This window comes from Alligator mississippiensis, chromosome 1, assembly GCF_030867095.1.
Source record: "Alligator mississippiensis isolate rAllMis1 chromosome 1, rAllMis1, whole genome shotgun sequence".
Lineage (NCBI taxonomy): Eukaryota > Metazoa > Chordata > Crocodylia > Alligatoridae > Alligator > Alligator mississippiensis.
The window spans coordinates 91,529,356-91,817,713 of NC_081824.1; the positions used below are offsets into that span (position 1 = coordinate 91,529,356).

The 288,358-nt window shown below is 44.7% G+C and overlaps 1 protein-coding gene across 1 annotated transcript; it reads right to left on the reverse strand.

The window, feature by feature from the left end:
- Positions 1–23,262: 23,262 nt before the first annotated feature.
- Positions 23,263–222,204, reverse strand: PREP (prolyl endopeptidase). The gene is made up of 15 exons (XM_006270251.4): positions 222,082–222,204; positions 218,643–218,717; positions 217,114–217,247; positions 213,685–213,815; positions 210,483–210,692; positions 208,950–209,071; positions 182,438–182,543; positions 123,583–123,774; positions 109,890–110,087; positions 96,556–96,659; positions 62,225–62,361; positions 48,032–48,126; positions 43,058–43,189; positions 30,505–30,661; positions 23,263–23,909 (listed from the first exon to the last, which is right to left on the reverse strand). Exons 1-15 carry the CDS (start codon positions 222,124–222,126, stop codon positions 23,615–23,617), a joined length of 2,133 nt encoding a protein of 710 aa, XP_006270313.1. The 5' UTR covers positions 222,127–222,204; the 3' UTR covers positions 23,263–23,614.
- Positions 222,205–288,358: the final 66,154 nt, after the last annotated feature.

Here is a 288,358-nt window from a genome sequence, read left to right on the forward strand (position 1 = left end):
AACAGAAAGCCTTGCACTGATTTCAACAGACTGTGGACTCAGCATTAAAAGTTTCGTTGGCCTGTCATTCAACTTCCAACATCAAAACCTTTACTAAAACAATAATACAAGTTTCTAGGAGTGTTTCAGTCAACTGGATTGTGTTCAACTTAAGCCATATTTGCTCTTTATACTTGAAATGAGAAAAGGGAATTGGAAAGTCAAAAAAATGTATTATCCTTGCCTTTGCAAAGGATGTAATAGTGATAAGGTGCATCTACATGTGTAATCAGCACATAGCAATAAAGTCTGATGTGGTTTGTGCCAGAGTTTATTGCTCCTGGGTGCAGCACTTACACATGCACCCAGGATTGCAGCACATTGAGCCAGGGTGGAACAGCCCCAGCTTGCAGAGGACCTGGGGGATCAGCCTGCCAACCCAGAGCTGCTCTGCCTCAGCTCAATGTGCTGTGGAGGGGCCGGCTGGGGAACAAGGGTGCTAGAGTGGGGCTAGCCAGCACGGATAGCACCTGTGCGCTCCACCCAGCCCGTTATTGTCTACACTCGCTTTTCAGCACACTAAATAACTCTGCCAGAGGGTAGTACTTGTCCGGGACAGTTCTATCCTACAGTGGAGTTAATGATTTTACTGTGCCCTAATAGGGTGTGTAGACTGTGATGCTTTACTGTGCTAATTAGTCATCTCTACAGTAAAGCATGCATGTAGATGCACCAATACCAACACAAGGTTTATAGGAGGGGAGATCAAAACAGATTCCTGGGACGATTTGAAACAATTATAACAAAAGACTATATACTCCTTAAGACATGACAGTAGCATGTATTGTGAAGCTACCATCTGCAGCTGCCCTAGAGAAGGTAAAACAATATATCCGTGGTGTGTGCCTTGGGAAGGTGCAGTGAAAGGACAGGGATTTCCTGGCAGATGGAAAAGATTTTGAGAACAATGTGTTGTTGTCCTTTTGCTGCAGCTGCGGGTTTCCTTAATGCCTTATTTTCAGACTGTTTCCCAGATTCTGTTGTAGGTATGCATACCTTGTTAACAGCTCCATCTGTCCTTCAGGGTACTTGTGTAGGGAGTGGTGATAAGGGCAACAGTGAGGTGATGACGAAGTGTCAGGCAGCAAGTTTCTCTTATGGAGGCTAAATTGCCTCAAGTAACATTATAGATGCTAATCTGCTGTTAGTTCCCAAATTTTATTAGCTATATATGCTTTAAGTGTGAAAAGAAAAGTTATGCAAAATAATTTTTCTGCCAGCTGCAAGGAATAAGATAATGAAGGAGTATACACATGAGATGACAGTAAAGTAATCTGTAGGGACAGCCTGCCCTGATGAAATAATGAAAAATCAGTAATGGAAGCTAAATCACTGCTAGTTCCAATTAGAGGAGCTAATTAAATGGGCCAGGATGAAGTTCAAACAAGCAAAATGTGGTGGGTGTCTGTCTGGTTATGCTGAATGCTAACCATGAGCATGAACATCTGAAGAGTAGACCTGTCAGATTTGTGACAGTCCTTAGCTGGGAAAGTGTTTGCTTAAGAAGATGACTGATGGAGTTTGTAGCTAAGAGATGAAAATATGATAAAAGTAGAGTTAAGAACAGATGGTGAAACAGGAGTTGTTACAGAAGAACCAAACATACCAATGGACAAAATTCATCCTTCTGCAAGGGACCAGCACAAGGTCTATGCATCTCTTGAGTCTCAGAAATAGGACTCAAGTGGAATATAGTCCTTTTATGTAGCAATGACTGACATCCAGTGAGGTGCTTTCCTTGCACAAGTTGACACTATGGATGTATGAATTATGAATTGCTGTGGAACAAAACAAAGGAAAAAATTGAGCAAAGCTCTAAGGAGAGAATGGGTGTGCAACAGGTTCCTTTCACTTGAGTATATATAATAAACCCTGTATGCTAAAGCTCTAGATAATTTAAAGTGTTGGCAAGGTTAAAACAACAACAAAGCCAAGGAATGACAAATGAGCAGAAGTAACTTAATAGGAAAAATGAGGGCAATTTGTGGACTAAAATAACTTAAAAATGGAACACAATTGCTTCTCTTAATATAGAGGAAAGACAACTGGGGTGCAGAATGAGCAATGGAACAAGGCTAATGAGAGAGGGAGTCTCAAAATGAGACTAGGAAAATCCATGTGACCTGCCAGCATAGATGGAAAAAAAAAGGCTGTAAGTAATGCTTTTGGGAAGAAAATTTGGTTGAAAAGACCTACATTAAGTGAGGATACACAGATCATAACCTCTTTGGTGTTTTGGATTAGATAGATCTGTAATGCAGACTTACATCCTGCATTTTATGATCCCAGAAATTCACAAAGTTTTGCTACTCGTTGCTGGGTACATGAGAAGGAGAAATCTCTGGAAAGGGATCAGTCCTCCTCTGTCTTTTGATATTACCATGGGCAGAAAAAAAGAAAATGTAACTCTTTAAATTATCAGTGCTGCTCACACAAAAGTCAAGCAATGAAACAGCACTACAAAGTGGTTTCTACAGATCCACTGATAAGATTTTTTCCCCTTCGATTGGTGTTTGTGTCACAGTAACGGTGTTTTTTTTGGCTTCTCCCCCTCCCTCTGCCCCATATAAAGAAGATTTATAACAGATTTCCTGCTAGAAATGAAGGGAATGTGACCTCAAAAACACACACACACACACACACAAAACCTTGCACATACACCTAAGACTAGTGAATAAGAATAATTACACCTAAGTGAGAGAGATGTCTGGTTGATTTCCACTTGATACCTATTTTCATTTTGCATAATGGAGAAAACCCACAATTCTCAAAAACACACTAGTGAATTCAGAGAATAAAATAGCCCTTATTGCAGGATATGTTTGTAGGCACCAAACCAGAGGGCACTACATGTGTGAATAAAGGAGGAGCAAGATTACTACTGAACTTTGACAGAATGCAGCATGACAGAATGCAGCTTTCAGCTGAAGACAGATGGGTGGAATCCTATTTCTCATGTTTAAAATATGTGGCCTGGGCTCCAAAGCCGTCTATTTTATTCAGCAGTAAAGGCCCGTGTCAAAAATAAGCTTTGCTTTGGCATTTGTACAGATAAAACAATCCTTTTGTGATTTAAGGTGTGAGTCACTACAGGAGCTGGAAGATAACAGAAGTATTAACTATATTAGTATTATATCTGCCAGCTGCAAGTGGGTTTCTTGATTTGGCAACTCAGGCTAGTGCCAAAAGCTGTTCTCCAAACAATTGTCTTTTTGTCAAAAATTGGAACCATGTAGCCAAAATCTTGGGGGTTTCTTAAGCAACCATACCTGGCCTCTCAAGAGTTTGCATCACACTTGTGGGTACTTGAATAGATTTACTTGGTTTTTCCTGGATTGCAGAGGTGCCTGAAGAAAAAAGACATATCATATGTCTGCATGAATACATAGATGTGCATGCCTGTGAGGTACATACACCTTCACCCTCGCCTTCATGCAAAACTGATTATAGCCAGAGCTGGGCTTTAACATCAGTCACATTTGGAGAGGTGGCGGGATTTCACATATGGAGATACAGGAGAGGAAGAGGAAATGTTTCTTTAGCAAGTCAATTTATCACTAGGACTAGGGACAGACACTCAAAAAGTCTGAGCCTGAATTGATTCAATCTTTGCAGGTTAGTCTAACCTGGCTAGGCTGAACCAGTCTGTAACTACACAGACATCCCTTCTGGACTGAAAAAATGCAGGCACATGCCTGCAGTGGCTTAGGCTAGAAGCCGGGGGGTGCTAGAGCAGCCCTCCCTCCCTTCCATAGTGCTGAGCTGAGGCGGGGGGTGGCCAGGCCCTGGCAGGATGCTGATTAGGGAGAGGTTTCCCTCCCTAACCAGAGAGGGAGCCAGCAGGAAGTTGATAACAGAGTATTTAATTACACAGCAAGGAATTACACAGGGAGCTGCTAGCATTTATCAGCCCATCAACAAAACAAAGCCTCTCTCATTAGTTCAAGCTCTTCTTAAACTACTTTTTCCAAGGAAGGAATGGAGGGACATTACCAACTACCTGTTGATTAGCTCCAAAAAGCCCTAAGCCGACACTATCCTGTCTGCTTTTGTCTCGTCTCCCACAGCACAGACCATTGCCAGCATGTGGTCTGCTAGCTAATGCTGAGAGGTATCTGTGAAAGCAGAGGGGAGTGGGGAATCCTTGGTTGAGCAGGGAGTGATGGGATAGGGAGAGCAGGAAGAAACCAGGCACACGCTGTTGTACCTGCAGTCTCTGCTGGAGCTGCAGCCAAGGAGCAGAGGGGAGGGGCCAGCCCTGCTGGGCAAGAGCAGAAAGCAGAGCCCCACCCAGGGCTACAAAGCACCTGGGATGCTGGGGGATTCTGATTTAACTTAAACCAGGAAGGTGTCTGGGACAGACATTGCATAAACCAATTTAACTCAAATCAGTTAAGTCTGATATTACATTCATCCAGGTTTATCTCAAACTGGTTTCAGTCATTTTCAAATTGGTTTATGTGCAGTGAATGTCTGTTATGTTAAAGGTTTAAACCAGTTTCTGATCACTTAAACTGTCCCTAGTCTTGCTGGGTGAATCTGATTAGATGTCTGGAATGTTGGAAGGAGTCCCGAGGAAACTGGTTTTATTTTAGAGGCTCTCAAACTTTTCAGTGGGCTAAATACAGTAGCAGTCTGAGATGCCTACACAGCAATGCCTAACTTAGGTGTCTTCCTCCAGCAGTGGAATCTAGAGCTGTAGGTTAGGGACCCACTCTCTCTTGGCAGTGCGTAGGGAGAGTGAGGTACTTCATAAAGGGCCAAGCAAGGAACTATCCAGAGCCAGTCAATAAAAAATACACAGGTGTGCATCTGAATGCCCACTCTTCTCCAGAGTTTAGGCATGTGAATTGGTTGCAGGCTGGTTCCTCCATCCATATGGGATCCAGAGGTGTCTATAACTATTTCACTGCTTTCTTTTTAAAATGCAGCTGGGAAGAAGGAGGAAAGCAGCATCCCATCTTTATTTAATAGCCTAGCAGTTAGAGTACCTGTTGAGGAAGTGGAAAACTGTGGCTTTGGGGAAAAGAAGGGTTTGAAGGATCCTGATCCAGAAGGAAATTAAACCTAGGAATGTCCTAACCACCAGGTGATAGGTCAAGTTGCTGATGTTGTCCTGTTGTCCACCAAATAACTGGCTTTGGTCCATACTCACAAGACTATGACTGTATTTTGTCCAAGTCTTGTTGAATGTAAAATACCAAAACAGTCTTGGGAGCAGGGACCAGAACCCAAGACAACAGAATTGTCACTTGCAAATCAAGAGAACTGAGTCTACCATTTTCTGGTACTGGAGAGGTCTCACCTGGAGTGCTGAGTCTAGTTTTGCAACCCACGCTACAAGAAAGATATAGATAGAATGTAAAGGGTCCAGCACAGAGCAACAACAGTGATTGTTGCTATGCCTGGGACACAAGATTTATGAGGAAAGGCAGAAAGAAATAGACTTATTTAATCTGAAGAAGAGAAGATTAAGAGGGAATTTGATGATCACGTGAAGGGTGATTATGAAAAGGTTAAGAGATAGTCTTTTCTCTGTGGCTGTAGGGGACAGGACTAGGAGCGATGGCATCAAACTGCAGCAGAGGAAATTTAGTTTGTCACAACCCAAGGGTGTGATTTTTGTTTGTGTGTGCTTCGGCACTGCTAAATTATTTCCCGCCACTCGTAGCTTTCTTTGCAGGGTGCATTTCTTAGTTGCAAAAAGAGAAATGCACGGTGCAAGGAGTTCCCGCCATTGGTATGTGGATTTGTGTCCCACTATTGGCCAGTTCTAAATTATTCCCATGTGGTGGCTAGTGATTGGCTTGCTAGCCGTATAAGAGGCTTGAGCGGTTTCCGCCCAAGTTGGAAGACTCCACGACTATCAGGAGGAAGAGAACTTCACGTCTCGTGAAGATCTCTAAGCGCTGCGGAGCCTATCGGACCCAACGTGTATCTCAAGAAGGCTATAGGGGTCTGATCAACCTCTCGCCTCTCCCCGTTGCCGCCTGATCCCTCGACATACCCTTCCCTGCGTGCAAGTTCCACGGAGCCTAGCAAACTTCGTGTGAGTCTATTCAGAGCTCTTTGCTTCGAGTTACTTTCTTCAGTTGACACGACGGGCTTGCGGTTTAGAGCTCTCAACCAGATTGGGCTAGAAGGTTCACGGGAAGGAACTCTAGTCCGCCTCTCTTCTTTTCTGTCTGTAACTGCAACTCAAGCAAGTTTTCCTGCCTGCACCACGACCATCTTCAGTGTAAGTAAACTAATCTTATCAACCACTAAGCTTCCGTGCCTAATTCTAGCGTGCCGCCTGTCTGCCCCGACCCGGCGTGTCCGGGCTGCTGGCCACAGCCCGCCGCGCGAAAAAAGGGCCTCGGACCGCTCCCGGCCCGCACATAGTTTAGAGTTTAGCAGGGCCTTTTTGACTACGAGGATAGTCAAACATTGGGACAGGCTATGTAGAAATGGTGGAAAACTTCCGAGGATAGAGATTCTAGAACAAGTTAGGCAGACACAGGGCTCGGATGGTTTAGTCAGGGATGATCCTGCCTTGAGCAGGGGATTGGACTAACTTCATATGTTCCCTTCCAGCCCTACTTTCTTATGATCCTAAGAACTTAGACACCACAACACCTAATTTACAGGTGCCTGGCCCTAGAGTATCCTAAATTGAAAGCAAGGCACCTAAAACTGTGCATAAATCAGTAGCTAGGTGCCTCATGATTTCAACAGGTATTAGTTAAGCAGCAATGCTAGCATGGGCAACTGGTGCCTCCTGTGTCTGGGGCGGGGGGTGGGCACCAGCGGCTGATTGCTGATGGGGGGGCGGGGAGTCTAGTGACTGATCACTGACCCCAGAGGTGCCGATGACAAAACCAGAAGTGCTACTGGCGTTTCCCTCAGCACCCATACTTCCCAGCCAGTGCCAATCTCAAGCGGGGCACTGGCTGGTGCTTATCTTGGTGCCCCCACTCCCTGGCCAGTGAGGGCCAATCTCAGGGCGTGTCGCCTATGCTTCTAAGGCTGTGATTCTCAACCAGGTGCTATGCAGCCTTTTGAAGGATGCTACAGGAACTGTGAGGAGATAAGTGAGGTGTGAGAAGGAAAGTAGATAAGGTCAGGCTTAGACTCTCCCTGCCTGGCTGCTCCCTTGCCCACATGGCCTGGCCCCTCTGCAAGCAGGTAAGCACTGTAATAAATATTGTTGTATTTGAAACGGGGTGCCACTTAATTCACAAAAGTTATGGAGGGTACGTTGAGTCTAAAAAGGTTGAGAACTGTTTGAAGGTTTTGTCCATTGGGAGGAACAGTACATTGCTAGACAGAAAGGAGAGTAAGAGGCAGGATGGTTAAGACAACTTCTGTTCTACCCTGCCCTGGTGTAACACTTGTTCCTCCAGTTCTCAGCTGTTCCCTTAAACAGGAATATTAGGTGGGAGATGCATTTTTCTGTTCAGTAAGAAACCAAGTGCAGAACCAGGAGTTACTGAAATCAGCAGAATTTCTGTATACAATTCATTCTCCCTTCCCATTGGTTAATATTTTCTCTCTCTCTCTCTCTGTATATCAGGGCTGTTCTGTGTTGCCTTGTTCATTCAGATACTAGTCCTGCAATGAACAATGCATTGGCAGACTTCTAAGTCTACATAGAGCCCATATTACTAGCAGTGGGGTTCTGCATAGACACAGCTGTCTACCTCCACATTGCAAGGATTAGAGGCAGAGACTATAACTTGCTGGGATCTCAGCCATCTGTAGGAATGTAATCTAATGACCATAAAACAGTGCATGGCAGTGGCAGCTGTAGCAGTAATAAACACTACTCGTGGTGATGAATAGCTATCCTTATCTACAAGGAAACTTTACATTTTATCACCTGGAAAGAAGTTGATAAAAGCTTTTTAAAATTTCCCAGTAAATAGCAAAATTATACTAAATAGCAAATTTAATCTTGCTTGTGTATGTGTGTACACAATTTACAAAGCGTGGTTTGGTTATTTTTTTTTCAAATTGATTGCCATATAAGTTAAAATAACCTATAGACTAATTTAGTGTATTCTGAAGAATTGTCCTTTCCCAGTGCTGTTACTGAAGGAAAGTAAAACTGTCCTAAAATCATTCAACTCTGATGCAGTGTTTGTGTGCTTTTCAGCAGGCCAGACCATTAAGCCCTTTTTATCCTGCTTTGGGCATACAGTAGTAAATCAGGCAAATGAAGGAAGCAATCAGAACAATCTGTTTAAAACAAAATTGCTTGATATCCTTGATACTTTATAATCATGCATCAGCTAGCACAATAGCTCTTTTGGGAGTTTGGGATAAGCTACAACCAGTAGGCTATAATTAACAATAGTGCCTGACCTTTAAGGTATTGTAGTTTTGGCTTTTCCTTTTCTTGGTTTTAGAAGTATGAGGTCAGTGTGTGTCTGGTGAAAAAGGCGGCGAAGTTCTAATTCTCCTATCCCCTTTTGCTGTGACATAATGTTTGTGTCAGTGATTTGTGTTTTATGTGCATCTATGGCCACATCCTTTTGCAAATGCCTTATTCAAATGTCAAACTTTCCCAGGCATGCCCATCCATTCTGATGGACCAAACAGGATTATGCTTCTCTCTCTGCAGTCAAATCTATGACACAAACTTTAATTTGATAACTAAGATAAACCTCAATGTATCTTGCTATTAAAATCAAGTTAGTCTACAGTATATTTTTTAAATGCCTCATGTGATGTGCGCCACAGAACAATGACATAATTGCTCTGTTCTTTCTCTGTCTCAGCAAAACTGACCCTACTTGGCAAAAAGATAGGCTGCCTGTCCTCCTTGAAAGGAATAAGCATCAACATGAACAAATAATACCAATGAGATGTACTCAAAAGAATTTCTAAATCATTAGCCAAAGCAACCTTGCTAACCTTACAAGCGTCCCCCAACCTACTCTTTTTAGCAAATGCTGTCAAGGCTTAGGGAAGCTCGAAGGCTCTAGTATACAGGAAGACTGGGCAGCTGGCCTAGGGCAACAAACTGTTTAATTACTAGGTTGTTGTGTGAGTGACTGTCATCTGTGAAAAGAGGATGTTTTTCAGTTTGTCCTTGGCAGCCAAAGCTCTAGAAGACAGTGCTAGAAGCTAATCGCATTACAAATTAACCCCCCACCAAACAATCCCTCCACCCCCAAAAAACCACAACAATTCTCAAAGTTGTGGTTAGAAATGTAAAGAAACAGAAGGGATTATGAAGTTTGGATATGGATCTGAACATCTTCAAAGGTCAAGGTTTGTCTCGCCAATTATTAAAGCTTATATAACGTATACCTTACTTGAATAACCCCTAAAATCAAAAGGAAGTCTGTATCTGTAGAAAGTCTATATCTTTGCTTTCTGTATATCTGCGATTTATGAATGCTTATTTGTGATAATGGTAAAGTTCTTCAAGTTTGCGGTTCCCAGTTCCCTAGAGACGAGACATTTTATTAAACAGGGTGAACAAGATTAACTTTTTACATCAGGTGAAGTTAGGCCCACAGCACCAGCTATAAAGCCACAATTTTGTGCCATCTGTATTGTTGAGCTCATAATCATTACCTTCTTTAAAAGATTTAGCAAAAAAATGTGTCTATATGAAATATATTTAAAAATTGTGAGACTATTTGATTTCAGTATAATTCAGCAAAATGATACGTATCAACATTAAACATATAAGATGTGTAGTCAAAATATTAGGTACATTAACTTATTGTTAAAACAGATTAACCTGGCCTTTATATCTGAGTATATGTATATAGATTTAAATGTGTCCAGTACCAAAGCAGATTTTTTTCGCTGAGGAGGCAGCTATCTGCTACATAACAGCACTTGAAAAAACATTGTATTCTGCTAAAAGAATTACATTCTTAAAATGGAAATATTCTGAAAATGTTCTCTGTACTGCTCATCTTCTTGTCACAACTCCAAAAGCTTCTGGATAGCAAAATAACTGAACTTTATTCAGTTTCTTCACCAGGAAGGAAAAAGAAAACCAGCCCACACAACTGCACTTTGTCATTTGCTGTCAAAATGACATGTTGATGCCTCTTGCCAGGAAGTAGCCTAGCAGCATAATGAAGCAGACAAAGCAGTTCATCTGTTCAGTATTCCCATTAGAAGTTCTGAAAAATTGCATCAATTTGTATTAAACAGAAAGATAAATTCCTAAGTTACTTAACATGCTCAGAGTTGTTTAATGACCACAGGGTGCCAAAGCCATCAATACATTTTTGGGTACTTACTAAAGTCCTGTGACACTTTAATTCACAGGACTTATGGGCATATTGGATTTTAGAAGGCTACATAAAAGTAGCTTGGTACCGTTAAAATGCAGTATGTTACGATAAAGCCATTCACCTGTTTTGTACTGAGAAGACAGGGTAGGCATACTTTTTTATAGAGTAAGAAAAGCAGGCATACATTCATGGAAACAGTCACATCAGTAAATAGAACAAACTACAACCCTACACCTTATTGCCTTTGTGTTGGGTTTAGAAAACATTTTATGGAACTCAGAACGTGACTGATTGTAGCATTACTGTAAGCAGTCTCCCTCTTATAGTATAATTGCATCTGATAGAAATCAGGAATGCCTTTTAGGGATCTTGGAGAGGGAAAGGGATGATTATTTTAGCATCTTTATGGTGAAGAGCAATTTTGCAATCTCTTATTGAAGGTTAAATAATAATTGTTAGACCCTGACTCCATGCAGCACCCAATGACTAGGGAGGCAACGATTCACTCACTCATGGGTCCTGTTACTCATTAGCCAGAGCAAGCAGGGAGCAAATGCTACTTACACACATTGCACGCAACAGCTTTATTCAGAATGGAGACAGCTTCGAGCAAAGGTCCTATAAAAACCAACAAACCAGGACCTGCACTAAACAATAGTTTTTCCCACATTTATACACTTTGGTTCATGCTTATTAATATTTATTCCACCTACATCCCTCCTTGTTCCACCCACTTCTGCTCCCATCTCAAGCTCCACCCCTGTTTACTGTTTGCTTCATCAGCATGGGATTGCCTATGCATTTTATTCATTTACATGTCTTTTTGCTATAAGCGCATGTCCAAGACCTTGACTTTACTTCTTCGGTCAATGGGCAGACTTTGACTAAAACCTGGAAGCTTCTGGAGGCTTCTTCACCAATCACCATTCACCTTTTTGCATATGTTCATTTTGGATTCTGTTACCAGTTATGTGTTGTTTTTCACATTCCAGTCTGTTTTTCTGTCCCAATTTCTACCATCTTCCACATTCCTAAAGCTTTACCTGATTCACAGCGCACAGACTCACTTGAAAATGGTTGACACAGTTAAGATGGTTACTTAGCATAAGCAAATGGCTGGCTTAGATATCATTCTGCCTTGTGGTCAACAGCTTTTGTTAGCCACAGGTTAAAGCCTTCATTCAGCTGCAAATCCAGTGCTCCCCAAGATCCAAATACAGTCATCCTAACAATAATATGTATTCAAGATAGCTTTCCATCACGTGCCTTCTAATGCGTTTTCCCTCCTACATATTGTGACAATAATGCAGAGATGGAGCATTGTCCACTTCAGATCTTATTTTGCTTTTCAAATCACTAAAACATTTCTGTTCAGATTATACAATGATCCTAGGCAAGGGTAGCATTAAGGCACGCAGAATGTATAATCGAACCAGTTGAGCCGGTGAGAGTCCAGAACGACATTAGTAAATGTGCAGCTGCTAAATTTTGTCAATTTTCGTGCTGCCATTAGTATAGTTTAGTGAAGAGTCAAGTTCCAAAATGCAAAACCCACCTCTGACCCTAGAGGTTTTAGTATTTCAGTTAGAACTTTTGGGAGGCTACAGAACTGGAAAGATTTAAAGGATCTTTCCATTTGTATCCCTTATTTAAAAAATTGCACCCCAGATGGTCTTGTTTTTGCTGAGCACACAGCTCTATCTTCTTGGTCATGGAAAACCCAAGAGGCAGTTAAAATGGTACAAACAGGCAGGAGGTAGAGTACCCATGCAGAATGGGGACAGGGCCTGATTGTTCCCAACCAATGTTTGAGTCAGTTTCTCAATGGAGCAGCACCTGTGGAAGGCTGTAAGAAAGGTAATAAATTGCTATTTTGTAATTCAGCAGCTTCAGCATTGTTCCTGTTTGCAGATGAAGGGGCAGAAGAAGGTGGGCTTCTGTAAGCAAGTTATTCTATATTGAAAGGCTTGTTATTCTTCCTCAGCCTGACAAAGGGTTTTTAAACCCAAAAGCTTGCTTAAAATATTTTCCCCCAACTATTTAAGTTGGTCTAATAAAAGATGTCAGATTTACCCAAAGAACCTTGTCTGCTTATGCCTGAACCTAACAATTGTAAGAATTTGGGCTATCCCAATAACCAGAAAACAAAAGAGGAGGAAATTGTGCTTAAGTAACAGTGTCTGCTGTCTGTTAAATGATTTCAAAGCAGAAGAGCTCGGCAGGGGTTGGGGCAGTTGTTTGTCAGGTTGGTTTTCAGCTTCAAATAAAAAAACCCACCTGAACAGCTCAGAGAAGCCTGTCAGGCAGTCTAAAAGCAGTGCTTGTGCAATGAGCTGGGGCTGCCCTGTGCCTAAAAATAAAGAAATGACCTAACAGAATGAACATTTCAAAGCTGCAGCTTGCACTAGCCAATCAAGAGGCATCGCTGCTCTGATTTACACTTTCTTGCAGATAGGAGGTAAGGTGGATTCAAGTCCAAAACTATCACAGGATAAATGCCAGTTGTTGGTCATGTCCTTGCTTTCAGATTCTACTTTATATGGAATTTCCTTTATCCTTGCCTATTCACAAGCTACCTTCACTTTTAGTTCTTGCATCTTCCTATTTTTATTGTTGGGAAAAGAGAAACAATTGTTTGAAATTAATGTTGCTGTTTTTTTGTTGCAATTAAAAAGTTTTTTAAATAGCCCAATTTAGAATGTTTTAAGCCTAATTTTCTGTAATTTAGTCCTGCAGCTTTTAAAATATTTTTGACTTGTCTTACACAGAAACCACTTCTAGTAATAATATGTTCTCATACAGAAAATGGCAATTTTAGGATGTCTGTGCAATCAGTTATTAAGAATATTAAAAAGATTTAAAGTACAGAAAGGGACTGTTTCAAAAAAGATTTTTTTTTGCATAAGTTTACCAAAGAAATACACAAAACAATGGTTTATGTCTGTGCTCATTAAACTAACTTCAATTTTAGCAAACATCATTTTGGTAGTATTTGAGTACAGTGTCAGGTAATTTCCTCAATGCAACAGATTTAATTTTACCATCTTGAAGGCAACACATTTAAAAACCTATTCATATGGAAATTCACCTTTAAACAAATGAAGTTAACCTTGAAAAGAGACAAGTTAACATTGTTTAGGCTCTATATAGCCAGCAATGGTTTGGTTTCAGGTCTGTTTAACATTCAAGTTTAAATGCTTCTGAATTGTATGTGAATTATCACTGTTAATCCTAGAGAATAAAACTGTATTCCCAATTAGTTCAACAGAACAAATGTGTCTGATCCACATGTCCACATTTTTGTTTACCCTGGTTTGTGTGGCTGAATAGATTATTTATCTAAGGAAAAAACAAATCCCATCACTTCCCAAAGGCTCTAATCCTAATATAGTTTACCTGGAAATTTGGCACTTCCTCCATAAAGAAATTAGAGAGTTGCTTAGCCATATTATCCTTGTGTTAGGTAGAAGGTAGGGCAGGATTGTACCTCAGGGCACTTATACACATGCTCCAGGGTGGGGGTGGACAGGTGTTTTAATTAAAGCAGCTTCCAGGAGCCACTCTAATTAAAATGCATGCAGGGTCTTGTGCATTCAGTGTCCTATGGTTCAAAATGGTGGTAGGGACACTTGAAGTAAACCTTGTGCCACAAGATTTAAAGCGCCCTGCTGCCATTTTGAAGCATGGGATACTGAATACACGCTGGAGCGTTCTGATTGGAATGCTCCATCAGACTCGATTAATCAGAATATGTCACAGCACATGTAAAAGTGTCTTAAGGTGCCACACAGCTGTACTGCATAGAAATTAGCGACTTGAGAGATAAGGGAGCTGTCTAAGGGCATATGTAGATGAGACAGGGGCCCTAAATTGCAGCAATGGGTTTTTAAGAACACTGCTTCAATGTACGGCCCTTTAAACCCCTGTGTTGTGCACACACCCAAACTTACCTGCCTCTCTGGCAGTGGGAAGGGGAGGGCAAGCTGCCAGTGGGCAAAGCAGTTCCTGGGCGACAGGGGTGGCTGATGCTTCCAATGGCAGTGGCAGCCCCCGCCCTCAGGCATCCGGCTCGGGCAGTCCTGGGGGGCGCTGCAGCCACAGAGAGAAGCACTGGGCCGCCATGCAGCTCAGGCAGGCAGGTTCCACGGAAAAAAAAGATAAGGCTCACTGCTTTTCTTGGGCAGAGCCTGCCTTCCTGGGCTGCTGCCAGGCTGCCTGCACGGGCTTCCTGCGGAGCCCCTGAGCTGCATGGGGCTTGGTGCTCTGCTGTGTGGCTGTAGGGCAGCAAATGAAAACTTGGAGGAAGAGTTTTAGTTTGCTGCACCCCAAGTCATTTAAGGTGCATTACTTCATTGAATGTGCTACAGTGGCTGGAATTACTGTGCAATGTGCTGCTGACATGTGCAAACACCAGCACCATTAAAGCGCTGCAAAAGCATTTAACTCGCTTTTAATTGTTATGTATACATGCCCCTCGTTTCATCTACATACAGCCCAAAACCATAACTTTTGGTGGTTCAAACACTAATGGGCAAGTGTGATTAAATAGGACTGATTAAGAATCAAACTAAAGGCTTTGCTGCAGAAAGGGGTCAATTTTCAACAATGTGGCTGTTGTCCAGGAATGCTACATTTGTGAACAGTCATTTCACTGTCAGCAGGTGTTTTTGTGAAGTAAAGCAAGCATCTCATGCTATGTAAGGTCAGAAACTGACTCCCCCTTTTGGGCTTTTCCCTTAATAATAAAGTAAAAAGGAAAAAAAAAAGGAAACCCTTCTAGGTTGGATTTGTTGCAGTTCCCACCAAGACTATGAAACCTAGATCCATTCCTGTGACTCCTGTTTGCCTTGGAGGAAGAAATTAGTGAACCTGTCTGCTTCGGTGAGTCAGCAGAACCTACCTAATAGGGCTGTGCAACGCTTCAGTCGCTGATTCAATTTGGTGGAAATTTGGCTTGATTCGGCGGCCGAATCTCCGAATTGAAGCAGGAGACCCTTTAATTTCTCCGAATCAAATTGGAACCCTCTGAACCAATTCGGAGAGATTCAATGATTCAGACATAGACACGGGTTTAAATGTTTTTTCTACATACCTCAAGGTACCAGGTGGCTCATGAATGCTGAGATGCTGGGGTGGATGGAGCGTCCCATGGGAATGCAGGGGGCTCCCAGCACACTCAGCAGCAGACCCAGAAGTGGACCAGAAGCACTTCTGGTCTACTTCTGGGTCCGTTGCAAAGGACCTCCCCCCGCCCCCCCACCCAGGTTGACGACTGGCGCCTCCTGGTTCTGGGGGGGCACCCACGATCCCCTTCTGGGTCCACCACCCAGGACGTGGGTCCCCCTGCACTCTTGTGGGATGCTTCATCTGCCCCACCATCTCAGCATTCATGAGCCGCGCCTGGTACCTCAAGTTATGTAGAAAAATCATTTAAAGCTGTATCTATGGCTGAATCGCTGATTCTCTGAATCAGCACTGAATCTTCAGATTTGGATTTGGCCAAATCGAATTGGGACGGTTATCCAAATCAATGAATTGAATCACTGTCCCCTGAATCAGGCTGAATTTGAATCCGAATCGAATATGGCCCACTTTGCATACCCCTACTACCTAACTCTTCCCTGCTGGGATCAACAAGTGACATGTTTCAGCAAGCAACAGCCTGTTACACTGAATGTAGGCAAACATCATCTACATCATTGAAAAATTCCTCTGAGCTGTTTTAAAATACCCCTGATGCAAATGCATTAAAAACTATAATACTTTGAAACCATTCAAGATAAAACAACATTTCTGGTTGCCATTTAAAACTGAGAGAGAACCCTCAAGGAGAAAAATCAAAGACTCACAGAAAAATAAAGCCGGAAGGAGGAACCTCAGGATATCATCTAGCTCAACAGGCCTGCTCAAGCAGGATTATCCCTGTGTAAAACATCCCAGACAAGAATTTGTCTCACCATAATTTTAAACCCCCACTGACAGCGATTTGACAACCTCTCTAAATATATATTTATATTTTAGAAACCCCAACCTAGAGTTTTATTCCCTGTTTTAATTATTTATGGAATGGCCAGTAGGCCTTGCTAGGAGCTCAATTTCAAGAGCATAGGGCTTTAGAGGAGGCCAATTTTTGATACTATGATAATAGATTTTTATTCCTAAAAATGAACTGTTATTGGATTAAGTACAAAACTCTCAAAATCAGGGCAAAACTGAAACCACAAACAGGGGGGCCCTGAATTTGATTAGTTCAAAACTTCTGAATATTATCTTGTGTGCTCTGCCTTGCATCTCTGATATGGATCCTCTACAACAGGGGTGGCTAATCTGTGGGTCCTGCAAGTGGCATAGGCTTCCCCTGTGTGTGGCATGCAGTAGGCTGAGGAGAGGACATGGAGCACAGTGGCAGATAGGGCAGGGAGCAGAAAGCAGAGCATCAGATCAAGGAAGGAACACAGGGGAGGGAGCAGAAAGCTAAGCAGCAGAACAGGTAAGGGAAAGGAATCAGAGTGCCACTTAGGGAGGGTGCAGGGCTAATTTGTTGCATGCCCACCAAAAAGGTTGGCCTCCACTGCTGTACAAAAGAGGAGAGGCTCATATGGCTGGGTGGTGGACTAGGAAAGGAGGGAACATTGCCTTGCCTTTGCTTTCTGCCTTCTCTTTCAGTCATCAGAATCCCACTTACAGATGTTTGCATTTCAAGTCCTATGGATCTGTAGGTTGCTGGATAGGGACATAGCCATCCTTGTTGACTTCATCATGATACTGTCATGAATCCCTGATTACTCTCACTTCAGACTGATTAATGGTTCATGTCATTACTTTGGATAGGCCTCTTGTCTAGGATGTGGAATCTCCCTTTTTCCTTGGCAGATGAGCCTTCCATATACAGGATTTAGTAGCTTGGATGTCCCTACCAGCCACTGAAGGACTCATAGAAAATGAGGGCTGGAAGAGACCTCAGGAGGTCATCTAGTCCAACCCTCTGCTCAAAGCAGAACTGTCCTAAACCATAACATCCCAGCCAAGGCTTTGTCTAACCAGGTCTTAAAAATCTCCAAGGATGGAGCTTCCACAACCTCTCTGGGTAACCTGTTCCAGTGCTTTACTACCCTCCTAGTGAGAACATGTTTCCTAATATGTAACGTAAGCTTCCCTTGCTGCAACTTGAGACCATTGCTCCTTGTTCTGTCATCTGTATTCACTGGGAAGAATTTAGAGCACAGGCCTGATTCAGTGCTCAGTGAAGTTAATAGTTGTTTCATTGATTTCAACAAACTTGAAGAAATCTCTATAGCTACAGAAATGCACCCATCATATTTTTCAGGAGAAAAGTCTTATAGACCCAGCACCAAAACATTAGAATTTCCCTCCTCTTACTCCCTCTTCAGCTTTCTTAAAATTAGTTTTTAATTGGCTTTTAATATCTGATAGCTACAATTACAACGTGAGAGTTGGCAACAGTTATTTAATCTCATTCATTGTGCTAATGTGCAAAATTTATGAATCTGGCTGCCTTAAGCATACTTCAGAATTGAACTATATGCAAACCTGTTATTTTTAATCATTTTAACTGAGTTTGTGACTTAACTTTAGATATTCAGCAATAAAAATCATGCTATTATGTGGTCCTGGTGGGATACCCTTCTCAAAAAGGGGTGAGCTTCACTTTGTCTCAGCTTCACTTTTTTGGTAGATCTAAGGAGTACCTCTATGTATAGTATATTGCAGCAGTTTAATCTGCAGGTGATCAACACATGGATAAAGGGAGCAAGAGTCCATTTTGAAGGAAAAATCAAAGACTTCTCACCAAACAATGTAAGAAAAAACCCTACTTTTCCTGTTCATTCTGTATCTGGAACACCTAATGGTAGGCTGAGAAATCCAGGCAGACTTAGACTGGGGCACTGATACATCTCCTTTCTTGAAGAGCAGATATAGCCTTCCAATACTCCTGGGCACAACTATCCTCTGAAACATTTACTTCTAATATATCTGTAATTCAGGGTTGTCCAAGTGTAGCTTGTAAGCCCTTGCACCTCTTTCATTGCCATTTGAGGGGAAGGGCTGTCTGTCATTGGTGCTGCCTGCTTGGCAAGGGGTGAAGGGTCACATGCATTGTGGGGCAGATGGGGGCTGTATGCTGTTCATGCAGCCAGTGTGGCAGGGGACTTTGCACTGCTGGCACTACCCACTGAGCAGTGAGGGGGGGGTGCAGATTTTGGTGGGCACTGCATGCTGTTGGCACTGCTCACAGTGGAAAAATCCTGGGGGCCTGACCCCACAGTGTATGGCTGGTGCAGCGTGCAGCCCAGGGACCATGCCAGTGCTACATGTGGCCCCCGGCTCAGGGGAAGTTGGACACAGTTGCTGTAACTTAATGGTAGTGAAACTTATAGTTTTCAGTAGAAATCTGTAGAAAATTCTATGACGTTTTCTATGAATCTTCAGAACCATGTAGAACATTTTAACAAGCATTTCACACTTTATTTTGTATGCCAAACCTGCAACCAGGTCTTCTGTTATTTTTATAAATAAATGTGAGGGAACAGTGGCAAACACAAGAACAATGCCACACTATCTCTTTACTTAAACTAGGGGTGCACCCATAGAGATTTTTGGGGCCAATACCGATAGCCGATATTTAAGCAGACATACTGGCCAATACCGATCCAATTTCCAGTGCAGCTGCCTCCAGCTGGTAAGTCCAGTGTGGTGGAAAGGGAGGGGAGGGGAGAGGGAAGGGTTGTGTGGGGGGAGCAGATCAATGCCCCTCATGTTGAGAGAGGAGGCAGGGGCAGGCACTGCCCAGGGGAGGCAGGGGGGTGGAGGACCCGCAGCTTGGGTGGGGTGGCTCCCGCTGCTGCCTGCACCCCAGGAGGGGGTGGGGGGACATATGCCCCCTGGATCTGTATAGGTTGGGCTGCAGCCAGGGCTGCACACCACTCTTCTCGGTGGTGCTGGACTCACAGCAGGCACTAGCAGCACTGGGAGGATGCTGCATCCAACCCAAAGTTCACCTCTGCTCCCAGCACCGCTGTTGCCAACCACCTGGTGCAGCCCTGGCTCAATGCCCCACCCCTACCCACACACAGGGAAGAGCCAGGGCTACACTGAGCAGCTGGCGGTAGCAGCACTGGGAGCGGAGTGGTGGAGAAATTTGGGGTGGATGCAGCATCTTTCCAGCACCACCGGTGCCTGCTCCAAGCCCAGCCCCTGTTGAGAAGAGCCCTGTACAGCCCTGGCTGCAGTGCAGCCTGCCCAACCCCATGCAGATCCAGGGGTGCACATGCCCTCCCATGCCCTCCCAGGGTGCAAGCAGCAGTGGGAGCTGCCTCCCCGCAACCACAAAATGCAGCTCTGGCTCCTCTCCCCCACCCTTGGCAGCACCTGCCCTTGCCCCCTCCCTCACCACGGGAGGTGTTGATCTGCCCCCTCCATACCTCTTCCCTCCCCACTCCCCTTCCACCACACAGGACTTACCAGCTGGAAGCAGCTTTCCATGCTGCTGGCTGTGCCCCTCGCTATCTGAGTGCTACACTGTGGCTGCATGCTGCATGGGCATTTATCTGCCAAATTATTGGCCCCATCAGGCCGATATCTGATCCAGCCACTTTTCTTTATACCAGTACCGATCCGATATTGGACCAAAGAATCGGTGCACCTCTAACTTAAACTATTCTACATAACTCTACAAACGTACCTAAAGTTTACTCAGAGCTAGTATGTGGCCTAGGCTACAATACAGGTTCAGTACAGGAACCTGTACCTACAATACAGGTTCAATAGATTAGGTTCAATCCAGGATTTAGGTGTTTCTTCACCTAATGTTTGGATGCCTGGCACCCAGAATACAGTGAAATCCAGAAATCTGAATAGTCTAATGTTCCCTATGTAGAGCATGGTAGGGGAGTTGAGCACCTCAGAATGGGATCTCAGAGATAGCACATGTGCATGTGTGCACACATACACGTGGTGCAGCTACACGTGCTATTAATGCTATAAAGGAAGCCTTTATAGCATTAATAGCACAAAGGTTTACTGTGCAGGAAGCCTTCCCTGGGACCACATCTACCTGTGCTCCCTGTTGGGATCAAATCTGTTACCAGTGGAAACAGCCCAGTACAGGGCTACTCCTATACTGCTCTAGACCCCTGCAACATCTAGGGGGATCTCCAGGCTCCCCCAGGATGCTAGTCCAGGGGATGCCAGGGAGCACAGGGGCCAACAGAGCTCTGCTGGCTGCAGTGGTAGCTGTCGCCTGGCCCCCTGCACATCAGGGCTAGGGACAGAAGTTACATGTAAAACAGTTTAAGTTATCAGAAATTGGTTTAAACCTGTAACAGAATAGAAGTTCTGTGCACATAAACCAGTTTCATATAACGTTCCCCCCCCTCCTCCACCCCCATCAAACCCCTGCTGGGCCCAGGGAGAAGGGTTAAACTTCTCTTCCCCCAAGTATGGAGCTGCCCTCCCTGCTTACTTAGTGTTGGCTGTGACTGTGGGCTACAAATCCCAGAGGCACCTGGAAGCAGGAAGAGGAAGTGATGAGCAACCCTGCAGAGTCCTGCTCCTGTGATTTTGGAGTGCAAATCCCAGAGACCTCAGGGGCAGCAGGAAGAGAAAGTAAACACACAGCCCATGCTCGCTGTGTGCCCAAGCGCCATGCTCTAGTGCCCTGGCTTCTGGCCTGAGCCACTGCAGGCATGTGACTGCATTTCCTTAATCAAAAGTGAATGTCTGTTTATTTGCTTATTGGTTCAATTTTTGTAGCTTAGACTAGCCTGCAAAGACTGAATCAATTCAGCCTCGGGCTTTCTGACTGTTTGTACCTGGCCCAGGAAGAGTCCTGATGTGTACGGGGCTGTTGCTGCAGAGCTCTCCCAGCCCTGTGCATATAGGGCTTCCCCGTGCAGCTGGGGACTGGCCTGCTTCTGGGGAGCTGGCCGGAAGCTGTCCTGCGTCGGTGTCTACACATGCACTACTGCACAGTATCTACTGCCCAGTTAATAAATACAGGTAGTAGCTAACTCCACAGAAAACTGATTTACTGCACAGTAAATGGTGTGCACGTGTGGACAGTGATGTTTTACTGGGCAGATTAGTCTACTGTGCAGTAAAGTGTCTCATGTAGATATGCCGACAAAGTGGATAGCATCTAGGTGGCTATTCAGTTTGCAGCCACCTAGAGCTATCAAATGGGAAGCAGTGAAGGCAGGGGTGCATCTTAAATCATATTCCAATTTGAGATCCACAGCCTGAAACCTGCCTTTTCTTTCAGAGCTAGTTCTTTCTGGAAGAAGAGAAGGAGAGTATGGTGCCATGCTCTTATGTAATAGTGGTTAAAATGCTCAGCAAGAAAGTGGGAGTCCTGGGTTGTAGGCCTTTGTAGTTTGTTGGCACTCAAACCCATAGTTTCAGTCATCCCAGAGAGTGCCTTAACCACCACACTATCACATAAGTTTGGTGGAGGCATTCTGACTGTGCAGAAAGGAATACATGAGTTACAGGACCAGAATAAGAAAGCATATTATTTGCATATTACTTTAAGGCACTCATGGGGAAGGGGGGGAAGTCCTGGGTTCTTATCTCTGCTGCCAGGATTCTGCTTGTGTTTTATGTAAAATATTAATTGGACATACTGGTAATACAGGAATGGTCCTGGGAGAAGGGAACAGAACCCAGGTGGGTGCTCGTCACTGGGCTACAAGGTCTTGCTTCCTTTTTGTTGCTTGGTGAATCTTGAATTTTTTTTAACAGCTTTAACAGGAGGGTAGAGAACATGCCTACCCAGCCTAAAGCCAGGTAGCTTTGCCACTCACCTGGGAAAATGGAAATGTGGGTTTTATTTTCTCAGCCTGAGGAGGAAATTGAACTTGGGTCTCTCACTTTTTGGGTGACTGCTATAGCCAGTAGGTTATTATGCAGGAAAAGGTGAACCACCCCTTTATTTCCTATGTGTTAGACATAAGTAGCAGCACCACTGCATTCAGTCAATGTGTGTGACTTATGCTCCAAAAACACCTACTGTATCAAGCCGATCAGAGTACTTAGGTGGAAGAACATCTAATTTGAAAACTAGGCACTTTATCAAGACTAGGGTACTTCTGGGTCTAGATATCATGGAAACGTTAAAGTCAAAGCACGTAATAATGGAGTTCAGATATCTCTCAGGTACATGCACACGTGCAAATGTGTGTGCACACGCACGTATAGGTGGATGGGGGAGGAGGGAGGTTTAGTATTGTAATTTTGATTTAGCTATCTAAAATCTTCTGGATCTAGCACTAAGGACCTACGCAAAGGTACTTGCATGCTTATATAGGCTACCAGAGCCTTGGGTCCAAGCATCAAGGAATTAGCACCTGCCCTAGTTACTTCCTTCTTAGAGTAGGTGGATTCTGGGAAAAGAATGAATGGAGCTTTCACTGGCTTTTGCAGCTCAGCTGACAAAGTGTGTGTGTATGTGTGTGTGTACATGTGCACACATGTCAAAGACGCAACTGAACTTAGTTATCCTATCCCTTATTGTTTACCTGTTGGTTCTGTTCAGGCATCCATTAGTTAAAGAACACTCTGCCAAGGTCATTAGGACAAGGTGAATCCAGTCAAACTGGGAAAACCTATTTTCTACTGGTATCTGGTTGATTAACTGCTACTGAACAAAGACTAGACAGCAGTGAGATACCATTATTAAGATTATTTGTGCAACCTGAAGAGATTCTAGCATTTCTCCATGTGGAAATATATTAGCAGGTAGTAAATTGGTGATGCTCTATACATTTGAAGAGAGGAACAACAGAATATTAGACTGTAATACACTGTTAAGGACAACATGAAGTGTAAGCTTCTTAGCAGCAATATTTCACTGGAAATGACTTGGAATACTTGCACTTCAGGGTATTAATTGAAAAGAATTGGTAGTAACCCTAAACATTCTGAAAAACAGGTATTTTGTTAAGAAAATATGCTCAGAGTATTTAGACTGGAACAGTACTTACATTTAATTACAGGTGAACAGGATATGTTTAAAGGTGCAAAATACATTAAAATTGTTTACATGAGGTAAGCACAACTATGACTAACTCTGGCATCTAAATGTACACAAGACTGACAGCAAATCAGCTATTATTTGAACATGCTATTTAAAACGTAGGTCTGGATCTATTAGAAAAGAAATCCAAAAAAAGGAAGCTTAAAAAGTCATAGCAGAGTGGATCAAAATATTAAACCCCAGTTCTTAAATGTAAGTACTACACCAAGTGATTGGTTGGTTCCTTTTAAACGGTGTTAAAGCCCTTGATTTCTAATTGAAGCAGTAAGTATTCTACCTATTCAATCCAATCAAGATTCAGGCATCGTGCTATAAAGGCAAACATATCAGATACTTCTTCAATAACTTTAGCTGTTGGTTTTCCTGCTCCGTGCCCAGCCTTGGTGTCGACATGAATGAGAAGTGGGTTGGTTTGTTTACGGCTTTGGCCCACAGCATACTGCAGAGTAGCAATGAATTTTAGTGAGTGCAGAGGGACCACACGATCATCATGGTCTGCTGTGAGAAGTAACGTGGCTGGATATTGGATTCCATCCTCTTCTGGTAGTTTGATATTATGAAGTGGAGAGTACCTGAAAAGATGAGACAAACTTTCACGTATCTGCTCCTCAAGGCCCACCTGGAAGGCCATGTCATATTGAAGACATCACGGCATGGTGTGATGCACTCAGGATTTCAGTCTCTCAGTTGTCTAATTTAAAATTACACTATCTAGATATACTTCTTTATCATTTAGGGACATTTAAAATAGGACAACGTTTTTTTCTGGCTCCCAATCCTGCAGAAGCGCTTATTTACTCCCTCCTTTTCAGAGGTACATATATTCTTACACAGACATCAAACTATCAGTAACTGGCAACAATGCTCATATGTTCCCAGAAATTTAAAGCGCAGGCTGAACAGTTCATTCCACAGACATTATGGCTGCTGTAAAATGGGGGTTGGGATGACTCAGAGCTGTAATACATGTTGGGGCAAATCAGCCAATTAACAAAGGTAGTTGGGCAGTTGAGTTTTCCATGTGGACAGTTCCTACTTTGAAGGTCATGGGGTGAGGAAGTTTGGCCCCTTTAGACTCCTTCCAAACTCACGTTGGCCTTGAGGAAACACTGTGCATGAAACCCCATGGGGAAAACTTCAAGGTTTTCCCACCAATGTGACGAATCCCTTCATTTTGGTGAGAATGAATATGTAGCTCCCAGTAAGAGAATGCGTGGTTTCTGGTAATTTGTTTTATTTGCACTAGACACCAGAAATATTTTTTTAATAAAAAAAATACCATTATTTCTTCATGTTACAACGTTACAATGTTATGCATGATACTAAGAAACATGACTATAACGTAAACCATTTTTTTAAATATGCATTTATTAAGCAAAATCTATAGAAGAGTTACACTCCTTATTTTAAAACATGTGACTACAATACTAATTCCCCTGTTTTTAATGTTGGCAAATACAGAGGAAGACAACAGGGAGCATGAGGTATTTGTGCTTTATTTTTAATTTCACACTTGAAAGCATATCAATTAAGTTGAAATTTGCTTATTTTAGGAGTGATTGACAATACTTGAATACATAATCTCATGACCTCTTAAAATCCTTTATTTTCAATTGGTCTTGTGGCGCTTAAGGGTGTTTATAGACATGCTCCAGGGTGGGGGGCCGGGGATGGGAGGGGAGTGTCAAATAAGCTTTAGTTAAAGTGCCTCTGCCATCATTTTTCAGCATGGGGACACTGATACATGTGATGCTGGAGTCTGCTGGAGCGCAGTAATTGCCACACTCCAGCTGACTCAATTAATTACAACGTGCCAGAGCAGCCTCATTGCACACGTATAGGCACCCTCTGAGATTATCTGAAGGAACTACATTCCACAAGTCACAGGACTAAATATTGTCTTGGACTATACTGGACAATAAAGGGCTGTATGTTTATCTAAAGTGTATCATGCCCACAGTGATAATGTACAATCACTATTAACATAGTATAATCTAATAATATCTTCTTGTGTTTTGTTAGGGATTGCCAACTGCCTGATAGATTACAGCTACAAATACCAAATAATGATACCACAGCTAAAGCTACCATGTCAGATGAAAAAGTTATTAATTAACATTTCACAGTAATATAGATAAGATGACTTCTCACACATGTATTAGCGTTTTGTTAGGTCTACAGTGGGCACATATATAACAGCTTACCCTTTTATAACAATATGCCCCTTGCAAAACAAAGTGAAATAAGGATTTGCCTTCTGCTTCCTTTCTTCCTTCCTTTTCTTCTCTTTATTCCTGTCTATCAGCTCAGCAGCAAAGAAGATCAAACAGTCTTGAGACTCATTTGATTTCAGTGATCTAGTTTTCATCACGAATTTTTGGCTTGTTTTTGTTTCTTAGCTGTATCTGAATTTACAAATGTACAAGCAAGTGCTTGCACATACACCTTGCATGTATTTATATCATACTGATAACAGTTAGCTTTCTGGGGAAAAACCATCTCAGCAAAATTCAAAGATAAACTTTAAAATGTTATTTGTCTTGCCTGCTAAGTTACTGTAAAATGCCTTGGAATAAATAAGATCAATGCATAAAAGCCTAAACTACCTAGGGTAGGGACACATTGCTTACAAAAGGACATTCCTATCAGAGAATATTTGCACTATGGATCATTATTATTACCACTACTACCAACAGAGCCCTATCTTCTCCAGCAATCCCTTGCAGTCAAGGACGACTGTCTTATCTGTTTATCCGAAGATGGCTGATGAGGCCTATCTGGGATCGACAGACTCTATGCCAGCTTGGACATGTGTTTCTGTGTTGGGTGGGTTGCACTGGATTTTTCATTTGGTCTGCGTCATGCTGTTTCTGCCGCTCCCACTTTTTCATCTATTGTGAGGTTTCAAAGTACTGAGATACTTGCAGCAGACTCTTCCTCCATCTGGGGCAGTCCTGAGGGATACTCTCCCGTGAGCTGGCATCTATGTTGCACTGCCTCAATACTTGTGGTGTTTGCTTGCTAACGTTGGTGTCTCTCTCTTCCCACTGGATTTGGAAAATCTTCTGCAGGCAGCGTTGACGGTACTTCTCCAACAACTTTAGACATCTCCTGTACATGGTTCACGACTCAGCTCTGTGCAGCAAGGTGAAGATCACAACTGCTTGATAAACCATGAGCTTGGTTTCAGATCTGATGTCATGATCTTTAAACACCTATTCCAAATACTGCACTTGCACATTTAAGGCAATGTTGGATTTCTTTGTTGATGTCATCCCTCCGCAAGAGATGGCTTCTGAGGTACAGGAAATACTCAACATTCTCCAGAGTCTCACTGTGGATCTGGATTACTGGAGCTGGGGACTGTTTTAGATTCATAGATTATAAGGCTGGAAGGGACCTCAGAAAATTATTGGGTCTGGCCCATTGCACCAGGCAGGAAAGACTGGTGGGGTCAGGTGACCCCAGCAAGGTAACTATCCAGTCTCTTCCTGAAGATTTCCAGGGTAGGTGATTGCACTACCTCTGGAGGGAGCTTATTCCACAGTCTGGACACCCTAGCTGTGAAGAAGTTTTTCCTAGCGGTAAGTCTGAAATGGTCTTCCAAGAGTTTGTGGCCATTACTCCTTGTTCTCCCCAAGGGCGTCCCAGTGAACAGTTGTTCACCGATCCCCTGCTGTACTCCTCTGACATAGCAGTAAACTGCTACCAAGTCCCCTCTCAGCTTTCGCCTTTTCAGGCTGAAGAATCCCAGGCCCCTCAGCCTTTCCTCGTATGGCTTGCCATGCAAGCCTCTAATCATACGGGTGGCCCTTCTCTGGACTCTCTCAAGTTGTACCACGTCCTCGTTAAAGTGCAGCACCCAGAACTGGATGCAGTACTCTAGTTGGGGTCTCACCAGCGCCAAGTAGAGTAGAAGAATCACCTCCTTGGTCTTGCTGGAGATACACTGATTGATGCATGCCAGAGTATTATTTGCCCTGCTGGCAACAGAACTGCACTGTTAGCTCATATTCATGCTGTGGTCTATTAATACTCCCAGGTCTCTTTTATTTGTAGTGCTGGTTAGGTTGGTGTTGCTACACCTCTAGGTGTACAGGGGATTGTTTGTCCCCAGGTGGAGCACTTTACATTTTGCGATGTTGAACTTCATATGGTTCTGACTTGCCCAACTTGCTAGCCTGTCTAGATCTGCCTGTATCTGTAACCTATCTTCAAGCGTGACCACGCTTCCTCATAACTTGGTGTCATCTGCAAACTTGGTCAGTGACTCTTCGCCCCATCATCCAAATCACTGATGAAGATGCTGAAAAGTACAGGACCAAGCACCGATCTCTGTGGGACACCGCTGCTCACTTCTCACCAAGACGACACAGATTCGTTCATTAGGAGTCTCTGGGTCCTACCCCACATCCAGCTTTGTACCCACCTAACCATATCGCAGTTAAGCCCACTATCTTCCAATTTTCTCCTAAGAACATTGTGGGATACCAGATCAAAGACTTTTTGGAAGTCAAGGTATACAATATTCACCACTTCTCCCTTATCCAGGTGGTGAGTCCCCTGATTGTAAAAGGAGATGACATTGGTTAGAAAAGACCTTCCTGTGACAAAGCCATGCTGGCTGTCATTTAGAATCCTACCTTCTGCAAGTCTATTGCATATAGACTCCTTAATTAATTTTCTCAGGATTTTCCCTGGGACAGAAGTTAGATTAATTGGCCTATAGTTGCCCAGATCCTCCCTCCTCTCTTCCTTGAAGATGGGCTCAACATTGGCCCTCTTCCAGTCCCCAGAGACCTCTCCGGAGCAGTTCATTAAGAGCTAGTTGGTGGACACCTTAGGTGTCCAAATGTTAAGCGTGAGTCCCATTTTCTTGTATGCATCAAAAAGATGTTGAAGATTGCCTGAAGGTCTGTTTCTGAGTGAGTGTGTAACAGGGGGCTTTCTTGGGGCCAGTCTGTCATTGGCCCGCCCATCTGTTTCTGGGCCAACTGCCTGCCTCCTCACCTGTCATGCCTTGATGACACATAATTATGGTGTTAATTAGGCGGGAGGCTGCCCATTCTTGCCCTGCTGCCACGGGGTGCTATCTGTAGCTCCATTCCTCCCCTACACCGCAGCCCAAGCCTTGCAGATGGCATTCAGATGACACATGCTCCCGGCTTAGAGCCGGGTGAAGCCTAGCCCTTGTTGTCAGGCCTCAGACACACACACACATTCATACTGCCCTCCTCTCACTAGGGCGTCTCACACTCCACCCCCTCTCACAGGGTCTCTTTCACGCATCGACAACTTATACTGCTTTGCTCCCTCCTGGAGCGGGCCCCTTTAGCCATAGGCTTTATCTAGCTCATACCTTGGGTGGCAGATGTACTGTCTTTTCAGCCTCTCCTGTGACCCTCACTGGGGTAGCAGCCAGCCAATTACCTGACTGGGTTCAAGCTTGCCCTGGCCCCTCCCAGGACAACTCTATCCACTCGTGCACACATACTGGGCTCCCACCCCTCGTTTCCCTCTTACTGGGGCTCCTTGTCTCCATCCCCTCACCGGGGCCACCCCCTCACTGGGGCTCCACATCTCTGCCCCCTCACTGGGGCCACGGAGCTTCCCTCCTCAATGGGGGCTCAAGTGGCCGTAGCCGTGCCTAGCCCAATATGGGTCTTACACCCACCTTGGGCTTGGGTGGCTGTAGCCGTGTCTGGCCCCCTTGTACCCACAGTATTGTGGGGGCTAGGGGTTAAGGTGCCCCGACCCACCTTTCACCCGGGTGGTAACTGGCCTGGTATTTGCTGGGGGCTCCTACACCACTGGGAACCCCACCAGGCCACCACTCCCAGCAGGGTGCAGTTTTAGGTCATGCCCAGGACCAGGAGCCTTCAAACCATCCCGTTAAGCTCCTGCCCTTACCTCCAGGATGTTGCATACAGCCCTGCCTGGCCTGCCAGCAGCAAACTGCTCTGTTTATATAGGCAGCCAGAATTCTAAAATGGCTGCTGCAATCAAGCACTTGCTGGCTGTTTGGCTCAGCCCTTAAAGTGGCAGGCACCAACAGTGCCCTGCCACAGAGCACAAACTACAGCATCGTCAGCGTAGCGGAGCTCATCAGAACCCTATAATACTCTAAATAAACACTTGAGCTCAGGAATGCAATTTAGATTACCTACCTTCAGAATCTGCAGGACAGATTATTAGCACCTAGATACCTTAATGTTAAATCTTATAATTGCCTAATGAGGAATTGTCTTTTAATGTTAATGTTCATTGTTAAAGAGAAAAAAAATAGAATTAGCAAAGTACCACAGAGAGAGTGATACCATATACTCTAACAGGCTCACTATTATCCCTTAGCCATTTGCAGCACGTGGAGGGGAGGGGGGGAGCAGCTCTTTGAATATACAGAATCTTTCCAAACAATTCAGCAAGAAGTTAATACCTGAATTAATGTCCTGTTGTTGCCTAGTCCCATTCAATTTATGTAACTAAACCCCATTTATAGGCAAGAATACAATTTAGAAAAGCAATCATCTCTCCTGTTTCATTAAAAACACGATTTGTTTAGCTGTTCACTTGAGAGTATTATGCTCTGACAGTCTACCAAAAAAGTATTCATTATTAAAACACACACCTCCTGGGGTATGCAGCTGTTAATCGAAAACTGTCATTGAAAATATAGCCTATTGCTTCTACAGGAGTTTTTCCAAAGAGTGGGAAGACATAAATCTGTTAATAAGACTACACATTTGGAATTTCACTTTCTGTGGTGTTCTTTTAATGAAATAACTCTGCCATACAGCAGTAGCCAGCCTACAAAGGAGAGGGTAAAATAATTTGTGTAATACCGAGTGACTGATATTTTAAAGATTTGGCTCACTAATCAGCTTCAGAACAATTAGTTCAGGGGTGTCAAACTTCTGGCCTGCAGGCAGATCCACCCCATGAAGCAATGCTGTATGGCTCATGGGGCTTGTAGAGGGGCAGAGAATTCAGGGGCAGGAGGAGAGCTCAGTTGGCAATGTGTGAAAGACAACAGCATTAACCCCCACAGCAGCTGTCACCAGTGCTCAGATTCAGCCCACATGGAACCTCTAGGTCTGATTCCAGCCTGGGAAGTGTGGGGTACATTTGACACCCCTGAGAGTTTATTAAAAACACAAAAATACTTACTTGTACAGCCATTCAAACTGTTCTTTACAGTCAGAACAGCCATAATCAGTTGTCCAGGCATGACCAATGGTGTATTTGTGGAACTTAAGCATATCCATTACTCCAACTTGAGCAATAATGCAGCTGAACAGGTCAGGGCGTTGATTAGCACAAGCAGCTTCAAAACAACAAGGAAAATAAGTTACTAATATATAACACAGAAAACAAGTAAAGGCATATCATCCATGGACATCTGACTCAATACTGTATTTTGTAAAGAAGTCCAGTTAAAACAGTTCTTTTTAAAAGAAATAAATATTCCTCTGCAGTGTCTGAAATCCAAACTTTGAGTATAATACACTCCCTGAAGTCAAAGAAAGGCAATGTACAGAAAGTCAAGCTGACTTAAAAACAGCTTTGAAAGGGAATGAACTGATTCTTTTGTTTAAGGCAAAGCAACTAGAAGCTTTAAACAGACAACAGGATTTTAAAAGAAGTGTAAAGGAGACAGGTGCTCACTGAAATGACTGTCTTTGGAAAATCCCAGCCCAGGAGTATAATTAGAATGCACTTGGCAGATCAAAGACAAGAGGCACCTACTACATGGCCATATTGCAGCTCCCAGGAGATTAAAATCATGGAAAAATTTCCTTTCTACAACATAGCCACTAGCTGGAACACCAACAGCCACACGAATAAAAATGTAGCAATCATGACTAAAGAGAACCCAGGAGGGAGTTGGGATGAATATCAAAGGTGCCGAACATCTCCCTGCAGGAGCAGAGCTTGATTGGCCAACTAAAAGAAGCTTAAACTGCCTCTTGAAAAGGGGTGGTAAGACTAAAGTTAACATGCAACTGTGAGGATACTCTAATGAAGCAAAAACTATATGTGAACGTGGAGGAAACTTTCAGACTACAGAACATCTACTGCCCTGAGTACATATATGAGAATCATGCACCAACAAGGACTTTGCTAAGGCTACAGACTGAGGAGTAGGAAGGAGAAGAGTACTTAAGTGACAAGCAATTGGATTTAATAAATAAATTTACTGTTTAGTAACCTACAGTGTTATTGGCACATGATACTGGGGTGCTGAATTAAAGTGTGGCATTCTCCAAGCTTCTGATACCATTGGCAGCAAGAATAAATTAACATTAAGTATAAAAATTGGCATTTATTGCTCTTCATAACTGAAACTTTTCCATTAAGATCCTTTAGTTACTACATGAAGCTAATTATTTTTTGTTTTTCAGACATAGTGCAAAGAGTTCTGATAAATCTTCATTCCAGATTTACTGCTATAATCACAAAAGGAAAAGCCCAGTTTTACAAATAGAGACAATAGAATGGTTGTATTTTGCTTCTATAATTATACTTTCAATCTTCCTTTTACTATAGGAGCTTTATTAAAAAGATAACAGTTGTCCCACTTGTACTAGTAAACCTAACTAAGTCCTGGGGCTAACTGGTATTAGATACAACTTCTTCGATAGGTTTTACCTCTCGCTGCAGAATCTTACTTCTTTCCTAACAGATTCTAGAATTATCAGGCAGAAATCAAAGATTTCAACATCCTGTAAACCAACACAACTGTAGGATTCTTTTTTGTGCAAAGGAGGACTTTTCAACCGATAGCTGTGTTGCTCAGCTAAGCCTTTACTTTATGCGCTGCAGGACAGAGGAATCGTGTTTTGCAGTTTAATGAGCCAGTAACTATAGCTCTGCCTTATTTTGAATCATCAAGAAATTCAACTAAAAGGAAATAATGTTCTGGTGGAATGCTAACTGTCTTCTTATCTTGTTTTCTCTTCAATGAATGTAAACTGAGGAAATGTGGCACCGGGCCCTTACACCTTAAATATTAGTTGCAAATTGTAGCTGTTTTATGTCATGAATATCTATTTTGAAACCCCGTAGGTAGCAAGATGTCTGCTCTAAAGAAAGATTATAAATTTCAAAATAAAGGAATAAGGAAAGCAGAGCAGTTTGATTCTACCCAAATGAAAGACAAACCCTAGTTGTTCTTTATGAAGAAAAAAAAATCGAAGTAAAATAGCTTTGATTTGTGGCCTTCCAAGTTAAATGTTTATAGAATTATAGTTAATTAACTAGTTGTTCATTAAGGTTCAGTTAAACAAACTAATATTGAAAACCAGAAATTTTGCATTGCGCTTCAATGTATAACTGAGTTCTTAAATAGGTGCTCAATGCACATCTCAAATGAACTTTTCTGTGTTTGCAACCACCCAGTGATCACGCTTATTAATAGCTCTTTATAACACACATCCCTTTCTTTTTGTATGTAAATCGCAACTTGTCTGCAGAAACAAAGAGAATATTTTGAAAACAACAATCCAACTTTACTAATGTGGCATAGGTTATCTGTAAAATATTTTTTTCTTTAAATACAACTTTGCTTTCTCATTCATGTAATTATGTTTCACTAGGTTGTTAAACTTTAACATGCTCTGCTTAATGTTAAAAACTCCTATTCTTTCCCTCCCCCCCTCTCATTTTAGAATGGAATAAAATGTATTTTTTCTTTTGCCCTTCCAATAAAAGCATGTGAGAGGGCTGGAATTTATTTAGGGACAGATTCATCGTATCTTAAAAGTTTACTTGAATGAGATGGCCTTTTGCTGAGATGGACCTTCTCCACTTAACAATATGCTGTTATTTATTATCTAAATGTAGATGGGTTAATGCATGAAAACAACATACCAGTAATACTGTGTACCATTTACATTGCTCCTAAGACTGTCATGCTTTTTCCATTAGTTTTACTTTTTCTTTCATGTATTTTTGTCAGAGATGTTTGTATTTTGTGGTTATCTGTAAGGCTCTTGTTATCTGTAAGGCTGGAAACAGATGTCACATTTATCCAAGGATAAACCATTTTATCCTGGGACAAAGTGCGATTGTTGTCTGGGGATAAATCCTAAATGGTTTTCTGGATAAGAAGTAGCTACAGTTTATCTTGGGATACAACAAAATACATCTCTCATGAATCTAAGGGGTTCATAAGGTATCTTGCATGGTTTCTTAAGTTTTTTTTTTTATCAGTATGGCACTGTAGTTTAAGATGTGTTCAGCCTTGTCATCCTTATGTCTGCAGGAACTGTGGTATTTGATATACGATATACTTTGATTCTAAGATGAGGTTCCGCCACATTTAACATGGGAGAAGAAAACTCTCATCTTCAGACAGCAAGGTTCTTTGGGTAGATGTGATATCTTTTATTTGACCAACTGAGTAGTTGTAGTTGGAAACAAGTTCTTAGCAGGCTTTTGAACAAAATCAATCAATCAATCAATCAATCTAGATGGCCGCCGACAGGTGAAGCCCTTCTGAGCTCCTGCAGCTCGAGTGCCTTTTGTGCGTTCCCTGCACTCCGTGCCCCGCTTTTCCTGTCCCCACCCACCCAAAAACCTTGCCTCTACCCACCCTGTCCCTGGGGACCCCCTTCCCCCCAATTTATGAGCGTTTTTCCCCTGGGCTCTGGCAGCCTCGTTTGCCTCTGCCCCTCCCCACCCCCGCCTGATTTCTCCCTGTGATTCCTGCTGCCTCCCTCCCCCAGGGCCCCTTACCTTGGTCCCTGCCATCTCCCCCTGCCTTGGCGCTTGCCCTGAGCCCCTGCAGGGTTGCTCTGCCCCCCCTCAGGCCGATTTTGGGGCGTTTTGAGCCCCCTCCCAGTCCCTGGCATCAGCCTGAGGCTTCCCCCCCCCAGGGAGAGAGTTAACCCTCTCCTGCTGGGATGCCTGCCAGCAGCCAAGGCACTTGGCATGGGGATGTCTCTGCAGACCTTCCCCTCAGCCATGGCATGCGGGTGCACGCCCCTCTCCATGTCAGGGTGGAGGACTGCGCTGGAGCTCTGGTGGACCTGCTGGGACGCTGGAGCGTCCGGTATGCCTCCCGGGTCAATTTGGTGCCCATCATCTATTTGAGCTCTCCCAACCTGGTGAGGCAGGTGTGTGCAGCAGGGCTGGAAGTCTCGAAGGTCCACCACTTGGTCACGCCCCTGGAGACCCTGGCAGTGTGGGTGGTGGCCTCCAATGTGCCCCCGCACCTGTCAGACTGGGACCTTACCAACGCGGTCGAGCGCTACGGTGTCCTCACCAGCCCCTGGCGCAGGCTGACCATAGGGAGTAGGAAACCCAAGCTGAGGCAGATCCTGTCCTTCCGGAGGCAGGTGTTCATGCTCCTCAAGGGGGACACTCAGAAACTGCCTCCCTCCTTGAATTTTGCCTTGCAAGGGAGGTCCTACGTGGTGTATTTCTCCCTGGGCGGGAATTCCTTCTGCCGCTGCGGCGGCAGCTCCCACCTAACTGCCCAGTGCCCGTTAGGGCAGTCAGCCTAGGCACTGGCTGCTGCGCCCGCCCAGGAGGATGGTGCATCCACCTCGGGTGCAGGACCCTCATCAAAGGGTGGGGTTGGGAGACCTGCCAAGCCCCCCTCTGCCCCTGCTCCATCCGAGGGGCTCGACCCCTCTGGCAGTGGCATGCCACCCAGGGGGGGGCCTGGGACATCCTCCCAGGTTTCTCCCGCCCCTGTCATAGTGGATGCCCCTTCCAGTGGAGGGGCTGGGGAGTCCTCCCAGTCCCTTCCTGTCCCAGTTCTCCCCAGGGTGGCTACAGTCTCAGGTGCTGGGGCCCCGTCAGGTGGAGCACCCGAGACCCCCCAGCAGCCTGGCCCACCCCCTACGGGGGAGGTGCCAACTACTTCCCAAAAAGCGAAGAACAAGAAGAAGAAAAAAGGAGCGTCTAAAGGAACTCCTGCCCCTTCGGGGCCTGTCTCGGACAGCACCGGGGAAAAGGCAGCCAGGGAACCTGAGCCCGCTCTGTCTGCCCCGCCGGAAACCCTGCCACCTCCGGCCACGACTGAGGGTGTCCTGGAGAGGTCTGGCAACCCCTTGCCCCCATCCCAGCCAGTGGGACCTGTGAGCGGCAAGGCAGGGGGAGAGCGCCTGCCTCCTGAGCAGCAGCAGGCAGGAGAGACAGCAGAGGGTCTTGCCACCCCACCGCCCGCTCCCCTGCCTGCCGAGGCCGATAAGGAGGAGGAGGAGATGGAATGCCTTCCCTCTGAGCGCCGCAAGTGACCCTGGGAGCGGGATGACATCTGCCCCCCAAAACGGATGGGGATCGATCTCCCCGAGACGGTCCTTGACCCAGATAGAGAGGGGGGCCTGCTAGGGAGCCTGGCCATTGAGGGCACTTTCACTGGTCTCACTGGGAAGCCCCCTTCCAGGGTACAGCCCCGCCGGTTCTCGGTCGGCAATATCCACCTCCTGCTGGAGAAACCCCCCTGGGTGGACCCCAGCTATGGAGGTCTCCTCAACCTCTTGGACCAGACCAAGGGCCACAGGAACGTGGCCGAGAGTATCCAGCAATGGTGCCCGGACCCCACGCAGTTTGTCCACACTGCTAGCGACGCAGCGAGGCTTATGCGCCGGGACCCGGGCACATGCCAGCATGCCTTCCAGCTCAACAAGCTGGTGACCCGGGTGAGGGAGGTGTGGGGCTGAGGTGGGCCCAAGGAATAGGGTAGGGCAACGCTAGGCCTTTCCCGTCTCCACGGTTTTTCTGCCCAGTGTCCGTCACCTTCTCTCCCACCAGTACCCTGCCTACCCTTCCTCCCTCTTCTCCTGTTCATGGCAGTTACCACAATTGCCTCGCTCACCACCAAGGGCTGCAGAGACCCGGTGAAGCGGACGGCCGTCCTGGAGGGCCTGCAGCAGAAGCGCCTGGCGATCGCCTTCCTCCAGGAGACACAGCGACACGTACGTTCAAGCCGACTGGCACGCCGCCTGGAGAGGCCACTTGTTCCTGAGCCACGGCACCAACCTCAGCACAGGAGTGGTGACCCTGATCTCGCCGCAGCTGTGGTACGACTCGGTGGTGGCATGAGAGGTTGTCCCTGGCCGGCTGCTGACTGTCCACGTCACCCTGGCACACCAGAGCCTGCTCCTCATCAACGTCTACGCGCCCACCGATGGGAGAGAGGGTCGCCTTCCTAGAGACCCTGGGTGACCTCCTGCGTGACGCCAGCGAGAAAGATGACCTGCTCCTCGTGGGTGGGGACTTCAACTGTACCGCTGACGCGCTGCTAGACCGGACGGGGCCGGAACCGCACCTGCCTTCGGCCCACAAGCTGCGGACCATGCTGGAGGCGGCGGACCTCGTCGACGCCTGGCGGGTCCTCCACGCTGACGCACGACAGTACACCTGGGCAAAGATGAGCGCCAGCGGGCTCGCCATGGCCCGCCTTGACCACCTCTACATCGGCCAGCACCACCTGACGTTACTGCGTGGCAGCCGCATCGTTCTGTCGGGCCTCTCGGACCATGCCTTGGTCTGCTGCGAGCTGAGCCTGCCTGACAGAGCACGCACGCGGGCCCCTTACTGGTGCCTCAACGTCAGCCTGCTGCTGGACACCCGCTTCAGGGACTGCTTCGCCCACCTCTGGAGCTGGGAGGTGGCGCGAGCAGACTACCCCCCCTAGCGCCTGTGGTGGGACGTGGGGAAGGTCCAGATCCGGGCGTTCTGCCAGCAGTATAGCCAGCTGGCGGCAAGCGAGCTCCGCCGCCGCACCCAGGAGCTGGAGGAGGATGTGGCGGAGCTCAAGGCGGCCCTGCTCTGTGCAGACAATGACGCGGCGCTCCTCGAGAGCCTCCGCTCCCGCAAGAAATGCCTGCGAGAGCTGTCGGAGGGCGCAGCCCGCGGCTCGTGGGTCCGGGCCCGCTGCCAGGAGCTGGCAGAGGCCGATGCCCCGACCGGCTTCTTCTTTGGCCTGGAGAGGCGGCGGGCCGCGGCGAAGACGCTGGACCACCTCAAGACCCCGGAGGGCTGGCTGCTCACGGACCCGGGCGAAGTGCGGGAGCATGCTGTCACCTTCTACCGGGACTTGTTTGCGGCTGAGTCCATCTGTCCGTGGGCCGCCCAAGAGCTGCATCGGGACCTGCCGTGCCTGGGTGCTTCGCAGGCCGAGGCCCTGGAGCGCAAACTCTCCCTGGTGGAGCTGGAGGCCGCGGTGGGGGGGCTCGCCTCGGGCAGGGCCCTGGGCCTGGATGGCCTGCCCGTGGAATTTTACAGAGCCTTCTGGCCCCTCCTTGGGCCCAGCCTCCTCTGCGTCTTCCGCGAGAGCCTCGCCGACGGGACCCTGCCGACCAGCTGCCGCCGGGTTGTGCTCACCCTGCTGCCCAAGAAGGGGGACCTTGGCTGCCTGAAGAACTGGCGGTCCGTCTCCCTCCTGTGCGCTGACTACAAGATCCTGGCCAAAGCGCTGACAAACCGTCTCTGCACCATCATGGCCTCCATCATCGGGCCCAAGCAGAGCTACTGCGTGCCGGGCAGGACCATCCAGGACAACTTGTTCCTGCTGCGTGACCTGCTCACGTCCACGGAGCTTTTTGGCCTGGACATCGGCGTGCTCTCCCTGGACCAGGAGAAGGCCTTCGACCGCATCGACCGCCGGTACCTGCTCGGCACCCTCGAGGCCTTTGGCTTTGGGCCACTCTTCACCACGGCGCTCTGGGTCCTGTACCACGACGCCTCCGGCCTGCTCAAGGTGAATGGCGCGCTGTGCTCCCCGTTCCCCGTGCATCGCGGCTTACACCAGGGCAGCCCCCTGTCGGGCATGCTGTACGCCCTGGCCATCGAACCACTGCTGCATGCTGTGCGACGTCGCCTGACCGGCCTCGCCCTGCCACTGGCACCGGGCCCCGCCACCAGCCCCCCGCTCCGGCTGACAGCATATGCTGATGACGTGACCATCTTCCTGGGCAGCCAGGAGGATGTGCGGGCCCTGGTGGATTGCCAACGCGCCTACGAGCTCGCCGCCTCGGCCAGCATCAACTGGGGCAAGAGCGACGCCTTCCTGCTGGGGATGTGGGCTGGCACACCGCCTCTGGACCTGCCAGGAGGCCTCGCCTGGTGCCGGGAAGGCCTCAAAGCCCTGGGCGTGTTCCTGGGGCCGCCGGCCTTTGCGGCCCACAACTGGGAGGACCTGGCGGAGGGAGTGGAAGCCCGCCTGCAGCGCTGGCGCCTGCCCGCCCTCTCTTACCGCAGCTGGGTCCTCATCGCCAACAACCTGGCAGCGGCCACCCTGTGGCACCGCTACGCAGTGCTGGACCCTCCGCCGGAGCTCTTGGAGAGAGTGCAACGGCTCCTGGTCGACTTCCTGTGGGACGGACGCCACTGGCTCCCCCGAGCTGCCCTCTACCTGCCCACCGGGGAAGGGGGCCAAGGCCTGATCGACCTGGCCAGCCGGGTGGCCGCCTACCGGTTGCAAGCCCTCCAGCAGCTCCTGGATGCCAAAGGCCACCTCCCGTGGCGGCAGCTGGTGTACCGGTTCCTGCGGCGAGTGGGGGGCCTCAGCTTTGACCGGGAGCTGTTTCTGCTGGACCTCACTTTCCTGAACGGGGCGGTTCTTCCCCCGTTCTACCGTAGCATGGTGCGGGCCTGGCGGGCGGCCTTCCATCTCTGCCCCTAGGCCAGGCGCCTGCGGTTCCCGCACCTGCTTCGGCAGCCCCTGGTCTACAACCCGGCCCTGCAGCATGTCGCGCCGAGCCTGGCCTCCACCAGCCTCGTGGCAGCTCTCATCAAGGCGCGCACCACCCGCCTGGAGCACCTCCTGGACCCTGCTCGGTTGGCGTGGCTGTCCCCCGAAGCCCTGGCTGCCCGGCTGGCGCTGCGCTCCGTCCTCACCGTGGGCCGGCTTCTGCGGACCATCAGGGGTGCCCTCGCGGCAGAAGCAGCGACTGCCCTGGAAGTCCATCTCCAGGCTCGCTGGACCCTCCCCGCCGCGGACGCTGCACACAATGCCTTCCCACCACTGCCCGTCATCCCAGCGGTACCCGGAGAGCTGGCCGAGCGGCCCAACATGCTGCTCAGGCTCCCAGTGCCCCCCAGCAGCAATACGGGTTGCCCTTTTGGCACCCTGCCCCGCAAGGGCCTCTACATGTGGGTGGTGTGCACCCGGCACGGCCAGGTGCTGGCCAGCCGCCCAGACACCGCGTGGCGGCGGCGCCTGGCGCGGCCCGGGACCCCGGCGTGGCGCACGCTGTATAAGGCGCCCACCGCCAAGAAGACCGGCGACCTGCAGTGGCGGCTTGTGCACGGCATCCTGGCCACCGGCACCTTTGTTCACCACCTGGACCCAGCGGCCTCCCCCTTCTGCCCGGGGGTGCCGGACAAGGACATTTTTCACGCGTTCCTAGACTGCCCCTGGCTGCAGCCGCTCTTTGCCACCCTGGGTGCGCTGCTTTGGGCGCTGAGCCGGGACTTCTCCGAGGACATCTACGTCCACTCCTTCCTCTACCGGGCAGCGGAGCAAGCCGTGGTCAGCCTGGCCAACTTCCTGCTGGGCCAGGCCAAGATGGCCACCCTGAAGACCCGGCGAAACCGGCTCCCCGGGACCGGGATGGTCGACGCCCTGCAGCTCTTCCGCCTGCTGGTGCGGGCCCGCCTCTCACTCGAGTTTGAGCACGTCCTGCGGCGGACAGTGCCCACTTTCGAGGAACGCTGGGCCCTCGAGGGGATGCTCTGCTGAGTCGAGGCGGGGCACCTGCTCCTCACCCTGTAACACGTCCGGCTGCTCAAGCTGCGGACACGCGTCCAGCGGGCTGAGGTCTTGGACTTTGCTTCACGCGGGTCGACCCCTGAGGCCCCCCATAGGTGTCCCCGCTGGCAGAAATGTAAATATGTAAATAGTCCTTTGGCTCGCTATGGTTTTCTAATCTAGAGTGTACGGGCAGGCCTTGCAGGCCGTGAGCCCAGGACCATGTCCATGAGGCCCAGGTGTTCGGGCCAACCTGTACATACTTTTTACTGGCCCCGATTTGTCACCCTCCCTGGAATAAACACCTCTTAAAAGTCAAAAAAAGTCTGTCTGTCTGTCTGTCTGTCTATCTATCCCACCCCACCTTTGCTTTGCTGCCAGGATCCATCCACATGTTGCAGCCTTGCAAGCAGCCCCCATGTGTGTGGGGGCTGAGCAGGGGACATGCACAGTGCCCCAGGGTGCAGCTGTGGATGGAGCTTGCCAATGCAGAGCAAGGGTAAGGGGGAGGGGGTAGCAGGAGGAGAGGGAGGGATGGAAGTGGGGTAAAGGGAGAAGGGAAGCAGGGGGTGGGGGAGGGAAGGAGCAGGGGGGATAAAGGGGGACCCAAGGCTGTGGAGGGGAGAGGGAGGGGAGCAGGCAGAGGCAGAGAACATGCTGCTTGACCTCTCTACAGCACCTGCTGCCCCTACTGCCTGGCCCCCTGCAGCAGTGGGGAGGACGAATCAAAGACAGCTCTTCAATCATTAGATTTTATACATGGAAAATTATAACAAATTTATAAACATTCCATGTATAGTATCTAATTATTGGGGAGGGAGGGGGTCATAATTTCAAATAAATATGGTAAATGTATTTTTGATACATCTTTATATTTTAGCCAAGTGGGGCAGTGTTTTCCTCACCTATCCACACTCAGAAAAAGTAATCACTGAGAATTAACATCTCACATAGTCCCTTTACTCACTTCCCTTGTACATATGCTCTGAGGCACAGGAACCCAGCCCTCCCAGACAATGATGAATGCACATTTTAAAAGAAGGGGCCAAACACCTGCCTATTCAAACAACTGAGGGAAGAGGGACAGCACATAGCATTAGTATTTCTCATGTCTGAAAAGACGCACATTCTCCTGGTCTTAATTAGGTTAGGAAAGATTTCTGCACTATATACCTGCACCTCTGGGGGGCAGGAAGGGGGACAGGAAGTGATATATATTGTTTGGGATCCTAAAGAATCCAAGAGGCGGCACATGTGAATAGCCAGATAAGCAATTGTACTTAAACCTGCCTCAAAAGCTTGGTTTTGTCCTTAGTTTTTCTGGGTACAGAGGTGATTGGAGTCCCTCAGCCACACAGCCTAAGTAAAGCAAGTGAGCAGGACAAATTGCAGGAGGCCTTGGCAGAGTAGTCAGTGGAAGAAGCTGCTTTCCATCCACTGTCCTGGGCAGGAACTGCATCCCTGGATTTAAGGTGTAGGGTAAGAACTGGTTATTCTGATATCTTCTTTTGTTTATTCTTATATCTCTGTCTGTATCTCAATATATGGTTACTGATTTTTTATGTTTGCTCTAGTTTTTATAATAAATCCTTTGTTGTCTTTTTAACTCTTTACTTTCAGTGTTAAGGGTGATTCCAGAGCATTTGGCCACAAAGACAGGCCTTCTCTACAGAGAAGGGGATCCATATTTTCTGAGTGCATGACTAGATGAGGGTATGATCCATCTAGTTGGCAAAATCCCCTCTGCTAAGAGCTGGCAAGGCCTGAGTGAGAGAGGTCAGGCTGAGATGTCACAGGCCAAGGAGCTGCTGCCTGGCATATCCCAGCTGGTTCCCAGTGGTCAAGTGGCAGAGGGCAGAGAGGGATTTGGGGTAGATGGGCAATCTTGAAAGTGTGAGAACACCCTGGGAGTGTCTCAGAGGTGCACCCAGACTGCACCCAAGGTCAGGGTATACAGATACACCAGGATTGCACCATTGAATCAATGGCAGAAAGGCAGCAGTGCATTCAGCCACTCACTAAAACCTGATTAGAAATGTGATATGTGCACACACCAATCCCAAGGTGTGTTTGTTCCAGGACAGACACAGGTAAAACTTATCCAGGGACAAATGCAACAACATCTGTTCTTAGCCAAAAAGGCCAGCTGCTGCAGTTATTCATCCATACACAAAAGCCTTAAATGCAGATCAGCCTAATTGCTTCTACTTTGTGTGTGTCTGTGTGTAGAAAGAAACTGTATTTATTTATTTATTCGATTTATCAAGGCACAATGGGAAGGTTGAGGCAATTCTTTCCATGGGCTTGTAGAATGTGGGTTTATGGACATGGTTAACTCTGAGGGTTTGGAAATGAATTATGCAGATCTTGTGGCCAGATGCCCCAAGTGTTTTGGAACATACTTCAGATCATGATTGCTAGTAAAGGTCAGAATTTCTAATCAGTAGTGTAACAATGTGGCACGGTGCCCAGGGTGGCTGCTGCACACACAGGCAGCAGCAACTTCTGGCTGTCACTTCTGCCATGATTACAATTGCGTGGCTGCAGCAAATGCCATTTTTTTTCACCTCCCAACCCTGTTGGTGCTTGGGGTGGTTGCCTCTGTTGCCCTGCCTAATAATGCTGTTATTCCTGGCAGAGTTGGCTGAATGTTCTCATTTTTCAATGTTTTTTTTCAATAATCAGATTTAACATGAAGAAGCTGGAAGAAAAAAAATTTTTGGAAAGTTTCCTGCTATTTTTCACCAAACTTCATACTGTTTATGCATGGAGGTCAAACACATAGGAAGAATGATCTGTGTGGCTCTCAAACATGGATGTTTGCCAAAGTCCAAAGAATCCAAATATTCCATAAAAGCAGACACTGATGTCTGATGTAGAATGTAATTACTCGTTCTACATTTATGCTGTGACAGGCTGCCAATTTCTAACAGCACAACAATTTCCTGTGTTCATTTTACACGCAGATACATGTTGCAACAGCAACATAATAGTTAATACACAAGCAGTTCTTACCTACTAAAAGACCCCCATTTGAACCTCCATTAATAGTCAGCTTCTTTGGAGATGTATAGCCTTCTTTGATAAGATATTCTGCCGCACACTGAAAATCATCAAAGCAATTTTGCTTGTTGGCCAGGATACCGCCTAATGTGCAAGGAAAAACAAATCAGTTAATTTTATAAAACACACTTGACATTGCTTATTCAGAAACACGTGTATGCAGAAATATTTAGGATGAATTCCAGTTTCATGAATAATTTAATAACTGATACAGCTGAGAAAGAGAGAGAAAAGGAAGAACTCTTTCAACACAGAAATCATAAGATGGTTTTGCCAATAATTCTAATGCTTTCAGAAACTCTGAAAAATACATACCTATGCTGTAGATCAATCAACAGGTAATGCTCCTAACCAGCATGATTCCAGCTAAAAGTTTTCCACTGCAGATTTTATACAAGACCATATACATCTACACTTGAGGTTTGTCTTAATGGAACTTTAACAGCATTAAGTTCAGTGATTTTTTTTAAAACAATACAGCTTCAAAGTAGCTTATTGTTGACAGAAGTACACATTAATATTTACTGGACACCAAACACATTGGTAATTCATTTGTTCTCAAATATGATGACTTATGGCTCTAGCAGAAATGTAACTTCAGATCCAGACCTCAGTTTGGCATTATTATTAATAGTTCTAATTTTGAAACTGAAATGTTCAATTGGATGTGCTACAGTTGTTAGATAAAATTTTAAGAATGGGAAATTCATCTTAAAAAAAAGGAAGAGGGAATATAGCGTGCAAGAGAGATTCTAGTTCTCAAGCCAAAAAACCCTTGGTAGGTAATCTGGCTCTGCAAATTTCTTAAAAAAACTGAAATAGAAGGTTATTAATTCCCAAACTATGAACTACATACATGAAACACACTGGTGTAAATCTATGTCATTTTAGTAAATTTATGAAGATAACATTGCTGTCTTGAGCAGATTATTCTTTGGTAACTCATACTATATCTTGTCACTAAATGGTAGGGGAGCCAGTAGTAGCTTGTTTGAATTAGGCAGACATAGCAGCCTACCACAGAGCAAGTTGCAGACACACAACACGTTCACCAATGTAGTGTTACTCAGCACTGGTTAACACCAGTGGGTTGTTACTGTTTCTGGACTAATTCAACATAAGATTGGGCGATATAAACCCCTTGTTTATATGGCTGTAAATGTATTGTGTGTCCCTCAGGCCTTATGACATTAATGCTAGAATTCAGAGCTGAAAGTGAAATTACATTTGATACGAGATTATAAATAGACTAGCCAATTGCCCGTCAAGAATGATGGGGGGCGGGGAGGAGGGGGCTGGGATGGAGTGCTGCCATCCAATGCCCCATGCTGCCTTTGTTCTGCCTCTTGCAGGGAGTGAGGTGGGGGAGCAGCACTGCTGGTCTCAGCTCCCCCACCCTCTGTGAGGTCCTCGGTGTGGCTTCAGAATCATGGTGGTGCTCCCCCATGCTTGGAGCACTCTGATTGGCTGTTTCCACCAGCCAATCAGAGTGCGAATAAAGCCTTACGGACAGACAGACAGACTTTTATAAGATTAGAATTCTGAACAAAGGTTGTATAAAAATTTCAGAAATCTATCCTATACATAACATGATACATTCTTTGGTAAATAAGCACTAATTCAGAATTGTATTGAGGTGGGAATTGGGAATCAAATGTTGTCCTTATAGCAAAGCTATGCCCTAGTCTTGTAAAGTTACTCATACAGCTCTACAATAGTAAAGGTCAGGGATTTGTTAAAATGTATGTTTTTTATGACTATATCATTCAGACCATGGAAAAGACCACCAAACAAGACTCCTGCATATGGAGACATCTCATGTCTTTCCTCAAAGTGCTGCATAATTCCTGTCTGACACAAGGTTTGGATCTTACCCATGCAGTTAAACCTAAGCAAACAGCCTTCTCCAATAGCTGTCTCTGAAATTAACAAAGACCAGATATGCCTCTAACTATGTAACTAAGATAACAGACTTGAGCTGAAATGAAATTAAACAGGAAATAGAAGGCTAGAGAAGTATTTTTATATTAAGAGAAATTTTATTAAAACCCCATTAAAAAACAAATCACCAAATTTAAATTACTGAAGGATACTCTGTCTTTTGTAATAATATCACAAACAGATGAGCACATGTGGTTTCTTGTTATGAAAATATTACATCTTTAACTGGACACCAAGACATGAGACAAGACAGTTACAACAGAAAAAGATGCAAGAGAAATACTGAACTGTGATGATTTGGCAAATCCATTTAGGCTAATATGAAGTTATTATTTAGTAGTCCCAATGAAATCTATAGTAACTTATATATTCACTTTGCTGACAAAGACTTTAGCATGTCACTGAACAACAGAAAGTATGGTACTGAACTTCAAGAACTGCTTAGATTAACAATAGATATCCTGAGAGGGTGACTGAGAGTGAAAAAGCCAGGTCTTTCCTATATTCTAAAAGAGGCAGGAGAATTACCACAAGACAAAGGACAGAGGTGACCCCAGATTAATTTAGAAAGGACTAAAAAGGGAAAAGCTTTGCAGAGAGAGACAGGAAACACTGGCAGGAAGTACAAGATGAGAACATTTTTGTAGTGTTGCGTGCTGCAGCACACAACGAAGTTGGAGAAGAAAAGGTCATAAAGAGTCGGGGCTCTTAAAGTGCAAGGTAGATCAAGGCCCACTGTATTCTGGGAATCTGACATATTCTAGTGATCTGCAGTCTCTTGTAGTTTGTCTTAAAAATAAACAACATGGCGTATTTAGGAATATTATGCACAGCCAAACTATACATGTCTTTCTGCTTGCATCTATCTGAAGAGTTATATAGCAGGGGCTGGCAACCTTTTTGAGTCACAGACTAAAACAACCCAGCTCTAGTCCAGTGTATGCTGAGTGGCTTTGGCAGGGTCAGTAGTGAGGGGGTGCTGCCTGCATCCATGCCAGGGCTGGGCAGCTGCGACCCACATCAGCACCTCTTTTCCCAGCTCCCCATTCCCTGGCTGGGGAGTTAGTGCAGATTTCAGTTGGAGGAGAGCTGCGCCAGGGCTGGGCAACTGGAAACTGCATCTGAACTGCTGCCACTTCTCCCTGCCCCAACTACCCAGTCCCGGTTCATTTCCCCACTGGTTGGAAGCTGCACCCATAGGTGAGGAGTGGGAAACATGGAGAATCACACACAATACAGGCACAACTCCTTGCATCTGTCCCACAGGTGTAGGCAGACGAAAAGCCTTCTGGTGTGGTTGTAGGCCAGATCCAGTGGCTCGAGGAGCTGGATGTTGTTGACTCCTGTTATACAGAAATGCTCTCATCTTGGATGTGATTCTTGGAAAGAGTGCATTTCAGGGTGACTCCAAAGAGTAAGTACAGGAACCCGGGACACAGGCAATAAAATGATGGGTTCCAGCTCTCAGAAGGGTTTGCTTGACAGAGGATCTGCAGCCCAGAAATGTGCTTAGATACCCAAAGGCAGAGGCAGTATCTGGATGCTGTTTAGGATGCTCAAAACATTGAAGGGGGGTCAAGACAACAACTATAGTTGGAACAATAAGATACTGCATGAAATCCAGAAAATTGACCTTATTTTGTAAAAATGGCAATTATTTTCTTGGAAATATTGTAAAATTGTATGTGTAGTGGGATGTGACAATGAAAGCACTCTAACTGCAAGAGTCAGAAGCTCAAGGGGATATGGGAGTAATAAATATATTTGATTTCATTTAATTTATAACCCGGGTGGTACTCCATGAGGTGACCCCTCTCCAGTTGAAGGCATCAAAGCAGGTGCACAAGCGCTGTGGGAGGTATAGGGACTTTCCTCCCCCTATACAGCAGAGCCAGACCACCAATGGGGACTTAACCATATACCTTTTAATGAGAGAACAATACTGGGAACATAACCAGTATAAACCAGGGGGTATAGGGGACATTACAATGCCCCAAGGGGGCAGGATTCAACAAAGGTTAGACACTTACAATCATAGACATATTCATCCAGTTGACAACAGACAGGGTTAACCAAAATGTAAAACAAACAGCAGAACAATATTGGTTGGTGAAATATAAAAGGCACAAAATGTCAAATGACAAGGAATATAGGGCCTAGGTACCTGGAGGTGGAGAAAGGGGGAAAACACAAGGGCCCCTTTCTACTGCAAGAAGATTTTCTCCCTTGTTAGCTCACTCACCCCAAGTTATCCCACCTGGGATTTGAACTCAGATCTCCCATATAGTAGCCAGAAACTCTGCCACACAGCTACCAGTGCTGGTATTACCCCAGGCTGCTAGGGGTCTTGACCTTCCTGGAGCCCCGACCTCACATCAAGCTGCCTGGCCTCTTATTGGAAGAGCTGGAAGCAGAGCTGGGAACCTCTCAGGTCACTGCTCAGATCTTTGCTGAAGCGGGAAGCCTCTCCTGCCAGCCACAGCCTCTTGTAGGCGATCCTGGAGTCCAGAGGGGAGCCTCTCCTGCCGGCCGCACGCTGCGCTGCTGAGGGTCCAACTGCTGCCTGCAGGTCCCACTCCTTCAGGCTCTTCTGGGAAAACTGCTCCCGCCCTGCTGGCTCAGCTCTTGCTAGCTCTTTGAACCTCCTTCCTTGTGGTCCCTCGCTGGTCTCTCTCGAGTCAGCCGGGCTGCCCCTTTTATCCCCCTCCAGGTGACCCAAGGGGCCAATCGGGGGACATGGAGGGTGAGTCTCTGGGGCCTGATTGATGAGGAAAGGGAATCCCAAATCCTCCAATCATCTTTTGCCCTTTCAAAACCCTTGGGCTAAGTCACTGCCAGCTAGCCCGTCACACATTTCATTTGACACAGGTTTCAACTTTCAGATCTCAATAACATAAAAGCAGTAACAGGGAGTGGTGAAGAGAGGGAGAGGGGAGCAGGGAAAGTACAAGCTACAATCCTGCTCCTTTAGTTAAAATAATTTACCTTTGTGCCAGGTCTCTCCATATTCACCACCACCTCTGATGTTGGCCACAGCAAGAACACCACCCAAATGTCTCACAAAAATAAGCCTTGAAACACTGAAAAACACAACAAGGTAGTAGAAGATTATCTTATCCTACCACTAATGTCCCCATCCCAACAAATGGATGCTCAGTGAACCTGGTGTATAAGAAGGAATGTATGTGACAACATGACAGGTTAAATCCTTCATTTTTGCAAACCTGACTAGGAAGGTTCATCCCAATGGTGTTACACTCCCATCAATGTATGGAAAGGAAGCAAAGCTGCTCTCTGGGGGACTATGGTGTGTGGATCTGTAAGTGTAGGTCCAACAGTAAGATGTCTGCTCCTTGATTGTTTGCCAGCTCTTCAGCTTGTGAAGTGAGGCTATGAGGTATAAAGGGACCTGCCCGTCCATGCCAATCTTTTAAAATACCTCCTTCATTATGTCTGATTCTTCAGGGAAGAGGTCAAGGATAAAGTTTATCCTAGGGATTCAATTAATGAACAAGAGCAAAAAAAAAAAAAAAAAAAAAAAAAAAAAAAAAAAAAAAAATTAAGGCCTTTACTGAGGAATTGTAGAAGTCTTCAAGCAGGTGCTACATTTGTATATAATATAATTTGCCACTGACAATTACAAGACTGTTTGCAAAGAGATACCGTACTTAAATCATACCTTTGTACTAGTATTATGCATTAGAATTCTTGCCAAGGCATTTTTGTTTGCTTGCTGGTTACACTGTTAACAATAATAAAACTATAAAAGAGATCACTATAACTTCAATTTCAGTGTCTGATCTCTTATTACCTTTTTGAACTTGGATGACAGCTAATGTAAAATATACAAAGATCTTGATATCTAATTATAAAAGCACCCAAGTCCTTAATTTCTTTTTTCAAAACAAGATTAATTAAAGTCACTTAAATTATGTTTAACAATTAAGGAGGAAAGAAGGTTTCTGATCAATTCAGGTAGTAGCTTAATGTAGCAGGGACTTCAGATAGAAAATCACAGATTAAACAATGAGAACAATAAAATGCGGAAATTTATCTCCACTCAGATTTCCCTCCTCAATTAGCTTAATTTTTAAAATTTACTTTAAAGCCTGTCTCCTGTGAATAATTTTTACGTAAATGAGTTAGCCCTATTGACTGACATAAGTAAGGATTGGGTCTTTATGCCACGTATAGCTAGGTCTAGAAATGATGCTGAAACATCATTTCTTGTGTGTTTGATGCCAAATGCTTCCTAATGAAGCACAATTGTTCTTATGAAGTTGCCTACCCAATAATTTTGTCAATTTCTAGGAAAACTGTGGTGCTACAGGGTGTCCATATATCCATAATAACCAAGTGGGTAAAACTTCCATCATTCTCAAAACATTTATCAGCTGTCGATAACTTCTCTCATAGAGTCCATACTAGGGATAAGCTTTTTAGCAAAACATTCAAAGATGGGGAACTGATAAAAGAGGATCCTGTAGTTGTATAATCCACCACAGAAAAAATCCTCCATATAGGTTAGTTATCTATAGCAATATGCTTGCTCAAGGCAGCATGAATTTGCTTCTGGAAAATCAATTTTCAAACCCTTCACTGAGGAAGATATCTCTCTACAGGCCTTTGAGATGTACCAGTCTAGATTTATATTCCAGACACACACAGAATAATGGATCAGAGAGCATAATTTTCCTAAACTGCAGGAAGTTTAATTTTTTGCAGGCTGATACATGGTTGAAGTAGAGTATCCTGATGGTAGGTTAATCACATTTTGGTTAATTGTCTTCACAAAAAGTTTCCAGACTTACTGCATTACTTTTCATTCCTTCTACTTAACAGTAGTCAAAGGAGAGACCTGAGTACCGAAACATACCTGCCTGGCTATTTTTGAATTTTAAAGAGACCAATCATTGGACAGAACACAATGAGCATGGAATCACCACCTAAGTAGCATATTTAGAAACAAAAACAATAAAGCCCAAGAAAGACCTCTGCTACCCAAAGAATTGTATATACTTAACTACTGGTGTATTTGTGTATAATGCAAATACATACTGGGAGTTCATCCCTTCTCAAAAGTATATAAACAATGGAATCCTGTAACAGACCAGTCATGTTGAATTACATTTTCAAAAGTGATACAGTGATTTAAGAGTCTGAGAGCTTGTGCATCTTGGGCCACTGATTGGAATACTTACTGTACAATAAGTCTGGAATAACCATACACATAGGAACTTATTTTAGTTGGCTTGTCTGTGTAAACAAGCCTATTGAGGAGTGGGAAGAAAAGCAAGAAGCCATAGATTTGGCTCCTCATTACTCCTCCATGGGAAAAAAGGGGAGGAGTGGGGCTCTGGAGCAGTAGAGAAATGAAGCAACTGCTACTTTCTCTGACCTTTATATAGGTCATGCAAGGGGGTGTACTTCTTTACATCCTTCCTCCACTTCCTGTTGTATAAAGGCCTAGTAGAATCGGGCCCTGTAGAAGGAACTGGAATGTGAGTGTGAAGTAGCTTGTACAAACAAATTATGTGTTACTATCCATTAGAAACTGCTTTGATGGTATCTAGGAAGGCACATACAGAGCAATCAAGTAAAACATGTTGGATCCTGCAGTGTGGTTTGCAGACTCTGAGGCAATACTGATGGGTTTCCAATAATATTTCCCCAGAAGCGTGGTCAAACCAATAGTGTGAATTCCATCAATTTTACTGCACCTTTTAGCTAGTGGTATTGCACTTACTGTGTGTGCACTGTATAATTAATGATAGATCTGTAGTGTGTATTAGACTAGAATTAGTATTAAATCCAGCTGCTCAGTCCAGGGACGCATAAAAAATTCATGATTGTACTGAAAAATAAAGAACTATTGTAAGTAGCCAAATAATTTGGTCTGCAGCTATGATTTTCCTTGTATTTATTTCTGGATCTACTTTTCTGAACTCTTCCTTTGCAACTGCAGCTCCTCTTAAATGTAGTGAGCAGCAGTCCCAACTTACAGCTATAGTTCCCTTTTTACAAAATTCTGGGGAAAGAATTGCCCATAAGGAGGCTGCAGTACCAAAGAACATTAAAACAGACGGAAGGTTTCCACTGTATGTGAGGTGGGGAACAGATTCTTGGGGGAAATAACCACCTCAACCAAGTGGCAGAGCTGGCTATGTTCTACACTGGTTGGAAAAAAAATAGGTGTGTGGGTGCTGCTGATGTACCCCCCTCCCCCCCCCCCCCACACATCTAGAAGCCTCTAAAGATACAATATCCAATAATCTGTAAGTCCCATTTTAAAAAATGGCTCAGACACAAGTTTCATAGAAAGTCAGTAGGATTTAGGACAGGTCTACACCGCAACTTCTGTAGCTAGTGGAGACTCTCTGGGCTAGCTTTACATTAGTTAGCTCGTGTACTGTTGGCAATATAGCCATGGCAACACTGAGCTCTGACTTGGCAAACTATCTGAATATTTATCCAGATGCTCAGGTGGGTTTTGCAGCTCAGTCAGCCCTGGGCTGTCACAGATATGCTGTTGGCAGAACACAAGATGACAAATTTAAAGCAGTGACTGCAGGTCTGAGCAGTTAGGCTCCTAAGTGCCAAATCTCTTTTTTAAAGGTACAGACAAGGCCACAGAAATCTGCAATGTAAGAACTATGGTATAAAGCATTCTATTAAAAAAAAAATCCCAATCGAAAACAAAAACAAAGGCAGGACCATACTCTAAGCTTTGGCCAGCATTGGTCAGGTACAATGTCTGACACACACAGCTGTGCCAGCAGCAGCTTCTTGTGTAACTGCAGTTCTGCTGGCAAAACTGTGCCCTTGGTGGCATAGCTTATTCTTCTCATAGGAACTGGAATAATCTATGTCAGTAAAAATGCAGTTAATGATACACCTCCATCAGCTGCACTTTGTCAGCAGAATACCCAGTTAAGCGACGTAATGCTAATGTAAATCTGGCCTCATGCAAGTAGTTGAAAAATGTAGAGATTCAAGGAACAAACAGAAAAAAATCAGCTTAGAGAAAGAAGGCTGTTATGCAGAAAGATGCTCATGGATCCAGAGTTAATCACAAACCTCATCAACTGGGCTCAGCGGAAGGTGTGATCAAGGACCTTTATGTAATAAAAAGAGCTGCAGAAAAGGGAGACTGCTAACAGGGCAAGTGGCCACAGCACTGCTAAATCATGGAATAATGGAATAATCCCTGGTGACAAACATACTGCCTGAGATATCAATTGCACCCCATGACTTGGAGGAACTGAATCAGCCAAAACTGAAAGAAAGCACAGACACGGAGCTGTTTGGGTGCAAATCTGCTGAAGTAGCACACCTGGGAATTTTCTCAGTAGGAAAACTGGTTGCTCCTGTTTGTCTCTATTGCAATCAAGGAAAAAAGACTCTGCATGCATATTTTTGTATACATACATAATAAAACATGATTACATTATGAACTTAACTGACCTACATCACAAATTTCCCATCCAAATGGAAAGAAACCTACAAGACCTCAGATTTGGCCAACTGCTTAGGCTAACAAAACATAAGGTTGGGGACATTTTACTTAATTGAACACAGGAAAAAGAGAGACTAAAATCACTAGACTGAAAAGAAATGAAACTGAAATGCCTTGGATTTGCGACAGTTTACAGGAGCACCAAGTTCACATAAAATGAGGTGTTTTTACCTTAACTACCTTGCCCATCCTGATTCTAAGCAAATGCGCTATTATTACACTAGAAATAATAAACTAGCTGAGCTGTGATGAAGTTTTTCAGCAATTCAGTTTCAATTTAGTATGTGCTTTAGACTATGAAGTGCTAGAATTTAAAGTTGCTGCAGGGAAGCAGTAAACTGAGAGTTCTACTTTTTTTGCTAATTTTTTTTTAAATTGCAATTTTACCCCCAAGCCCTGCTTATGTCTTATCTTGCTATTGCACTCTGATTATTTTCTTTGTTAGTTATTGTATAATGCTTACTCTGCAAGGACTTTCTTTGATGGGAGTTCCTAGGGATTACTGAATTTAAATAAATAGTAATTAACATTAGAAAGTCTTTGGAACTGGGTTCTGAATGACCCATTCAAAGCTATGACACATGTACCATATTCAGGTTTCCCTTGCTTTATGCGGGTTCTATATGTGCGAATTTGCTCTTATGAGATGACCCTTTTTATACCAAAAATTCATTATATGCGGGGTAAATTCACTGTCATGCGATCAGTGTGGTGGAAACCCGCAGTCAGCTGCTTTGTGCAGTGCATTGTGGGAATGATATCCTCCAAAATATAGTCTCCTGTGTGGATCTGTACTTGTTGCCTGAGACATGTTTCTGTAGTTGGCATCCCCATTATGGTAACATTTACCACCACCCTGTGCTTGTGTGCACTGTCTGCTGTTCGTGAGTACCAAAACTGTCTTGTAAAAGTGGTAGAAATGGGTCTGGGGGTCAGTTCAGTCGAGATCTTGGAACATATCCCTATTTGTTACATTGTAAAGTGGGTTCCCTTTATGCAAACTCAAGTTATGTGCCGTTTTCCAGGAATGCATGTACAGCATGAAGTGAGGGAAACCTGTATTACCACATAGGAAATAAAAGGCAGGGCAGAGATGCACCTTATTAACGAACTGAATCAGAGATGCATAAGCTTACATAGCCTATATTGAAGCTGAACTGACTTGTGTTTTTAGTAAGGGGAGGAGACAGGTAGATATCACCTCCTTAAATGTTAAGTTCCTAGTATCCCTGCCCAGTTCTCTTTATCTGTTTTCATTCTCTCTCCGTAAACAAAAAACATAAATAAGTGGGAGTCTACAAGTCTCTTTCTGTGTAACAAGTAGCTGGAGCAGGAGTTAGCAAATGTATCTGCACTGATTTGCCATGGCTGGAGGAAGAGCGTTCTCAGTGGTCTTTGGAACACATTTTTCCTCCAGTCTGTAACTGCCTCCGTTTATTCAGAATACAGCACCTGACTTCTCTTTTTGTCCTGGCCGGTAAGACCACAAGGGTGGGAAGAGATGGTAGGTATATTGTGAGACTCTGTTGATTATTATAAGTCAGTTAAATTCCATTATACTTGTATTGTCACCAACCATTTAATTTGATTGGAGAAATTGATGGGTCTCTCTGTATACTTAGTAGGCTTTTAAAATAACTGTCAAGACTGTATAGCCGGGGTGGGCAATTATTTTGGGTGGAGGGCCACTTACCGAGTTTTGGCAAGCTGTCGAGGGCTGCATGGGTAGTCCTGCCCCTTGACAGATGTCCCACCCCCTGGCCGCCATTTTGTGACAGGAGGTCCCACCCCCTAACTCCTGATCTTTGCTACCAGAAGTCTCTCTCCTTGCTCTTGGTAGTACTCCTTTCAGCAAGGGGTTTTGCCATCTCGGAACCAGAAAAATACCAAATTATATTTGAAAAAGCAAACATTTACAGCATTCATTAATCTGGTTTCAAAATATATTTTTGTCTTGATTTACATGTGTTTGTGTAGTGCACACAGAGGTGATCGCACAATAGCTTGAAATGAAGTCTTATTCTTGTATATTGTGGGGGGTGGGTATAGGATTGTGGGGGGCTGTGGGTGTGTGGGTGTGTGGAATGAGGGAGCATTGAGTATGTGTTGGTATGTGGGGTGTGGGTGGGTATGGGGTCTGCGGGGGGCTGTGTGTGAGGGGAGGGTGGCTGGGGTTTGTTTATGGCAGTGCGAGGGGCGTGTGTGGATAGATGTGTATGGTGGGGTGTGCATGTGGGACTCGCCCTATGAAGATGCACACATACACACACTCTGCCCCTGTACACACACATGCGCACGCGCACACAATGCCCCCAAGTCTGCATACACACACACTGTCCCTGAGCCTGTATTTACACACACACTGCCCTCGAGCCTGCACACACACACGCTGCTCCTGAGCCTGCACACACAAACACCACCCCCTCTCCCCTGTACCAGTGCAGTCCCGTGCTCCATGATGCATCCAGGAGTCACCAGAGTCCTGTGCTCCGTGATGCATCCAAGAGTCATCCAGGAGTCACCGGTCTGGTGATGCATCCAGGAGTCACAGCCACATGGTGCTGGAGCAGGGCAGGGGCAGAAAAGCAGGAGACTGGGAGGGGGTGGGCAGGGCTGATTTGCTTAACCCTGCAAGCCTGCTGAGGGCTCCCTCTGGGTCCTACTGCTCCCGGGTCCTGTCAGCTTTGATAGACAGCTGGGAGCGAATAAATATTAATTTAGTAAATTTTTTAGTGGCCCTGCAGGCTGGATAGAATGGCCTAGTAGGCTGGATCTAGCCCATGGGCTGTATTTTGCCTGCCCCTGCTGTATAGAGAACTGAATGTGTGTTCTTGTTCTACTTTAGGAGAATCTAAATGCATAGATGTAAACTTTTCTTTTTTAAAGTCTAATATGGGACAGTGGGCCTTCAACACTTGTGCAACTTTCTCCTCTTCATCCTACTATGAACTGTGATAAATTAGTGGTTAAACCTCATCTGAATGGATAACTTCTTCAAGTACTTAGGTTGTATTACTGCCTTATACAATGCACAGGGAATTAAAAACATAGCTTTGGAACGGCTGTAAAAAGCATTCAGATAATCTCATGATGCATACAGAGAGGTCCGTCATTCTTTAACGTATTTTGTATGAAGATGAGAAATTGTAAATGTTATCTGGGTATATAATCACAGTAACCCATGGAAGAAGGCCGGTAAAGGATTTTATGAGATGTGTTGACTTTAATGCAAGAATAGTAGCATAAAGCTAGTTACTGTAACTCTTAAGAGTGTATGCAAGTTTAAGGGGGCAGTTTAATAATAGATTATTTTTGTGCTGGTAAGTTGCACATTTACTGTCTGCAGAGCTTCCTTTCATTCTGTACATCCCATTTGCTTTCTTTTTCCTCAGAGAATTTGTGTCTAACACTATTTGCTCTGTACTGAAAGCTGTAAGACAATCACAATGTCATTTATATGCCTGTAAAAGTTCAGGTTCTGGTGAAGTACACATTGGCTCAATTTTAAAAGATTACTGAATGGGTCAAGTGCTTTGCTGTTTGTGGTTCAAAAACTACGAAATGGATTAGAATTCATGTTCTGAAATCACGGCTCCTGATTTACGGTGCATTAATTTGCATAAAATAAACATGCACTTCCCCTCTTAGGGTTAAAATCTACCTTGTCCACTAGACATCTAGGACCAGATTCTATTCCACCAGGTAAGTGGGTTTAAGTGCCTAAGTGTGATTCTACTCCATCTTGCTCAAGTCCCTTAATAACTGTTAATATAACCCTCACTGAAGGATAATAATCCTCATTGAAGGAGGGCAGACTTCAATGAGGTAAGGAGAATAGTTGGGGAGGTACTGAGGTCCCGGAGGGGTGGGGTGTCAGGTGTACAAGAAAAGTGGTTGTTCCTTAAGGAGATGATCCTCCAAGCCCAAAGGGAGGTAATCCCAACAAGGATCAAAGGGGGCAAGAGGGTGCAAAAGCCCCCATGGCTCACCAAAAGCATACAGGAACATCTCCTAGCTAAAAGGGAGGGGTACACCCAATGGAAGGCAGGGGCCATCACCAGGGAGGACTATACCTCGGTTGCTTGGGGCTGCAGGGGGGCGGTCAGGCAGGCCAAGGCAGAGATGGAACTGGGACTAGCTACCCAGATCAAGGACAAGAAGTCCTTTTTTAAATACACAGGGAGCAAAAAGAAGGTACCGGGTAATGTGGGGCCTCTGCAAGACACGTTAGGAAATCTGGCCGTCACACCAGATGACAAAGCTAACCTATTTAACAATTTCTTTCCATCCATTTTCCTGAGCAGGGATTGGATCAGCCCGTCCACCGGGACCCCCTCAGGCCCCAGGGGAGGCGCATCCAGGCCTAGGGTCAGTGAGGATGTAGTCAGGGAACTTCTGGAGGGACTGGACCTATTTAAATCAGCTGGTCCTGATGATCTCCACCCCAGAGTGCTGAGGGAATTGGCAGAGGTCATTGCAGGACCCCTTGCATGGCTTTATGAGCACCCATGGTGCTCTGGTGTGGTGCCAGATGACTGGAAAAGGGCCAATGTGGTCCCCATTTTCAAAAAAGGGAGGAAGGAGGACTTAGGAAACTATAGGCCAGTTAGTCTTACCTCGATCCTGGGTAAGCTTTTTGAGAGAATTATCCTGGCGCATGTCCACGACGGGACAGCAGGGGAGGTTATGCTTAGGGGCAACCAACATAGGTTCATTAGAGGCAGTTCCTGTCAGACCAACCTGGTGGCCTTCTATGACCAGGTCACAAAATCCTTAGACGCAGGGGTAGCAGTGGATGTAGTCTTTCTGGACTTCAGGAAGGCCTTTGACACTGTCTCTCAACCCCATTCTCATTAAAAAACTAGGGGACTGTGGCATCGACACCTACACAGTCAAATGGGTCGCTAACTGGCTGGAGGGCCGCACCCAGAGAGTGGTGGTGGATGGGTCATTTTTGATCTGGAGGGATGTGGGCAGTGGGGTCCCCCAGGGCTCGGTCCTCGGACCCATGCTCTTCAACATCTTCATCAGTGACTTGGACAAGGGGGTAAAAAGCACCCTGTCACATATGCTGATGACACTAAGATGTGGGGGGATGTGGGCATGCTAGAAGGGAGGAATAGGCTGCAATTGGACCTAGACAGGTTACAGGGGTGGGCAGATGAGAACAGGATGGGTTTCAACACTGACAAGTGCAAGGTGCTGCACCTGGGGAGGAAGAACCAGCAGCATACCTACAGGCTGGGGAACTGGGTGCCCCACTTCAGGACGGATGCGGACAACTTGGAGCGGGTCCAGAGGAAGGCCATTCGCATGATCAGGGGGCAGCAGGGCAGGCCCTATGAGGAGAGGCTAAGGGACCTGAACCTGTTCAGCCTCCACAAGAGAAGGTTGAGGGGGGATCTAGTGGCCTGTTACAAACTAGTCGGAGGGGACCAGCAGGCACTGGGGGAGTCCCTATTCCCCTGAGCACTACCAGGAGTGACTAGAAATAACGGTCACAAGCTGGCAGAGGGTAGATTCAGACTAGACATCAGGAGGCGCTACTTCACAGTCAGGGTGGCTAGGATCTGGAACCAACTTCTAAGCAAAGTGGTGCTGGCTCCTACCCTGGGGGTCTTTAAGAGGAGGTTAGATGAACACCTTGCTGGGGTCGTTTGACCCCAGTACTTTCTCTTGCCAAGGCAGGGGGTCGGACTTGATGATCTGCTCAGGTCTCTTCCGACCCTACCAACTATGAAATATAAAAGGTGGGTGGATTCTCCTACTCCTTGCTTCTTTTTTTCTTAACCTAACCTAGCCACTAGGTCACTAGCAAAATGGTGGGCACAACCCTCCCCACTAAGTTCAGTGTCAAACTTGTGGTCTCTAATTATCTAATTTTTCGGGGGGTTGCCACACATCTATATGTCCATGGCAATGCTGAATCACAGCATTAATGGAGGTAGACACTTGGGTTGTGCCCAGATGAACGTGGGCACTTGGTTCCCTGGGGACAAGCAGCAGCAGCATACTTTGCACCACAGCTACTTGTCCCCGGGGAACACCTGTGCCACGTGTACTTTGTAGGGGAGGCTGTGCTGGCCTCAGTAGCATTGGCTGGGGTCCTGGGGGCCTCCCGGGGCTGCAGCAGCTGAGATCCTCCTAGACAGAGCCTGGCAGGCAGCCACAATGCAGCTCCAGGTGGCTCGGCTCAGCTTTTCAGCGGTGCGTGCTGCCCGTGCATGCGCTGCTCCATTTTTTTCCTACACGGGTTTTTTTGACTCCTGGATATTTCATAGATTTCATAGACATTAGGGCTGGAAGGGACCTTGGAAGATCATCGAGTCCAGCCCCCCGCCCAAAGGGCAGGAAGTCAGCTGGGGTCATAGGATCCCAGCAAGATAAGCATCCAGTTTGCTCTTGAAGGTGTTCAATGAAGGCGCTTGAACAACCTCCGGTGGCAGGCTGTTCCAGACCTTGGGGGCTCGGACAGTAAAGAAATTCTTCCTTATGTCCAGCCTGAAACGATCTTGTAGTAGTTTGTGACCATTCGACCTCGTCATCCCTTGGGGCGCTCTGGTGAACAAACGTTCCCCCAGATACTAGTGGTCACCCCTGATAAACTTGTAGGTGGCCATCAGATCACCCCTGAGCCTGCGCTTTTCCAGGCTAAAGAGCCCCAGGGCTCTCAGCCTGTCATCGTAGGGTCTGCTTCCCTGACCTCTGATCATGCGCGTGGCTCTTCTCTGGACTCTCTCAAGCTTCTCCACATCCTTTTTGAATTGTGGAGCCCAAAACTGGACGCAGTACTCCAGCTGCGGCCTCACTAAGGCCGAGTACAGGGGGAGAATCACGTCCCGGGATTTGCTTGAGAAGCATCTATGGATGCAAGCCAGCGTTTTGGTCGCTTTATTAGCCGCAGCATCGCATTGCAGGCTCATGTTCATCTTGTGGTCAATGATGACCCCCAAGTCTCTTTCTTCCATAGTGCTAGCCAACACAGCACTGCCGAGCCTATAAGGATGCTGCGGGTTTTTTTTCCCCAAGGTGGAGAACCTTGCATTTATCGGCGTTGAACACCATCAGATTCTCGTCCGCCCACTTGCTGAGCCTGTCCAGGTCAGCCTGGATCACCCGCCTGTCTTCTGGTGTGGATGCTTTGCCCCAAAGTTTGGTGTCATCTGTGAACTTGGCCAGTCCGCTTCTGACTCCAGTGTCCACATCATTAATGAAGATGTTGAACAGTATGGGTCCAAGGACAGAGCCCTGGGGGACCCCACTGGTCACAGGACACCACGATGAGTGACTTCCATCAATTACTACCCTCTGGGTCCGACCCCGGAGCCAATTTTCCAGCCAGTGGATCGTGGAGGACCCAAGGCGACAATTGGCCAGTTTCTCCAAGAGACGATCATGGGACACCAGATCGAAGGCTTTTTTGAAGTCAAGATATATGACATCAATCTCATCTCCCTTGTCCAGGTGATAGGTCACCTGGTCGTAGAAGGAAATGAGATTGGTCAAGCAAGACCTACCCGCAACAAACCCATGCTGGCTATCCTTTAAGATGTTGGCGTCAGCCAGTCCATTAAGGATGGCCTCCTTAATAAACTTTTCCAAGATCTTCCCCGGGATAGAAGTCAGGCTGATGGGCCTATAGTTAGCCGGATCCACTTTCCTCCCTTTCTTGAAGATAGGCACCACATTGGCCTTCTTCCAGTCTTCAGGCACTTCACCAGAGCGCCAAGAGTTTTCAAAGATCCACGCTAGAGGCTGGGCTATGATGCTCGTCAGCTCCTTGAGTACCCTGGGGTGAAGATTGTCAGGGCCGGCTGACTTGAAGGTATCCAGCTTCTCAAGATGTTCCTTCACGAAGTCAGCATTAATGGAGGGCAGGGTATCACCCTCACCCGGACTTCCCGGCCCTGTAGCGGGCACGGGTGTCCCATGGGGCTGATGAAAGACTGACGCAAAGTACCTATTTAATAGGTTGGCTTTTTCCTGGGCGTCAGTTGTCAGTTGCCCCATCTGGTTCAGCAGGGGTCCAACATTGCCCCTGCTTTTCCTCCGGCTCCCCACATATCTGAAAAAGGACTTTTTATTGTCCTTGATGCTCAAAGCTAGCTGGAGTTCAGTTGCAGCCTTGGCTTTCCTGGTCTGCTCCCTTTCCAGGGGTCTGAAGCAAAATGGATATCCAAGGGTAAAAAAAAATGGAAAAAAACCCTGGAGTAGTGCATGCATGGGCAGCACACCCTTACACCGTGGCGAACACCTGACCATGTGGTATGTGGTGCTGTAGACACATTTGCGTTGCCACATACCGAATGGCCATGCTTATCTGGATGTGTTCTTGTGTAGCAATGCTGGGAAAATATAGTCACACTGGGCAAAAATGTAGCTGTGCAAGGAATTTAGATGCAAAGAATTAATGAAAGGTGAAGTAGAATGTCATGTGACTTACGTACTTGGTTATCTTGACAGTGAGGTAGAATTCTGCCTTTACTCTCTATTCTCTGTACCCAGAGATTTGTATGACTGAGCAGGAAAGATACTTTTTAGAACCCTAGTTTACCAGTGGCCTTAGACGTATGGTAGACTTAAACTTAAATCTCAAGTTTTTCTTTCAAGGACTCAAAGTATGTTAGTGCTTGTTTCTGTTCCACCTATTAGGCATGTACATGGCACTTAAATATCGAAATGTGATCCCATTCCACCTTGCTTAAGTCCCTGAAAAACCACTAACATGACTACTTTTGTAACTTGATTTCATATTAGCCTCAAGACTAACTCAAAAAAAGAAGTGCTGAGAAGAAGCAGGGTTCACACATATTTTGTGTTAATGTATTTTTAGGGTCTGAAGCAGGATGGAATACGATCACACTTAGATCTTTGGAGACAGATTAAAAACAGATATTCACTGAGTAAAAGAGTGGATTATAATGCTGTACCCCAAGGACTAAGGGACAGGTAGCAGGGTTCTGATCCTGCTCCAAGGATTGTGCATTTTATGCTAAATAGTCATCAGAGTCAGAGACCCAGAAGGCTCTTTATAAGCCTGAAAGGGACATTTCTTGGATGTTTCTGAAGATTCAGCCAAAACTGATGTACCCAGAATTGTCCAAGGAGATTAGGGATAGTATTACTGATGGAGAATTTATAACCTGAGCTATATGTGCAATTCTTATCTTCCTGTCACAGAAAAACCTGTTATACTTTATTGGTAGTTTGTATTTTTATTGTGTTACAGTGCACACCATATTTGATTTTACTTTTCAATTATAAAATGTTTTTCCCATTGTCAAATCTCTGGGACATCTCTCATCAGAGTCCCATCTCTCATACATCCCTCTATGCACTTAGGAAATGCTTTTTCTGTTAGAAGATAAAACAAAAAGTACATAGTTATTGGTGTAAAGGACCCATATGGCTGAACATGTTTGAAAGAGGACACAAACCAGATATGTTCTGTATCTCTTTCAGTATGACTAGCTAATTAGTTATGTGTAAAGGCATGGAAAAAATATGTGACCTGCCATGCTGGATTAGAATATGTGATCAGCCAGTCCACTATCTTTCCTTTCATATAGTGGATCAGCCAGTCCACTATCTTTCCTGGCAAGTACCAAATAGTTTAGAAGAACATATTAAGAATAGATGTTTGTCAAAAATAGGCTGCTTACCTATAGCTTGGTGTAATAGATATGTTGAAGCCACCATAGCCATACAAGAAAGCAGGATGAGAACCATCCAATTTAATTCCCTTCTTGTGGATAATAAACATTGGGATCTTGGTACCATCTCTGCTAGGGTAGAACACCTATGATAATAAAGAAGAAAGATGCTGTGATTATTTGTGAACTTGGAAATCACGCATAATTTCTAGGCTTTTGCTGTATATGGAAAAAAATCTGGGCATAGTCACAGACTGGAGCATCTCTGCTAAAATTTAATACTTTAATTCTGCAAAAATAAAAAATGGCTATCATGATCCATGGGGATGTGAAATGGTCCGTTACTTGATTAATAATTCTAGTAACAATATAACACTTAGGATGAAAAACCTTATAATACTGAAACCAAATATCTTATTAAGGATGAAATCCTGCCATTTCTGCTTACCCTGACTACTGCTTCCACACAGGTATCATGAAAATATTATAAAGGAATATGATAAACTACACAGACAACTGGAAAAGACTGTAGTTTGCATTATGAAAATATGGGGAAATACAAGAAGGCAACAAGGGAACTGTTTCAGTAATCTTGCAAAAGAATACACAGGCAGAAGCTATCAGAAGCTGACAAATGATTCTTTTAAGGAGTACATTCCAAAACTTGAGATCATGCAGCTTCAGCATGAAAAAGAAATAAGCTTACATCAAATAGATAGGGATAGCCTGCCAAAGACAAGGTTACTACTCAATAATTTGTGGCTTTATGACACTGTACAAGTATTTAAGCAAGGATCAACAAAATACACCTCTGTAAAGGATTTATTTTGCAGCCAAGTCAATGAGAGTTTTCCCATCAAATTTACTAGGAGGCTTAAAAGCATTATTTTAGCAGTGAGTGACAGACTTTATTCTTAAATCTCTGGTAGCGTATTTATGAATGAAAATAATTATTTTTATCATCAGTAACCGTGGGTTGGACGAGGGTTATTCCAACATTAGTTTCACCACTGTTGCTACATTTGTATGAACAGCATTCGTCCCCAACCAAAAAAAGAGTCACTTTCACACACAATGAATGGCTTAAGATGTTCTTAATGCAAATTCTTAATGAATTCAATGACAAGGATAAAGACTATTAAACAGCCTTATACATATAATTTAGTAATGGTCAGTTAACGCAGAGTCATAAAAGGAAGATCAATGTACCTGATAAAGTTTAGTAAATTTATTGAGTACAAAATTGCTTCCTCTTTCACACTCCCCAAAGTCAATATTCATAGTTTATCTGGACTTCAAGAACAGGGTTTATACCTGGCCATAGATAGGACTTATTTGACTTGCCAAAAGGTTAGAAAAGAAAGAGGAAACTATCTTAACTATTTTAATGCATTAAAAGTGACTTTGGGGATAGGTGTTTCAAAATGGATTCCTTGAGGACCTGTTCAGGCTGAGGTCAGGCTGACTGGTCTGTAGTTCCCCTGATAGTCTTTCTTCTCTTTCTTAAAGATGAGCACTGTGTTTGCCCTTTGCCAGTCATCCAGGTCCTCACCTGACCTTCATCAATTCTTAAAAAGGATAGTCAATAACTCTGAAATTACCTCAGGCAGTTCCTTCAGTACCCTCAACTGCATCCCATTTGGCCCTGGCAACGTGAAAGCATTTAACTTCTCTAACCATAACCTGGTCTGCTATTACTCTAGGCTGTTAGTCTTCTTCCTATTTCTGCTGCCAACTTCACTCATCAGCTGGTAGCTGCCCCTATTTGTGAAAACTTGAAGTAAAACAGACATTATATTCTTCAACCTTGTAAACTAATACCATTTAATACAAGTCCATGAACTACTACTATTAAATCTGTCTGTCAGAATTATTCTACCGAGATTTTTTTTAAGGTGTCTAAAACTCGAGTAAGTTAATCATCAGGGATCTGAGTTTTCCGTTTGCCATGGAAAAGTGAGGATTTTCTCTTTTGAAGGAGAGAAATATAGGAAATGGCAGGTTTCTCTTTACAGGCTAGCAGAGTTCCAGCCTACAAGGCACTCCTTGGGGCTGGGAGGAGCAGGATGCAGGAGAAGCCACATGCACATATGCACATGGCCAGTAATATAGCCAGGAAGTGGTGGACAGCAGCTGTCTGCAGGTAAGTGTATGGTGAATGGGGTGCGGGGGAGGCACAGGCAATGTAGGGGGCCAGACTGAGGCAGCCATGGTGAGGGAGGGAGTGGCTGGTGGCTGGGCTGGGGGTGCTGTCCAGCTGGTGCAGTGTCTAGGACCTGGCTGGGAATACGCAGTGATGGGGCCCAGCTGGGGGAGTGGGATGGAGCCACAGGCAGCTCACCCAGGGGACAGCTGAGGGGCTGGGTCCCTGTTGCTGTGTGCATTCCCAAGGAGAGGTTGAGCAGCAGAGGTGATGCACCGGGTGGGGGGAGGAAAGCACGTGCTTCCCCAGATTTTTGTGTGGGGCTAGGGAGGATGTATGCTGCCTGCTGCAAGGCTTGGGGCTTCCTACCTTGCTGCCCTTCCCCCAAGGGCCTCCACAGAACCAATGGATGGGAGCTGGTATGGGAGGGCAAAGAGGGGCGGGAAGGCTTGGAGTTACCACCACCACTGGGAGCCCCGCACCAGCCACCCTGCCAAGGTGAGGCACTCCCTGTCCACCCAGCAGTAGTGGGGGGCACAACTCTGCACCACTGTCCCTGCTGGGACCCTTGTGGGGAGGGCAGCAGGGCGGGGAGCCCCAATCCCTGCAGCAGGCAGCCTGCATCCTCCCCTGCCCTGCTGGGGTCCCCCCTGGCGCTCCCGTGGGACACTCCATTTGCCCCACCATCTCAGCATTCACAAGCCACCTGGTCCCTTGAGGTATGTAGAAAACACATATAAAGCTGTGTCTGTGTCCAAATCATCAAATCTCTCTAAATCGAATTACAGGCTTCCGACTCATTTTGGAGAGATTAATGGGTCACCTGATTCAATTCGGATTAGGAGATTTGGCCTATGAATCGGGCCGAATCTCCTCCGAAAGGAATCAGCGACTGAAGCGTCACACAGCCTGCCTGCCTGCCTATCGTGGTGTTTCATGGAAAAATGCAGATTTGGTGGGGTTTTAATCAGAAAATTTTGGATTTTATCAGAGAATTCGGGATTTTTAAACAGAGAAAAAGCAAGATCCCGGTCAATCATTATTAAAGAAAGTATATTTTAATGTAAGCAAAATATACTATGTTCAAATATGTTAAGAACCACCAAGTTATGTCAAAATCAAACAAAAATCTTCAAAATTCTCAGCATCTTCAAGGAGTGTACAGCATCAATGTAGAGTGCTGACTGATGAGGATTATGTGGCTCCTGGGAGACTGATAATTGTGAGGCTGAATGTGTCTTATTTTTAAATGGTATCTTACTGTAAGCAATAAGCCAAGTCTGTTTGTTCCTATATTTTAAGGCTCTGAAGGGCATATCTAACTTTCTTCATGCTGTATGCATCTTCACCTTTCCCAGCTACTTCAGACTGGCTGTAAGTACACATTTCTACACGTTTGACCTACTTGTTTTGAGATGATAAATGCTTCAACAGTGACCAAGGGTATATCTACACAGTAGTCACTTTAAAGTAGCTCCTTTGGAAAGTGCCAACAGCTGCAATATCATCAAGCTCAGCAGTACCCACCTGAAAAGCTGGGTTAATACTCAAGTTGTTAGTCAGTGCTAAGCTCAGCATTGCTGCAGCTAGAAAGCTGCTACTGGACCCCAACCACCTAGTTTTAAACTAACAGAAAGATGTCTGCATATGCTACAGTAACTGCAGTGTGGACACCGTCCATCTATAAAGGTAAGCTGACATCTGAAAGTGAATGACAGACTACAGTACAGACCTACCCAGAGAAGATCTGTGGAGCTCCATACATAACATTTTATGACAATTATTTAAGCAGTCAATCAACATAATAACCATATATTACAGCCAATAATCAATGCCCTGCCTGGCCAAGGTAGAGCGGGGAGTATATAAACTGGCAGTTAAAGATAGGCTTGTTGGGAGGTGTCAGATAGATTTGAGATTTCTGGGAGTTGAAAGGCTAATGTCTGGGTGAGTTTGGGTGCTATATGGCTGGCAGGTTGAATTGTCTAAAAACTCCCTGGGAAAATAAGTTGGTAAGATCTTTCTGAAGTAGGTAAGTCAGGGCCAGAATTGAGCTCCATTATGTTTTGTCCCAGCTTGCCCTTGCTGTTGTAGCTACTTTCACTAAAGCCGCCTACTCTTTTCATCTGCTCCCTCCCTTGCTGGGATCCAGCAGGGGAGTGAAGCAGCATGAAGGAAACTGGAGGAGTTGCCTGTTCAGACACTACAGCAAATCCGAAGTGGCAGAAATGCAGTAGAGCAACAACATGCATGCTGCCTCCCTACAGTTCAGCTGCATTCACGAAGCTTCTGTAGCGATGTGGGAATACTGGACAGGGCCGTATGATGTGCAAGTGTCATGTAAGATATGTGTTACTTGTCAACCCTAGCTACTATGCTCTCCACTATAGCAGAAGCTGTGCACTGAGTGCCATCACAAAGCTTAGAAATTTCTAATTCTCATCAAGTCAAATCAAAGTGAAGAAGAAAAGTGTCAGGTTAACATTTACTGAAAAAACTGGTGAGCAAAAGGGTGGATGGGCTGGTAAAGACAGGCTGAGCCCATCATACCCTTGGTAACAGATTCAAATCTAGCCTCAGATTAGGAGAGAGTGAAAGCTGTTACTTTGGAATTGATGTTTAGTCGGTGATATAAGGGGTTCTCAAAGATTTTCATTGGATGGATTAAATATTAACTGGCCGTCTCAGGTAAAGACTACCTGACCTTCCATTTCTGATTTCTTAGTGTTCCAGGGCAACTGCATAAGTCACAGCCTTGAAAAAAGTAATGAGGAAAGTATTTTAATGTATTTTCAGCCACGTTTCAAAGGAAGTAGGTAACTGGCAACAAGAAGTGCTACCACCATACAACAAGCTAGACCTCCATAAAACCACCCAAGAGCTCTTAAGTACAAGTTAAGAACTGCTGGTCTATATGAACTGAGTATAAGGATATCTGCTCCAAGAAAATCAGTGTTCATTTAGTTAAAAAAATACCTTAACACTGCACACAGACATCACATTTATCCAAGGACAAAGTGCAATGGTACAGATATCCATGTCAGTTATCCCGGGACAAATTTTGGGAAGGTTCCTGTCTAAGAGGTAGTAACAGCTTATCCCAGGATATTGCAAAGTATGCCTGAACAGTTATCCTGGGATTGCATTGGTGAATCAATGGCAGAAAAACGGTACTACATTTTACTGCTCGTTACACCCTGATTAGAAGGAAGACATGTACGTGCCAATTCCAGGATATTTTTATTCTGGGACAAACAGAGGCACAACTTATCCAGGAACAAATGCAAGGTCTGTTCCTAACCTAAATTTTATTTTGAGCTTGCTGAATTCTGAACTCCGTGGAGTCTTACTGCTAGGGCATGTCTATACATACTTACACTGAAATAATTTAATTCATTTTAATTTGTACCTTTTGCTATTTTGACACAAATCTACCAGTGGACACTTGTTTAGGATTAAGAGAATGCTATTCTGATTTAGCTAAAACCAAGTGAAGACAAATCAATGCAAGGCACTTATTTCAAGCAAAGAAGAAGTTGAACACACATGCACCAAAATAACAAAAACATGAACTAAAGCCAGTTATTTTGATATATTTAAATTCTGAGAAATGATCCCACGAGACTGGTTTTGAGGCAGTGTTGTGGCACTTTGCACAGCTCTATTTGTTATTCAAGTAAAGAGATTTCAGCCATCAAGAATTCAGCTTCATTGTTTCATTTTAACAAGCACAAAGATTTTGCAAGGTGGGTAGAAGGATATTTTATTTCTGCTACTGGTGATTTTGCTCGACAAATTCAAATTTCTAAAAAATATTTTTAATGATCCGTATCAAGAATACCCCACTCCAAAAATTAAAAAAAACCAAACAAATTTGTTTAGAGTATGTGCCTAAACAACAAATGCCTGTGTTAAAACTTTTAGTTTTTATTAACTCAAGAAATTATATCTTGGGGCTGAACTTTTTTTTTGTCATTATTTACAGCTTCTATTTTAATTAGAACTCAAAAGAAATAAAAGCATAACACAATTTTTGGCATACTGCTACATGTTTTCAATCATTCTGTTTCCAAAGGAAAGCAAGACACTATCATGTTTTATGAACCACGCTGAATACTCAACATGATCTATTTTTATAACTATCTGATGAGCCTCAACAGAAATATGATCCTCTATAACACATGGTATTTAGTAAGTACCTTTAATGTGAGCACTGGCTCTAAAGTGAAACACAGAAACCTATGACGGCATCTCACTTAAAAAAAATCAATTTTAATTTTTGTTTAATTGTGGCTAAACAAATGCAAAAAAAGTTCACCAATGAAACGAAGTATGCCTTTGGGAACCTTTACAGAAAACTTATATAAATGTTCTAGATGTCATTTTTATTCCAATTATCAGCAGATGCAACTGTGAAATTTAGGAATAATTCACCTAGGATTTTGCATATCTTAAAACATCACATTTCAAGTTACTGACACAACCACAACCTGTCACTAGTGAAATCAGCACTTGAACTCATAAGTTATAAATCTAACGTTTCTTTTGGGGGTAGGGGGATCATAGTGGTAAACTGCTTTGTTGAGGTATTTCTGAAGAGATTAAGTTGTTTGGAAAGGAAGTATTCAGGGGGAAGTCTAAATTTTTGCTGACTCCAATGGAGTTTTTTACACTGGCTAAGGAGCTGACCCTCTAGTGTTTCCCATAAATGACTGGCGTTGGCAGATAGCTCATTTCCCTCGGACTACAGACTGCCAGTAATTTCCCTCCCCCTTTCTAACCAAGAGCTTTTTAAACAACTGGCTGAAGACTGATTTTAAAGGGCTTTTCTGCTGTCATCAGTGAAGATTAAACAACAGTTCTTTAAATGAAAAGACATCAAAGAAAAATAGTACGTCAAGGTGACATTGCATTCAAAATTTAGAAGTGTTCCACTTCAACTATCTTTTCTAAAATAGTGATTACTTTTCCCCAAGATGAACAAATGGGAGGGGGAAAAAATCAATTCAGTGAGATACTGAGATATGTGAAGCTATTTAAGCTTCCTCGAATAGACTGTTTTCAACAACCGATTCACCTTAAATTCTGTATTATCTCTGAAGTAAACCCAGTGGTTTATTCATAGGACCAATAATGGGAAGTGCTTCTATCTGAAAGATTAAGGTAAGCTTGACAAGGCAAGCCCTAAAAAGAAGAGTTTCCAGTGATGGTATGGCATTGCTAATTTTAGGCACTGACTGCTTTCATAATAATGTTCACAATAGGGTTCTACTATTTTTTACTTTATCGGGGGGGGGGGGAAGGGAATCCAATTGTGCTAGTTATAGTACAGTAACCACTGCAAATATGCTGTAAGAATAAGAGTGTAAATCTACACTATAGTACATGGATGATAACAACATAGCAAATAAATAAATGGACTTTAGGGAAAACATTGATAACAACACCACCATCAAATCTCCTTACATTTTATAACAAGATTCCACATGCTATATTTGGGAAAAGGGCAAGACTAAAGAGAACTATTTTCAGTATTATAGGAGTGCAACAGCAGTGCTATACTCGAGAAGGCACATCTGGTGATATGTACCACACTCTTGAAGTGGTTGTAAACATAATTTCATCTCATTTTAAGAGTTTGTTATGCTGTCAGAGCTGTGCAAAGGGGCTGTCATTGACCATCAGGACCCTTATATTCGAGCATTTATAACCTTAAAACCACAAAAAGAACACACTTCTGGTTGAAGAATGGCATTTTATGAAGACCTGATATAACTTAATTCACCTCTCAGGCTCATTTCTAAAGAAATCTGCATGCTCATATTTCAGACCAGCATCGGTGATGCGTAAGGGGTGCATGGGGGTGCATATGCACCCCTTGAAAGCGCCGGTACACCCCCTCACAGCCCACACTTGCCACTTAGAAGACGGGTGGGGAGGGCATGCGGGAGCACCGGTGCCCCCCCTGCGAGTGCTGGCCAGAGAGTGGGAGTGCTGTGGCTGGTTTGCAATCGGTCATGGGGGCCCCCACCCCACCGTCGGTGAGATTGGCCATGGGGGGACTACCCCCAGTCGGCGAGATTGGCCGTGGGGGGAACGCCCCCGGTTGCTGTGGGGGGCACATGCTCCCCCTGACTAAGGTGGCACCAGTCGCCCATGCAGAGCGGGCTTTTTTTCAAAACTTAAAGTCTTGCACATTTACCACCCTCAGTGAAAAAGGCAATTTTACTACATCTGTTTATTGACCAAATTGTTTTCACTTTCTAAACCGGTTCTTCTGACTTTTCCCTTTATTCCCTTACACTTTACTTTGTGCGTTTTCTCCCATTTCCCTGTGGCCCTGAATTTTTCCCTAAGCAAAGCATGTCAAAAATTTTACCCACTGCAGGAAAAAATCTGGCTCTAAATAGGCTCTATGTTATTTCATAGACATTACGGCTGGAAGGGACCTTGGAAGATCTTCGAGTCCAGCCCCCTGCCCCAGGGGCAGGAAGTCAGCAGGGGTCATAGGATCCCAGCAAGATAAACACCCAAATGTCTCTTGAAGGTGTTCAAAGTAGGTGCTTGAAACACCTCTAGCATCAGTCTATTCCAAACCTTGGGGGTTCGGACAGTAAAGAAGTTCTTCCTTATGTCCAGCCTGAAACGGTCAAGGAGGATTTTGTGACCGTTTGATCTTGTCATCCCTTGGGGTGCTCTGGTGCACCAGATCCTGTTTAGCACCCCTGATAAACTTATAGGTGGCCACCAGATCACCCCTGAGTTTGTGCTTTTCCAGGCTGAAGAGTCCCATAGCTCTCAGCCTCTCGTCATAAAGTCTGTTTTCCTGACCTCTGATCATGTCTGTGGCTCTCTGGACTCTCTCAAGCTTCTCCACACCCTTTTTGAATTGTGGAGCCCAAAACTGGACGCTGTACTACAGCTGTGGCCTCACCAAGGCCGAATACAACGGGAGAACAACATCTTGGGATTTGCTTGAGAAGCATCCATGGATGCAAGCCAGCGTTTTGCTCACTTTACTAAGGCAACCTGAAGTCTTAAGTATAGCATCTCCTGGAGGAACCTGTGGTTCTGTCATCCCTTGCAGTCACAGGCCAAACCCATTCCTCTTCAAAAAGGGCAGAAGTATGAGGCACCCTTTCACTCCAACACAACAGTGGCAATCACCAGAGCAGTGGCAGGTTTCTTCTCCTTACCATAGCTCAAGACACCCCTCAAAGAAGCACAGTGGTAGCAGCATGCACAGCTCCACAGTACTAGCAGCTGGATGTGTAGGACCATATAGTTTTATTTTCCTGCCACACATACCATCTTCTAACGAGTCCATGTTGGAGGAACCTTCAAAAGGAATAGGCTATTATGAGTTCTACTGAGAGATATGGGGCTCTTTACTACACTTCTCTGAATTATTGTTTAAGGCTGTCTGCAGGCATCACTGCATTATTTTTATTTTTTATTTTCAAGCTTTTTTACACAACCACAAGAACTAACAAAAATGTTGGTTCTGACAAAGTAGCATGACTCTAGGAAACAAAACCCTAGGCCCATTTTCCCTATACCTTAACCTAAACCTGGGAGAAATATTTTTTGTCTGGCACAACTGCCTATTCCATAAACAGTGCATCAATCTGTCCAGAGTCCAGAGAAGAGCCATGTGCATGATCAGAGGCCAGGGAAGCAGACCCTACGATGACAGGCTGAGAGCCCTGGGGCTCTTTAGCCTGGAAAAGCGCAGGCTCAGGGGTGATCTGATGGCCACCTATAAGTTTATCAGGGGTGACCACCAGTATCTGGGGGAACGTTTGTTCACCAGAGCGCCCCAAGGGATGACGACTAGGTCGAATGGTAATAAACTACTACAAGACCGTTTCAGGCTGGACATAAGGAAGAATTTCTTTACTGTCCGAGCCCCCAAGGTCTGGAACAGCCTGCCACCGGAGGTTGTTCAAGCGCCTTCATTGAACACCTTCAAGAGCAAACTGGATGCTTATCTTGCTGGGATCCTATGACCCCAGCTGACTTCCTGCCCTTTGGGCAGGGGGCTGGAGTCGATGATCTTCCGAGGTCCCTTCCAGCCCTAATGTCTATGAAATCTATGAAAATCTGTTCTATGAATGACAAGCAATAGAGCATCATCCTTACATTACAGATAGCTAGATAGATAGATTGCATGGGGTCAAAAATATTCACTCCCCACAAAACAAGTACGAAGAATACTGTATAGGTAACTTCTGGGTATAGTTACTGGGTAAAGCTCTGTAAATGAACATGGGAAAATGCTTGTGTAAGATGACTGGTAAATTCCCTCGTAGAGGCTCAACTAGACTAACCCCCCGTTTCCCTATTCCTTTACAAGTCTTTTTCTTTTGCCTAATATATTTTTTAAATATAAGGAATGAGTATAAAACATTGTTTTGTTAAAATAAAGGTTCATTTATAGCATAGGAGACCTGTCACTCAGTTGTTTATGAAACATAGATAGTCCTTGAGAAAGAAAGGTTTTAGTTATCCATCTTATCCTTTGAGGTGACAGTGTCCTTTGCTACAGTCCTCAGTAACTGGGCAGGAGCAGAGACTGCTTAAGTATTTTAGCTTTTTGTGTAGTATAAAAAGGATGCCAGTGAGGGTGGTTGAAGACAGAAATGCTTTATTATTCACAAATATCTAGCTACATGGAATGGTGCAGATATTGATAATGACATATGGAATGAAAAATCACAGCTATCATATGTGTAGTTATAAAAGCTATAAGGTAAGTTAACCAGGCATTTTCCTTTTGTGTGTGAAAATATTAAAAAAGTAGGGATATGTGATAATGGAACTACAAAAAGTAGTAGGAGAAATGTTGAACTCATTAAAAATTTGATTCTATTTAAAATTAGTGGCATAGAAAGGTACAGAACTTTTATAGCAAAGTATGTCTAATACTACTATAGACAAAATAACCACTACTAAACCCATTTTCAAAACTATGAACAATATTTGCTTATCTAGAAACCTTTAAATAATTTTGCTAACTCTCTCATCCATGACAATGAGAATTACAATTAAAATCCAATTTAAATATGATAAGTTTGGCTTTTTCAGATGAAATAATTTCCTTCAGATAATATATAGACTTTATAGTTGTAAAGAAAGAGTAATTAATTCCTGGTACTTGAAAACACTTCATAAGTCACACTAAGCTAATTATTCTTAGAAAGACTCTAGTGATTTAAAACATGTCTTTCACAACCCGTCTCAAGATCACTTACTACATTCCTCCCGTTGTCCTTGTGTGCTTGGACCAGAAACATGTAATAGCTAAACTAGTCATTAGACTGTCACCTATTGTTACAGTAAAAATGAAAAAGAACTTCCAATAAATTGAAATTAAACTTTTCAACCTTATTTTACAAACCCTTGTCCCTATTACCCATGAAATAAAGATTAATTCTTAGTTTTTATTTAACGTATATTTTGAAGTTTGTGAAGGAGGAATACTTGAAATTTGCTGCAGCTGTTATAGCCCATCTAAATTACCATTCACAACACCCAGATGGTTAAAAACCACACTACAATATTTGGAAGAATCTAATACAGTTGTTGCAGTTTAATACATCCTAGAACAGAGGTCAGTAACCCCTGGCACACATGGCCATTTTCCTTGGCGTAGCACAGTTGGCCCAGACCAGGGACCTCGGGCTGCTTGCAGCAGGCAGTGGGGAGACTGCAAGCCCTACTGTGAGTAGCTTGGGATCTGTGGCAGGCAACAGCTGCCCAGAGCCTGGGCTAGATGTGGCAGGAAGCTGGGATGCTGCAACCAGTGCACTGGGGTCCAGAGCCCAGGACCTGCTCTGTGGTTGGTGGTGGCTGATGCATGCCCTGAGGCATGCACAGCCAGGAAGGGGCCTGGGGCAGTGCAACTCCAGTCCTTCCCCCACTGCCTGCTCCAAGGCAGGTATGCAGCTGCTGCCAGCCACGGAGCCAGGCCAGGGCTCTAGATCCTGTCCAGAGCCCAGTGCAGCTGGTTGCAGCTTCCCAGCTGCCTGCCATAGCTGGTCTGGGCTTTGGGCAGCTGCAGCACACAGCAAGGAGGCTGCAAAAAACTGGACCAGGCTCTGGAGCCCTGACCAGGTTCCATGGCAGTGGTGGCTGCACTCGCACCTCAGGGCACATGGCCCAGAAGGGGCCGGGGCAATGCAGCACCAGCCCCATCCCCTGTCATTGGCCTGGAGGCGCATATGTACCCACCTCCAGTAAAGAAGTTTGAGCCCTCACAGCTCTCATAGATTTCATAGACATTAGGGCTGGAAGGGACCTCGGAAGATCATCGAGTCCAGCCCCCCGCCCAAAGGGCAGGAAGTCAGCTGGGGTCATAGGATCCCAGCAAGATAAGCATCCAGTTTGCTCTTGAAGGTGTTCAATGAAGGCGCTTGAACAACCTCCGGTGGCAGGCTGTTCCAGACCTTGGGGGCTCGGACAGTAAAGAAATTCTTCCTTATGTCCAGCCTGAAACGATCTTGTAGTAGTTTGTGACCATTCGACCTCGTCATCCCTTGGGGTGCTCTGGTGAACAAACGTTCCCCCAGATACTGGCGGTCACCCCTGATAAACTTGTAGGTGGCCATCAGATCACCCCTGAGCCTGCGCTTTTCCAGGCTAAAGAGCCCCAGGGCTCTCAGCCTGTCATTGTAGGGTCTGCTTCCCTGACCTCTGATCATGCGCGTGGCTCTTCTCTGGACTCTCTCAAGCTTCTCCACATCCTTTTTGAATTGTGGAGCCCAAAACTGGACGCAGTACTCCAGCTGCGGCCTCACTAAGGCCGAGTACAGGGGGAGAATCACGTCCCGGGATTTGCTTGAGAAGCATCTATGGATGCAAGCCAGCGTTTTGGTCGCTTTACTAGCTGCAGCATCGCATTGCAGGCTCATGTTCATCTTGTGGTCAATGATGACCCCCAAGTCTCTTTCTTCCATAGTGCTAGCCAACACAGCACTGCCGAGCCTATAAGGATGCTGTGGGTTTTTTTTCCCAAGGTGGAGAACCTTGCATTTATCGGCGTTGAACACCATCAGATTCTCATCCGCCCACTTGCTGAGCCTGTCCAGGTCAGCCTGGATCATCTGCCTGTCTTTTGGTGTGGATGCTTTGCCCCAAAGTTTGGTGTCATCTGCGAACTTGGCCAGTCCGCTTCTGACTCCAGTGTCCACATCATTAATGAAGATGTTGAACAGTATGGGTCCAAGGACAGAGCCTTGGGGGACCCCACTGGTCACAGGACACCACGAAGAGTGACTTCCATCAATTACTACTCTCTGGGTCCGACCCCAGAGCCAATTTTCCAGCCAGTGGATCGTGGCGGACCCAAGGCGACAAATTGGCCAGTTTCTCCAAGAGACGATCATGGGACACCAGATCGAAGGCTTTTTTGAAGTCAAGATATATGACATCAATCTCATCTCCCTTGTCCAGGTGATAGGTCACTTGGTCGTAGAAGGAAATGAGATTGGTCAAGCAAGACCTACCCGCAACAAACCCGTGCTGGCTATCCCTTAAGATGTTGGTGTCGGCCAGTCCATTAAGGATGGCCTTAATAAACTTTTCCAAGATCTTCCCTGGGATAGAAGTCAGGCTGATGGGCCTATAGTTAGCCGGATCCACTTTCCTCCCTTTCTTGAAGATAGGCACCACATTGGCCTTCTTCCAGTCTTCGGGCACTACACCAGAGCGCCAAGAGTTTTCAAAGATCCGCGCTAGAGGCTGGGCTATGATGCTCGTCAGCTCTTTGAGTACCCTGGGGTGAAGATTGTCAGGGCCTGCCATTTGCCTCAAGCACACCAAGTTGAGGCATTGGGCAAGGTTGTGGTGTTTTTGGCACTCTAGACAAAAATGTTGCTGACCCCTGTCCTAGAAAAAAAAATTAATATCTAGGTGTTTCTGAAAAATAAATCATGCAAATCCTTACTTATATAAATAAAAGGGACCTGATTTTCAGTGGGGCTGAGTACTGACAACGTCCAGTGACTTTAACAGGAATTACCAGTACTCAGCCCTTCCTTAAAACAATCCCTAAAAACCTAACTTCATACATCCAGAGCTCAAAAACTTTGACTTTATCTCCTTGAAACATGGGATGAAATCCTAGCTGCACTGAAGTCAATGGCAAAACTTTTGTTGACTTCTGTAGGACACAGATGTTACTCCTGAGTGCCAAGGTGCCTAAACCAAGAGTTAACAATGGGACAATCATTCCTTACTGCAATCTAGTTCTCAGATTACCCTACACATGAAGACCTAAAGCATGGGCTTTCTGCCTGAAAAGTATACAGCATATGACAGGAAGCATTTCTCATCTAATAGTGGGGCAGTTCCAGCATTGTCTTGGTCTCAAATATAACTCTATACTAATAACCAATGTTTCTCAGGGCAATTCTGCCAGCCAAACAATGACAAAGTAAAACAGAAGCCTGGTCACCTACCCCTCTTACTTCGCACACATATGGGATGTACCAGAAGCCTGGAAGAGTGAAAGGGAGAGCTGTTACAGTATCTCTATGTTATTCAAGGCTTATCCCTATGCAGGAAAACTCTTATGTTAGTAATCTTGCATTTGCATTATGGCTATTTTGTGTTACCTGCAAAGCAGAGCTGAAGTAGCTTGGTAAAGTAAAAAATCACACTGGTGAACGCCACAAAGCACACCAGCTACGGATAATTGAAAAATCATGATAAAAATAATCAAGAAATCCTTTAGAAGAGATAATTTCAGCACCCACCCATTGGGACAAGAAACAGCCTCATGCTGATGGAAGCTAAGTGCCAAACAATAGTGCTTTATAAAAATCCCTTGTTAGAGAGCCTAGAAATCTAGCAGCAAATGGCTGCTGGGAAGCAGCTCACCAGGTGGCAGAAGAAAGGGGAGAAAAGGAGATGGAATTCCTGCCAGGAAAGCATAGCAAAAATTCTTTTTGAATTACATTATTTACTTGCTTAAGTGAAAGGTCTTCTTCCCTCCACAGAAATATCAAATGCCAAACATACAAAAGGCAAAATAGACCATATCAGTCCCATCTAACCACCATTAAAGGACACATGCTTTCAACAATCTGATAGATACATTTCCCTCTACAAGTTCTTACACTACTATCTTCATAATGGGAGGCCTGTCTACCAAGTACAATTCACGTCACATATTTTTAATTTGTCTCACTTCCTCCTCAGAAAGAAACCTGTGTGCAGCATGGTGTTTTGTTGCCCTTTTGTTCCGATCACAATAATACATTAAATGACTGCTGGGTAAAGGATTTATGTTAGTGAAGGTGAAGCTAAAGAAACATGTATGGAGATCATCTTTTCTTTCTTGCATGATTTCAGTGTTTATTTGTACAAAAAAAATATACCAACTTGCAAACATACCACTAGAAAAAAACTTGCAAATTAACAGCCGGTAGTAAATTTTCCTTAATTAAAACAGGGCTTACCTTAGTGAGAAGATTACTTTGAAAGTTGAAGATATAGTGTAACAGTGTCAAAGGGTCTAACCAAGTCTAGGAGACCTCAGGACTAATATGTTTAAAGCATGCCAGTTTCTGTAGCCAACAGCTGGGAAGGAGTTATGTAGCTAGAACCAAAGCTACTCGCATCTGACTCCTCAGCCTGAGTGATTCATTCATTCATAGCTGAGTTGATGATGGGTGGCTTCAGACTCAGGACTCAAAGAACAGGGCTTGTACTCGGGTCTCTGGAGCCATAATGAGACCCTTTAATTGCTCTGCCACTGCACTTCACTGTTATAAAACAGGCTCAGATAAAAAGCAAAACCTATTATACTCCCATCATGTTGCAAATCAATTCAGCTTGCAGTAAGGAGTTACCCCAGGGCAAGCCTTGGTCTGTTCCCTGGGACAAGTGTCAGGATGGCAGGGAGAAACTTAGTGGTCTGGGGGTACCCTGTGGATGGGTTTGTGACACCCTCTCCAAGAAGGTAGATGTGTTTATACATCTACATCTATCCATCTAGCTGAATGAGGGAAAGGAGCTGTTTATTAGCAGTTTCTAACCAAGAAAATGGCATGTTCCCAGCAATTTTAGCTAGTACAAATTGGCACAAGGAATGACTTGGCTGTTATTGTACTGGATCTACCATAGGAGAGGGGTGATTATTTGGGCTGGAGGGTCACTTAAGGGGTTTTGCTGAGTTGTTGAGGGTGGGACTGCGGAGGAAGGGGGAAGTGCTGACCCAGCTTTGGCCCCTCATCAGGGCTGTTTATACCATCTGGTGTGGTGATGGGTGGGGGAGCTTCCAATTGATCCTATCCAGCCCTGGGCTTGTTCACCCTTCACCCACCACTGGGAGCCCCAGACAGCGAGGGGAGGCAGGTGAGTAGATGGGACAGGTCTCCATGGAGACTGGCCCGGGACCCCCTGCCCCCAGACAGGGCATGCTTGGCTAGGGAGATAGGATGAGGCTGCGGGCAGGCAGGGAGTGGTATCCAGCAGCAGGATGGGCAGACAGAACCGGGATCGCAGGTCCCTGCTTACAGAACCAGCGCCCACTGCAGGGAGGTGCAGGAAGTGGATCGTGGCTCTGCCCTGGATACCAGCCTCACACTACCACCGCCTTGCAATCCCAATGCTGAATCTAGCCCCATTCCATCTGCCCGGCTGAGCATGCCCTGCCCGCGGGGGACCTGAGTCAGTCTCCATAGAGACCCCACCCACTCACTCCATCTGGCACCCCCAGTGGTGGGTGTGAGGCAGATGGGTCTGGGTGCCGAGGCAATGGGGCCGGGTCTGGCAGCAACATCAAAGGCACTAGCAGCGGCAGCTGGAAGTGAGGACAGAATGAACTGCCACTGCTGGGATGCTGAGTCTGGCCACCACGCAGCCCCCGTTCTGCCCAGCCCCGTGAACTACAGCACTCAGCGAGTCCAAGAGCTGTGCACGGGGATAGGGTGAGCTGTGCTCCATGCCAGGCAACACCTCCACACCGAGTGGGGTCGGCCTCATGTGCCCCCCGTGCCTGGGCTAGGTGGGGCTGAGGGAGACCAGAAGGAATCACTTGGCAGGTTGGATCTGGCCTGCAGGTCCTATTTTGCCCACCCTGATCTATCACAACTATACCACACTCTGAAAGAGAACACTCTTTGGAGGAGTGCATCTTTATCTGCGTTTAGAAAGGGCCTTCTAGTTTTGAAACTGATACTCAGAAACCCAACCAACACGTTTTTTGATACTGATCCAATAGCTGATTTACAGGAATGAAACCAGGCAGCCTGGAGAGAGCAGCATCCTGCCGGTAAGTCTTGGGGGGCGGGGCAGGGAGTGGAGGAAAGGGGCATGGGGGGAGGGAGAAGCAGTGTGGGAGAATCAGATCGAGGCCCCCATGATGAGTGAGGGAATGGGGTAGGGGCAAGCACTGCCCAGCCAGGGTGATAAATGGGACCCCAGGGTTAGGAGTGGGGTGGAGCCGTGGGTGGGTTGTCCAGAGGGTACCAGGGGGGTGGGGAAGGGGGTGGCTCCCCATTGTGCTGCACATACCCACAGGTGAGGCATAGGGGGCATACAGATCCCTGGACCTGTGTGACAGGCAGGGGTGGGCTGCCTGCTGTGAGCTTGGGGCCAGGGGCTCCACCAGCCTCTTTCTGGTGGGGGGGCTGGGCTTCGAGCAGGCAGAAGTGGGGTGGGCTCAGCTGCATGGGATGGGCGGCGGCAGCAGCGCTGGGAGTGGTAGCTACAGGGGCATGCTACGGGGAATTTTGGGGTGGCTATAACCCCCCAAACCCACCACAGCTGCCCCTGCTCAGGGCATTCCACTCTACTGCTTTTCCCTTGGGAGCCCTGCTCTGGCCATGTGTCCTCTGCCTGCTCCACAGCATGGGGATCCCAAGGGAAAGGCAGCAGAGTGCCTGAGCAGGGGCAGTGCTGTTGGGGGGGCTACCTGTCCCAGCGCCACCCCTGCCTTGCACAGCTGAGTCCATCCTGCTCCCACCCACTCTGAGCCCAGCCCCCGCACTGGGAAAAGGCTGGTGTAGCCCCTGGCGCCGAGCCTGCAGTGGGAAGCCTGCCTCCACCCTGTCCAGAAATCCATGGGACACATGCCTCCCATGTCTCCCTTCGGGGTGTGCGCAAGAGCAGGGAGCTGCCCCCCCTCCTCATTCCCATCCTGTGTCCCCTGAATGAGCTGCTCGTGGCTCCTCTCTGCTTCCGGCCCTGGGGTCCCATTGACCAGCCTGGCTGGGCAGCACCTGCCCCTGCCCCAATCCCTCCCTCCCTCATCATAAAGGCCTTGATCTGTCCCCCAGCTCCTTCCCTCCCCCGCACCTCTTCCCCCCCCCCCACAGACTTACCAGCAGGGCACTGCTCTCCAAGCTGCCCAGCTGCATTCCCAGGCATGTGCATGCACACGGCTGTGCGCATACACACGTCATTTATCGGTGACATTATCAGCTACACTGGCTAAAGAAAGCTGATAACCGATAATGTTAATTTTCTGTTTATTGTTGCCAATCCAATATACAATTGACATATCGGTGCACCTTTACAAAATATATGACATAACTTTGTGTTTGGTTCTTATCCCACCTTTCAATTGAATGTATGGCCATGCTCCCAGCCTTGGGAGTACACCAGACCCCTTCAAGACTCCCATCTGCTCCAGAGGCTGGGAACCTTGATCAGCTGATAGGCACTCCCAAGAGAAGTACATCGGAGTCAAAGGGGAAATATATCAGAGTCAAAGCATTCATGCATGCACTTCTCCTGGTTGGGAGGGCCAATCAGATGATCAGCACTCCCAGCCTGGAGAGCACAGGGTGAGCTCTGATTAGGTGATGAGGAGCTTTTGTCTCCAATAAGCTGCCCCAGCTGGGCAGCCCAATCAGCTGACTAGAGTTTTAGCTACGGGAGCACAAGGAACCCTTAGCTCTATTACTAATATATATCCCATTAACAATACCAGCGTATAGTTTTTTTTTCCTTTTTTGTGTCCTTGTGACAAGGTACTTAGCATAATTCACAGATCTGTTGGAATTTGACAGGCCATGCTGTGGGTGCTTCTGACATGGCCTTGAACTTGTGACCTCTTGGCTATCAACCACATGCCTTAGCACCTGTGCCATCCCACCCTATTATCTAATTCCCAGAAAGGCAACTTTTCAGGAATTCTAGCTCTATAGTCTTTGATAACAGAAAAGCCACAAAGTACAGTGTTTCCCAAGTGTCTCAACAGCTGTAACATTCTTTGGGTAGCACGGTTTCCAGCAAATTGCTATGAGTTCTACTGGAGTCAAAAAACATTAACACATTAAAAAGAAACCTTGAGAATGTTTAAGAAGAAAAATTCTTTGATTTCAGGTATCTTGTTTTTTTAGCTTCAGCGCTTTCCTGTACTTAATGATCTTCTCAAATGAGGGATGACTTGCTGAATACTATCTACTTTCAACAGTTACAACGGATTACCACACATTGTTGCCTGTGACGGTGGGTGATAAATTGTCTGAAAAATGAAGTGTGCTTGTCAGGGACAATTAATTTACTATAATTTTTTCTATCTGTAAGAACAGAAGTCCAGGACTATGGAAACCAGCTATTTCTTGTTATCATTCATCTTAGCCATTGAAACACTGGTTGTTTCAATGAATGTTAATGATACTTCTAGCAGGTTTCCCCTGCCTCATATTTCCTGGGGGATGTCTCAAGGACAGAGCAAAAATAATTAATCTAAGGAAAGATGATATATTTTAAATACCTAAGGGGCTTGCATTTATATGTTGAAAGAATTAAGTCAACATGCAAATTACGATGATAACTAGATTACTCTTAATAACTGAGTCCATATTTTGTAAAACATAGGAAAGCAACTGAATGGAATTGTTTGGGTTGGTAGTACAAAGGGGGAAGAAGAATGGGAAAAATAGTGCTGAAATGTTCAGATGCTTTTCCTTTTTACTGATGATTTTTCCCATGACTGGAAGCAGACTTGATAGACATTTCATAAGAAAAATCTATTTGCACAAGATTCCCAGCCCAGGTTTTCCATGAATTCAAGTTGCTTGCATATGCTTGAATTTCTGGACATTGTGCCAGCTCCAAAGCCCAGACCTTTTTTAGTTTCATGCATTGCATCTTTTGACCAGTGAATGACTATATATAATTTTGTTTTTGTCCTTTCAAGAGGAAGACTTTAGTTTGATAACTTGCTACTAAATTAAAGTTGGTTTAGCTCTTCCTTTTCTAAAATCAACAGAAACTGTGATTTATATTTTTATATGAACGGAGATGATTACAGCAGAAACATCAACAAGCTATTGAGGAAAGGTTTACACATTGCTTCATTTTGATACACCCCCCAAATAACTGATCATTGAAACTGCAAGAGGTGTCCACTGTCAGAACTGTTCTATCACAGCATGAACTCATCTGCCTGTAAGACTGACATATATCATCTTACATATCTCTTTCCTCATGTAAATATAGTAACAAGGATCATAGTTCACGTTTTACCATTAAACTGCCTTTATCCAGTTATTAGCCCCCATTTTGGCTCCCTTCTTCCTTTAATTCCCCCTCTTAATCTACAGTTATAAAATCTCATTGAATTTCATATGGGCTCTGTAAATATGTTTAGTTTAGCACTCCCCCCCAGTTATGTTTAATGGATTCTATTTAGGGTTTTGGCAGCATTGTAGGTACTACCACTTCCCACAAACATGCATCAGTTCAAAATCAGCTTACTTTCTCTTTCCATCACGGAAATGAATTATGATAAAAATACTAATGCCTTGCCTACCCCCTCTAAAAAAAAAAAAAAATCTGGTCTTGAGCAAGTTGGTGAGTAGAACTTCACTAGGCTACTGTAATATATATTAACAGCTTACCAGCATGTTATAGGGATATTTTTGTAAGTACACAGTTTATAAACTTCAATAATTAAACTATCATTTTGATTCATTTACTGTAATCTCTGTATAACTGTTAATATTAGTGTTTCAAATCCATTACACCTTTACCTGACATGTGTCCTCCTAAAGTCTGTGACTGTAACACCAAGCATATTGAGGTCCTGGTCCATGAGGTATCATTCAATATCAGAGATTCAGTACATTACACAGTCAGTTAAATTGGGAACAGAACTATAAGAAATCTTACAATCTCTCTTGACCCTTAATTACTGTATTTTCTTGCATACAGCATACCCCCAAGTAAAACACACATCTTGTTTTTGGAAGGCACAATGTAGAAAAAAAGATTTGACCAGAATCAGAGTAATTCCAGACCGAGTGACACAGAGACTCCTGGAAATAGTGTCCAGGAAGCGTGGATCACAGGAGACAGTCTGGGTGAGACAGCAGGAACTTCCTAGTGCCAGCTGCTTCACCCATACTGCTTCCTGGGATACCACACTTCCCTGAAGTACTTGCTCTATGAAACATAAGGTTAGGACTCAGATCCTTACAAGGGCAGTAACAAAACTGTTAGTATTTTACTGTAAGAAGTTACTTAAATATGTTCATGTAAATCAAGTACTGTTTCCAAATCACAAGCCTCATCAAGATACTACCAACAACTCACTTGCTGCCTCAAACACAAGCTGCCACGCTCTGTAAACAGCTACAGTTGTGAAAGAGTTGTGAACTCTGCCACTTTAGCTGGGCACAAGTAGCAGCCTTGTTGGCAGCTGCATGGCATCCACAGTCTACAAGCACTCCTTTTCCACAAAAGAAAATACGTCCCCATTTAAGACACGCACCCCAATTTTGAGGATCTGATTTTAGGAAAAAAGGTACATGCTGTATGAGGAAAATTAATAGTGGGAGACAACCAGCATCAGATCTATATATGGCTTCAGCATTCTGAATCAGCAAGGGGAGTGAAGGTGGAAAGGGTATCTCCCTTTTGGAAGGGGAGATACCAAAAGAAGATGGAGGAGACTTCAAAAAGGTGAAGAGATGCAGACAAAAGGATAGAAAGAGAACAAATGTCTTACCTTTTATCCCTTTTCCTACTTTGCATAAAACCACTATGTAGTAAAACAACAGGTACAAAATGGGAGTAATACAAAATTGGGACTAAGCCAAGGAATGTGATTTTGATTTCTCAATATAATTATTGTTGCTCTGCAAATCGGATCTAATTTCAAAGCTGTTACCTTTCTCAGCGTGCTGCTAGAAGAGACATAAGACCTATGTTTATCACTCTTCCCTAATTAAGAAAGTATTGTTCTTTGAAAATCTAACGTTCTGTCACTTTACTCATAGCACTATTAGTGGAGCACTGAAAAAGTCACTAAACTCAGCATTTTTACATGCTTCCTAAAATCCACAAAACAAGGGAACCCAGGCAGACCTATCATATCTAACTATGGAACCCTAACTGAGAAACTATCAGGTTTCATTGAATCCACCCTAAAACATTTTGTCACCCAAAGACTGAGTTTTGCCCAAGACGCAACAGACTTTCTAAGAAAAACATAGATCACCTTTCCAGCAACACCCTCCTAGCCACCATGGATGTTACTAGTTTATATACCAACATCCCACAAGGCATCCAAGCCTGTCTGACACATCTATAAGAGCAAGATTAAAACTCAGAATATAGACCTAAAGATATTACTGAACTTCTACGCTTCATCCTCACCTACAACAACTTCACTTTCATAAACCAACACTTTCTCCAGACCGTGGGCATAACTATGGACACCAAAATGGCCCCACAACATGCCAACCTTTTTACGGCCTACCTGGAATAAGAATTCCTCAGTAACTGCACTATCAAACCTATGCTATACCTAAGAAATGTAGATGACATCTTCATCATTTGGACTGAAAACCTGCAAGTCTCTGATTGATTTCTGTCACAAATTCAATAACCATCACCCCTCCATCAGACTCTCTCTTGAATACTCCAGCATCAACATTTCCTTTTTAGATACTACAATCACTATCCAGAATGGTAAAATACAAACCACCATACATAAGAAACCCATGGACCAACACACTTATCTACACAGAATCAGCAATCAGCCTAAACACACCAAGAAAACTAATATACATCCAAGCCCTCCGATACCACTAAATTTCCACTGAGAATACCTGCGATTATCACCTTGCAAATCTCAAAAGGGCTTTCGCTCAACAAGGACACTCCTCCAGAAAGATAGATTACACTTTTGAAAGAGCCATCTGGATACCACGTGATGAACTGCTGCAGTACAAAAAGAAAATCCCGATGAATTGCACACCTTAGTTATGAAACACCATCCTTCTCCTGGAACCTATATGGAAAATCCTCAGACAGTAGCAACCCATACTAGAAGCAGACCCAATTCTTAAAAGGGATCTTTCCAGAACCATTAATCCTAGCCTTCAAATAAGCACCAAACCTTGCCAACCTCATCACCAGAAGCAAACGTCCTGTGGTCCAAAGCGCACTAAATGGATCCAGACCATACTGGGACAAGAAATATAAAACCTGCCAACACATCTCCAACACTCCCACAATAACTACACCCCACAACAGAACCACCACCATTCCTGGATCTTACACCTGCATCTCCAGAATGTAGTACATCTCATCCAGTGCATTAAATGCTGTGATGGAAAATACATAGGAGAGGCCAAACAACAACTGTGCACCAGAATGAATGCACACCAAAAATCTATCAAAAACAAAAATACCTGATTACCTGTGGGTGCACGCTTCTCACAAGACAACCACTCTCTCTTCAATTTCTCAGTTTTAATCCTCAAAGGGAATTTACAAAAAACCTTTCATAGACAAGCCTATGAACTTCACTTCATAAATCTACTGGATATAAAAAATCATGCGCTAAATATAGACATTGGATTTATGACATACTATAACCTGCTTAACATTCAATAACCCCAGGTAACCTGTCTGCATTTTACCAGCTTCATTCTATTACCAAGTCAACATTATACCACTTCTGCCCCCACTACCTGTCTATCTATCACCTGTTGTCTCTAATCCCCTCTGATCCTCTCTGCCACATATTTGCAGAACTGCATTTTGCCTTATATTCTAGCATGGAGAACGCATAACACCAGCAGACTCTTCCTATGCCTGAAGAAGGGTGTTTGTGCTTGAAAGCTTGCAAAGAACAATTTTTCCAACTATTTAGTTGGTCTAATAAAAGCTATTACATTTACTCAAAGAACCTTGTCCACCTAAACTCAGCATCAGCATTCTAGAGAGGCAGGACATCTCAGAGGACTGGTAACAGAATGCAGTGCTGCCTTCTTTCTAGGTTAACAGTTTGAATTTGGGCTGCGCAAGTGATGACCAACAACTGCAACTTTCTAAAGTCTTTTTGTCAGCTGTGCAAAACAGGAGTTGTGAGCTCACTCTTTGAGAAAAAAGATGTGATCATCATAAAATGATTGTGACAATTTAACACCCATGTCAGTAGACTCCCTGAGGCAGAGTAAGGAATAGGCCCTGGGGAGTGAATCATTCCCACATCCAGACAAGAGGTCCCTTATCGAACTAGGCAGGGAGGTAAGCAGTGGAAAGTTTCATATATAGATCTGTCTACAGACCCAAATAAAATACTAAATAGGGAAAGTAAATGTGACATATTTTTCTAGTTATCACTTATCTTTCTCCTTACAGGTCTGTTCTTGCAATCCGTACTCCGGTAAAACTGTCCAATTTCAATAGCATTTTTGCCTGGACAAGGACTGAAGAAACAGTTCAGGGAAAATGCTGTGTTACTTCTGCATGCCATGTGCTTTTATTGAAAAATCTTATGGGCTTGATCTGAACCACTAAAATCAATGTGAACTTTACCATTACTGGAATTGGAAAACTCTGTTTCCTACATTAATAGAAAGGAGAGCAACATTTTGGAATTCCTACTTATAACTAAGGAAGTTAATTAAAATAATAATGTATTCATGGATGTGAGATCAATATTAGAGCTGAGTGTTCATAAACACGGGGAAAAGTATGAAAAAAGGAAAAACGAATTATTATAATTCCATTATAATTTTTTTAAGATCTGGTTCCTAGAAATACCTGTATGCAGTAAGTCAGGACTGTCCAACTATGGAGATGCCACTGCCTCTCCACCCCTGCCGTGTGAGTGCTCTTCCCTTCACTGCACCACATGGCTGCTCTCCCACTGTTTGCCCCCCTCCAGTCCCATGCTCTCTGGGCCCTGCAGGCTGTCACTGTCCTGTCACAAGGGGCAGGGAAAAGAAGCGAAAGCCAGAGGGACAGGGAGACTGGAGACCCAAGTGGCAGTAGCAGCCAGGGCTGTGGAGGGAGCAGCACCTATGTAGCATCCAACAAACCACAAATCAAACACTTGTGAGCTGTCTGCAGCTGGAGGCCTGCAAGTTGGACAACCCTGCAGTAAATGAGTCACATATACAAGAATCAGTGGTTCTAGAACTACTCCAATCTTTATCATTTTGGCATTATGTTTTGGTAAGTTCTAAGTGAAAGAGGAACTGACTGCAGCATGGGACCAAAATCACCACCTTAATATTTCTTTTCATTATAAGTGGGACTAACAGGCTCAGAGCAGTTGAAAATGAAGCATCTTAAAAGGCAAGTCACAAGAAAAGTATACTGTTCTTGTTTTATGCTAGACTACTAAAAAGGCTTATAGCATCACTCCTTTGATGAACAGCGAATGCTTAATATGAAATCTTGGGCCTGAATCTTCTATAAATTGCCTAACACTGTATAACCTCTTCATCTTCCTGCACATTTAACAGAAAGAAAATATTACACTAATTAGAAGGCTGGGACTGTTGAATCACACAGGTTATGTGCCAGCCAAGGTGAAAGTATTAGTATTTTAATACTTCTGTAAGTCACAGTGGAATTACAGCACATCAGAGCAGCCTCTGTGCTCATGTATATCTCTAAGATATCTCCCACTTACCTTTATGGATGCTCTTATGGAAGTTTTTCTAGTTTTTATTACTTCCCAGTACTGAAGGAGCCTTTCTTTCAAAGGAATGATAGGTGCAAAAATATGCAGGTTTTACTATTTTTCTAGGGCTCAAAAATATAGAATCATTGCATTGTGAGTTGCATCTTCTCACAGAATTGCAATAAGAGCAGGCATTGTCAGTTTAAAATGGCAAATGAAGCTACTACCTACACTGAATTCACAAGACCTGCAGCCAATAATGCCAGAGTTGTCAACATGATTTTGTTGATGTCCTCCAGAACAGGACTGCTGTCTTGATGCCAGCAATATAGTCATTGCCAAACTACTGGAAAAGATAAGAGCTGAAACATTTGGTGCTCTTCTTAAGAGTTCCGCTGAAAGCTGAAGCGACTTAACAGCAATATTCCCTCCGTTTATAAATGAAAGGGGTACAAGGCTGCCACACTGTGGCAGGCATTAAAAACTATCAATTTCACCTAAAAAAAAAAAAAAAAGGGGGGGGGGATGGCCATATTTTTTACCCCCTGAAACACCAAGCCACAAGGAACTAAATGCAGCAAATTTGAAGCAGTCAATGACAGATACCCAGTTTTACCCTTTCTCATATAAATATTTTTTCTTTTTCAGTGAGATGAAGACAGGAATTGAGATACTCTGGCCACTCAGAACCAACCTGGTAAGGATTCTTCAAAATCAGTCGATTAACCACTCTTCAAAAATCTACAGGTAAGCATTTTGCATTAAACAAACAAAAGAAGAAAGGATGAAGAAGACTGAAATCAGTACAGAACCATTTCTTTACTTATAAAAGGAAGTGAAGAGTATTTTAAATTTTGCATGGTAACAGGACACTCATCTGAAGTATATGACTTCTTTAAGGTTGTTGTAGCTTAATACATATGACAGAATTATTGAAAATCATCTCTATACTTGAGGAAATTACTCATCTATGACAAAAGGAAAAGAAACCCTTCGTATCCACTTTTAAAAACATTGTAACGAAGCTCCTATTTTGCTAGGCAGCGCTAAATGAGACAACTTCCTTGGGACACAACTTCCCTACACTGTTCTCTTTCATTTTAATTCTCTCTTTAATTTTAATCCTTGTTAAATGATGTACTAATAGCAATGGCAAGATCCAGTAATAGCGTGGGCAGGTGTTGTGCACAAGTTTCTCCCACAACTCTGCCACTCATTTTTAATCCTGACTCATCTTCTCTTAGTTTTATGCTTCCCTGAAGCACAGATTACCGATTGTAACAAACTGTATGTGGTAGATCAGTATCTATTAGGGACTAGAATGACAGCACCCTTGTTTTCCTTTGAAAACAATTCACTATTTGAACTCTGGTCTTGATTGGCGGAAGGGTGGGAACTGAACAATATGATAATCAATTCCCTGTGCTACTCAGTCCTCACATAAGCAAGTCTGACAGAAATTGTGAATTCTGATCCTGAGAAAGTATATGACTTCGTAAAACTTTCTTCCTTTCCCTGTTTCCTTGTATTACTACAATGTATAAAATGTCAACTACTTCTAAATGTCACAGTCATAAATACCTATGTTTATTTCTGACCTATGGGGACTTTTTACCATCTTGTACCATCTACACTTTTCCCAGAGCCTGACGAAGGGACTTTGATTCCTGAAAGCTTGCAGAAAAGGACAACTTTCTTGCCATTTTCCAGTTGGTCTAATAAAAGGTATCATTTTGGAACCAAGAGTTCTAGTTTTTTGTACAGTCATAAATATACCATCTGAAAGGGACATATATTCTTCTGTAATCTTAAACTATTTTAAATACAAGACTGGAAGATATTTGAAGAATGGCCAAAGAATCCAAACAACTCATTCAGTGATTACTGTTTCAACACCTACAATCTTGCATGCTATCATAAAAGTAGGTGAATTCTGAGCCAGGACAGCAGTCTGTTTATCCAGGATTAGGTGTTACTCTGAAGTGTAAATATTAAGAAGCACATGAAAGCTCAGTTGGCAAGTTCATAATGATAAAATGGAGACCTCTACTTAAAGTGGTACTCATGATATTTACACAGTAACAGCTTCTTATAAACATTATGTATTCACTGCTAAGCAAAACACAACTGTGAAAAATTTTCCTGTAAAGGTCTATGACCTTTTATTACCACCTGAAAAGTATTATAATAATATGCAGCAAAAAATACACAGAGAATCAAAACTTTCCATATAAGAAGCACTAAGTCAGTGGTCACCAACCAGTCGATTTCAATCGACTGGTTGATCGTGGAATTGTGACAGTCAATCCCAGCCTGTCAGAGGCTCCACGATTGGGAGCGGCAGGATGCACGTGGGTGGGCTAAGCCATGCTGCCTGTCACCTGGGCCAGGCTGGGTGAGTGGGTTCAGGGCCTGGACAGCTTCTCTGGGAGGGAAGGGGGGAAGGGACTGGGGACTGAGGTGGGGTGCATGGCAGGGGGTGAGACGGGGGCAGTAGATCCTGAGGTGTCCTTTACTTACAAAAAGTGATGTTCATCGTAAAAAGATTGGAGACCACTGCACTAGATAGATAAAGATTATAAGCACCATTTAATACAAAATGTAACCAAAGAACCTACAGTGAATGTTTGATTTACTACTGGGGTTATAATAGTCTAACTTCTGCAAATCACAGGGAGGGTTTTGCTGCTAGCTATCAATTCAACTCTTTGAGAATAGGCCCAAAAGAACATAATTTGACAGTTTTCATTTTTATCATAGGGCACATCCACACAAGTGTGCACATGCAGTTGGTAGTGTCGCACACCTGTTGGTGGCACTGCAAACCACACATGCCGCACATGCAGGCATTCGCTGCACTGATAATTTGCAGTGTGGCAGGGTTTTTTTTACACCAGGAGATCCCCACGTCAAAAAAGCCTGTGCCAGAAAAAAGCAGAGTGGCACATGTGGCGGCAGCATGCACTGCCTGAAACCAGAGCCTGGCCAACCAGAGGCACGCTCCAGCTGCTGACCAGGTTCAGCGTGCCCAGATTGCCATTGCCACACCCCCAGGAGACCCCCAGGACCCCAGATAAATCTTCTGGGGCCAGCTCAGGAGCAGGGGCATTTCCTAGGTACAACTAGCAGTGGCACAAATTTGTGCCACTGGTTACTGTCCCTGGGGAACGCACATTTACACTCATGGGGATGTGCCCATATAGGTTAACATGTACACACACAGAGCATGCCTTCCATCAGTTTTAACACAGTTAAGTGCAGAAGCTACTAGAGAAAAACTCATTAAAAGTTTCATATATGATACACAAGGAAATCTAGGAAGAATGCCAGGAGTGTGGAGGAGAATAAACATAGAAAACTTTGTGGGGGAGCATTCTTTCAATTGTACTACTTTTTCATAGATTTCACAGACATTAGGGCTGGAAGGGACCTCATAAGATCACTGGGTCCAGCCCCCTGCCCAAGGGCAGGAAGTCAGCTAGGGTCAAAGGATCACAGCAAGATAAGTGTCCAAATGTTTCTTGAAAGTGTCCAGAGTAGGTGCTTGCACCACCTCTGGGGCGAGTCTGTTCCAGGCCTTAGGGGCTCAGACAGTAAAGGAATTTTTCCTTATGTCCAGCCTACAACGGTCTTGCAGGAGTTTGTGACCGTCGGACCTTGTCATCCCCTGGGACGGTCTGGTGAACAGGTGTTCCCCCAGGTCCTGATGCACACCCCTTATGTACTTACAGGCTGCCACCACGTCACCCCTGAGCCTGTGCCTCTCCATACTGAATAGTCCCATAGCCCACAGCCTCTTTTCATAAGGCCTGTTCTCTTGCCCTCTGATCATGCGTGTGGCTCTCGTCTGGACTCTTTCAAACTTCTTCACGTTCTTCCAAAATTGTGGAGCCCAGAATTGGATGCAGTACTTCAGCTGAGGCCTTATCAAGCAGGAGGATGACATATTGGGTCTTGCTCAAGATGCACTGTTAGATGCAAGCCAGAGTTTTGTTAGCTTTGCCAGCTGTGGTATCACATTGGTGGCTCATATTCATCTTGTGGTCAATCATGACCCCCAAGTCTCTTTCAGTCACGGTGCTAGCGAGTGTAGTATTGCCGAGCCTATAAGTGTGATGCGTGTTTTTATTTCCAAGGTGGAGCACCTTGCATTTTTCCATATTGAAATAGAAGACATTTGCAGACTCAGATTTTCTTTGGTCTAATCAAAACTTTCTTTTCATATTTATCAGTTCTGATGTGAATTACAAATGATAAAACAGAGGTTGTTATACAATGTTACGTATTCTATAGTAGTTATCATCAGTGTATGATTTTCTGCATAGTTTGTCTAGTGTCCATCCTTTTGAGCTTCACACTTCCCTGATGTGGCTGCTGGAGCCTCTCACAAGAGCCGGGGGATCTCAGAGCCTGCCCCAGCAACCCCAAGCATGGACAGGGGACCCCAGGGCAGATAGGGAACTTACCGAAAGGTAGGTTGGAGCAGGAGCAGCATGCAACTCCACTGTGCCGGCTTTTCAATTGGCTGTCAATTAAGATCGGCAGTGTCCAGCTGATGACATCAGCCTCAGGCGCCGCTGTGGGGAGTTTAAAAACCACAGCAAATGCTGGGCAAGGGGGGGGAGTGAGTGGGGACTGAGCCGAGGGCAGCTTTGGGATGCCCAGGTTGCGGGTTGTTCCCCAGCGCGCTGAGCCTGTGGGATCAGACATAGGGCAGAAAGCCGGAAAAGTTCCCCAGCTGGAGGGAGCCCCGAGTGGATGCTGGAGTGGTTGTTTATTTTCCTGTTATCCTTCATTGTTTTGTTCTGTTCTAATGCAGTTGCTGCTCAGAGGACCAAAGCAGAGGCAACCACAGGGGAGCTGGGTGGGATGAAGTCTCAAGACTGACCTTCCGGAGACGACAATTGATAGTGAGCCCCGACAGGGAAGATCCGGGGGCTGGAACCAGTAGCTGTGGACCACAGTGTCCTGACTTGCACGGTGGGTGAGTGGACTGGAGTGTGGGGGAGGCGGAGTCCCAGGACCAGCCATGCTGACAACATGAGTACTACTGGCAACAGGTATGAGATAACACCACTGAATCCCTCTTTATCACATTTCCATCAAGATGTGGCAGACAAGTGAGAAGTGAGGAAGCCTGACCCTGGGTGCAGAGAAGTACTCATAGGAGCTGCAGGGACCTTTTTCACACCTGAATTGTAGCTGGAGCTCAAGGGTGACAGAACTACAAAGAGGTTTAAGGCTACTGTCCAGATTAATTTACACATGAAGATTCCATGTGGAAGAGACATAAAGCCTGTAGATTCCTTTCCTCCCCACACAAAATTGGGTAGGAAATAACCAACGAATAGTGTCACCTTGATTCCTCTCTACAATATACCTACTGGCACTATTTAGCCGGCTTTGTTGTTCTGGGTCTGACTGCAATACAGTACACTCCATCTCTAGAGTGGTTGGCAGGGGAATATACAGGACTGGTAATTTAAGAAGTCACTCCTCTTGTAGGGTCAGTACAGCAATGTATTGCCCCTAAGACGGATCTCATGCCAAAGCCATGATCTGGCTCTCTGCAATTAGAGCATGCAGTGGCTTTTTCAATAAAGTAATTTTAAATGAATTTGATGGTTGTGTACAATAAAGCAGCTAACTCAAAGGTGGCAACTTTTTCCTCCGTTTGGAGGTCTTTCTAAATTTACAGCCTTCTGGATGTGAAGAGCTCTGTTAACTTAACAAATTATTTTTATTAGTATTTTACTTTGCCTAACTATAACGTGAAATTGATTCATATGTAGAAGTGGCATTTGGATTCCACCTGAAGCACTCAAATTGCTAGAAAAATACAGCACTCTTAATGTATAAGAATTCTTTCTAAATCTTTTTTAATTACATGGATATTTTAATTCCATTATCATCTCACTCAACTTGACAGTAGTGTTACAATCACATAACCATTTTCTTTCACATCAAGAAGATCGTTTCCTTCCTTTCAACTCAATATCCTCTGAAGGCATCCAAAGGAAGTCTCCCTTATGAATTCAAGCCAATAAGTAACAACGCATTCTCTACTAGTACATCTTTGGCCTCTACAAATGTCATCATGCAACACTGCATAAACTCACATCCTTTAGAAAAATATCTCATTTCCTTCCAAAGACTCTAGCAATGGTAAATCTACCACCTCCCCTAGAAAGTTGTTGTAATCTTACTTATCCTTTCTGCTACAAAACTTATTTCAAGGTTGAACTCCTACAGAACGGAACTTACGATATGCTTTGCAAAACTAACACTCACTCCTTCTCCCCACTGTGATATCTCTTTTTCATCTGTCTATTCCTAAATATAGTGATCAAGTCACCTCTCAACTTTCTCTTCAATAAGCTGAATAAACAGAACTCCATACACCCTGTACATCTTGTTTTTCAGCTCCTGGGATCATTTTTTGATTCTCCTTTGAACTTCTTTACAGTATTTCTCTGGACCTGGACACAGTACTTTAGCTGTGGTCTTACCAAAGCTGTGTACAGGGCACAAGATCACTTCCCTCCTTTGACTTGATATTCTACTTTTTAATCATATCAGACCAGCATGCTGCATGGAGAGCTCATACTGAATGCACCCATCTAGGATGACTCCCAATTCTTTTTCTAAGACAGCCTTCCATCTCATGGGTACAGACTTTATTTATATTCATTTGTCTATGCCAAAATGCATATTTTTGGACTGTGACCATTTAATAAAGTGTTTCTGATTACTGTGGGAAAGTATTCTTTTCTTCTCATTACTTACTATCCCATTTATCTTTGTACCATACGTGGAATATTACATCATCATGTAGATTATTGAGAAAAATATAAATAGTACTGGATTTCACTAACAAAGGTCTTGCTTATTGATTTCTCCCCATTAACAGCTACATTTTAAGTTCTGTACGTTTTTAAGGATTCTGTGTACCCTGTTAAGTCCATATAATGTAATGTAATTTTTAATCAAGCTGCCAGGCAGTATAAAGACAAATGCCACAGAGAAATCCAAACATGATGCATCAACACAATTGCTTTTATCAGCAGGATCTATAATCTGGTCAAAACAATAATATACCTGCTTTCCATTAATCGTATTGGCTGGCATTCACTATATTTTAGCCTCTACTTCTGTGTCAACAGAATCCTGAATGAACCATTACAGCATGTCAGAACTTAGCTGTTCTATAGCTCATCATGAATCAGATCCCATTGGCCACTGTACAACACAGAACAAAAGGATGATCCTTGACAAGAAAAACTTTGAATCTAACATCAAAGGCTTGTAGGCAGACTTGCACAGGGAAGCTGTTTCCCCCTATGAGGTTTTACATTAGAAATATTAATTATATTTGTATGCTTTTTAAAAGCATTATGATCCTTTGCTCCTTGTTTTATCTTAGCAGGCAGCAGTGCAAATATAGAGAGCAAAGTACTAGGGTAAATACAAAGCCAAGTACCCACTGACTTCTACAGGAGCAGCAACAGTTTCACAGTATGTAATCACGATGCTGCTGGAGTAAGTTTAATACACTATGGCACTTCTCAGAAAAACATACACCGTGGCACTTCTCTCTCTCACACACCCTATAAGAGAATGATTTTCCTGTTCACGTCAGTGAATAGTCTCTTGCCTTCTTTCTAAATGAGATGGTTAGTAATATTAATGAGACCATTCTCAAGCTATGCTCTTGCATTTGATGTTACCTACTTGCTAATCCATACATTAATTTATATGCTCTATATGTTCTGTAGTGAGCCTTAAAGACATCAGAACTCCATTGGTTTTTCAGTGATAGTGATGGAAGCAAAGCAGGTGCTGCATTATCTGTCCTTGCTGCTTCCTGGGACAGGTTCCAGTGTATTACATTTGTAGTAGGGAAGATAGGAAATGACTGGTAAGAGCTTGGTGTACAAGAAAATCTGTCCCTCTGTTGTCACTGCTGCCCTGTGCCACCTCACTCTATGGGTCAGGGTCTGGATGTAGGCTGTCAAGGAGGGAGAAATTCAGCCTCATACAGAAAGGTTGTTACAAAGGATGACTACATTAAAAAAAAGAGGAAAGCAATCACGGAAGAGACCGAGACAAAATGTTACCACACTTTAAGCCTCATGACCCAGGAAGATGCAGGTTTAGGACTGCTATTTACTGCTTCAAAGCCCTGAACTTTTGAAATAGAATCCAAACACAGGAGTCAATTCAAAGCAATTTTACCTTCACCTAACTATGAACCCCTGCACAGGGGATTATTACGCAATAAGATAGGAAGAATCATATTTTCTTTATTACCTGAATTGTCTGGTAAATTGAAGGATCAAATCCTTTCACAGTCACCTCCCGGAAAACGCTTGGCTCCAGTTCCTCTTTGGTCAGATCACAGTGATATATAATACCTAAAACAGAGTGCAAGTTTATAAATTTAGTGCACATTCATCATTAAAAGGACAATTATTAAAAGTCATGTCAACTAATGTCAACTCAGTTGGGTAAAAAAGCAACCTTGGTACATTAAAAAAAAAATGCAACAATTAACATACACTGCCTAATTGAAGAGTGAATTTTTTCACATAAAGAACAATCATCACTGGTAATACTAAGCTTGTAAAATTAGACTATCACAATGAGCTAAACAGAATGAAAAAGATTTTTCATTGCAAAGAAAGAATGACTAAAAACTGCGGGCAATTCTTGTTGCCCAAATTCAAGAAAGAAACTCAGGTTATAGGTGTTAGGTCCCTATAATCCAATGGATTGCTTAAAACCAGGTCTTACACTACAACATTGCATAAAGAAGGGTTTTGCTTTTGTCTTTCAGGTAGTATACTTCTTTGCTCATTATATTTCTTCTGCTTCCAGCAGGGATGAAGGGAACAACTTAGGACTCTGGCTTCTGATTAGGAACCCTAAGCAGTCCTGGCTACATAGAGGGGGAGACTGCCCTGGCCTCATACAACCATGGAATCTACAGAACAGGAGAAAAAAAAAGGTTACTAGGGGCCTGTTGTACAAAAGGAGACTAAAAAAGCCTGAGAGCGGGGCATGATTGCTGTCTATAAACCCACTAGGAACAAAAACCAGGGAGGGAAAAGAGCTGTGAAAGATAAAGAACAATGTTTGGTACAAGAACAAAGGGGTATTAAGTAGAATCCGAAGTAGATTCCCAACCATTAGAGCAATGAGATTCTGGAACAGCCTTACAATAGGAATGGGGCAAGAACCTAACTACTTTTAAAATGGAGACTGACATGTTTATGAATGAGATTGCATAAGTTCCCTACAATAGCAGGAGACTGGATCCTGACCTACAAGGCTCTTTCCAATCCTAGATCAAAAGCTCCCTGCCATCAGCGGTGTTGGCACTTGTTTCTCCCTTGCTCGTGGGTTTACCAGTTGCACACCCCATGAGCAAGGAAGTATTCAGCTCAGGGAAGCAAAATGCCTTCACTAACATCCATCAAATATTAACAACATACCTGCTGCAACACATTGCAGGGTGCAGTTTACTACACTGCATTATGTATGGAGTGAGCAGAGCCATGTATCCCTTTCCCTTTTATTTAGACCTACCATTAAAGGATTAGGGATACAGATAGCAAAGTGTCATATTGAATGAAATAGTTTGAATGTTTGTAATAGTTGCCCATTAGCCAGTTTAGGAAGAAGACAAGATTCATCTTTTTATCTAGGCCATTGTTTTGGCCTATGTGCGGAAGGTCCTGACTTTGCTCAAAGTCTTAACTCCTGAATTTTATCTTTAGAGGCCTTTAACAACATAAAAATGACCCTTAAGCAAACATCCCACATTCCGAGAGATCAAACCCTAGGGCCTTTGACAAGATTGGAAATAAAAGTCAATTCAGTGATATGGAAATTCCCCAAAGTAATTAAAATGGTCAAGAAAAGAAACTGATTACCAAGCAAAAGAACCTGTTAAGTAAGATCTGAGCCCAAATTTGGGAGTAGTGACAGGTTTGGGTAGGAGGGGCCCGAGACGGCAACTCACTCAATAAAAACTGTAACCTACTGTCCCAATTTGGAGGTAACCTCACTTGCAGAACAACAAAGAAAGAATCGCAAGTGTAGGCCAGATCAGACTGATCACCTGAACCACCCTCTCCGTGAACACGAATCTCTTAGTTCACGCTGAAGCTGCGGAGTGCCCGAAAGGGACTGAAGGAAGGGGACTTAGTCCTATCAGTATCGAGGCCAGACCACTGAAACATATTGCTGAGGCCAGCCCATTGAACCGTACTACTGAGGCCAACCCATTAAATTGTACTACTGAGGAATGAAACCATATTTAGGTGTTTGGCTTCTCGGAATTCTCGGATTGTAAGTATATTATGAAAAATAACAGTATTGATTCAAATTTAACTTTTAGTTGTAATTGTAGTTGTTTTTGTAATACTAATTCTTATAGCATTGTTTGGGAAGGAAGTGCATTTGGAGCATTGTTTCTGATATATGTAGTTATTGTGTTCTTAATGTTTGTGGTATTTCTTAAAGCTAAGCAGTGTTATATGCGTAGCAAAGAATTTTAAAATAAAATTGTGTTGTATGAATTAAGTGTGCAATCATTGTGAAATCATGCAATCAACTAAATACTCCCCCAGCCAGTGCATCAAACGAATCAGTAAGTTGTGTGGGATCTTCTCTATTCCATAACCCACTAGAGACACAAAGGTTAGGCAAAATTTGCCTTTCGGATTGTAACCTCCCTCCTTTAGGACCCAGTTCTGAAAATAAGGACACAATGAAGATTTTGCAGAATTGGGTCCTTAGTTTGTCTGATCCTAAGGATAGAGTTGCGTATAATGATTTCCATGACAGGCCCTTGATCCTAGTCAATACAACATGACTGTAAATTACATATAATATTAGCATCTAATTTTAATGATTCATAATTGTGTTGCTTTTAAGACAGCAGACCCGTAAGCAGTTTTAAATATTTACTGAGGAAAAAGAACACTAAACTTACACAGCAATAAAGCACTCAGAGAAAATATTGCTGCAATTAAACTAAATATGCAATCGCCAATATTAAACTATTACTATGGCTGGAACAATTTAGATTTAAAAATTTAAAAAAAAAATTGAAAAAGGAAGTATGTACCTCAGAAGCTTTGAGTGACTGTGTGTAGTTAAGAAAGCAAAATCTCTGATAAAAATGAGCCTTACTAATCAGTTTTAGAGAGCTTAGAAAACTGAAACTCCATACTGGCAAACAAAAGCAAACTCTTTTAAGGACAGCTGATGAAAGCCAATGTTTATCATAGCATCTAATACTTTAAAACTCTTCTTTCATGGCAAATTATGAAAAATACAGGACTACTGATTTTCAATTAAATTCTTTTCTTCTCTATATTTGTAATGTACAAGGTCAAAATAACACTAATGCAAAAAAAACAGTATTTCCCATAGAGTGTGGAGAGCACCCTCCAAGAGGAAGAAACACAAAGGGAAATGGAGGAAGTAGGGTTTGAGATACGGAAGTGATCTAAACATATAATTTTCCTTGGCTTTCCAAGGCTTGGCCATTATTGCAGACAATCACTAGGGCTAGGGACAAAAGTTACACATAAACTGGATTAAGTGATCAGGAACTGGTTTAAACTTGTAACAGAACAGAAGTTCAGTGCACATAAACCAGGCTGAAAATGTCAAAAATGGTTTAAGATAAACCTGGTTGAATGTAGCATAAGACTTAATTGATTTAGGTCAAATCAGTTTATGGAAATTCTGTCCCACACCCCTTTCTGATTTAAGTTAAATCAGAGTCCCCCAGCATCCCAGCATGCTCTGCAGCCGAGCTGGGCTGTGTTGTCTGCTCCAGAGAGCAGGGCTGGTCCTGCCCCTTTGCTCTATCTGGAGCAGGGGTGGGGGCATGGCAGGGGAGCACAGTTTTCCCCCCCTACCCCACAGTGGCTGGTTTCTCCCTCCTGCCCCACAGTGCTGTGCCCCTTCAGCCTTGAGCCCTGAGGCAGTGCAATACAGAGACCCCCTAGCCCAGCAGCAGGGGAGGAGGGGGACAGCCCTCCATGACAGCCCAGCCAGCCACTGAGGCAGTGTTGCACAGAGCTCCCTCCACCCACTCCCCTATAGCCAAACTGCAATGCCATTGTTCTAATCTGTCTGGGTAGTAATCTGCTTTCCTAGGCCAGGGTTTGAGAAGGCACCTCTCTTTACTTCCAGCTTAGACAGCACCATGTCTGTTCCCCCAGCAGGCTATGCAGCATGCAGATGGGCTGCTGGGGATATGATTAGAAGACGGGAACAGTCCTGCTTGTGGGGGAGGGTCTGGCCATACCCCCTGCTCTTACTGCTTACACTCCCTTCCCCTCACCTCCAAAAAGCCTGGCAAGGGCTGCTTCTCCCCTCCTCCTCCAGGCACACTGGGTGGAGGTTTAAACCCCTCCTTAATCATACTTAGGCTTGGCCACAGCCCCCTCTCCCACCCCACCCCTGTCAGCTTCTCTTAGTCACTGTAGAAGGGAAGGGGCGGGGCTTGCTCTAGTGGGCCCTGGCTTCTGGTCTGAGCCACTGCAGGCATGTGCCTGCATTTCTGGAATCAAAAGTGAATGTCTATTCACTTACAAATTGGTTCAATCCACGCAGGTTAGACTAGCCTGAAAATATTGAATCAATTCAGTCTCAGGCTTTTTAAATGTCTGTACTTAGCCTAGGGCATATTTAGATTGAGAAATTGCATATTAGGACACACAAAAGGACAGGCATATACTGCAGCTTATAAGGTTATTGGCCCAACATTTCAGTAACGTGAATGTACCACTTGTATTTTATTCCTATAGCATTTACAGTTGCATGGCAGTAATGCCCCAAAAAGCTGGACCTAATTATGTTATGAATCATGAAAACATAATAAATTATAGTCTCTTTCCTCCAAATACTTATGGAGACAAGATATAACAAGTAAATCTTGTTATATCACCCAGGCTAAGGTGAAATAAGAAAATGAGGCAATTAACAGGATGTACAAATTCTTATCCAGGCCAGAGGTCTGCATTTGAATAAAGGACTGGAAATAAAAGTTCTTTTGTTTAAGCCTTTGTAAGCAGTGAGATGGTAAACTGGAGTTTACCTGTCAGTTCCTACTATCCAGTTTAAGAATACCAGATTTTGATAGTTCAACAATTTTCCAGCCACAGTAGCAAACCTGTCAAAAGTAGTATAGGGTGGTTTTATAAACTGGGGTGTTTTCTAATTGAAATAAACCAAAGACCATCTATCACATGCTATCAGGGCATTTCTGACCACCTGATGATTTGTGGACAGTGAATGAAATGGAAGTGGTGATAGATTCTAAGGACTACCTTCTTCCATCTGTAAATCCTGCACTATATTAGCTATCCTTGAAATTCAACATTTACTGATTTATTGTTTCAGGACATAAAGCAATAAAATGTAACAATATAAGGAATACACCTAAACAGACGCTATATTTTATTGTCAAACTGCTAGGTTTTACACTTCCGTAGAATACAATTTGCTACTCAAAACCCAGAAATACGTATATCCGTCATCAGTAGATGTGTAGTGTAGTACTTTGGACAAAAACTAATCAGAGTCTAAGAGGAATCAAATATCATAATACACTATTAATATAGTAAGGAAGCTCCAAGTAGGTCACATATAAGCAAATCATTAAATTTCAAAGTGAATAAACGTCTACATTCTGTACCATTGGGACTAAGCAAAAAGTATTTGTTCAGTTCAACACTGCATTTTGTTCATAGAGATTTGATGCATTTCTTAGTTACTCAAATGATCGAGTATTTAAAAACATTGACAGAGGTTCTATTTTAAACAATTTAGGTCCTATCCCACTACTGACATTCAATTTCCCCCCCTTTTTTTTTTTAATTTGCAAGGAAAAGTTATAAGGCTTTCTTCTCTTTCTTCTCTTGAAATGGACTAGAACAGGGGGAAAATAAAGCTCTTAAGAATACCGATAAAATACAGAACTCCTCAGCGGATTAAAGACAATTGCTTTTGTTCAAAACACTTCAGAGGCAACATTCATAACTGTTTTGGTGTCTTAATTAGACATGAAGTGATTTATATGTTACTATCTTGGGTAATAGATTCCCTCATTCAACCAATTCCACTACGCACTTTTCCTCTAAATGTGAATGTTAAGATTAATGTCTGAAGTAACCACATGATACACTCTCCTCGTCTCACTCTTACCCCAAACTTTGTGTGGTGCCATGTTACATTTATTTGATAGTAATGAAGCTGAACTTCAAGATTTTTTTTCTGTAATAAAAGAGCTGCACGTTCTTCAGGAAGTTTTCCTACATGTTCTATCTGACCACTGCCATTCGGGGTGTGTTTTAAATTCAAAATAAAGGTAAAGCATAAGAACAATCTACCATGGAATAGAGAGAGGCAGGGCTGTACTCCATAATAAACTGCCTGTATGAGAGCACCTACCCAGGATGAGTGGAAGGTAAACAGCAATAGCTTAACAAAAAGGCAAGCTACTAGGGCTGTGCGAAGCTTTGGTCCTTGATTCAATTCAGTGCAGATTTGGTCCTATTTAGTGGCTGAATCTCCGAATATGAATCAAATCAGAGGACCCTTTAATCTCTCCAAATAGAATTGAAACCCTTTGAGAATTGATTTGGAAAGATTTGGAGATTCAGACACAGACACTGCTTTAAATGTTTTTTCTACGTACCTCTATGTAGTAGGTGGCTCGTGAACACCGTGATGCTGGGGCACACAGAGTGTCCTACAGGAGTGTGGGGGGTTCCCCAACACACTTGGCAGCAGACTCAGAAGTAGACCAGAAGTACTTCCGGTCCACTTCCAGGTCTGCTGGGGAGCATGTGGGGGGCCCTACCATGACCCTTCCCCCATCCCCCCAGGCTCAGCAACTGGTGCCTCCTGGGTCAGGGGAGAGGGGGCACCTGGGGTTCCCCTACAGCTAAGCCAGAGGGGGTGGGTGGGGCTCCCTGCATGCTCGTAGACCTGGAAGTGGAGCGGAATTACTTCCGGTCTGCTTCTGGGTTTGCTGCTGAGCACATGGAGGCTCCTCCCGCACTCCTGTGGGATGCTCTATCTGCCTCAGCATCGCAGTGCTCACAAGCTACACTGGTACCTCAAAGTAAGTAGAAAAAACATTTAAAGCTGTGTGTATGTCTGAATCACTGACTCTCCAAATCAGCATCAAATCTTCAGATTTGGATTCAGCTGAATCGAATCAGAGACAATGATCCGAATCAATGAATCAAATCACTGTCCCTGAATCAGGCCAAATTCAAATCCAAATTGAATAGGGCCCACTTCACACACCCCTACAAGCTACTGCAGGTTATTTCCTTTTCCTTTGGGACAAGAGTTTCTATCTCCATATCTTTGCACATCAAATGAAAAATACAGTCAAATTCCTAAATAACTTTTAAGCTGGTGTAGAAGGATTTAGCTATGCATCTCCAGCTAATGTAGGGATACTGCTATTTGACTACCATTAACATTAGAGAGATTTGCAAGACTAAATCCCCGGATACTTGTCCTGAAGATGAACTTGTTGAGTTCAAAGTAAGGCAAAGGTCATCTCAGCTTCTTATTCCTCCATCTTGAGTCATTTGTAACTGACTATGGTAACACAAAGTATTGGCTTCTGAAAATAAACTTCAACGAAGTTCACAGCTTCCTTGATACACAGATATAATGACTGTTCATTTCAAGATAGCATTATTTGGACTAATAGAGAAAAAGACTAAATACAGAAAGAAGCTTCTACTTCCAACTAGGATCTTTTCACAGTTTACCAGTTTTCCTCTTCAATTATCATAAAACATGCCAAAATTCAACATGCTGATTGGAATTTCTGGTTTGGATAAACAAAGTGGATTCTTACAATACGAAGAGATGTCCTTATCAGGACTAACATGTGGACTAGTATTTTGAGGATTTTCTTCTTCTGAAAAATCCCTATAAATGTTAAGCCTCTGTACATTCATGCACAGAGAGGATGCATATCTGTAAATTTTTCCATAGATATGACAAGTGGTGCCTTGCAGGGGGTACAACTGTTGGCCAGGATTTTGTGTGCTTTCCTTCTTCCTCTGCCATTTCTTGGCTTCCTGAGCAAGACAGTTCTCTCTGAAGTGGACTGTAGCTTGATGTATGGTGCAATGCTATTGAGATGTTACCAACCAACACATCCCAATTTGTAGAGTTGATGCCACCCTTAAGGTATGCTTTCAGGGTGTTCTTGTAGCACTTCTGTACTCTGCAGGTCCTCTTACCATGACTAAGTTGATAGAAAAGGACTTACTTTGGGAGACGAGTGACAGCCATCCGTACGTAGTAGCCAGCTCAGTGGAGCTGATGTTTCATGATCTTTGCCTCTATACTGGTTATCTTAGCTGCACAGAGGATGCTGGCATTGGTGCAATGGTCTTCCCGTCTAATGCGAAGAATCTTCCTGAAGCAATGCTGATGGAACCACTGCAGACACTTAAGGTGGCTTCAATATGTCACCCACATCTCACATCTGTAGAGGAGTGTGGGGATAACCACTGCATTGTAGACCAGGATCTTAGTTTTCATTAGCAGATCTCTGTCAGCAAAGACACAACAAAGTAGCTTTCCAAAAGATACACTGGCACAGAGAATCCTAAACTTGATTTCACATCAAGACTGACTGACTGGGATAGATAACTGCCAAGGTATGGGGAATGCTCTATGTTTCCCAGGGGTCCTCCACCAATAGTAATTTGTGGGGGTAGGGGGCAGCTTGTGCTGGGGCAGGCTGAGGGAGCACCTTGGTCTTCCCAATGTTAAAGGGGAGACCCAGACTGTGACAGGCACCAGCGAAAAGGTCAAGGGTGGACTGCAGATTAGTCTCAGTGTGCATAAGGATAACACAGTTGCCAGCCTACTGAAGGTTGGTGATACCAGTCGTGGTAACTTTTTTTTTGCTGTGAAGGCACTGCAAGTTGAAAAACTGACTGTTCATTTGATACTCAACCCCAATTTCAGGAGGACAGTGGTTACAGATGACAACCAAATCACAAGAAAGGTAGAAAAAATGGTTGGGGCAATAACATAGCCCTGCTTGACACTAGTATGGATGGTAAATGGGTCTGTCTCTGATCTACTGCAAAGGACTATGGTGGTCAGCCCATCATGGAGTAGCCTAAGGACACTGATGAACTTCAGTGGACAACCAAATCTAGCCAGCACCTTGTATAAGGCTTCACAATTGATGGAGTTGAAGACCTTGGTTAGGTCAATGAATGCCATGAACAGCTCCTGGTTTTGCTCACTATGGTTCTCCTGGATGGTCTAAAGCCACAACGGGATTCTGAAAGAACATCTTAGGCAAGGTTGAGAAGGCAATGCCTTACTCAGATACAAGTAAGAACCCTTCCGGCAGTGCCTCGGTAGTTCCCACACACTGACTAGTCCCCTTTTTTGAAGATAGTCACAACGTTGGCATTCATAAGTCAGGGGGAACTTCCTCATTAATTCATGTTTTGATTAGAAGTTGGTGATATCTTTGCACTAGTGCTGTCTCACCAGCTTTGAAGACCACTGCATGGTTGCCATCTGGGCCAGCCACCTTATTGTTCTTGGTCTGAGTGATGGCATGCCAGGCATGCCAGAGTTCCTTGAAGGATGGGAGATCAGCAAGAGGTTCTATTACTGGGTGTTGAGGAATGGACTCGATGGTGGCAGCTGAGACCTCAGATTCATGGTTAAGTAGAGTCTTGAAATGCTCCTTCCAGCATTGCTTGATGGAGGCTTATATTTTACAGACAACTGATGTTCCATCCCAGGTTGTTTTTCCTGTTATTTTAAAATGCAAAAGACCAATGTACGTATGCATGTATTATCATCCATGTGAAAACAATGCTTTTATTATTAAAGTTTGATATACAGCATAGACCATTTACAGAAAGATTTACAACTTCATTTTGAAAGCTAAAAGAACCCTATGCTTGGCGCATCTGTCAAATCAGGGCAGTTTTTAGCCAAAAAGCTTGTCTTTGGAATCCACTGATCTTTTGCTTTTCACTTAAGATTTATTTCCTTCATCTTTCTCTTTGCTTCCGGGACTAACTTTTAGGCAATAAAGCAACCTCAGGGAGAACGAAACATATCTGGCTGCCCAGTGTTCACATTGCTTTGGGACCCTTTAAATTTTAAAGTTGTTTTTAAGTTGTTTTGTCTGCTTTGATTTTCAAACATCCTGGGCACTCAGTTCCCTCTGTGAAAAATGGATGTACTTGGTACCGCTGAAAATGAAGACCTAAGACTGCAGTGAGAAGTGGGTGTAAGGGATGTCCTACACAAGCTATCTTTAGAATGAGTTCCTTCTGGTCAACTTTAACTGCCATTAATAAGATATTACTCAGACTGCCACCATGAGTTCTTAATTACTGGTTATTACTTCAATAATTGTACAGGAAAAAGTTGAGATCCATACAATGTTATGACACTTGCAAATTTCTTCAGATCCAACTAAAAGTAGTTGCTTGTTTTTTTGTTTTTCCAAAGAGAGGAAAGCGAATTCCAGATTGGGACAGCAACAAGTTAAGATCCATCCATACAGGATAAGTACCGCTTGATCTTTTATAACTTCTTGGAAGGTACATATACAATATCACACTATTTCTGTACACTCTCTGAACTGCATTAATGATCTAATTTTTAAGGAGATGAGTACTTTGGTGAAAGTTGAGTTCTTGCCATAATTAGAAGAAAAAATTCAGGCCACAAATTTTTACTTGGGGCCTTTTATGTTTTCTCTTCAAAGAAACACTGTGCTCTGCCTTTACATTTAACTACACTTACTATGATTATCTTTAAAGTATTTAATTAAATGATTGTTGGCTGCATACGTCATCAGCTAAGGAGAAAACTAGAGTTTGCAGTATGGCACTTTGCTTCTTTTACAATAAAAAAGTCCTCTCTTAGAAGGACAGCAACACTGAAAGGTGGAATTATCAGTGAGATTCTTAGTTTTTCAAACACGTCTTCATTCTGGGCTCCCATTAATCCGTCTTTATTTCTCTTTTATACTAGATGACAGCGGTCAGAAGAGACTGAAGAGCGGCATTATAGGAAGAAAAATGCTTGAAGGGAATGAAACAAAGATGAAAGAAGGGACTGAAACAAATGGATCAAAATATAAAATGGATGGAAAGGGGAAGGGAAGCTAGAGTAAATGGGAAGACAGAAGAATGGAAGTGAGAGAAAAATGGAGAGCATTATAAAGAGTTCAAATGGAAGAGGAACAGCAGTGGTGCAGTCATGTTCCTCTCTAGTGATTCTTTTAAACTTGTCATTCCTTGCAGTGGCAATCTGATTTATAGAATACCCCTGAAGAACTTTATTTTTTATTTGGCATGCAAGACTGCGAGTATTTTCAAATGGTGTTGCTTTTGGATGATCCCTCTTGCTCCTATGTTTTTGCTTTCTTCAAAAGACTTTCTCTTTCCTCTAGCTCACAAGATATATATACACAAGTGGGTGATTAAAAGGTACTAGCTGGCTCATGTTCAACAATTTCTTTGCCTCCGTATTTCTGAGGAGGGACCCGGATATTTCCCCCACTGCCCCCCCCCCCCCCCCCCCCCCCCCGAGGGCCCTGTGGGTGGCACATCCAGGCCTAGGGATAATGAGGACCTTGTCAGGGAACTTCTGGAGGGACTAGATGTATTTAAATCCACGGGTCCTGATGATCTCCACCCCAGAGTGCTGAAGGAACTAGCAGGGGTCATTACAGGACCTCTGGCACAGCTCTATGAGCACTCATGGAGCTTGGGCGATGTGCCAGAGGACTGGAAAAGGGCCAATGTGGTTCTTATCTTCAAAAAAGGGAGGAAGGAGGACCCAGGAAACAATAGGCCTGTGAGTCTTACCTCAGTCCTGGGGAAGCTTTTTGAAAGAATTATCCTGGCACATGTCCAGGAAGGGCCAGCAGGGGAGGTTATGCTCAGGAGCAACCAGCATGGGTTCGTTAGGGGCAGGTCTTGTCAAACCAACCTGGTGGCCTTCTATGACCAGGTCACCAACTCCTTGGATGTAGGTGTTGCAGTGGATATAGCCTCTCTGGACTTCAGGAAGGCCTTCGACACTGTCTCTCACCCCATTCTCAGTAAGAAACTAGGAGACAGTGGTGTTGATACCTACATGGTCAGATGGGTCACTAACTGGCTGGAGGGCCGCACCCAGAGGGTGGTGGTGGACGGGTCTTATTCGACCTGGAGGGATGTGGGCAGTGGGGTTCCCCAGGTCTCGGTCCTCAGGCTCGCACTATTCAACATCTTCATCAGTGACTTGGGCGAGTGGGTAGAAAGCACCCTGTTCAAATTCACAGATGACACTAAGATGTGGGGTGAAGTGGGTATGCTAGTAGGAAGGAACAGGCTGCAAGCGGATCTGGACAGGTTACAGGAGTGGGCAGATGAGAACAGGATGGCGTTCAACACTGACAAGTGCAGGGTAATGCACCTGGGGAGGAAGAACCAGCAGCACACCTACAGGCTGGGGAACTCCCTTCTCGCCAGTGTTGAGACAGAAAAGGATCTTGGAGTCATCATTGATGCCACAATGAACATGGGCCAACAAAGTGGGAGCGCGGTTAGGAAGGCCAACCATACCTTGTCGTGCATCCACAGATGCATCTCAAGCAGGTCCAAGGAGGTGATCCTCCCCCTCTATGCAGCACTGGTCAGGTCGCAGCTGGAGTACTGCGTCCAGTTCTGGGCACCGCACTTCAGGAGGGATGTGGCCAATATGGAGAGGGTCCAAAGAAGGGCCACCCGCATGATCAGGGGTCAGCAGGGCAGGCCCTACGAGGCGAGGCTGAGGGACCTGAAACTGTTCAGCCTCCAAAAGAGAAGGCTGAGGGGGGATCTAGTGGCAGTCTACAAACTAGTCAAGGGGGACCAGCAGGCATTGGGAGAGTCCCTGTTCCCCTGAGCAATCCCGGGAGTTACAAGAAACAACGGACACAAGCTAGCAGAGGGTAGTTTCAGGCTAGACATTAGGAGGCACTATTTCACTGTCAGGGCGGCTAGGACCTGGAACCAACTTCCAAAAGAAGTGGTGCTGGCTCCTACCCTGGGGGTCTTTAAAAAAAGGCTGGACGAACATCTGGCCAGGGTCATTTGACCCCAGTACTCTTTCCTGCCACGGCAGGGGGTCAGACTAGATGATCTCCTCAGGTCCCTTCCGACCCTACCAACTATGAAACTGTGTACATGACAGTGCAGCTGTGCACCAAACAGAGCCTCTGAAAGTGCTACAGCATCAGTAATATTATCTGATTTGCCTCAAAGTAGGAAAAGAACAAGCAACTTTTGAGAGAACTCTTTGCAATCCTAAGTAATTTCTGAGCTCAGGCCTCCCAAGTGTTAGCTCACCAAAAATATACAAAGGCCAATAATTTTCTTCAGTAATCTGTTTTAAGTGCCCAACCCAAATGACCACTTATTATTTAAGAGGAAAACCTTTCCCCATGTTTCAAAAGATCTAACAATTAAGTTTCATGAAGAATAGCAAAGTGCCCACTAAACAAAGGAGGTACTGTGTAGTTTCCCTGTAAAAGGAGTAGTACCTGAGGAAATGAACAATCTTACCTGGAGATAAAAAGGATGTAAACTGATAAAATATTTCAGTGTCCTTCTTTTGTCCGCTATATCCCACAATACTGCCGACTTCCAAAGGGAGAGTCTTGAGATGTGCACCAGTTGCTAAATCATGAAGTTGCAGAATATTCTTCACGTCATGGAGATAACACAAAACCAGAAAGTTGGACCTAACACAAGCAACCCATTCTGTTGAGAAGAAAGGCAAAAAACCCAAAAAGTTGAAGTGCATTGAAATGTAAGAAAATAAAAAAGGAATCCTATAGGAAAAGAAACAATCAACTATAAACCAATCTTAACAATTGTTTTAAACACACAAAGTCCCCTTACAGCATATGTCTGATTAAAACTCATACAACTCTAAAGGTTCTTTATGGTTTTGGAAAAACATAATGTGAAAAATTCAGATACCAGGAAAATGTTATAATATCTGTAAAACTCAGATTCTTAGAGCATAAATTCAAACCAAATAATTTGTAATTAATTTACATAAGCTCACTAAGAAAGAACTTTTAACTGAAGATTCTTCTGTCCTCTGAGTGTTTACCATTCAAACCACAACTGTATGCCAAATGTTTCAAAGCCAAGTCTGACACAAGTAGTGCAACATGGTACAGCTTTTTTCCCTAAAGGTCAATCTTTTTTCTGAGTATATATCAATTAATCCATTCATGGAAGCAAATGAAATGAAAAAATTGACCATGGCTTTTGGAGAAATAAAAATGGTAGGAATGAAAAAATATGGCTTAGTATATTACCACTAATTAAGTAGACTGATTCCTATCTGCCTTTTTTTATCTTCTCTGCATTCAGTATACTATTCTTTCAAGAGCTACTCAGTGGGAGTAAGCTAGAGAATGGAGTCCTTAGTTAGCATTCTTAACTATTGTGAGGAAGCCAGGACAAACATCATTTTGTTTTTTTTCCCAGGTGATTGTTTCAATGCTATGTGTGATAAGCTGTTTTCAAATGTGATGATTGAAAGACAAAAGTTATTAACTTTCAGTTAACATTGCTACTTAATATTCAGGCAAAATGTATTTGTGCTGGATAATGTTATATGTAAAGAGAAAAATAAACATTTCAGAGTTAAAAGATGATCACGGAAATGTAAACATGTAAATGTCTTCACATTTCAAATAATTTCTTTAAGCCTAATATGTGATATTATGCCACACATTCAAAAGCACTTAATTTTATCTGTGTTCCTAATAGTCCTGTACTAGAAATCATCTGATGTCCATTAATCTCAAGTAAGATGCCCTGGGGTACCTTGAAATCCTTTCAAGGGTGCCACAAGGTGCCATGCAATACTAACACTAAGGGGTGCAACACAAGATGAACCTGGAAATTATAATTAGGAAGGCATAGTGTTAAAAACATTCTGACCTGTTGTAGTCTTTGAGTTATTTGCAAATAAACACTTCTCTGCTATTTTTTCATAGTTAAAAAACTAGTGAAAACTAAGAACTACTTTTCCCAAAACATGCCTTGAGACTAAAATGATTGAGAACCACTATCTTATACCATCAAATGTAGATCTTAAATAATTCCAACATAGCTGTAAACCCATACAACCTCATCCCTAACTGTAACAAATACTGCATTACTTTGAGACTGTAAGCTATTAGTGGAAGTACAATGCACAGCATTAATGATATCTGAGCTGACAGAGGCTCCACAAATGATCACAATATTTTTCTCTCTTCCTTTCTTTCATCTAATAGTGAAATTGTTATTCTAGTTGCACAAAAAAATTCCCATTTGGGGGGAGGAGAGAGGGGTGAGAAGAGTTCATCCTTAATTGAAATAAACGTCAGAAAATGTGAAATTTTCTATTTTGGAAGAATCTAAACAATTATTTTTCTAAAAAATTTCTGGCCTGTCAATCCCACATAATTTCATTATGTCAAATTAGTGTTTGCCTATGAAAAATGCCTCCTGAAAGGTTTTCATCCCACTCTAAGATACTACTTTATCTCTTTAGAAAGCTGAATACCAACATTTTGCAGTACTTATCATTGTTTCATACTCACTTCTGATATACCAATAAAGTTTGACATTATTTTAAAGGTTTTAGTAATATTTATACCTTACATCCAACTTACAAAAAACCCCCCAAATGCTAATTCTTCAGACGTTTAAAAAAATATTGTCTTTCAGCATAAGCCTGGCAGCTTCAGACCAACTCACACACATTATATTGCAACATTTATTGGAGTTTTAGCCATGGAGCCAGGCAGCACAGGACAGTGAATCAGTGTTTATAAATTAGTCACAGCTCTTGCATGATATAAATTTCATAAGTGAAGATGGAATGTGAAATGTTCTTTGAAAGCTGCATTTGGTATATTCAATTAAATGTACTGAGTTACAGGATCATCTTTGCCTTATTTAGCGGAAAAAATATTAAACTACCAAATTTTCTCACATACAACACACACTTTCCTCCAAAATCAGCCCCCTAAAATTGAAGTGTATGTTTTAAGTAGGGAAGCTGGGTTTTTTTTCCACTGGAAAAGAAGCAAGCCTGGAAATGCTGCATGCCATGCAACTGCCAAGATGGTGGTTTCTTGTGTTTGCTCAGAAAGCTGAAGGGGTAGAGTCCTGTATTACCCCTCTTCATAGCCATAGTTATTGGCTAAGCACTGTAACTTGTGCTTGAAGCAGCAAGTGAATTGTTGGTAGTACAGTATTTGATGAGGTTTGTGGTGTGGAAATAACACTTTATTTATATAAAGTTGTATAAAGAACTACTTGAAGTAAAGAAGTAACAGTCCTGCTGGGATCCCCCTCCCTTCTCTGGTCTCTGCTTCCTGCCTCTGCCCCTTCCCGTAGAGATGCAGTGGGGCAGGGTGGCCTGCAGGGCCCAGGGGAAGATTGAGGAGGGAGGAGCTGTGGCCTTGCGTAGATGAAACGATGGGCATGTGCACACAAAACTTTAAAGCGGGTTTAATGTTTTTACACCACTTTAATGGTGTTGGTGTTTGCATGTGTTTGCAGTGTATTCCGCAGTAATTCCAGCCGCTGTAGCAAATTCGGCGGCGTAATGTGCTTTAAATGACTTGGGGTGCAGCAAACTAAAATTCTTCCTCCAAGTTTTAGTTTGCTGCCCTAGTGGAGCAAAGCACTGGGCTCTGTTCAGCTCAGGGGCTCTGCAGGAAGTCCGTGCAGGCAGCCTGGCAGCAGCCTGGGAAGGCAGGCTCTGCCCAAGAAAAAAATAAAGCGGAGAGCCTGATCTTTTTTTCCCCCCCTGGAGCCTGCCTGCCTGCTTCACCTGTGCAGGAGTGCTTCCCTCCACGGTTGCGGTGCCCCCCAGAACCGCCCAAGCCAAGTGCCTGAGGGTGGATGCTACCCGGGGGGGGGGGGGGGGGGGAGTGGCCGCCGCTGCTGCAGAGGAAAGCACCAGCTCCACTCCCACAGCTCAGGGACCACTCCACCCACTGGCAACTCGCCCTCTCCTCCCCACCGCCAGAGGTAAACTTGGGCGTGTGCACAACACGAGGGTTTAAAGGGCCCTACATTGAAGCGGTGTTTTTAAAAACCCACCACTTCAATTTAGGGCCCCTGTTTCATCTACACATGCCCTGTTGTGTTGCCACAATACATCCTTCTTGTACATTACATTTTGTGCGTGGATTTGGCACATGTAATCTATATGCAGTTACAATGCCAGCACAAAGTTTTGTTGGGGGGAGGGGGAGAGGCTGCTTTATGCATAGATCTGGGGAAGACTTTTACCTGTTAAAAATGCTGAGAAACTGTGCTCAGAAATATTCAACTGTACTTACTAAGGAGAGGGAGCCCAGTTCAGAATGTTGGATGCGTGTGTTGCTGATTTTAAAAAAAGAGAGGATTTCTGGTGCAATAGATTTCACTGCAGTAAAAGAGGTTCCTTACTTCATCACTAAAATGTCTCTACTAATAACATTTAAGACAATTCTAAGTACAGCATATTGAATTCCTTCATGTTAAATATCCATCCTTCTTTTAGGGATGAAATTACTGCTGATCTTTTCTTTTTCCAATGCTAGATACAGAAAGCCAAGTAACCTGATTGTACAGATGTTGACGCTGCTTCGGCTAAACTGCTGATGGAGAAGAAAAACAGGCCAAACTGAATGTAAGACCCAGGCAAAATTAATCATTAAGAAGAAACATCAGATTTTTTTCCTGGGCAAGCACACATTCCTCATCAGTAAAGGATGCATTTGGGTGGCATATCAAAGCTTGAGTTACAAGAAAGATCCCACACACAGGGTTATTTGGCAGGATGGTTCCAGCATGGGGTTGGTGTGTGGGGACGGTCTGCAGGTGTAATCTGACACGCTGGTCTAACCCTGCATGCTGGATTTGGCTACAGTGGCCTGACCCCACACATGACCCTTTCCCCAATGCTAGATCCATCCATGGAGTGACTCTGCATACCAGCTCCATTGTACAATGGTGTGATCCAGAACTCAGGGCCAAGTCATCCAGCCCATGGGGCTCCCCACACATCCAGAAATTTGACAGCAGGGGATCACCAACGAACACTGCCACCATTCCCCGACTGCCAAATTTCTGTACTCGTGGGGAGCCCCATGGAACAGATGACATGGTCTTATAGACCTCATCTGGCCTGCAGGCCAGGGGTTCACCGCCACTGATATAGAGGGCAATTTTTTTTCTCCTGCCATTGCAGGAAACTTCCTTAAAACTCAGTCCAGATTTTAGAATAGCAAGCTTATGAAAAATGATATTTTCCACCACTATAATAACCTAGAGTTATGAATGTGTAAGAACTGTGAGAACAGTAGCAATATACAGATTAAAGAATTACTCATTCTATACCTGTGAAAATGAAAAACACAAAAAAGGAGGCAAAGTAACAGCTTGAATGAAATCTTGCCACATTCAAGTCAAAGACAAACTCCCACTGACTTAAAAAAGATAAGGACGTTGTCCCTAGTCTCAAACAACCCCATATTCATACATGTGAGTGATGTGACACAGGAACCTATTCTGAAGCTGCAAATATTTGAGACTAAGCTTCTTAAGAAACCTAGGGAGCAGGTGTGACTGGTTTAGATTTACCATAGTAAGCAGAAAAATTAGACCCATAATAGCTCTGGTTATAAAAAGAAATACAACACTTCCAGTCAAGAACATGATTTTAGACCACCATACCTCTCCCCAGTCTGTGGCTGATGAACCATGTTTCAGAGGAAGGGCCAAGCTGTTACTAGGCAACTCCTGGGCTCAGCCAAAACTCCATCTATTATGTTTTCCACTACCAGGTCCCCAGTCTGGTTCTTTGTTTTGCTGCCAGTTCTCTGCTCTCTACCAGCCTTCTCTGCTTTTGACAAGGGACTTTCTTAAGCTTCTGAAAAAAAGTTTACCCAATTGGTTCTCAGAATATTTATGCACCCATTCACTCACCCACTTACCCATTTGAATGCAAAACTCCCAAGGGTATGATCCCATGGAGTTTTTTCAAAACACCGCAAGAAGAATGGAATGCACAGAGCTCTTCAGCGTTACGATAAATCAATAGTGGTGTTTAAACTAACACAGCTGCCTGTTATTCAAAATCATACATTCTGAGACCCTGATTCCAAAATTTGAACTGGCTCTCTCCTATCTGGTTTTACTACAGTGCAAAAGACAAACCAACTTGTGCTGGAATATATTTTTTTTATGGATTTTTATTTTTAGATCTTGCCTCTGCATTGCACGCTCCCATTTTTAAAGTGCATATGTTGAAAATAATTAAACAAGTGAATGCTGCAAGAATGCACCAGACCTCTTCATTGCTTACTCTTAGTTTTTTTCAGTTTGGGCAAAGGTCTGCATATGAATTTTTAAATACTATTAACAATAACAGCAGCTGTTAGAAATCAGTGTTATACTAGCATCAAAATAAGGGCATCGTGGTTATTTTTTTAAGGTGTCTACCATGCAAGACATCAATCCCAACACTACCAAGTTGTGTACAGGCACTTAAAAGTTAGTAGGCTCTGAATTTAACCTTAACATTGATAAACAAATAATAATACATTTCATTTGGATGTCACTTTGTACCTGAGGGAATGAAAACCTATGCTTCAATCTAAGCTAAGAGCTCCTTGTGAGGGAAGTAAGTGGTGTTATCTGATATTGGAGACATGGTATTTGAGGTGCAAAGAGGTTAAAGGAGTTTGTGAAGGTCACTTCTGTCATCTGTTTCACACGTAAGAACATGATTCATCTTTAAGCCCCAGTCTAAAATATCAATAGGCCCATTCCATGTTTCTATGTTGGGAAGCATGACTTACAAGTAGGGACCTATTGAAATTGTGATTTGTGACTTTCGCAGAAATCACAAAAAAGCACAGGCTACTCAAGAAGTGTAGGCTCGCTGCAAAACAATAAAATAACTTTACCGGCAAGGACAGAATTGCATGTGAAACCTTACAGTCTTCGAGCATGGGTGGGAAAAGCAGAGGGGAGGGGGCAAAGAGGAGGGGGTGTGGGGCAGTCTCTACAGGGTGCAGGATTATGTAAATATTGGACTGAAGGTGGGGGGAGACAGGGAGGGAGGGACAGAAAAAGGAGAGAGGGCGGGAGGCATAGTGATTCCCGAAGAGAGAGGACGGGGGGTGGAACGCAGATGGGGTTGTTACGTAAATGATGGCGTGAGAGGTGGGGAAAGGAATGGGAGGGTGGGATTGGAGGCAGGGTTATGCAAAATGATAGGGGAAGGAATGGAGGCGAGGGGTGGGGCAGGGTGGAGCTGTCTCCACCTTCCCCCCATGATCCCAGATGGTAGGGCTTCCTGCATGCTTTCCTTCGTGCCAGTACGTTTATTTATTTATTTTGCAGCAAGCCCACCAAAAGCACAAAGCTTGCCACTTGGGGATGGCTCAAAAACCATAGTTTAATTACCCTAATTAAGTCTGGGGAAGCCATTAATCCATGGTTAATAACACATGGCTACCAAGTCTCTGTTCTCTACCAGCCTTCTGTGCTATTGACAAAATACTTTCTTATGCCTCTGAAAAAAGTTTGCCCAACTGGTTTTCAGAATATTTATGCGCTCATTCACTCACCCACTTACTTATTTGAATGCAAAACTCCCAAGGGTATGATCCCATAGAGTTTTTTCAAAACACCCTGATTCCAAACACATGGTTTCCCCAGGCTTAATCATGGTAATTAAGCTGCAGTTTTGGGTCATGTGGCAATATGTGGGGAGAGTTGGGACTGCTAGAGCCCCTTGGCTAATCAGAGACATGGGAGGGCCTGCTGTGCTTGGCCCATCAAAATGGCTGCCAGCCCCAGGATCTACCCGTGAAATTGGCCAGCTGCTGCCTTGAGTTTGGTAGACCCACCTATTATGAGGAAAGATTGAAAGAATTAGGGTTATTTAGTATGGAGAAGAGAAAACAAGTGGGGGGGGGAGTGGAGTTTGATAACAGTTTTCTAATACGTGAAAGGAGATTACAGAGAGAATGGAAATAGCCCTTTCTCTGTGGCTGCAGGGGAAAGGACGTGCATCAATGGCCTCAAATTTCAGCAGAGGAAATTTAGGTTGAAGATTAGGAAGAACTTTCTGATTTTCAGGGTAGTCAAACATTGGGACAGGCTATGTAGAGAAGTTGGGGAATCTCCATCCCTAAAAAATTTCAAAAGCATTATAGACACGTGACTGGGATGGTGTAGTCAGGGATGAGTCTACTCTGAGCAGGTAGGTGGCCTCACGAGGTTGTTTCCAGCCCTACTATTATCCTATCGTCCTCTGTCAGAACTACAGCACTAGCTGCACTTCCCCAACTCTTGTCTCCCTGAAAGCACTGGATACAGATACCAGGTCTTGTACCTTCACCTCACTTTAGGTTGGAATCCCATAATTTTTCTCTTGCTCTCTGGCTCTGGGGCTACATCACTCTGTGTATGGACTTGTTTTACTCATTCAGAACCTGCAGTTTTTCTCTTTAGACCTCTTTGCCAAGTGGATTCCAGTGATCATCTTTCTTAAAACAAAGGTCCCAAGGGTCACATGAGGCAATGTGTTAAATGGTTCTTCCATTACCTCTTAAGTGTTGGAAGAAAAAAGCGCATCAGCATCCATCACTTTCCTGAGTGTATTTCCAGACCACTGTTTTATTGAATTAATTTAATATATGTATACAGTAAATAGCGTAAGAATCAGATCAGGATATTGTATTTATAAATTACTACAGGCAATTTCAAAGCAGTTAGAGTCATATCTGTTTGCTTCAGTGACTAAAGGACTGTGTTTTATTCCTGTGAGCCCTGCAAAGCCAATATGTGTACAACTGAGTGAACAAAAGAGTCTATTTTTGCTTGTGCATTACCAAAACAACAAATTTAACTGGGTGTGTAAAGACATAACAACTAAAACATTTCCAAGTGAACATACTTGGAAACATTTCATAAAGGAGACATTTCAACTGGGGAACGCATGCAGAGCCCCTTGTTGGCTGGAACATTTCAAAATGCTGTAGACTCATCTAGGGCCAGTCATATATATAGGATGAAGAAAAACTCCTTTGCTCTCAATTTGCCCACTAAATTGTGTCTGGGTGGAAGATAAATCTTCTCTCTATTATGAATTAATCAACTCATCAAGCTCAGGGGTATGCAAAAGCTTACACTGTCCCAAAATCCTTCTGATGAAAGATCTCTGCACAGACAACTTTAAAATAGATGTTTCAAAAGCCAAGAAAACCAGTATCAATTCATAATAAGCTTATTCTAAAGCCACTTCATACTGCAATTTTTCTGAAAATTAAATTTACTAAATGAACTGTAGGTGTTCCAGAGCCCATCCTTGAACACCTTCATTTTAAAATTGCCATTTTTTCTCTTCAGCTAACAGGTTAAAGTTCTAAATTTATCAGAACCCTGTGTGATATCTCTGCTGAAAACTAAGTAAAGCTTGACTGTGTTTGCTGTCTGAGAGAAGCCTGATTCGAAGTAAGAATTCAAATAAAAGTGTTTTATGCTCTGTGCTTTTAAACATCTGGTATACTTATAAACAAGCTATAGGAGTATATATTTTTTCCCAAAAATGTTGTGTTATTAAGAATGACATTTTTTTTTTGTCAGCACAGGTTACAGTCTTCAGGCAACACCTTGAAGACTGTGTTGGTGAAGCCAAATTAAATTTACATTGGTCTCTGGGTATGTATGCTTTTTGTTAGTTAGGTTTTGTTAGCTGCACTACTGTATACTCACCAAGAGTAAAGAGTGATGTTGCCTTACTCTGTGAAAAATTTTGGCCACTGGAGGACACTGACAAAGTTTTACACTTATTAATCTTGACTCATAAATATAAACTGTTTTTATTATTGTGTGTGAAGTAGATGCTTTTATGAAATTTTAGCCCAGTTCATACACAGAACTTGGATAAAAGGAAGAGATATGGCCAACAGATAGGTCATGAAAAGCAGAGGCATTTTGAGTAAAGGTTTTTATACTTTATTCTAATAATGCAAAAACATCTGTGACTTTCAGCATCAGTGACTAAATTGTTTATAAAGTGATTCCAAACGCAACTAATTACACCTGGATAATAATCACTTCTTCATGCATCCAACTGGACAAGAAGCTATACTCATTTAACCTTTCAGTTCTTACAGTCATAGCTTTTTCAGGTGTTTCATTACCCTGTCATCTTTGTATCAAATAAAAACAAATTCATTTGACTGCAAGGCTTTCAAGGCAATGAATTATTAACTGCTTTCTGTTATAATTATGTCTTTCCAAACTGAATCTTGGAAAGGATTAAAGCAATATGACATAATGGCAGGCTGGCCTTTCTTCACTGTGACAGTCTGTTCTTTAGGAATGAAGCATTCTGATTTCATTAACTGTGATCCAATGCTACTTTCATTTATTCAGAGCTATGAACTCAAGAATATTACCAGTACAGATCCTTTGGTAGAGAGGGATACAGCCCTTCAATTTACAAAAGGCATCATATATAATCATTTGGGAACTGCTCTAGATTATGATTTTAGCATTGACCCTTAAAAGTTATTTAATTTATTTCAGATGAAGCTATTCTTATTCACTTACCCACAATTCCATTAGATTTTCATCTAAATACACGGCTAAATATAGAGAATGGGTTTGGTACTGCATGTTAATTTTGTATTCACATACAGTGAAAATTTGATTATCCAAAACACAGTTACGTCAAACTATTTGTTGCACAAGTTCTGATATGCTCTCTGATGTTTGACTGAAAATACCGAAGAACTAAAAATCTTTTGTGATTTAACACTAGTGCCTCGATATTCCCATTTTTCTGAACTTTCGATTATTGAAATTAAATCCCTGTTCCATATGGATTCATCCATAATCAAATAAAAATATTTTCAATATATAGTACAGGTATATAAATGTGTACTCAGTTTGACTTTATCTTTGAATGGAACTTAAATGAAATAAAACTAAATATTACTAAAATAGCTTGATTCTGCCAAGATTCATAGTATTAGAGCTCTATCAGTCTTTTAAGCTATAAATGAATTCAATTCAAACCCACCTCTAACATTTTTACAAATATGACCTAAATACAGCTTCACAGATGGTCAGGAAATTTCTGAACATTTAACAGATGAACAGAGCCAAAGGTAATTTGTCACTTCTGTTATTTATTACAATGTCCTCTGCTCTGTGCATATAAAAAGATGGTTGCTGTCTCAAAGAACTTATTATCTAAAATACAGATACGGAGGTCCTGATATTGAGTATGACCATGTCAGCTTTGCCATCCCATCCCCTAAGCCCACCACCCACACCCAGCCCCCCAAACTGGAATGCTCATGGGTCATAGTTTCATAGTAGTAGTAGCTAGGGTCAGGAGGGACCGGAACAGATCATCTAGCCTGACCCCCTGCCACAGGCAGGAATGAATGCTGGGTTCACAAGACCCCAGACAGGTGATCATCTAACCTCTTTTTGAATTTACCCAAGGTAGGGGCGAGGACCACTTCCCTGGGAAGTTGGTTCCAAATTCTGGCCGTCCTAACTGTAAAATATTGCCTTCTGATCTCTAACCTAAACCTATTCTCCATCAGCTTATTACCACTGTTCCTCGTCACCAAATGGATCCATTTGGTTTCTGGCCAAACTTGAAATGAGGTACTCTGATCCTGCCCCCTTTCAGCCACAACAATCCTTGCTACGGATTGAGTAAGAAAAGGGCGGTGTAGATATGGCTATGCTGGCTGTACACCAACTGAAGTATTTCTTTGAAAACAAATTAAAGCACCTTAACTATTTCTTTGTAGTGCCCAGTGGCCATAGCCTGGGCTGGAACATAGATTCATAAATTGTAGAGTCGAAAGGGACCACAATGGATCATCATGTCCGACCCCCTGCCCCTGGCAGGAAAGAGGACCGAGGTCAGATGACCCCAGCCAGGTGACTATCTAGCCTCCTCTTGAAGACCTCCAAGCTAGGTGATAGCACCACCTATCTTGGAAGCCCATTCCAGATCCTGGCCACCCTTACTGTGAAAAATGTCTTTCTAATATCTAACCTAAATCCACTCTCAGCTAGTTTACACCCATTATTCCTAGTCACTCCCTGGGCTGCCTTAGTAAACAGCGCTTCCCCTATTCCCCGTTGACCTCCCCTAATAAATTTATAGGCGGCTACAAGATCTCCCCTCAGCCGTCTCTTGTGAAGGCTAAAGAGATTCAGCTCTCTCAACCTCCCCCTGTAGGGTCTATCACGAAAGCCACTAATCATGTGAGTGGCCCTCCTCTGGACCCTCTCGAGATTCCCCGCATCCCTCTTGAAGTGTGGCACCCAAAACTGGGCAAAGTACTCCAACTGTGGCCTGACCAGTGCCGCATAGGGGGGAAGCATCACCTCCTTTATTCTATTAGTCATGCACCCACTAATGCACGACAAGGTGCGATTGGCCTTGTTGATGGCCTCGTTACACTGTTGGCTCATGTTCATCTTGGAGTCAATTATGACTCCAAGATCCCTCTCTGCCTCTGAGCTGCTGAGAAGGACACTCCCCAACCTATAGGTGTGCTGAGGGTTCCTCCTTCCCAGGTGGAGTACCTTACATTTATCTTTATTAAATTGCATCCTATTTCTCTCTGCCCATTGATCCAACCTGTCCAGGTCAGCCTGAATCTGCTCCCTGCCCTCCAGTGTACTAACTTTGTCCCATAACTTGGTATCATCAGCGAACTTGGAGAGGGTGCTCTCCACGCCCTGGTCCAAATAGCTAATGAAGATATTAAATAATATCGGTCCGAGGACCAAACCCTGCAGGACCCCACTTCCCACCTCGCTCCAGGCCGAGAAGGAACCATCCACCACCAGTCTCTGGGTGTGGTCCCTAACCCAGTTGGCCACCCACCTGACCGTGTAGGCGTCCACTCCACAGTCTGTTAGCTTCCCAATGAGGATAGGGTGCGAAACTGTGTTGAAGGCCTTCCTAAAGTCCAGGAAGATGACATCAGCCTCGGCTCCTGCATCCAGGCAGCATGTGACCTGGTCACAGAAGGCTACAAGGTTTGTCAGGCAGGATCTACCTGTGACAAACCTGTGCTGGTTTCCCCTCAGCATCGTTTCCCCTGCTAGGCCTGCACAAATGTGTTCTTTGATTATTTTCACTAGCATTTTCCCAGGAAGAGAGGTAAGACTGACTGGTCTAAAGTTACCCAGCTCATCCCTTCTCCCTTTTTTGAAAACGGGCACCACACTGGCCCTTCTCCAGTCCTCAGGGACCTGGCCGGAGCACCACGAGTGCTCGAACAGCTATGCCAGCGACTCAGCTATTACACTGGCCAGAGAATACTGAACATGCTGGAAAATCCTAAGGAGGGACTCATTGCACAGTTGTAAAAAAAATATTTTCTTCATTCTTTTGGGTATCGTGAAAGTACTAATGTTCTAGGAGAAATCTGAAAGAGGGGAGTGTTGGCTTGCTAAACAGAAGCAGTTTCATTGCATCTGTGAAGAGTATTTTCATATTTCTACATAAATGTAGAACCTCAGAATTTGAACAAAACCCAGTAAATACAAGAGAATTGTTCAGTCTTTTCAAACAGTCATTATTATGCTAGTCAGATCTGTCATAATTACACAATGAAGTGTGTGCAGAATGAAGCACATAAATGTACATGATGCATCTGTCAAACACCTGGATAAAAACATCTCAAGGGAAGCTTTTCTACATTATCTGAAATGAATCCAGGTACAAGACACTCATTTTTAATAGACTTTCTCCACATGTATTTTAACACATATTTCTTTTAGGTAATTAAAAATATCAAAGAATTATGCTTTGAATTTTCTTTTAAAAATCAAATATTTCATCACCCCATATCTTCTGTCTCTTTATAGTAAATGAAGATATTTCAAACTCTGATCACCAGAGTAGCTCTTGTCCTTCTTTCTGTTTAAAAGTCCTTGACTGCTGTAGTAGTATCTGAGTGCCAGTCAAATGGCAAGTCAACCTTTGCAATGAAGTAGGAGAATATTTGCTCTACTCTACATATGGGAAAGCCATCCTTTGTCAAATGAGATCTTTGATGAAAAGAAAAATTGAGAGGGTGGTAAAGACTAGTCCAAGTACATTTTGAAAACCAGCAGCCTGACTTCTACTGGAAAAACAAAACAACCCTCCCCAACCCCAAATATTTCACTTGTTTCAAATTCTTACCTAGAACGTCTCTTTCATGCTCAGGGACAAGTACCTTCCATTTGGATTCATGGGGGTCATTGAAGTCAATGTTGATTAATCGATAATTAGGAGAATGGCGGTTTGTCTTGAAAGTGAACACTGTTCCTTCATTGGTGACATATTCATACTCAGCCTCAAAGTTGTCTATCAGCTTCACCCACTGAAGAATTCCTGTTACATGAAACAAATCATTATTGTGGTCATTATGCATTAAAGAAGGAATGTTTTATTTTAATATTTGACAGTGAAGTTCCTTTGTATGCTAGCTTCCTTCTGCTACAGCAGTAGAACTTGAAGTAGTTATGCCACAATCATGCCAAATGTTGAATAAAATGTCTCAAAACTATTAGAGTTGGGAGGGAAGTAGTGTTTTGCTGGAAATGCCAATTCATCAACACTGACACGTATCACTTGCTAGGAACTTACAACAAAACACAAACTGGAACCATGCCTGGTCTCTTGCCAGATCACGTAGTAGGCTAAATGGGATTTAGGCCTTCCAGTGTCCATACCTCTGGGTGACCCTACCACACAGATTTCCACTTCTATTTGAAGGGAATCAGAGACTCTCAGGCTGCCAGGTTTTCAACCATGGAGCCGCAGGCTCTCAAGCTCCCAATCAATCTACTGTAGTAGGAAGCCATAAGTGAGCTTCTGGACCTGGCTCAATTTTACTTTGAAAGTTTTGAAAGGATACATTTTGATTACTTATAAATGAAATTATTTAGCTATTCTCTTCTATATTTTCTTTTCCTTTTTCCAAAATGGAGTTATTTCCCTCCCCAGAATTCCAGAATGTCCCACAGAATGGAAATTCTGATATTTAACACATTATAATAAGTATCAATATTAGCAGTGGTCTTTCCAATTCAGAAATGAAATTCCAGTATAATATTACTTTACAGCAGCTTGTAGCTATCAACAAAAGGATCAAATGTACCAGTATTAGTGTAAAAAGCTACTGTACTTTACATTTTGTGATGCAGGAAAATGATACCCCTAGGAACTTTTTAAAATGGTTCATTGGATTAAATGAGAATATATTCCTTTTCAAAGAGAATTGGCTAGATGCAGCTGCTCTGTATCACAACTCTGGCATTTAATAAGTTTCAGACGAGAAAGGGACTATGTATACCAGATTACATTCTTATTCTTATTTAACTGCTTGTCATAGATATATAGGATGCTAGAAAGAAATGGAGGTAAGATTAAACCAAATATATATTAACCTAAACCAATCAACTAAACTTACTATTGTACAAATTTACCATAAGCACAGTTTCTGCCATGCTGAAAATAAGACTCTACTTTAGGGGATGCAATAACATTAAAAATCTCATATATGGGGACAAAATAAACATGGATTTTAGTCTATACAATCAAATGCACCTTTATACATAATGTAATCCAACACATATTTTTAAATCATCCCCCAATTAATAATGTTATAAGCTAAAACAGAATAACCGGAGTAAATAATAGCTAAGCTTTAATTGCTGAGAGTCAAAAAAAGAAGAAAATAACTAAAGAAGTTGGATGAGTAAGGAATTTTAGACCCATTAAATGTAATCTGTTAGTCTAGTACAGTAATAAAGTTCAGTTCTCTCAATTAATTTTGGTTTGAGAAAACTTCTTGTCTCTTCACGAACTGTGATATATAAGCCAATTAAATTCTACTCTTTATACCACTGTAATACAAGTTTCAGACAATCTGGGCAACCTCAATATCCCGTTTCTGACACAGGGAATTTTACATGAAGCCAGGATATTAACTGATGTACCAATTATCAAATTCATTTGTATGCCTTGTGCTAGAAGCATATAAAAGTTTCTGTTCCCCATAAAGTTCCTCAGTTATTCAAGGTTCCCAGTTTCTAACATCTTAGGGTTTTGGTTTTGCTTTATTTGTAATACTATGGGACTGATAAGTACATCAGACATATGCAGATCAGGATGGAAAATATTTTACTGACACTGCATAAATTAATTGTACAGCCTCATCTATAATTACATGTGCAGCACGCGCATGGAGCTGATGTTGGAGCTGTGGAGCCTGGCACAGCTGTTTGCAGCCTCCCTGCTGCTTGCTGCAGCTACCCAGAGCCCAGGCTGGATACAAACAGCTGCACCAGGCTCTGGAGCCCAGTCACCAGCTCTATGCCGGGAGCTGGCAACAGACCGGGATTGCACTGTCTCAGGCCCCTCCCCCACTGCCTGCTCCCATGCACGGGTGCACGCTCCAGTACAGAGCTGATGCCGGGGCTCTGGAGCCCAGCACAGCTGTTTGCAGCCTGTCAGCTACAGCCGGCCCCAGCTATGGGTAGCTGCTGCCAGCCGGGAGCCTGGGCTGGGGAGCAACGACCAGCAGGGCTGGGGGGGCAGGGGCAGCAGGGCTGGGGGGAAGGTGCTTTGGGTGGGGGGCAAAGGGCAGCAGGGCTGGGGGGCAGGGGCATCCTGCCATGTACTCCCTGCCCTCATTTTGTTTTTCTGGCATGCCAGCACTTCAGCACCTTCCAAGGTAGGCACTGTGGAGGTTTTCAACACTCCGGCCAAAGAACGTTGCCTACCCCTGGTCTAGCTCCATCCTCTTTGGAACCACCCTTCAAGTAGTTCAGTTACTGATCAGTTATTAATGTTCACTTGGGAGTTTTCCTTCTGATGTTCTGAAACAACTTTTATGGACAATGTAAATACCTGTCAATTACCTTCTTAGATACTAAAGAAAATATTATTTTGTAAGGATACAGATTTTAATCTCAGTAAAATTATGATCAATCTCAATTTTTGTCAGTCATGTTGTAAAAGACTGATAATCTTTCCTGCACAAATACAGTCCTCAAACCATGAACTAGAATGCTTATCATGAGCCAGAATAAGCATTCATTGCTTATAGTTCAACTACTATTAGATAGTTTCAAACTCTAAACATCTCTACATACCTACAATGGGCAAAACTGCACAAAAAGAACCAAAATTAGAAATAAAAGTTCGTACCTCAATTCATTCCATTTAAATTCTCAGTTTTTAATACAGTTTGATATTATAGCTTCAAGAGTCATTAGAAGTTATAAATGCAATTTATTACTTTCCAAATTAGTGAAACTTTCCTGTGCCAAGTGATGCCCAATGTTAACTACAGTAGAGCTGTCATTCTGCTATATGATGATTTTAGAAGCTGTACTTTGAGAACTGCTAGTTGATTAACTAGAATTTGGTATGCACTTTGTTTTTTTCTTGTTCTGTCTCCTCGTAGAGACTTTACAGAGGCTATCAAAACTCAGTAAAGATAAACCTAATCTGCTCTAAAAAAAAAGCCTTAAACACTTGTATAATTTGGTTTTGGCGGCTCTAGGTACTTATTACACCTATGACTATAGTACTGAAGTATAGAACCTATTGCCTGTGATAATGTCAGTTTAAATGAGAGACGTGATGTATCAACTTTTTAAAAGTGAGTAATCAAGACACTTAATACTATGATAGAAGGAAGGAAAAGGAAGGAAAAATGTATTCTTTCAGATATGTACTTTGCCACTGACAGATTAATCAATGTAATATAATTTACATGTCAGTTGTTACAAAAACATCATTCTTTATGATGTAACATAATAGGTACCGGTCCTCACTCCTTTCCCCACCCTAGAACTGAATACTGCAAAGTTTTATACTCTGGAGACCTTTAGGGCACATGTATTATTTCTTTCCTTTATTGTGTTAAAATTTTGGGGGGGTTAGGAAATTTCTATCTGGAATATATAACTCAGTCTAATATATACTGGATTGATAAACATCTACATTAAAGGTCATTGGGCATGGAGACTATGCCGTAGAGTATGACTACATTTAACTATGTTGTTTACCTATGCAAGCTTTTGTACATTGGGAGCAGATATATTGCTGTGGGTTACTTTCTGGTCACAGTGTTGTCTCCTTTATTTGAAGAGTGAAAATCATGCGTTAATTAAAATTATTAATTACATTGATTCCTTTCACTTTTTTTTATAAAGAAAACTGTGTATTACTTCTTCTAACTATTCTCCTTTGAGCTCTAGATATTTTTTTCTGCATCTTTGTTTTCTTACAGAAAACAGCTGCAATTGATACTCACATTGTTTCTGTCTTTCCTCCTTCCCACTTAGGTTCATTTACTATTTTTGACATTTAGAGTATTATCTACACAGTACAATCCAGTGCTGTTTAAACATATGCAACCAGAAAACAGTATATCCATATTAGGTCTCTCAACAGGTTAAATTAGCTTAGATGAAATGCCACAATAATTCAACTAGACTGCTTGTGGTACCTGAGCTGGGCTTTTTAAAGGTAACTTTGATGTCTTTGTATTGCACCATGCAAAAAAGATCTTGGAGAACTCTAATTCTGAGAACTTTATTTTACTGATGTATCTTTCAGATTCTTAGGATTTATTTTTCTAAGATGAACTATCTACATAGTCTTGAATATGTTTTACATGGCTTAAAATATGTTTAAGTTAAATTTAAAACGCATTTAATATAACATAAACACCTCTTTTGCCCTTGGGGTGCCAACGTCAGCTACTAAAAATTAGATCTAACTGGCTAGACGTTTCTGACAACCCCTTTTTTTCCTTTCCTCTAATCTTCAATCATAGGATACATAAAGCTTTCTATTAACACCCTGTGCTCCCCAACTCTCATGCTGCAACTGAATTTTTATCTAGCCTTAACCACTTGGATTTCAGTTTTCTTCCATTCAGAATTTTTCTCTTTCCCTTCCTTTGGCTAATCCCATCAGCAATAATAGAAATTGCTTTACTACAGCAAGTTAAGTGCTTGCAGGTCTTTTTGGACTTCCACTAGCTGTATTTTTCCTTTAATTTTCACCATGCTGTTCTTTGCAAGATATATGGCTATATGAAAGAATCCAGGAATTGGCTGCAGTAGCTTCCTTCAGCATGCTAAGGAGTTTAGATTTTCCTTTGGCTTATGCTAGAAGCCATAGTGCTCTCTGCTTTCAGATACTTCATTATAGATGCAAGATTGCAATCTCCCATTTCATTTTTTGATTCCAGCATGAGTAAGTCTTTTTGACAGGCCAGGCTGATTGGATTGGTAATCTCAGAGCTATTCCTCTATCCTGAAAAAGTAGGACCTTGACTAAGAGTCCCCCTTATCCTGGAGTGGTTTACCTAGGATATGGCCTGTCAGAATTTTGGATGGTTTTTTATTAGTAGCAAAAGTGTGAGAAGAGAGTTTAGCATTCACATTCTGTTTTCTGCAGACCAATCAATAGTAGGTCTCCACAGCTGGAAGAAGAAATACTAAACAGGAGACGGAGTATGATCCAAATTCATCTGCAGGCTGCTAGATCACCTTTTTCTAAATTTACTTTTGGTTTAACCTATCAGGAAATATAGCCTAGTGAATGAGTGTTTGTGTGACTAGGGCTACAATTCTGAGATACCAATGAGGGAAGCACAGTAAGAACATCATCATATTTGGGTGGCTACACACTTCCACACCTTCTTCCATCCTTTGGGAGTCAGACACCAAGGCTAGCTGTAGATTTCTAATGGCTAGTGAATACTAGGGAGGGACAAAAGATTTGCCAGGATTTGGAATTTGGAAGTGGGAGCCGGGAAGGAGACAATTACTGGCCTTTGAACTGGTAAAAAAACAAAAAAAAAAAACCCAACTTTTTAAAAATGGTTCAGTAGTTCTGGTAAACCCAACCCCTGAGAGCCAGTAATGTCGGCAGCCCAAGTTATTTGGCAGTGCTCTGTACTGAAGTCTGTTTATTGGGTATTTTATAGTTATGTCTTTAAGCTTCCAAATGCTAAAGTAATCCCTTAATGACAAACAGTAGAAATTAATGTTTTTAACTGGTTTTATTTTAAGAGCCCCATCTACCAATCATAAACAACCCCATAAAACCTTTTTCCAGTCAAATTTCATAGTTCAAACTCAAGTCACTTTGGTTCAAAAAAAAGGGCAGAGGAATTGTATCTATTTCACAAATGGGAAAGAAGCATTTCTTTCTCTTCACTCTCCTTCCCCCATGGCTTTGCCCTGAGAATAAACTATAGCATTTCAAAGGCACACTTGCCTAAATATTAATTTAAAACACCAATTCATCTTGAGAAATAAAGAGTCAGAAAGTGAGGAGCAGGTGAAAAAGATAGGTTGTCTTGAAAATGATTACACCAGCTTAACTACAGAATGTCACAACCAGTGTCCAAGACAGGGTAGCATGAAGCATGTATTAATGTAGCTTTCTAATGCTCCTCCATGGAAAGATGTTATTATGTAGGTTGTCAGGGGTGTACTTGGTAGCCGTGTTGGTATGAGACAAGAAGACATACAAAAAACTAAAACTCTTGGTTCCAAAATGATACCTAAAAGGTACTCCCTAAAAGGTATCATTTTAGAACCAAAAGTTCTAGTTTTTTGTATATCATTATGTAGGTTGCAAATTTATCTAAACAGCAAGCGTAAGTGTTTCATCTCTTCACTTCTATACCACTGGAAGTGAAGCTAAATTGCTGAAACTTAAAAAATGAATAAAACAGTCTTAAAATTACAGCAGTTTAACACTTGTACCAGTATAGGAATGGACAGACAAAACCACTATTGAGGGTCATATTGAACCAGTGTAAACCAGGATAATTTAAATGTAGTATAATTGTTAATCTCTTCACACCGTTAGATCTAGCTCCCACATAATTGCAATCACCAATTTATTACAGTACTATTTAGCCAATACTCTGTCTCCCCTTTTTGTTGGAACAATTTTTGCAAGCAATACAATTGTTAGTGACGTACAATACTTAAGAGTCTGTAAAAACTTGTACAAGGGCTGTTGACATCTGCCAAACATCAGGTCATTAGGCATGCTATTTAAAATCAGCTGGTTAATTACTCAGAACAATCCAGAGTATAAAAGTACAGTGAAAATGAAAATGGTGACTGTGTGCACATAACCAGCTACAGTTCATTAATCCTCATTCTCAGAATTTGATATCTAGCTGAAAACACCTAACAGCCAAGTATGTACTGCAACTCAGTAATACACCAAAAATTGTTTTGAAGTGGGGAGAGTGGATGGGGAGGGGGTAGGAATTAAAGCCTTCTGGTTTTTAAAATGGCAAATACATTCTTGATATCACAGTATTTCAAAGTTTTTTGTGGAAGCTCTAGGACTTTAGATGAGCTGATTTTATTTATTTTTTTAATAAATCAAAGTTGTACCTGTACTAGAACACTTCACGTCAACTTTCAGCAGAGACATTTTTTTATGGGCCAAATACAAGCATCATAATATCAGAGTGGTAGTGTTGTCAGCACTTCAGTCCTACCTAAATATCATTCCTTACTCTTATTTCCATGCAATTTTTAAAAAAAACTACAGAATATGCTGATTATTAGCAATACATACTTATCACCTGCAAAAAACCTAATAATTAACCTTCAGCTGTCAATCAACACAATCATTTCATTTTCAGTGTTACTTATGACAGCAAATTGCTTAATTACATGAAGTTGTTAAGATTTAGCATATAGTCACCATTTTAAGAGCTGTGGTTATCATGTTGGAACATTTTCCCAACCCTAGAGTATTAGCTCATTGAAATAAATCACCTCCAGAAAAGTAGCAATTACGAACACCACCTGAAATGTGACACTTAAATTTATACCTAAACTAATCTTAAAAATGTAAGCATTCTTTTTAGAGAAAAATGCTAAGCTAATTGGGACAGAAGTGCAAGAACTGTTTTTTTACATTTATAACACTAACAGACACATGCCATTAAATTTCCATGGATATTAAAACAAGGTGTTTACAATATCCAGCTTTTTCTTATTTGTTTGTTTATATTTTTGAGGGAACAGCCTCTGTTAGAAAAACAGGCCTGTATTAAGAAACAAGAATGGAATTTCTTATACAGAATTTTTTCTTGCACAACTTCACCTCATTCCAATATAGTATAACTCTGGGTGTGGACACAAGTAACAACTGAACCTTCCCAAATGTCATCAGTTAGGAACTAGCTCATAACTGTCACAGGTTAGAGATGTCCACCTGGACACTTCCCTAGCAATCCAGGTAAAACGCTCACCTTTTAGGTGTTGAAGTACTGTGGCCCCAGCACTAGAGACAGGGAGAAAGCACTGAGCCCAGCAAGCCTCATAGTGGGCAGCTTTAAACCTGTTTAATGGGCTTGGATGTCTGTTTGTTTCAAGTTTAAACTGATTTAAACTGGTCTATGTGTTAGATGTGTACCCATATTCTTGGATTTCCAAGAGTAAGACTATGGTCTAAACTGAAGTACTGTGGGTGCATCTACATCAGACATTTACTGCAGAGTTACCTAATAAGCTCTGCAGTAAACGACTCAGCATCTCCATGTGCAATGCTATTAGGAAGAAGTAAACTAATTAACTCTTCTGAGGTAGTTATTTACTCCACAGCAATACACGTGTAGATGCCAACCCAGCTGGCTGGGGTACAAAGGGTGCTTCAGTGTGAGGGCTGCCTACTGGGCCTGCCAGCCCCTTTGCAGCCCACTGAACTAGCTAGGAGCAGCCTGGGGCTGGCAGGCTGACCCCCAGGGTCTCCTGCCAGCTGAGGTTGCTCCCCCCCCCCAGCTCAACATGCTGTGGTCCTGGGTGCACATTCAAATGGCTCACACGGGAGCAATAAACTGTGGTGCAAACTGCACTGGAATTTATTGCTTCATATTAATTGCATGAGTAGACATGTCCTGTGTAGCCTTTACAGTACTTATTTATGCAGAACAAGGAACAGCTGAAAACTGCCACAATTTTCCTCCTGATATTCCTTTACTTGATGGAGAAAGGAAGAGCAGAGCTAGAAAGAAAATGGATACACCTTCCTACCACCCTAGAGCTACCATATCATACACCCTCCGCCCCCCTCCCAAACATGCTGGGTTATTGTGCTAACAGATGGCAGGGTTAACCAAATCTTCAAGAAAAAGAGCAACCCTTTGTATAGACATATTTCTTCTCCCTGCTGAGATGCTGTTAATCATTTCATTACTTCCTACTATGATTCTTGGTTCAGGACACAATATGGCCCTATGTAATCTATTTATAAAACAACTAGAAAATATAAGCATGATACCAGCACAGTAGGCTTGGATGCCCATTCGTTTGTAGATAATGTGTACTACAATACAGGACAAGTTCCTCAGTTTAAAAGTTTAAAAGATTGTTGCTTTATAATTCAAGAGATTTTACAGATATCATCAGCTGAACATTGGAGACACATTTATGGATGCACACAGCTGTGAGCTGGGCTCAGCCTCTGCTCCGTGTCTCCACACCTCGCTGCTGCTGCTTTGAAAGCAGCGGGCACTGCCATGTGCAACCCACTGCTGGGCAGGCCAGGCAGTGAGGCACGTGGCACAGCCCTCCGCTTTCAAATCGGCAGTGGCAAGGCACGGAGACACAGAGCAGAGACTGAGTCTAGCTCACAGCTGCTGCCCGCCCTCACCCATGCAATGATAGGGAGGGCCATGTGTCCTTCCCCACCTTGGCTGCCCAGCACCTTGCCTCTGGGGGAGCTGCCAGGCTCTAATTGTCCCATGACCTGGATGGGCCAGGGTCCCAGTCATGGTGGTGGGGGCCAGGCTGGGTCATGGGACAATCCCCACAGTGCAGGAGGGAATAGGCCAGGGGCAGGGGTGAATGATTTGCCCTTTCCCTACCCCACTCTCTCCTGCACTTTGGCGGGTCGCGATCTGCCCTCCCCACAAGACCATGGAAATAAAAAAAAACATTAAAAGAAACTTACCTGCCTGTGGCTGGGCCAGCTAAGATCCTGGCTGTGAGTGTGCAGGGTAGCTCAGCATGCCTGCCCCTCCCCCCTGCTATAGGACCCTGTGGCTGGGCTGCCCTAAGGCCATGCCTGCTGCTGCCCTGTGTTTGGGGGGGGGGGCTGAGCCCCATTAGCCCACCACTTTCGTTGCCTATGTGTATTGGGCACCTTACCTGTGAGGCCCCCTATGGCTGCAGGTTTTGGAGTAGATGACAGGCCAGCCTTGCTGCCCCTGGATCCAGCTCGCAGCAGCAGCCTGACCTTACCCCATGCACAGATTTGGGGACACACGCTTCCCATAGCTCCCCTGGGGGTGCATGTAGCAGGGGGATCCACTCCCTCCTCCTTGCACCCCCCAGATTCACCTCTCACAGCTCCATCCTGCACTCTGCCCTGGCTGTGAGGCACTGCCCCAGCCCAAGCCCCGCTCTCTCCCTCATCAGTGGCCCCAATCTGCCCCCCACATGCTCCTTCCCTCCCCCCACAACAACAGACTTACCAGCCAGACACTGCTCTCCAAGCTGTCGGGCTGGTTGCATGCCTGCTGCGGCTGTGCGCATCCACGTGGCATTTATCAGCGAGATTATCAGCCACATCAGCCAAAAAGGCCAATTGCTGATAATATCAATTTTCCTTTTATCGGTGCCAATATGATATGGACAGACGTATCAGGACACTTCTAGTTATGACCATAGACTATCTGACTACTAAAGCATTATACTGACATTACCACGGCTGACATATAATTTTCTCAGCCAAACCTTTAAGAACTTTGGGGGAAAAAGATACTTTATAATTTTTTTAAAAAGTGTGCTAGTTAAATCTACAAGGGATATTTATCCTGGTAATAAGAAGGATAAGCAACCAGTAAATTAAAGCAGATTTAAAAAACAACTTTAACTTCATTTAAAGAAGTTGTTTGTGCAGTTACTAAAAGTGATTCCTCTATATTCATGTGCTGAAAAGGGAGATGGAAGAAAATAGTGATAATTCTGTACTTCACCTTTCTCAAGAGGAGAGGTGCTGATGATAGCAACACTTGCAGCATTTTCATCCCTTAGTCTCAGAGGGACTTAGATGGGAGTTAGAAGGTAAGCTTCACTATCCTTGTCTTACAAATGATAGAACTACAACATTAACTGACCCACCAAAGGTCACACGAATGGTAGAAAGAGCACCACAGTCAATAAAACAAACATCTATATGACCAAGCAGCCTAGAATTGTTAATATGTGACTAGATGAGCATCACAATTGGCAGCAAGAACATGAAAAAGTGGTCCAGCACCCTCTACTTCCAATATATCAACAAGGAATATATCAGCAGTTTTAAAATTCAGTTTCCAACCATCCAGAATAATTTTTTTCAAGTTTAGAAATATTCTATCTAACAAAGAAAACTGTAAAGATCCTGTCATCTATTGGAAAGTCTTTCTAAATGCCCTCTAGCTTTTCAAGATCCTCTTTCAGACAGGATGAGTTAAACGGAACCACCAGTTTCTATTGTGGTGTGTCAACAAGCCCCATTTTGTTCTGAACCCCACTTCTTACTCATCCAAGCATCTTTTTTTTCTTTTGTGATAGCTGCATATTGAACAGATCCTCACTGAGTAGAGATCTTCACTTAATAATGATCACACCAACCAGTTCTTCTTTCTTTAGCCATTATTTTGACTAAGTTTCAAGGAATTCCAAAAGATTAGTGACACAAGATTTGCAGTTTATGGAAATAGTGCTAGTTAAGACTATGTCATGACCCTTAGATATTATTCTACTTTTAATAACTACTTTTAATGCACTCATATACAATTAAGCAACCCTATACTGACTAGCTACAAAAACCTAAAAATTCAATATCACAAGTTCAAATAAATCAAGTGTTACAATGTTTTGCATTTTCAAGTTTTTTAGCAGGATAAGATGTTAAGCTGAAAACTGAGCATTTATATCTTAGCTTTTTGTCTCTGCGAGTTACTAATCCACAACAGTGCTTCAAGCTTACCCTATGACAGATACTCTTGTAACACCAAACAGCACTGAAGTCTGATCCTTAAAAGTAAGATTTGAAACTTAAAAAAAAAAAAAAAAGTAACAGCCTCTTGGTCATTTGAAATCTAATTGATTTTTTAATATATGAGATAAAGGATCCTATACTGAGATCAACCTTCCCCTGAAGGTAACTCAGTTTTGTTGTATTCTTAATAAGAGTCCTTTCACTGAACTGCATCCATGATTCAGATGATGATTACTTACTAACCAGGAAACATGAATACGGTCAGAATTTTAAAAATACATTTAAAAAGGAAGAAATTCTTTCTTTGAATTAAAAAGTTCAGAAAAGCTAAAATGCATTAAATAAACCCTAAGAAAAAAATAAAGCAACTTTATAAGCAGAGCTGTCTATTTAAGGTTTAGGATTTCAGTTTTATGTCCACTGAAACATTGAGTAAATATATATTTTTTAAAGTGACGCGAAGGATCACCATACAGCAGATCAATAAAGAAAAACAGCTGTGCAGGTACTGAGGATGATCGTACTAGTGCAGAAAACTGAACGATTTTGAAAAATGTAAGAAGTCTAGCTAGAAATGAGCTACCTTAATATCTCTTTGTTCAAGTTTAATTTGATATTGATAAGGTGTTTATATTAGTGGCAAAGTGCAGAAAATGTATATTTCAATAATAGAATGCATGAGTATAAACTCTTAAATCTCTTTGGAACTGCCACACATCATGAAAACTTTTTCCTCAGATTAAATGTCTTCCCCCTTCTTATGTTGTTTAAAATCAAACTCTCAGGTACCTGAGTCCTCTGCATGTTTCCCAAGGCTTAAATTGTTTTCTCAATCCTAGCTCAAAAAACCAGGCTATATCAGCCTTATTACAATACTAATTATAGAAAGATTCACTTTGAACTGATGCAGTAAAAATCAATTTTAATTACATTATTTTTAAATACCTTCCCAACAGCTCAACTTTCTTGATGCCTGGTGATCTTGTAACTTCTGTCACCTATTTATCTACCCCACATTGTACTCATTCCAAATGTTCTGAAGCACTTTAAGTATCATCACTGACTCATCCCTTTGATGTTGCTTTTTAAGTGCTGCTTGTTTATTTTTTAACAGAAGTCTACAAAGTTGTCTGCCTAACCTCCAAATTCAAATGACAGATAAAGCCTGCACTCATATGCTTGCTTAGAAAGCTGTACCATATTTACTCAAATCTAAGACAAGGTTCCCCCCACCACCATTCAACATGGGGTGGGGGAAGACCCTCATCTTATATTTCAGATAGGTGGGTGGGCTGCAGTTACAGCCCCAACTCCAAACCCAGGGTTGGACTTGGAACTGTAGCTATGGCCCCCATCACCTACCCTCCCACCTCCTGGCTGCTGCCTCTGCTTCCTCCCCCTACCTTTGCTCCTCAGGGTCTTGAGCTGAAGCAGCTGATGCTACTGCATGGCCAAGATGGGGCCGAAGGCAGCATGTGCTCTGTGCTTCCTACCACTGACTGGAGAAGGGCCCCAGCTAGACCTACAAGGGGAAAATAAGCAGCAGTGTGGAGGCAGGAAGGGGCAGGGGGACAGCAGTGGTGGGAGGGGGCAAGCAGGCAGGTGTCAGGGGATGCAAGCACCATAGGGAATGGCAGGGGGGAACAGGGGCAAGTGCAGGGGAAGGCAAGCAGGGGTACAGATGCCATGGGGGAGTCAGGAGGAGTTCAAGTATCAGGGGGCAGGAGGCAGGTTACAAGCACTATGGAGGCAGGCATGGGACATGCACGTACCAGGAAGGTACAATTGGCAAGGGGCAGGGGTCAGGTCACTTGACTCCCCTGCTGCCTACCCCCCCACCACATATGACCCTTGCTGTTTCTTGCCTCACTGCGGAGGGAGGAGGGGGTGAAGTTAAGATAACCTCCAATAATTAGATCTTAGACATGAAAAATTATAACAAATTTATACATTTATCATGTCTAGAATAGAATTATTGGGGGTCATCTTAAATTCAGAATCATCTTGGATTTGTGTAAATGTGGTAAATTGAGATCTCTCTACTTTGGGGACTGTTATTTGTTACTTGCCTCTACATAGCCTACTACAACAGGCCCAACCCCTTGTTCTTTAATTCAGTTTCTCAGGCGGTACACTAATAAAATAGTGCAAAGGATGGCTTAACAAGGTAGTTTAGCCACAGTATATCAGAAGTGTCTGAGGGAAATTGTACCTTAAGTTTTTAGGTAAAGCTGATTTTTTCCCCCGATTATTTGCTGTTTTGAGTGCACTGCTTTATTTCTTTCTGCAACTGAAGCTTTTTTGTTTAAATTGTGAATACATGATCAAAACACCACATACTGCTGACAACTTAATAGAAGGGAACACACTTATTTCTAGTGAAAAGGAAACAACAAAATTATTGCCAGACACAGAAACATGAATAGGCATGGTAAGAAAAAGGAAGACAATAAAGTGCATCAAAAGAAGTACATTAGCAAACCTTCCAGTACAAATGCCCAATTGTTGTGCTTTCAGGTTTGCAGAGAATAGCAGTCAATACAACGTGATTAATAGGAGAGATTTTATTGTTCTGCTGGCATAATAAGCAAGCAAATTCCACAGTGTGTTTTCAGTGTTCTCAGAGTAAGTTTGATATAATAGCCACTGAAAAAATGACGTATAATGCTAAGCTAATTAGGAACTGGTCTTTCCTTTAATCACACATTTGGAAAAAAAGTCTTCTAAAGCACTTGTTTGCAAATCAGGGAATGAGAAATCCACTTGACAGTGTCAACAGCAATTTGAAACTTTAAAATGAGGGCTCTTAAATCTTCAATTTCTTCAAAATATATATTTTTGCTTAAATACGCTTTAGCAGTTATGTTTATGAAGACAGGCTTCTTAACCAGAACACAGACTGGAAATCAAACCACACTACTGCCTTCATGACTACTGTTTCAGTGGGGTACCACTGCTGTTTAGGTTTCCTATGTACCAATAAGTAGGGGGTCTACCCAACTCAAGGAGGCAGCCAGCTGATTCCATGGGCAGATCAAGGGGTTGGCTGCCATTTTAAGGGCTTATTGTGGCCAGAGCCCCCCATGTGTCTGACTGGCTGTGAGGACTATCTGTTGTATGCCCCCACACCTCACCACAGTTTGGTTGGAAGGGCTGTATGTCAAGTGGCTCTGCCCCTCACAACCAACTGGTGGAGTGGGGCAGAGCTGCACAACAGGTGCCCTCTTAGCCAATCAGTGGTGAGGGCTCTCATCTTGGGCTCCCCCGTGTGTCGGCAGCCCCCCTTCTCCCTCGGTGGGCTACGCAGCCAAGCTGCTGTGCCATGAGAACTGCTGGCTCCCTTTGAGGAGCCAGCATTTTATTTTAAGTCAATTTTCTTTTTTTTCCTTTGTTTTGTAGCTATTTCCTGCTTTCATGGATAATGCTGAATTTCAAGTTTTCTGTGAAATCGCAATTTCAGTAGGTCCCTACCAATAAGATCAGATTAACAATATTAATTAGGTCCATCACTGGTAAACAGTGGGTGTGAAACTGCCAAGAATCTTGGTTTTTTTTATTTTTTCCACCTTACTGAAAGGTATGAGCAACAGAGGAAGCAGGTACTTGAAGAGAAGCCCCACCAAAAAAGATCAGGGGGAGAGAATCAAAAAGTCTCCTACATGGTTTATTTCTTAAATTACAGCAGTTATCTTTCCACAGTGATTACTTAGCCGTTGTAAAGCCACTGTGAACTGTGTAGACACTAAGCATCCAGCCCTGAGGAACATGGAGCCTCTGCAAATGGCACTAAAAGCAAGCTCTCAAATTCATCACAAAAGATGATACAGGACTCTTGTTAGGGCCCAGCTGGTTCAACCTAGTTGTAACCATGCGATAGCAATCAAAAAATTCAGAGACATCAAATCATATGCAGTCTTAGGGTGCTACAACCAGAACCAGGAGTGGAACTGGACTAAGGTGATGATCAGGGATCTGGGTTTTCGGTTTCCCACAGAAAAAAAACATGCGTTTTCCCTTTTACTCGAGAAAAATGCAGATTTTTCGTTTTAACAGAGAAACATGTGGATTTTGCTCTTTTGCAAAGAACTCTTTGCAGGCTGGCAGACTTCCAGCTTTCAAGGGCTCCATAGGGAAGGACGGACAGAGGGAGTGTGTTGGACGGGGCTGGGGCTGCTGCCGAGCCAGGTGGTGCATGGAGCTTGGAGCCTCAATGCATGGCTGCAGGGCCTAGGCAAAGAGCGGGACAGGGATGCAGGTGGCTTGTCTGAGGGGCGGGGGGGGAGTGGAGCCAGCTCCTCGCTGCTGCACGTGATCTGTGGGGGCAGGAGGGCCACATGTCCCTGAGATCTGTGCACGGGACAGAGGCAGGTAAAGGCTGCCCACTGCGGGCTTGAAATCTCTGTCCTGCTGCCCTCCCCCCAAGGTCTCTGCAGCTCGGTGGGCATGGCAGGGCACAGCAGGGTCAGGCAGGGAAATTAATTGCCACTGCAAGCACCACGTTGCCCTGGCGATGCATCCCCTGCCTGCCCCAGAGCACAACCCTGTGCTGCTGCCCCTCTGCTCTGGGACAAGCAGGGGGCACTTTGCCAAGGCAGTGTGGGGCTCACAGCAGCTGCAATAAGCTTCCCTGCCTGGCCCCGCTCTGCCCTGCTGTGCTGGGTCCTGTCCGCTGGGCTTCACAGGCCCCCGGGAAGGGCAGGGAGCCCTAGCCCACAGCGGGCAGCCTACACCCCACCCCACGAACAAATCAAGGGGGCGCATGCCCTCCCCCCAAATCCACGGAGGTGCACAAAGTGCTCGGGAGACGGTCCCTACCACTTGAGCCCACAGTGGGCAGCCCGCACTCACCCCTGCAAGGGCTCCATTCCATCCGTGTGTCACAACCCAAGGGTGTGATTTTTGTTTGTGTGCGCTTTGGCACTGCTGAATTATTTTCCCGCCGTTTGAAGCTTTCTTTGCAGGGTGCATTTCTTCTTTGCAGCATAGAAATGCACGTTGCAAGGAGTTCCCGCCATTTGTATTTAAATTCGACCCCCCACTATAGGTTATTTCTAAATTATTCCCATGTGGCGGCTAGCGATTGGCTTGCTGGCCGTATAAGAGGCTTGGGTGGTTTCCGCCCAAGTTGGAGAACTTCAAGCACGCTGCAGAGTGCCTCTACGGAGATTTGACCTGCGGCTGGCTGATCGATAGACTGATCACCTATCGATTCTTCTCCCCATCGCCGAATGATCCCTCGACGTACCCTTCCCTGCGCGCAAAAGTTCCACGGAGCCTCGACAACTTCGTGCGAATGAATTGTGAGTTCTGTCCGAGTCCTAAAACTAGGATTTAAGCGAAGTATTCCTGGAAACGTTCCAACCTACACCACAACCATCTTCGGTGTAAGTGAATAATCTTAAACAACCATTAAGCGTCCGTGCCTACTTCTAGCGCGCCGCCTGCCTTCCCCGACCAGGCGTGTCCGGGCTGCTGGCCACAGCCCGCAGCGTGCAAAAGGGCCTCGGATCGCTCCCGGCCCGCACATGGCGACAAGGATGGGATCAGGAGAAAGCACGCTGGAGTTAGAATTAGTTAAGAACTGCCCTTGGCGCGGTGAAAAACGCCAAGTGAAAAGTTTTATGGAACTGGAGGAACATATCGCTTACCACCAGGCGGGCGGAACGGGTGAGAGATTTATCAGCAGACGTCTTTCGCTGAAGGGAGAAGAGGGAGCTTCTGAAGACGGAGCCCCAAGAGAGAGGGAAGTGTATTTGCACCCCGCGGCATTCAGGTGTACGATGAGCGACGAGCGGGTCCTGTTCAGGCCCCTCGATACTGTGTCCCTCGCCAGAGTCAACCTGGCGGGCGCAGTGAACCCGACTCTCACCCGGGAGTGTGCCCGTTGCCTAAGACATGCTCGGGAGAGTGAAGAACCGGTGCCGATCGGCCGGTTCTCCCCTTTTATGGTGGCGTCTAGATTAAGGGGTCGCGAGCTTCCATCCGAGCTCCGCGAAGATCTGGAGACAGAGGAACGCGCCACGGATGAGAGGGTGGCCCCACAGTACGACAAGGGGGGAGTGTTAACTGCAACTTTCCGTACGATAACTGATTTAATGAACAAGAATTTAAGTTTAAAGGCCCAGCTGCGTATGGCTGTTCAGGCGGTCAAAGAAGCGGCTGAGAAAAAGGATCCTGAAGCGCCGGTCCAAGATGGCGCCGAGCAAGAGGGAGACCGCGTGGAAGAACCGGAAAAGAAGGGTGGAGCTTCGGAGGAACCCGTGAGAGTTCGGTCAGCAACTCTGCCCAACGACGCAGCGTCGTCTCCGGCGACTCTGCCCACCGACGCAGCGTCGTTTCTGACGACCACGCCTTCATGCCGACGAAAGGGAGAATCGAGCAGAGGAGTGCATCCGCCCCTCCTGCCTGAAGCAGTAACAACAGCAGCAACTCCCGCAGCAGCAGTTCAGCCTGTAACAACATCGACTCCCTAAAAAACAGCTTGTCCTACAGCCACAATCAACCAAGTGATTGATGAGCAAGATGCCGCCACCAGTCACATTCATGCTTGGACGGAGTTACAGCAGCTGTATAAAGAATCTGAAATGAAGTCTGACGAGGCTATAGTCTCATGGCTGGAGCTCATGTCCACGGAGTTTAAGCTTGACTAGCTGGCCCCTCCTTCATCAGCTGTCACGACTGCGTAACCTGATGGAGCCAAGATTATCCGGTGATCGGGACGGTCGACACCCGACCGGAATTCAAGGCATAAAACGTCATGAATCCGATCTTCCATCATTGCCACAGAGAACACCAGAAGAGCAATACATGTTTGGATTTCTCCTACAGCGTTCTGGACTCAATAAGTGGCAACTTCGGATTTTAGGGGATGCAGGCCAATGGCAACTGGCCTATGAGTTAGGTTTCCGTTACCTAGAAGAGTTAGATGACGGCTCCTCGACGATTTCATCTAGTTAAGTGTGCAAGAGAGGGTAGTTTAGAATAGCAAACACTAGTATGGTTCCATGGAAATTTTGTAAATATGTTGAGATACGTTAATCTATTTTTTTTTTTTGAGAGTTTTGTTTACAGATCCGAAGTTCAGAGTGCATGGCGAAGAGAAGCCCTCGAGAAGGATAACATCATCGAGAAGTGAGGGCTTGACGCGCGACTTCGCCATAATGCCCACTGAAGCCCTGATCGTGTAGTTTTTTGTTATAAACCTGATTATGTGTATTTGTGTTGGTAAATTTTGCGTTTGTTTGTTGAGTTAGCGACTCGTGATAAAACTCCTAACTCCTCGAATGACGAGCGTGTAGCATAATTCAGCTATGCCTTCAGCAAGGGGGGATGTCACAACCCAAGGGTGTGGATTTTGTTTGTGTGCGCTTTGGCACCGCTGAATTATTTTCCTGCCATTTGAATCTTTCTTTGCAGGGTGCATTTCTTCTTTGCAGCATAGAAATGCACATTGCAAGGAGTTCCCGCCATTTGTATTTAAATTCAACCCCCCACTATTGGTTGTTTCTAAATTATTCCCATGTGGTGGCTAGCGATTGGCTTGCTGGCCGTATAAGAGGCTTGGGTGGTTTCCGCCCAAGTTGGAGAACTTCGAGCACGCTGCTAAGTGCCTCTAAGGAGATTTGACTTGTGGCTAGCTGATCGATAGACTGATCACCTATCGATTCTTCTCCCCGTCGCTGAATGATCCCTTGACGTACCTTTCCCTGTGCGCAAAAGTTCCACGGAGCCTCGACAACTTTGTGTGAGTGAATTACGAGTTCTGTCCGAGTCCTAAAACTAGGATTTAAACGAAGTATTCCTGGAAACGTTCCAGCCTACACCGCGACCATCTTCGGTGTAAGTAAATAATCTTAAACAACCATTAAGCGTCTGTGCCTAATTCTAGCGTGCCGCCTGCCTTCCCCGACCTGGAGTGTCCGGGCTACTGGCCACAGTCCGCGGTGCGCAAAAGGGCCTCAGATCGCTCCCGGCCCACCCACTGTGCTGCCCACGGGCAGGGGCAGGGGGGGATGGAAGCCAGGCTCTGTGCTTTGCTCCCCTGCAGCAGTTGCTGCCCCCCATGGGTGGCAGCCGGGGCTTGGGTGCTGCTGTGGGGAGCAGCAGACCAGGGTCCCTGGCCCTGTAGCCCTGCCAGTGGACCCCCTCTGGCAGGTCTGGGGGGCAGGGGACTGTGGGTGCTGGACAAAGGCCACCAGCAGGGCTGGGGGGCTGTGGCGGGGAGTGAGGGGCACCAGCAATGCCAGGAGGCTATAGCGGGGAATGAGACAGCAGCAGGGCCAGGGGTCTGTGGGTGGGGACTGAGGGGCACAGGCAGGGCCAGGAGTCTGTGGGTGCAGAAAGGCCTGGACCTGTTTCCTGGTGAGCTAAGGGGGCACTCCACAAAATAAACCCAAAATCAAATACCAAAATTTATAAGAATTTAGAATTTATTTTACTATTGTGATTGATGCACTGGTAGGCTTCCAAATTGCTTTCAAATTGTCAAAATCTCCATGAAACATTGTGTTCAAATGGTACCTATATATAGTGATGTTTCATTTTAATCGTGGATTCTTGGGTTTTTAATCAGAGAGTTTGTGATTTTTTAATCAGAGAATTTGCAGTATTTTAGCAGGGAAAACCAGGATCCCTGGTGAGGATAGTGGTGGTGTGCATGAGGGTGTGTTAGCAACTCTTGCTAGTATTTGATATTGGTTCAAAGTTCACATTTGAGAATGTGTTATAAGATGCTCCATTTTAAGTTGCATCCCTGTTTTAAAATGGTTATCGAGTAGCTCAGCAATCGTGCAGTTAAACCCACTAGACCTACTGAATAGAAAATAAAACAAAACTTTGTCCAGTGTGCCACTTATGAAGAATGAGAAAGTGTGATGAGCACTTACATTTGTCTGGAAAGTTCAAAAAATACTTCTTTAAGTTTTCAATGGAAACAAACAGAACACTGCACCATGCATATTTGAACTGTGGGGAATAAAAACTGACAATAGCTATTACAAAATGCCATGCTGCAAATTCAGTTAGTTTTATAACTATTGACCGAAAAAAATATGACTTTCATTATGTTAATATACAGAGGAAAGAAAATCTGTCTGGCACACTATTTTAAAATTAATGTTAGAAAAATGAGTAAAATGTGTTCAATCCGTAAGTCTTCTGTATATAACTTTTAAAGAGCCAGTGTATCCTGTGTAAATAAAGCCAGACCATATTCTATTTGACTATGTGGCAAAATACAATTATGAGCGCTCTCTTTTTAAGGGTCAAATCCATTTTCCACCAGATTCAGGAGTTAACTTCAACTAATCACCAGTCACCAAAACACATCAAGAATCAATGAATGCACAAGACACAGCGGCCCTCTCTAAGGCAGAACTAATCAAATGTCACGCTTGCCTAGAGTCTTTAATGATACCCTATCTCTTTGCTTTCAATTTAAAGAGAACATGTGCAACAGAATTCCACCACTTGTGCTAAACACAGTACACAAGAAATGAAGTGACTAAAGATTATTAGTGCAATTATGAATTGAAAAACAAATGGGCAGCACAGTTTAATGAGATGTTAACTATGGGAAAAACTAAGTCAGAAGAGCTGATCAGATGCCTCAGTTCCAAAGTTACACAAGTTAGAATGGCTGACATCTAGCACTCGATAATGCTTAAACAGAGATGGCATGTATACCAACAGCACTTTCTAGATGAAAACCCGGGACATTTAAACAGCTATATATTCAAACTTTGATTTAGTTCATAAAGTAGAACATCTATCTTTCTTTTAGCCGAGAAGCATCTCACCCCAAATCAAAATCAGTATAAAAATCCAAATAAAAAGATGTGGAAAAAAACTTGGACTATTCCACATTTTTAAAAATAAAGTATGCCCATTCTTTACAAATTAAGGTTGCTAAAACAGAGAGATTGATTCCATGGTCAGCCATCACAACAGGCTGGCAGTCTCAGCTGAAAAGCAAAGGAATAGGCATGAAATCTTGTCCCTAGAGACAATCCCTGAAAGCAGAGTAGAGGCATAGCATGGAGAAATGCATATGGCCATGGCCTGTGCTGTAGTAATTTGGCTATAAAGAGAAAACTGCATTCTCCATTGCTGTCAATCAGTATATTTCACATGCAAGATAAATGATAAATGAAGAAATTAATAAAAAATTTTCCCCATCAACCCAGAAATAGAAAAGCTGTAACAGCCAACATAAGATAGACCAGTTTCTTCCATGAAATCTACAAAGACACTAGGTAGAAGGTCAGTTTGAGATCAGTTAATTTATTGCATAGACATTTTAGCTGCACTGCAAATGTCACTTTCATCAGTCTCCCTGTGCATTTTTTCCTTTTCTCACTGTTGTCTGTTATTTCTCTCTTAGTATACAGCAGGGGTGTCCAACCTTTTTGAATGTGGGGCTGGATCACAAACTTTTTATCACCCAGTGGGCCACAGAGCCATATTCATAGATATCACAGGAAGTGGTATCATATCAGGAATGATGTCACATGACCTTTGACACCACTGAAGTTGCAGGGGTTGACATGGTGCTGGTTGATATGGCATGCATGCCCGGGTTGACATGGTGCTGCAGGAGCCGCTTGGCTACAATTGGGTTGACCCGGTGCTGGAGAAGCCGCGGGGCCAGGCCACGGTTAACCTGGGGCCCGCCTGCCCTGCTGGTGCCATGCCTGGGTTGACATGGTGCTGCAGGACCCACCTGAGCAGAACCAGGTTGGCATGGCCAGGAGATGCAGCATGCAGCTGAAGTCAGCTTCCCATGTGCTGCTGGGGACGGGAGGAGGACAGCCAGGTCTGCGCTGGCCAGCAGAAGCCATGGCGGAGCCGTGTGCTGCTTAGGACTGACCGGTGCAGGCTCGTCCAGTCCCGAGCGGCACACAGGTCTGCTGCTGCTTCTGCTGGCCGGTGCAGACCCGGCCGGGCTCCTCCCGTCCCCAGCAGCACATGAGAAGAGGCCCTGTTGAGGCCTCACACGCGGGCGGCCAAGCCTGGAGAGCCGCACCGCCTGGGGGGAGACTGGCGGGGGGAGCAGGCGCCGCCTTGCTCTGGGGCAGGGCAGGGCAGCGGGGCTGGCTTGAAGCAGGCGGGTGAGAAGGCAAGTGCAGGCTGGCAGTGCCAGCTGCCGATGCTTGGCCTGCCGCGCGGGGCCGCTCCCCTGGGCCCTGAGAGGGTAAGCAGCTCCCCTCCCCTTCCCGCTGGCCCTGCCCACCTTCCCGTGGACCCGCCACCACTGCTGCCCCGCACTAGCACCGCTGCTGCCGCACTCCGCAAACCGTGGCTCCGTGCTCCGCTACTGCCGCGGGCCAGATAAAATGGCTTGGCGAGCTGCATGGTGGCCTGCAGGCCGTATGTTGGACAAGCCTGGTATACAGGATATTTGTTGACAGCACTTTTTAAGACCTTGTCTAGCAAACTGTTGAGAATTATAGAACACATATTATACAAAGAATATTGTCATGACCCAAAGGGTATGATTTTGTGTGTGCTTCGGCACTGCAGAATTATTTCCCGCCATGAGGAGATTTCTTTGCACGGTGCAATTCTTAGTTGCATAGAGACAACCCCGGTGCAAAGGAGTTCCCGCCATTCGCATGCAAATTTGTTTCCCACTATTGGCTGTTTCTAAATTATTCCCACGTGGCGGCTAGCAATTGGCTTGCTAGCCGTATAAGAGGCTTGAGCGGTTTCCACCCAAGTTGGAGGAGGAGAAGGAGGACTTCACATCTCGTGAAGAACTCTAAGCGCGTTGTGGAGCTTAACAAACCCAGCATGTGCCTTAAGAAGGATACAGGAGCCTGATCAACCTCTAGCCTCTCCCCGTCGCTGCCTGATCCCTCGACGTACCCTTCCCTGCGCGCTCGTGGAGAGTCATCTTTCGGACTCTCATCGTGGTATTCAGAGCTCTTCGGGTTATTTCGTCTGGTTGATTCGATGGGCTCGCGGTTCTAGAGCTCTCAGCCGGCCTTGGACCAGAGTTCGCGGTTAGAACTCTTGTCCGCTCTTCTTCTTTTCTATCTGTAACTGCAACGCAAGCAAGTTTTCCTGCCTGCACCGCGACCATCTACGGTGTAAGTAAAATAATCTTTAATCAACCGCTACGTGTCCGTGCCTAATTCTAGTCCGCCATGCCAAATTCCCCGACCCACGTGCCAGGGCTGCTGGCCACAGCCCCCCGCGCGCCCCCGAAAGCCTCGGACCGCTCCCGGCCCGCACACGGCGACGAGGATGGGATCCGGGGAAAGCACGATGGAGCTAGAATTAGCTAAGAACTGCCCTTGGCGCAGTGGAAAACGCCAAGTACAGAACTTCATGGAACTGGAGGTGCATATCGCTTACCACCAGGCGGGCGGAGTGGGTGAGAGGTTTATCAGAGGATGCCTTTCTCTGAAGGGAGAAGAGGGAGCTTCCGAAGACGGAGCCCCGAGAGAGAGGGAAACGTATCTTCACCTCGCGGGATTTGGGTGTATAATGAATAATGAACGGGTCCTGTTTAGGCCCCTCGACACTGTGTCCCTCGCCAGAGTCAACCCGGCAGGCGCAGTAAACCCAACCCTCACCCAGGAGTGTGCCCGTTGCCTAAGATGTGCTCGGGAGAGTGAAGAATCAGTGCCGATTGACCGGTTCACCCCCTTTATGCTAGCGTTTAGATTGAGTGGTCGCGAGCATCCATCCGAGCTCCGCGAAGACCTGGAGATGGAGGGACGTGCCGCAGATGAGAGGGTGGCCCCAAAATGCGACAAGGGGGGAATGCTAACTGCAACTTTTCGTACTGTAACCGATTTAATGCAAAAGAATTTAAGTTTGAAAGCCCAGCTGCGTATGGCTGTTCAAGCAATCAAAGAAGCGGCTGCGAAAGAAAATCTTGAGACGCCACGCCAACATGGCACCGAGCAAGAGGAAGACCGTGTGGAAGAACCGGAAGAGAAGGGTGGAGCTTCGGAGGAACCCGTGAGAGTTTGGCCGGCGACCCCGCCCACCGACGCAGCATCGCTTCTGGCGACCACGCTTTATTGCTGATGGAAGGGAGAATAGAGCGGAGGAGTGCATCCGCCCCTCCTGCCTGAAGCAATAACAGCAGCAGCGACTCCTGAAGTAACAGATCAGCCTGTAGCAACAACCAGCTGAGTTGCTACTACCTATTATGCTCACACCAGAACTGAACTGCAGGATTTGCGCACAGAATCAAGAATCCAACCTGAAGAAACTCTAGCTGTGTGGTTGGGACATTTGGTCGTGGAACTTGGGTCTGACCTGCTGAACCAGGAAGAAGCAAGCTTCTTGGTCAGACAAGCTTCGTGGAGTAGAGGACATGTCACTGACATTGACAGGGTGTCGTTTAACGTTCACTGGCCTATTCCACTGCCAGCGCTTGTTGCAGGACTGATCGGTCAAAAAGCCCACGCATGGCATGACGGACGGCCAGAACATACCGGCGCAGAGCAACTCATGCTAGCAATTATCGGAGTCTCGTACTGTGCCTGGAACCCCAGAGCATGTGCACTAGGACTGACATCACTCCAGCGAATAAGACCATGGCCTCACCGTCATCTACGAAATCCTGGAACCGTTCCAGTGACCATTCACAGCATAGATAGTTGTCTTGAGGTTTATGGGCGAAAGAACATCGCTGTCCTCCAGATTCTGCTTAACCCAATGGTGAACCAACCCGTGAGTAATCTTCTTCGTTAGTTGTCACGACTGCGTATCCTGATGGAGCCAAGAATATCTAGTGATAGGGAACGTCGACACCCGACCGAGGCTCAAGGCACAAGACATCGCGAATCCGATCTTCCATCGTTGCCACAGAGAACACCAGAGGAGCGATACATGTTTGGATTTCTCCTACAGCATTCTGGACTCAATAAGAGGCAACTTCAGATTTTAGGGAACGCAGGCCAATGGCAACTGGCCTATGAGTTAGGTTTTCATTATCTGGAAGAGCTAGACGATGGCTCCTCAACGATTTCATCCAGTTGAGTGTGCAGGAGACGGTTGTCCAGAGTAGCAAACGCCTGTATTATATGTTTTAGAAATGATAGTGTGGTTCCATGTGAATTTTGTAAATATTAGTGAAATAACTGTTTTAAGAGAATTCGGCAGAAGTGAGGGCTTGATGCGCGACTTCGCCATGACGCCCACTGAAGCCCTGATCGTGCAGTTTTTTGTTATGAATCTGGTTATGTGTGTATGTATTTGTGCCGGCTATTATTTAATTCGATCCCTGGAGGATGAACTTCTGATATTAGCTGATTTTGTGTTTACCCGTTTAGTTCAACGCCCTGTTATAAGAGCTACTGGCGACCCGAGTGACGAGCATGTGGTATAATTCAGCTGTGCCTTCAGCAAGTGGGGATGTCATAACCCAAAGGGTATGATTTTGTGTGTGCTTCGGCACTGCAGAATTATTTCCCGCCACGAGGAGCTTTCTTTGCACGGTGCAATTCTCAGTTGCATAGAGAAAACCCCGGTGCAAAGGAGTTCCCGCCATTCGCATGCAAATTTGCTTCCCACTATTGGCTGTTTCTAAATTACTCCCACATGGCGGCTAGCGATTGGCTTGCTAGCCGTATAAAAGGCTTGAGTGGTTTCCGCCCAAGTTGGAGGAGGAGGACTTCACATCTCGTGAAGAACTCTAAGCGCGCTGTGGAGCTTAACGAACCCAGTGTGTGCCTTAAGAAGGATACAGGTGCCTGATCAACCTCTAGTCTCTCCCCGTTGCCGCCTGATCCCTTGACGTACCCTTCCCTACGCGCTCGTGGAGAGTCATCTTTCGGACTCTCATCGTGGTATTCAGAGCTCTTCTCGGGTTATTTCGTCCGGTTGATTCGACGGGCTCGTGGTTCTAGAGCTCTCAGCCGGCCTTGGACCAGAGTTCGCGGTTAGAACTCTTGTCCGCTCTTCTTCTTTTCTATCTGTAACTGCAACGCAAGCAAGTTTTTCTGCCTACACCGCGACCATCTACAGTGTAAGTAAAATAATCTTTAATCAACCGCTATGCGTCTGTGCCTAATTCTAGTCCACCGTGCCGAATTCCCCAACCCGCGTGCCAGGGCTGCTGGCCACAGCCCGCCGCGCGCCCCCAAAAGCCTCGGACCGCTCCCTGCCTGCACAAATATAACCATGATAATAAACATGCAGAAGAGAAAAGAACAAGGGAAGAGCATATCTCCAGTGAAGTAACAGACAGCAGAAATAGCAACTCTCTGTTGGCAAATCTATGGCACTTCTGTGTTGCCATCACAAGTGCCACCATGAAAACTAACTCACCACTTGTTCCCAACTAAGCACACTTATACACGTGCCGGATGTCTGCTCTGATGCATATTAATTAGCACGTGTTGGAGAAGACTTAATTAATGGATGCTGCGGGAGCATGCGAATTAACACACTCCAGCAGCCTGCACGTCACGTCTTCAGCATCCCCATGTTTCAAAATGGCAGCAGAGGCACTTTAAGTAAAGCTCGTTCGACAAGCTTTAAAGCACCCCCATCACAATTTTGAAGCATGGGATGCTGAATACGCATGATGCTGTGGACGCTTTAATTAGAGTGGTTCTCAGAGCCACTCAAATTAAAGTGGCCCCCTTCACCCCGAGCCATGTATAAAGACTCCCCGAGTCTGCACCAAAATCCCAAAAGTGAATTGTTGTTGCTGTTTTGGAGAAGTGCTACATGTGTGCCAATAAGCATGCACAAGACAGGCAGTCTGTGAGAAATGCTGGAGGGAGGGGGATACTGCTAACATTGGGCACATCCACACATGCAGGCATGTGCACTTGCAGTAGCTCAAATAGGAGTGGCACAAATTTGAGCCAGGGCTTTTTGGCTCAGTGCACGTGCCCAAACAAGCACTTTGGTGTGGGTCAAGTAGTGCCACTTGGGGCCCAGCTCTTCCCGGATTTGTAGTCAGGGGGAGCCAGAGCAGTATAAAAACTTGCCCTGGCAAGCAGCTCAGGGATACTTTCCCACAGGAGCTTCTGAGGTGGGGCCACTTGGTATCTGGGGACACTACCACTTGTGCCAGATGGACTGCTGAAGCAGCATCCCCAAATCACTTTTTAAAATACCCCCAAATCCAAATTCTTCCTCAAGTAGATTTTATATAAAGAGAGAGAGAGAGAGAGAGAGAGAGAGCGCGAGATCAGTTGGGCAATGTTTTATTGCTATATTTACAATGTTAAAGCAGTTTGGAAGCTTACCAGTATCTCTATCATCATAATAAAATAAATTCTAAATATCTATGTTTTGTTGTTTGCTTTTGGTTTCCTTATCACATGATGGGTGTGTGATGGGGGGGATGTGGGTTTTGCAGGAGTAGGGTGGGAAGGGGATGTGGGTATGTGTGCAGGGATGTGGGGGGGGATGTGGGTCGGTGTGTGAATAGGGGTAGGGGGATTGTGGAGGGACTGTGTGGGAGGACTGCTCAGGAACGGTAGGTCCCCTGTCTCCCACAGGGCGCAGCTCTCCCACACAGCACATGTACTTCTCCCCACCCCACAGGGCCCCAGCTTCCCCCTGCAGGGCCACAGCTCTCCCCGCACCCAGGGTCCCAGCCAACCTGCAGGATTCCAGCCAATTAGAGTGCTCCGAGCGTGGGAAAGCACTGCCATAATTCCAAAGCCACACCGAGGACTGGACAGAAGGTGGGCAGCCAAGGCCAGAAGCACTGACCTTGGCTCCCCCACCCCGCTCCCTGCAAGAGGCAGACCAGTGGCAGCATGGGGCGTTAGGCGGCGGTACTCCATCCTAGCCCCCTGTCATTCTTGATGGGCAATTGGCTAGTTGAATTAATAAAATCCCAGAAATGAAGCAGAATATGAGTGGATGGACATACCATGCTGCATGACAGCACTCCTGAGTGTAGCACACAAATAGTGCAGACATGCCCTGAGATGCAACCTCCACTCTGCTGAGAGATCTAGGTCAGTTTACCTGAATTTAGAAACCTTTCACTTTCTATACAAGAGCAAGGTCCAAGAAACAACCTGCTCAGTAGTTTGGAAACCTTCTGGATCATGGTGTATGCATGAGAGCTCACCCAAACCTTTGATGGATATGCCTAGGTGTGAGTTTTTGGAGGAATGGAAGCTGCCCAGACCTTCCATCCCCACTTTAGGCCACTGAGACATAATCCACAGGCTACACTGGGTCCAGACATTTGGTTAGCCTTGATGGCTATATTCGTATAAGCATCTAGGAATTGGACCTGGGTCTCCTGTCTGGGAGACAAGGACTCTACCACTGAACCACAGTGGACTCTGGAAACCAAATGTGGCCTGTGGTAAACTGTACATCTTATGATCTTCTCCTTAGGCCTAAATACAATTTCTGTAAATTTCAGGAATGATAACCAAACTATTGCTTTTGGAAGCTAATCAAGGCTAAAAACCAGAGATGGTATACCATTTATGGATAGGTCTTTTAAACCCAAAGATCACTAGAGGTAAGGACTGTCTTTTTATTTGTGGCCTTTAAAGTACTTTGCACATTGTCAAGTTATTTGTGCAATGTTTTATTTTAAGATATGTTTACTCCAAAACTTCTCTGTCTGCAGAAACAGCAGAAATGGAAAGCCTCAACATTCACAAAACTAGGAGAGTAAAAACAAATGGTTTTATCTCGCTCTGACTTCAACAGCATTACTTCAGAAGTAAGGGCTGAAAGATCAGGTCCTAAAAGCAGAATTTTTAGGAGAGAAAGAATTCCTCTTATAATCCCTGCAAATTCTTAAATCAAGGGAAGCTTCTCTTTAAACAACACACACTAATTCAGGGATGGGCAAAATGGCGGATCTGGCCGGTCTCTATTTCCCAGCAGCCCCTGACCATGTGGTGAAACCATGACAGCACAGGGCCAGGGTCTCCATGGAAACTGGCTGCAGCAACATGGGCAGGAGCTGCTGGGAAACGGAGCAAACCACAGGCCCAACCCAGCCTGTGGGCTGGACTTTGCCCTCCCCGGTCTACTTAAAAGGGATTCAGTTCACGGAAGTACTCTAGTCCAGTAATTGGCAACCTTTTAAGGCTGAGGGCAGAACTGACTCAGGTCAGATGAGAAGGAGGAGGGTGGGCATTAGGATAAAGCCACTATTATTCTCTGTGGCGGCAAAGGGACAGCACCTGCAGATAGTGCTTTTCGCCATGGCAGCAGTGGAAAGTGATTGTCAGAGCCCCATGCCACTGAATATTGCTGAAGTCCCATGTTCACGGGTCCCTCTGTATCTCAAGTGCTTATGCCAGGAGGGATAGCAATGTTTTCCAGTGGGGGAGGGAGGCCAAAATGACTCTGCTCGGGTCAGAGGAAAGCAAGCATTAAGACCCAGCTGCCACTTCTTCCAGCCACTCAGCTGCGGTGTGGTGAAAAAGCCCTCCCTCCACCCGCCCCCATGCAAGCCCACATTACCTGACTGTTACCTGATGAACAGAGTTTCCATCTGCTGAAGGATGACTGTAGTACAATGGAGATACACCTTCCCCCCACACCGCCCACCACCAAATGCTGCTGAAGCCATGACACTGCTGGCCAGATCCAAAGGCTCTGCAGACTAGATCCAGCCCATGGGCCATAGGTTGCTGACCCCTGAGTTATGCTAACCTGAAGTCTTCACACCAGCTCAGCAAGTTATATCACTAAAAGCAAATACCTATAACAAAGCCTGAATGATAGGAGTTGCAAAGTGAAAGTTCTTGTCTGTAGGACGCTAGTTTGTCTGTTGCAGAAAACAAAATAGCTGTTGTGGGCTGGGTCAGCACCCCCACACCGTCGCTCACAACAGCTCATCAAAACTCCCTAAGTGGCCCTCCAGCCCACCCAGCTCAGGCACGGGGGGGCAGCCTCGGCCACAGCATGCGCGGCTGGTCCCACTGCCCCCAGGCAAGCAGCAGGGCTGGGCAGTGTAGTGGTGGACTCACTTCTGGAGCAGGTGGGCTGGGCGCACTTGGTTGGGCACCCCACCCTGTCCTTTCTGTACAGCCTATAACCCTCAATATGTATCGCCCAGTCGTGGGAAGAATCCCACCAGGTTTCAGTTAGCCCTACTAAGTCGTATCTGTTTTTAGTACTCCTGCTTGCAGAAAACACCTACGACTTAGTAGGGCTAACTGAAACCTGGTGGGATTCTTCCCATGACTGGGTGGTACATATTGAGGGTTATAGGCTGTACAGAAAGGACAGGGTGGGGAAGAAAGGGGGAGGGGTTGCGCTCTATGTCAATGAGCAATATACATCGACCCTCATCAAGAGGGAATCGAAGGAGGAGAAAGTAGAAGGATTATGGGCTAAGTTACATGGGGGGCAAGGAGAAAGGGATTTGGTGGTAGGGGTCTGCTACAAACCCCCACACCAAGGGGAAGAACTAGATTCAGGGCTCCTGAGGCAGCTCTCAGAAACCATAAAAACTAAGGAGGCGGTAGTCATGGGGGACCTAAACTACCCAGACATCTGCTGGGAGACACAGACAGCAAAGTCCCACCATTCACGCACATTCCTATCCTGCATATAGGACCTCCACCTGACGCACGAGGAACACGGTCCCACTAGGGGGAATGCCTTACTAGACCTGGTACTGGCAACGGGGGATGATATGGTAGGGGACCTACAGACTGGTAGTCACCTGGGGGACAGTGATCACCAAATAATAGAATTCATCATAAGACGTCGAGTGGGTAAGGCAACTAGTAGGGTGAATGTGCTAGACTTTAGGAAAGCCGATTTCAATGAGCTCAGATTAGTCAAGGACGCACTGCAGAGTAGGAGTTTTGAAGAGATGGGAGCCCAGGAAGGGTGGCTGTACCTTAAGGAAATGATTCTTCGGGCACAGAGGGAGATGATCCCGATGCGAGAAAAAAGAGGGAAAGGGGCCAGGAGGCTTCCTTGGCTGACCAGAGAAATCCAGGGCAGACTGCGGACTAAAAGGGGAGCATATAAAAAGTGGAAACGGGGAGAGATTACCAAAGAAAAGTATACCTCCTCTGCTCGCATGTGTAGGGAGGCAGTTAGACGGGCCAAAGCTACCATGGAGCTGAGGATGGCATCCCAAGTAAAGGATAACAAAAAATTGTTTTTTAGATATATAGGGAGCAAAAGGAAGGCCCAGGGTGGAATAGGACCCCTACTAAATGGGTAGAAGCAATTGGTGACGGACAGGGGAGACAAGACTGAACTTCTCAACTAGTTCTTTGCCTCATGTTCCTAAGTGAGGGGCAGGACAAGGCTCTCACTGGGATTGTAGAGAGGCAGCAGCAAGGCGCCAGACTACCATGCGTAGACCCTGAGATGGTGCAGGGTCACTTGGAGCAACTGGATGCCTTTAAGTCAGCAGGCCCGGATGAGCTCCATCCGAGGGTACTGAAGGCACTGGCTGATGTCATTGCGCAACCACTGGCGATAATATTTGAGCAGTCATGGCACATGGGCCAGGTTCCGGAGGACTGGAAAAGGGCCAATGTGGTCCCCATTTTCAAGAAGGGGAGGAAGGAGGACCCAGGCAACTATAGGCCAGTCAGTCTCACCTCCATCCTAGGCAAAGTCTTTGAAAAAATTATCAAGGCTCACATTTGCGAGAGCCCGGCAAGACAAATTATGCTGAGGGGAAACCAGCATGGGTTCGTAGCAGGTAGATCATGCCTGACTAACCTAGTCTCTTTTTATGACCAGGTTACAAAACGCCTGGACGCAGGAGTAGGGGTGGATGTCGTATACTTAGACTTCAGGAAGGCCTTCAATACGGTATCCCACACCATTATGGTAAACAAGTTAAGAGGCTGTGGCTTGGATGACTACACGGTCCGGTGGGTGGCAAATTGGCTAGAGGGTCGCACACAGAGAGTCGTAGTGGATGGGTCGGTATCGACCTGGAAGTGTGTGGGCAGTGGGGTCCCGCAAGGCTCGGTCCTTGGACCGATACTCTTCAATATCTTCATCAGAGACTTGGACGAGGGAGTGAAGTGTACTCTGTCCAAGTTTGCGGATGACACAAAACTGTGGGGAGAAGTGGACACGCCAGAGGGCAGGGAACAACTACAAGCAGACCTGGACAGGTTGGACATATGGGCAGAAAACAACAGAATGCAATTCAACAAGGAGAAATGCAAAGTGCTGCACCTAGGGAGGAAAAATGTCGAGCCTACCTACTGCCTAGGAAATGACCTGCTTGGTGGAACGGAAGTGGAAAGGGATCTTGGCATCCTAGTGGACTCCAAGATGAACATGAGTCGGCAGTGTGACGAAGCCATCAGAAAAGCTAATGGCACTTTATCGTGCATCAGCAGATGCATGACAAACAGATCCAAGGAGCTGATACTTCCCCTCTATCGGGCGCTGGTCAGACCGCAGTTGGAATACTGTGTGCAGTTTTGGGCGCCACACTTCAAGAGGGATGTGGATAACCTGGAGAGGGTCCAGAGAAGGGCCACTCGTATGGTTAAGGGCTTGCAGGCCAAGCCCTACGAGGAGAGACTGGGGCACTTGGACCTCTTCAGCCTCCGCAACAGAAGGTTGAGAGGCGACCTAGTGGCTGCCTATAAGTTCATCACGGGGGCACAGAAGGGAATTGGTGAGGTTTTATTCACCAAGGCGCCCCAGGGGTTACAAGAAATAATGGCCACAAGCTAGCAGAGAGCAGATTTAGACTAGACATTAGGAAGAACTTCTTCACAGTTCGAGTGGCCAAGGTCTGGAACGGGCTCCCAAGGGAGGTGGTGCTCTCCCCTACCCTGGGGGTCTTCAAGAGGAGGTTAGATGAGCATCTAGCTGGGGTCATCTGAACCCAGCACTCTTTTCTGCCTGTGCAGGGGGTCGGACTCGATGATCTATTGAGGTCCCTTCCAACCCTAGCATCTATGAATCTATGAATCTATGGGATGGGGCTGTGAGTGGGTGGGGAGCAGTATCCAGGAGCAGAACAGGACGGTGACAGTGCTGGGCTATGCTGGGGTCAGGGCTCAGCCCCAGGCCTGCACTGTTACTGCCCCATGATCCTGGCTTCTGCCCTGCCCACCTGTCTCACTCCTGGACACTGCTCCCTGCCTGCCCACTGCCCCATCCCATCTGCCTGGCCCAGTGTGACCTACCCACAGGCTCCCGGTTGGTCTCCATGGAGACCTTGCCCCCCTGCTCTGTTCGGCACCCCCCAGTGGTGGGTGTGGGGCAGTGGGGCCAGCTCTGGTGGCAGATACTGGCAGCAGCAGCTGGAAGGAACCACCACAATGGGGATTGCCAGGAAGTGAGTCTGGTGACCACACAGCCGGCCCTACTGAGCACCCAGGGGCAGCGGGACTGGCCACATGTGCCACAGCCCAGGCTACCCCCCACCCCCAACCATGCCTGGGCTGAGTGGAGCCACTGTTGGTCTGATAAAATCCCTTGATGGGCTCCATCTGGCCTGCAGGCCATACTTTGCTCATCCATGCCCTAAGGAAATAAGACTGCAGGCAGAAAATGGCAAAGGGCAGTTTTATGTTTAAACCTACTGAATGCTGCCATTAAGAACTGGAGTTTTCCTCTGCCACAGAAGTCCTGTGTAATAGCAGGTAGGTCATTTGGCCCAAACTTTTCACAAAGAGTCATTAGCTGTGAGTTTCTCATCTTCCATGTGCCTGTCTTGAAGCCTTGGGGTCTGATTTACCCAAAGGTAAAGAGTTGAGAATACACTTACAAAACAAGTCAAAAGGAACTGCATTTAGATCATGTGAAGAAAGCAAATGCTTAACATTCAGTACTTTGAAAACAATCAGGTACCAATAGTCTCAAATTAGGCATCCAATTTGTCCTTCATCTCACCGGACCTCAGAGCCTCATTTCACAGATGGAAACATTCAGAAATCCACATGAGTGCTGTAAAAATTAATCAGTGCTCAATGAGGAAATAAATAATTCTGTTTTCAGAGCAGGGTTAGACTGTTGGATACTAAATAAACCCAAGGGCCTTACATTAAGTGATGAGAAGCAAACAAAATATTGAATGGCTGCTGCCATCTTGTACACTGAATGAGACAGAAGTCCAGAGGAAAAACTAGTACAGGATCATGTAACTAGGCACTGCATCATAATGCAGATGCCAAAAGGGACCAAATTACTGTTGAACAGGCAAACTTAATTCTATCATTTCCCAACTTTGGAGAGGTTGACTTTTTAACCTTAAATAATGTACCTAGCACAGGTCTCATGTGTATAACAATCTACACAGGGGTGCAGGTTGCAACCGTGTTGGTTTAAGGACATAGGCAGACAAGGTTCTTTGGGTTAATCTGATATCTTTTATTAGACCAACTAAAACAAAATGTAGTTGGTCTAATAAAAGATATCAGATTCACCCAAAAAAACCTTGTCTGCATAACAATATACACTGCATTAAAATATAGTATTAGGGGTCAGTATCCTACCTGGCTGCTTTTTCTTGAACTATCATTTGCTGTCCTTTGTTCCTTTGTGTTATGAGATAAATAAGGTCAAACGTGCCTAAACTGCACAAGAAATGCAAAACTCTAAAACTCTTGGTTCCGAGATGATACCTTTTATTAGACCAACTAAGAAATCACAAAAAAAAAAATCTTTCTTTGCAAGCCTTTGGGCACATGCACCTTTCTTTAGGCCGAGGGCAAATTCGAGATTGCAAAAATCATCTTGGGTAGAAAATAATCTTCATTTTGCATAGGGGAATTTTGAGGCTGGATATCTGTTCCTCTGCGTCCCTAAGAGTCTTTGTATGAATTGCTCTTTGATGTGCAGATAAGACTTGCTCTCCTCCCTGGAGGTGTCAGATGTCAGAAAGGCAAGGAGGCTCATAAAATCTTTTCTTCTATAATCTGTATTACCAAAACTGCACACAAGTCCAGCTGACTCTCAAAGAGGTTTAGATTAGTTTTACGAGGATTCAAACTGGTTCCTTAAGCAGTATAATGTTCTCATTTAGGCATCAGAACACCTAATTATTAAGTTGTGTACTCCAGAGGACAATTCAGTTTGATCACATTAGTTGCTAGTATCTACACAATCCTACAGAGACCCTTTAGAGTCTCTGAGGTGTTGATGGTTCCCATCAGTAAGCTATTCAGCGAATTGTTACAGCACCCACTCAGAAGGGGGAGATCTGGGTTCTAGGCTTTCCCACTTCTCTGAAGACCTCTTTAACTACTGAGCTGCAGCTGGAAAGGATAAATAAAGGCACTCCCTTCCCTCCTACTGATGTTGGGCTATTGGGCAACCAGGAGTACTAGAGCCCTTCAGGAAGAATGACAACAAGAAAAATGCAGCCTGATTCTGTAGCCTCATGGTTACAGCACTTCTACGGGAGGTAGAATCCTGGATTTCATTCCCACTGTTAGGATTTGTTTTTAACCAATAGCTGTCAAATGTAAAATGCATAAATAATCCATAATTCTACCCAGGGACTGGAAACCCATAACAATCCAGACAGGGATTGGAAACCCAGGGCTGGCTAAAGTGTCTACCTGCAGAAGAGGGTTCAAGGCTGCAACTCCTAAGCAGATATATGTGTCTATATCCTTGAACAGTGTGATTTAAGCCCTCCCCTTCTTTCCTCAGCATTTCCTACTCAGTAGCTTAGGCAACTCAGAATAACAACTTTTGTGCACCCAAACTCCCTTAGGCTCTGTATAGGAGCTATAAACACCTCACTCAAGGCAGTAGGCTGCACTGGAGGACAAGGTACCTAAACAAAGGCACTGCAATGCTCAGCATTGCAACACCCAAGCCTTTTTGTAGAGCTACTCTTTAGTCTATACTTTTCCCACGCAGTGATTAAAAGTTACCCATGCAGTTCCAAGTTATTCAAGGCTGAAAGTGAAAATGTAATGTACTTTAATTAAGCTCCAGTAGCTGCCAGACTCAGGTAGGAAACAATACTAGGATGATAAAAGAAAAATATTAAGCAGATTGAATAAATAAAAACATATATACACACTAACTGTTACTAAAGATAAAAACATCTCCAATAAATGTGCACCCCACCTTTGAAAATTAAGTCAATGTTTCCAGAAGTTATACATTCTTTTGTTAGTAAAAAAAATGTACTTCATGCAATTCAGCTTTGTTGGCCTTTCTGCCACAGTCCAGATCTTTGCTTTCAGCCATCTAAGTGTTCAGTATTCCCAGTGTGGGCAACTGTAGTTCAAGTAACCAAATTACTCAGCTGTACCTTATATAACCAGAACTTGCCCTACCCAGGCAATGTCATTCTTAATTATACAGATTTTGCCATGATACCAATTGTCTAGATGCCCAATCAAGGATCGGTGGCCAAATGACTAAGCTTTATACAAAAAAAGAGAGAGAGAAATATGTTAATTATATAAGGAAGCTATAAAAGTTTTACATCTGTTTTTCAATTGAATTAGCCTACATTTTTAGTATGACTGTTGTTTTCATCTTCCTAAAACAGAGAGAGTAATGAAGTAAATCTGAGAGGGGGAAAAAGTGCATCTTCTTTTATTTTACTACTTTTTTACTATAAAAGTATAAAGAAAAGATTCCATGTTTGTTTCATCTTCTGAAGGGGAAAAAAACATCCTTCAGGAACCCTACAAGCTTGCTGGGGGCTATAGTGTGTTGTGTAATAATTCTCAAAGTAGTTAACTCATCTCTAAATTTACAATCTCCTTTTGAGTTTTCAGATAGATATTTCATAAATGGTTTGCTTTCCCCCACTGAAATGGATTTTTCTTTTACTTTTTGCCTTTCGCCTGCTTTTCCAGCTGGACTTTTTGGCCTTCTTTACTCTGTCCTGGCAAAACAGAGGCTAAATAATTCATTCATGTGTCTTCTATTTTTCTGAGGAATGGCAAATTCTGATGGGTATAACAACCCCATCTCACATCATGCATCAGCATAAGCCTTCACCATGCCAGCACAGATTTCTATCACTTGAGACACAGGAGTTAGCAACAGTAGCAGAAGACCGTTATCTGGGGAGAGCTGGGCCACAGGTTGCATATTCATCAATGACCTGGAAGATGGCATAGAGTGCACCCTCAAAAAGTTTGCAGATGACACCAAGCTGGAGGACGTAGTAGATATGCTGGAGAGCAGAGCTAGGATTCAGTGACCTAGACAAACTGAAGGATTGGGCCAAAAGGACCCATGAGGTCTCATGAGGTTCAACAAGGACAAGTGCAAAGTCCTGCACTTAAGATGGAACAATCTCATGCACAGTACAGGCTGGGGCTGACTGGCTGGGCAGCAGCTCTGCAGAAAAGGACCTGGGGTTACAGTGGACAATAAGCTGAATATAAGCCAGCACTGTGCCTTAGTTGCCAAGAAGGCTAACGGCATACTGGGCTGCATTGGTAGGTGTGTTGCCAGCAGATCAAGGGAAGTAATTATTCCCCTGTATTCAGCGCTGGTGAGGCCACATCTGGAATACTGTGTTCAGTATTGGCCCCCCCACTACAAAAAGGAAGTGGACAAATCAGAGTGAGTCCAGTGGAGGGAGACAAAACTGGTGAGGAGGCTGGGGGACATGACTTAAGGAAAAATTGGGGGAACTGGGCTTATTTAGTCTAGAGAAGATGATCATGACTGAGAGGAGACTTAATAGCAGCCTTCAACTACGTGAAGGGGGTTCAAAAGAGGATGGAGCTAGACTGTTCTCAGTGATGGCAGATGACAGAACAAGGAGCAATAGTCTCAAGTTACAGCAAGGGAAGTTTAGGTTAAATTTTAGGAAGAATTTTTTCACTAGGAGGGTAGTAAAACACTGAAACAGGTTACTCAGAGGTGATGGAAGCTCCATATTTGGGGATTTTCAAAACCTAGCTAGGCAAAGCTTTGGCTGGGATGAACTACTTGTGACTGGTTCTACTTTGAGCAGGGGGCTGGACTAGATGACCTCCTGTGGTCCCTTCCAACCCTCACTTTCTATGGTTCTATATTCAGTTGGTTGCTAGGATGAACCCAAACTAGCTTTTCTTTCTTAACCACACCCTCAGGAGATGGACAAGCTCCTTATGTGTTGCGTTTAAGGGAAGAAAGTCTGACCTAGCTCTTTCACCCACCCCAACCCCTGCCATTCAATATGTTTCAGTAACATCCAGATATTCCCTATATAGTATGTTCAGCTCCCTTGGTGGCTCTTCAGAATATTTATATTCAGGTAAGAATCTGGCATGCTGCTAACATTTTCCTGATCTACAGAAAGGAACAAACAGAAATAGCAGTTTAATGGGTTATAATTCTGCTAACACTAGTGGAATTTCATAGGATAGTGCCCTCTGGCTACTTTTGTACCCAGAGGGCACTGTCTCTGACAGTTTCAAAAGACAGCCACAAACAAAGGAAGTGAAATGTCAAAAAAGAGAGTCATAAGAATCTATTAAAATGGTAAAAGTAGTTACGTGGTCGAGCACAGATTATTATCAGACCCCACAATAATAATACGAGGGACCTACCTGTGCTTTCATTCTGTGTATACGTGCATTAGACATTTGGGGAAAACCCACTTTCCTTCTGCTAGAAAGAGAGAGAACTCTGGAGTTTTCTGATATTTCTAGACTTGACTGAAAGGAACCTTTGTTCTCCCAGCAGTCAGTACCTAATCTTTTTCATATCACCTTGACATTGCTTGTATTTACATTTTTATTTAAAATACCTTATAACATAAAATATATTGTAAATATATTTTGATAAATATAATTGGTCAAAGCCTTGCATCCTGTCTCCTTGATGCTGTTGCATATTTGTTCTACTTATACAACTTTCTGACAGCTTCTACAAGATGCTGGATCATTTTTGACAGAAGCAAGCTAAGGGTCTAAGTTTTCAATCCTCTGTCTACTTCCTTCCATTCTGGAAGGTTACTAGATACAGCCATGAATATTTCATTAGAGAAATCTCTATCTTTAAAAATTCTTGACTGGCGGCCATGCCGAAGGCCTTATCTGCATCTTCAGGTATTCTTAACATTTCCTTTCATTTTAGAACTCTCCTCAGTTTTCAAATTAACTAGATAAAACTTAATGTAACTTTAAGATGCTCTTGCTATTTTGTTTCTTTGAGGTTTATTTTCTCTTCCCAGAATTCCAGAACTTCATCTTACCTAAGTTAACCATGTCATATTCTCTTTCTACCTGTTTCCAGATTTCCTAAGACCCACTGAATCTAAAGCTCATTAACTGTTCTAATGCCTTCTCTTCCCCCAACAATTTTTTTCAGTAAAGGCCCCTGACAATACATTTTTGATATTCCCCTTTCCCATTCATTGCCCCCTGGCCCCCACAAAACTACCCCTGACTCCTACAACTATTAAATTCCCAGTATAGAGTAAAACTGAAGAATGTGCAGCATCTACCCATTCTTATCTGACATTCACTCCACATCTCATTTCTTGACTAGTTAAGAACATGGACTTAAGTCTAAATAAAGCTCATGCCAAAGTGATTCAGTTCACAGACAGCCGTCTGTATGTATTCCCCAACTCTCAGATTCTGACACATTTTCACTACTCTTAACAGTCAGAACTAACTTAATCGCAGAACATACTCGTCTAATATCCTGTAAATTGCTCTGCAAGTTACTACTGTCGTTTCTGAGAATGGTCACAATAAACATGTTAGTAGACCGTATAAAGAGTGTTCATAGAAACTTCCAAACTTCCAACGTTGGTAGTGGTTATAGCTAACTTGTTCAGTTCTAACGTATGGTTTCAAGGTAACACCACTCTTCCAGTCAGTGTGCCTTCCTAATTATGTATATTATACCACCATCAAGCCTTGAGAGGTCCTTTTGTGCTAGGCACTGTACCTGAAGGGTTTATAATCCACATGAACAAGAAATAGAATGTGAGAAGGATTATTTTTGTACTTGGTTTTTAGGTGGGGAACTGAGACATGGAACTATTAAGTGATGTGCCCAAGGTTACATAGGGCATCTGAAGCACAGCACAGGAACTGGATGCTATGTTCCTGAGCCCAAGCCAAAACAGCATTTTAACCACAAGATCATCCTTCCTCTCTAAGAGGTTTTGCCAGGTAATGAAAAGCCTTTTCAAAATGCATTACTGATTCATTGCTGCATGTTAATGACAAATTCTATATCAGCATTTAAATAATTTAAATAAGCATTTCTAACATAGAGGAGTATTTTATCATTGGGTTTGTGTTACCTGAAGTCTAACAAAACAGATACAAAAGTAAAGAAACTTGAAATTACAACATTTCTTTTCAGTCACCAAAGCAAGTAAAATATTCATGAAGTGATGCAGACAGATTAAATCCATTTAATTTAAATAGCATTTTAATTGCCAAAAATTTGAAAAAGTCACCATGCCATGAGAAATAAGAATTATCCGTGCAAGCAAAAATAAGCACCTAAGCCTTGTTCCATTAAATGAAAGTCTGTTTAGAGACTCAGAAAATGAAGAAAAGCACCTGGCAGGGTTTGTATCAGCTCTGACTCATCTCTTCATCCACACAGATGCGAACCACAGAGCCTGAGGTGATATTCCTTGTGTTTTGCACCCTGCCCTGCTCTATCCATAAAATGTGTGCACATATGCAAAAACAGAGAACTTCTTGTGTGCTCTACACTCCTCTTCCTCAACAAATATAGCCTTATAGAATAAGCAATTCACTGGAGTGATTTACCACATTACTAACACTTCTACCATAATAACAGTAAATGCCATTTTCTATCATCATTCTTACTATTGTTATTTAGATTTATATCCCACTCTCTCTAGAAAGGCTCCTGTGTTTCTAGAGACTCCTTTCTGTGATTCCTTTTCCTAATAGCAAAACATTTAATTTAAACAGACCTATTATTTCACTTAAACATGTCAAGTAAGCACCCCCCCCTCCGCTCCCATAAGCAACAGCTCACCAAAACTCCTTATGTCAGATGGGGTGGGGAGGGGTGGGTGGGGAGCAGTGTTTGGGAGACGGACAGGCAAGCAAGGCTGGGATCATGGAGCAGTGACAGTGCAGGGCTGGAGCAGTCACAATCTGCTGCCCGCATGCCTGTGTGATGGGCGCCAATTCTGTGGACATGGGCCTGCAGGGAGAAGATCGTGGCTTTGCCCAGGGCCCCAGCCCTGTGCTGTCACCACCCAAAGATCCCAGACCCAGCCATAGCTCTATCCCACCTGCCTGGCTGCGCACCCTCCTCATGTGGCTCCAGGCTGGGCTGGATCACGGGGCAGTGACAGAGCAGGACTGGGGCAGAACTGTGATCCACTCCCTGCATGTCCCTGCTAGCAGAACCAGGACTCTGCCCCAGTCCTGTCCTGTCTCTGCCCTGTGATCCTGGGGTTTCCATGGAGACCAGCCAGGAGTTGTGCGGGCAGGGGGCACGGCCAGGTGGATGGGATGGGGCCGTGGCCACAAAGGGAGCTGCAGCTGGGGCCGGGAGCTTGGGACATTGACTGCATGGGGCTGGGGCAGAACTGCAATCCTTCATGCCCTTGCCAGTGAAACCTGTGCCCATTGCTGGGGCGTGTGGGCAGATCGTGACTCTACCCCCAGGCCCTGTCCACATGCTGTCACTGCCCCAAGATCCCAGGGTCTCCTCAGTCCTGCCCAATCTCGCTCATGGATGCCACTTCCCGCACACCCGGAGTCCCATCTGAGCTGCCTAGCTGAGTGTCCTGCCCACACAGGTCCTGCCCCAGTGGTGGGTGTACAGCAGGTAGGCTGGGGTGCCTGGGCAGTGAAGCCAGGTCCTGCCAGGGCTGCCAGAAAGTGAAGCCTGGCCACTGCACCACACCAGCCCCACTACACGCCCGGGGGCAGTGGGACCAGCAGCACACCCCACAGCCCAGGCTACTCCCCAACCCTGGGCTAGGAAGGACTGAAGGACCCATTGTGGGCTAGATCTGGCCCACAGGCCATAATTTTGCCCACCCCTACCTTAACAAAAGCTAGCATAGAAAGCATGGCTAAATGAGGTTGCAACACAGCATCAAGGCAATTCCTCAAAGTGCCACAACTCATACAATAGCCTAGAGTAGCTTCCAGGTCCCATCCCCTCTCTCATAACAGGGGCTTCTCAAGCCCCTAGAGCAGTAATTCTCAACCAGGGCACAGAGGCACCCTGCACTGCCTTCACAACCTTTCAAGGGTGCCCTGTTGTGCTATGCAATGTTAGCACTCTGTATGGAAATATATGATTCACAAGATAAGCCCAGAAATTTCAAATAGGAATTCATAGTGTTAACACAGTCTGAACTTTGTGATCTTTCCGAGTTCTTTGAATAGAACAATTCTTCTGTTGCAATTTCCATAGTCAAAAAAGAGTAAAAACTAAAAGCTGGCATTTTCTGAGAGGTTCCTTGAGTCTGACAAGTGGTGCCTTGAGTCAAAAAAGGTTGAGAACCACTGCTATAAAACAAGCCAAGACTTGGAGAGCTCAAAGGTAGCTTAAAACTACTCTTCTTATTCCTTTCCTGAGGCTGGTACTTGGAGCTTACATAGGGGAAAGAACAATTGAGGAGAAGGGGCTATACCTAGTATCTTGCATTACTACAAAGGGGTGTTAAGAACAATTAATAAAACTGCTTCTTTGTGGAATGTTCCAAAATCTTTTTAGGTTTATATCTCATTCAGAAACATAAAACAGATAAGAGGGTCCCATCATGCTGATAATTTTGTCAGTTTTGAAGATCATCTTGGATTAAGAGGCATGTCATGGAAATATATTACATTACTCATTGAAGAAGATAAATTAATCATATTTTCTTCTCTATTCTCCAATCATTACCCCCTAACATCTGCTGTTTTTCAATTTAAATTGTTTACTTCCTGTAAAATAAAGTATAAAAAAAAAGTTAAAAAAAACATTCTGGGACTAACAAAAACAAATACTAATTAAAAATCCTGAATACAGGTTAAATATGGACAAAGCAAGTCATTTTGGTTCTCTTTAGGAAAAAGAACAATTCCTGGGCTTCTCACTGCTTGAATGAATCAGTTTGCCAGATACAGAAGAGAACAAAAAATAATTATAAAAAGGTTCAATGGTATATACAATACAATGAAGACTCCTCTACACTGATCAAACGCAATCTGACTAATAATAATTTAAGATGTTAACCTGATACACGAAATTAATAATTCCTATAAAGTTCAGGTGAAAGTATAAAAAACGAATATGTTCCCCTTCATTTCCTCTTCATTCAGGAGACTTTGTTGATGACATTTTTGTTATTGCTGTTGCTAAGAGAAATTTCTTTGTACAGAACTAATTGAATAGAAGAACAATCACTTACTTCCGCTTTGGTAAGTTTGGACAGTTTTCAAGAACCTACACTCTTCAAGTTGTCACATCCTTCAAGTTATCATAGTCACATTCATATTCAGCTTATTTCAGGTTTCATCAGATCTTACACTGTAAGCTCTCTGGGGCAAAGACTGACTTTGCTTTTTTTGCTTGGGTCTTTACAACTAGACTAAATCACTGATCTGAGGGTAGGAATTGAATGAGGTGTGAAGGGGGAAGTGCAGTTGCAACCCACCTTGGATTCCAGTTCCACCTATGTTTTAAAACTAACTACCTGGGAAGGGCAGCAGCATTTCTCTTCAGGCAGCACTAAGGGAGCCAAATGATTTCATGGTTCATAACATACCTGCTTCCTGCTAATCTCAGGTGCCAATGAGCCTCTCTTCTGTTTAACGGTCTTGATGTTCCATTAATCAAGTTATCCTTTCTTCTGCAATTTTGTTGTCTGTTAGCCATTCTGGGTAATATCTCTGTTTTATAGTCCTGCAGTCTGTTTTTAGTTCTAGCTAAAAACCTTAACTCAGGTACAATAATGTTAACTCAAGTAAACTGTGGCAGGCCCATGCTCACAGTGCCGCAGCTGGCATGCCCTGTCTACCTGGGCACCACCCCAAAGCCTACTCTCCTGCCATGACTTGTTGTTAGTTGAGATTAATTGGAGGTGCTGTTCAGTGATTTTCTCTGGCCCCAAGCAGCTCAGCCAGTAGGTATTCTGTGAGGCTCTGCTCCCCCTACACCACCTCACCCCTTTCCACTCAGGTGGTCCACTCTGGTCTCAGTAGTATTTGCAATGAGCCACTAAAGCCACTTGTTCTCCTTGCATGCCTGCCTCCATGGTCCCCATTGGGAGCGTGGTGAGGCCTTCCTGGCCAACAAATGCACAACTTAATGATAATGAAACTAAATGTGCTCATGTGATATGGGCAAACAGGGCATCGATGCTACCCAACATTTTACTACCCAACATTTTACTTCAGTGTTCTGCGTCTGGTGAGGCATGCTTCACCTGGCCCCACCTAGATTCCCCTTTGTGGGCATTCCCCAGGAGAGCTGGGGTAGTAGGCCTGCTGGCATATGGGTGCATACTGCAGTACATCAGGCAACACCCCCTCATGCTTCCTAGGGTCCTCCACAACCACTGCTGCCCTAGCAGTGGACTTTGGATCTGTATCCACTCAAGCGCGGTGGCTGTGGCTACAGGGGTGCCACATGGGTTTTCTTTCGCAGCATGCTTTACCAGTTCCTCTTGGGCTGGCCTTCCCTCCCAGCTGCTCTCGCATTACCTTTCAGCATCATGGTGTGTGATCAGAGGATCAGTTGGGTCTGCACCATTGGGTTTACCCAACATGGCTTCTGCACCAATACCTGCTCTTTCTCCTATGGGTGCTTGGTCACCCACAGGGTTTCCTCTTCTGGTGGAGCCTCCTGCCCCTGGAAAGATTCCCAGCTGTGATGCTGCAGGTAAGTGTGCTGCCTGCCTCTGCAGGTAGGTTCCCACAGCAACTGGGGCTCCTGCAGCCTGACCTGGCAACCTGCTCCAGTGGGGATGTGCTGGTCCCACTCCAGTTGCAGAGAGGGTTTTAGGTCACAGTCATGGTGCGACCTCTTTCTCCCTCCTCAGTGCTACTGCCAATGAGTTCCTTTCATCTTGGGAGTCTTCTGGGGCTGGACCACTCCACAGGCCTTCTACCAGTCATGCGGTGCCAGCCAATTCCCCAGCAGACCGGCCACCTGGATCCCAGCGCTGCAGTAAGTGTGCTGTGGGCCTGTCACATGAACATTAACTCAAGTGTGGAAATGACTGACAGTGATGTGCTGGAAGCACTGTCAAGATGCTCAAGAAGGCTAGACTTTGTTCTATGAATGTGAAAAAGAGATGTACATTTAAATATAACATCTAATAAAACAATATCTTTTGACTACTTTTGCCCAATTTGTTGTTTTTTAAACTTAATATATGTTCTAGCAAAGTAGCGCATGCTCCAATAAAGTTATATTCATTTTTGCTTTGATTCAAAACTGAGTAATATAGCCATAGGCCCTCAGCATATTAGTAAAGCTTTTTTTTCTAGTTTCTTTTTATCTGGAGAAAAATGTGTTGTGTTATATATGATGCTGCACCACACCGCGTACACCCCCTCTTTTTCAAAATCCTAGATCCAGCCATGCCTGATGGTGTCTGTTCTTACACAGCAAACTTTTAAAAACCAATCTGAACAGGAAATTGTGGAAAAGGAAATCATCCACAAACTGGATTATGTTGTTAAGTATGCTTTAAAAAGGGACTATGGATTCTTACCCCATTACCTGGATTAGTTTTTGTGACACTTTTGTTACTATGTTTACTGCTTGTTTGTTTGCCTATCCCAGCACTACCCCTTCCAACTCCTGCTATCCCCTCCAACCCCTCCTATCTGCCTCCAACCCCTCCTATCCCTTCCCTTTTGTATTCTAATTTCTCTCTTATTATTTACTGCTTGTTGTGCGTCTTCACAGCATCTGATGACATGAGCTTCAGCTCATGAAAACTTGAGCTGTAAACATCTTCTTTGGTTTGTCTATAAGATGCAAATCTACCTCTCCTTCTTCTTTACAACAGAGCCCCTATTCGGGATCCAGAGTGCTAAAACATAAAGAATCCTAATCAATAAAATCAGTGCCTGTTTTATCTTCATAAGTTATTTCTAAATTTTAAACAAGAATTAAGATAGCTTTGGCTATTAACCCATCCAAGATGCTATAACAACAAAAATACTGAAAAATGATTCAGTAAGTAATTTAAGAAGCTGCAAGCTGCATATCTTATAACAAAATCTGGATGCAGGAATTTGGCCATTTATATTTTTGAGAATACTAGATAGAAGGAAACTAAACCAAGTTACATAAACACGACACAAGAGAAGCCATGATGGCTGCTTGCAGATGTTAAAAAAAAACAAAAAACATGCTTGGCCAGAAGAAGCAGCATGTTATTTCAACCTGTCTCTGCAGCATCTGTAAAGATTGGGTGTTTCAGTGGGGCTTTTTGGCACTTTTAGCTAAAGGTGATTCAGTCAGCTATTAGATAAAAGCACAAAAAAAGCCCCACTAAAGCACCTGATCTTTACAGATGTCAAGAGAGCCAGGTTGAAGTAATGCACTCTCTCTTCTGGGCATGTGTGATGCTCGGTGTGGGAATGCACTGAGTTTCAAGTAAAGGGTTGTTTTTGGGGTGGTGGTGGAGGGGATTATGTCTGCAAGCATCCTAAAAAATCTGATGCACCTTAGCTAGGAAAAATAAAATTAGCAAAATAGCAACCTGCCAACACAACTGACTGATGCATCCTAGATAAGGACACGATGGGCGCATCCACACATACAGGCATGTGCACTTGCAGCAGCTCAAATAGGAGCAACACAAATTTGAGGCAGGGCTTTTTGCCTTACCACATGTGCTCAGACATGCACTTTGGTATGGGGCAAGTTTGCCACTTGGGGCAAAAAAAACCCCGCCCAGCTCCTCCTGGATCTGCAACCAGGGGGAGCTAGAGTCTGGGGCCAGCACCTGTGCTGACCCCAGCAGTATAAAAACCTGCCCTGGCAAGCAGCACAGGGCTACTTGCCCTCCGGAGCTTCTGAGGCCCAGCCAGTTGGTATCTGGGGACATTACCCCTTGTGCCAGCTGGACTGCTGAAGCAGCTGTGACCTGGAGTGGTCCCTGCCCCTTCTATGCACTGCAGCAATCTGGCAGTGAGGGCACTGCCTGTCAGTGACCTGCTGCCACCTGTGACAGCATCTGCCCCCTTGAACCTGCAGCCCCTTGGCTAGGCCCCTGCCAGACCCAGATGGGGCGTCCCCGCTCTGCCATCTGGGCAGCTATCACCCAGAAGATGTGCTCCTTGTGGTGGCCTGCTCTGAATTGTCCAAGTGTGTCCTCTTCGCCACAAATGGCCAACAGGTCAGCCACCTCCTCTGCCCCACCAGTGCTGGCCCTGGACAGGCTCATAGATTCATAGATGTTAGGGTTGGAAGGGACCTCAATAGATCATCGAGTCCGACCCCCTGCATAGGCAGGACAGAGTGCTGGGTCTAGATGACCCCATCTAGATGCTTATCTAACCTCCTCTTGAAGACCCCCAGGGTAGGGGAGAGCACCACCTCCCTTGGGAGCCCATTCCAGACCTGGGCCACTCTAACTGTGAAGTGAGTGGTGAGACCCAGGCTCCTCTGCCTGGGTCTCACCACTTGTCTCACTAGCAGAGATCCTGGTGTTCCCTGTTTAAAAATTTCAAATTCTCTGATAAGAAACCCAAATTTTCTCATTAAAATACCCAAAATAATGTTCTTCCAGTATTAAAATTAAATGGCACTCTATAGAGAGAGATCAGTTGGGCAATGTTTTATTGATACATTTACAACTGTAAAGCAATTTGGAAGCCTACCAGTACTGCTATCATCATGATAAAATAAATTCTAAATATCTATACATTTTGGCATTTACTTTTGGCTTTTTTTGTCATAGAAAAATTAGAGCTGTTCCTACCCCCTTTGCTCACAAGGATGTGCCACGCTGAGCAGCACTGATATGCCAGTGCCCTGCCCCTGACTCTCAACCCACAGCCTGCCCCCCCCAGTCCCCTCACTCCTGACTCACAGGTCCAGGTACGTGGGTAAGGGGTTTGTGGTTGGGGAGGGCCATATGGGAGGGCTGCTCAGGAGGGGTGGGTCTCACTGACTGCCCCCCAACAGGAAGCCACAGCCCCCCCCCACAGCAACAGCAGCCGCCATTGGGGCACTCAGGGCTTCGTGGCACACCCCCTGTGAGGTGTAGGGCGGCTGGGGACAGTGCAGTTCAGCGCCGGCTACCCGACACCTGGCGCTGCCTCTGACCCATTGCACAGGTGCGGCCCAGCTCAGTAAGGTGCCGTGTGCCTTCGGGCAGCTCCAAGCCACTCAGGCTGGTGGCCCCACACCGCCAGTCTGATTGGCCTGGAGCTGCCCAAAGGCGCACAACACTGTGTGTCATTGCACCAAGCCAGGCTGCACCGGTGCAATGTGGCAGAGGCAGTGCCAGGAGGCCAGCGCGAAGCTGCACTGCCCCTGTGCCACACAGGGGTCTGTGCCACAAGGCCCCAAGTGTCCCAATGGCCACTGCTGCTGCCGGTAAGCTGTGGGCCATGCAGGGGGGCCAGGGCGAGGGCCCTGCAGGTAGTGGGCTGTAGCCCCTGTGGTGGGTGGGTGGGGAACTTACCCCTCCTCAGCTGCCCCCCATGGTCTCCCACACCTTCACAGCCCCCACCTTCCAATCCCCCCAACTCCCTACTTACCTGGAACAGAGCAAGAGTCCAGGTCCCTGCAGCCTGTTTGCCCTACATGGGCAGGCAGCGTGCTTTAGCACCAGGGCAAGGGGCAGCCATAGAGACGCTCTGGTTTGCTATCAGAGCATCTCTGTGGAGGACCTGAGCCTCTGGTTGCCTCAGGACCCTGCCCTGCCCTCCTTTTTTCCCCCCTGTGTTTTATTTTGGTACCTGGATTTTCTGGATTTCCAGGTACCAAATTTGGAGCCCACACTGAAAATATGCAGTATGGGGAATTTTTTTTTGTTCCTGGCGTGCATCTTGCCGTGTATCAAACTGCTTTGAGACCCAGCAAAAGGCATGTACGGGCTTGTCTGAGCATGCCCAGTGAATACAGATGTCATTTGACTTCTTGGTTGTATTTAATGTTTACTTAGCTACGGGTTAAAAAACATAAAAGGCACCAGGAAGAATGCATATGCTATCTTTGAGCCCTGAAATCATGCCTATAGCACTGTCAACTTTTCTGTGATTTCTGGCCATTTCAATCACTGATAGAGGATCGAGGAGAATACATAAATATTTTTAGTAAATAAGCTTAAGGAGATGAACATAAGAATCACGGCATCTGTGACTTTAATTCACAAAACTGGCATGCTTTTAAAACCTCACTCTGATATCCCTTAATAACACACACATACACAACACTGTATGGATTAATCAAGTAAAGACCCTGTACATTTAAAAATCAACGCTCATAAATGACTCTCCTTAAATCACACATTCTGGAAAGGTTTTTTAAATTATTTCCTAATAAAAGGTAAATTATGGTTCCTTGTGAAGGGAGGCCTCTGCCACCCCAATGTTTTTACATATTAAATGTTTATAGGCCTATTTAGATAAAACTGTAATCCATAACTGTCACTTTCTATTCAAGTTCCAACATACCAGTTCAACTCCATGACATTTTTTCAAAACCATTTATAAAGAACTCAGGACAAGTAAACAACATCCATCACTGCTATTGTTAGGCCCAAGGAAACAATAATAGCACTACAATTAACTCCACAGGGTGGTCAATACATCACAGGAAAAACAAGTTCACTGCTTGACTGTCATGGCTCCAGACAACTGGAATACCTTTGGCTGAAATAAGATGTCACATGCGCATGCGCATACACACACACACACACCACTCAAAAGTGTGATTACTTCTTGTCATAGAAAAGGGAGGACACCATGGGAATAAAAATCAATAAAAGTGCCCGTAAATTAATTCATATGACATCTGAAATAGATTTTGTTGACAGTAAATCATAGATTAGAATCAGTTCATTATATTGCTGTCGTATCCCCACAAGTAATAGAAAAACCATTGTGTGAAAATAAATTCCTACGGTGCTCTGAAATACTACACATCTAGCTGCAATTTAAAAAGACAAAACCTTGTCATAAAGCAAAAAAGTAGTTACAGTTTCTTAAATCTGAAAAGCTATTTATAAAACAAGGCAGACGAGATTCTTTGGGTAAATCTGATATCTTTTATTAGGCCAACTAAATAGTTGGAAATATTCCCAACTATTTAGTTGGCCTAATAAAAGATATCAGATTTACCCAAAGAATCTCGTCTGCCTATGTCCTTAGACCAACACGGCTACAACCTACAACCCAGTATTTATAAAACAAATAATCCAAAAAGAAGGATTAAAATGTCCCCCTTTAAATATGTTCATAGTATAGTTTATTGATTATAAATTATCTACATGGTACATAATGTAACCAATAAAGTGACTGATGAATGTACTTTCTATACATAACTTTGGGAAATAGATTCTTAGTTTTAGTAACTTCAAAGATATTTCCAGAAAAGTTATGTTCATTACAGATTTACATAGTTAACAACATTTATTTTTAGAACTTTACTATAAACTACTTTAATGTGCAGGATGCAGAGTCAGAATAGCACTCTATTTCTCCTGAAGTGAATGGGAGATTTGTCATTGACTTTCAGCAGGACAAAATCTCACCTATTAACCTATAATAACAATTGATTTAATGTGTCACAAAACTGAAAAGGAGAGAAAACAAAAACTGAAATTATGCATGTCATTTGAAACAATGGAGTCTCATCCTTCCATCCCACCTTCCAAAGGTCCGTTTATGTCTTTCTTGCATTTAGGTCTGAAAGTCCTCTCAATCTGAATATAAAGTCTAAAGATGTCTGAAATGTAAAGATTTTTCTTTTATAAAGTATCAGATGCAAAAGAATTGGTGAATCCATTGATTGATAACCCAGGGGTCAAACAGGACCAATTAAGGAAGTGAAGAACATAGCAGAGGCAAAATTGCAAAATCTCTTGCAAAGTTGTCACCACTGCAAATGTTGCAGAGATACTGGCTTGTGGCCTGTCTTTCCTTTGCCACTCTAGTAATAAAGATGAGGTACCCTCAGACTAAAGAGCCAGAAAAAGGCTGCCTTACATATCTACAGGAACAAGATTACAACTCAGAATACAGACCCAAGTATATTCCTGACCTTATACACTTTATCCTCGCACACAACAATTTCACTTTTAATAACCAACGCTTCCTCCAGACGATGGGAATAGCTATGAGCACCAAAATGGTCCCACAGTATGCCAACCTTTTTATAAGCCACCTGGAAGAAGACTTCCTCAACAACTGCACCATTAAACCCTTGCTATACTTAAGATATATCGATGACATCTTCATCATTTGGACTGAAAACCTACAATCGCTGATTGAGTTCCATCAGAAATTCAACAATCACCATCCATCCATCCATCCATCCATCCATCCATCCATCCATCCATCCATCCATCCATCCATCATCTCTCTAGAATACTCCAGCACCAACATCTCCTTTTTAGACACGATGATCAGTATCCAGAATGATAAAATACAGACCACGTTATACAAGAAACCCACAGACCAACATACATATCTGCACAGAACCAGCAATCACCCTAAACACAACAAAAAAGCTGTGATATACAGCCAAGCCCTCAGATACCACCGAATTTGTACTGAAGAGAACACCCGGGATTGCCACCTCACCAATCTTAAAAAGGCTTTCACCTAACAAGGACACTCCTTCAGAGAGATAGATTGCACATTTGAAAGAGCCACCCTAATACCATGTGAAAAACTGCTGCAGTACAGAAGAAAACACCCCACAAATCGCACACTGCTGGTTATGACATATCATCCCTCCCTCAAACCCATACGGAAAATCCTCAAACAATTGCAACCCATACTAGAAAGAGACCCTATTCTTACAGAGATCTTCCCAGAGCCACTATTCCTAGCCTTCAAACAAGCACTGAACCTCACTAACCTCATCACCAGAAGAAAACTTCCTCAGACCCAGAACACACCAGATGGATCCAGACCATGCCATGACAAGAAATGCAAAACCTGCCAACACATCTCCAACACATCTCCTCCAATCTCCATTACTACACCCCACAACACAGCCATCAGCATTCCTGGATCTTCCAGCTGCACTTCCAGAAATGTAATATATCTCATCCAATGCACCAAATGCCCTGATGGAAAATACGTAGGACAGACCAAGCAACAACTGCGCACCAGAATGAAAGCACACCAGAAATCTATCAAAGACAAGAAAACCCAATTACCTGTGGGGGCACATTTCTCACAAGAAAACCATTCTCTCTCCAATCTCTCAGTCCTGATCCTCAAAGGAAACTTATAAAACACTTCCCAGAGATGAGCCTATGAACTTCACTTCATCAACCTCCTGGATACTAAAAATCATGAACTAAATAGAGACATGGGATTTATGACATATTATAACCTGCCTGACATCTGACTCCCCAGGTTTCTCTCTTCCCCCCCTTCCCAAAGCCTCTCTCTCACCCATTGACTCCTCAATCTATATTTTCACTAACTACCTGTCTTGCATGCATACCAGCCCAGCCTCTGGCTTCTTTACTTTTCATTCCATCTAGGAAGAGCACACACCAACTGCTGAAACTTCCTTAGCCTGACAAAGGGTTTTTGAACCCGAAAGCTTGCTTAATAATTTTTTCCAACTATTTAATTTGGTCTAATAAAAGATATCAGATTCACTCAAAGAACCTTGTCTCCTTGAAATAAATAAATAATTTAACTCACAGGGAATCAAACCCACATTGTACACAACTATAAGTTCTGAATGCACTTAAATATGAAGTAGCACACTTGTAACAAAAATGTCATCTTTCATTATATATGAGCCACTGCTGCAGAAAGCCAAAATTTACTAATCATTGTATATTCTTTTAAGTGATTTACTAAATACAGGACAAGCAAAATCCATCTAACACTTAGTAGTAAGTGCAAGTAAGTTCTAAACTTACAGCTTAGAATTACGAGTAGCAAACACTATATTCATTAATAAGCATAGGAATAAGCTCTGTAGTAATATTGAAACTGGGTTTTATTAAGACTTATATTTCCATTAAGCTGTCTAGACACTTGTTGAAAATCTCAGCCTAGACATACTGAGACAGAACTTCACACTGTATACAAGTTGGTGATGAAATGCAATCATTTTGATTAAAAGATGATTTTTCATTAAACTTTGGTGGTTTGGGTCATATTTTAAGGCTGTTTAACTGCTTAACATAAACCTAAAAACACTTAATAAAAAAATTGGCACTCAGTTTTCTCAAATGGGTTATTGGCACTTGAGAAATACTGTATACATCAGTTCACAAGCTATTTTATGGGGATTTTTTTCCCAGAGCAGACTGTTGCATTTGGATTGCAGCAGCATCCAAAATATGCTAGTTTGTGCAAACACAGATGACAAGAGTCTGTCCATTCTATAGTGTAGAAAATAAAAAAGGAACCTAGAAAGAAGAAAAAAGCAAGACAAACTGCTATCTGTTCTTTACCTTTATTAACTGGCCATTTCTTGGGCATGTTATAGCAAAAGTAGGAAAAAAACAAAACTCAATGAGAAGACAACAATAGCCTGGAAAGAGTGAGAGGTTAGCTGCAGAAACAATTTGGTGCTCTGTGCGGCAGAGATGCTGTTGAGCACCAGAGAGCAGGGGCAGGAAAGAGGTTCAATTCACTCAATGTGGGATCACAAAGACCCACTCTGCTGTTGCCACGACATGGGTTCCCTGCATGGGCAACTGGTGCCACCTTAGTCAGGGGGGCACATGCCCCCCCTGCAACCAGTCCTGTCAACCGGGGTTGTGGGGGGCAAAGTCCCCCCCATGGCCGATCCTGCCAACCGGGGGGGGGGGTACACAGCCGATCTTGCTGCCCAGGGGAACCCCCGCGGCTGATCCTGCAATGACCGATTGCTGCAACCACTTCCAGGAGTGGCTGCAGTGATTGGCCAGCACTTGCAGGGGGGACACCGGTGCTCCCACCTGCCCCGCTGCCCATCATCTAAGTGGCAAACCCAGCCAGTTAAGGGGTGCACCATCACTCTCAGAGGGTGCATGCGCATGCCCATGCACCCCTACGCATCGCCATTGGTTACCTGCACCCTGGCAGTTGCTGCTGCCATGCAGGATCCTTGAAGGCTGCCATTCTGGTGCCCCTCTAATTTGACACTCAGGGCAGGCACTTACTTGCTCTGCCCTGATTATACTACAGGTCTATAAGGTGGGAGAGGCAACTGATGCAGGATCTTGGCTTTGAAGCAACAGCAGAAGCCAAGAATGGGGCAGTATTGTCAGAACAAGCAGAGAAATGAAGGGTCAGGATGCTTACCATCAAAAGTACACACACACTTGCTCTCTGTACTGGAACACTGAATTTCTTTTTTGTGTGAATAGGAACCTTTAAAATAGGAGGGCTGGGCATTTTTTGTTGGTCATTCAGTTTGCTGTCAGGGCCAGCCATTGAATCCCCAGATACACAAAAGCCTCTGTAGTCTGAACAGAGAGACCAGGTCACTGCCCCTGTTATGGACTCTCCAAGCTCAGTCGATGGGTACAGATTCTAACATGTCTTCCTGAGAGCTGCAACTCAAATTCATCGGTTTGACCCCAGTCCTGTCCTCACTCTTCAGACTCTCACCAAGCTTGTATGCATGGTGGATTTTCTGGTGTATAGCTCAATTTGTCTCTCAATTATCTCACACTTTTTGAAAACAGAATTTGCATAGAGTTTCTAAACCTATTACTATGCTTTACATAATAGACAAAGTGTAAAAGATTATAGGCCATTAGAAAATGACAACAAAGCTTACCTTATTTTTAGGAGCTGGGGGGCATGGGAGGGGGGCACAGTCTGTGTCCAAGACAAAAGATTTCCTCCTCTCTGAAAGTGGCCCAAGTATAAAGGCCTCAGCTCCTGCCTTTTCATAACCTTGCCTCCTCAACTAGGTCATTCCCTGGTCAGGCCTCATCAGGTGATCAGCTGCCTCTGCCAGGCAACTTTGTGAAATGACAGCCCACTTTTCCTTGGTGTTATTGTTTGGGACATTACTATTTGAATAAAGGGCCATTTCCACTTACAAGCTGTCCATTATTATGTTTGTGCTAAGAACCTTTGGGGGGTCTCAAGCCAACACGGAAGTGAAAAGACTAGGAAAAAATAAAGGGATGCACATTGATAACAGAGCTGGCAATCTGGGGATTATACATGTAGAGAATTCAGAACCTTAAGCACAATTTCTAGGTTGTATAGACAGATTCCCCAAGTCATCCTTCCTTTATGTACAGAAAGCTGAAGACAGAAAAAACAGCAATCAGACAGGCATAGCAAGACTCCAGCAAGACACAAAGACCGTTTTGTTTTGTTTTTTTTCATTTTTCCAAGAAGCATCTCCAAGCTGGAATATACAATGCATTATAGCTTCATGTACAATATTACATCATGAATTCACCAAATGAAAGCAGCATTTCCAAATAATCCTGCTTCCCGAAGTTAACTTGAAGAAGATGGAAATCAGAATAACATTACTTTGCTCAACTTCACCAATGTCTTCTAAGACCAAAACGTACTGGACATTTACAATTACTACAACACCAGCAACAAAAGTATATGTTGGTAACTACTATAATTCTGGAAGTTCTCAGTTAGGAGCTTTTAAAATTCTTGTCCTGTAATTTAATTAATTGAAGCAAGATTGTCTATCATTGATATTGCACAATCCTGCTCACTTAAGTACATTTTATATTATGTAAAATAAAATATACCCTCATTCAACCTGACTTCAAGAAAAAGGTTATGAAAGATTAAACTGAAGGATACATTTTACTTCCTGCTGCGCAGTACACAATAGAACCTTCATTAGCCCCTGAGTGGTCTTCCGAGACCCCACAGCACTATTATCTGCAAAGCTGAGCTCTATGCTCACAAGAAAGAAAAAAAGTGTAGTTTTGGCATCCCCTGGCCCCCAGCATCTGCAGTTCAAATTACAGACAATGCAACATGCTGTTCAGCAAAATATCTCTCTAGTCCATCCCCATTGTACTCGACACTTCATTTTCAGTCTTTTATGTTGTCTTTACATTTACAAAGAAGCTTTCCGAGTAGCTTCACTGGTAATTTTCATTGGGCCTATTATGCTACAGTTATCACAAGTAAAAAAGGCTCATTAAACAATTACTGAACTTCCCAAGGTAAGATTATGAGGGCACACAGGAAGGAATTAGTAAGTACTGCCTGCAGAAAGAGTGACGTGCCCATATTTTACAGAAGGATTCGTCTTTCAGAGGAGCTTTTAAGAAATGACTCATCTATTTATTATGAAGTTAACACCAGCACATAAAGTATTCAAAACTGGGCATGCTCTAGCCATACTTAAAATGTCAACTATTAAGTGTTATTAACCAGCTAATTAAGGGATTTTTCAAGAACTATGGAGAGTGACACCAAAAGCAAGAAACCAAAGCACACCTTATATTCCACGGTATTTCTAAAATGTACTTATCACTATACTAACCCAAGAGTACTTACTTACGGATAAGAATAGGATTTTCTTTACTCCTCTAAGATTTTATGGCACATTTTATTGAGGTCACCTGTAAATTTCTAATTTGACCCAGAAAGAACCCAAGAGTACACACATATACCTGTTATGCCAGAGCGGGCAATTATTTCAGGCAGAGGGCCGCTTACCCAGTTTTGGCAAGCTGTCGAGGGCCGCATGGGTAGCCCTGCCCCTTGACAGGTGCCCCACCCCCTGGTCACCATCTTGGGACCAGTGTCCCAGGGTCAGCATCGGTAGGGCCCAGAGCAAGGTGCAGGCTGGCAGGGGTCTGTGGAGTCGGGCTGGACTGCACCAGCAGGGAGAGGGGGGAACTGGGCTGGTTCCCTAGAGCCCCTGCTGCCCTGCTTTGGGCCCTGCTGGCGCTGGCCCTGTGCTCCTGTGCCTGCTCACTGCCAATGCCCCCAGCCCCGTGATACAGGCAGGGGGCAGCACACAGCCCCGACCCCCTGCTCACCGGTGGGGAAAGAGCTGGTGCAAAGCGTGGGGAAATGCAGCCCCTCCCCCGCTCCGTGGCCCGTGCTCCCTGCTGCAGCCACTCGTAGCCCGTGTGGGGCTGCCCTGAGCAGGCACAGGCAGCCCCACACAGGCTGCGAGCAGCGGCAGCGTGGGGCGCTGGCCACAGGTCACTCCCTCCAAATAACTTTGTAGCTTGTTCTCATCACACTAATAACTGAATGTGTTGCCAAGTACTCCCCTGTGCCTGGGAGCCCCATCAACTGAGGGGCTCCCAATTACAAGAATGCACCGCCTGCTGCCAGCCCCACACTGACAAAACTTTGCTATGGCAGCAGCATACCTGCACTGCTGGTGCTGTGATCCTCGTCAGCCGTGGGGCTTGCAGCTGGAAGAATGCTGCCCTCCCTGCACGCTTCCCTCGCAGCATGGGCAGATGGGAGAACACTGCTGCTGCTGCAAGCCTCGTGAGGTACAGAGATCACAGCAGGGACAGCAGGGAGAATGCAGCCACTGATGCAAGCCCCACACCTGATGGGGCTTGCAGCACCAGCAGTGTTCTCCCCACTGTCTACCATGCAAGCTCCACCCCCTGCTGCAAGTCCAGCATCTGATGAGGCTCACAGTGGTAGCAGTATTCCCAGCGCTACCTCCACTGAGAGCCCTGGAGCACACGTTGGTTGCAGGACTCACAGTTGGGACACAACAGGGAATACTGACCTGCTGTGAGCGGTGTCATCTGTGGGGGATCATGATCTCAGGCTCCCCCTGAACCGGCAACAAAGTGTGATGGGATTTAATACACAATCGCTTCTTCTGCTATACATGTGTGTCACGGAAGAAGGCATGGGTGGGTGGATTGAGCATTAGATGCCATTGTGCATTTACCAGCATGTGCAGAGGGGGCCTCAGCTGTGTATTATTTGTTGGTATAGGAAAAATATGATCTGAGGTCATACAAGGTAGAAATAGAGTACTCTAGCTATTTTTTGTTTCTAAACTGAAAAAAGGAAGGAATTTAAAAAATCCTTACCTGCTATACCATTTGATTCCTTCTGTAGATCACAGTACCACAGCCTATTCACTGGATCACATCCTTCTCGTATGGACAGCAAGACATACTGGCCATCATCAGAAACCTGCAAGGAGTTAGAGATTAGGAAAACACATTCTTTTGCATAAGATGTCTTGAGTAGAAAAGTTAGGAATGTACACAGCACTAAAAATAGTCAATAAGATATGCCATTTTACTGTAAAACTTAAGAATTAAAATCACTGTATACAAATCTAAATTAAGGTGATGCTTTCAAATTCTCTTGGGAAAGGCTGCACAGTGCATTGGATTTGAATAGATATACAAATTTTCTTACATATTCAAATCCTACTGACAATGCAGTCTAGCTGTCATGGACTCATCCCAAAACCAAGTTGCCTTTGGAGTTCATCGTGTGGCATGCATGGATATTCTTTATTCCTGTGGTGTTTAGTTTCTATTTGAAGCTAGTATGAAGTTGGGTTCAGTTTTGTCATTTTCATATTGGTATGTAATATAGTATTTGATATAAATGTACATTTGTAATTTCACAATGTAACTGGAAGAAAATCAAGTGAGGTATTTAGCACATACACAAGGCATTGTAGACCTGTATGTAATGGGGAAATCAACTCTATAGAAAACATTTGAGAGAAATAGCCCTGTAGCCAGAGGAATTCCAGGTACCTCATGGCGACCAGAAATGTCTGGAGAACTTGGGTGACTCATGAGCAATTAGAATAATTGAATAATTAAAATGCTGATATTGAGGGACTGATTTGGAGGCGTTTTACAGTTTAATTATGAGAGAATAGTGTTCTTTTGAATATTTCCCAAGCTGACAAATGGTCTGAGGTCCCAGCAGCCAAGGCTGGTAGAATCAGCAGGAAGGCTGATTTATGAAAACAGTGGCAGGACTCTCAGGAAGGCTAGGGTATAGCCAGATGAAAGGGTAAGAAACATTACTTTTTTTTTTTTCTATCTTTAAGCTTAACATCATACAGTTTTCCTAGAGCAAACAGAGACTCCTTCACTGCAGCTGTGGAGTCCAGCATAAAGGCAGTGGAGATGAGGTTGGCAGAGATAAGGAATTATTCCAGGGCAACACTGATCTGTTCCTTGGGACAAACAATGGGACAGTAGGGAGAAACGTAGAGCTCTGGGTGGCCCCTGTAGACAGGTTCCTGACATTAGCTGAAGCTATGTACCAGATACAGACCCTCTGAACTGTGGTGTTTCTGTATTGAGGAAGAAAAGAATGCATGGCTCTTACTCTTGTTAGCGAAGTGTGGCAGATGATAGAATCACAGAAAATTAAGATTTGGAAGGAACCACAGAAGGACATCTAGTCCAACCTTCTGCTCAAAGCAGAACCACCCCAGCTATATCATCCCAGGCAAGGCTTTGTCTACCCAAGATATATATTTAAAAAAAAGGGGTCAGCTTACTTTAGAGAGAAAACACGTAAAAATAAATAAAAATAGAAGGCAAACTCGTAGGTTTCTGTTAGGTACTAAGTATATTAAATATTAAAACTCAAGAACTATTTTTAAGATATCAAATCTGGGCCTTTCCACCTTAAAAAAAGGTGAAGCAGCAGATTTTAAGGAGGACTGGCATTATTACTAACTGAGAGATTTCAAAGCTGGCCTTCAGTCAGACAGAAAAGGGGTGAGGATGACAAAAGGAGGAGTCTGTAGTACATAAATCTGAGGATAAAAAGATTTTCCCAAGCACTTTAGAATATTAATGATGAGGACTCAACAATTCTGGAGAGCGTTTTATATAATGATTATGTAATAAAACCTGTAGAAAAAGGAGTCAAAAAGAACACGAAGTGTGTGTTCAATGTCAGTGAGAAGGCTAATTTCCTATTCATACTTATTCAGATAGTTAGCGGACTGTGAAGTCTTCACATTATATGCATTCAAACTAACACTTAAAATTAATAGTACAGCTGCAAATCCTGGTCTGAGACAGTTATCTGCAGTATCATAATAAAGGAATTGTGACTCTACCCAACTAAACTCCTAGATGTTCCCTTCATCTAGAAGCCTTCATAGAATCCTACTATCAGAAACTGGGGAAATCGTCACATAACTGGTTCTCACCCTTTTGGGACTCAAGACATACTTGCTTGGACTCAAAGCACTTTTAGGAAAATGCCAGCTCTTTGTTTTTATTTGCTTTTACACTTTAGAAAAAGATAGAGCAATTATTCTGTTTCAAAAAATTCAGAAAGAGCACCATAGGTCAGAATGTTTTTAAAACTATGGATTCCTATTTGAAATCTCCAAGTTTATCATGTGAATCATGTTTGCACACCTAACTGTGCTAACACTGTGTGACTTTAAGTACATCAAAGAACCCCAGGGTCCTATCACACCCTACCTGAAAATCAGTCACATTTTGCTCTACTGTAAATTTTGCTTGAATTTTTAAATGCTTCTAGATCACCATAAAGATTCTGTTCGTCTGGAAATGGTAGGGGGCAGAGGGGAGACGGAGACAGAGACAGAGACAGAGAACTGTGTCAGGCAGCACCTTAGAGGCTAACTCATTCAGAGAGGCATAAACTTTCATAGGTGACAACCTACAGATGCTATGACACGGTAAGTTTTCACCTACAAAAGCTTATGCCTCTCAAAACAAGTTAGTCTCTAAGGGTGTATGTACACAAGCGCGGAGGCTGCTCCGATGCGGTGTAATTAATCGAGTCTGCTGGAGCATGGCATTTACTGTGTTCCAGCATCCTCCCACGTCTCATGTATCAGCGTCCCCGTGCTTCAAAATGCAGGCAGAGACACATGAACTAGAGCTCATAAAATGAGCTTTCATTCAAGTGCCCCCACTGCTGTTTTGAAACATGTGGATGCTGATGAGCAAAATGCTGTGGTGCTTTAATCAGAGTGGCTTTTGAACCTGCAATAATTAAAGTGCTACCCTCCCACCCCAAAAGCATGTGTAAAAGTGCCCTAAGGTGCAGCCCTGCCCATCTTGTCTGGCAAAAAACAGTGGAAAGCAGTAACCAGGATTCAGGTACAGTACTTGCCAAATAACTTCATTATGACCTACAAGTTCACGATTTCTCAGATGACTGTATGATTGATGCATGCCAACTGATTTGAACAAAATCTATTTCCTCTCCTGCCACATAAATATTTACTACATTAAAACAAATGCTTACTGATATAACAGTTAATTGTCTAAGATAAAAAACAAATGAAACTCAGTTTAATCTCTCCTTTCCACAGTCATTTTATAATAGTCAAGTTTGCATGAATCCATTATGCTTAATATACAGTGCCAGTGGATACTGTAATAAATTGACTTGACAGACCCTCATTGAACATAATTACCCAACAAGAACCATAGCAAATCAATTAAATTGTAACAGAACTCAAACATAATTTGATGACACTCCAAAAGTGTCAACAACAAAAAAGCAGCCATTTCTGGTATTCTGCCCTTGGATAAAAAGTACCCATTTGTATTTGTATTTCAGTCAACTGTTACAAGAATTGTTCAAACCAATTCTTACTTCAGATACTCCACATAACAGGTTAGAGTCTCTACTAGTGTGGGCTAACCTTAAATATACCATATGACTGTGCTTATCTTGGAAAATTATATATTATAAATGCGAGTACTTCCACAACATGGGCCACAATTCTGTTATCACTTCTATGTCAGCATGTACTTAAACCTACTGTAAAATCCCACTCAAATTGACAGGTCCCAACAGAAGTTAGGGAGTGCAAACACAGAGATCTATTTGCAGATTAAGAGTCCTTGTTGCCTAAAAATTAATCTATTAAATCCATATTTACATTACTAAATAAGTGCAAGAATTCTCCAAGATGCTGAATGAAACCTGATATCAAGTAGAGTGTCACAGGGATCAGTCCTGGGGCCAGTCTTTATCATACAATATCTTCATCAACAACTAGGAAGATGCCAGAGTGCACCCTCAGCAAGTCTGCAGCTCACACCAAACTGGGGGAGTAGTAGATACAGTAGAGGCTAAGATTCAGAGAGACCTAGACAAATTGGAGGACTGGACCAAAAGAAATCTCATGAGGTTCAATATGGACAAGTTCAAAGTCCTGCACTTAGGATGGAACAGGGCTCATGCACTGGTACAAGCCAGGTACTGACTGGCTAAGCAGCAGCTCTGCAGAAAAGGAACTGGGGGTTACAGCTGACAAGCTGAAAATGAGCCAACTGTGTGCCCTTGTTGCCAAGAATGCTAATGACATACTGAGCTGCATTAGTAGGAACATTGCCAGTGGATTGATGGAAGTGATTATTCCCCCTTATTTGGCACTGGTGAGGCCACACCTGGAGTACTGTGTACCCACTACAGAAAGGATGCAGCAAGTTGGAGAGAATTCAATGGAGAGCAACAAAAATTGGTTATGCGGCTGTGGTATATGACTTCTGAGAAGAGGCTGAAGGAACTGGGTTTATTTAGTCTAGAGAAGAAAAGATTGAAGGGGGATTCAACAACAACCTTCAGCTGCCTGAAGGGTGGTTACAAAGAGGATAGAGCTAGACTGTTCTCTGTGGTGGCAGATGACAGAACAAGGAGCAATGGTCTCAAGTTCCAGCAAGGGAAGGTTAGGTTAGATGTTAGGAAGAACTCTCTTATGAGGAGGGTAGTAAAGCACTGGGACAGGTTTACTCAGAGAAGTTGTGGACTCTCCATTCTTGGAGGTTTTTAAACCCTGGCTAGACAAAGCCTTGGCTGTGATGATAGCTGGGGCTGATCTCACTTTGAGCACGGGGTTGGACTAGATGACTTCCTGAGGTCCCTTCCAACCCTAATTTTCTATAAGTCTATCATTCTAAGATCAGGCCCAGCCTTACATTTTCTGTGGATTAAGTACAGAAATGAATACCGTATGCACACTAACTAGGGGTTATACACGCAAAATGTGTGTCAAACTAATTTAGGATATAGGCAAATGTGACCATTGAATTAATATATAATTATACCAATGTAAATTAACCAAACTGTAACATAATGCTACAGGAGAAGACATGAAAGTGTAGCAATACTATTGTAACTTTAATCCTGTTTCAATTAAGGTTGAAGTTACAGAAATTTAGCATGACTAGAAGAGTACACAGAGGTAAGAGTTGCATTGTAGTAGATGCACACTTTCAAGTGGCAGCTCTCCATTCACCTTTAAAGTGGTTAAAAGGCGTGTTTGTTAATACCCTTAAAGCATGGCTTTTCAGTGCGAAACCCTTTTCAGAGACGTTCCACTCTAAGTTACATACAACAGTCTTATCTTCCACATACATCAGTGGCAGGATTTAAACCTCCTTGACCTCCAGACCCCTAGCTTAAGCCTTTACTAGAGCAATTGCAGTTTCCAGTGTGAAGCAGTAGCAGGTTTTATCTTTTGGGCGCTACATTCAAAGATTCAACTTCCAGCTGTAACAGGAAAGCCTAATCTTGTTACCTCCAGAAGGATGAGGAGCAAGAAAATGGAGCAGGGGCCCCTTTAAGGCTCAGACTTTTGTAACCAAGAGAGGAAAAACTTCAGATTAGCCAGCAGCAACAAAAGTACAGAAACAGGAGCCATAAGGCTATAGGAGAATGTTTTAGAGCAAGCTGCACTGCTATGGGCAGCAGACAACACCTTGGCAAAGCAGCTAGTTGAAGCCTATAGAGCAGTGATGTTCAACCATTTTAGATTCGAGGCACACCTAGATGGTCTCAAGGCACCCCGTGGAAAATACTAGACTCTAGTTTTCACTCTTTTTCCTATTTGAAATTTCTAAGCTTATCTTGTGAATCATCTTTGCACATCTAACAGTGCTACCATTGTGTTGCATGCAGTTCATGACATCCTGATTGAGAATCACTGCTGTAGGCTGCATGGTTGATTCATGAGGGTCTTGTTTTGGTATATGCCCATAGCAGGTTTAGCCCCACGAGCAGCCGTGATGCCTTCTGGTGGCCACATAGCTCCTGCTCTGCTCTGGCTTCAGAATACCCTCCCTTCACTTTTTCCTGCCCTGCCTTGATGTAATAGGTTGATTTATTTAAAAGGAGGCTGCCCAAGTGTCCTAGAAGGAGGAAAAAAGTCAATTTAGCCAAATGACTAAAGCTTTTGTAAATGTTTGTCTACATAGAGAGTGAAAGAAGTAAAAACTCAAAGTTTTATCTTTCTTAATTAATGAGTAGTTTTTAAAGTATTCCAAAATCATTGATCTAGACATGCTCTTGCCAAGCATAAGCAGCAGGATAATGGCAAATGTAAAAGTGCTTGCCTGAAAATTTAACAAGTAGGCAATGGAAGCTGGCAGCCTGGTCTGAGGCAGGAATCATTTTCTCAGTACTGATTGAGAGGGGACAGATATGATGGAAATAGGTTGTGAAAAGCTTTGAAACAGTCAAGTCAGGCTCTATACAGACACAGAAATCAAAATTAAGGATAGCTGCACAGAAAAAACATGAAGCACAACACTTAGTTCAAAGTAACTAGTTATTGTTATATGCTGTTCCAATTAATTTTCATATTTTAAAACATATTTAGTTTCTTTATACCGCAGGATCAGCGAAGGTAGTGGAGGCATCTAAAAAAGTACAAGAGAAGACTGGTATAGTATTGGCATGTTCAAAGGAATCTGGAAGAATATGTGGGAAAAGAAGTTACCAGAAGGGCACTACCAGAGAGAAGGGGCAGAGGAAGACTGAAGATGACTACTTTACCTCAGTCTTTCACCAGACCAAGGGGAAAATCACGCCAGGTAGAGTACAGGATGAGCGCAGTAGGAATAAATCGCTTTCCTACTATTGCCGTAGAATTGGTATATGACCAATTAAAAAAATTAGACATGTACAAGTCAGCGGGACTGAATGATCTTCATCTGAGAGTGCTGAAGGAGCTGGTCGAAGTCATTGCGGAATCCCTGGCGAAACTATTCTACAACTCGTGGTACTCTGGAGAAGTCCCTGAGGACTGGGAGAGGGCCAGTGTTGTGCCCATCCACAAGAAGGGCAGGAAGGAGGACTATAGGCCAATCAGCCTAACTTACATCCTAGGGAAAATCCTAGAAAAGTTCATCAAGGAGTCGATCTGTGATAAGCTTGCAGAAGGTAAGATTCTGAATGACAGCCAGCATGGCTTCATCACGGGCAGGTCTTGCCTTACCAACCTCATCTTCTATGACCAGGTAACTTGCCACCTGGACATGAGACATCAGGTTGACATTGTATACCCTGACTTCCAAAAGGCCTTTGATCTAGTATCCCACAATATCCTCATGAGAAAATTGGAGGATTGTGGGCTTAACTCCAAGTCAGGTGGGTGAGAAGCTGGCTACAAGATAGAACCCAGAGTCTTATAGCACATGGATCTGTGTCATCCTGGTGAGAAGTGGGCAGCAGTATCCCACACAGGTTGGTGCTCGGTCCAGTACTTTTCAACATCTTCATTAACGATTTGGATGTGGAGGTGAAGAGCTCACTGGCCAAGTTTGCAGATGACACAAAGTTATGGGGAAGCATGGTCACGCTTGAAGATAAGCTACAGATACATGTGGATCTAGACATGCTAGCAAGTTGGGTAGATTGGAACCTGATGAAGTTCAGCATTGAGAAATGTAAAGCCTCAGGACGAGCAACCCCCAACACACCTATAGGCTTGGCAGCATCAAACTGACTAGCACCATGAATTAAAGGGATCTGGGGGTAATAATAGACCACAGTATGAATATAGGCCAGCAGTGCGATGCTGTAGCCAGTAGGGAAAATAATACTCTGGCATGCATCAATCGATGCATCTCTAGCAAAGCCAAAGAGGTGATTCTTCCGCTCTACTCAGCACTGGTGAGACCACAGCTGGAGTACTGTGTCCAGTTTTGGGCACTACACTTTCACAAGGATATGGACAAGATTCAGAGAGTCCAAAGAAAAGTCACCCATATGATCAGTTTTACATGGCAAGCTATATGAGGAAAGGCTGAGGGATCTGGAATTCTTCAGCCTGAGAAAAAGAAGGCTGAGAGGGGACCAGGTAGCAGCTTACCGCTACACTAGGGGAGTACATCAAGGGCTCAGTGAACAACTGTTCACCAGGGCACCTGAGGGGAAAACCAGGAGTGATGGCCACAAGCTCCTAGAAGATCAATTCAGGCTCAACATTAGGAAAAACTTCTTCACAGTCAGGGTGTCCAGACTGTGGAATAAGCTCCCTCCAGAGGTGGTACAATCACCTACCCTAGAAATCTTCAAAAGGAGACTAGACAGTCACTTTGCTGGGGTTACCTGACCCTCAGTTATCTTTCCTGCTTGGTGCAGGGGGCTGGACCTGCTGATCTTCTGAGGTCACTTCTGGCCTTACAATCTATGAATATAAGATGAGATGGAGAAATATAGTAGAGAGGGACATGAGAGAGAAGGAGTTAGAAGAAGATAACTTCTGACCAAAGCTAGTGGAGAGCCAAGTTCTGCAACAGCGACATTGTTTAGACAGGACAAGTGAGGTAAGACGTTTCTACAGCAGTTTACCCAATAATATTTTTTCACAGAATAATAAACCAATAATGGTCATAATTACTGTATACTTAAGCTATGCTTAACTCAGTATTAGGGCACTTCCTGTTTCCCTCTCCCCTCAACCTGCCAATCATGGACAGAATTGTCCATTCCAGATTTTTTTTTTTGATGCCACAAGTCAATGTTTGCCAGTAGCTTATTTTATATAAAAAAAAAGAAAAAACGCTCTCAAACTTGTCTGTAACAACTTTGTTGCAAAGGCAATTTACTACCTCTGATGACAGCAACTTTGAGCACATCTAATGAGTTTTTCCTTCAGCATTCCCAGCTGGACTAGTGACGAGTTGATAGCAATTTATATTTAATTTGAGGCAGGAATTCCCAAAGCATATTGCTGGTGGGATGCCAATTAGGTTTGCCTTCATTACTATAACTTTTCTATATCAGTGAGTTCCATAACCCAAAGAAATTTGACAGAAACAGGACAAGACATTGTTGGCTGAAACACATTAAAATGTTAAATATTATACTGGAGATCTGTAAATCAGAGTGCCACTGGCTTGTTTTGTAGGCAGGTCCTGAAAAAGAAGAATAGTAATCCCTCCCTGCAACCTGCTGACATTTAAGTAGCTTTCAGATAACTATTTGTTGTTAAAGAATTCAACTGCCAACACTTACTTCTCACCATTTTAATTCTGCCCTGCACCCCCAATGACTTGGACTCATATATTCATGGATTAGATTGTTAGGGGCTGGAGGGGACCTTGTAGATCATCGGGTCCAGTCCCCCTGCACTAGGCAGGAAAGACAACTGGGGTCAAGTGACCCCAGTGAGGTGACTGTCCAGTCTCATTTTGAAGATTTCCAGAGTAGATGACTGCACCACCACTGGAGGGAGTTTATTCCACAGTCTGGACACCCTGACTGCAAAGGAGTTTTTCTAGGAACTGAGCCTGACTCAGCCTTCCAGGAATTTGTATCCATTACTCCTGGTCTTCCCCAGGGATGCCCTGGTGAACAACTGTTGACCAAGTTCTTGATGTACTTCCCTGATGTAGCAGTAAACTGCTACCAAGTCCCGCCTCAGCCTTCTCTTCTGTAGGCTGAAGCGGCCCAAGTCCTTCAGCCTCTCCTAGTATGGTTTGTCTTGCAAGTCCCTGATTATATGGGTGGCTCTTCTCTGGACCCTCTCAAGTTTTTCCACATCCTTGTTGAAGTGCAGCGCCCAGAACTGGATGCAGTACTCCAGCTGTGATCTCACCAGTGCGGAGTACACTGGGAGTATCACTTCCTTAGTTTTGCATGAGATGCAACAGCTAATGCATGCCAGTATGTTGTTTGCCCTGCTGGCCACAGCATTGCACTGCCAGCTCATGTTCATGCGATAGTCGATCACTACCCCTAGGTCCCTTTCAGCCATGGTGCAAATCAAATTGCCACCACCAAGCCCGTAGGTATGTTGGGGATTGTTTGCCCCCAGATGGAGCACCTTACACTTCAGGGTGTTCAACGTCATCTGGTTCTGGTCCGCCCATGTCTCCAGCCTGTCCAGGTCTGCCTGCATCTGCAACTTACCTTCTGGCATGGCCACGCTCCCCCACAACTTGGCGTCGTCTGCAAACTTGGCCAGTGAGCTTTTCACTCCCACATCCAAATCATTGATAAAGATGCTGAAAAGCGAGTCATACAATGCAACACGGATACAGGCTGAAAGAATGACTGCAGTTTAAGGGGAGGGAGGAAGAGACACACAAGATGGTAAGCTGGAGATACATTTTCCAAACCTCCCATGTTCATCAAAATGGAAACTAAAAAACTTAATTCATAGAAGCTGCTACATCGAGGCTGCCATTCAATGCAAACCTCTTACAGTAAAACAGTTACTGATGTTCAAACCAGTAATAGACCCACTGGTGAGAATGAAGGGGGAAGATCATTTCAAACACTTTCAACAGGATTTTAAAATCATGAATCCTATTCAAAATTAAAAAGAAGCATGAATACTGTGGTCTTTCTTTGGGATTTGAGATCCTAAACCCTTAAAATGCTTTTGAAAACATCCCCTTTAATAACAACCATATTTACTAACCGACAACCAGGAACTACACAAATCTAGTAACACCTGTGAAGCAGATTTTGTCAAAGGGAAGTTGGATAGAAGCAACATTTTATCCAGGAGGTGATGCTGGCATGCAAATGATAAAGTCTTGAGGAATTAAAGAGATTTTAGCTGTTGATGTCACTGAGGTTGGTATCCTCTTTTCAGTTCCCATGGTTCGGTAACATTACAGGATCCCTTCCCTGATGCAAGATATCCAATGCAATCTTGCCCCTGGCTGCTGTTACCACAGTTATTCAGGCTTGCGTCGCCTACACCTGATACTATTGTAGTGGCTCTACTTGAAACTACTGCATTTGTACACATGCTCGCAATGCACGGATGCTTTTAAAAGCACTCAGTGCTGCAGCACATACAGCTGTATAAGCAGCAAAATGCACATCATTACTGAAAAAATGACAGTGGTGCACTTTTGAACTGAAACACATTGGCTGCTATTTTCTTCACGTTGACGCGCATTTCACTGCTCATACAACTGCACACGATACAGCACAGTTCACATCAGCTCACCGGATTTCTGGCACATAGTAGGATGAAAAGGTAAGATGCTTCAGATAGCTAGCGGGAAGGAATGGTTTTTCCCCCCCTAGTTGCTTGCCAAAACAAGTCAATACGAGCACATAGAAGTATGCTGAGTACTGCATTGGCTTTCCATCCATTTCTGCATGGTTTCCAAGACATCTGTGGCTATTTACAGAGTTCTGTATTGCACGAGAATCTCCTACTGTACTTCCTCAACTGTCCCTCATCCTAAAACCCATGAAGGGAGTTACCAACTGGCCAAGATCTTATGCCTTCACTGTGAAATGCCTGAGAACAGACAGCAGGATATTCTTGATGAAAAGCCAGGTTGTAGGGTTCCCTTCCACTTTGCTGAAGTCCAATCACAAGACAGTGTAAAAGGATCCACACTTTTGCCAACACTGCCATGCAGGCACACTGCAATTCAAAGCATCGTATTTTCACGCATATACCCCGCCCACCCCATGTATAACCCGCACATACACCCCCACCCATGTATAACCTGCGGAAAATTGTATTTTTGTAAATAAGTCCGTGTATACGCCGCACCCATTTATTCCCCGCGGCGGCGTATACACAGGGAGGTGGCGCAGCCCGGCCTGCCTCGGCAGCGGCGGTACCAGCCGGCCTGCCTGGGACCAGCAGGGAGGCTACGCAGCCTGGCCCGCTCTGGCCCCAGCCCCCGCAGCAGAGGCGGTGCAGCCCGCCCTGCCCTGGCCCCCGCGACAGCAGCAGCACAGCCCAGGGCAGCCTGCCCTGGCCCCCACGGCAGTGGCGGCACAGCCCGGTCTGCCTGGGCCCAGCGGGGAGGCGGCGCGGTGCAGCCCGGCCCGCCCTGGCCCTGGTCCCATGGCAGTGCAGCCAGCCCCCACGGCAGCGGCGGCAGAGCCCGGGCCCACCAGGGAGGCAGCGCAGCCCATGCCAGCCCTGGCCCCTGCGGGAAAAAAAAAGTCTGCCAATAGCCCGCACCCCCATATAGCCCACACCCATCCATTTTTTTTGTAAAATCATGTATACCCCATGGGATATATGAGCGAAAATACGGTAATTAGCTTCCTTAATTTTAGAGCGACCGTTACATGTCTAAAACATGTTGTTTTGAATAGATAAAAGCACATGTTCTCAAACTGCGCCCAGAGCAGTCTGGGGCCAGTGCAATCAGCTAATTGTCAACACCAGCGCCAGACAGCCCTACTCCTAGTCCAATCATAGTTTCACAGTTGGTAGGATCGGAAGGGACCTGAGCAGATCATCAAGTCAGCTGGGATGGGCTTCACCTGTCCCCCAAAGGTAAGCGTGTGTTTTCTACTAGGTTGGCGGATCTCCTCCGGCGGGATTTAAACTAGGCTCGTCAGGGGGAGGGGAGTACAAGGGCAGGGGAAGCTGTGGACCACCAAACCATGTGGCACCCACAAGGACAGCCCAGTCTGAAGAAGGACAACATTGGGAACCTGAAAGCCATGGGGAGGCCAGCACTACAGAACAGGTAAGGAACAAGAAGGTAAGAAACAATGGGCCCCATGGGACTGGGAGCGGGGGGGCAGCAAAGGCACCAGTCGCAGGGCTCAAGTGCCTATACACTAATGCTAGGAGCATGGGGAACAAGCAGGATGAACTAGTGCTCCTGCTTGCACTAAACACATATGACTTAGTGGGGATAACGGAGACCTGGTGGGATTCATCCCATGACTGGGCGGTACATATTGAGGGCTATAGATTGTATAGAAAGGACAGGTCGGGGAAGAAAGGGGGGGGGGGGGTTGCACTTTATGTCAGTGAGCAATATACATCAACCCTCATCAAGACAGAAACCGAGGTTGAGGAAGTAGAAGGATTGTGGGTTAGGCTACATGGGGGGCAAGGAGAAAGGGATTTGGTGGTAGGGGTCTGCTACAGACCCCCACACCAAGGGGAAGAAATAGATGCGGGGCTCCTGAGGCAACTCTCGGAGACCATAAAAGCTAAAGAGGCGGTAGTCATGGGGGACCTAAACTACCCGGACATCTGCTGGGAGACGCAGACAGCAAGGTCCCATCGCTCATGCAGGTTTCTAACCTGTGTACAGGACCTCCACCTGACACAGGAGGTGCATGGTTCCACTAGGGGGAATGCCATACTGGATCTGGTATTGGCGACGGGAGATGACATGATAGGGGACCTCCAGATCGGTAGCCATTTGGGAGACAGTGATCACCTTATATTAGAATTCAACATAAGACGGCGAGTGGGTAAGGTAACTAGTAGGGTGAAAGTGCTAGACTTTAGGAAAGCTGATCTCAATGCACTCAGGCGATTAGTCAAGGAAGCACTGCAGAGTAGGAGTTTTGATGGGATGGGAGCCCAAGAAGGGTGGCTGTGCCTAAAGGAAACGATCCTTCGGGCACAAAGCATGACGATCCCCGAGCGAGGCAAAAGAGGGAAAGGGGCCAGGAGGCTTCCATGGCTGACCAGAGAAATCCAGGGCAGCCTAAGGGCCAAAAGGGGAGCACATAAAAAGTGGAAACAGAGTGAGATCACTAAAGATGAATATACCTCCTCTGCTCGTGCTTGTAGGGAGGCAGTTAGGCGGGCCAAGGCTACCATGGAGCTGAGGATGGCAACCCAAGTAAAGGACAACAAGAAATTGTTTTTTAGATATATTGGGAGTAAAAGGAAGGCCCAGGGAGGAATAGGACCGCTGCTAAATGGGCAGAAACAATTGGTGACGGATAGGGGGGACAAGGCTGAACTCCTCAACGAGTTCTTTGCCTCAGTGTTCCTAAGCGAGGGGCACAACAAGTCTCTCACTGGGGTTGTAGAGAGGCAGCAGCAAGGTGCCAGACTTCCATACGTAGATCCTGAGGTGGTGCAGAGTCACTTGGAAGAACTGGATGCCTTTAAGTCAGCAGGCCCGGATGGGCTCCATACGAGGGTGCTGAAGGCACTGGCCGACGTCATTGCAGAGCCACTGGCGGGAATATTCAAACGCTCGTGGCGCACGGGCCAAATCCCAGAAGACTGGAAAAGGGCTAACGTGGTCCCCATTTTCAAAAAGGGGAGGAAGGAGGACCCAGGCAATTATAGGCCGGTCAGTCTCACCTCCATCCGTGGTAAAGTCTTTGAAAAAATTATCAAGGCTCACATTTGTGAGAGCCCGGCAGGGCAAATTATGCTGAGGGGAAACCAGCATGGGTTTGTGGCGGGCAGATCATGCCTGACCAACCTAGTCTCTTTCTATGACCAGGTTATGAAACGCCTGGACACAGGAGGAGGGGTGGATGTCGTATACTTAGACTTCAGGAAGGCCTTCGATACGGTATCCCACCCCATACTGGTGAACAAGTTAAGAGGCTGTGATGTGGATGACTGCACGGTCCGGTGGGTGGCAAATTGGCTAGAGGGTCGCACCCAAAGAGTCGTGGTAGATGGGTCGGTCTCAACCTGGAAGGGTGTGGGCAGTGGGGTCCCGCAGGGCTCGGTCCTTGGACCAATACTCTTTAATGTCTTCATCAGCGACTTGGACGAGGGAGTCAAATGTACTCTGTCCAAGTTTGCAGACGACACAAAGCTATGGGGAGAAGTGGACACGCCGGAGGGCAGGGAACAGCTGCAAGCAGACCTGGATAGGTTGGACAAGTGGGCAGAAAACAACAGGATGCAGTTCAACAAGGAGAAATGCAAAGTGCTGCACCTAGGGAGGAAAAATGTCCAGCACACCTACAGCCTAGGGAATGACCTGCTGGGTGGCACAGAGGTGGAAAGGGATCTTGGAGTCCTAGTGGACTCCAAGATGAACATGAGCCGGCAGTGTGACGAAGCCATCAGAAAAGCCAATGGCACTTTATCGTGCATCAGCAGATGCATGACGAATAGGTCCAGGGAGGTGATACTTCCCCTCTATAGGGCGTTGGTCAGACCGCAGTTGGAGTACTGCGTGCAATTCTGGGCGCCACACTTCAAGAAGGATGCGGATAACCTGGAGAGGGTACAGAGAAGGGCAACTCGTATGGTTAAGGGCCTGCAGACCAAGCCCTACGAGGAGAGACTAGAGAAACTGGACCTTTTCAGCCTCCGCAAGAGAAGGTTGAGAGGCGACCTTGTGGCTGCCTATAAGTTCATCACGGGGGCACAGAAGGGAATTGGTGAGTATTTATTCACCAAGGCGCCCCCGGGGGTTACAAGAAACAATGGCCACAAGCTAGCAGACAGCAGATTCAGATTGGACATTAGGAAGAACTTCTTCACAGTTCGAGTGGCCAAGGTCTGGAACGGGCTCCCAAGGGAGGTGGTGCTCTCCCCTACCCTGGGGGTCTTCAAGAGGAGGTTAGACGAGTATCTAGCTGGGGTCATCTAGACCCAGCACTCTTTCCTGCTTATGCAGGGGGTCGGACTTGATGATCTATTGAGGTCCCTTCCGACCCTAACATCTATGAACCTATAAGTCCATCCCCCTGCCATGGCAGGAAAAAGTACTGGGGTCAAACGACCCCAGCAAAGTGTTCGTCTAACCTCCTCTTGAAGACCCCCAGGGTAGGAGCCAGCACCACTTCGCTTGGAAGTTGGTTCCAGATCCCAGCTGCCCTGACAGTGAAGTAGCACCTCCTGATGTCTAGCTTGAATCTACCCTCTGCCAGCTTGTGACCGTTATTTCTAGTCACTCCTGGTAGTGCTCGGGGGAACAGGGATTCCCCCAATGCCTGCTGGTCCCCTCTGACTAGTTTGTAACAGGCCACTAGCACCCCCCTCAGCCTTCTCTTGTGGAGGCTGAACAGGTTCAGGTCCCTTAGCCTCTCCTCGTAGGGTCTGCCCTACTGCCCCCCGATCATGCAGGTGGCCCTCCTCTGGACCCTCTCGTTGCTGTCCACATCCCTCCTGAAGTGCGGCGCCCAGAACTGGATACAGTACTCCAACTGCGGCCTGACCAGTGCCGCATAGATGGGAAGGATCACCTCCTTGGACCTGCCTGAGATGCATCTGTGAATGCATGACAAGGCATAGTTGGCCTTTCTGACCGCATCCCCACACTGTCGGCCCATGTCCTTTTTGGCATGAATAATGATTCCAAGATCCTTTTCTGCCTCTGCACTGACAAGAAGGGAGTTCCCCAGCCTATATGTATGCTGCTGGTTCTTCCTCCCCAGGTGTAGTACCCTGCACTTGTCAGTGTTCTCATCTGCCCACCCCTGTAATATGTCTAGGTCCAATTGCAGCCCATTCCTTCCTTCTAGTATGCTCGTGCTGAGCTTTAGGATTAGGCAACAAGGCAGCCCTGGGGTCAGGGGACAGAGCTGCCCCCAACATGATCAGCAGGATCAGGCTGTCCCCAGCCTTGCTGTGGTGCGACTTAGATCTGTGGAATTGTATGCTTCATCCCAAACACAGGTGGCATGGCAGGACTTGTGATTTTTGGGATAGGACACACAATTCCTCAGATCCCAATCACGGCAGTATTTTAATGTTTACCAGAAGACTTTGACAGTGCTCAAGGTTTCATTAACACTAACGACAGCGCTCTTAAAAATAACTGGGTTGTCACTAGTGCAACCTTAGATATTGGGATGCAATCTTACTTTCAAGTTCAGAGAGAAATCTTCAATACTATATCAAACGTATTCTACTTCTATACAAAGCAACTAGCCTCTCTCTTCTTAACCTATTATAAGGCAGTAATCAGCTCCTGATTTATTTTGCTTAACAAGCTATGAAGAAAATATTTTAATGCAGTAAACTTCAGTGACTACAGAAGACATCTGTCTGAGGGTACACAATTTGACTTTTTCTATGACTCCAAACACTGTTAATGCTATTGTAATTCACAAGCTGAAATCATTACACACACCTGATTATTTTACAGCCTGCTATTCTTCCTCAAACCTTTCTATCCTTTGCATACCAAGCAGACAATAGTCATTATCACATAATACAATCCTAATGAAATAGAACAAATGTACCCCAGCAGTCAAGTGGAGCTAAGTGGTTTAGTTAGGAACTGGACTCAGTGTTCCCATAAAGCAAGTGAGAGACAGTTAGCCCTTCTGGAGTAGTAATAGCCAGCAGCTACATGCACAGTATTTAATTCCTAGGAGCACAAAAGCCATGGTGATGTCAACAGCAAAAAGTAAGCTATATTCCAGCATGACTAGCAAAAGATAGTTCAGAGATGGTCCATTATATCTGCTGACAGTTCAATGCAAGGCTGCTGTGTCTGTTAAAATGGCATTAGCAGTATTAGCATTACACAGTATGCTATGGAACACTTTAAGAACACTCCAAGTGACACTTTACAGTGGTGCTCTGATACATTCCTGCAGTGAAGGCTTCTTTAATACATTTTTCAGCCAATTAATTAACAATTAAATATAGTAGTTACTCCTTAATAACCATCTCCATGTGGAATGAGTATTTTACCAAACAGCTACTGTACTTTAAGATTTGCGGTCCAGTTTTATATTTAATACATTCTGTAACTAATCTTTAGGGTGGCAGTTGACAATAGTCATTGGACCAGACTGCTAACTTTCTTGATGGTCTGCTTATGGCCTCTGTTGTTATGGCAGAACTCGAAAAGGAATACATTAGGATGAGCTCTCACCTCTTCCTCTTCCCCATTCGAGGCAAATACAAGAGCTAGATACAGCCTGTATCCCAGGCGGCAACAAACCAAGGTCTCAAACTTGCAAACACTCAAGGACAGGTTTGACTTTAAGCCCAAGAGTAATCTCACTTCAGTTTAAGTATTTGCATGTACATGTGCTTTTTGAGTTATGTCCCAAGAGGTTGAGAGAGAGAGAGTGTGGAAAAGGACAGAAACACACACATACTCAAACGCATTAAAAAAACAAAAGCTAGTGCAGAGTACAACTGGCAGCCTCCCAAGATTGCAGGGTATTAACAAGTGTATCTCTGTACTCACAAGTTGGCACTAGCTTCCTCTTTGCTTTTGATACATTGCAAGGTGCTTAAATGCTGAAGTCTGGTACCTAGCCAGACAAATTATTATTTCTTATATTTAGCTATCTGAAGCAGTTAAGATAGTCTGGGATTTTAACAGCAAGAAATACCCCCAGAATTTTAAGCAGAGCCTAGTCAGAATAACTGTAGTAAAAAAAGAGTTTCTTTACCTACTCCAATAAAAAATTTCAAATTCACCAGTTGTAATAACAAAAGGCAAAGGGTACTTTTACAGAAAATAAGTTAAGTGTGGACAAGGCCTAATTTGACAGCTCCAACATTAAAACATATTTCACTTTGCAGTTCAGAGCCCAAATATAATGCATTAAGAGAGCATACCAGAAACTAGGGTTGCAAGCCAGTCAATTGACTGGTCAAATATTGTTAATTATCAGTCAATTGACAGCATATTTTTGACCAGTCAAAGTTTATAGCAATTTTACAAAAAACATGTTTGAAAATTTTACTTTTTTGTCATTTTCTTGACAGAAATATGACTTTTATTGCTTTTGATACATTTCTTAATGGAAAAAAATGTACTTTTTCTGTGTATTATCTAGACTTGTTGTCAATTTTTTACAATTTTTGACCGATATTTGACCAGTCAATTGACCAAACTTTATTTGACCAGTCAAATACTGAACCCTATCATAAACATGTTTTTTGTTTCAATACTGGCAAATTTGGATAGGAAGTGTTATGTTTTGGTTTTATGTTTTTTTTATTCTGTTAACTTTTCTAATAATAGAATGGTGGTTCTTTAAGGCTATCAACTAGGAAAGACTTTTACCTTATTATTTTATTTTGAAAATAAAACACTAACTGCAGTAGAGATATATACTGTACCAGTTTGTAAAGAAAACAAGAACATGCTATACCGTTGATTCTCAGGCAGGGTGCCACAGCACCTTGGGGTGCCTTGAAATCCTTTTAAGGGTGACACGGGGTGCCACACAATGTTAGTACTGGTAGGTTTACAAACACGATTCACAAGATAAACCCAGATATTTGAAATTGAAATCCATAGTTTTAGTCTCTTGGGCTTCTTTGCCACAGAAAAATTGCTCTATCATCTTTCTGTAGTCAAAAAAAGAGTGCAAACTTAGATGGCATTTTCCAAGGGGTCTATCCAGGGGTGTGTTGAATCTAAAAAAAGTTGAGAACCCTTGAGCTACACAAACACTTGTAATATGACAAGTGAGTTTTTCCTCTTTTCAGAAGATGCTTTGTGACAAAACATGTTTAGAAATTTGTTACACACTGCCCTCTATTGGGAAGTTAGATGAATGATTCTCCTTCTACCCTCAATAGAGCTCTAAAGTCATAATGAAAATTAACTGAATTGTTTCTCTCAAACAATAAATATATGTGGGGAGCTGGAAGCATATTCATATTTCTTTACAAAGGACATTTTCAAACTTGGCAGATTATGTTCAAATCACACTGCATGAGTTGTGCTAGCTGTAGCATGGAATAATGAACAAGGAAGTGGAGTCTTATACTTCTGCAACTTAACAGTTATCAGAGGTTTAGCACAGTTTGACGGTATAAAATGGAAAAGGAACCAGCTCTTTTCACTGTATTGGCCATGTCAAGCCAAATGCAATAAAAACATACTTTTGTTACTTCACTAATACTCTGTATATAAAACTCTGAATAAAATACAGTTCTATTTAATTAAATATGCAACTCTTAATTAGATATTCAGGGTTACATTGCAGGGGATGATAGTGCATTAAGAAAAAATCAGATCATTAGGAAGGACAAGGACACCAGTAAATATTTCATATGCTTACAGCATCTGTTTTTAAAGGTACTGTCTTTCTTTTTTCAATGAAACTTTGTCTCTTCTATTTTCAAGCATACTTTCAAATTTTGCCAGATAAGATTTGTATGGGGCCATACCAAAGACCTCGTATCAAAAAGAGATTCTAGTCTTATTTCCCTATAGTTTACACAATGAGTAGCAGTTGAGAGAGAGGATCGGATCTACCAACCTAAAATTATTGTATTATAGCAATTAAAAGAGTTTTAGTAATTAAAATTAATAAGTAGCATTTTTACTAACTACACAATTTGTAATAAGCTTATTCTTTCACTTAAGTGAGTTCATTGTTATTTTCTGAATTGAGACTTCAAACCTTTGTTTTGTTGGACAGTTGACACAGAGTACATACAAACATTTGGGGAGGTCAGGGGGAGGTTAGATCTCGTTAAAAACAGCTACCTGATCTAACTTAGTTTACCCACATGCAGACCTTACACTCAGATCCCTAGTTGGGTCAATCTAAGGGAGAACTGTACAAAGTTCCAGGAAGGTTGAAGAGGTCTAAATTAATCAGTCTAATTTAACCGTACCTTGGAGATGCACTGTTAGATTGGGTTGTGCTAGATGAGTCTAACTGAACTTCTGTACATGTTCCCAGCGCAGCCTTAGGGCCGGGAAAGCCTAACAGGTGGCCCCACCACCAAGGCTGAGCTTTTCATACGTTGCTCCCAGTACCAGGTTGTTTTTACCTCCCAGTCCCTCCCCCCATGCCCACATGGACACACCCCGCCACTTCCCTGAGCCAGTCAGTTCCACCCATTTCCCTGAGCCTTCTAAACCTCCAGTCTGCTCCCAGTGCTGGTTTTATCAGCATTTGCCACTGACGGGGGGCAACTGAAGTAAATCAGGGTGGGAAGATGGGGGGTGGGGGAATCGGTTTGCCAGGGGAGTTGTTTGTCTGGGGCTGTGAAGGATTGGAGGCTAAAAATAGCTCCTGGTCAGAGGAGGGGAAGAAAGCTCTTTCCAATCCCAACAGCCCCCCTACTGCAGAGCCACCAGCCTCACTGATTCCAAACCCCACTTGTAAAGCCACCAACCCCCCATCTGCCTGTCCCTTCACCCACCCTGACTTACTTCAATTGGATTGGGGGAAGTTTGGTGGCTGGGGGTAGGAGTGGGGGGGAGGGCAGGAAACTGAGGAGGGTCCTGGGGGTGTGGCAGGATCAGAGCACCAACCCCTCTGTAGATCCCACTAGTACTCTCTATCTCCCCAAAGCCCCTCGCTGCAGACCCTGCTAAACCCCCTGATCTCCCCAATCCCTCCCCACTAGCCCCTTATCCCACCCACCCCACCCCTGACTTACCTTGACTTAGACTCCTGGCATCTATCTAATTACCAAGTTAGATAGGGCAGCCATTTTTTTTACTTGATCTAACCTCTCTGAACTTCTGGCTGTAATGTATGTATGAAGCCACAGACTAGCTATAGATTCAATTTTTTAAGTTCTCCACCAGTTACCCTCCTTCCCTCCACAAATATAGGATTTTTTAAATTGATCTCTCCTAGAACTTAAAGAAGCAATCATAAGACAATACTCAAATGTAAGTTAAACAATAATTCAACATTAACCACAAGTCTTTCTACTCATTACCTTTTCTGCTTCTCTTCACAGCAAGCAGCAACCTCTTTCAATATGGTAGCTTCCCTATACTCTTAGTTTTCATATTGTACAAGTAAAGAAATTCTTGCTACAAAAAATGACAAAGAGTATGTTTGATCATTCAAACTATGGGCCGTATCTTCTTGTTATCACAAGACATCAAAGATAAGTTTTCCAGTAAAAGAACCATATTTTTCATTAGTATGGAAGTGTGTCAAGTTCCCCTTTGTGATCATGAAACCAGTTCAGTCAGGTGCAGAGATGACAGGGATACGGTCCTCAAAGACAAATGGACCTCATGAAACAGGCCCTTTGCCTTTCAGCATGAACACAGATGAACCTTCCTCACAGCATTCATATTCAGCTCTGCATTTCTAACATCAAGAGATACCTGCCTTGCCTCTCTTATTTCTTCCACTCTATTAGAGGACTTTCTCCCATCAACCTAGAGAAGGGAACAGTCACCAACTACTGTTCTGTAACCCATGGGTCAAGCTTTTTTTGCTCTGGAGAACAAAACATTACCAGTCAACCCCAAGCTAGCGTAAAAAAGATACCTGTATTATGTCAGTCCCCAGTGCCCAAAAGGGAAATTAACTTTCAGGATATCATTTGTACTTTATTTCATAATACCAGGGAAACAACAATAATGTGCATCACCAGTATGAATCAGTGGGTACATTACTACAAGACATCTGTCACCAGAGAAAGGTGCCAGTTTATTTACAAAAATAGGAAAATAAGGATTGCAATTTCTAAATTTCATCCTTTTGATAATTTAACTCCATGAATGTTCTAGTTTTTATATTGTTTAGTTTTTGCTAGTGAATAGGTTTCAACAAAAAGTTAAAATTCATAATATTTGGTTTAGCAAATGCCTACCTCAATGAAGCATGGCTATATTACTACAGTTTACATAAAGAAGGGACACATGGACAATTATGCAAAGTGGTTCACACAGGATAATGAACAAGACTTGTTTGGAGGAGACTGCAGGAAGAGAAAGGACAGTTTCATGACTAAGTCCATTGAATGCTGTACTGCAGAACTAAATTTGATACCTTCTTCTGGAAAAGTGGCTATGTTATACTAGGAATTGACTTAAACTGAAACATTCAAGGAGGGCTAAATCCCTAAAAGAACTTAGGCCTGTTTAACTTCAAAAGTGCAATCCTTAAAACCCCTGTTTGGTTACTTGCAAACAAACCACGGAGGAACCTAAAACCCTTGTTATAAAAGCTTATGTGCCTAAAATTATGCATCCAGGCATGACCACAGCATTTACCCCATCACTCAACCAATTAATGTCTGCAAACTAGGCATTCTTTTGCCTCTGTAATCAGAGTTCATTCCAATTATGCATGCTGTAAGAACATCTACCAGATCACAGTCCAAAAAATAAAGCCAGAAATATAGCTTGTGGTGCTACCACTATGCTTTTCCTGTGCTATTAGAGCACTAACCCAGAATATCGGAGACCTGTCTGACAGTATTTGAACCCAGAACAGAAAGCACCGAGGTTATTTGTGAACAGGAGTGCTCTCAACTGCTCCTACTGAAGCTGTTCCACTTTGTATGTAATACTGCATTTACCCAAATACAAAATGAAGTTTTTCCTTCCAATTAGCAGGGGAAAAAAGCCCCTTGTGTTATAATCGTATACAGGAAAACCTCATTAAAAACATTGTCTATCATTAAACTGCTGCCAAAAGCATCATGTGCTTAGCAATGGAAACCAACTATGAAGCTGATTAAATACAACAAAAACACTGAGTATGAAAGTAAAGCACATGGCCCACATTGGGAAAACATGGTAATGGAAACCAACCACAAGAATAGCTTAATGTAGCCCATCTGAATAAGATATATGATAGTTCCCATTAAGCACAATCTCCCTCAATGCTGACTCTTCAAATCATGGTGAGCCATGACACTGCATACAATTCACCCAGAATTCTTCTGTTGCCCCCTCTTTCAACCTGTTGCATACAATTAGTGTGACTGCAACCTCCATGAGGTGAAGCCAGACCAGGATGCCCTGCGCCTCATCTGCATATAAATTTCTGAAGCCCCCAGGACTTGTTACAAGAACACCAGGTTCCAGTCATGAATGCGGGCTGTTTAGCGCATGGATTCTTTGTGTGGAGGGATCTGGAGTACATACACATACTGAGCTGCACTGAGCTGTGGGTCACTGTAATTTCCAACGTTGTTGACTCGGGTGGGCCCCAGGCCAATGTGCAACGTGGTAAATCATGAGGCTCTGGACTAGTGTTACACATAGTTTGTACTGAGGTCCATTGAACTGTCTGAGGCTAACCAGCCACTGGCAGGCAGAAACAAATCAACCACCTCTTCTGGGACTGTCCATACACCAGAGAGTTGTGAAAGAACGTATGTGCACCCCTGGCAATGACAAGTTTCAGAATCCTGGCCAGAGAAGCAGTCTTGTATGGGCACTTGACCAAACAGCAAAGGCCCCTGACAGACCACTATGACCAGGTAATTTCCTGCTTTAGGTATGCCCTGTGGTAAATCAGGAATCTGTTCACAAATAGGCACTCGGACCCCACAGTCAAGGACTGTATTAAAATGGGGCTAAGTGAAATGTACTGGTACTATAGGAAGACACAAGAGGACGACGGGAAAGAGACAGTGGACCTCATATGGTGGAGAGGGGACTGGACTAGACCTTTCAGAGGCAAGCCCTCCAAAGAGGACAATGAGGACAGCTGTGAGGATAGTGATGACAATGAGGGTGAATATGATGATGGCAAGTGAAATCATAGGAATAGTGATGGGTGCACAGTGTGAACTTTGTAACAGGACTAAAATACTTTAACTGGTAAAGTATGTTTTGGTCTGTCAAGTGAACAACAGTAGTCACTTGACGGGTTGGTAGAGGTACAGTTATCTATCTATCTATCTACCTAGATCTAGATAATAATATTTTTTGGAAATAAAAGCATATGTAGTACAAACTATAAGTGCATGGGTACTATATGCAAATTGCTAAAGCCATGTTTCATTTCAAGGTTACTGTTTTTGAATTTGCTTCTCATTTCCACATGCTCAGGGACAGCAAGGTTTGATAGTAAGGAGGGGCAAGAGGCTGCCAGAGGATAAAGGTGTGGGGGAAGAAACAGAGAGCAAAGGGCTACCTGATCTTCCAGATTCATTTTCCCTGCTGTAGCAGTGGGAGGGGGACAAATAAAAGCAAATCTCTGATAATTAGATTCTGTTCTTGGAAAATTATATCACATTTATACATTTCCCATATATAGAATCTAATTATTGGGGCTTGTCTTATAATCAGGGTCATCTTCTATTTGTGTAAATATGGTAATCAGATATTGATTGAACTAGAGAAAGGAAGCAAGATGAGCGAGCATACCCAGAGCTGGTCTAGAGCTACAGTTCTCCCTTGGCATGCTGTAGATCCCTTTCTTAAGGATGTAAGTCTTCCTCCTGCACTGTATACAGAGCCTAGTTGCTTAACTCAAAGCTGTGGCTTCAAATAGGGGGAAAATTCCTTTTTGGATAAAGTTCTCCTCATATTTTTGCTACCTCTGTAAATCAGACTGTAGGGTCCCCAACTAATTTCTGAGAAATCATAGCTGCACCCAAGGTCAATGAGAACTGAGCTGTACTGTATTTTCTTGATTAGAAGACAAGGTTTTCCCCCATTTAACATAGGGGAAAAAGACCCTTGCCTTTCAGCCAAGTATGAGGCAGCAGGGAGGCAAGCAGCTGCTGTGGCTCTGGCCCCAACCTGGAGCTGAAGCCAGAGCCATCTCCTGCCCCCTCTCACCTCCCCCTGCTACCTCTGCACACCCTGCCACTCCTCCCCTGCAGCTCCCAGTTCTGCCCCCTGCACTGCTTCCACCTCTCTCCCCCACTCTGCTGCCCTCCTCCTTACCTTTGCTTTGCGCCGGCAAGCTCTGTCCTCCCTGAAGCCTGGAGCACATGCTCCAGGCCAGGCCCATAGCAGCAGTGCCCATTCCGTCTCACTGCTACAGGTCCAGGCCGAAGCCATGCTCCATACTCCAGGTTGCAATAAGAAGGGAGTGGGGGGGTTGGAGGGGCAGTCACTGAGGAGAGCCTTTGGTGGGGGGGAATGGGAGGAGGGGAGACAGCAGGGTGGAGGAGGGGGAAGAGGGAAAGGGGAAATTGGGGCAGTCTGAGGCTGTGGGCAAGGGCCAGCAAAATGGGGGAGTAAGTTGGGAGGGGCAGGCAGCAGGGAGAAAGCCTCTCACTGCATGCCTCTCACTGTCTGCCCCACTGCATCCATATTGCCTGCCCCCTACCATATGCTACACTACTGCATGTCCCCCACCACTCCCAACTGCCTGCCCCCTACCACCTGCCCCATTACTGCCCCCCTCGATCACCTCTCCCTCTACCATCTGCAGTAGTGGGGAGAAGGACAAATGATGATCCTCCAATAATTCGATTCCGTACATGGAAAATGATAATACATTTATAAATTTTCAATATGCAGAATCTATTTATTGGGGGGTCATCTTAAATTTGAGTAAATACAGTAAATCAATATTTGTGAAACCCTCAGATATGGTTACAATTACTCTTAATGAAATAATTAAGCATGGAGTCACAGACTGAATGATAAAAAGGAAAACAGAATTCAGCATGCAGAGATGGCTTAGGAATAATGCTTTCTGCCTCTGAACCCTATGATTCTGTACCTCCTCACTAAATTAGTAGCATCTATCCTGGACTTTGAATGACTTATGGGTCCATGGGATGGGCTGTTACGTGATCACCTAAATATAGTCATATTGTAATACATAAAAACATGGGGGATAAAATGAAAGTTACTTAGGCAACCTTACTTCTGCTATTTCTTAACTTTTGAGTTCTTGACTTTCAAGCTTAAAAAAATGTTCAAATATTAAATGAAAAAGGTTAAGCTGTCTGGCTTCAATAAAAAGGCTGAGCAACATAAATAGTGATCAACAATAAGGTACATATCATACCTCAGCTCCACCCATCCATTTTGGTTCATCAGGAAATTCAGCACACAAAACATCCTTTGACTGCTCAGTCCCAAGTACGTGGTAAAAGAGCTGCTGGTGTAGGTTAGTGGAGGTCTCAGTGCCTGGAACAATTCAGAAATTTAAATGGACTGGATTAGTATTCAATAAAAATACATTTAAAATTTCAAAAAAAAGAAACTTTTCGGCTGTACCTCCGTACGTTGGAACACACATTTGTGGAAAAAGGAACTATTCAGGGATTTCAACTGTAATAGATTGCTTTGGGTCAGGTGCCGTTCTTCTTTTTACTGTACAAGTCATGACAGGATAGTATGTTGGCAGGGCAGCAAGGAGGAGATGCATGCATGATGAATATTCTGAATCTGAGGACTCTGCTTTCATACTTTTTTCTAGAAAAACCAAAGACCTTACTGTATTTAATGAGTGTCAAAAGGTTTTAAAGGGTATTGGAATCATGTAAATACAAAATGACATTTATAGTCTTGCCATCTAAGAAACAGTATAACTGACTAAAAAGATACTGGTATCACAAGAAAAAGGTTGGTTTTTTTTAGAAAACATTAATATTTTCCTAAAATAACAACATACGTCAATAACATTTCAAGCCATGGTGACCCCATAGCTCAGCACTGCTCAGCATGTGTGTGCTCCAGATACCCCCCACAAAGGATTCACATGATCCTCCACTCATGACTTGAACCAAGTGTTTTTGACATGCATCCTAGGGCCCTCCAAAAATTGATATGCAAATGAGGCACAGGGCAACCTGGTCAGCCCCACCTCCCCGGATGGCAGGGCCACACTGATCATATGCAACAGGCTGAGAGAGGGAGCCACAGAAGGTTTTTGGGTGAACTGTTTTGGGGCCCATTTGGTGATGTTTGCCAGATATTTAAGGCTCATGAAGAAGTAGGGATCATTGGAAATGGTAAAGAAAGGCACAGCTCAGCAGTGGGAATGAAGTTGAAGTTGAAATGTAGTCCATGTAGTGGCTCACCATGACTTGAAAAAGTTGGTGCTGAGAGAGACTTCCCATAAGTATGTTTGCCCAATATGGGTCACATGTTTCATAGTCATGCTCAGCGTTAGCTGCATTTGATCAAACTTCATAGATGGTTTGCATTACTAAGCACATGTTGCTTTTGGCAGCAATTAATGATAGAGAATATATTTAATGAGATTTCCTTATATGCAAATATAAGATGAGGGGCTTTCTCCCACCCCCATGATGAAGTGCGTGTGTGGAGGGGGAGCTCATGATGCATTCAAATAAATACAGTATTTTGCAGTGCAGTGCAACATAGAAGCAGAAAACTAATCCAAACAGTCTTTTTTAGAGTAGAGTTAGAATAGAAAGAGGTAAAGCAATATTTAGCAAATTTCTCAACTCTCTAAAGACATTTCTTTGGAGAACTTGTTCTGGAAATGTTATCTAGCCACTACCACACCAGCCAGCTAAGACAAGGTGTAGTCAATTTTCCACAACAAACCGATGATATGTGACTGACTTACCATCACTTTTTCCATCTTGTTTTGGATAGCAGTTATAGAACATGCCTTTTCCATCATGGGTCCAAGCCATGCAGCTGAATTTAACTCTTTCTAATGTATCTGAAAGTTCTTCCAGGCCATCTACTTTCATAAACTTAATTGTGACCCAATCTGACCCACTGGAACTCAGACCATATGCAAAATATTCACCATCTTCACTGAATGCATAACCTGTAGATAAAAGACAAACAAACAATGATTACAATAACAATCCACTTTATCCACTTTATCTCACTATTTAGCTGCATAACTTTTTACTATTTGACACACATCCAATTCTGAACAGTGTGAAAAGTCAAAATAGAGAAACAGATAAATAACTATATTCACAGAGCAACTGAAGGGGAGTTAAGTTGTTCATTCTGCAGAGTTTTACTCCAGCTTATTTAACAAAAATAAATACAATTATTGTGGCATAGTATATAATTAGCCTACATGGACAAGCTTAAAAAGAAAAGTAAGACTCACTTAAAGATCTCTAAACATTTTTTTAAACAGTCATGGTTTGTGCTTCAACCAACAAGTAGCAGAAACCTACTGGTAGCACTAATGGTCTTTGGTAGCCAGCAATCAACCACTTCATCCTCTTTCAGAAATGTCCTATCTTCTGACATGAAGCATGATGCAAGTTATTCACATGCATTATGTAATGATTTTTAAAGAAGTGTGGTCTAACGTACACTAAAAAGACATGTAGGCATAACTTTTGTTTTCTATTGCCTTGTCTGCTATTGATGCCTATTGAGGGCAAGGGCTTATCATTTCTAATCCTCTATTTAGGATAGATCATTACATGTAAAAAGTCAGTTAGCAACTGCACTTTCCTGTTGGACTCAGCAGTGCTGTTCCGTAATAAAATCTGTAAAACTTGCCCCTTCATAGTTTAATAATTACAAACATCTTAAGACTCTTTTCCTAGATAAATGGTACTTACAGAAGGCCATTTCTTGGGCCTAAGTGAATCAAATTTCCTACCAAACCTCCTCTCTCATTTAAAAATGACCTTTCCTTACCATTTTTAATGCATATCTTCTGCTACCATACAATCTAAATACTATATTTTCTCACATATGACATGCCCCAGAATATAACACAAGCCTTGTTTTTGAAAAGCAGAATAGAGAAAAAAAATGTTCTTGACTGAGTAATTGAGTGGCAGCAGCTAGGGAGTCCAGCCTGCTTACTGTTGTCCCCCTGTGGATTACTGTAGATGTTACTTTTGGTTTCCCCCATAAGACCTCTCACTGTTTGTCTCACATATTACACATGCTCCAATTTCCAGGGCATCTGTTGCACACAAGAAAATATGGCACCTTCCCCTGATCACCCAGATAAGAATAAGGTCATTATGATGACATTAAAACACCTGACGTTCCCACTCTTGCAACACTCCAGCTTTGCAAAAGGCCAGAGAAGGTAATGATTTTACAACATATCCCATATTTTTACGATGCTAAGTAAACCATTTGTCCCCGCTTCAAAAAGTCCCATAAAAAAAAAAAATCACAGTAGACTTTAAGCGTAAGATCAACCTACAACTGGATCAATATGGTACTATTATAAAGAAAACCTGATTCTGCATGGTACCTTTTAGGCCAGTTAGTATGGCCCCATGGAGGGTCATCTGCTCCATCACAAGTGCAGCTGATGAACAGAAAGATTACAAAAACTGAGCAACTCAGAATACAACTACTTCACAGCTCCCAGGGATCTCTCTGGTCTGCTCCACAAGAATGGGAAGCAGGCCTTAATCCTCCTTCAGGCAGAGTTTATGAGATCCAAGATACATATTGAATGTCAGGTTCTGATCCACAGAACCCTAGCTCCACTGCAGAGAACTGGGAGGCCTTAAATCTCCATCTGTGGGGCAGCCCATCTGGCAGGCACCACTAAAGCTACAGAGCCAGGAAACAGCCCATTAATGTGAACTGGGGGGAAAACGCACAAATTCTGTTGGAACCCTGCCTGTGTTTCATTGGAAGTTGGTCAAAACGAATGGGAAATATTACTTAATCAAAAAATTAGCCTTTTCAATAAAAAACAAAAATAAGTATCTGAAAATCTGCAAACAACCATCTACTTTCTCCATCTCAGCATCCCTGAACAAGTTATGAAAATCTGGACTTTGAACCTCTAAAACCAGGAGTGTTATGATGAAGGTTTTGGCTTCACATGTCACATGGAATTTGAATCCAGAACTACAATGCAAATCTGGCCTTTTAGTAAGGATCTGCCTTTGATTAAACCTGTAAAAAGTTTCCTCTTAACTAAAAAATATTTGTTGCGATATGTATTTGGAAGGGAAGAATGGGGAGCTACACTCGAAAAGAGCTAGCCTATGCCGAAACAGAAGGACTAGTTAAGTTCTACTGCATTACAATCTATACACCACTCCTGGTCCATACACCTTAAGAAAAAAGGCAACATAACACTTGACCTAGGAGTTCATAGGAGTGAATAGACAGGAGTCAAGTTAAGAACAATACTCCATTTATCACTAAAATAATCCTCATAGAAAAAGCATACCTTGAAACTGTCAGCCAAAGTGAATTGCTGAATGTAGCTGGGCTTTACAGTGGATAGAGGGCAGCATAAAACAGTTGGTGCAATGGAAAGTGCCCAGTTCATTTACAGAACTTTGCAAATATAGGTGAGACTGTTCAGCTGGATTCCAAATTAGACAGCCAATGACAAGGCAAAAGTGGTACTCTGGAGAGTTCCCAGACTGTCTTTCTTGATGATCAGTACTAGACAAATATTCCTTAAAGTCATTAGACTAGACAGTGCACTCTGAAAATGAGGTGTCTATCACATACTCTCTCAATCAATGGAGACATTATAGACATTCCAGGAAAGCCATTAATACATGCTGAGAACACAAGGAGAGATTATCTGAGGTTAGCAAAATCATGTTCATTATGACTTTCCTATACACGTAAGGAGCCAACAGTTATTAGCTAATATTCCTATCTTCTTTGCCATTTATTTTTGTATGTGTAGAAAATCCATATCCATAGCTGCTCCCAATAGAAATGTACAGACAGTATGTATTTTTCTGTGACTCATCCTTCTTCTCCATGCTTTTATAGCTAAGCACACTTAAACTACACCTACTTTCCACTTGAGCCCCACATTTGTTTTAAGAACCGTCTATCCCACTGACCTCGTAAAGCCACGGTGCCATCATCAGAAAGCTTATTTGGATCGAGAAACACTTTGGCATCAGCCTCCAAGGAATCTTGAACATATAATACTCGTTGATTTTGCAGTCCAGTATTGTAAAAGTGAAAATATCTAGAAAACACAGAAGTCAAATTTAAAGTTCAGTTAAAGGGGAACAAAATGCAAACAACATGAGAAACTTATGCCATAAAAGACAAAGACAAGTATATAAAGGGAAACATAAACCATATAGAAGTGGCCTTTTACAATTCAGTGAAATTTCACATTCTTCTGAAAGAGGGCTTTGAAATGTACTTAAACTGTGTTCTTAAAAGAAGTTTGTATGTGAAAGTTAAGGTAACTTCCACTATACCTCACAATATATTTCACTGAACACTCTCGCGTCAACACTGTAATAAACTAAGGAACCTTTAGCAGACTGCTTGCTGTGAATGCAGAAGTTTCTAAAGGTGTTGCTGTAGACACAACTGTATCAAAGTTTTAAATCTGGATTACATAAACCTTCTCCTTCACATCCTTACCCCCTTCCTGACTCCTGTATCCAGTAGCTGATAATAAAAGGAATCAACTTTGAAACCGTTTCACTTGTGGTTCCTGCTAAGGCCCAATAAGGCTATACCTATCCTGGAACACTTGTGAGAACCAAGTAATTAAAAAGTTATAGTAAACCACTGAAAGTGCATTCTTGGAAATGGGTAAAAACAAAGTGGGCTTCAAAATTAATTGATTAAATCAGGTAATTCATCTTATCTTTGTGAATTAGCAAAGGCCTTAGCAATAGGTTCATGTTTATTTCTTTATATAGGACTTCTAGGCAATTTAACCCTTACTTGTGATTTAGGGTCACAAATAGCATCCATAACTTCACTGTAACATAAATTTTCCTCCTCAATCTTCTGTTTCCAGAACCAATGCATTCAAGTCCACGTTTTCATTCAGAACATCCAGTAGTTATATACAACTGCAAGCACCCATGAGCAGTGATAAGCAACAGGAAACTACTGTGGCAATGGGCTAGTGAATATCCTCAACTCAAAAAACAGACCATGGGACAGAAGTGCACTTAAGATTATGAAAATTCGGAAGATACTCAAAATAAATACATTTGGGTTTTCTTCCCCTTTGGTTGTGCATTTTATAGTTAGTTTCCCTTTCCCTTCATTTCTTCCTTAGCCTCTATAAAGTTGGCTTTTTTATGACAGCTACCCAGAGATGCTGCAGCTCCTAATTCTTGTCTGAAAACTGAAGAATTTGATTTATGAATTTCCAAATATTATATGCCTGGGATGTTCATAGGCTTAGTTCACTGAGTCACATTTTGCTAAAAAAAACTTTGTTTAAGTGCAGAATCCTTTCCTGAGCTGCACAAATAAAATAAATGAGAAACAGCACAAATATCACAATTTAAGTTCAGCCACATGTGAGAAGACAGGTCTGGAATAAAGGGACACTGGAGACTTATGAGGAATCAACTAAAATCGTGAATTTAGTGAGCATAATTTAAACACATTAAACCTTTTTGCAAATGTTCTCCTTGAATCTAAGGCTGATCTAAGGCTATTTTACCCCTGAATAAAAGCATGCACAGTCATGAAACAACATGCTTTAATTTATGGTCTTTAGTCAATTTCTCTGAACATTGCTGATCATTCTGGTGTACCTCAGTCCTGGCAAAACAGGAACAAAACACAGACACGGTGAACAAAACACAGACACAGCTCTTCCCCCTAACTCTTTTCTCTGGCTTGGTACAGAAAGACCCAAGTGAGTTCCTTCTCTCCCTAGTTTAGGTAGCAGGCTTGAAGGAATAATGGATTCCTTGCTCCTGCCTTTTTTCTGTATACAGCTGTAAGAAACCACACGGCATCAACAGTTTCCAGTTGAAAGGAAAAAGATGAACTACGAGGCAAAAGAAATAGCTCCTTATGATTTTTCACAATTAAAAATGTTGTTTCACATCTCTCAACACTGCAGAAGTTTTTTTGATCATAGTTATCAGGTTCTCCCTTTACTCTTTCTGCTGGAAGACCTTTTCAATGCATCTAAAGCAGTGATTCTCAGCCAGGGTGGCACACCCCAAAATCCTTTGAAGGGTGCAGCAGGCAGTGTGAGCAGGCAAGCAAGGTATGAGGAAATAAACAAATAAAGAAAGGCATGCTCAGATCTTAGGTGTGAGGAGATATGCAGATAAGGGTAAACTCAGGCACTCCCTGCCTGAATGCTCCCTTGCCCCTTCTGCAAAGAGGTAACCCCTGTAAGTAATAAATTAGTTTTTGAAATGTGGTACCATTCAATTCCCAAATGTTATGGAGGGGTGCCTTGAGTCTGATGAGGGATGCCTTGAGTTTGAAGATTGAGAAGCGCTGGTCTAGACAGCCAAGGTACCAATGACACATGAATCTGATGATACATAATCAAACCTGCAACTCTGCCTTTCTACATCTCTATTTGGGAAAGTCAAATAATCAGCACCCTCCTGCCTAGCTCCACCCAGTTATAAAGGAATAAAAAAAGCCAGCTAACCTACTCTCAGAAATCAGACTTTTTAGAAGAGCACATTTTATGTCCCAGTTGGGTTTTTGGAAGGGGGGGAGGGCTGGATGAATATAAAAAGAGAATGAAGTTTTTCCACGCCACTGCTTATGTGCAAGTTACTATTTGGTGAGGGTATCCCCACTGTTTTTTCTTTGGATATAATATACAAAGCTGTTACTTGCACAAAAAGAAAAAAAAACAGTAAACTGTTTTAGTAATTGAGTATTTTTAAAGTAACTTTGAATATGTCATTATATGGGTATAAAATATTCACATAGAAATCTGATTTTCTGGTTAGTCTCTTTAAACAAACAAAGCCCTATGAAAAGCCCCTGACTATATTCAGAAGTACTTTTTACCCAAGGATGTCAGAGTTTACCAGCTATTATTTTCCTATCATATAGAAGCAGGAAACTGAGACACAGAGAAGTAACCTGTCAGTCACAAAAGACGTCTCTACCAGAACTGGAAATCGTATCACCTGATCTCAGTCTACCATGCTATATCTTTTGGACTATCTGGCCTCATGTTAATAATGCTCTGTATTTCCTATAATATAGTGAACTGTATCTATACAGAGCACTACATATATAACTGTTTATATAACCTGCAGCTCTTCAGAAGTTTCTTCCTTGGAAACTGGTCAATGTGTGCTTGTGCAAAGATTCAAGGAGATAGATGCATAGTAACTTCTAAAGAGTCGCATGTGGCTCTGGAGCCACAGATTGGCCACCCCTGTTATAGTTCATTACACTGGACAACTTTAAAAAAAAAGTCAAGCTCAATATGTTTCACTTTACTAATGAGTGGTTATTTCTGAATACTAAGAGCCGAGAATTACAATTTATTATCTCCAAAAAGATTCCTCACATACCTTTTTCCTTTCTTGAAGTGGCAACTGTACTTAGGATAGTCATAAAGTTCAGTCATTCGTTCCTTGAATAACCCTCGGACAGGACACTGCTCAAGAAAGGGCATTGTAAGCTTGTTCTGGGCCTCCACAAAAGCCTGGAGATGAAGAAAAAAGCAAAAAACATATACTTTTAAAGTAAAACAAACATATCCTTCCTGACACCAGTAAAATAACAACAGCGGTTCTCAACAAAGGCATGGCAAAGGGTAGGGGGAAGGAGCACAAAGGTGACAGTGAGAAGTGAAAAAGCCAGTTAGCCCAGTTGCAGCATTGCACAATTCTGTCCTGCTGCAGCCATTCCTGATCTAGCTTCTGCAGAGCTGGCTCAGGTGTCTCTGCAGCACGCTCATTACGAGCAGGGATCCAGGTTTTCCATTCGCCATGGAAAAACGTGGTAAAACCTGGATTTTTTTATTTTAGGGAGAAAAATGCAGGAAATGGTCAGGTAAGTGCAAGGAGTGAATTTGCATCCAAAAGAATGGAAGACTATTTCTATTGCCACCCTCCACTGGCAAGGATGGCTTTAACATCTACTGAGAGCTCCAATTTAGCTTCTCAGTACCACCCCAGCAGTAATCAGCATGGGAATGAAAAATCGGATGGATAATGATGGAATATCCATCTTGCACCACTGGAGAATAAAATACAGAGGGAGGATGTGTAAGAGTCTCCAAGCACCTGAAGGGTGGTTATGAAGTGGATGGTGACAGACTATTCTCTGCTGCTACAGGGAACAGGCCAAGGAGCAATGGTCTTCAATTGCAGCAAGGGAAATTTAGGTTAGATATTATGAAGAACTTTCTTACCATAAGGGTGGGTAAACATTGGACTAGGCTACCCACAGAGGATGAGGAATCTCCGTTCTTGGATGTTTTTAAGAGTATGGTAGACAAATACTTGGCTGGGATGATGTAGTCATGGATAATCCCACCTTGAGCAGGGGGGGTTGATTAAATGACCTTCTGAGGCCCTACTTTTCTATGGTTGTGTGTGCATTCACATAAGCAATTCCCAGAACAAGCCCTTGAAGCTTATACAGGAAAAAAAGTTAAATCAACTTTCCCTGAAGCACTGTCTAATACACACAAACAAAACAAAAAACCTAAAGAAAACAAGTATTCCTCCCTCAATTTTGGCAATTAATTTTAAATTACCTTGAAGAATAGCCAATGCATTCTGAACCTGAAATAAGGCTTTTAGTTTTGAATATCCATGAGTCACCTTCCAAAAAGGGTTCCAAAATACATAACATTTAACTCTCCAAATGCTCCAAATTGTTGGATGTATTTTTATGTTTAATATAGGAAAAGTGTTGCATAATGCAGTTTCAATGGAATAAGAGCATTGAGATAGCCCAGATGTCTTACTGCTGACATTTATAATGGTTAAATATTACAAAGTTTTCAGTGTGAATTTTGAAATATCATCTGTGTATTATCCTACAAAGATCTGTGACTAAACTTACAATTCAACAGGGGGGAAAAAGTTACCTTTGTTTGTTCACTATCGGGATCTTCAAGCCAGCAGTATGGGTCAATTATTTTATGTCCATGGTAATCATGAACCTGAATTCAAAAGAAACATTTCGTTATTAGAAAAAAAAACAAACACAGAAAGAAAACTTTAGGAGTATTTTTTTTCCAGGGCAGAAGAACAAGTGAATAATTAACATCAAAGGAGAAACTCCTTGGAACTTTACAGGCGTGTTTTCAGTGCTGGGAAGTAGGGAAGACAACAAAGTTTACCTCTTCAGAGACTTAAAAATACACTAAAGTGAACCAGCCAGTACTATGGCAAAAAGAATGGTGGCCAAGTTGGTAGCATTACAACATGAGAAAAGAAAAGTAGATCATGAGGTACATCTGATTCTTTTGCTCTTTACACAAAGAAAACCAAACTGACATAATTTATTTGTCTGTCCCATTGTATCTAACAATCCAACGAAGGCCCAAAATCCAGAGCATTCATTTGGGATAATGCAATTTCATTTCACTAGAGAGCTTTAGTTATCCAATAATTACAGTTTCCAATTATTTAAGAATGGAAGCACATCTAGTTGTAGCTCCTGTCAATTTTATTTACTTTCCTTGTCATTAAACAAGTATGTTATGTAAATAAGGAAAAATCTCAAACATTAGAAATACAAACATTTTTCAAAAATTGAGGAGAGAGATCTACACTGTTAATAGTTGCACAGATCAGACACTTTAGCTTTCAAAATTCATTCAGCTTTAATAAAAGAAAAAAAAATCACCAAAGTCCCAGTCTTGCAAAAAGCTTGTTTGTATGAGTGATGACAGAAACATATGCAAGTAATCACACGTCAAGAATAAAGCACTGCCTCTTGTTGAGCAGGCGACAAAAAATAAAATTAGTTTTGAACAAACATATACTCTATTTTTAAGTTGACAAAGCTCTCCACTTGGGGCTGAGCAGTCATTTTGCAGGTTCTCTGTGCAAAATCATACACAGATAGCTTCTTTAATCTTCCACAACTTTTACTAGAGAGATGAGGGGCTGGGTTTTCCCGGTAATTTTATATACTTCCATTTTTTTTGAGTTCACTACCTGAGACACTTTGAAGAGGCCAATTCTCAGACACGAGAGTATCTACCCTTTAAAAAAAAAAAAATGACTGCTTTAAAGGTGTTTTAAATTGATAATCCAAAATCTACAATACGGTCACTTTTGGAATAATTCATAAAATCACAGAAAATTAGGGTTGGAAGGGACCTCAGCAGGTCATCTAGTCCAATCCCCTGCTAAAAGCAGGACCATGCCCAACTAGATCAAACCAGCCAGGGCTTTTTAAGCCAGGCCTTAAAAATCTCCAAGGATGGAGATTGCACCACCTCTCTTGGTAACCCATTCCAATGCTTTACCACTCTCCTAGTGAGAAAGTTTTTCCTAAATTTCCCTTGTTGCAACTTGAGACCCATTGTTCCTTGTTCTGTCATCTGCCACCACTGAGAACAGCCTTGCTCCATCCTCTTTCGAACCCTGCTTCAGGTAGTTAAAGACTGCTATTAAATCCCCCTGTAGTCTTCTCTTCTACAGTTCCCTCAGCCTCTCCTGGTAAGTCATTCAGGCCTATGCCTTCTCTAGGTAAGTGACATCTGGCCAAAAAGAAGTTACCAAGAATTTAAGATTTCATTTTTATAACTTCTTCACTTCAAATAATGCAAGACAAGTGCTGAAACACATTCTTTGCTTTATTAATCCTAGGATCACATCAACATAGCCACTGCAGCAGTTTTAGATTTATAGAGCATGAACAGCATTTTAGTGAGCAACTTCTGCTTTTAATTATAAAGGGAGGGAAATCCAAGCTACTAGCACCCAACTGAAGTGAAGAACAGCAGTGACGGACAGGAAAGAGGATTTTCTGGGCTGGGATTAGCATGAGGTGAGAGGACTACAATTCAAAGCTGTGAGGCACTTTTGCTGCCAGCAGGATTTCCCTTGTCCTGAGAACTGTGCCGCAAACCTTACTGTGACCCCAAATCATAACTGGCAACCAAACCAACAAGCATGATTGTATCACCTGATCCTGACCAAAATCTCCAAAGTGGGGGGAAAAAAATTGGCAAACACAATCTGGCCCCGAGAAAATGCTGCTAGTGCATTAGGTAACTGACTCAACAAGAAGCTTGTGCTTTCTACAAAATGCGGATCACTCATGGCCTGGGCCAGCCGTTGTGGGGCTACCCAGCACTGGCAGGCACTAGAGTAGAGATTGTCAACCAGGGGTACACGTACACCCCTGGGGGTACTTGAGCAGGCCCTAGGGGGTCACGCGTGGGCGGGAGGGGACGGAGTGCCACCATGCACCATCCCGCACTGCCATGCAGGCGCTGCCCGCCTGGCTAAACACAGGGGAAGCTCGCACATGGTGGCTGCCACCGCTCCGCATCTGGCCATGTGTCAGCCCCCGCCGCTCGGCGGCCGGAGGTACACTGCTCCATGTCTGGTGCCACAATGATCCAAAAAGGTTGAAAGCCCCTGTGCTAGGGCAGTGTTTCCCAACCAGCGTGCCACAGCACAAAAGTGTGCTATCAGAAATGAACAGGTGTGGTGCACAATTTTGCCATGGCAATGAGCTACCACAGGTACGAGGATGGGGAATGCCTTAGCAAGTGTGCTGCGGAAAATTTTTATTAATGCAAGCATGCTCTGGGCTGGAAAAGGTTGGGAAACGCTGAACTAAGGAATGCCAGCGCACACTGCCACCTGCCTAAAGTTCCCCTCTCCTATACCCCCTCCCCCAGGGATGCTCCACCCCAACCCAGAGCCGTGCCATCTCGCCTCTATGGCTGCATCTGGACGAGCGTGGCCACGGGGTCCACGGTGCCGCAGACCCACCTGCGGTGCCACATACAGCAGAGGTGCTCCCTGCGCTGCTACCTTGCAGTGTGGCGGGGTCCACCCCAACAGGTAAAAAAAAAGCCCTGCACCTTAAAAAACAAGGTGACACACACGGCAGCAGCTCACTCTGCCCCAAACCAGAGCCAGGGGTCTGCAGCTTTCCGAAGCCCCCAGGTAAGGCTGTGGGGACCGGCACAGTGGGCAGGAGGACAAGCAGCGGGTCTGCCCTACTACTTGCTCCAAATGTCCGCTCATCTGGAGGCACCCCAAGGGCCCAGAAATCTTCCAGCGGTCACCCGTGACACTCCCGAGCCCCGATGACAGCCCCGCGCTTGAGCATGGCTGCCTGGCGCACGTGGGGCCGGGGCCAGCTCCAGCTCCCGCGGGGCGCGTGCCAGGTCGCAGGGCCCCCCCCCGGGGGGGGCAAGGGCGTGACGTCACAGAGCCCCAGCGCGCGACACAGGCCGTCCCCGAACCATTGTGGTCTGGCCCCGGCCCCGCAGCTGAGGGAGCGAGCGTGGCCGGGCCCCCATGCCCCGCCCCGGCCCCGCGGGCGGCACTCACGGCGGTCTCGTCGCGGTACACGTCGGGATAGTGGAAGGGCTGCATGGCGGGATAGGAGCAGGGCAAGGCAGCGACGGCGGCAGCAGCGAAGAGCGCGGAGCGCGGGGCGGGCGCCGCCGCAAGCCCCGCCCCGCTGCCGAGAAGCCGCCACCGCCGGCTGCCGCCAAGAGCGAGCGCGGAGGACGCGGCGCCGCCACAGCTCCCTCTGCTGTGGGACACCCAGACTGAGCTAGGATGGGGGGGGGGGGGGCGGATGTTTTTTTTTCCCTGGAGCCCCCTGCCTGCTCCTCAGCTGGGAGGAAACCGGCCACGCGTGTGTGAAGCCCGCACTTCCAAGCCATCCACCCCCAAATTTGCGTGAGTCCCCTTTCTAGGCCCGGGTTCAGTTATGCTTTGCCCTCCCCAAATTAAACCGGTTCCTTGATTTTAAAAGTCCACCTCAGTGAAGGAGCAATCCGGTCCCAGGTTTTGATTTTCAAGTGTTACATGAGGGCTCTTGTTTCTTATGTGGCCCTGAGCCCCCACTTAATTCACACTCGCTGAGCCCCTCACTTTCCCTCCAGGCCACTGCCCGCCTGCAGCCCGCAGAGCCGTGGTGTTCCCGGCCTGGACAGATCTGTTTGCATACAGTATATATATTTTATCCTCCTCCTGTGGATGACATAGGTAAAACAGATGTTTCAGTGGGTATTGTTAAAAAAAACCCAAATGAGTATGTTTGATGTACAGGGTCTTCAGAATGTCCTTGTGCACTTTTAAACTTTACTAACTTAGGTTGTTGGTATGGTAGAAACAATCTAAACGGCATTGTGGCGGCGAAGTGCCCCCACAGGCTAGTGAGGGAGAGAAGGGAGGACCCACAGACCCCAGACCCCGAGAGCAAGCCCCCAGAGGGGCATACGTACCGGCTGAAGAGCAGCGGGAAGAGGAGCTGCAGCCGCGCGAACTGCCATTATGCCGGTTCTGGCAACAGCTGTTCCCGGCGCGGCGAACAGCTGAGCCAATCCCAGCGGCCGTAGCAGCTGCGGCAGAGAGGTTTAAAAACGCCGGCAGGACAGGGAGACGGGGGGAGGCAGGGAGAGAGAGTACGGGCAGGCAGCCCGTGTTGCGGGCTCTCGCACAGAGCGGAGAGGACCCAGCCTGCGGGTCTCAAGCAGGCTGCTTATCTAAGAGCTGTACGCCTATCGTGAACAGCAGAGTGAAATGCGGTCAGAGAGTGCAAGCCGAGGCACTCTCTCAGTATCCTGAAGCGGCTGACACTCAGGAGGCAGGGGAGCGCTCCGCTGCCGGTAGGAGAGGGGAGACAGCGGAGGCTCCAGGAGGAAGCTGGAACCAGGGGGAGCACCCACCAGCTACTCCTGATTTGGAGGAGTATTTTCGGTAAGAAGGGAGGAAGGAGGAATTACTCCCAGCAGGAGGGAGAGCGACCGGGAACCGGGGATCCAGTCTGAGGCCGTCATACAGGGCCTGGAAACATCTGGAACGCATCACCCATCGGTTGACGTGTGGACGGGGTGTAGGGGAGGCGGAGCCCCGTGGACCACCGCATCATTCAACCGTGAGTAACACCGTCTATCGGGAGGCCCCACCCAGGATAAAGATCTCCACTGTAGACCCCTCTAAAGGTAATTGATTACATCCAAGTCGTGGCAGGCGAGTTGAGGGGAGGGGCAACACCCGATAGTCCAGGCGGAGCTAGACACAGGCTCCACAGTGGTGCATTGGCCGGGAAGACAGCGTCATTCTCGTACGGTGGTAACGGGACAGTGTCCTGACCCAGGACCCGATAGCGATGCAGCAGCCAGCCCTTGCGCCCATGGAGCTGCTTACGCAGGCTATCCAGGCCATAGGGCAGGTGCTGGCATTGCAGCAACAACAGGGCGCACACCAGCAGGAGTGGATACAGCGAAATGCCACTTTATTTAAAATGCCCCGGATGACTAGGGAGGATGACCCAGAAGCTTATATCGAGGCGTTCGAGAGGACAGCCATCCAGACAGGGTTGGACCGTGGTCAGTGGGGCCACCACCTGGGAGCGCTGGTGATAGATCAGGCCCAAGCGGCCTACCGAGTGCTATCAAGGGACGAAGCGCGTGATTACGAGACAGCGAAAGAAGCAATCCTCTACAGGCTTGAGATTTCACCGGAAAGTCATCGGCAGGCCTTCAGAGCCCGAAAGTCCAAGGAGGCCAGGCGACCCCGGGGGTTGTTGCAAGCTTTAAAGGACTCATTCGACAAATGGTTGCCAGCCGGCAAGTTCGACCGGGCGGGCGTGATGGACCAGATCCTGTTAGAACAATTCCTATGGGATTTGGAAGAGGATGCCCAGAGGTGGGTACGCAGACACCAGCCGCAAACTAGCGAAGAGGCACTTCGCTTGGAGGAGGCCTTTGCGAATTCGGAAAGGGAACGGGGATACGGACAAGGCACCTGAGGCACGAAAGAGGGACCCGCAAGCGAAGGGGAAAGGCGAACGGTCTCGAGACGAGGGCCACCGAAAGGGGTGGTGTGTTACCGCTGTGGGCAAACCGGACACATCTCCCGTGAATGTGGGGAAGGCCTGAGTGAGCTGAGTCGCACCCCAACAGGATATCCACCCTCCCGGGATAGAGGCAAAGAGGCAGAGAGAGGGGAACCCATGGATTGCAGTTTCGGGTCAGCAACCCAGAACGAGGGATGGAACCGGCCCGTAGTAACCGCATGGGTTGGAGACAGGGCGGTTAAGGCCACATTGGACACGGGGTGTTCCCACTCCCTACTTCGGGCAGACCTCGCTCCGCAGAAGGAACGGAAGAGTGAGGGGCCCCTGACAATGACCTGCATACTAGGGGGGGAGATGCGGTTCCAGACTTGCTATGTTCCGCTTAGGGTGATGGAGTTTAGCGGAGAGCTACGAGTTGGAATTGCCCCAACCCTGGCATGTGAGATGATACTAGGCCGAGAATGGGGCCCATTCTATACAGTCCTTGAGCGAGTGAGAGCTACGCAGGAGGAGAGGAACCGGATCAAGAGGGGCGACGGATGGGCTGGCGAGGGCCCGGCCCGTCGCAACGAAACAATGACAGACGACATCGACCTAGAACAGTTCGTGAGCGCGGCCCAATTTCGTAGGGCACAACATGAGGACCCGGAACTGCAGCGGATGTGGGACGCCGACTCCGGGGAAGGACCCTCACAGAGGCGTCCCGGCTTCGAGGTAACAGGGGGGCTATTATATCGGGTCCAACGCGGTGAGGAGGGTACCATATGGGGAAGACAATTAGTGGTCCCGACCTCACTTCGCCAAATGGTGTGGAGACTGGCCCATGACTCACCCCTGGGTGGCCATCTGGGACGTAACAAGACCCGGGCGAGGCTGGCCCAAGAATTCTTTTGGCCTCATCTCTAAGAGGACGTGGAAAGGTGGGGGGCCGCATGCCCAGAGTGTCAGAGGGCCCAGGAATGGAAGCCCCCAAGGGCAACCCTGAAGCCCATGCCAATAGTAGAGACACCGTTCCCGCGGGTCGCCCTGGATATAGTAGGACCCCTCCCCAGGTCTCATAACGGATACCAATATATCGTGGTGATGGTAGATTATGCCACCCGTTTCCCAGACGCCGTGCCCCTAAGGTCCATAACGGCCACTCGAGTAGCAGAAGAACTTCTTAAGTGGATAGCATGGGTGGGCATACCTCGGGAGATACTTACAGACCAGGGAACAAACTTTATGTCTGGGGTAATGAAAGCTTTATGTAAAACCCTCGGCATCACCCAGCTAAAGACCTCGGTCTACCATCCCCAAACTAACGGTTTGGTAGAAAGGTTAAATGGGACCATCAAGCAGATGCTCAGGCGGTGTGCCCAGGAAGACCCGCGGAGGTGGGATACTATCTTGACACCCTTGTTCGCCATAAGGGACGCTCCGCAAGAGTCAACCCAGTACTCTCCATTTCAGTTGGTGTATGGCCATAGCCCTCGGGGATTGCTACAAATCGTAAGGGAAGAATGGGAGAGGCCAATAGGCTTGGGGGTGTCGGCGGAGAGGTAGCGGGAGGAGCTACAAGACCGAATCTCCACAGCCCAACGGATCGCCAGGCAAAACCTGAGGGACGCCCAAGGCATACAGGAAAGGCGTTACAATCAGAAGGCGAAAACACGGACGTTCCAGTCGGGGGACAAAGTTTTGGTATCGCTGCCAACTTCCTCCAGCAAACAGCTGGCCATGTGGCAGGGGCCATTTACCGTGGTGAGACAAGTAGGGCCCGTGGATTACGAATTACTTAAACCAGGTCACCGCCGGGAACAACAGATTTACCACGTAAATCTGCTCAAGGAGTGGAAAACTCCTCAGGGCTGGTTGGCCCTAGACGAGGATACAAAGGAGGACCTGGGACCGCTGTGTCCCGGGTTAGGGAGACCCGGGAAGGAGGGGTCAGTGCAGATGGGTAAGGAGTTGGGCAATCACCAACAGCAAGAATTACTAGCTTTGATAGAGGAATTTAGGGCAGTGTTCCAAGAGATCCTGGGACGGGTAACGGGAGTAGAACATGAAATCAGGACCCCGCAGGGAGCACTGGTGAGGGAGAGATGGAGGCCGATACCTCAGCGGTGGCAACAGGAAATACAGCAAGAGATCATGAGAATGCAAGAAGAAGGGATTATACGACCGTCCTGCAGTCCATGGCGGAGCCCCATAGTCCCCGTCGTCAAACCGGATGGGTCATTGTGCATATGTATAGACTACAGGAAGCTCAATGCCCTGACTACGTTTGATGCCTTTCTGATGCCCCATGTCACCCACCTCGTTGAGAAAATTGGTGAAGTACAGTATATAACCACGCTTGATTTGGCAAAGGGATATTGGCAGATCCCGATGCACCCCACGGATTGTGCCAAAACAGCCTTTGGGACCCCATGGGGCCTATTCAAATTCACGCAGATGCCCTTCGGCCTCAACAGAGCAGCTGCGACGTTTCAGAGGTTGATGGACAACCTATTGGCACCCCACGCAGCATACGCAGCGGCATACATTGATGACATCATTATATTTTCCGCAAGCTGGCAACAACACCTCCAAGACCTCAGAGCAGTCCTGGGGGAACTCCGAGCAGCAGGGCTGACCGCCAACCCGAAGAAATGTAAACTAGCGGGGAAAGAAACAGCATACCTAGGATTTCGAGTAGGCCGAGGGACAGTTCGGCCACTCACAGATAAGATTGAGGTTATAAGGCAGTTCCAGGAACCGAGAACCCGCAAACAACTGTGTTCCTTCTTGGGACTCGTTAACTATTATCGGCGATTTATACCCCGCTTCGCGACGCTCGCCACACCACTTACAGACGCATTAGCTGGGAAATCTGTGACGCCACTGAAATGGACACCGGGGATGCGAAAGAGCTTCCAGAATTTGAAAGAAGCAATGCGCCGTGACGTTGTCGTGCACACACCTAACTTTAACGCCCCTTTCGTTTTACAGATGGTTGCATCAGGACGGGCGCTGGGAGCAGTGTTACTACAGAAACACGGGCAGGAGGAGTGCCCAATTGCCTTTGCCAGCAGGAAACTCAGTCATGCAGAAACCAGGTATGCCACCATCGAGAGGGAGTGCCTGGCAATACGCTGGGCAATAGAATACTTTAAGTACTACCTGATGGGGAGGGAATTTGTGGTAGTAACAGACCATGCACCACTACAGTGGTTAACACAGAAACAGAGCATGAACACCAGGATCACCCGCTGGGCTTTGGCTTTACAGCCATTCAAATTCACGGTGGTACACCGTCCAGGCCAAGATAACTTTGTGGCTGACTTCTTGTCCAGGTGGGGAGGCGCAGACGACGCAGAGGAAGGTGCGGGCCACATCCATAGGGAGGAGCAGGTGACATGTGCCGTCACGAGAGAAAATCAGCCGCCACAAGGCAACTTAAGGGGGGAGGTCTGTGGCGGCGAAGTGCCCCCACAGGCTAGTGAGGGAGAGAAGGGAGGACCCACAGACCCCAGTCCCCGAGAGCAAGCCCCCAGAGGGGCATACGTACCGGCTGAAGAGCAGCGGGAAGAGGAGCTGCATCCGCGGCCGCAGCCGTGCGAACCGCCATTACGCCGGTTCTGGCAACAGCTGTTCCTGGCGCAGCGAACAGCTGAGCCAATCCCGGCGGCCGTAGCGGCTGCGGCGGAGAGGTTTAAAAACACCAGCAGGACAGGAAGACGGGGGGAGCCAGGGAGAGAGAGTACGGGCGGGCAGCCCGTGCTGCAGACTCTCGCACAGAGCGGAGAGGACCCAGCCTGCGGGTCTCAAGCAGGCTGCTTATCTAAGAGCTGTACGCCTATCGTGAACAGCAGAGTGAAATGCGGTCAGAGAGTGCAAGCCGAGGCACTCTCTCAGTATCCTGAAGGGGCTGACGCTCAGGAGGCAGGGGAGCGCTCCGCTGCCGGTAGGAGAGGGGAGACAGCGGAGGCTCCAGGAGGGAGCTGGAACCAGGGGGAGCACCCACCAGCTACTCCTGATTTGGAGGAGTATTTTCTGTAAGAAGGGAGGAAGGAGGAATTACTCCCAGCAGGAGGGAGAGCGACCGGGAACCGGGGATCCGGTCTGAGGCCGTCATACAGGGCCTGGAAACATCTGGAACGCATCACCCAGCGGTTGGCGTGTGGACGGGGTGTAGGGGAGGCGGAGCCCTGTGGACCACTGCATCATTCAACCGTGAGTAACACCGTCTATCGGGAGGCCCCACCCAGGATAAAGATCTCCACTGTAGACCCCTCTAAAGGTAATTGATTACATCCAAGTCGTGGCAGGCGAGTTGAGGGGAGGGGCAACACCCGATAGTCCAGGCGGAGCTAGACACAGGCTTCACAGGCATTTAAAAGCAAATTTATTAAAGTTTTTAGGACAACTAGAGTACACAATGCTAGACTTCAATGTAACCACTATCCATCATGTTACAGTGCTCAATCCGATCTTCCAACTCCTTGAAAACGTTTCCCAGTTGCTCTTGAGTTACTGCACTAATTGCATTGGTGATCCTAGCCCTAAGTTCCGCCAAAGAACGTGGTTTCGACAAGTAAACTACACTTTTAAACACGTCTCCATGAAAAGAAGTCCAACAGCAACAGGTCAGGTGAACAAAGTGGCCAAGCAATTGGTTCGCCTCTGCCTATCCACTGCTCTGGGAAAGTGTCATTTAGGAATTGTCGTACATTCAGAGCGTAGTGGCACAGAACTCCATCTTGTTTAAGAGTAAATTCATTATTACTTATGAAGTCTACTATTGTGTACTCTAGTTGTCCTAAAACGTTAATACATTTGCTTTTAAATGCCGTTAACAGATTGTTTCTATCATACCTACAACCTAAGTTATTAAAGTTTAAAAGTGCACAAGGACCTTATGAAGACCCTATGTAGCACAGCCCCACCTCCATTTTCTGTCTAGCATACTTTGGTCCATGCCCTGGGAAGAGGCTGGGGCTGCCCCTGCCTTGCTTCCTAGCTGATTGGCTCTTTCTATAGCTGGACCTTCATTTCTATTATGTCATCATTTCTTCCCACCTATGGCCTGTCTACATTTATTGTGCAAGTCCCTGGCGAATTGTGTAATAAATCTAATGTAGAGCAAGGGCTAACGTAGAGCAAGAGCTGTTACACATCTTTCAAGTGTTAAGTTTTGAGCCGGCTGGCTCTTTTGAGAGCTGGATTGGCATTTTTCTTATGTGGTAATTGCTTTGCAGGTATAGCTGGTTGTCGCAGGGCACCTCGGTGCCCCTGCTCCTCGAAAGGAGAAACTGCCAGGGACCGAGTGAGCACGCCCTGGCCTGACATAACGAGCCCAGCTGAGGCTTGCTCAGGTAATGAGCGCAGCTGCGGGTTGCCGGAGCAACCAAGGGGAACCAGCTGCCTGTAGGAGGCAGGGCCTGGCCCTTATAAAGCCCAGGGCTGAGGCCAGGCTGGCAGTTCTCTGCCAGCAGCCGGACAGGCAGGAGCTCCCTCAGTCAAGATATGGGGAGAAGCCCGATGAGCGAGTACAGCTCAGGATAGCCCTGAGAGGATTGGGCACTAAAGGTTTAGCCAGGGGGCTTTATGTTTGTGTTACAGCCAGGAGGCTTGTGTTTGTTTGGCTCTGTTATTACACCCGGAGGCTTGGGTGAGGCTGTAGGGGTTGGAGGAGGCCTCAATCACAGGGACCCCAGAGAGTGTGGGGTGCCATAGCGCCAAGAGGGTGCATTATTTTCATAGCGCCAGGGAAGGCGCAGCTCGCACGCCAGTGCGTGAGCAACTGGCGGCGAGGAGCGCGGCCAGTGGGTCACGGGCGCAACCCGTAGGTTGCGGACGGGGACCTAGACCCCGGATTGCGTGTGGGGGAACATAGACCCCGGCCCCAGGAAAGGGGCAGTGTTATTGAGTAGCCCCGGGTGGGCACGGCGAGCCCCAAAGAGGGGGAGCGCCATACTGAGGAGCCCTAGAGAGAGGGGCAATTACTGAGAAGCCCGAGATGGGCATAGCGAGCCCGGCCGCAGGCTAGTGCGGTAACACCCCTCAGACTGAGGCAGGGCGCTGCGGTTGCCCCGAGAAGACACGGAGTAGCAGCGCGGTGAGCCAGGGTCAGAGAGGGTGCCCATGCGGTTGGCCCATAGGACCGGAGGCCCGCTAGAGAGTCCCTGAGCGGAACCACACCGGCAGGGGAGGCCCAGACTGGGTAAGACAAAAGTCCCAGCCAGAGGCTGGGCACGAGAGAGGGAGCCCAGAGTGGGCCACAGTAAAGAGGAGGCCCGAGAAGCGGGCGTACAGACCGGACAACGTCCATGACATCTGCGAGGCTTGGGGCGTGGTATTAGGGGTTGGTAGGAGCCACGCATAGCCCACAAGGCTAGGGTGTCTAGGGAACACCCACCATATCGGGAGACCCCCAAGGGGTCCGGAAGAACCGCGGGGACAGAGGTCCCGAGTAGCCGTGCCCAGGGAAAACACAAGGCAGCCTCCCATCATTATATTTACCATCAAAGACGTGGCGGGTGAGAGTTAGAGGGTGTCTTGGGCCGGCCTGACACGGAGCGAGGGACCTCAAGGAGATCACGGCCCTCCGTGAGGACCCCGCCATGACACTGGTCTACATTAATTGTACAATTCACCCGTGAATCGTGTAATGTAGGTAACGTGGAGCAGGGGCCCTAGAGCTGTTACATGTTTTCAAGTGTTAACTTCATAGCTGGTTGGCTCTTTTTGTAGCTGGACTGGCAGTTTTATCGTGTGATAATTTCTTCACATGTGTGCCTGGCCTATGTTTATTGAGCAATTCACTTGTGAGTTAGTGTAATACGCATAATGTGGAGCAGGGGCCCTAGAGCTGTTACACCTTTTCGAGCGTTAACTTTATAGCTAGTTTGCTTTTTTTTGTAGCTGGGCCTTGTTTTTGTGGCGTGGTAATTTGCAGTTGTGTCTGGTCTACTTTTAGTTCATGATTCACCCATGAATTGTGTAATGAACATAACATGGAGCAGGGGCTGTAGAGCTGTTACACATTTCCAAGCGTCAGCTTTGTAGGTGGACCATCATTTTTATCATGTGATAATTCCTTTGCACTTGTGACCAGTCTACGTTTATGGAGCGATTCACCCATGAATGAGTATAATATACATAATGTGGAGTAGGGGCCCTAGAACTGTTACACATTTTCAAGCATTAACTTTGCAGCTGGTTGGCTCTTTTCGGAGCTGGGCAGTCATTTTTGTGGCGTGATAATTGCTTTGCAGGTGTGGCTGTCTACATTTATTGCACAATTCACCCTTGAATTGTGTAATAGCATAACATGGAGCACAGGCCTTAAAGCTGTTACATGTTTTTGAGCGTTAACTTCGTAGCTGGTTGGCTCTTTTTGTAGCTGGGCCTCATTTTTGTGGCGTGGTAAATTGCAGGTGTGGCCGGTATACTTTTAGTGCGTGATTCACTTGTGAATTGTGTAATGGATGCAACATGGAGCAGGAGCTGTAGAGTGGTTACACATTTTCAAGCGTTAACTTTGTAGCTGGACCATCATTTTTATCGTGTGATAATTCCTTCCCATGTGTGGCTAGTCTGTGTATATTGAGTGATTCACCCATGAATGAGTGTAGTATACATAATATAGAGCAAGGGCCTAGTGCTGTTGCACATTTTCAAGCATTAACTTTGGAGCTGGTTGGCTTTTTTTTTATAGCAGGGAGAAGTTTCGATGGTGCAATAATTACTTTGCGTGTGTGGCTGGTCTAAATTTATTGTGCAATTCACCCATGAATTGCACAATATATGCAATGTGTAGCAGGGACCAATAAGTAGTCTGCTTTAAATTTTTCCCTGGAATAGCTGTTTTGTTAATCTGCCCCAGAAGGAGCCTGATAGAAAGTATTCATCTTTACAGCTTCTGGGAGTGCAGGAACACAAGATTCCTCACCAATCTGTTCCACCCTGAATCATTTTTGTACGTTTTCCACTACCCTATTTTTGAAACTTCCTAACAGTAGGTTTAATATTCCAGTTAGCTGATATCTGGCTATAGTGAAAGCTGTGAACTAATAGGAAAGTGTCCCCAATTATCTTCTCTTGTAACCCCAGTTTTTAGAGTTGTTCCTCTAAAGACTCTAATTTAAAGAGAGTTCACTCTGGTTCCTATAAATAGGAAAGGGCACTGGCTGATGTGCTCTGCTGAGTGTCTACCCCCCTTGGAGCGCTTTTTATTAACTTTTGACCCGCACTTCCACCCCAGTTTACATTTGTTATACCACAGAATTGCCAGTTGTGCCCTCTTGTCATTTTTGTGATGTGCCTGAGGCCCATCCAGAGGAGGCACACTGGTGCACCTGCATCCCTCTGATTCCTTGTCCACCCAAATTTACAACCAACTGCCTGGCAATGACAGCAGCAGTCCTAGTCAGGAAGTGCAGAGAGAATCAATTGACTTCCTGGCTCATTATAATCTACCTGATCCCTTCTAAACTCTTCATTCCACAGGTGTTAATGACCTCTCTTCTTTTTAATGGTCTTGATATTCCATCATTTAAGCTAGCCTTTGTTCTGCAGCTCTGCTGGCTGTTAGGTGCCCCTGGTAATGAAGTTCCTATTCCACAGCCCTGCAAATTGTTTTCAACTCATTCCGATGAAGTTATGTTGTTTTTTGCTTCAATCATAAACTGAATAATATAGTCCTAGGGCTCCTAGTATATTAGTAAAGCTTCTAATTTATTTTCATCTGGAGAAAAATGTGTTGTTTTCATATGTGATGATGCACTTTCCCATCTGCACCCCTCTTTTCAAAATTCTAGATCCACCCATGGGCCCACCATACCATGGTACAACAAATAGGCCTGTAAGTGGGGAGAGGATCTGGTCCAAGTTAAACAAATGTTCTCCAAGTGAAGCTGCCTAAAAAATAGGCTTTCTGATTCATGAGAAATACCTGGTTGTGGGGGGGAGGCGGTTGCCTGATTTCAGTCTCAAATGGACCAAAACCAATTTTACTCCCCATAATTTATGACAAACTGGAAACTCCTTGGAGCTTTGCAGGTGCTCAGAGAAATGTATGTTCTTGATGGTTTTGTTGCTAATAGCATGACAACAAAATGTGTCTTTCACCATGTAGCTGCAAGGAGCTTGCAAGCACCCTGGCTCAGGGGAAGACCCAATGCCAGGACATAACTTCTAGGAAGCCTAGATTGAATGAAAATTCATTGAACCTGAGATGTTTCAAGTGAACCATCCCAGGCTCAAATAACCAGCGTTTGTCAACAAAAGGTCATCCTGGAAAATTTCTGACTGACTTTACTTCAGAGTCACCATCAAATGCAGTGCTTCACAGTAGCATAACTAAGGCAGAGTGAGTCCCCAGCACCGGCGCCAGCTTGGGTGCGGGGCCAGGACAGGAAAATAACTGCTGTTGCCAGAGCTACAGTACTAGTATAGTGGCAACCAGAAATCACCACTGCCTCATGGTGTTGCTGCTGCCCTGGGCGCATGCCTGCCTTGTTATGCCTCTGGCAATCCGCAACATTTTCTAGTGGTGTGCTGGGATGACCAGACTCAGGTCCAAGATGGGCCAGTGCTAGGACCTTCCTGCTGCTGTCTCTCCCCACCGCTCAGCTGAGGCATGGACGTGGTCTCCATCCAGCAGCAGTGCAGGTATAGCCCCCCTGCCACAGAAATGCTGCCAAAACCCCCTGATTCCATAAGGTGGATTGAACTTGCCTGTTATGTTGCATCATTTACAAAAGTCAGTAAATGTACTAGTCATCCTGTCTTGAACATTTTTTTTTAAATAAATGAACCATGATATGGGGCTTTTAACGCTCTTGGTATGGTCATGGGTTGGCACAATGGGGAGGTGAAAGATTCTAGAAATGGAAGTCATATTTAGTAATAATCAATAACATGGGCTTTATAGGGTTGGGTCATCACCTTCTCCTGGACATTAGTTATCTGGGGGGCTACTAAGTTGGAGCAAGGGAATGGGTAAATTAGAAGGAACATACTTGGCCAATAATAGTAAATACTACCATCCTCACTGTCTCACTGTTGGGCCTCCACTTTTCTGGTCTGAAGAATATTCTTATCAGACTAGACCTGAGAGGGAATCATATGACCTCACTAGTTCCATCAACAGAGACTAGTAGGTAACCACATTAGTCTGAAATCAGGCAGAAGACAGGATGGAGATGCATCTTGTAGACTAAATAAATCAGAGATGTGTGTCCTTGCTGGCTATCTTTATCACCTTATTTCCTCTCTGGATATCTTTTTTTTTTCTCTTCTTTTTAAAACAAGTCTTGGTTAGCAGCCAGGACAACCACATCTATTGTAACAGTGTTGTGAACATGTAACCAGGAGGGTAGCTAATACCAATGCCTTCTTAAACTACACTATGCTGATAAAGTTTACCCGCCATCTTTGGGTCTGTATAAATGTCACAATGGAACACCGTGCAGAATCAGTTCTGAATAGATACTGGATACCGATATAGATACTGGCTTGGATACTGGTAGCAGAATAGCCATTGAATGCTGTGACCTGGATAATTAGATTCACTGAGGAACAGGATATATTAGCTGGGGTGGAGTGTTATGTTAATACAGCTGAACTATTTCCAGGACTGAAAGTAACTCATTCAGAGCTAGCTAGAATCTCTCTACACAACACTACATTGTGCCATGTAAACATACCCAGAGACTGATAAGATTTTGTGCTCAGCCCTGTTTCTCTACCTGTGTTTATAATTGAAAGGAAGCACCAGCTTCTCTTTACCGATCTCTTTTCCCCCCCCACTTTTTGTCTTACATAAAACAAGAAGAGTAATATCAATTTTACTCCAACTTTTTTCCTCTCATCAAAAGATCAATTATTACCATTTTAATATAATTGGTATTAATGGTAATTAATTACCAATATTACCATTGTAATACCATTAATACCACTATCTAATAGCCCGTCCTCATAAAAGACTCTATTGTCTAAAATTAAAGGGGAGTGTTTTCTTGTCAGGAAGAGTTAACTGCATTTCTTCTTTTTCTATGTCTTTATATAATAAATCATTATAAAAGATTTTAATGGTTGTTATGAAGGAGGTAAACCAGTGATGACATTAAATAAAATCTGGAACCACACTTTAGTGTTTAATGTTGCAGCAGCAAACAAGGGTTTTATTACCATCTTATCCTTTTTTTGCCCTGTTAACCAATTTCATAGTTTCTGCATAATGCCTGATAAGCATTTTTAAGTGAAGGATGGTAAGCTTCATGTGGGTTGTTGATGGATAAAGAAATGCTATCTTCCTTTATTTTGAGGGTGTTTAAAACATTTTCTAGTGTCAAACCCTGTATGTAGTTTGTACTAGTCATCACCTACCACTCTTAACATAAATTTATTTAAAATCTTTAAATTTATTCTGTTACCTCTTGATAATACTTATATTTCTACTGATCATCCAATCATACTATATTTCTTTCAGTGTAGTTATCACATCCATACTGACTCACTTCCATCATTGTATTGACGCAGTAGGAATTGACATCATTATTACTGTAAGGGAAGATGTGAAAAAAACTGAATTTAATTTTTACTTTCCCTTTCACCTCCCCCCTCCCACATTTGACCAGTATGACATAAATTAACTTGAAAGCAGTCTCTCTCATAGAGAGATTATTAGCTCTTTACCTTCACTCTTCCTTTTTGGCAGTATTATTTTTTTTCCATCATTTCAAAACACTAGTTCTGCTCTTCAGACATTTATCAACAGGTGGCAGCAAAAGCTCAGTTTTACTGCATCACAAATATCAACCAAAAGGCAGAACTACTTATTTATATTGGTGTCTATTGCATTATATAAGAATCTAACTGAAAGGTAGAATATGGCTTTTAAAGTATCTGCCATACTCAGTAGTTTTCTCAATAACACCTAAATGACTGAGAAGCTTAAGTTCCATTGAAAATGGGGTTTAGACTCTGAAGTTGTATTCACCCAATATGTTTTATTTACCAGTGTTAAAATAATTTACAGATAACCAAAAGCTTGCTAGACTGGTAAGAGGAAGTGTGGAATGCTATCCATATACATGTGTTTAATATTACATAATAAAAAGCACTTTTAATAATTTTGTTTAAGATAAGGTATTGAAGCTCTACCAGCAAAATACTTTCCTCAAACATCCAGAAAGGAATCAGTCAGGTGATTAAAACATATTTATATTTTATAATTCATTATGATTAGGAGTGCACCAATAAAGATCTTTTGGGGCCGATGCAGATGGTTAATATGGCCATTGGTATTGGCCAGTACCAATCCAATTGCCAATATGCAGCCTGGCAGCTTGGAGAGCAGTGTCTGGCTGGTAAGTCTGGGGGGAAGAGGTGGAGGGGAGGAAAGGGGCATGGGGGAGCATATCTAGGCCCCTGCAGTGAGGGAGAGCATGGGGCTGGGGCAGGCACTGCACAGCCAGGGTTGGGTGGGGCACAGGACAGAGCTGAAGTTTATCTGGGGGTGTGTGGAGGGGTGGCTCCCACTGCTGTGTGCACCTCTGGGGGAGGGCATGGGGGGGCATGTGCCCCCTGGATCTGTGCATGGGGGGCGGGCGGGCTGCCTGCTGTGTGCTCGGGGCTGAAGGCTGCACCAGCATCTTCCCAGCGAGGGGGCTGGGCCCAGGCTGTGCTCAGGCTGGTTGGGATGAGTGGCAGTGGTGCTGGGAGGGGGGGGGGGCTACAGCCACCCCAAAATTCATCATACCCTGCTCTCAGTGCCGTGGCAGCCCGGACCCAGACCCCCATCAGGAAGAGGCTGGTGCATCCTCCAGCCCTGAGCATGCAGTGGGTATGCCTCCTGTGCACAGATCCAGGGAGCACATGCTCACCATGCCTCCCTCCGGGGGTATGTACAGTGGTAGGAGCTCCTTCTCCCCTCTCTCCTCACACCTCCTAGATGAGCCGCGGCTCTGTCCTGTGCCCTGCCCCCGGCTGTGCAGTACCTGCCCCAGCCCCACTCCCCTCCCTTACTATGGGGGCCTCAATCTGCCCCATCCTCCCAGTGCTCCTTCCCCCCCACAGACTTACCAGTCAGACTTACCGGTCACACATGCATGTAGCATTTATTGGTGATGTTATCAGCCATATCAGCCAAAAAAAGTGTCTATTGCCAATAATGTCAATTTTCCTTTTATTGGTGCTGATACGATATGGACCGATGTATTGATGCACCTCTAATTATGATAAAAAGAAAATCTTCTCTAGAACTATAAAGTGAAGGTATAAAGAAAGGGCGAGAATGGATCTGACTGGAGGTTCATTTATACAACTATGATATTTTATCTTTGACAGTGCCTTAGCACCTTCCAAGGTGGACAAAAATTTTGCAAAAGGGTGAGGTGGTAACCCTCAGAAAAATCTGCCCCTAACACTTAGGGTAAGTACAGACATTCAGGGAGATTAGATTGAGTTTAAAATGGCCACCAGATCTAAAGTAAGTTGCAATGGGGGGAACTGATGGGTAGGGGTTTGGGATGATTGTGGGGGCAAATGGGGTCTGTGGGGGGTCATAGAATCATAGAAGTAGGGTTGGAAGGGACCTTGTAGATCTTCAAGTCTAACCCCCTGCCTGGGCAGGAGGAAAACTGGGCTCAAATGACCCCAGCCAGGTAGGCATCGGGCCACTTCTTAAAGACCCCCGGGGTAGGAGCCAGCACCACTTCCCTTGGAAGTTGGTTCCAGATCCTAGCCACCCTAACTGTGAAGTAGTTCTTACAGATGTCTAATCTAAACCTACTCTCCAACAACTTGTGGCTGTTATTCCTTGTTATCTGGGGGGGGGGGCACTAGGGGAAACGAGGTCTCCCCCAAACCCTTCTGGACCCCCCTAGTGAGTTTATAGACAGTCACAAGGTCCCCCTCCAGCCTTCTCTTGTGAAGGCTGAACAGGTTCAGGTCCTGTACCTCTCATTGTAGGGTCTGCCCTGCTGTCCCCGGATCATGCGGGTGGCCCTCCTCTGGACCCTCTCAATGTCCACATCCCTCTTGAAGTGGGGTGCCCAGAACTGGACACAGTACTCCAGCTGTGGCCTGACCAGTGTCGCGTAGAGCGGGAGGATCACCTCCTTGGCCCTACTTGACATGCACCTGTGGATGCACGATAGGGTCCGGTTAGGCCTGCTGACTGTGACCTCACATTGTCGGCCCATGTTCATCTTGGAGTCAATGATGACTCCAAGATCCCTTTCTGCCTCCGTGCTCTCAAGAAGAGAGTTTCCCATCTTATAAGTTTGTTGCCGGTTACTACTGCCCAAGTGCAGCACCCTGCACTTGTCCGTATTGAAACGCATCCTGTTTTTGTTAGCCCACCCTTGCAACCTATCCAGGTCTTTCTGCAGTCTTTCCCTCCCTACTAGTGTGCCCACCTCACCCCAAATTTTGGTATCATCAGCAAATTTGAACAGGTTGCTTTTCACCCCGTCATCTAAATCGCTGATAAAGAAATTGAACAGTGCGGGCCCAAGGACCGAGCCCTGGGGGACTCTGCTGCCCACTTCCCCCAGGTCGAATATGACCTGTCCACCACCACCCTCTGAGTAGGACCTTTCAGCCAATTTGCAATCCATCTGACTGTGTAGGCATCGATGCCACAGTCGCCTAGTTTTTTAATGAGGATGGGGTGGTCGACAGTGTCAAAGGCCTTGCTGAAGTCCAGAAAGACTACATCCACGGCGACACCTGCATCCAATGCTTTTGTGACCTGATCATAAAAGGCAATCAGGTTGGTCTGACATGACCTGCCCCTAATGAAACCGTGCTGGTTGCCCTTGAGCATCATCCCTGATGCCAGCCCATCACAGATGTGCTCCTTGATGATCTTTTCAAAGAGTTTCCCCAGGATTGAGGTAAGACTGACGGGCCTATAGTTGCCCGGGTCCTCCCTCCTCCCTTTTTTAAAGATGGGGACCACATTGGCCATCTTCCAATCATCTGGCACCTGGCCCGAGCACCACGAGCCCTCATAAAGCCGTGCCAAGGGCCCAGCAATAACCCCTGCTAGCTCCCTCAACACCCTGGGGTGGAGGGCATCTGGACCTGCTGACTTGAACATGTCCAGCCCCTCCAGAAGCATTCTAACCCGGTCCTCCTCAACCTTAGGTCTTGAGTCATTCCCCTCGAGTCCGTCTTGAAACACGGTGGGGGAGTCCCGGTCCCTGCACAAGAAAATAGAGGCGAAGAATTTGTTAAAGAGGTCTGCCTTCTCCTCTGGCACAACCACCAGATTGCCCAGCGCATCTTGCAGAAGCCCCACATTTCCCAGTGCCTTCTTCATCCTCCCTATATATTTGAAAAGGGACGTTTTATTATCTTTGATCTTGGACGTTAGTCCTAGCTCTATGTCTGCCTTAGCTTTCCTAACAGCCCCCCTACAGGCCCGAGCAGTGGAGGTATACTCTTCTTTGGAGATCGCCCCTGCCTTCCACCGGGTATACGCCGTCTTTTTGGCAACCAGGCATTCCCGGATGTCTTTGGTGAGCCAGGGAGGCTTTTGGGCACTCTTGCCTCCCTTGCTTCTTGTTGGGATTGTCACCCGTTGGGCCCTGAGTATCGTCTCCTTAAGGAATGACCACTCATCTTGAACACTGAGTTCCCCTGCCCTCGAGAGCCCCGGCACCTCTCCCACCAATCTCCTCAACTCATTGAAGTTGGCCCTCTTGAAGTCTAGGGCTACCGCCTTGCTGCAGGCCCTTGACACCTTGCGCTGGATGATGAATTCCAGCAAGTGATGATCACTATAAGCCAGGTGGTCAAGGACCTGGAGCCCCCTGGAGGATTCAGGGGTTAGCAGAGTCTGTAGGAGGGATTGGAAGGGGAAGTAGGGTCTGCAGGGGGGGTTGTGAGGGTCAGGGGCAAGTGGGATCTTTAGGGAGGGGATCAAGGGTCTAGCAGGGTCCAGAGGGGGAGCTTGGCAGGATGGTGAGCTCTTTCCTCCTCCAGGACCAGGAGCTGTTGTTAGCCTCTCACATTTCCCCACCCCAGATGAACAAGCCCCCCGATGAACCTAACATCCCAATCCTGCCTACCCCTCCCCCCACTCTGACTTACTTCAGTCAACTCCCAGCTCCGATGAGTGCCAGTAAAACTCGCACCAGGAGTGGTGTGCAGGATTTGGGTTGGGTGGACTCAGGGGCAGGGGAGTTGTTTGGGGGTGGGCAAGGAGGTGGGGGGCTAAAAGTAACCCAGTGCCAAGGAGAGTAGGAAAAGCTCAGCCCAAGGGTGGGGGCCAGTTACTTCATTTTCCAAACCCCGGGGCTGCACCAGGGACTTTACAAAAGTTCAGTTAGATCCATCTTGCTGGACCCAATCTAAGACTACCTCCAAAATAGATTAGGTTGGCCATTTTTAGACCTAAGTCAACTCTCTCTAACCTTCCTGAACCTTTGTACAGTTCACACTTAGATTGACCTAACTAGGGATCCAACTATAGGGTCCATGCCTGGGTGAACTAAATTAGTTTAGGTGGCCACTTTTAATGTGATCTAATCTCCTAATCCCCTAATCTCTCCAAATGTCTGTACCAAGCCTTAATTAAACACAGCTTCCTATCTCTATTGAATCAAAAGATGTTGGTTTGAATAATCAAGTTTTATAACCCTTTCCACCTAGATTTTTAGTGTTCACCATAAGAGCTTTGGATAGTCTTGTTATACATATCCATATCCAATATCTCATGAGTTTTGCTGAACTCTTGGCTTCAGCAAGAAATATTGCCCTTCCCATAGAGGGACATATTCCATATTAAAAAGCTGAGGTTTCTAAGCACTGTGAAGTGTTTAAGGACTTTTTTGAGGGTTTTTCTATGCAGTTGCATAAGTTTAAATTTAAATTGGTTTAAATGCCAATATAGTGAAAGTGGTATGAAGTCCTCTTTGGCACTCTTAGATCAGTTTAGCATGCATGCAGGTGCAAGGTGAAATGAATATGAAGACTTGTCCACACAATTATGCTACTGTGAGATAAACTTGGCTATGAATTTAAAGTGTAATAGCTATTATACAATAAATCCACCAGTAGACACTCATATTGCATTATTATAACAGGCTTGTTATTCCCTTTCTTTTACTCTTTCCCTTTTGTTGTTGCATGATAAAAAAGTATTTTATAAGCAAATTTCTGTCTTCAGGCAAAAAAAATCATCCTTTTTAGAAAAGCAGTTATCCTTGTAACTTTGTGAGTAGCTTTTAAATGTGCAGTCTCTGGAAGTGAAGATGTGTGTGACTATGGAGGGTATTCTTTTTAGTCCTGAAAAATCTGATGAGTTTTATGTGATTGTTTTGGTTGCAATCTTTGCCTTATATTTCAAGAACCAGAATGTCCCCCCTAATCTTGGTAGTTTAGCCCTTCCCCAGCTTTCTGTGGTTTCTCCATACTGTTCTATTCTTGGTCCCTGGGAGCAGGCACAGGGAGGGGAACCCCCCTGCCCATCGTTGCTGCTGCTTTTGCTGTTCTTAGCTGAATCCAGCTACCATGCAACTTTTCTGGAGCAGGCAGGAACTGCTTTGAAGCTTCCCCCACCTCTGGGGACAGTGGGGAAAACAGCAGTGGCAGGCAGGGTAGGAGGAGAAGGGGAGGCCTTTGCTAGAGGTGCACTGATACATCAGTCCAATATTGGATCCATGATGTATTATTTGCTTTCTTAGGTCCTAGACACTTCAGTCATGTACAAGAATCCATTGCACGATTTGCTATACAAACACAGAACAAAAAGATAGAATGCAAGTCCTTTGGGGCAAAGACTAAGTTGAAAACAAGAAACAAAGGTTAGTTACAGACAAAAGAGTGCAAGGAAATAATAAGACAACAAATGTTGCCCTGACAAGCAATGATCTCAGCACATCAATTGCCTGTTGTTAAATTTTGGCGTGGCATCAAGGAAGAGGGGAGTTTGAAGGAGGTAATGAGGTCACTTTACAGATGTTAAAGAGCTCCTCTAAAACATGAAGAGCAGCATGAAGGAATGCATGTGAAGCTTGTTTTAAATACCTATATATGGGGGTTGGTCTTATGGCAGGTCAAATCAAACTCTTGATTGCAAATAAGAAAAAATAGATTTATTTCTTGCTGAGGACACTTGATCCCAGCTGACTTTCCACATATGGAGGGGCGTCTGGACCCAATGATCTCATGAAGTTCCTACCAGCCCCTAGTGTCTGTGAAATCTATGAAAAAAAATGGGTGTAGATTGTAGAGTGAAGACAAGCAACTTACATTTAATGTGACAGTGAAAGGAAAACCAGTGGCAGAATGCAAAAAGAATGTTCAAAGCATGTATCCATGATGAATATATATCCACATTAAGCATGAACACCCATGTTCAAATCATGGATTTTCAGCAAGGCAAGATTACGTTTGTCAAGTTTGGAGAAGACGTTGCAGAAACCAAAATGAAAGATGAGGACACACAAGAAAATTTTAGCTTTGTGGATCTGAAGACTTGCCTATCACATGGATAAAGTGACCTAGGAAGAGGAAGGACCCAAATCAAAGACAACATGCAAGTTACAAGACTAAATGACAGATAGAATACTGGTGTTATCTACAGTGATTGAGAAAAGAGGTAGCACAGAGGGTTTAGGAAGAAGATTAGGAGCTCTGTTTTAGTCATGTTGAGCTTGAGCTGATGGCTAGACGTCCACAAGGAGATATCAGAGACAGGCTGAGATTTTACTTTGGACAGAAGGAAACAAGTCTGGAGCAGAGGGGTAGATCTGTGAATCATCAGCATGCAGCTGGTAGTTGACCCTCTATTTGCACATGAATTTACACGGAGATAAGATGTTGAAGAAGAGGAAAAGAGGAACCAAAGATACAACACTGTAGAGAAACCACAGAAAGTTGGGGAAGGACTGAGGATTCTAACATACCATTCATTGAAAATAATAGTTTGTGTCTAATCACTATTGCATCTTTCAGAGTAAAATTAATACATAGTTTACTAATATGGTACGACTCTTGGACATGATTTTTACACCTCTTAAGAAATCCGGTAGCTCTTACATAATTTTTTTATTGCAGGCACCCTACCCAATAGCATATACATTATTGTTGGGCTGATGAGAATTTCATCTGCATAACGCCTGTAGGATTTGTTAGAAACTAGAGCTGGTCAGACATCTTTATTTAAAAAAAAATTTTTTTTTTAAATATATAGTTGCTAATTTTAATGTATTTTGACTTTTAATGTTTCTACCTAGCTTGCAGGGGTGTAGGTTTTAGCCGTGTTGGTCTAAGGACATAGGCAGACAAGGTTCCTTGGGTGAATTTGATATCTTTTATTAGACCAACCCAAATGGTTGGAGAATAGTTATTAAGCAAGCTTTCGGGTTCAAAAACCCTTCGTCAGGCTAAGGAAGTGCAGTCGGTGTGTGCTCTTCCTGGATGGAATGAAAAGTAAAGAAGCCAGGGGCTGGGCTGGGCTGGGCTGGGCTGGGCTGGGCTGGGCTGGGCTGGGCTGGGCTGGGGAGTCAGTTGCCAGGTAGATTATAATGTGTCAAAAATCCAATGTCTATGTTTAGTCCATGATCTCTAGTATCCAGGAGGTTGATGAAATGGAGCTCATAGGCTCGTCTCTGGGAAGTGTTGTGTAAGTTTCCCTTGAGGATCAGGACTGAGAGATTGGAGAGAGAGTGGCCCTGCTGTGAGAAATGTGCCCCCACTGGTAATTGGGTATTTCTGTCTTTGATAGATTTCCGGTGTGCATTCATTCTGGTGCGCAGTTGTTGTTTGGTCTCTCCTACGTATTTTCCATCAGGGCACTTGGTGCATTGGATGAGGTATATTACATTTCTGGAGGTGCAGCTGTAAGATCCTGGGATGCTGATGGCTCTGTTGTGGGGTGTAGTAATAGTGGGGGTGGTGGAGATGTGTTGGCAGGTTTTGCATTTCTGGTCCTGGCACGGTCTGGATCCTTTTGGTGTGTTCTGGGCTTGAGGAAATGTAATATACCTCATCCAATGCACCAAATGCCCTGATGGAAAATATGTAGGAGAGACCAAACAACAACTGCGCACCAGAATGAATGCACACCAGAAATCTATCAAAGACAGAAATACCCAATTACTGGTGGGGGCACATTTCTCACAGCAGGGCCACTCTCTCTCCAATCTCTCAGTCCTGATCCTCAAGGGAAACTTACACAACACTTCCCAGAGACGAGCCTATGAGCTCCATTTCATCAACCTCCTGGATACTAGAGATCATGGACTAAACATAGACATTGGATTTTTGACACATTATAATCTACCTGGCAACTGACTCCCCAGCCCAGCCCAGCCCCTGGCTTCTTTATTTTTCATTCCATCCAGGAAGAGCACACACCAACTGATGAAACTTCCTTAGCCTGACGAAGGGTTTTTGAACCCGAAAGCTTGCTTAATAACTATTCTCCAACCATTTGGGTTGGTCTAATAAAAGATATTAAATTCACCCAAGGAACCTTGTCTACCTAGCTTGACATTCAGGAATTTTACAAATATTGTGTAGGGGAAATTAAAGCAACATTTTGGTGAAAATGTGTTCCCATTTTTTTTTTTTTAAACAGTTCTATTAGGTGTTCTTTATCCAGACAATTGTGAAACATGGCTACTTTCATTACATGGAGAAAAGGGGCCAGCCTGAGCTGGGCTGTGGGGCCGGGCCCTTCCCAGAAAAACTGGATCCTGGTTAGATATGTACCTTATCTCTTCCCCGAATCCCTCCCCATACACACTTAGCAGCAGCATATCAGGGCAATACAGGGTAGACATTCTTAGCTACCAGCTTCTGCAGAAGTGAGATATGTCTACACAGAACACTACCATGCTGTGCATAGATAGTTGGGCTAGGGACAGAAGTTGTACATAAACCAGTTTAAGTGATCAGAAACTGGCTTAAACCTGTAACAGAACAGAAGTTCAGTGCACATAAACCAGTTTCAAAATGGCCAAAACTGGTTTGAGATAAACCTGGTTGAATGTAGTATCAGACTTAACTGATTTGGGTCAAACTGGGTTATACAACTTCTGTCCCAGACCCCTTCCTGTTTAAGTTAAACCAGCGTCTCCCAGCATGCTCTGCAGTCCTGGGCTGGGCTGGGCTGGGCTGGGCTGGGCTGTCTGCTCCAGAGAGCAGGGCTGGCCCCACCCCTCTGTTCTCTAGCTGGAGCAGGGGCAGGGGCAGGGGCATGGACAAACACAGGCCTGGCATGGTCCCTGAGGCAAAGGGAGCAGGGAGGGGATTTATTCCCCCCTCCCACCGGGGGGCTGCAGCTGGGGTCTGCCTGGCTGGAGTGTAGCAACCACTGTCAGGTATTCCCTGCCTTGCTGCTCAAGCCATGGCAGGGATATGTGGCCAGCCTCTATCCACAGCATGAAGCAAAAAAGGAGAGGGAGGGGAATTTAATCTCCCCCTCTGTCCCCTGTTCCACTGGCAGCCAGGGTCTGCCTATCCCGGGTGGAGCAGTCCCTGTCAGGCATTCCTCCCCTCCCCATGGCTGGGGCTGTGCGGCTGAGCCAGGCCGGCATGCAGGTGCTGCTGAGAATGGACGTGGAGGGGCCAGCCTGAGCTGGGCTGTGGGGCTGGGCCTTTCCCAGCAGGCTGAGGCTCTGGCTGGGGCCTTCCCAACTAGCTACTGCTGCATGACAGCCCCACCTGGCCCAGGGGTGGTGACCAGGGAGCAATCTGACTGCAGAACTCCCATGGCCCCTCTGCCTCTGCCCTCAGCAGTGCCCATGGGGGCTTGGCTCAGTTCTGCAGCCCAGCCACAGTTACAGCCCATGCCTGCCTGCTCTGGCCAGGCTCCCTGCTGTGTGAGCAGGAGCAGGGGGGAAAGCTGAGTAGACCCCAGCTGGGGTGCCAGTGCCCAGAGACAGGGAAGTTTAATCCCCCTCCCTGCCCCCCCTCCTTTGCCTGAGGCACTGCCCTAGCTGGTATCTGGCCTTGGGGACAAGCCTGGCAAGGGCTGCTTTTCCCCTCCCCCTCCAGGGACACCCCCATTGTGGTCCCTATAGGCCAGGGTGGGAGTTTAAACCCCTCTGTAATCATATGTAACCACTGCAGGGGGCCTGGCCATGCCCCCCAGGGACTGCTGAGGAAGGGAAGGGAGGGCTGCTCTACTGCCCCACAGCTTCTAGTCTGAGCCACTGCAGGCACGTGCCTGCATTTCCAGAATCACAAGTGAATGGCTATTCACTTGCAAATTGGTTCAGTCTTTGCAGGTTACACTAACCTGCAAAATTTGAATCAATTCAGGCTCCAGCTTTTTAAATGTCTGTCCCTAGCCTTGAGGTACCCATTTCCTGTGGCACTACATTTGGCCAAATAGACTCATACCCAAGCCCCATAGTTGTGATTTAATTTTTTCCCCAAGGAACTACATCAATTAACATTATGTTCAAGAATGATGATAAAGCATAATAAAAAGATTTTATTCTTCACATGTTTAAAAGAAAAATGCAAGCACTATAGATTGGGTGCAATGGTTTCTACCCTTCTAAAGGGAAGCATCTTGATCATCTAACTGGTATTTTTCATCTCTGTTATAATGTTGCTAGCACTTTAGAGAATCCCTTTCTCTCCCTGAATTCATTCATTACTTTTCTTAGAACTATTCATTGTTTTGTATCAAATATTTTCACATATGATTAAAAAATTATGGGAAAGTTTTCTAGTCTCCTGTTCTTTTTATGTAAATAGTCATACCTTATAATCAAGTTTTCAAAAAAGAATTAAATATGCACACTAGAAGCCAAGATATTTTCAGAATTAGGACTTGCTTGCTAAGTATATTTGTGCTCTTGCTGTTGTGAACTTCAGAATATTTGCTAAAGTATAATGGTTGTTACCACACCAAATAAAACTTGCAAAATATCTTGATTTGTCTAAAGACAGACGTGTTATCTAAATCTTGTAAGCAATAAGTCGGCTGCAGAAAGAAATGTACCTTTCTCTTGTGTAAGGTTGTTTTGATTTTCTATTTCAATGGTAGGATGACTGTATTGAATGGCATGTATAAGACAGCTGGCAATTCCTAGATAATGCACTGATGACACATGAATACATTTTACCCAACCTTGATATTTTTCTGTATAGCTCTTCTGAAAGGAACAAACAGAAGATTACTACACACATAAGGCCTCTGCAGGTCAATGGTAGACTGAGTCTGAATTTGGTAAGCTCAGCCAAAGTGTACCTGGTTATCAGTTAGTCAGAAAGAACAATGTTTACTTTAAGGCTCAAACCTTTGGAAAAGTTCACAAAAATTAGTGACCGTGCTTTTACAACCACCTAAGAAAGTGAGCTGCTCTTCCAACTGCAGGGTAATAAACTTAATGATTTAATTTCCTTGAGGGTACTGAAAATGAACAAAGGTTGTTCCCTTGTTTCAGGGGCTAGAAACACCGACAATCCCTTTTTTTCGCCTTGTTTCCAAAGAATATAAACAGAATGTACCCTTTTTCCCTTGGAAAGGTGCACAAAGTTGATGTCTGATTTGACCCAGATAAAATAATCACTCTTCACTCTGATGACACAAGCTTTTGTGGGGCTTTTAGACCTGTAGGAAGAGGCCGTGCTTTGCCCCTGTCATGACCCAAAGGGTATGATTGTCTGTGTGCTTTGGCACTGCAGAATTATTTCCCGCCACGAGGAGCTTTCTTTGCACAGTGCAATTCTCAGTTGCATAGAGAAAACCCCGGTGCAAAGGAGTTCCCGCCACCTGCATGCAAATTTGTTTCCCACTATTGGCTGTTTCTAAATTATTCCCACGTGGCGGCTAGCGATTGGCTTGCTAGCCGTATAAGAGGCTTGAGCAGTTTCCGCCCAAGTTGGAGGAGGAGGACTCCACAACCATCTCGTGGAGGAGGAGGAGGAGGACTTCACATCTCGTGAAGAACTCTAAGCGCGCTGTGGAGCCTAACAAACCCAGCGTGTGCCTTAAGAAGGATATAGGGGCCTGATCAACCTCTAGCCTCTCCCCGTCGCCGCCTGATCCCTCGACGTACCCTTCCCTGTGCACTCGTGGAGAGTCACCTTTTGGACTCTCATCGTGGTATCCAGAGCTCTTCGGGTTATTTCATCTGGTTGATTCGACGGGCTCGTGGTTCTAGAGCTCTCAGCTGGCCTTGGACCAGAGTTCGCGGTTAGAACTCTTGTCCGCTCTTCTTATTTCCTCTCTGTAACTGCAACGCAAGCAAGTTTTCCTGCCTGCACCACGACCATCTACGGTGTAAGTAAAATAATCTTTAATCAACCGCTACGCGTCCGTGCCTAATTCTAGTCCACCGTGCCAAATTCCCCGACCCACGTGCTAGGGCTGCTGGCCACAGCCTGCCGCATGCCCCCGAAAGCCTCAGACCGCTCCCGGCCCGCACATGGCGACGACGATGGGATCTGGGGAAAGCACGATGGAGCTAGAATTAGTTAAGAACTGCCCTTGGTGCAGTGGAAAACGCCAAGTAGAGAACTTCTTGGAACTGGAGGTGCATATCGCTTACCACCAGGCGGGTGGAACGGGTGAGAGGTTTATCAGTGGACGCCTTTCGCTGAAGGGAGAAGAGGGAGCTTCTGAAGACGGAGCCCCAAGAGAGAGGGAAGTGTATCTTCACCCCGCGGCATTCGGGTGTATAATGAATAATGAACGGGTCCTGTTTAGGCCCCTCGACACTGTGTCCCTTGCCAGAGTCAACCCAGCAGGCGCAGTAAACCCGACCCTCACCCAGGAGTGTGCCCGTTGCCTAAGATGTGCTCGGGAGAGTGAAGAACCGGTGCCGATCGACCGGTTTGCCCCCTTTATGGTAGCGTCTAGATTGAGGGGTCGTGAGCTTCCATCCGAGCTCCGCAAAGACCTGGAGACAGAGGGACGTGCCGTAAATAAGAGGGTGGCCCCAAAATGCGACAAGGGGGGAATGCTAACTGCAACTTTTTGTACTGTAACCGATTTAATGCAAAAGAATTTAAGTTTGAAAGCCCAGCTGTGTACTGCTGTTCAAGCGGTCAAAGAAGCAGCTGCGAAAGAAAATCTTGAGACGCCGTGCCAAAATGGCGCCGAGCAAGAGGGAGACCACGTGGAAGAACCGGAAGAGAAGGGTGGAGCTTCGGAGGAACTCGTGAGAGTTCAGCCGGCGACCCCGCCCAGCGACGCAGCGTCGCTTCCGGTGACCACGCCTTCTCGCTGACGGAAGGGAGAATCAAGCGGAGGAGTGTATCTGCCCCTCCTGCCTGAAGCAATAACAGCAGCATCGACTCCTGAAGTAACAGATCAGCCTGTAGCAACAACCAGCTGAGTTGCTACTACCTATTACGCTCGCACCAGAACTGAACTACAGGATTTGTGCAGAGAATCAAGAATCCAACCTGAAGAAACTCTAGCTGTGTGGTTGGGACATCTGGTCGTGGAACTTGGGTCCGACCTGCTGAACCAGGAAGAAGCAAGCTTCTTGGTCAGACAAGCTTCGTGGAGTAGAGGACATGTCACTGACATCGACAGGGTGGCGTTTAACGTTCACTGGCCTATTCCACTGCCAGCGCTTGTTGCAGGACTGATTGGTCAAAAAGCCCACGCATGGCATGACGGACGGCCAGAACATACCGGCGCAGAACAACTCATGCTAGCGATTATCGGAGTCTCGTACTGTGGCTGGAACCCCAGAGCATGTGCACTAGGACTGACATCACTCCAGTGAATAAGACCATGGCCTCACCGTCATCTGTGAAACCCTGAAACTGTTCCAGTGACCATTCACAGCATAGATAGTTGTCTTGAGGTTTATGGGCGAAAGAACATCACTGTCCTCCAGATTCTGCTTAACCCAATGGTGAACCAACCCGTGAGTAATCTCCTTCGTCAGTTGTCACGACTGCGTATCCTAATGGAGCCAAGAATATCTAGTGATCGGGAACGTCGACACCCGACCGAGGCTCAAGGCGCAAGACATCGCGAATCCAATCTTCCGTCGTTGCCACAGAGAACACCAGAGGAGTGATACATGTTTGGATTTCTCCTACAGCCTTCTGGACTCAATAAGCGGCAACTTCGGATTTTAGGGGATACAGGCCAATGGCAACTGACCTATGAGTTAGGTTTTCATTATCTGGAAGAGCTAGACAACGGCTCCTCAATGATTTCATCCAGGTGAGTGTGCAAGAGACGGTTGTCCGGAGTAGCAAACGCCTGTATTATATGTTTTAGAAATGATAGTGTGGTTCCATGTGAATTTTGTAAATATTAGTGAAATAACTGTTTTAAGAGAATTCTTTTCACAGATCCGGAATTCAGAGTGCGTGGCGGAGAGAAGCCCCAAGAAGGATAACATCATCGGCAGAAGTGAGGGCTTGACACACGACTTTGCCATGATGCCCACTGAAGCCCTGATCATGCAGTTTTTTGTTATGAATCTGGTTATGTGTGTATGTATTTGTGCCGGCTATTATTTAATTCGATCCCTGGAGGATGAACTTCTTATGTTAGCTGATTTTGTGTTTACCCGTTTAGTTCAACGCCCCGTTATAAGAGCTACTGGCGACCCGAGTGACGAGCATGTGGTATAATTCAGCTGTGCCTTCAGCAAGGGGGGATGTCATGACCCAAAGGGTATGATTTTGTGTGTGCTTCGGCACTGCAGAATTATTTCCCGCCACGAGGAGCTTTCTTTGCACGGTGCAATTCTCAGTTGCATAGAGAAAACCCCGGTGCAAAGGAGTTCCCGCCACCCGCATGCAAATTTGTTTCCCACTATTGGCTGTTTCTAAATTATTCCCACGTGGCGGCTAGCGATTGGCTTGCTAGCCGTATAAGAGGCTTGAGCAGTTTCCGCCCAAGTTGGAGGAGGAGGACTCCACAACCATCTTGTGGAGGAGGAGAAGGAGGACTTCACATCTCGTGAAGAACTCTAAGCGCGCTGTGGAGCCTAACAAACCCAGCGTGTGCCTTAAGAAGGATATAGGGGCCTGATCAACCTCTAGCCTCTCCCCATTGCCGCCTGATCCCTCAACGTACCCTTCCCTGCGCGCTCGTGGAGAGTCACCTTTTGGACTCTCATCGTGGTATCCAGAGCTCTTCGGGTTATTTCGTCCGGTTGATTCAACGGGCTCGTGGTTCTAGAGCTCTCAGCCGGCCTTGGACCAGAGTTCGCGGTTAGAACTCTTGTCCGCTCTTCTTATTTCCTATCTGTAACTGCAATGCAAGCAAGTTTTCCTGCCTGCACCGCGACCATCTACGGTGTAAGTAAAATAATCTTTAATCAACTGCTACGTGTCCGTGCCTAATTCTAGTCCGCCGTGCCGAATTCCCTGACCCACGTGCCAGGGCTGCTGGCCACAGCCTGCCGCGCGCCCCTGAAAGCCTCGGACCGCTCCCGGCCCACACAGCCCCATCCACTGGAACAGAACAGACTCTTTTCCAGGTATATCACCTATGCCCCCCAACACGGCAAGTTACCCTGAGGGCAGTAGAGGAGGCTGGGACCAGCACTGTGTTGACCGACAAGCCTTGCCTGGGGTCCTCCTGGGGCTGCATCTGCAACTATTCTGCCGTGCGGAGCCTGGCTGGCAGCAGAGCGCAGCTCCGGGCAGTCTGCCTCTGCTTTTCACTGCCCGAGCATGCATTGTGCCGTTCTTTTTTTTCCACCCCTGGATATCCAGGGGTCAAAAAAATCCATGGAAGAAAAACCTGTGCAGTGTAAAGTCAGATAGTGTGCCCTTGCAGTGTGGAGAGCACTGGACTGTGCAGTATGTGGTATTCACGTACCACGTACCGCACAACCACACATCTCAACATGCCCACAGTGCCTTATTAAGGGGGGTGCTATTGTAATAATTCCTTTCATCCAAAATTATAAAGAGGTTCTTCTACTTCAGAAGCTGCAACCTTTCTCAAACTGCGGGCTGGAACAAGTCCGGTGGGCTTTCCCTGTGCCCCTACCAGAGCCACACAGCTAGGAGCTACACCTGCACTGCCACTGCTTCCACCCCCTGCTTTCCTAGCTCCTGGGAGCTGTGGTGGGACTGGGAACTTAGGCGCTGCTTCCATGCTGCTGCCACTTCTCCTTGTCCCCACAGCCCATCTGGCTGGGCACTGCTCTCACACTGAAGCCTTGTGGGGGAAAGAAGGGAGAGGGAGTAGGGGGCAGAGAGAAGATGCAGCAACACAGGCACAGCTTCCAGCTTCCTGCCCCAGCATAGGTCCCCACCCATGAGGAAGTGGGGAAGGGAGGGGAAAGGAGAGAAGTAGCAGCTGCATAAGTACAGCTTCCAGCCTCCTGGCACCAACATAGTTCTTCACTGCTCAGTCCTAGCATAGTACAGGCAAAGCCCTGTGGTTCTGCACACCAGATGCAGTGGCTCCATAGGCCTGATTCAGCTGGCAGGCTGTATGTTACCGACTCCTGTTCTATGTAGTCCTCATTTTGGTGCAATCACACAAGGGCCAATTGCAGTCTGGTCCTGAACATGCAAATCCAGGTTTACAAGAGATTTGAGGACACAGTGGAAGGAACCTTCCTTCCAGCACTGCATATCTATACAGAGGCTATGAGCCCAGGAACCAAGGTGATGAAGTGGTCCGAATACTTAGACATAAAGCTTCCGATTCTTTCAATCCACTAGCTATGGCCTTTTCTTTTGCTAACCTGGATTATGTCTTTACTGCAGTATTAACTCAGGTCACTTAATCTTAGAATTATAGGCTGTTTACAGATATGGGGGGAAAAAAAAAGAAGAGAAAAACAGTGCTTTACTTTCAAACTTGGTGTGCCACCACACTGAATGCAGCACATGTTCAGAAGAGGCATCACATCCATTTGATCTGGCTTGCCCACTGTCTGTATAGCTTGTGCTCTTCAGCAGGGCTTCTTGGCACGTTTATCTAATACCTGATTCAATCACCTATGAGATAAAAGTACCAAAAGGCCCCACTGAAACACATGAGCTATACAGACACTAGGCAAGTCAGGTCAAACAGATATGATGCCTCTTCTGGTAAAGTGCTGGTTTTTTTTTCCCCACATCTGTCAGCACCCATAGAATCACAGGGTTGTAAGGGACCCCATGAATCTCCACACAGGTTCAGGATTTGTTATTCCTAAACCATTTCAAACAGAGTCCCCTCCAGCCTTTTCCTGAAAGCCTTCAATGAAGAGATTTCACCACTTCCCCAGGCAGCTAGTTTCATTGTCTGTCATACAGTTAAAGTATTTTCTGTGATTTGATTTCAGTTTGCTTTGCTTCAGTTTAAAGTCATTGCCACACATTCTACCCTCCATCGCAAGGGAGAACAAGGTTTTTCAGGTTTTTCTACTTTCATTATAAACTATCCAAATTTTTGAAAACTGCTATCATGCAGCCTCTTCCCCCACAATCTCCTTTCCTCCAAACTAAACATACGTGCTTGCTTAGGCCTTTCCTCATATGGCTTCCTTTCCAACCCCTGGCATCATCTTTATTGCTCATCTCTGGACCCTCTCTGTTCTTTCACAACCTTTGTAAAATTTCACTTCCTAAACTGGACCCAGTACTCCAGTTATGATTTAACCAATTCTGAGTAGAGCGGTGGTTCTCAACTTTTTTAGTTCAGGGTGCCCCTCCCCAACTTTTTATATTGGGAGGCACCCCCATGGAGATCTACAGTTGTTCTGCTTCATTGTACCCCTAGTCTCTAGGGGCAATCATGTTTGCTATGGTAAGTTTGCTCCCGAGTGCTTGGGGTACTGCAGAGATTCTCAGTCAGTTCTGTGACACCCTGGGGTGATGCCAGATCCTTTAAAGGGTGTATGAGCTGTGAGGAAATTAACAGAGGTACAGACTCAGGCTTGCTCCTGTCTGGCTACTCCCAATCCCCATTGCCAGGCCTCTCTGCAAGAAGGCAGTCACTGTCATGAACACCTCATGCCTCTCAAGGCTGGGGAGGTGCACGGTGACTACCCACGGGTGGGGGTGGGGGCATGGTGGCGGTGAGCGGGGACTGCCTGCAGGCAGCCATGATGATGGCGGTGGCGAGGGCGGAGTGAGCAGGGACTGCCCGCAGGCAGCCGTAGTGGGTTTGGGGGCGAGCGCCAAGTGGCGATCAATGGCAGGTGGGAGGGGAAGGTGGCAAGCAGTGATTGCCTGCGGATGCCGCTGGCAGCAGCCAACCTTAGGAGGTACACGTGCACCCACTACGGCTTGCCAATGATCACTGTAATATATAGAATGAGTTTTTTAAATTGGGGTGTCACTCAAGTCACAAAAATTATGGAGGAAGGGGTGCCTCAAGTCCAGTGAGGTTAAGAACCACTGGACTACTGTCACATGACTGCTGGTATCAGTTTGCCTGGGAGTGCTGAAGTGGTGCAGACTGCACTGTTATTGCAGAGCTGCGCTCCTACTTTACGCTGGGAATGCTAGAACACATCAAGATTATACAGAGTTTTGTTTTAAAATTGTCAAGATATTTGTGATCAATATATAGAAACAAAAATCACAAAGAATTACCCAGACTTAGCAATGTAAGTTTAATGAGGAAAAAGGGTAATTTTTTTGACAATGTCTCTTTAATTTTACTCTATGGATTTCTTGTTTTGTGCTGTATTCTTCCTCTCACAGTTGACTAAAGCAGCACTCAGCATTACAATGAAACACCAGCCTGTTAAATGTTTTCTGCTTGTAGGAGTACATGGGTATATCCCGAGGCCTCTGCTTGCCTGCTATGCAAGCTTTAGCCTGAGGATTTAAGCAAATCCTTCACAGTTCCCTGCAGGACTCCTATACTGTGCGTTTTATAGTCTGTTTCCACTTAAACCATGAGCACTTTATTTAGATTTCATTACCATCTTCTGAGTCATTAACTGAAGAAGGAAACTAAGTAATGCTATGGTTGTCAAGCAGGTGCTGCTGCCACCACAACCATGGGAAAGGCCTGTGGCACACTCTTTCCCACCTTGTTAGGGTTCTTGAAAGCTTTAGGCTTATCAGAGAGCACTGGCATGTGCTGCAGCCTTTCTTGATTTGGCTGTATATTAGGTTCATTAGGTAGTTTTACCTGGCTGCTATGGTACCTCTTGAGATGTATATTGCCAGACCCCTCTCAGCATTTCTACTGTTATGCCAGCTATTCCCTGCTCTGCATTTTGTATTTTTCCTTCCCTATGCATAGCATTGTACATTTGTTTCTACTGAATTTAAATTTTCTTATCTGTAGTCCAGTTCTCCAGTTTTCATCCTACCCCCGAAGTGTTTACAACACATCCCAGTTTTGCATAATCTTTCAGGTTAATCGGTGGTCTCCCTAGCTCAGTGGTTCTCAGCCTCTTTTAGACTCAAGGTATCCCTCAAACCTTGCTGGCTCTTGCCTTTTATTCATTTTTTGATTATGAAAAATTAATACAATTATTTTTCTGTTGCAAAGAACTCAGAAAGATTGCAACAGATCAGAATGTTTTTCACAATGTGGATTCCTAGAAATGTCTTATGAATCATATGTAGGTGTTTGAACACCTAACAGTGCCAAGATTGAGCAGCACTGCATGTATGGTTATTCAACCAGTTATATCTAATGGTAATTATACCTGGCCCGCATTTCTACATCCAACGTATGAGAAAGGCATATGGGACTATGCTAAAAATATACCTGGACTTTTGTAAGAGTATGTCCACTCTATTTCCCTTACCAAACATAACAAATTACCTTGGGGAAAAAAAAAAAGAAATGGGCTGGTTTACCATGATGTGGGTGCTAGTGGACAGCCCCCTTGTTTTTCAGATATTTAAGTGTATTGTTTTATCCTTTATGTTAGTAACTTCCAAGCTATTAAAGTCAGACTGCCCAGTCTGCAATTCCCTTAGTCTTCATTTCCCCGCTTTTTTAGATGGGCGCTGTTAAATCTACTCCAGTTTTCTGGGACCTTATCTGTCATATCTGAGTTTGCAAATATTATTGCAAATGGCTTTGAGATTACTTTAACTAGTTCTTTCAGTATCATGGGACAAATTCTGTCAGACTCTGCTGACCTTAGTTCATTCCAACTAGTCAAAATTTGACAATAGTCTTCCAAGGGTCTTAGGTAGGCCAGAGTGACCATGAGTAGCCATGCTGCATGTCTGCACAAGTTACTTCATTGTCACTGGGGCCGTACATCACATGGGTCTGTAGGTCTCATGGTTCCTTATGCTGCAGTAATTACCTAGTCTTGCACATTCAGCATTCCCTTTGCATTCAGAGTGGAGATCTTATTTCTGGTTTGTTTTACTTCCTTATCGTGAACTCAAGAGTCAGTAGTATGTAAAGTCAAAATCTCTTGAGAGCTAGGGTATTTGACCCTGACCACAACCTACTGATCCTTTAACAAACAGTTAAGACATTCCCTGTGTGGATAAATTTGAGAGCAAACTCAAGAATCAATTTTTACATTTTCAATAGGGATATAAATAAGAATCAATCTAACCATTACCCATAAGATAAGCCAAAACTTTTCCAAGGTTCAACAAAAGTTCAAGCATCTCTAGTTTCTGAACCAGAACTTGTAAAGGCTACATTAGGGAACACAACATCTACTTGAAAAATTATGTGTACATGTGTGTGGGAAGGAGTTTCTCTGTTTTGGAATGTCTTTTCATATAGAATCTGTGCATGCATTCCAAGCTATGTTGCATGGATAATTTCTAATCTGACTACCACGCACAAAAGGTGTGCTTGTGGTATTCATTATCCTCCATCCATCACTAATGGAAAGGCGAGCCTACTTATGGGGATGTTTGTATGACTTAGGACTTCACATATCTTTTCTCTCCAGTTTATGGTAAGTTGAAGATTCGTGTTGAAATAAGTCTCAAGTCAGATCTTCAGCTGGTTTAAATCTTCATCACTACAGTGAAGGCAGTAGAGCTGCACAGACTTATGCCATCTTAGAAACTGGACCAATGATTTAAAATGGAGATAAATTTACCCAAATTTAGTTTATCAAATCAGAACCTAATCAAGGAAAAAAATAATAGTACCTGCTTGGCAGATTTTGTGACTAGCCCACACAACTATTTTATATTATATGATCTTGTTCATATTGGCTGGATTTTCTGGGAATAGCATATTCATATACAATTAGTTTTGCTAATAGTATTTATAAAATATTCCTGTAACAGGGGGCCTTCCTACAGATTGTTAGAAGTTGGCCCACCTACCTGTTTCTGGGCTAACCACCCACCTCTCACCTGCCATGCCTTGATGGAAAATGATTAGGATATTACCCAGGTGGGAGGCTGCCCATTTCCTGCCCCGATGCCAGGGGGTGCTATCTGCAGTTCCAAAATCTCTCATATACCTCAGCCCATGCCTCACAGATGGCATCCACATAATGTCCATAACCCACACCACAACTGGTGCTCCAGCATCCCACAGGGACTCTTCCTCCCTCCCTGGAGCAGCAGGTCATTGGGCTTAACTTTTAGGTCTTTCTTTCAATCCACATTCAGCCTCCTTGTGTTAGAGGACTTAACAGGGTCAGGACTTGTGGGCTCAGGTGGCCTCAGCCATGCCTGGCCCTATTTGCTAGATGTAGCCCACCCAAAGATGGGGGCCAGAGGTTATTAAGGTGCCCTGACCCATCTTTCACCAGGGTGGTAACAGGCCTGGCATTTCCTGGGGTCTCCCACATCACTGGGAGCCCCACCATGCCACCCATCCCCAGCAGGGTGCAGTTTCAACTCATGCCCAGGACCAAGAGCCTCCTAGCTATCCCCATAAGCTCTTGCCCTTACCTCCACATGTTCCTGCTGTAGTTTAGCTAGACAGTATTTCTGCTCAGGCTGGTAGCAGCCAACTGCAGCCTTTATATACCTAGTTTTCAAAATGGCTGCCACCATCAGGCACCTGGTGACTGCCTGACTCAGCCTTTAAAGTGGCAGGCAACCAAAGATGCACTGCCACAAGTCCAAATTCACTTCTCTATGTCAGTAGCTAATCCTATCTGGGCAGAAGCACACTACACAAAAAACTGTAGCAGATGAATTACTGGCAATAACTAATTTTTGGTTCATTGGCACCTTCATATATGACATGGAAAAGTGAGTGCTGAAAAAGAGGCATGGAAGGTGTTTGAAAATATTTTATCACTGATGCCTTTGGCAGTGTGTGTGACATGAAAGTGTCATGCAAAGACTATGTCTCAAATGTAGAAGTAAGGAAGATAGTTGGTGCAGCTTCAGTGTCCAGACTGCTTTACAACAGTTGAAAAACATGGCTTGGTTCTGATGAAGGATGCAAGGATCTCCATGCAGGCTTTGGGCTGGATATCATTAGAAAGGAAAGGAAAGAAAAATGTCTGTAGAATACTGCAAAAGATTGAGCAGTTGTGGGAGGAAGTGTGTCATGAAGTCTAGGACAGTAACCAGTGGGGAGTGATTGCAACACATCCATCTGATGTAATGGTTGAAAGAAGGATTTTTGTTAGTTAAAATTCCTGGAGTTAATCAGTAGAAAAAGTTATGAGATCATGGAAAGTGACCATATGTACACAGTTTCCCAGGTGATGAGAATTATGAAGTTCATTTCTCAGTGTTTGTAGATTAAATGTTACTTATTAACTATTGGCCAAACTGATAACTCTGTGGACAGAGTCCATTTGTAACATGGCCTCACTTGTCTAGTCCACAAGATTTTATAGCCTGCTTTAACATTTGTGTACATCATGTTGTCTTTGCAAATTATTTCCCAGATAGAAATTACAGAAAGTAAACAAAATCTTTGGCTTTTCCAAAGGACAAAACAAATTGTCAGAGGTTTTTCAGGTAATTAATGAAAACAGTTTTAGCTCTGTTAGCCTTCATTGTAATGGTTCTGGGGTGCTGGTTACTGAATATATGGCTGGAATTGCTCAAATTCTTAATGTTGCAAAGAGAATTGAAAGGCATTTCTACTTATAGAATAAGAATATAGTATCCATATCTCCACAGTAGAACAAGGACCAGATGCTTGAACATACAGTTTCAATGAGTTAGATGCCACAGATCTTTGAGAATCTGTGCCCGAGTGTCTGTCACAAAACATTAATAGCAGTAGCAAAGTCCCTAGTGGATTTTGCAGTATCTCCAGTACTTCCCCTTTTGGGAATCAATACTTTTCTTGAGGCAGGGTTCTTTGGGTTTAATTATTTAATATTGTTGGGTTTTCAGTTGGCAGGGAATTAGGGGTAGAAGATAGCAACAATGTAATTCTTAGGATAAAAGTGATATGTCAAATAAAAGAAATCCTTCATATGCCATTTAAAATACAAGGTCCTTATGTCAATCTCAGTTAACTATCCGTCAGTGCTGGGACATGAGCAGCCATGCCTGGGGGGACAATTGCAACATTCCTGGATTGGTACACAGACCACAGTCAAAGAGGGCAAGCAGAGTTCAGGAACTAGCCAGGTCAGGAAACCAGGAAATCCAAAGAAGAATAAAGTCTACAAGTGAGCCAAGTCACAAAACTAGGAGGTCAGAAAGCAAGCAGAATTACCAGTGTTATATTAGGTAAGGAAGAGCCCTGTTGCCCAGACACTTCCAGTTTTTCTTTCTTGTCTAATACAGGAGCCAGCCAGTGGGCAGTCAGGGAGTGGGCAAAGTCTCACACACTCTTAAAGGCTTTAGGCAAGCTGCACCCAGCCTCTGGCAGCAGCACCAGGGTGGTGGTCAACAGAGAGCTGTGCTGATCAAGCCAAGACCCTGGGTTCAGGGCTTTAGACCTGACTTTTCCTCCCCACCCCACTCACTTAAGAGTGGCTGCTACATGGCACTGGTGGTTGTGATGGAACTCCCTTCATAGACTGGGATATGGTTGTTTTCTGTATGTTCCCCATGTGCACTCCTTAGGCCCATACCCCTCCCAAACAAGGGGGCAGTTTCCCCTGTCTCACTAGAATCCAAGATTTCATGAACAAGGTATTCTTCTTGTCTCTGGACTGTCACAGGGAGCAGTGGAGGGTGAAGGAAGGAGTTTTCTCTATATGGTTTGTGGAGGGATGCATGGAATACTGGGTGGATTTTTAGCGTTTGAGGTAGTTGGAATTCATATGTTATAGAATTGATCTGTTGGCTAAGAAGAGAAGGTCCTAGGAAGTGGTGGTCCAGTTTTCACGAGAGCCAGTCTGTACAGAAATGTTTAGCAGACTGCCATATCATTGAAGGTCCTGGCTAGTGGTGTAGCACTTCTTGGCTTGCCCCAGCAAGGAGCTGCTTGGGACTGGGAGAAGCAGTGTGAAGGGGACTGTAGGCAGGGGCATCATGTGCATCTCAGGACTGCCCGGGCAGTTACACACAGCAGATCTGGACAGGTTGGACAAGTGGGCAGAAAACAACAGAATGCAGTTCAACAAGGAGAAATGCAAAGTGCTGCACCTAGGGAGGAAAAATGCCCAGCACACCTGCTGCCTAGGAAATGACCTGCTGGGTGGCACGGAAGTGGAAAGGGATCTTTGAGTCCTAGTGGACTCCAAGATGAACATGATTCGGCAGTGTGACGAAGCCATCAGAAAAGCCAATGGCACTTTATCATGCATCAGCGGATGCATGACGAATAGATCCAAAAAGGTGATACTTCCCCTCTATCGGGCACTGGTCAGACGGCAGTTGGAGTACTGCGTGCAATTCTGGGCACCGCACTTCAAGAGGGATGCGGATAACCTGGAGAGGGTCCAGAGAAGGGCCACTCATATGGTTAAGGGTTTGCAGACCAAGCCCTATGAGGAGAGACTGGGGCACCTGGACCTCTTCAGCCTCTGCAAGAGAAGGTTGAGAGGCGACCTTGTGGTTGCCTACAAGTTCATCACAGGGGCACAGAAGGGAATTGGTGAGGTTTTATTCACCAAGGCGCCCCTGGGGGTTACAAGAAATAATGGCTACAAGCTAGCAGAGAGCAGATTTAGACTGGACATTAGGAAGAACTTCTTCACAGTTAGAGTGGCCAAGGTCCGGAACGGGCTCCCAAGGGAGGTGGTGCTCTCCCCTACCCTGGGGGTCTTCAAGAGGAGGTTGGATACGCATCTAGCTGGGGTCATCTAGACCCAGCACTCTTTCCTGCCTATGCAGGGGGTCGGACTCGATGATCTATTGAGGTCCCTTCCGACCCTAACATCTATGAATCTATGAAAGTCTGTGGGGGGCTGGGGTTGCAGGGACTCTGTGTGTGTGTGTCTGTCAGGGGATGGGTGTGCGAGGGGAGATGTCTGGGTGCCAGGGCTGCAGCTAGGTGGGGAGGCAGGGAAGATGCCTGCCCCTACAGCAGGGGAAGGAGGTAGGGGGGTTCTTCGGGGGCCACAGGGAACTGCGTGGGCAGCAGGGCTGGGGGGGCAGAGGGCCATGGGTCAGGAGTGAGGGGTAGCATCAGGGCTGAGGGGGGGGCTGTGGCTTGGGAGCAAGGGGCGCCAGTGGGGTGGGGGACTGTGGGTTGGGAGTGTGGAGCACAGGCAGTGCCAGGGGGCTGTGGGTTAGGAGTAAGGGGTATCAACAGGGACGGGGTGGGGACGTTGCAGATTAGGAGACAGGGGCACTAGCATTGTCTTACTGTGGGTTGGAAGTGAGGGGCAACAGCAGGGCTGGGGGGGCATGGCTTGAAAGTGAGGGGCAGGTGTAGGGCATGGCATATCACTACTCCCCCCCCACCACAATTATATTACTTTTCATTCTGCCCCAGACAGGTGTCCGTTTTTTTAAAACTGGAATAATGGCAACTCTAAATCATCTATGATCCAAGTTACCCAGCTCATGTTACACTAAGGTGTAACTACTCTAGGCTACACCTTAGTGTAAACCTCCCTACTCCCCAGTGCCTCAGATCAGACCCACTGCTGCCCCTGCCCTCCGCAGCACCCCAGATCCCGGCTCACTGCTCCCCTGCCCCCCCCACAACCCCACCCCGCTTACTTGTGGGTGCCTGCACTCTGTCCCAGGGAGCAGGCAGGGAAAGGTTAACCTTCCTGTCTGGCCACTGCTGCTGCCACTTCTGCTTTTTGGGCTGGGCTTAGCCTGAAGAAGAAGCAGCAGCTCAGCAGGAGCCAAGCAGGTGGGTTAACCCTTCCCTACCTGCTCCCTTGGAAGAGACAGCGCAGGCAGCCACAAGTAGGCAGGGACATGGTGGAGTCGTAGGGCAGAGTGGGGCAGGGGGAGTCCTGGGGGGCAGAAGTCAGTGTGGAGGACTGGAAAAGGAGGGTGGGGATTCTTATCTTTCAGTTTTCCAGGCCCCTGCTGGCCAAAATTGGGACTGCTCCAAATTCAAGTTAGCACTAACACTGATCAACACTTGTGCTGCTGACAGTGAAAGTGTAACAAGGCCCTAAGGCTGTGTTCAAGGCTACAGGCCTAACACTAAGTAAATTAAAAGATTTTTTTTGTTCATAAAGAACAAGCAATAACCTCAATCTATCAAAGAATAATCTCACTATATTTGGCATCACCGTCTCTCAAGTTAGGTTATAACTGTGAATTTTAACTCAGTACGTATGTCCTCTGCACTTCAGCACTGGATTCTCCTCATTCATAAGAGATTTTGTGATCCTTGAAATAGAAACCTTGTTCCTCTGATTGAACATGCGCTAGCCAGTAACAGGTGCTGAGTTTGATTTGTGTTTTGGAAGCATTAATTAATTTGTTGAATAAAAAAGATCAGCTTCATAATTTCTTGTGTGCCATCTCTCTGAATAGAGTCATTCTCTGAAGGGATTTGAACTGAAGTATCTGAAATAAAGGAAAAATCTACTGGTTAGACTGTATATGATATCAGAATGTTAATATAAATAAGGTATAATATTTTATATCAAAATGTAACATAATCAAAACAAAAAGTATTAGCGATTCCAAAATACTTTCTTCAGAATTTTTGTTCTATAAAATATTTCATAGTTTTGAATAGTCATTTGGATTTGGAATTGCAAATGTCAACATGTAGGAATTTTCCCATGGAACAGACATTCAGTTTTCCAACTACCTCTAGTCTATTTACTTGAACTGAGTAAAAAAAAAGTTCCAAATTATCATTTTATTAAAAATGGAGATTTGGAAAATTTTGCCTTTTTTACCAAGTTGAGGTACCTGACTTCTCATTTAATGTTGTACAGAATTTCTTTGTGTATTTTAAATCATAATTTGAAACAAAATATTTATGTATTTCCTTTTTTTTAAGTTTAAGACAGAATTTATCTTCTCATTATCTTGCTGGTTTAGGGGAGGTTCATGAGGATCAAAAACTTCAGAGGTCAGAATTGCAGCTTGACCCTTAATTGCCAGGCTGTTGAGCATTTCAGTCCATCGGGGCACTGATGGCTTTGCATCTTCAGTAATGCTTGAAATATCTTATTTCCATTGAGTTCTACCGAGAATCCCAATTATACAACCAATGCTTTGATTGGCTGACTCTTGTCTTTTTTACAGTGTTTTCAGTGTTGTCCTACTAATAACACCAAATGGCATCTATGTTGCAGGTTTGAAACAGCAGCTCATACGCTGTCCCAAACTAGGGAGCTTTTACAATCTAATCCAAAACCAAATCAAACCCATGGGAGTCTTTCAGTTGACTCCTATAGGCCACCTGAAATGTAATGTAAGCATATGTAGATTGCATTACTTCAGATTTGTAGGAAATTGTTTTGTTTGCAGGCAGTTTAGGGCCAGATCCAGTATCCATTGGCTTCAACAAACTGTCCTTCAGGCCTGTATTTTGTTCCTGCAGAATGCATTATTTGGCCAATATGTTGTTAGCAAAGCAAACTTTTTTTTTATATTAAATTTAAATATGATGAAGGGTGTTCATAAATGATAGTGACTGACATTACAGATGTCAATAGGAGCAAGGGCCTAAAGCTTGAAATTCTTGCTTATAATTATTTGGTGTTTACATATGCAAAATTCTTATAGGCCAAAATCCTAACAGGGACTGATCACTCCCAGGAGAGTTTTTGCTGAGTAAAAAGAACTCCAGAACTTCATACAATAAAAAAGGAAGCTCTGCCAAGAAGTTCTTCTTGCATAAAATGTAAAATAACTCTGTTTCTGAATTTGTGCTCACAGAGTTGAAATGGTTTGATGCCACTGTAAAGATATATCTATCTTCTTATCTTCAGCAATACTGATCAAGTTTTATTGTCAGATCCTGTCTTTTCATTCCTTCTAAGCTATTTGTATGGCTGCACTGTCTCCTTGTATGCAGGGGGCACCCTTAGTACACTTCGTTGCCTACCTTTGAAAACATTTAAAACAAACAAGACCCTTTCTCTTCCCATAGACACTACAAGTAATATTAATGGTTATCTACCTGTGATAAGCAAAGCAGTCTCATTTTACATGACTTGAAAGGGTCATCCATATCGTCAAGCCTAATTAACTTGTCTTACTCTCACAAAACGGGTGGAGAAATGGGTAACTTAGAGGCTATACCCTTCCAACATACCTTGGAATGAAGTTCCGGTACAGCAGGCTGATCAAAGGATATTAAAAGTTTCAAAACAACAAACAGAATGCCCACTTTTATTTAGTACACAGGAATTTGCATTGTGTTCCCTTGACACGATATCTGTAGGTATGTGTATTCACTGGAAATAATCAGTTGCATGAAAGGTTGAACAAGTTCTGGCTGTAAGTTGCAACTTGCGCTATTTAAAGGAAAGAAAGTGTTAAAATGTTGTTGACAATGTACTGGATTTCAATCAAGAGTTTTTAAGGAACTGATTCAGTTTATGACAAAATTTGTGCAAAAGTCTTGTTTCCTACACAATCTAATTTGGGAATTTTTGTCATGTCGCTTTAAATGGCTTAGGACTGACTCACCTAAAATCAGGGCTGTATTATAAAATTATGGTTGAGAAGTAAACCTTTATAGTAAGTAGGTATCCATTCAACCATGTGCTGTGACCCACACCCAGCTGTCACAAGGTTAGCACAATAAAACCAACAAACCAGCAGAATGTTTCAGCAAAAGATATTCAAAAAGCATAGAGGTGCTGTAGAAAGTGGTATTTATGATCTAGCAGGTTGGCCTGTTCCCTCTGGATCACCACTGAATCAGTACCCTAACCAATTCTTGGATCCATACAATGCTGGTGGAAAGGTCTGCATTCAGGTTTTAAGGATTTCATAGCCCTTGTCACTATAACAGACTTAAAATGTGGTGAAATGATCAAATACCAAAATATTCCACTGTAAGCATAAATTCCTTCTACAGTTAGATATTTTTACTGCCTGTCCAGATAGTATTGTGGTTAACTTGTTGCTACATTTTGTCAGAGAGGGCTTCATGTCAGCAATAACAGGATGAAGTGCTCCCTGTATAGCTGGTATTTCAGAAGTGTTTAGGGATCTTTTGGGAAGGCAGGTGATGCTGTAAATGTAAGATTTTCTTCTTCTAGTGCCCGAAGACTGGAAGAAGGCCAATGTGGTGCCTATCTTCAAGAAAGGGAGGAAAGTGGATCTGGCTAACTATAGGCCCATCAGCCTGACTTCTATCCCGGGGAAGATCTTAGAAAAGTTTATTAAGGAGGCCATCCTTAATGGACTGGCCGACGCCAACATCTTAAGGGATAGCCAGCACGGGTTTGTTGCAGGTAGGTCTTGCTTGACCAATCTCATTTCCTTCTACGACCAGGTGACCTATCACCTGGACAAGGGAGATGAGATTGACGTCATATATCTTGACTTCAAAAAAGCCTTCGATCTGGTGTCCCATGATCGTCTCTTGGGGAAACTGGCCAATTGTCACCTTGGGTCCTCCACGATCCACTGGCTGGAAAATTGGCTCCGGGGTCAGACCCAGAGGGTAGTAATTGATGGAAGTCACTCATCGTGGTGTCCTGTGACCAGTGGGGTCCCCCAGGGCTCTGTCCTTGGACCCATACTGTTCAACATCTTCATTAATGATGTGGACACTGGAGTCAGAAGCGGACTGGCCAAGTTCGCAGATGACACCAAACTTTGGGGCAAAGCATCCACACCAGAAGACAGGCGGGTGATCCAGGCTGACCTGGACAGGCTCAGCAAGTGGGCGGATGAGAATCTGATGGTGTTCAATGCCGATAAATGCAAGGTTCTCCACCTTGGGAAGAAAAACCTGCAGCATCCTTATAGGCTTGGCAGTGCTATGTTGGCTAGCACTATGGAAGAAAGAGACTTGGGGGTCATCATTGACCACAAGATGAACATGAGCCTGCAATGCGATGCTGCGGCTAGTAAAGCGACCAAAACGCTGGCTTGCATCCATAGATGCTTCTCAAGCAAATCCCGGGACGTCATTCTCCCCCTGTACTCGGCCTTCGTGAGGCTGCAGCTGGAGTACTGCGTCCAGTTTTGGGCTCCACAATTCAAAAAGGATGTGGAGAAGCTTGAGAGAGTCCAGAGAAGAGCCACATGCATGATCAGAGGTCAGGGAAGCAGACCCTACAATGACAGGCTGAGAGCCCTGGGGCTCTTTAGCCTGGAAAAGCGCAGGCTCAGGGGTGATCTGATGGCCACCTACAAGTTTATCAGGGGTGACCACCAGTATCTGGGGGAACGTTTGTTCACCAGAGTGCCCCAAGGGATGACGAGGTCGAATGGTCACAAACTACTACAAGATTGTTTCAGGATGGACATAAGGAAGAATTTCTTTACTGTCCGAGCCTCCAAGGTCTGGAACAGCCTGCCACCGGAGGTTGTTCAAGCACCTTCATTGAACACCTTCAAGATGAAACTGGATGCTTATCTTGCTGGGATCCTATGACCCCAGCTGACTTCCTGCCCTTTGGGCGGGGGGTGGACTCGACGATCTTCCGAGGTCCCTTCCAGCCCTAATGTCTATGAAATCTATGAAATCTATGAAATTTTATTTTAAATAAAAAAGGCTGGGATGAACTTATAATTTTAAAGAACTAATCAGAAAACTTTTAGTTTATCCAGTGTTTTCCCATTTTATTTCATATATTCTGTTTATATATTTTGTTTTCTTTCCATATGCAGACACACACATATGCACACATCTGATTGGGAAACCATTTTTCCTGTGATTTGTTTTAAAACTTTTTAGTGAAAAAATCAAATAAAGGCAAAAAAAGGAATGCCTACTACCTTACATTTTTCATTCTTTTAAAATATGTATATATGGAAGGGGAGGGGGAAAGGCCAAAGGAAAAAAAATGTGAGAGAGAGGTTCTCTTCCACATACCTTTTTTTTTGTTTTGAAAAAGGTTGAAATGGTTAAAAAGTAAGCAGAGCTTATTTTTTAAAGATTTTTTTCCTTTTATTTTCCTAAAGAAACAACAGGAAACATTGGGGAAAATCACTTTTTTGAATTTTGAATTTTTTGCAACTTTTATAAAGAAACTAACTTGCTTTGGTGAAACAATCTTATTTTTTCAAAATGTTCTTTGTCCTCAAAGTATTATTTAGATGAAAACATTTTGACCAGCTCTAAGCTCCATAGGCTTTGTATAATTAGGAAATGTGAAAATAGTTTAAATATAAAATGCAGAGAAAATTAAGCACTGTTTTAACTCTTTGAAGACTTAGTTGCAATACGATGTGCATTTTAGGAGATCAGAGATGGGGCTATCTCTGTCACTATTAGAGATTGACAGCTGCTGTAACATGAATCTAGTTAAAGGTCAGTGGTTGTGCTCTATAGTCTGCTCTGTGCCTATCAGGGCCATCTCTTAAAATAACAGTTACTTCCAGGACTCCTTCATCTTCTTCACTCTCTGGCCCTTTTCCCCCCTCCTGCCCAGATCTCCAGTCCCTTTCTGGCACATATCCTTCAGCAGCACTCTCTTTTCTTTTCTTGCGATTTTCCTGTTGTCATCACAAAGACCTCTATGTCCTTTATTATAATACGTTCCCCTAACCTCACTCAAAGGCTATCACTGTCTTCAGTGATAATCTACAGTCTCCTTTTCAAATGGGAGGAGAGTTTAATTTAGAAAAAAATCTAAGATAGACACCAAAAAAACCCAACCTTCCCCCTACCTCTTCCAAGTCCTACTAACACTTTCATTGCTGCAGTGATTCACTGATGTAAATCCAAGCATTTGTCTTGAATCAGTTAATTTCATTTCTCAGTGTCATACCCTAGCTTTGTGAATTTCCTGAACAATCTATTTATGACCTATTCCCTTGAAACTTGGAAGTAGTTCATTTAACAAAAGCTTCCATTTTTGTGTGCCAAGATAGTTACTGAAATAGACCTGTAACCTTGTTGTTTTGAGGCTTCATGACCCTGCATTCACTTTTTTATCTTAGTATTTGAAGCCATTTTGTTATGATAGAAATGAAGTTAAGTACACAATAATAAAAGTGGAGCAGTATCATATTTACAATGTAAATTATTATAGACGTCCCTATATAAAAAGTACAATTTTCACATGTGCTTATCTCTTATAGTAATTTGAGGATTGGGATATGTAGATTGTATCAAGAAACCTGACAAACCTGTAAATCTAACTTATTTAGAGAATGGGAATGTATAAAAGCAAGTTACTATATATTTTTAGAGCTAAAATCCTGGACAATGTTACTTTCAAGCACAGAGCTGTCTGCTTCTTGGATTCTAACTAGAACCTATAGTCATCCAATTAGTCTCATTCTATGATTTTCTCTTGTGAATATCATATATGACTTTGGGGCAGTGGAAGATTATGTCTCAGACATCTTCCTGAGTCATACCAGTCAGGAGAGTGGTTCTGCCTAGCAAATTGGCTGATGCAGGGACTGGTCTTACAGATCAGTCCTGTTGCCTAATATAAACCCACAGGGGTCTGTCCCACTTGCTGGTTCCTTCCCAATGCCCCCACCCCTTTACCTGTAGTCCCTCTCCTGCCATACATTTGACATTCCTTGTTGATGTGGCAGGGACCCTGAGGGGCAATAGTCGCCTTGCAGGGTAGGCTTCTTTGTCCAACACAACCAGCCATACCTGAGGTATTTTCATCTTCTCACAGTACTTCCCCTTTAAGAGGATACACTGGTAGGTTTCTGAAGCACTTGTTGAGGTCCTGGCTGTCACAGCCTTGGCCCCTTTTTTTTGCTCTGGACACACCCTTCACCTAGGCCTACTGTTCAAGACCTCAGTCTCTGGGGTTTGGCCATGCCATGATGGCAAGGCACTACTGTGATGTAATAAAAGTTAGAACATGTTCTGAGCAGCCTTACAGTAATGATTTCTAAGATCTCAGCCTGCTCTGGACAGAGCTAGAGCTGCTAGTCTCCCCTCTGACTCCCCTGCCCCCAACAATGAGCCTGGCACTAGGCAATGCAGCTCATATATGCACCCATGAGGACATGCAGCTCCTGTTCCTAGAGCCATCACACTCCTACCCACATGCCCAGCACTGCCCAGCTCAGGAGCACCTACCCCTGGCAAGCCAGGGTGATTCAGGTCTCTGGCACTTTTGTTGGTGGAGGCAACTAACCCTAGGAGAAGCTACAGCTCCTGCTGCTAGAGCCACGCCTATCACTGAGTCTGCAGGAGCTGGGTCTCTGCACCTGGCAGTCTCACATTGGTTTCAGTGTGGCTCTGGGGTTGGGATCAATAGTCAGCTAAGTGTTGGTTCCAGCCTCTGCATCTCATGAGCCTTTTAATGTTTTTTGGTGTGATAAAAAGTGATCATAAAATTATTATCAGTCCCAGCCTGCATCACTGGAATCTTGTATTATCTCCGTGGAGTGGTCCGACAATAGCTGAATGCATGCTACTTAATACGATAGGGAAATACTGTTCTCACAAAAAATTGTAATTTTGATATGATACAATGACACTTGGCACATAATTTACCACTGGAATGCATGGATGCTTGCATTTAAAATGCAGTTAATATGTCTTAAGTATAATGTGTGACATAGGCCATAAAGAACTGAAGCTGAAGTTGTACTACTTTCTTATCATCCTTCAATAAAGATGCCCAATCTTAGTCCAAGGAGCTTCAAAAATCTTAGGTGCCTACAACTGGCATCAGAATTAACACTAATCACTGAGGAAAACATCATCCTATGTCATGGGAATGAACATGTACACCCATAATGCCTTCTCAAATACCACAAACCGTTCTGCATACACCTACCAAAAAATGGTCTGCCTACACTTACTACTGCACCTGCTAAAAATAAGCTAGATTCACAGTGTTCACTGTGTTCACTCAAGAAGTTCTGCACAACCCAAAGAGTCTCAGCTCAAGATTTGTGAATCTGACTCATGAACTTCCTAGCTTGAGAAAGATCTGTGAATCAGTAAATGAAGTAGCCAATGCCTCATGCAGAAAGAGACTTATTTTCCTCTTACAAACATACAATAATCTGACCATCAGTCTAAAAAAACAATAAACTTGGGAGCCAGTTACCATCTAGGGTCAAGAATTCCATTCCTGAGCAAACTCATAGGGAAATTACCCAAGGCCATCTATAAGCTCATCTAATTGAAGATGACTGAATACCTGGCTTGACTGAAGAGCTGGCTAACTGAAGACTTGGCTTAAGCAAAATTCTGGCCATGGAATAAAAAAATGGCACTAATGGACGATCTCTTCTTGTCAATGAAAAGGGGATAGATAATCATTTTTATACTCCTGAGCCTCTCAGAAACATTTAGCATTTCACTACGATATAGGCGGAAGGAGTTCAGGATTATAAATTTAAGTGGTCTGAGATGCCTGCCTGCCTCTCCCCCACCCCACACACACACTCAAGAAGGATGCAACCAAGAAGTGGGTAGAACTACTAGGCTTCTCACTTGTGATACTTACAATATCAGTTGCTTCTCTGGTCTTTTTCAACATCTACATCCAAATTATCTACAAGGCATTGCATATCCTTGGCCTGGTATATCAAATAGACTGCCTTAAATTCTGGGATGAAGACAGTCACTGACAACTTCCCTCTTTCAGCACAATAGAACCATCTACAAACAGAAGACAGAACTGTCTCAGTAGTTGGTGGAAAATTGTGAATGGTATTCCCTTAGCAGTAGTGTAACTGAGCGGGGTGACCAGGGCAGCAGCCCAGAGCTCTGTCTTTGGGAGAAGAGGGCACAAGAGTAGCTGTTGCTGTAGGTGGCAGGTGGCCATGCCTCCACTGCCAGCACCAGGGAAGCTGGCACTGCCCTGTGTTCCACCACTGCCCAAGATGTGGAGCTGCCCTGTCCCTTCTCTCCCTTAGAAGTTAAAATTTGTCACACATGTTTGTCAACTTCTGTTGAAAGGCAAGGTCCACATCTTTGACCTTGCCTTCCCCACTATAAATACATAGCAACATGCATATTCAAAACAAACAAGAAAACAAAAAAGCTCAAAACACTGTGCTGAAACCACACTTCACTATATTTTCTCCTTCCACTTGGTAGAAAACAAACAAGCAACAAATGTTAAACATGCTGCACTGGCAGTTATTAAAATACCATGTTGATGAGCTAGGTATAAGTACCTAAATAGAATAGACTACAATACATAGATTAGAGCATAATTAGCAGAATTTCATTGCTAACCCCACAAACAATTCAAATTAGATTTATAAACATAAACTCCCAGCAGGTTCTAGAAAGAACAGAGCTCAGATGATACATGTAATCACTAACATGAAGAACAGTGTGCATTTAAAGCATTATTTACAGAACATTTGCTCTGTGAACAAGTGTACTTAAAGACACTTAATGTAAAGTGTTACTGTTTGCCAAAGATCTGTTCACTTAACATTTGTAGATTGGTAGAGTGGTTTGCAAGTCAATTAAACACTGATGAAATGATGATAAATGCTTCCTATTGAGAAATGTCACAGCATTCTTTCTGCTTCATTTCCTTATGTCATCTGATGCACTCAAAAAGCATTCGAGTGACATAGCACTAACTCTAGTATCATAACACAGTACAATATACAATGTTAAGCCACATACAGTTCATCCATGATATTTCAGTGCAAACACATGCTTCCAAGTAAATGAAGAACTGCTGTATTTTCTGCTTTTAGAGCAAATAAAAATAGTAAGAAACATCTTGATAAATGGGTTGTTCTCCCTCATGCTTGAAAAGTGCAGACAAATCTAAACAGCAGCACACAGGCACATGCAATTTAACACCCAGTAGCTGTCTCTTCCTTCAGGATTAAAATGTCTGGCAACAAGCATTGGCAGGATCTTCCTAGGATTAGATTTCCTAGGATTAGTTTTCCACAAATGGAAATGTTAGCAAACTCTGTCACTTCCGTCAAGCTAATGTATCACTTCTGCTCTTTAGCAGCCAAATCTTACTGGATTTTTAGGAAACTTTATCTGATTGTATTTTAATCAATGCTTATGATTTAAAAAAGCACTCTACAGTGATTTTTAAAGCAAGCAAATTATATTACAAACTATAATGTATGTCAAGAGTTGGGAGAAGCTGGCTACTAACTGACTCTAATGGCACTACAACTTCAATCAGACGGTAACTTGTTTCAAGGTAAAATGTGTTGCTCTCAAAAGTAAAGAAGAGAGTGTGGAGGAAGGGAAAGGAGAGAAATCCTGGCTTGTGGCTTATTCTTCCCTGTGGAAAGACCTGCAGCTTCTACAGATGGATCTGTCTCTCAAGGATTGGACTTTTAAGTCACCTCAAGACCCATCAACAACCCATGGTGGAGATCATGCTCAAATCTAGGGACTGCCAATGACAGTATATGGCCTTCCTGGTAATTTTAGGTTCTTTGTAAGCAAAATTCAGCAGGAGATTTTGGTTATTCTTTGGAGCTAAGTAGCACTTTTAAGCACTATCGGTGCAGTGAAAGTAAGAGACCACACAGCCAGGCTTTGGGCTATCATATATAATTTTTTTCAAAGTTTGCTCAAGGCATATTACTAAGCGAGCTATGTTTGCTCTGTATTTAACAGTCCAGTGGAACAAATGTTTAAATGAGCCAGACAGTATATGAAGCAGAGAGGAAAGATGAATAAGCATAGACACTCAGAGATCATCTTTTTGCTTCAGGTAGATGTTAAATGACATGTGGTTCATGTTTCATGATAAACCAATTCAGGACTCTAAGTTACTGAAAAAAAAAATCCTCCCTTCTGAGAAGTGCACAAGTGTTACTGTTGAGTTAGAGGCTGGCAGTGGCAATGGCACCAGCACACATTTAAAAAAAAAATCCTTTTGTCTTCTGTGCAAATATTTTTGGAACCTCATTTTCTAATTTTGAAAATACAACATGGCTTGTGATTGAAGAATAGGAGCTATTCTGCCTTCGTGGTACAGAGACACTGGGCAGGTGGAAAATCACAGGCCTCACATTTCCTATCAATAGTGTAACTGAGGAGAGATGTCTGAGGCAGCAGCCCCGTGAACTGCCTTTAGTGGGGAGGGAGAGCGGCAAAGGAAATGTCATGCTATGCCTGTTTCTTATTCAAGAAATAGTATGCCCTTATCTATATTCTTGTTAGTTATTGAGAAGAACACAGCAGGGCCAGGTCAGCCATACCAAATGTGGCCATGCCCTGTCTGAGGCATAGAGCTGGGGAGTTTATGTCTCCTTCCTATTGTGACCAAGCAGTACAACCTAAAGTGGGTGCTAGTATGTAGGAAGAGAGACTTCCTGTTTCCCACACTTGTGCTTGCTCACAGGAAGAATCTCCATTTGACCCCAATTCTTTGTTGTACATTCATGTCCTTTTATAATTTAAGAGATATTTTTATTGTGATAAAATTTGAATAGGGAAAACATTGTAGAAAATACCTGAAGATTTCATTTTCTAAGGTTTTGTAAAGAGATAAAGGAACATAAACTAAAAAGAGAAATACACACAACCCCCAAGCATCATGGTTGCCTGTATTTGTTCCCACTCCCCCCACCCTCTTGTCTATTTGAGGAAGAGTCAGTAAATTGTATGACAGTCACTCTCGACAATAAAATTACTTTCTTGTCAACAAATTGACTGAATGTTTTTCAATCACGTAAAAAATAAACAACAGTCAGACTTGGTTACATCACACTTCAGGTGTAATTCAGGAAGCAGAAACTCCAAAATGACTTGAAATATTTCTTCATTAGTTATATATATTTTTAACTTTCTATCTTATTGATTATCTATTGAGAAGAATGTGCAAAAAATCAATCAGCACCCTATGATACACACTCTGAAGCACTCTGGTATGATCAATGACCAGAATTTATCTCATCCCACCTCAGTACACATATGCCTTGTAATTCTTTCTTTGATTTTGGTGCTTACAATCAAAGTGGTGCAATATTTTGGCTCTTATGCAGAATCACAGTTAGAATTGGTCATTGGAGCCTTAGGGCAAAATCTGTATTAGTTCTTGGGGCGCTTAGATGGGACTTCAGAATTAAAGTTCCCAGGAACGATAAGAGAGTGGTACTACTCCAGAAGTCACAAGACTGATTGGGTGTTGACATTTTCAACTTGGGTTGAAAACCTCCACTTGGGTTTCTGTGGATGCCCAGACTGATATAGTTTGAGCACCAAGACTCTTAGCTCCTTGTTGTGATGCACAATGCTTCTGAGGTAGTGAGTAAACTCTACTCTTCAGTCCCTGAATGGGCCTAAACTATTAGATATCCTTGGAGTATGCCTAACGTACAGACATCATAGAGTTCAGGACAGTGTAGCACTCCTACCTGGTCTCACACATGGCGAGACACTTTTTACACAATAACTTAATGGTTAGAGACTTGTTAAAGGAGAGAGAGAGAGAGAAAGCAAGAAGGAAGCCTAGTAGTTAGAGAATTCAGCTGAGAGGAAGAATACTTGAGCTTTGGTCCCTGTTTTGGGGGGTAAGTCTATTTTTTATCTAATGTGTGCTTAATTTAAAATGTATAAACAATCCTGGGACCAGAACTCTCCTCCCTCCCAAAGGAGGCCCTTATCATTGGACTACAAATCAGGATACTTCTTGTTTGTTCTTCTGACCTGTGACTCTTGCATTCTTGACTGTGTAGTTACCTGGTTTCTGCAAACTTAATTCATGCTACCTTATCACCTAGGCACTTGACATGTAGGTTTACATCCTGCAGTCCAGGTCTCCCACTTTCTGGGAGAGTGCTCTAACTATTAGGGTACCGTGCAAAAGGACATCACCCTCCTACTGCAGTTACATACCTACCCTTGGTAGAAGGACTAGGTGCTCTGGAGTCTGACTAGACAGAAATTCCTAATATGCCTCTGTAAATCAAGGGGTTTAGACACACCCCTGTGCTCAGTAATATCTATCTCCTATTTTGGCACATTGTTGGAACTGATGTTAACTAACTCTTTTATTTTGACTGACTTCCTGGAACCAGATACCTACTATTTAGGCAATGGAACACCTATATGGTCGCCAATCTAGGCCTGACTAATTGCTCAAGTGAAATGTATGAACAAACAAAAAACAGTAAGCAGTGAACAGCACAGTGTTTTTTTAAATTCTTGCTTTTGAATAATCTAAATAGTAATAATGCAGGTAAAAATATATTTGTTTTAACTACTTACATTTGCTACCCTAGCAGTTACTCTTGAACCTAAGGGAGGAAGTTAGGTGCTGTTATTTTTTTCTCTTATGTGTATAATACATTATAGATGAAATTGCCAGAGGTCAGCTAAAGGAGAAATTAATACAATGCTAAAAATGAGCTAGACAAGAGGAAACAATTACTGGACTGTTATTTGGAGGAAACAAGCATTGAGTGGTTCAATAGCTGACAATGAAAGACACGAAACAAGACGGTTCTGCTGGATTTTTCCCAGTCTGGTATTCCCAAAATGTCTGGTGTTGTTTACATGGTTGGAATGATGCCACAAACAAATAATAGTATGTTGGGAGGGAACTGTAGGACTTGTTTCATGATTAGAAGACAGAAAAAAAATCAGTGAACAGCTAAATGCTGGTTGTATTTGTGTCTTATGTTTATATATGGGAAATCATTGGGCCAGAAAAATAGCTATGAATTGTATCTTTAGTGTGAGAATCTCTATTGCCTAATATTAGCTTGATTTTTCACATCTGTTTCCAAAATTCCAGACTATTTGGTGATAAAACAGACTTGGCTACTTCTGATGCCACAGCCAAAAATGCAGTAGTCATAAAGCTAAAGTGAACTGGAGGAAAAATGGAAAAGAATGCTTTGAACTGCAATTCAAGAGACCTGCTTTATCTTCTCAGCTCAGCCACACATTTCCAATGTGTTCTTCAGCAAGTTACCTCATTGCTGTACCTCAGATCCTACCTATAAACTGGAGACAAAAATAATTTCCTACCTTCTGACTTACATATTTCTAATGCAAGCTGTTTAATGCAAGGACTTTCTGATGCCATGTGTATGTACTATGGATAAGATCCTAATTTAATTTGAGGCCTCTAGATTTGGCTATAGGATAAGCAACAACAATAATATTAATAAAAAAAGAGAAATGAGATGATGAAACCTTAAAGGAAATGGTGTGTGAATACAGTCATGGCCAGGGCAGTGCAAGCCATGAAGGACAACTACCAGGTGCTGGATGCTGTCCTAGTACTGGCAATTGCCTTTGTGCCACCCACTGCCCAGACCCCAACCCTAGCCCTGCCTGCCCCCGACAGCCATCCACTACCCACCCAGTAGTAGGCCCCGTATAGGCCTGAATGGAGGTCCAGCACCACCTCCACAGGTCAGGACCCCATGCCTAGCCCCTGCTCCAGGTTCCCCACCACCTGGCCCCCGCCTGGGCCCAGACTCGCTGCTCACCCCAGCTCCACGTAGGAATGGAGCTGGAGCTGCCTGCAGTGGGGCCAGGACTGTGTGCCAGCTCTGCTGGCCCTGGCCACCAGCTGCTGGAAGGGGAGCTGCCCATGCCAGGGGAGGAGTGGCTGCCATCCCCCATGTGTGAGTCTCCTGACCGCTGGCCTGACCACAGCATGCACACATGTAGAGGAAGAGCTAGGGGCTGGGTGCTGGCTGCCTGTCCATGGGCTCTGTCCCCTAGGTTCCTTACCCCACAGCCACCCACCCTGGGAGGGCATGCACACAAGCACAGCACTTCACCTGTAAATAGTTCACACAGGGAAGAGGGTGTTTTGTGGATGATGGGTGGGGTGGGTGGTGGAGGGTCTCTGTTGTTGGGGAGAAGTGGGGAGGGGGGCTCAGTTTGTTGTGAGGGCAATAAAGTGCTTTTCTGAGAACTGTCCCCAATGAGTGTGGTGCTGGGACTGGGTGATGGGGTGGGGGTCATGGACAGCTGTCCAGGCAGGCTACAGCTGGGAGTGTAGGAGGAGGTGGTTGGCCAGTACCGCTCACACCTGGTGCCCTGGCCCCTGATGGCAGGTGTGTGGTTTGCCCAGGGCCTCAGTGGTGAAGGCCTACTGGGGCCAGCAGGCCAGCACCATGGCCAGCAGGAACCTGGGGCAGTGGGCATCACTGCCAGGGACAGGGGATGGAGCAGCCATGGCATGGGGAGGCAGAGGCTGTGGCGAGAGAGCTGCCGCATGCTGGTCCTAGCCTCTGCATGCTGCTCCTGGCCAGAAAAGTGGCTGGGCAGGGAGCAGGGCTGCCTTGAAAAGATGGCTGCCGGCTGCTGGCAGGTGCCGCCAGAGCCTTTTGCTCTTCCTGGTGTCAGCTTGGGCCCATTGCAGGGCTGCAGGAAGTGGGCCCATTGCATCTCTGCATGTGTAGATGGCTGCCTGGGAGCATTTACTAATGAGTAGTTTACTTGCAAGTAAACTGGTCCCAGATCAAATGCACATGTAGACATACCCTGTTAGAACAATAAAGTCAGGTCAAGACCAGAAAAGCCTTTGCCACCAGCCATCTAGCAAAGCTAAAGAAAATCTGGACAAGCAGCAATATGTAAAGAAACAGTACCATATATAATTATCCATTATATATGGTACTGTTTCTTTAAATGTTGATACATTGTGTGCCTCTCTAGGTACCATGTTTCTTTTCAGTTTTGGTGTCTTTTAGAACAATACATTTATGAGCAATGTAAGCCATGTGTGGTCCCCTCTCTCCTGTGCTAGTCTGATCTCTCCACTACCATGGAGCTACCACTCCCTAACTAAGGAGACTGAGAAAGTTGGTAATTGGGAGATGATCCTTCAATTAAATAGCTGGTTAGTTAAAGCCAGACAAAGAGTCTGCAGAAATTGCCTCCTACTCCACATATACATTTAATTGTCCATCTTCTCATTCATTGTATGCCTGTATTTGTTGAACCCAGTGACACTACAGCAGTGACATTTCTCTGTCTTTCTCAAAGTTTCTGGGAGGTAAATACATATCAACAACTTTTATTTCAAATAGCAAGGCAAAAATAATGAGGCATTTTCAAACCTTTTCTCTGGAGGAGTCTCTGTGAAGGCGTCACTTATGAATCTTTTGTTTGTCAGGTTTTATCATTTGAAGGTATTTATGTAAATCTGTAAAACAATGTAGACCACAAACATGTCATTGACAAGTTATCACACATATATTCTTTTTTGCTCTGAACATTTTAATTGGAGTTGAGAGAGACTGAAAAAACCTGCCTGACAAGTATGCTTTCTACTTTAAAAAAATAAAATTGCACTGTCTGTGAGCTTAGGAAGAAACTAATTAAGGTAAACATTAGGAATTATCTTTGAAAGTTAAAAATGAGGAGACAGATGGAAGTAATAAAAGTAGGATATTATTCTCTTAATGGCTGTTCTGGTACTGAACCCTCTGTGTTGCCGCTGATCATTAGAACCCCTGGTAATCAACGGAATGAGAGTAAAAAAGTGGAACAGGTGTAGATGTATTCTGCTTCCTGTGTTTTGCTGCATCTAGACTATTAAAGAAAAATAGCGAAAGATGGATGTCAGTCAGAATGATCAGTCAGAATGATAACAGCGTTGCCATGTCCGAAGGACCAGAAAATATAATGCAAGATCTTTCAATTTGGCAACACATAGTAAAAAAGCATAATGTGCTCTAGTCTTCCTTTTTGAATGAACATGAGATAGAACTCTGCTTCAAAAATTTGTATACTCCTTCCGTGTTCTAATACCTTACACTACAAGGCCATCCATTACCATTATACCTTCTAGCAAAAGAAAGTACTATAGTACAGTACACTGCACAGCACATGTTGCACCAGTAGTAGAATGTGGGGTGAGTGGGGTACATGCCATAGATGTTACCTAAGGGAAGAGGTACCAGAAGGACAGGAAGAGGATGCCTCACCCTCCTGTCCCATGGTGCTTCTGCATGGAGTGCTGCAGGAAGCAGCTGGCAGTGGGAGTGTGTGTCATGGAGTGCATGGCATTCTGGGAATTGTAATTTTGTAAAGTGGCAGTAGAGGTTGCTGCTGGGAGGGGAGAGGAGGAGAGGGGAGAACTTACCCCATTTTTGTGACTGAAATCAGCATTTTTTGTCTTCCCGATATGGCAGTGAAAAAATAGGCTGAGTGCCCTCCAGCAGCTGCAAACTCCACTGCTGCTCTAGAGAACTACAGTTTCTAGATTAGAACACCTTGTCCTCCATGACAGATTGCTTATGCCTGTCACTTGCTGCTGCTCCTGCTCTGGGTACATTCTTTGACATTATGCCTCTATGTTGCACTATTAGGCCCTCCTTTAATAACTTGGAACTCAATGCACCATTTCAGCATGAGCCAGAAGTAGTAGGTAGGTGTGCAGAACCACACTGCCCAGGTGGCAACTCGAGGAGGGATTCCCCTTGAAGCTCACTGAGTTATGGAGAGATAGGAATATAGGCAGTGTCTAAAGCTGCCAACTTTTTTAGGTACAACATATTAATTCTCCCTACTTCTCTGATCCTGCTCTTTGAATCAAAATGAACATGTGAAGGACCATGGATCTGTCTCCTCTCCCTTCTTCCCTGCTTCATTTGGATCACAGTGTCCCCATGAGAGTAGAGAGAAAGCATCCTCTGACAGTTGGGAAAAGACCCATTCCAAACCTCTAAGGCTACAGACAGAAATTACACATAAACAGGTATAAGTGACTGGAAACCAGTTCAAATCGGTAACACAACAGAATTTCAGTGCACATAAACTGCTTTCAAACTGGCCAAAAGTGGTTTAATATAAACCTGGATGGATGTGGTATCAGACTTAACTGATTTAAATTAAATTGTTCTATTGAACTTCTGCCCCAGATCTCCTCCAGATTCAAGTTAACTCACAGCCCCCCCCCCCCAGCATCCCAGGATGCTTTGCACCTCTCCCGCAAACCCCCCCACCCATAGGGTGGGCGAGCTAACCTTGGCCCAAGCTGTCTGCTCCAACCAAGCAGGGAGGCATGCCCAACCACTCCGCACTCTGACTTCTGGCCTGGGCCAATACAGGCATGTGGCCACATTTCCATTGTTCACTTGGTTATCAGTTCAATCTATGCAGCTTAGACTAAACTGAGAAGACTGAATTGGTTCAGCCTCAGGCTTTTTGGCTGTCTGTATTTAGCCTATATACTAAATGGAGGGCTCAAGAAAATGAGTTATTTAAAATTCCATTTTTTCCCTGCATTTTAACACTTCAAATATATTTTTTTCCAGGGAGGAACCAACTTCTGCCCTAGGAGCAGAGAACTGCTCAAGCCAGTATGAGCAAACATGGGCTGTCAGATTTTGCAACAGAGACTCAAGTAGAGGACACTGATGATGCCATTACTCTTTAGTTTTGACTCTGCACAGTTGTCCATCTGTGCTGACTGGATTTTACTCTAACTCTATCAAGCCCTCTCCTTCACCTTTATTCCTGCCTGCCTTCAATACTCCATCCCTCTTCCCTTTTCTCCACTGTTATATTCTCCTTACCTGATTTCCTCCTAATGCTGTTGTATTTCCCTTGGTCTTTCTCTTTAGTTAATCCCCTCCAAAAGTAAGTCTTATCCACAGAATTAAAAAACAACAAATGTAATGTAATCTGCATAATGTGACATAATATTCAGAAACCATCACTCTGTTCTAGCAGTTCTCAATCTCTGTAGCCTCAAGGCATTCCTCAATGAATCTGAGGCACACCTTGGAAAATGCCAGCTCTTAGTGGTAACTCATTTTTATGCTACAGAAAAATAATAGAGCAATTCTCCAGAAAAAACGTAATGGGGCAGAATGTTTTCCTACTGGAATGGATTCCTATTTGAAATCTCTGTGTTTATCTTGTGAATCATGTATATGTTTTTACTATATGTACAGGGGTATAGGCTGTAGCCGAGTTGGTCTAAAGACATGGATAAGGTTTTTGGGGTAAATCTGATATCTTTTATTAGACCAACTCAAATAGTTGGAAAAATTCTTCTTTGCAAGCTTTTGGGTATAAATACCCTTCATCAGTCTGTGGATGCATATATGTGAGCCGACTCGCCCTCAGAAAGATCTTGTGGCACCCCAGAACTCACTGTTTTATTCACTCTGCTTGCATACCACATTGCTTTCCTTTGCAGCTCAGATCAAGTGTAGTGGCTTCTTAACCATACAACCCCCGCCAAGGGAAGAAGAGAGTGATGGCAGCGGAGAAGAGGAACAGACAAGTGGAACGGAGTACAGTGACAACAACAGCAGCAGCGGGTCCTCCAGTGGAAGCTGAAACGACAATGGCAAAGAGACCCTGTGAACTGAGTACCTGACCCCAGAAGTGGGGCATGGGTGGACATGAAGGTAGGGCTGGTTGAAGAGACCAGAAAGGACTGTGTGTGTAGTTTGTGTGTGTTGCACTCGGTTGTGGACATTGTAATGGGTACAGGTGGCCAGCGGACCTTTGTACAGGTGCATGGGTGTGGTTTTTCTGTAACGGGATTGGTTTTAACCCTTTTTGGGATAGAACATGTTCAAGAGTAGATATATATAACCATATATATAAATACATTTTTACAAAAAAAAAAAGTGGCTTCTTAAACTGGCAAGAAACATACCACGTATCTGTGCCAAAGAAGGCAGTTTTCCTGAACCACTTTGCAGGAGAAATGCTCTTCTGGCGTGGTTCAGTACCCACCAAGGTGCAGCAGCTTTAAGCCCAGTTTATGGAGTCTCCTCCCTTGCTTGCTCTGAGGGCCTTATGGCTAAGGGAGAGCAAAATTTGGGGGCATCCAAATCCCAAGCCTCTGGGCTTGGGCCTGCAAGTAGGATGCCCGCCAAAGGTTTTGGAAACATCTGAAGCCCCAGGTGCAGATGGAGGATGTTTGCCAGTAGTAGGGCCACTTATGGTTCTGGACTCTTGGATTTGGAATTAATTTTGGCTAATTTGGCCTTGGATACAAATGATAAAAAAAAATAAAAATCTATCTTATCTAAATGGACTGAGAACTCTCTGGGACAGGGACTGTTTGGTATTCTGTTTCTACCTGGTTCTATCATGTTTAGCACAATGGGGCTCCATCCTCAATTGGCCCTTTGGCAATACAGTAATACACATCCTAACTATAACAGGGTTGGGCTTTGAAATGCAATCAGTTCAATGCAATAAAGTGCCCTGTATGGTATGTATGCACAATACTACATTTGTTTTTTTACTGCATATATTTTCTTTCCTTTTCACTGCTCCTTTTTCATTGTCTCACTGTATTTTTTTTTTCTCTCTTCCCACTCCTTGACCTATTTTTCACCTAGCAGCTCTCTCTCTCCTGTGCTCTCCACCCTTGCAATCTCACCTAAGAAGAATGCAAACCAAACAACCATTCAGACTGGAGATGAACTTTAAAACCCATTGCATTCAAGTGGGTTTGAAATTGAGGAAAACAATTTCGCCATTCCATCACTTGAGTCCCTGACAAACAGCTTGTTGCATCTTTAAGTTTAATGTTCAGAAGGATGTGCTTCTGCATGTTTCCCTTTCATAAAGGAAACTGGAATGTGGCTGCATATCAAAACACTTGTCAAAACACGGCCTGCTAAAAGGAATACAAGAAGTTTCAACTCCTCTCCTTCTTTCAGTAAACATAAGAAAATGTATGGATGTGTCTTATTAATTGCTTACATTGGGTATTTTTTATGGTTAGCGATCAGAATTCACTTATTCTGCTTCGAATGAGAGGAGACCCTGATCCAAAGTGTTTAAATGAGTTCTGTTCATTCCTTTTCCAAGTGGTGAATTTGCACTTATTTTCAAATGGCACACTTGTATAGTTCTTATACAACTACTCCTTACAGCTCACACAATAGTAAGGAAATGTAGTCATTTTATTTTCCTTAAAAATATTTTCTTAGGGCTTATTTTGTCACTTGAGGACAAAATTAAGGACCAAATATCTATTTTATTTCTCTGTTTCAGTAGCATTCAAATTACAGTAGTATAACTGAGAGCAGAATTGGGATCCTTAACTACATTTGAACTACATTTGAATAACATTATTTAATTACGCAAATTATGTATTTTTTTCTCCTGTGTTGGTAAATTGGTGATACTAAGTCTAAATGAGAACCAGTTTGTATTCTTACTTCAAGGTGCACTAAAAGCATTGACAATGGATCACATAGTAGCAATCTCTCCTACTGCCGCGTGGTGTCACTATCCCATCAATACAACGCTATGCCTTTATAAGAAAAAAATAAACTGTGACAGGAGGGAAGGGCTGAGGACTTCAAAGACAAACATAAGGTCTTAGCTATTTGATATCGCATGAAACAGAATATTGTGTATTTATTATTTATTTGGTTTACCTATCTTTACAAAGAAGGAAGTGTATAATTATTCCAATAGCAAAAGTGAAATAGAATGTCTTTTCTGGGAAACCACAAATATCATATTTGTTTTGCTGTTGCATTACCGGGCTATACTCTTTTTGGAAAGCTTTTAACTCATGGTATGTCTTCCAAGAAAGCTAACAGTGAACCTAGAAGTTTTAAAATACAGGAAAAGAAACAGCTGGGATTTACAGTCATGTTGACCTCTCTGAATGAAGATCAAATTCTCGATGCAGACACCAAAAAGTGACAGACACTGCATTTACTTAGCTGAACTGTGAACTGATACAATCTGGGTGCATCTACATGTGCACATTTACTGCGCAGTAACCAAAATTACTGTGCAGTATGGGCATGTGTCTACACATGCACGCCTGTACTGTGTAGTCAATATGGTGACTTACACTGACTTGAGTGTAAATTTGATATCTGCATCATGAAGGTATCAAATTTATGCCTGATTAGTTACTGAGCAGTAATGCACATTTAGATGGGTTACTGTGCAATAATCCAGGGGACCTCCCTGCTGGGTCTGGCCAGCCACTGGGGGGTAGCTGGAGCCTAGCCCCAGGGCTCCTGGCTGGTCCCATCTCTTGCTGCTGGCTCAGGCTGCTCTTTGGCAGCTGCTGGTTGCAGAATATAAAACCCAGGTGCCATTTTGTGCCATGGGGCACACACCACAGGAAGCTGGCAGGATCTGCTCTTTGTCCACAAGCAATGTTCCCTCTAAGGAGCAGCAGTCCGTGAGTGCACCGCCTCGGTCCGTGAGCGCGCCGCCTTGGTCTGGTGTGGGACACTTACCGAAGGGGGCTGGAGACCGGAGGCTGGGGCCAGGGGCTGGAGTCGGGGGCCAGTGGCTGGAGGCTGGAGCTGGGACCCAGGGGCTGGGGCCAGGGTCAAAGTGCTGGAGCTGGGGGCCAGGGGCTGGAGCCAGAGCCTGGCGTGGGCTCCCCAGCTCAAGGGAAGTGCTCTGCTCCCCTGCATCAGGGCCGGGGAGTGGAGCACTTCCCCAGAGCCAGCAGACCCTGCACCAGCTGCCCACACCAGCCTCCATCCCTGCCTTGCCTCACCTCAGGGAGGAGCTGCTGCCTGCCCTAGTGAGGCTCCGGCGGCTCCGGGACACTGCTCCGCTCCCCGGCCCTGATGCCATGTGCCTCCTCGCTCCCTGAGGCCATGCGGGGGAGTAGAGCAGTGTCCCGGAACAGGCGGAGCCTCACTTGCGGCAGACAGCAGCTCCTCTCCAAGGTGAGGCAAGGCAGGGATGGAGGCTGGCGAGGGCTCTGCTGGCTCCGGGGAAGTGCTCCACTCCCTGGCCCTGATGCGGGGGAGTGGGGCACTTCCCTGGAGCCGGCAGAGCCCATGCTAGGCTCCTGCCCCAGCCTCTCCTGGTGTGTGGCCTTGAAAAGATTGTGCACAGCCACACTTTTAGTTGTGCATGACCACTCACGTGCACACCTTAGAGGGAACCTTCTCCACAAGTCCAGCAGGCCCTGTGTGCCCCCTGGACACCCACATGCTGGGTGTGCCTGGGCTGTCCCCTTCCAAACTTCCCTCTTGCCACAGGTGAATGCAGCAAAGGGCTGCAGCTGGCTGTGTCCCTTGCCCAGCCTGAGACCCCCCAGGGCTGCTGGCCCTGCTGGCTGTGCCCCCAGGGCCAGCATCTGCTGCTTACTGCTGCTCACCCCACACCTCTCTCACTTTGCAGGACCATGGTGAAGTGCTTCTGCCATGCAGCTGCAACTCCCTGGCTGTGCCCCTGTCAGGGGGGCTGCTGCTAGCCCTCCAGGGCCAGCATCACAGGGCCAGCTGCATGGGGACCCAGTCAGCTAGTGCAGGACCACATGTCATTCACTTCCCCTGCCTTCAGCCCCAGCACCACACATGTGTGCCCATCTGTCTGCAGTCCCAGGTGTGCAAATTGGACCTGGGAGGAGGTGTGTGCTCTTGTAGCACTCTGGGGTGAGAAGGAAGTCCTTACACAGTTTGCCTAATGCAGATGCTCGAACGGCTACATTTATGAAGCCCTAGTAGCTGGGATGTATGGTGGGGCCACTCCTGGTCAGTGCAGCAGTGCTGTGTGAAGGCCAAGGCCCTGTGGATTCCAGTGGGTGGCCATGACCAGCCACAATCACTGGTCCAGTGGGGTCCCCTGCACCATGCCCTTCATATGGGAACTGACCTGCATTTTGGCACCCCCGGGAGCCCATGCATGTGTCTCTGCCACCTCCTGTAACTGAAAGAGGGGATCTTGGGCCTTCAGTGCCCCGACCTGCACTCCTCCCCAGCTGCTGTGCCCACTGGCAGCCCGGGGAGCCCTGGCCAGTGGCTGCCTCAGCCTTGTCCCAGCCCCACAGCTTCTCATAAGGAGTGCTGGCCATGCCATCGCCAGCTGTCAGCACACAAGCTCCTCCCTGGGGGGGTGTCCTGGCCAGATGGCAGCCCACCACACACCATGGGTTATGGAGACTGGGTGGAGCCAGATGCCACCTGAGATGGGGAACCCCACACCAGGCCACCAGCCTTGCCAGCCCCAGATCTGTGGTAAGTCCTGCACTAGGGAACAGGCTCCCCCAGCCCCAGTTGCAACCCTTGTCCCATCTCTGCCCCCGGCCCTAGCCATTGCCCTGGCTCCTACCCCTCATCTTTTCCCTGCACACCTGCATGTCCCTGGCCCTGGGCTCTTCCCCACAGCATGCAGACAGGTGGGACACAGGTCAGAACTTTACTGAGAAGCCCGTGTCCCTGTGTCCCTGTGGCTGGGTGGGCATGGGCCTCTCACATGCTGTGGGACGTTTTGATCCCAGTGTTGATCTCCTCCTTGGTGGCTGGGGGCAGGGATGCATAGTGCTGCAACAGATAGCTCTCCAGAAAGTGGTGAAAGTTGCAGGATAGGTCAGACTTGCCCCCCGTGCTGTCATACCTCAGGGTCCAGAATTAGGAAGCAACAGCAGGATCAGCAGTAGCGGGGTGTAGTGGCTGGGGCACCCCTCTGCCTCCACTCCAGGGCCAGTATCACAGGGCCAGCTGTGTGGGGGCTGAGTCAGCTGGTGCATGACCACATGTCATCCACCTCACCCACCTCCAGCCCCAGCACCACCCATGTGTGCCCACCCATCTGCAGTCTTATCTCATCGTGCACCGCCCATGGCATGCCAGCAGCAGCATGCCGGGGGTTCAGCAGTGGCATGGCAAGTGGATGGGCCCAGGGTGCCTCCCCAGAGAGGCCCCCAGTGGAGAGGGTGGGTCCAGCCCCCTGCCCCAGTTGTCCCAAGCCCAGCAGAGTGGTGGGCCTGCAGGCAGTGGCAATGCATAGGGGGTGCACAGGGGTGCATGTGCACCCCCTGAGAGCACTGGTGCACCCTCTGACATCAGCATTCCCGGGCAGGGGGGGCAGGTGAAAGTGCTGGTGCATTCCCTGAGAGCATCGGCCAGGGAGTGAATCAGGAGAAGTGGTCCCCTTGCGGCCAATCCCACTGACCCGAAAGTGCCAGCAGTGCACCTGAAAGTGTCAGTGGCATGCCGCTGCCAGTTTCAGGTCAGCCAGATCAGCCGCAAGGACCCTCCCCCTGGCCTGTGGGATCAGCCATGGGGGGACTCACCACCCCAATCTGTGGGATCGACCATGGGGGAACCACCCCCTGGTTACTGACTGTTCACTAGGGGGGCAAGTGCTCCCCCTGACTCAGGAGGCACCAGTCGCCCATGCCTGCAGAGGCAGAGAGGGGGTCAGCAATGGCTGGAGCCACAGCAGTAGGTGCTGTCAGCTACCAGGCCTGGCCTTCGCTGGGAAGGGGAAGGGAAGGTGAATGGCCTGCAGCCAGTCCTGAGGGAGCTAGCAGGGCTCGGGGGCTTGGGCAGCACCCACTTAGCCCCAGGCCTGCCCGGCCAGTTTACCATGATTCCTGGGCACTTGTGTGCTGCTGTCCTCCATAGATTCATAGATGTAGGGTCAGAAGGGACCCAAGTAGATCTTCAAGTCCGATGCCCTGCCCTGGGCAGGAGAGAATACTGGGCTCATATGACCCCAGCTAGGTAATTATCAAGCCTCCTCTTACAGACCCCCAAGGCAGGAGCCAGCACTATTTCCCTTAGAAGTTAGTTCCAGATCCTAGCCGCCCTGTCTGTGAAGTAGTGCCTTCTAATGTCCAGCCTGAACCTACTCTCAAACAACTTACAACCATTATTCCTTGTTACTCTGGGAGGTGCTTGGGGGAACAGGGTCTCTCCCATTCCCTGCTGGTCCCC

Coding starts and splice junctions, on each gene's coding strand:
- PREP (XM_006270251.4), bottom strand. CDS start 222,126: ATGCAGCCCTTCCACTATCCCGACGTGTACCGCGACGAGACCGCC. Junction 123,775..182,437: donor GGAATCAAATGGTATAGCAG/GTAAGGATTTTT, acceptor TTCATGTAACAG/GAATTCTTCAGTGGGTGAAG. Junction 43,190..48,031: donor TGGAGAGACCTGGCACAAAG/GTAAATTATTTT, acceptor CTTGCACATTAG/GCGGTATCCTGGCCAACAAG.